The following is a 267802-nucleotide window of genomic DNA, read 5'->3' as shown; positions in this document are numbered from 1 at the left end:
GTTGAGCTCCTTATCTGGAGATCGATAGCTCATATACTCTTCACGTTGGAATTTTAACACTGTTTACAAAGTTCTTAACTAACAATTTACACAGACGTTATGAGCTTGTTTAATATTACATTTTAGATATTGTTTTAAAAGGAAATTAGTTTAAACTATTGAAAACTTATCGGATATTGATATTGATATACATTACACCTTTTACAGATTGAGATAGGTGCTGGAACAACTGTCGAAGGATTTCAGATCAAACCGCTGTCAAAATACTACCACCTAAATAATAACCATCTGATTAATACCAATGTCCCTCATGGTACCCAAGTGTTTGTCACCGCAATAGCAGAAAACAAGGCAGGACTTAGATCGGTGTTTCACTCCAGGCCTATTGCTATCGACCACACATCGCCTGTTGTTAACAACCTAGTCAGCCGTCTTCAATATATACAACTAAATTTATCCGGAATCCTGGAAATACATACAATTGTAGAGGCTACATGGGATGTTATTGACGAAGAAAGTGGAATTAAACAATGCTATTGTTCCATAGGTAAGTTTAATACAGAAACATTGATCGCTCCACATCAATGGCTCGAACACCTGGACTCTTCGAGACCAGTTATTCTCTTTACATTTTTGATCTGTTTGGATTACTTTGAACGCTTGATAACTTAAGCTGTTCGCTCATTTACGTGAACTCTGGAGCGATCGATATTTTACTTTAAAAAGTATCGTACTTCATTTAACGTTTTAACATTAAATTTTACTGACAAAAGAAGATTCTACTACTTTCGAAAAAATGTGACTTCTGTTGTTTTCTCAACGATACTGCCAAATATATCCTTTCGAAAGCATTTGTTTATTTTGATAAAGTTAAATATGAATGTTCAGTTTTGTAATAAAAACATCTCTTTATCTGGCAAAAGTAGTTTAAATCCTATATTCCAACATAAAACTGCTGTTCTTATCATTTTCGGGACTGTTTAAACAGAAGAGAAAACGTGTGTTAACAAAGAGATTCTCGCGCTCACTTGCTATTAAAACAAACTTTTATATATGCGCGTTCCGTGACAAAGCGTAAATGTCATTCGGCCCAAAAACGGATACGTCAAAAACAAAACCCAGGCATTCCCGCGCATTTCATGGAAATTAGATGACGTTGAGTGATAATGTATTTATTAATCAGTTTTTACGCATTTCATGCTAGAATAGCGTTAGCGCATGTTCATTTCGTGTTAAAACATTTCAGAATTGCTCTGGATACCGGCTCGGGCACAAACCAATCCCACGGGATACTGCAGATGTTATAACACGGACAAACATGTGTTATCCCTACATTGATTCTATCTTACCTTTAAAAGTGTATTTTGCATATTTATAAACATAACATTGTTGTTTAACGGACATTTCAGGCAGTTGTATTTTGAATTTTATTTAAGCACAATATCAGACACTTTGCGTAAATGGAAACAATCAGATTAGGAGCAAGTTTTAAGTGGTAAAAAGCGAAGTGGTCATTTTCTATCAAGATAGAAGTCAAATGCAATTGAAAAGAGATATTAGTTTAGAAGTAGGACGACGGAAATTACATAAAAATGTTAATTTCTTATGCATATTTTAAGTGTTCCGTAAGAAACGTTTGCAAAGGACATTTTTTCTGAATCAAACACCCAAGGATGTAACAATACAGGCGGAGAATAGACTTATGGCCTTTGACAATAATCAACCAAAGTTCGCTAAATATCTAAATACAGCAGAAAAACCATGGGTGTCCATAAGTTTTATGTTTTCTTTTTGATGTGTATGGCATAAGATTCTTGTAAAGTAAAAAGAAGTTTTCCGCTGAAAAAATAATATGATAAAAAGATTTAGACGATTTAACCAATTTGTCATGAAATTCATTTACAATTTTCTTCAGTTTTTATTTCTCATATTTGAGTACCAATTTGAAATTTGTCATGCACTTATCCTGCCCCTAGCATAAGAATGGGCATAGTGACATACACCACCTAGGATCGTCGGAATTAAAAGCGTACGCACTGAAGTAGATTTATAAGTATTAGAAAATATCTGTCCATAGAAAAAGTTTTCTAAGAAATGTACTTAATGTAGATTAATATTGCAATTGTTTGACTTCAATAGATATGTAAACTTTTGTTACAGGCAAGAAACCAGGGTTGTTTGATATACATTCAATCTGGATTGCTCAGTCGGTAACATCTTGTGAATCAAACGCACTTCAGCTGTCTCATGGACAACACATATATCTTAATCTAAAGTGTGTAAATAACATAGAACTTCCAACAGAACTATTTACGGACCATCTTATAGCCTCGATCGAGAAACCAAATAGATATAATGCAGTACTGTCTTTTGTGTCACAAAATGAAGAGTCTTCAGAATACAGTTCACGGGTGGGATCTACGTTTGCTATACAATCGAATCATACATGTCTAGAGTTGAAATGGGATGGCTTTGAAGACCTATCTGGCATTGATCATTACGAATATCGTTTTACTCGCGGTGGACAAGCGTTGTTTACCGACTGGATTAAAACTTACAGAGATTTCGTACAAGTTGCTCACGTTGATATGTCGGATGGAGAAATCACCGCTGAAGTCAGAGCTATTAAGACTGGCTCTTTAATCAGTGAAGCTATTAATGCTTCACTTTTGGTTTCCAGGCACGCACCTAGATTAACAGGTGTTGCATCATCACTAAGATTAATCTTAGACCTGGCTCATAGTCAATTCATCTCTTATGAGTTACAATTCTATACTTCTACGTGTATCCGCGACACAGACTGCTCAGAAGTATTATAGATTATAACTTTTAGTAATGACTCATTGACAAAAGGAAATAACAAATGAAACATTCCCTTAGAAAGTATAGCTACCAAGTACCATTCCCATATATAAAGCAATATTCTTCATAGTAAACTATTTTTTAAAATGTAAAATTTCCTTTGCATTTTAAGTTCTCTTTTACACTGTACTTATTGACTTCTTGTTCTTAAGCAGAGAAATTAAACACGATTATTGTTAATTGATTTGTGGTATTTTTCCAATTTAGGACACACAGCAAAGATAACAAGAAGTGGGGATTCGTTGAACGTAAAATGGGCCGATGTTTTCCAGACCGTTGAAGGCGTCCCGTTGTCGTACAGTCTGACAATAGGTACGAGGAGAGGATATGCTGATATAGTGGATATAAGTTACACCAGTAGTATGGAACACGATGTGCTCATACCTGATTCTACGATTATAACACAAAACCTGAAAGAAGTGTTTGTTCGTATTGTATGCATCTACGCGACTGGGCTGCGCACGGTTTATAATACAAATTACAAGATGTAATTCATATTGTAGATATCAATATATCATATTGTGATGTGAGTGGGCATATAGATTAGATCCTTCATGTACTGGATACTATAATATACTTTGGTATCACGAATTATGCTCATATGTTTTTCTTTTTCTTGTCTGCTTTTAAATTTCACATAAATTCATGCATAAGTTTATACTTGTGTCCTTCAGTATCCTTCTTTATCGAGAATTGTGAATTATTACTTTTTATATCTTGAATGTCAGTATGACGACTTTTTAAAGTACATTTTCTATACTTTACACAAATTAATGATGTAATGTATAACTAATGTTCAAGACAAGATACATTATATTTTTATCGCATCTGAAAACTAACCACTATGTTTCTTGTATATCGGATTTCAGTTTCATTTGTCTTCATCAAACTACACCAATGAATGAATACCTAAATTTATAAGTTATAAGAGCCTCCTCACCACCTTAATTATTATCGTCTAATCTCATATTCGAATATTCAACCAGTAGAAGATGTTTTGTGTACACATACCTCTCAAAATGAAAATTTCGCAGTATAAACCATTGTATTGTTTCTAACTTTTTCATTTTATGAGGACGTACATAAACAGATTAATCATATCGCTAAAATTTACTGATTTAGCTCAGTCGAGATATTTCCAGAAACAATAAAATTATAATTTATCTACGTATATTTTCACTACATCTGTATATTATTATTATAGCGGTTACTTAACAGTTTGAATTTTACAATAAAATTGTTATAAACTTGAAATTTCGGCAGCCAATATTCTTATTACTTACCATCTTATACATTTTGATAATATGAATGTTATGACTACTACTGGTCCAGTGCCTAAATCCGGACGGTGCTTAATAATTCGGACACCGCTAAAAACCGCTTTTCGATCGCGATTTTTTACTGGAATGAACATGATCGAGGCAGACGAACGCTTTGATGACAAGTTGTCAACACCAGTGTGTGAATGTAAGTATTTCAAGAGAAAATTACCTTCAAATATCCGCACCGCTAAATGAAATCATTGTGTGTTGTGGGGGATGACGTCATACAGCGCACGCCAGTTATTTGAGGTGCGACGAGGTACTAATTTAATTGCGACGACTCTTTCTTAGCTGATCAAAACTGATGTAAAAACATGTTTTCAATTCTGTACTACCCTCAGTATTTATTTAAGAAATTTAACATATTTCTGTCATATAAAATTAATTCAATGGAGAAGATAATGCCAGCATTTTGCAGACAAGGTAAGCAATTCATAAGATAAAATCGGCGCGGCGTCATTATATAGTGCATAGTTGCGTCAAAAAGTATAACGGCACCAACAGATTCTGTATGTGGGTAAAAATAGTTGTAAACGATAACTTTCGCAAAGATAGATTTTATTGCGTATTATATTATTGTTATATTTGGAAGTTATACATTAAAATAGAGACTAGTCCACATGATCACGTGATTAACAGGTAATAAAACTTGAATCGAACAGAGATGTCGGTATACATTACAGGACTGAATCTGACTTCTTTGCTTCAAACAAAGTCGTGTTCATTGTTATTTTTTGGTGCACTGATTCGTTGCAATTTATACTGAAATAGTGTCCGAATATTTAAGCACACTAAAGGTCGATTTTGACAGCTTTTACTGGCCCACTTCGGATGACTTTTCATGATAAAATCAGCAATATACGATTTTGTTGTTTTGCATAGAGATTTATAAAGAACCTAAAGGTACACATTTGAAATGTGATGCACGTGCGGTTTCTGAATGCAAAGTTATCGTCATAAAACCACCAAAAGTGTCCGGATTTAGGCACTGGACCAGTAATGAAAATTAAAACGTATTGATAAACTGAACTTTTTTCTGTTAGAACTTTGTTACATTAAATTCAAGCACATACCGATCGAGATAAAGTGAAACCAAAAGACACTGGACTTGGTGCATACGAAGGTAAATTTGCATATTAAAAGAGTTGCACATAAAGTAACAAAAAGAACGCTTGCTTATTTTTCAATATCGTGTAATTAATATTGACTGCATTAACGCAAAATACGTTGAAGACATAAATTTGAAAGAAAATGTAAAAGTAAATGCTTCTTAGCGACTTTGATGTATGTATGGTAATCCTGTTTCTTTCTCATGTTGCTTTTTTTGCTATAAGAATAGGATTTTTTTCTTTCTCTGCTTCTTTGTTATATGGATATAAAACTACCGTAACCATGTTTGTTTGTTTCTTGAGGAGCGTATACATCAACGTTATAAGTCTACAATTTTGACTTAGACTTTAAACTTTAAAACTTCAGATTGCCGTTACTTTATTTGTAATAAATCTATATTATACTAATTTTCGCACTTAAAACGTTGATGAATACGGACCCATATATTTGGATTGATGACTATCATAGATTAGTATTTGGTGTTTGCAAGATTAAAATAAAGACGACATTTTCAGTTTTGTAATACTTGGATCCAACAAATACTTTGTCAGTTTATACACAATGATAATACGTCTAAGTAAGTAATAATTATTGTCATTATACCAGATTTATATAGCGCCCTTTTTGATAATGATAATTGATACGCCGGAAACGCTTTACATAAAAAGGCAGCCACCCATAGCGCCAAAATTCATTCTCTATAGGTGCAAACACAGAACAATCTGACCAGAAGGACAGAGAGGGAGAAAGCCTCAAGGAGAGAGACAGAGAGAGAGAGAGAGAGAGAGAGAGAGAGAGAGAGAGAGAGCTCCATTAGATAAAGATATGTCAGATTGACTTTGCCAACCAATTGTAAACAGACAATATGATTCTTGAACATGTCCGGTGTATAGTACTGATACAGACGAAGCTGTCGTTCCTAGCAAGAACCAATACTGGCCTCTTAAGTAAGTAGGATACACTCAAGAGCATCTCAGAAACTGCCAAATCATGTACCGGGATTCAAACCCCGAACCCCTGGATCGACGATCAAGCGTGTTACCACTAGCCTACCGGGCCACCCTTAGTCGTTTTAAAACTGGCTAATCTAAAGTAAAATTACATTAATTGGACTTGCCTACCTTGAAACAGGGGGCAAAGTCTTTGAAATCAGTAATATTTAGGAGAATGTAGGAAGTTATTTAATCGTAACTTTATGGCAATATTGCTGTCAGTAAAGTTCATGTTTAAGTAAAATTCCAATAATAACTCAAATTATTCTATTCTTTAATAATCATTTAATAATCAACATTTTTCTTTGAAATCTATATACATTTTGTAAAGACAAAACATTACCAACAACAACAACAACAATAACAACAACATTACCTGCCGTAAGCTTAAATCACAAAAAATAACAATGCTTCATTAAACCCAAATCACAAGAAACAGCAATAGCATTACTTTTATTAAACTCAGATCACAAAATAACACCATTTCCTTAGTTAAGCACAACTAAAAATAAATTACATTTATTAAGCGCAAATCACGAAAGACAACAACAACGTTAACTTTATTAAGCTGAAGTTCCAAAAAAAAAATGTGATTTTAGAGTCTACAGTAAGACTTACAAAAAAGACAGAATATATTCACACCTTGACATTGTTTGAATGGTAGTATTGTTAGTCTACAACTAGATAAAACAATATAACATCAGATAAAAACGATAAGATAAGATGAGTTTATTATATTTTCACTCTGCTTGATTACAAACATCTCTGGTTTAATTTCAGATATGGTAATATCCCGAAGACTGAAAGTGTAAATGAATTTTCTCAGTCCAGTTGTCTCAGTAAACTTACGAAAGTGTATTTCAATCGCTTCCTCCGTACCATGAAGCTGATTCCCCGAAACTGGTGTTCGTTGTAAAAAGACTACATGTATATCCACTTTTACACTGAAACAAACAATTGCTATTTATATTTTGAACAAAATAGTTAAACCCTCCATTTGTTATTTAGCCAACATCATTAGATGACTAAACTAAGATCGACATGTTGTGAATAAGATAAAAAGTTTCTTTTAAAAAATGATATTAAACAAATATATAATTTCATTCATTTCAATACCACATCCCCTTTTTTAAAAACTACGCAAATACGTACAAAAGTTATTTTATCTAATATATCGTTTTTTCGCAAGTAAATTGTGCATTTAATGTTGTTTTTTTTTTTGTTGTTGCTTTTTTTTTGTATCTGGAATAAAATTCCAGCTAATACTGTGTAACACGCATCTGTATAGAAATGAAATAGTCGTCTGACGTTGGGAAAGCCAACATTTAACTAATTATCAGAGCAGCTTTGAGATTATGAAATTATTGCTCACGTTCGGAGGTCCCCTCAAATGTCTTATATTTATATGAAGATGCTTTAGCAATAGATGAAAACTTTGAACAAATTCGCGATGAAAAACATTAAAGATGTGACTTTGTGTACGTCTGTATAATCAAATTTCAAGTTCAACTTCACCCTGAAATGGTGATGTTTCCCGAATTACTGTGTGCAAAGAACTTTGATTAGTTGAATATTTCTTTGCTTATTATTTCACACATTGGCACCACTGTCTATATGCAAAGTCAAAGCAGTTTTATTAATTGTGGCAGAAAATAAATAACCATAATCATATACTATTTTGTTTAATAGTAAAACCTTTTTATATTGTCGAGCTGTGGTCTCTCCAGATTGACTGCTTGTCGTTTCCCTGAATATTTGGACTGAACCTAGGTTTATCTTGCTGTGGTTTGAACCCAGCCATTTCGGTGTCATTTTTCTTGTTTTCAGAATTGTTGCCATTCTGGCTAGTATACACATTCTACCTGAATGATACCTATTAAATCGGCTATAGTAATTCGACCTTTTTTCTTTCGGGTGCCTACCACCGTGCTGGTTATTTCTTACTTACTTGTCTGCCTTTCTCTGCTACATGAAATTTCAATCAAATTATTAATTGTGTAGGATTTGTTCTTAACTAGTAAATGGAGAAAGAACACTGAACATCGGTATATTCCTATCTAATTATTGTCTGTACAACCGTAAGAGATGTAAAATAAGTATACAAATAATTTATGTTCAATTCAAACATTTACCAGATTTGGTTCAACCAATTCAGTTTCAGTATATACGAGGGGCGTTCAATATGTAATGTTACTCCGTATGTAGTTCCGTAACCGCTGGTTATTTTTAGATGCGGTTTTCGGCACATTGTAGAGCAATTTATTGGAAACACAATCATATATAAATTATAGAAATCGGCAGGTTTAAAGTAAAAAGTAGATATACTAGAGCATTATTATGATTTTGGTATGTCCTGGGCATCCAGAGTCTCAGAAAAATAGAATAACTTGTAAAATCACAAAATTCTATCATTTTTCTACGAGGTACAGCAATTTGTGATGCGTTTGCGTTTGTTTTAAACTATTTATTGCATTTTTAATTTTACAACACAACAAAAAAATCTAAACTCGAGGTTGATTCCATCTGGAATGGGTGTTGAGAGCGATTAATCAAAGTTGTAAGAACTAATTTCGCAATCGAGAATTAAGGTACTAGTATCAACTTAAAATACAATAATTTTTTAAACGGTGATTATCGCGCCTGACAAAATTGCAGAGGCTTATTGCACTCACCTTATCATTTTTCAAGTACAAATATACACACTCAATTTAAAACTTATAAACTTTTTTATTTAACTTTTCATATGTATTTTGTGAAGATCATGATTTGTTTTATCTGTTTAAACTGAAAATTTAACTATAGTTCTAGTTGTTGAATAGTATAATCAAGGAATTACATATTACAATCTCAATATTTTGGACATAAAATTGTCTAGTATACCCGAGTACACCTCACTCAAATGATTATAGTTTAACTTTGAATCTACCAATTTTTATAATTTATATATCATTGTGTTGCCAATAAATTGCTCTATAATGTGCCGAAAACCGCATCTAAAAATAACAAGTGGTTACGGAACTACATATGGAGTAACATTACAACTTGAACGCCCCTCGTAATTCAAAATGCATAAATGAGAACCTAGATAACAAAATCGAACAGATCATTGACCAAGCTCCAGGTAAAATACGTTTTATGATAGACCTGCATATTCTACTTTTGACCTACCCTGGTCAAGTCACCAATGGATTCAGGTTTATAATATTATAAACTGTACGTAAAACTAAAATATTCACACAATCTTGATGTTTCAGTTAAAAGTAGGGTAACTACATTTTTATTTACCCCTAACTCTCAATACATGTCACCGGTATAATGGAGTACATCCAACTGACTTTCTACTGCAATGGCTAAACAGTTGTTGTTGTTGACTTAGTATCACGTGATCTTAACATGACGTAACGTGGAAAAGACAAACGACAACAAGCAAAATTGCGCGCTGTACTTGGAACTTGTTTAGATGCATTTATATGGAGAATTACATGTTATGTGCTGGAGTTAATGATTCCTAAGCCTACAAACATAGGTGATATAAGGTTTACAAGATTTATTTCAGTATTACGCTTAAAAACGAAGTAAAATGCAGAAGCCGATCTGGATCACGGGTATAAAAATTAAACGATAACTTTCAGGTTGACACAAATATTTGCCATTGCATTATACGTGACTGTAGTGACTAGTGATAACACATGTACACACAAGCCATCTGATCAGCGGGTTACATACACCATAATTAAATTGCTTTTTATGACACATCTTTTTTCATCTTTAAAAGTCTATTTTCTGTCATTAAAATAATATGTAAACGATTTAATTGCTTTCATTTAATACAAATCAGAATGTTTTGTATAAATTTCGGATTTCTCTTGATGGTAATTATTAATTTAAAAAAAATAAGAAATATGTATAAATGCTGCAGATAAGTGTGTGTTCAAAAGTGAAACATACCAAAATTACTACACACGGAAAATGGATATGCTTTTGTTAAATCTTGATGTTTCAGTTAAAAGTAGGGTACGATGCGCACCATAAGCCGGTCTAAGCTTCCCGTGGTGGGCGGTCCCCAATGTTTTCCTCACTTTGTCCACGAATTTGCTTTGCCTGTATCTGTGCAAATGTGTGCGTATGTTTGTGTATATGTGTTAGTCTGCGTGTGTGCAAGTCCACGTGCTGTGGTTTGCGTTCTCTGAGATATGGTGATGATCTTTGGCACGTGTTCGTATATATTTCGAACAAGTAGACACTACAATGGTAACACACGTAATACTACTTTTTAGTTTAACATGATATTTACCGGTTTTTATAGTTAAGCAATAAGAAGACATTATAAAACAAGTAAAGATTTTGTAAACATTATCAAAATTATCTAGATATGATACTAGTTTTGGCAAATAAGTTACATTGTCGCGACATGGTTGAAGAAATTGATCCTATTATCAGAATCTTAACATGAGGAAATAATTAGCATTTAGTTTGTTCTGTTTTGCCCAATAAATATCCATATCCTGGATATTCTAAAAGGATTTTTACATAATTAACAACAAATGCACACCTAAATCAATGTTGAAAGATGATTCTTTCTAGTTCTCGTAAGACTGCCGTATTTGGTGTTTGTGATTTAACTCCAAGGATCCGACGACAAACCCGTTCTCCACTCTTCTGTACAATATTAAAGTATCAGTACAAGCATGCTGTCTAACAGTATAAGCTTGGTTTCACATCAAATATCAACCTAGTAACGATTGTATTTAAACTATTTACAGGTTTAAAATGCTTGCTCAGTTCTTTAAGAGCGTCAGTTAAAGATCATTTTGAAGAAAATTCAACACAAGAAAATAATAAGAATCTAATATTTCTAAAGGTGTGGCATTTAAACAGTATTGATAGTTAACATTAGTCTTCCTTTTATAAAACAAAAGACATATTTTCGTTGCAGCCCACAAGAAACTTAATTGGGCCTGCATGCATACTGCCATGATCATTTGTAAATAGCACCGTACCATCTGCAAATGATAACAAATATATACTAGAAAGTTTAAGAACTAAATACACGTAAATACATGTTAGAAGATCGATTGTAGCATCTTTACAATATAGCTTATCCCTATAACCTATAAACACCATTATAATTATAATTATAAGTACAATTATTATAATATTTTCATGCATATGCATAAGAAACACACAACCTGAAGTGCTGCTATAATTTCTATAACCAGTATGCATTGATATTCACACCGTTTATCATATTTACTGAACTAAACACTAGAACTGGAAAGGTCAAACGTGTTTCCCGCCGGATGATGACATGAAATGTCGTTTAAAAAGTATGAAATAATATGAAAAAGATACAAGATACAAGATACACGTCTGAAACATTCATACGGAAAAGCATGTTACACAATATCATATTAAATTGTGTTATATTATCTGTGATCGAACTTCTTTTTGCACGAAACCTTGTACCAAATAAATTCGATAACCTTTGTAGATACTCTAGCGAATCATCTGACGTTTACATTATATCCCATTCATACTGCAACATATGGCTTAGATTTTATCTTATTTACAAAATAGTGTCAATCTTTAATGCATATTTTATGGTTATTCTTTAGAAATTAGCAATTTATTAAAAGTAACACCTAGGTTATGAGAACTAAATATGTTGATTTTCAAGATCTAATGTGTCTTTTGATGAAAGAGAGTTTCATATTTGAGATATTTTATAAAGAAGAAAATGTGAAAGATCACATCAAGTGCTTTTGAGTGTGTAATGTAATTATACCTAGGTTCATAATTTTCTATTTTGGTATTTCTTTCGGATAATTAAGATTTTAACTGTACATTTCAAAAGGCAGACAAAACTTGTCAACTCTACAGTAGCTTCTGGGTGTAAAACATCCGTGAATTAATTATTAAGTTTACGGAAGTGAAATAATGTGTCTGCTGTGTTTTCCTGTATAATCCTTTATAAACTCAATTATACTCTGTGATCAGGAGAGAGCTGCCCAGGTGGTGACGGGCTAAGGGATTTGTTCCCGCTCTCAAGAGCTGAAACTTAAGGAACAGGAAGCTATGATAGGTTATAATAAGTACACACCTAATACATGTATAATAAATAAGTATAGCATAGATGTGTTCTAACACTACAAAGGATTCTAAACAAGTATCTCTTATACATGAAATTTAATTGTGAATGTAGCTCTATATCTAGTTAAGTTAAATTCATTTAATGAGGATTCTCTACCTTTAAAATTAGTATCTAAAAACTATTTTAGTGAAAGATGCTTTTTGGATATCTTTAAGCTTGGAGAAGTTCATTGATTCTAAAAAAAACTTTCCTTGTTTACATACTAAATAAAATAGTGCAAACGAACATAAATCATGTTTAGCCCCCATTAACTAATTTAAGTTACGTGCTCGTAAACAATATTGAGCGATGAGTACGCAAATACCTATTGACGCAAGGTTGTGTGTTAATGGTTTTACATTTTAGTTGATAGGACATGTTTCTACCAATTACTGCGAAAGAGCGGAATAAAAAAAGAAAACTAATTTGTATCGTGAGCAGGTCAAATTTGTTTATACACTTTTAGTTATACAAAGACGATGTAAACGACACCTTATTTCACTTATTTTTAATTAAATAATATCACCTATATCTTAATTTTAAGTTCCGTCTTGCAACAAAGTTAATAGCGTTTTGTACTACTCTGTGATGGAAAACATCAGTTAGTACGATTTAAAAAAACTAACACGTTTAGATACTGGTTGACAGTGACAATAATTGTGTAACTACTTTTGTTTATTTCCTCAATTATAGTTTTAGTTAAAACAGTGCTGCTAGATGTTGTCCTTTACAACACGTGACAGTTACAATAATGAATCAAAGCAAACAAGGGTTTGTTTGTATCTAAAAGCAAACTTAAAAAGCTGAAAATAACAAAAGAAACACTCTTGTTTAAAAGAAGAACGTTCCTCTTAGTTTAATTTTGGAGTTATTTGGTGTTTTCCTAAGATACATTACCTTTATCTTTAGGTTTGAGTTCCTCGTTTTTTTTTAAGACAGATTTTCTTCAGTATGAACAGATGAAGCATTAACATGCATATCTAATATTGAGAAATCACAACAATTCGAGAGAAAGGCTGAAAAAACGAATGAAATAATCTCGAAGTTTATTCATTAAAAATAAAGATAAATATACAGAAATGGATCAGATTATGAAACAAAATTTGAAAGCCCTTTGCTTGGTCGTCAGGTGTAGTTTGATGGCATTAACTGTTAAAAGTTAGTCTTTGGCGCAGAGAATAATCAATGTACATTACAAGCATCTGGCTGGCTTTGGATTGCTGAAGGTAGATCTATTTACTTACTTCCATTTCTTCACAAAATCAAACATCAGTCTGGCGTCTGTATGCTCTTCCTACCCTCTCCTCCCCAAACATTAAAGGATATGACCAAAAGGAACTGAATTTAACCCACATCAAAGCACATTCATCCATTCAGTGTAAAAAGGTACAAAAATGTGCAACTTTACTTGAACCAAGGGTCTCTGAAGAATGTTCCGATGCTACATCGATACATTTTCCTCCTGAACCGTGAATACAATCCAAAACCGTGACAATAAAAATTTACAAGATATTTCATTTTATAAGAAATAAACAATAGTAAATTTAACTTTAATTATACCGAAAGCATACGCATTTTGTGCTAACGCAAATCTAATTTCAACGAATCATAATTCGACATAATAAGACAAGAAAAAAAGTGATAATATTTGGTTTGATAAATAAATATTTCCCTGCTATCAATCAAAAGCAAAATGCGATTTTGTTACCACAATTAAGACAGTAAACATTCGGTATTTTCCCACAAGCCGGATCTTTCGCTAAATATAAAGGTCGACGTTAACAGCGTTACGTTAAAACGCTGAAACGTTTTGAGAATATCAACGAAGTGAAAGGTAAGGTTCTATGTTTCTTTGCATAACTCCATTAATATCGAATCGAAAACTCATTTCATAAACGAAATATTCGTTATTTCTTTCTATTTTGTAAACGGGATATTGCACTTTCCATTACCACTCAAGAACAGACTCAATCAAACTGAGTCTGCTATTATTTTGCCTAGTTGCATTCTAAGTTTCCATAGGATCTTTTTACAGATTTTATAAGACAACATTATGTCTTAGATCTGCTTACGTAAATCCTCTATTTTCATAACATTTATGCTTCCATAAAGTAAGACCAAAATAACTAAATGAGGTATATGAGCGATGTGACCTTGACAATAGTTAGTAAATTACTTACGCGCACTGTCATTTTTGTGGTACATAAACATGTCCTTACATATAACTAATCATGAAGTGACAAAATCAGCTCTCGTGTATGTTAATAGTTCATTATTTAGATTGTACGAGGGGCGTTCAATAAATACCTCGTAAGTCACTCGTTTACACTACAATCTCAAGGCTACGAATTTTTCTGAAATATACTCCATACATGTTTATTCTAAAGTTTGCACGAGTTAAATGAGAGTAAATCATTATTTGCATTATCTCTTCACTTATTATATATAATAAGATTACATAATGTACATTTGAGCAAATTTCTTTAAAAAAAAAACACACACACACACACACACACACACAAAAACGCAGGTATACTACACAAAAAGCTATTGAAAACATCTTAGGAACTACTAAAATCTGTTTTGTTTTCTTTTTGAAATTTAGCATGCCTTTACAACACCATGTAAAAAATATATTAAAATTTCAAAAAGATCAAATTATGCAAATACATAGTTTTATTAATTCAATTCTCTCATTCCGTTTTTTAAAAGTCGCAATATACATAATTATAGTTGTATTTTTAGAGATCGGTTAAGACTCATTTATAGGAACTCAGAGAAAGTAATTATGTATTCTTTACTAGGAAATAATTAAATATCACATACATATGTAATGATATTTTATGTAGTGAATGGAAACTACGTTATTTCATTACCGTTTTAATTTTCTTTCCACATTTTCCAGTTAGGCTGTAAATTCAATAAATTTTAGTGTTTATTGCGACTTTACAAAAATTGACTGAAGTCGTAAAATGGCTAAATCTATATGAAGCCTGGTTTGATTTAGCCGAAATTAAGTATTTATTCTAAGCAAGCGTCAGTGTTCAAAAAATATTTTGAATCATTTGCAAAATGTTGGCAAAAGCTATATTTTCCGTCCAGTTAGTAATTCTAAAAGGTGAAGCGTGCATTTCATTATTATTCATCTTCTTTTACAGATGAAATGAAGTTCTTCAAATATTTTCTCATCGCCATTGTGATTCTAGCTTTACTTGACCCCACGGAAGGTGGATGGCTAAGGAGAAAATTAAAAAAGCTTGGAAGAGGTATCAAGAAAGTTGCGAAAAAGACTGTTAAAGCCATCAAAAAAGTTGGATGCAAGGTAATATAGCTAGGGTTTGATCCACTTCTTCCTTTACAAGAATTTACAATGATTTCTTGGTAATATACGAAGGGTGTTCTAAAAGTTATGATATTTAAAACATACCTTTGTTGTAATGTAACAGAAATTCTGTGCAAAATATATCAGCATAAATTGATATAAATGAACAAGTATATAGCTATGTGTCTCCACGCTGTGTTACGTTATAGAGGTTCAATAAAAAGCAACTTTACAGATTTCAAAACTTTATAAAACAGGCATGATCGTACATTGTTTTCATTTTTATTGATTTTGTTTTTGAAAACAATATTCCATATTGATCAACACTAAACTGAATTAGTCAGAAACTTACAACCGTAATCATTCATTCTGATAATTCAGGCCTATAAATATGTAGTTTATTTGATCCAATACAATTATGGAGTAACTAACCGTGCATTGTCTTAGTTTCGGACGGGCATCTGGGTAGAACCATTGACTTTCCGTAAGCAAAATAGATAGTTTCATCACACGAAGAATTCATATCCCAAGCAAGTTTTCGAACCATTATATTGGTGAGTGACAAATGATTCGAAGTCAGCGACTTTAAGCACTTTACCACGAAGGCCCCTACATTTAATGTTGTATATTGTCTTTTGAAATACAGTTTATGCATAGCTCAGTGTGTAAATGAATGTTTATTACATCTAACCCAATTCTTGTATTCAGATATTGTTTGGGGTCGGTTGCCCTGCTGCAGTCGGGGTTGTTGGCACAGCTTTAACGGTAGGAACAACCGGGGTAGGGTCTATGATCGTTGGAGCTGGTGTGATAGCCGGTAAACATGCCTGTCATGTACGGAAAAGCAGATGCAAGAGAAGTGTAAGTATAATGATCAGACATGAATAATATCATTTACACAAATAGTAGAGAAGTGTAAGTATAATGATCATACATGAATAATATCATTTACACAAATAGTAGAGAAGTGTAAGTGTAATGATCATACATGAATAATATCATTTACACAAATAGTAGAGAAGTTTAAGTGTAATGATCATACATGAATAATATCATTTACACAAATAGTAGAGAAGTGTAAGTATAATGATCATACATGAATAATATCATTTACACAAATAGTAGAGAAGTGTAAGAAGGATTTGTAAACGTCATGTAAATAAAAACAAATACAAGAGAATCGTAAGTATAAGAATAATTTTCACATGTCACCTTGTCAGAAAAAATATATGTGTAAGTACAATAATCTTTGTGAATGTCATGTTAGAAAGAACTGAATCAATATTAGTAAATGTTTTTGGTCGATATGTAACTAATATGTAAGAAAAGACAAATGCAAGAAAAGTAAAAGCTTAATGACCATTTGTGAATATGACAGATACGAAAGGCAAATGCGAATGGTAAAGTGAACGTATTAAGTTGACCATAAGTGAATGTCGTATTAGAATAAGCAGATACAATAAGGACCAATGACACGCCTGCTAAAAAGAAAAATTAAGTATTAATGAGAGTTTTGCTTTATAAAAGATTAGTGTTACGTTTTATCGATTGCAAGATCAAAAGTAATTTGATAAGCTACATAGTAATTTATTATTATCTTTGTTGTTGATAAAACTTTAGAATAATGATTTACTATTTACTGTATTTAAATTCTTAAGGTAAATATTAAGCACTGTTTGAGAAAAACCCATACTATTATTCAGGTTGAAATGACAGAAGTTTTGATACCATTTTCGGACGAGATGTCAGACTACGATATGAACGGTGACAAGCTGGTCACATATGAAGAGTTTGTTTTTGCTGTGTTAGGAAGCGTTAACCTCGCAGACCCAGAAGAACTTATTGAGCCTTTTTTATTTGCTGATTTTGATGGTAATATATAGCTTTCTTTTTCTTATGCATTATACGCAAGGTATTTTAGTTTAAACACTCGAATAATTCATTCTAGAACGTAATTGTAGCGTGCACGGTCTAGCTCAGTATATTCAATATAATATAATTTTCCTATGGGCTTCCTTGCCGAATGATTGGAAAACAAATGATTCTTAAAATGATTGGTGAAATATAAAATAATTAATGCTAATCAATCTATCTCAATTTAACTGATGACGAGCACTCAGAATTAGTGGATGGGATCTCTTGTAGTATGGCGATTCACAACAAACTATGCCTGAGGTGAATACCATACATTAAGATTTTACCTAAACACTACTAGATGTCTAGTTCCTGTCGTCGTGGCCCTTAAACGAAACGCAATGTTTTGAGTAAGAACTCAGACTATGACAGGAGGTCAAGAACCCAATAGTATATGGTAATTATTTCTTATTTATTATCGCTCGGCAGCTTGGCAGATTCATATAATATATTTACTTTGACGTTGTTGACTCCTCGGTAGCCAGGCAGGTTCTGATCTCTTCGTGGCGCTGTCCCGGTATTTATAAGCTTTTATCCAATTGTAATTAATGAGCGCTCAATGATTATGACAAAATCAAGCTCCTTAGTACATTGATAATGGAAGTGCGTAATTTGTCCTTAATTTGTGTATTTTCCGTAATTAGAGCCTAAAACTATCGTAGTTAACGTGTCAGTAGATAGAACTTTCTTTTCTAGGAATTCATGAAAGATTAGTGCTTATTTCATTTAGTCTATCATCTAAAATATTGAATTATGACGGATCATCGGCGGTTCGAATATGATTGGGTCTAACTATTCTAGGTACGAATCATAAGGTATGCGGTGACTAAATTATATCAAACATCCTGATAGAGGCATCTCGCCACATTACCCTCTCCTCCGAGTTCATGCGCCCCGCATGACATTTAGAAACATAACTTCGTATTCATAAATTACGACAAACTGAAAAATGCAGAGTATATCGAGGCATTGTTTAAATGTTTCTCTCTGAAACAATGCATACATAAGACAATATCTTTCCTTTAATCTTAAGTTGTTATCAATCACATAGCATATTGAAAGTCAGTTTTTCTAAATCTCAGACTGTCATCATATTTCAAAGATGATAATCAGAATCACATGTTCATCAGCACTTCCACTGAGATCTAGCCATTATCGTCAACGTAAAATTTGATACTTGATGAATAAGGTTCATAAACAGTTTTACTATGTTGCATTTTCATATGCTTTTTCAAGTATGCAAGTTTTAACATAACTTTATTACATATGTTACATGTCCTCTCTAAATCATTCTTCTTTGAACACTCGACAATATGGTTTTCAAACCTTATACCTTCTGGTATATGTGTCCTGCACACTGGGCATATTGGCAAAAGTTGACGTTTCTTCGTCTTGTCCGCCATGCTAATATCTTTGCAAACATCTGTATTTTGTAAGGAGTCTACGTTTTGGACTTTACTGTCGCTGTCTGTATGAACCTTTCTTTTCCTACGGCGTGTCCGTCTTTTATTCGGTTCATCAACTTGTCCTGGCTGACCAACTTGGTAACAACCTATTCTTCCTGTACAGAACAAGTCGAAAGTTTGTCCACGGATTTGGATGGTATTTTGTACAATGTCTATGCTTACATCATACATCCGCATAAAATCAAGGCCCAGTACCACGTCCGTGTCGATCTCTGCAACTATGACAGTAGTACGCCAATATCTGTTGTTACCAAATAAAATTGACAGCTCTGTCTGTCCTTTGACTTTCAAATAATGCCCACTCGTTGATGAAACTTGGAAGTCAGATTCTTTCAAAGTGTGATTATGCTCAATTGAGCTCCACAATTTGTCGGATATGAGAGTCAAAGTTGCTCCCGTATCTATCAAACAATCTACTGACTTCCTGTCAATACTTGCTGTGACATATAAACCTGATTTTCGCATGCTTGGTTCATTGCATCTGCAGTCATTTCTATATTTGTCTGCCTCCGATCTTAGTTCTGAGCTGCCTGGTTTAAAGTTATAATGGAACTCTCGTTTTCTATACTTGGGAGGAGAGTTTGTAACACCCGAATTTGAATGATGGTATCGTCTTTTCGATCTATCTTCATTTGCTCGATGATAAGGTGTTTGTCTGTATTTATCTTGTTGTACTCGTCGTCTATCATAACTGTATGGTCTATACATGGATCTATCTTCAGTCTTATTGTATTGTCTTTGACGTTTTAAACTATCTACGCTATGTTTAAGATTCAAAACTACGTGTTTAAGATCTTCAATTTCTTTTGACTGTCCCTCATTTACTGCGCTTCTAAAGATTCCCTCTTCTTTCTTTTCTGCTCGATAGAAGGCCTCCAACTCCACTGCATGTCTGACGGCATCGTTTAGATCCGTAGGCCTGGCCTGCTTAATCTTGAGACGCATTTCTGAACTCACAAGGGCGTCGATGAATTGTTCCTTAGCCAGGGTCTCACGAACATCGGCTGGGGCATTAGGATAAGCCAAGTTAGCTAGACGTCGGATATCCTGTCCCAGTTCGGCCATAGACTCTGTAGCTTTCTGTTGTCTGTCTCTCAACTGAACCCTATATAACTCGGTTTGATTTCTCGGTGAAAACCTATCTTCTAAAGCTCTTATTAATTCATGATAATCCGTAGTCTTTGAATTAAGGTTGCCAAAAACTCTCTGGGCTTGTCCTCGTAGTGATACGGATAGATACAAGCCTTTCTTGTTATCATCCCAGCCATTTAAAGTAGCACATGCATCAAAGTGTGCCTTATAATCTGTCCATGCACTTGTCCCGTCGTATGTGGCTGGCTTCACCAAAGTCGTCTTACTGGAGCTTGATATTTTTGTTCCATCACTTGAATCTGAAGTTTCCTTATCTTCGATTTTTGGTGGATGGGAAACTTTTTTTATGCGCTCAGTCACAAATCTATCTGGTTTTAATGACTCTTCTTTATCTTCTGATGTAGGTGTTTCTGGTAACAGACGTCTAGGTTTCAAGGGTCCTTTATGTATCGTAGATAACCCTTCATCAGGTCTACCTGGTGGTATCATTTCAAAGACATACTTCTTATCACTCTGTATTGGGGTTGAGGTGCCAATATCACTCAAGGTCTTATCTATTTCTTGTTGTAACTTTGAAATCTCTCGTTCAAGTATCAAAATCCTATTTTGTCTTCTCAACCTCTCAACCTCTTCAACCATGGTTTCGTCGTGATGAGGCAACCCAAAAGTGTGCTCAGCCATCTTTTAGCGTGGATAAGATAGTCTATATGAAGCTATGAATATGTCCCTCGTTGGGCGCCAAATTTTGTAGCGTGCACGGTCTAGCTCAGTATATTCAATATAATATAATTTTCCTATGGGCTTCCTTGCCGAATGATTGGAAAACAAATGATTCTTAAAATGATTGGTGAAATATAAAATAATTAATGCTAATCAATCTATCTCAATTTAACTGATGACGAGCACTCAGAATTAGTGGATGGGATCTCTTGTAGTATGGCGATTCACAACAAACTATGCCTGAGGTGAATACCATACATTAAGATTTTACCTAAACACTACTAGATGTCTAGTTCCTGTCGTCGTGGCCCTTAAACGAAACGCAATGTTTTGAGTAAGAACTCAGACTATGACAGGAGGTCAAGAACCCAATAGTATATGGTAATTATTTCTTATTTATTTTCGCTCGGCAGCTTGGCAGATTCATATAATATATTTACTTTGACGTTGTTGACTCCTCGGTAGCCAGGCAGGTTCTGATCTCTTCGTGGCGCTTGTCCCGGTATTTATAAGCTTTTATCCAATTGTAATTAATGAGCGCTCAATGATTATGACAAAATCAAGCTCCTTAGTACATTGATAATGGAAGTGCGTAATTTGTCCTTAATTTGTGTATTTTCCGTAATTAGAGCCTAAAACTATCGTAGTTAACGTGTCAGTAGATAGAACTTTCTTTTCTAGGAATTCATGAAAGATTAGTGCTTATTTCATTTAGTCTATCATCTAAAATATTGAATTATGACGGATCATCGGCGGTTCGAATATGATTGGGTCTAACTATTCTAGGTACGAATCATAAGGTATGCGGTGACTAAATTATATCAAACATCCTGATAGAGGCATCTCGCCACATAATTATTATTATTATTATTATTATTATTATTATTATTATACCAGATTTATAAAGCGCCATTTTCATGATAAACACGTTCAAAAGCGCTTTACATATAGCAAACGCAGCTGCACAGGGCACGAAATTCATCCTCTGCTAGTACAGACACAGAGCGATCTGAGTAGAGCGACATAAAGTGAGATAAAGCCGCCAGAACAGATTGAGAGAAATCTTTTCTGAGTACAGGCATGTCTAACTCTTTGCGAATAGACAGTCTAGTTCTTTAACGTGCCCGGCGTATAGCAGTCGTCTCTCATGGACAGAACCAGCACAGGTCTCTTGGTTAGATAGGAGACACCCAAGAGCAATATAGTTTTGACTTTGAAGATGATATTAGAAATAACGATATATATTAAACAAAACCAACTTATTATTTGTTAACGGATTCCGTTAATTAAAGCCGATTTATAATATGCCTTCACGTGACATGAAAATACGATTTACTTCTCTTGTGCATGGGAATGACATTGAAAACACGTATTTGCTTGTATTCTTTCAGGAAACGGAGTTCTAGATACAGATGAGTTCAATGGAGCTCCATTTTTATTTGCACGTAAGTAATATTTTTTATATTTGCATGACTTTCTATGTTAATGTAAAATTGAAATGATAAATGCTGTAAAAAGACCATTTTACAGCAAAATAACGCCACAACTAAAATACATACTAGACTTAGTTTGATGGCATCTCTTTGTTTGTTTTGGGTTTAACGCCGTTTTCCAAGAGTATTTGTAAAGTAACGGTGGGAAGTTAACCTACCCGGTGTTTCTGGATTCTGTACCAGTACAAACCTGTTCTCCGCAATTAACTGCCAACTTCTCATTATGAACTATCAGTAGTGGAAGATTTCAGACACAATCTATTTTATCAAATCGTCACGAACATACGCCCGGCTCGGGGATCGAACTCGCGACCCCGTGGTCCGTAGACCAACGCTTTCCCTACTGAGCTAAGCTTGCGGGCTCGCGTCTCTTTTTGAGAGGGGGAATGAAAAATGCAACATCTAGCACCGGCGAAATTCTACTATACAAATCATCAAATGAACTCACCGGGAAATAAAACAACACCTTAACGCAGAGCTAGACTTAAAATTCTCATTAAGGTAGTTGTGCACGTTTGGATCGAGCTTTTTTCTACAATGTAGAATTTGATTAAACTCTGATTTTTCAAAACTTCAGAATATACCTTGAAAATTCAGCAAATAAAAAAGATAGGGTCGTGTGCATGATTTTTTGCTAGACTGATTTGAAAAATTTGGACCACACGCAATATTTCATAATGGGAGTCTATGGAAAAATCATAACTTTCATAACATTTCCGAGAATAGAAATTTTTCTACAATGTAGATTTTGATGAAACTTCTCACAGTTGTAAATAAACATATGGCCTATAATTTGGTGAAATAAAATGTATAGGTCTGTGTGCTTATTTTTGAGATATTTGACCAAGATTGAAATGAACCGGACATTTCACACTAATTTTAAGACATTTTTTGAATTTTTTAACGTGTCATATGTTTAAATATCATAGTTTGACTTTAGAAATATAGCAACAGTGCCATTGTAATAAATTTATTCACAGGTTTCGATTAAATCAGAAAATTATTTTCATTTCCGTACGCCGAATCTAGGCTTTATTCTACGTTTTCTGGATAAATGACGTTACGCCATCACTTCCGGTTTATCAAACGTGCAGAACTACCTTAAAAGCAATCACTGCATCCAACTATCTTTATTTTGTGTGATTAATTACATTTCACGCCTTTACAGAATGGATGTTTTATTCTATTCCGGTATGAATGACAGGCAGATCATGTTTTCATTATTTCTTAGTGTTCTAAACTCCTATTAAAACCGACTACAAATTTACCACATTTGTTTATTATGGTTTAATTTCTTTCAGATGAATTTACCGAAGATCAAATTGTGAGTTCAGCCGCATAAGGAGTAGGCGCATAAGGCATATAAAGGAGGACCACATTATTTATATTCGAAATTACCAAAGATTGTTTTTATTAATTTATATTGATTTACCTTTTGTTACATGTATAAAAAGAAATAAATCGTTTTCATTCATCCTCTTTGTTTGTTTTATCTTTAAATCTAAGAAGTAAATTACTTTGAAACCTATGCTAAACGTTATCTGAAAATAGTCTATTGCTAAAATATGCCAAATTGTCGGTACTCTAAGGAAATTCTCTTTATCATACTGCAAAATCAATGTCTCCTGTGGAAGACTTTAGAATGTCGTCCTTCACCAAAACAAATGAGCCGCAAAATGAGAAAACCAACATAGAGGCTTTGCGACCAGCATGGATCCAGACCAGCCTGCGCATCCGCGTGGTCTAGTCAGGATCCATGCTGTTCGCTTACAGTTTCTCCGGTTCCAATAGGCTTTAAAAGCGAACAGCATGGACCCTGACCAGACTGCGCGGATACGCAGGCTGGTCTGGATCCATGCTGTTCGCAAACCCACTATGTTGGTTTTCTCATGGCACGGCTCAAATGTGAATGAGTATGTTTGAGTATTTGATTTATCTTTATATTTTGTATGATAAAATTGGATTAGAAGAAAATAAATATGTAAAAATCTTAATTCTTCGTTTTTCCGCTATATGTATATATTCAAAATATTCATAAAGTAAATATAATCATCAAAACAGATGTTTTTCACAAAGTTCATCTGTAATAAAAGTAAATTGACACTAAAGTAAAACATAATACATCATCCCATACATACTATCTAGACTCTATGCGTTCGGCACCATGTTTACTGGACACAGTGTATATTATAAGAATTTCACCCTGGCTGAATATGTTGCTCGAAATATCTGCCTTGAGGGTAAGTGTTCATGGATACTGCAAAACAGTTACCTGACAGCCAAATGTTTACATCAATACCAAAAACCACTGAAATGCGTTTTCTCACATACCGTATTCTTCAACTATAAGACGAAAAAAAAAATGAAACAGGTGCTTTTCTTTAAAGCACTATTTTATATGAAAAAAACACAAGGTTAAAATATCAAAAAGGAAATGCTACGTTACAAAAGAAAACGCAGTCTCCAAAAAACGAAACTCACAGCACGCCGATGTGCACAATACCGACACTTGTACCCCTATCAGCCGTTTAATATATATAGTTCGTTAGTCGATCGTATAGTGGATTTTATTTAGTACATAAAAACATGAGGTACAAAGTTCTTTAAATATGATTTATTCATTCCAAATCCCGAAATTATCCTGAATTAATTAATACATAAAAAACTCTCTCTCTAGATGCACATTTAAAATAAATGATTCTATCTTTCTTAAATTAATTTATCCATAGTTCCAAAATAGTCCTTTGAAATTAAATAAGTTTAATAAAATAATTATAATTTAGAATCTTAAATGCCAAAACTGAGAGACACCCATCATCTTACAGCTCTGTTCGAAAGCTGAGGCGCTCTGCAGCAAAAGCGCTGCCTAGCTAAGGTGCTCTCGACATCCTAACCTACTAAGCCCACATTTTTTTTTCCAGTCTGTCAATGAGACAAGAGTTATATAGCAAAACCGTAAAGGATGATGTGTCAACTGCTGACCATTTCTCATGCCACCTTAGTGGAATCAGTATATAATATATTCTAACAAGGTATATTTAAGGAAACCTATCCAGTAACATCTTATAATAGTGATAAATGTCCGCACGCCGAATAGATACCACTGTGGCACTTGTAATGCTTTATCTAAACTCGCTGACCCTTAAATTAGTCTCGCCTTTACTATAGTCTAGCTACTTTAAAGAAAATGAATATGATTTCAAGTTTAGAAAATAGTTAAAATCAAAATGTTATTAATTACAATAACGATACAGTCATAGTATTATATTTCCTCCCTTTCTTGAAAAATAAAAGTGAGAATCACTTTTCTTTTTAAAATCAGTGCAGAAGTAGATAAAGATGTGCATCCTTATAAGACATACAATTCACACTCACACAGTCCTATCATAATAACAATGATTATATACAATTCATTTCAAGCATTTCAAATAAGGTTTCATCGTTGTGGAGACGATAGTGGTTCGCTAGTGGGACATCAGTGAACATCTGTGATAGTGTTGACTTATAATTGCGTAGCCAACACTATGCTGTCCTGAGCCTACTGTTGTACCAATACATTGTTGACCATATCATCAGGATGTTGTAGCGTTACCATTGCTGTGACCATTGTACCATAACACCATAAACAGTTGTACCATGACACCGTTGTAAAGAGACACCATTGACCAAAAGACAGTTGTACCATAACACCAATGTACCACAGCATCGTTGTACCATAACACCAATGTACCACAGCATCGTTGTACCATAACACAAATGTAACCACAGCATCTATGTACATAACACCAATGTACCACAGCATCTTTGTATCATAACAACAATATACCACAGCACCGTTGTACTGTAACACCATAACACCATTGAACCATTACATCGTTGTGGTTGTACCATAACATCGTTGTATTGTTGCTTCGTTGTATAAGTGCGATACTCTTCATGCTGTAAATCTCAGATAGTGGATTGTTTTGCATTTCGAATAAACAGATAGTAGAGAAGGATTCATTCATAGTACAACGCGAATCCAATTTATTATTAAAAGTTTTGAAAAGATAATGATTGATCGCGGAAAAGAGAGAGTTAACAGTCACTAAGAACATTCGTGCATGTGATGATATGGTAATTATCTGTCCTCCTTGTAAGTTCGACATATACATAATTTCAAATGTAACGTTTGTTAACATATCCTTCACCATAGAATGAAATTTCATTTATGCACTTTTAATCTTCACCATGTGTATGGCCCGAAATATTCATATTCGGATACAGTGCAATATACTCTTCAACAGTTAGTGCTGACTTGAATTCACAATAGGATTCTTGTCTTCTTCAGCATCCATTACCTGTTACCTTACCCTTCCTGCTAGTACCTCTTGCAAGCCAATGTCTTATAAAGAATTGCTTAAGTCTATAACAATTTAAGCAGCAACAAACTAAAGTTACTATACCACGCACAAAGACAGGAAACCCCAACAACAACTGCAATATACCGGAATAATAAACCTGTCCATTTATCTTCATATCGCGTGATGCCTTTTTTTTGTCAAAGCAGACAAAGGCCACTCCAAATGAGTTTAATTACATGTTATAAGCTCCCCAAACTTAAACATTATTTTAAGTCATTTTTCTGTTAAAATGACATACGTTGAATGCTGCTAATGTGTTGCTAGACAATTCCTTGCAAATGAAAACTGAGCAATTATCAGGAACCTGCAGGGTAAGAAACCATGTTTCTACTATGGTTTTCTAATAGACAGAAACGAAATGAAATGCATCTCATGCAAATTTCATAAACACCTTTATTTCTTTCAGGTACTATATAACATTTTATCATTTGTTATATAAATAAAGTCTGTCTTCAGTATGCTAGGAAATATTCATCAATAAAACAAAAACAAAATATTCATAGACAACAAAAATAAAACATTATTAAATTTGCCCTCACCCTAACTATTGCAATTAAATTTTCGTATTTATATATGTACAACATTTTATCAAAGTCTTTCACTCTCGCAATGACGTATAATAAACAATTCACTTGTTTCAGGGAACCTTTTTTTTTCTTTTAATCAAAACAAAAAATCTTGATCAGTGTTTTTTTTTCATTTACACTTAAAACAGATAAGCTTCATGTAGAAGTAACCTTTTGATTTACTTAGTTTCTTGATTTTCACAAGTAGCCTTATCTACAACTGACCTGTCTTTAATAGATCACAATAAGATCGGAATATGAAAGGCGTCATTGTCTTAAATCTCTAAAACTTTCCGCAAATATAACCATATTTTTCTTGATAACACGGATTAACACATGTTGATATTCAGATGGACATTTGACCTCTTTTAAAGGACTATGATTGTGGGAATCGTTATCATTATTTGAGAAACTGATTTTGTCCTTACTCGACCCATATATAATTGAAATTTTCCTGTTCTGTCCTATTTTGACCATACTATCTATATATAATAAAGCCAACTTATCTGTCATGTAATCTTCGGTAATGGGTGAAATTACATAAATAATTGGTTGAAAATGTGAACTTGTCCGTAGTTTTACTACACATACTTGTGAACTCAGCGGTTTAATAACCGACATTATTTACGGTCTATTAGTAAAAAAATGTTCAAATCTTTTTTGACGCATATAATTTTTGGCTACCCTTAGCCTTTGTAAGTCGTAGTAAATATGAATCCTAAAATTATACAAGAAGCCTTTTCCTAAAATAACTGGATATTTAAATCTTCTTTAATGGTTTCATTTTGAGAGAAGAGTCCTAAACATTTAAACATTTCGGATGTTAAATACGATACAACTTCACACTGTAAATAATCCCTTTTATAACGACAAGCCTAATTTCTACTTTCTTAATCCTGTTTATGAAAATTTTGCATTCCGGTCTAATGCTGATATTGTGTGATTTATGCAAATACGTGCGTAACTGAAAGCCTACTCGAATTTCTGTTGCTAAAGAATGGACGGCTTGCGTCATACTAGAAGGAAAGAAAAATAAACAGGACTTACAATTGTTCTGATGTATAACTTCTTATGTTGTCCTTCCGTCATTCCTCTCAAAGACTGTAACTAAAACTGTCCGCCGACGAAACTGCACAAAATTCCTTAAAGTCTAAACATTGTTGAAAAGATCCTGGTCACGGCACCAAGAAGGGGCGATGTACCCCTATCAGCCGTTTAATATATATAGTTCGTTAGTCGATCGTATAGTGGATTTTATTTAGTACATAAAAACATGAGGTACAAAGTTCTTTAAATATGATTTATTCATTCCAAATCCCGAAATTATCCTGAATTAATTAATACATAAAAAACTCTCTCTCTAGATGCACATTTAAAATAAATGATTCTATCTTTCTTAAATTAATTTATCCATAGTTCCAAAATAGTCCTTTGAAATTAAATAAGTTTAATAAAATAATTATAATTTAGAATCTTAAATGCCAAAACTGAGAGACACCCATCATCTTACAGCTCTGTTCGAAAGCTGAGGCGCTCTGCAGCAAAAGCGCTGCCTAGCTAAGGTGCTCTCGACATCCTAACCTACTAAACCCACATTTTTTTTTCCAGTCTGTCAATGAGACAAGAGTTATATAGCAAAACCGTAAAGGATGATGTGTCAACTGCTGACCATTTCTCATGCCACCTTAGTGGAATCAGTATATAATATATTCTAACAAGGTATATTTAAGGAAACCTATCCAGTAACATCTTATAATAGTGATAAATGTCCGCACGCCGAATAGATACCACTGTGGCACTTGTAATGCTTTATCTAAACTCGCTGACCCTTAAATTAGTCTCGCCTTTACTATAGTCTAGCTACTTTAAAGAAAATGAATATGATTTCAAGTTTAGAAAATAGTTAAAATCAAAATGTTATTAATTACAATAACGATACAGTCATAGTATTATACACTCACACTCAAATACAAAACAAACACACGAGGACAAAACGAAGAAATAAAGGAACATAGTGGGGCACCGCCTTGAAAAAGTCAGTGGCAAAACACCACTTGGGAGTTAAACCGGTTTATGGTGCGCACACAACCTTTCTGTGATCCCTACAATGTTTCAAAGTCACGGGACAGTGTAAAAAGGTAATCTCCGCCAGATGAATATCTAACACACACAATGTAAACATAAGGCAAGGCATGTAAAACACAAAATGCTCCTGTATTATCACGTAAAAAGTAAACCTAAAGAACCAAAAAAACCTATTTACTCAATGCCTGTGCAGAGCATCAAAAGAATCGCTCTTAAGGGCCTGACGAAACAGGTTAGAAGACAGGAATCAAAACAGTTCAGTCTTGGTGGGATCTTAAAACTGCTATTCACAGATAAGAGTCCAAAGTAGCGTGTGAATTTTACTTTCATTCATAAATTACAGCACATATGTTACTTTAAACCAAGCGTGTAAGACGAGCTTTAATTTCCAGCACCGGTGGAAATGCGGACAATTCTTTCCGGCATACAAGAAAATTGAAAACTTGTTTCCAACTGTGCAAACAAGTTATTGCGAAGCGTTTGTCCAAAAGACGTCATGTAAACACCATAATCCCAAAACTGTATCATCAACAGTTCTGTATGGATACGGGCACTACTCATTGTACCGATACAACACAGAGTAATGCTACACTTAATACCGTAACTTCAAGTACGAGTTGAAGTTTTAAGATGTCATCAGTACATGATTTAGGTCTGCGTAACGTAATAAGATCCAGTTCATTACCTCCACAAGTTAGCAGAATGTCCTTCTTGGAGCAAGGTATTTGAGCTGCGCCATGAGAAAACCAACATAGTGGGTTTGCGACCAGCATGGATTCAGACCAGCCTGCGCATCTGCGCAGTCTGGTCAGGATCCATGCTGTTTGCTAACAGGTTCTCTAATTGCAATAGCCTTCAAAGCGATCAGCATGGATCCTGACCAGACTGCGCGGATGCGCATGCTGGTCTGGATCCATGCTGGTGGCAAAGCCACTATGTTAATTTTCTCATGGCGTGGCTCATTTAATTATCTTTAAAGTTTCTTCAAAGATATCCGAGACGTATCTTTCACTAAATTATTTAATTTTAAATACTTACTTTAAATACAGAAAATCCTCATAATAATGAAAAAAAACTACCTTTATATGTCAACTAACTGTTTGTAGAGCTTCATTCGCAGTAAACTGATTTGTCTTCTACAAAAGTCATTTTTCTAAAAGTTACTTCCAGTTTTTATTGGTATCATAAATTTGATGCGGCTCATAGCTGTAGTAGGTGTTTACGATCTCAAAGCTAAAACACAGCATGGTTGATGCACAGAAACACTTCCGTTTATGTTTACATAAATATTATGACGCATTTGTTCATATTTTAGAATACTGCTTGAAGATACGACAAATACACTCTTGTCACGACATGTTCATTTGCAACCTTCTAGAGTCTGCTTGTACTATAATCGTTCAAATGTGTCTAAACAGGCCACTGAATACTAGTATAAAATAGAGGTAAAAAATACGAATGAAATGTCTGATATTTATATGGTTTCTTTAGAATTACATTTCGTGTCCGCTCTGTAACTCTTGAACCCCTTTACACAAATGTTCACCACATTAAGACAACGTGCAGAGAGTATGTTTCGGATAGCTCGATTCGAGGTCAGTGTCACATTTAGGGGTCAACGGTTATATGACTTTGTTTCGTGTCCGCTCTGTAACTCTTGAACTCCTTAAAGGATTTCAAAGAAACTTGACACAAATGTTTACCACATCAAGACAACGTGCAGAGCGCATGCTTTGGATGGCTCGCTTCAAGATCAAGGTCACACTTGGGGTCAAAGGTCATATGACTTCGTGTCCACTCTGTAACTCTTGAACGGCTTGAAGGATTTTGAAGAAACTTGACACAAATATTCACCACATCAAGACAATGTGGAGGGTGCATGTTTTGGATGGCTCGCTTCAAGGTCAAGATCACACTTAGGGGCCAAAGGTCATACTGCGTATATTGCCCCGCATTGCGGTGCTCCTGTTCTATTATTATGTTGATGCGACTATTATTCTTACATGTTTCATATACATAATTTTAATTTTCAATCTCCACAGTCTTTTGGTACATGTACCTAAGTAAGCCCATATGCTGGTAAACGTAAAATATAGTCCAGAGTGTATGAGGCAATTGAATGCCATAGACATTAGTTTATATATTACTATGTTTTGTTTCATTCAGGCGGTTGAACACTCCAGATATTTAAAAAAAAAACTTTATATGTTAGTTTTATACCATTCATGTGTAATATTAATACTCTGTAACTTTATGGCTTAATAAAGTCCAATTATCAATCAACCAAGAGTTATACTGATTTTTTCAATACTAGCTTAATATACGAGCATTTAGGGATAGTTGTGGGTATCATAAATATACATTTTATAAAGTGTTATTTCTAGCATTATCTAAATCAGCAATCGGATTCTTCACTTGCGCAACCTTTGCCATGTATTCTGAAAGAATCTTGCTTTCGGCAAAGATACTAACATACTTAGTAAGAACATGTAGAAATTATTCCGCTCATTTTATGATTAACAGCGTTCTTCAGCGTACATTGCATATTCTTTCTGCTTTTCTGAAGACGTTACGTTACTGGTGTGTGTTGAAACGATATTAAACTTTTTATACAGAATAAACGTGTTGGTTTGTTAAATGACGACAATACAAATATCAGTCATATCAGTCCAAGGATAAAAGTAACAAAATTGATAATGCAGAAGTGTAATTTATTCAGTTTAAATACACAATCAGGTACAACCGGAGTCCATTTTCAGCAAACTCCCAGTCAGCGACAGACCGTATCTACCAGAGGTAACACTTATCAGCCGGATGCATGTATGAACCAGACGGACAATTCCACACACGAGAAAACTCCTCAAGGTTTTGAAGAGAATCAATGACTCTAAAATACACAAAATAAATTTATATTTAAGGTAGTGGACCCGTAATGACACTCGTTATTGTCCGTACGATAACGTATTTCAGTTATACAAGTCGGCATTCTTCGTACGTAAATGTATCTGAACGCACACACGATCCTCTTCTACCTCACACTTGAACTTTTATGTACTGTTTTACTGGTGTTGAAGCTTTAAAACAGAAACAGGTATTAAGCATGTAGACAGCTTTAATGAGTACTGTGAAATCATTAATATTCGTGGGGGACTAATTTTCGTGGATTTCGTGGTTAAGTCAATCCACGAAATTTAATCCCAACGAAGAAGTAAAATTCCCATTCATTTCATGTTCAAAAGTTGAAATCAACGAATTTATATCCCCACGAAATTGCTGTTTTGATCAAAACCACGAAATTTCATGCCCACGAAATTAAATGATTTTACAGTAGTTTTCGTTTAGATCTACCTCTCATATTTTTTCAGATTTTTACAATAACATATTAAACTACTGCGCGATTTGTTCTGTTCTTAAGAATCTGTGATATCAGATCAACAAGGACAACTTTAAACACTTGTTTATATTTTAGAGAAGCAACAATATTAATCGCATTTCCAGGATTGAACGGAAAATGCTACAACAATTTCAATTTAAAGAATAAGTTACGAATATATTACGTTAAACTCTCGATTTGAAGAAACGATTTAGAAAGTAAGGACGTTAGCAAACACATTTGTGTGATATTGTTTCACCTGAATTTTTCGTAGCTGTGATTGTCCGTCAATATCTGGTTTATCTTGGACGATGTTCTACTGTTAGCGCACCAGAACTATTAAGTATATAAATGACACAAGCAATAAATACTTGTTCTTATACATGATTTACTGCGCTGAAACTATGAGCTATATAGGTCTATGTAACTTCCAGCACGCATGGTATCATTGTCAGCAAGCATGGTATCATTGTCAACAAGTATGCTTACTTTCAACTTGCTTAGTGGCTGATTGCATCTTTCATATTGTGTGGTGACATCGTGTATTTTCTTCTGTGAGCATTGTAACTGTGCAATGTTGCTTATATACAGTCCTGTCATGTTGAAATATTCCAATACGCTACACGGCACTGTCATTTTGCCAAATGAAATTATGATATAGACATCAGGGTCTAAGCGGCAAAGAAGTTGTAACTTCTAGCACGCATGGTATCATTGTCAGCAAGCGTGGTATCATTGTCAACACGCGTGTTAAAGGTGCCAGCATGCATGATTACTATACCAGTAAGCACAATGGGAGTGTCAGTGAGTAAATTGTAACAGTCAGCAAGCATTGTGTAATATTTACCTAAATATCATTCCATATTGGTGCGTTTTTCAAATATATACTTTTTTCCATTATCTTTTTACAAAAAGCCGGTGTAATGACGTATTTCGACCCCCATAGAAAAACGAACCCCCGGTCATTATTCTATAGAAAATGTGACTCCTTTCCTGTAAAATATTGACTCCCCTTATAAAAAACTGACTCCCTTTGAAAACTCTTTAGAATAACGACCCCCGGTCATTATTCTATAGAAAAACTGACCCCTCCAAGTAAAATACTGACTTCCTAAAGATGACTCCCTTCGCATCTCATAGAATAACGACCCCGGTTATTATTCTATAGAAAAAGTGACTCCTTCCATGTAAAGTACTCACTGCCGAAATTACTACATTCGAACTCTCATACAATATCGATTCCCGGACATTATTCTATTTAAAAAAGTTACTCTTTCCGTGTAAAACACCGGCTCCGAAAAAGACTTTCGACGATAATATCTATTAAAAAGTGATCCCCACCAAACCTAACGGACAATTTTACTAGATCTACAACTCTAATACCCTCCATTGCCAATAGTTAACATTTTGATTGTACTACTACTACTGGTGCCGCTACTTCTATTGCTATTACTACATGTACTTCTTCTTCTTCTACTACTACTACTACTACTTCTACTACTACTACTACAACTGCTACTACTGATACTACTATACCTGCTTCCACTAATACGTCTTGTAAATCTACCTCTTCTTCTACTGCTGCTGTTGTTGCTGTCACTTATTCCTCTGCTGCTACTGCTGTTGCTGCTGCAGCTGCCACTACCACTGCCACTACTACTACTACTACTACTACTACTACTACTACTACTTTCTATTGTTGCCGCTACCGTACTTTACTGCCACTGCTAAGTATTGCAACTTCTATTAATACCAAGTTCTGTGCTAGCAGTTTCTTGTGCAGTTTTCTTCTGAAGAATAACTTCATACCGAAGTTTGCAGGGATTATTGACACTGGTGTGTTTTGTGAATGTATTGTGAAATGTTATTTTCCTGAAAAAAATGTATACACCAAGATACAGCGTCTAGAAATAGAATCCCTTTTCCCGTTGCGGAATGCTCTGATTTCTGTGTCAAGTGATGGTATCTGGGGTCAAACGGAAGGACGGACGGACAAGGGCAAATCTATATGCCCCCTCCCCCGAGTGGGGGCATAAAATGCAGCAATTAGGCCTTAGATACACTCGTTATCACTAAATTTGACCAAATGACCGGGGGTCGTTTTTTTTATGGGAGTCAATATTCTTCGTGAGGTTCAGTTTTCTTCACGTGGGGGAGGTCATAATACTATGACCGGGGGGTCACTTTTTCTATAGAATAATGACCGGGGGTTCATTATTCTATGGGGGTCGAAATACTTCATTACACCGGCATCATAGGCATAAGAAGATATGTAATTATCTGTTTTGTTTCTGTCTTCTATTTGTGCTATCGTACAAAGAAAATAAAATGTAGGCACGACGATGGTAAATAAGCTCAGTAAACAGCAGTGATTTTCACATATTACTTAACTAAAACTTCCATACAGGGAGAAGAATTCTATAAGATTTTTTTTCGTTCTAATCCCTTTCGTACGTGTAATATGTTCCTAATTGTGAAATGTAATTTAAACTAAAAACATCCATAAAATGAAATTTAAGGAATATGTGAGTAAGTTCAGAATATTAATGTTACTGTTTCTATGAACTTTTTTATTACTAACAAGCCACAAAATGTTTGAATATCGAGGGTCAGATCGGTAGATATCTGCGTTTTGCTATGCTCAGTTATAAAACTCAACTTTTAAAGAAAGAATATCCTTCAGCTGTTTCGCTCTACTGTCCGGGATTGTAACAAAAAATAAATAAATGTTTCCTTTGAAACCTTATTTACGGTAAAGAATATAATTATTTTCCCAATGTCGTTAAACATTCAGGGTGTTATCAATAAAGTCAAAATAATTTGATGTTGTTGACATTGTAAATGGGAGCGGTGGTATAGTGGCTAACGTGCCTGTCGCTCAACCCGGATGTTATGGGTTCGAGCCCTACTTGGGTCACAATCACGCCTTCTCATAAGATACTAGGACTGGTTTTATCAAGAAGCGGACGCGAGAGTGGTTCAAATAAGCTTGAAGCTTTCATCACAACCCAGCTAAAATAAATTAGTATCAATAAACTAAAATGTAACTCAGGTTTTATCAAGCTCTCTCTCTCTCTCTCTCTCTCTCTCTGTATATATATATCCTTTAAAATAAGATTCTTATGCTAAGACGATAATTATGATAAAACTGGATGTGAAGGGATTACTGCCAATTTAGTAAATATACAAGTTTAGTTTAAAGTTGCTACCTGAGCAAAGCTGAGGAAGAACAACTGATCCGGGGTATAGTCAAGCCCTGCTAACCTGTCTTCTTCTTTGTTATTCCGAGCAGTTTTAACCCATTTACGATAAGCCTAGGAGAAAATAAAACATTGATACGATGAAAGAATTCACACAACAAAAGGATTAACAGATCAAAGAAGTACTTTTGAACTCTATTTTTTTTGACGAGGTAAATTTTGTTGCCAAGAGCTGTATAAATGTGACACCAATTTGAATATCAAACGTATAGGTTCGAAAGTTTTAAAAACATCCCTATAGATATCTATTTAGGGTGATTTATTTTTTTTTTAAATGATCTAATTTTCATACTGGTTCTCATAGCAACGTTCTGGACAAAAACTATAGCTTAACAGTTTACAAACTCAGAATGTTTATTTCGTGGAAATCTCCCAACAGAATGGTAATGTAAATGAACCTTCACTTATACTGCAGCTGACAGTTTGTCTCAAAACATATTTACTAATATAATAATAAGGCGTCTCATGAAATAAAAAATCAAATGCACCTATGTATCATGTGCGAAATCGGACCAACTTCATCACTTTCAGTACAGCTTGTAGCAAATATGCGGCAATGTATATGTTAATTTCTCTGTCATGAAATATCGTAAGTACAAAAAGGGCATATTTCAATGTCCGTAAATCAATAAATCCGAAAGCACTGAAAATGATAATGTAACATCTTCAAATTGATTGTACAGTGTATTAATCGTATCCCAGATGGTACCATCCAAAACGAGAAGGAAAGTATTTCCCTTTAAGTGCTGAGCGGAGACAGGGGGCGAACCCATGACCTCTCACACACGAAGCGGGCGCTCGACCACTGGCTAACCAGGGCGCTATTTGGTCAATTTGCCATAGTCATACACTGACGAAGCGTTTGATCACAATAGTTTTTTTTACAATCGTGCCTCAGTCACATACTCACCTTGTAACTGGATTTTATGCCTCCGTTGTCAGCAATATTTTCACCCAGAGTAAATATACCGTTAATCTGCAGCGAAAGAAAGTACTATCATTTAATACTTAGTAAGAAGTAAAAATAATGAAGTTTACTTGAGTTATTAAAGTATTTTGTTACTTATTTTTGATCGAAAAGTAAACAATGTAGCGCCAAATATCAACATATGTGACCATGACTGAGAAAATGGGTCCAGATGAGGAATTTTGACATTTTCAGGTTTTTGCATATTTAGAAAGTATATTCATTCAGAAATAAATCCTGAAAATTTCAGATGAAAATCTTCAAAATTGTCGATTTTATGACAGATTTCGTAACATAGAGATTAAAAATAAAAACAGTACATTTCAGTTATTCTTTCTTTCTAGTTTATTTCTCACATACTGGTAATGGCTAACAATTCTGAAATAAATTTATCTTTTGTTACAATTGCATGATATAAATAAGATCCCTTCTTAATACACAAAATGATAATCTATTAAAATCTACAACAATTTCTATAAAAATATTTCTAAAATTGTGTTACCATGGCAACAAATATATTAAAATCCCTTTTCCTATGATAAAACTTAAAAAAACAAACATGTTAGCTTGAAATAAGGATTTTAAAAAGTAAAATATTTTAACGCATATGTATTAACAAAAATAAACTGAAAATTTCCCATGAAAATATTAAGAATGTTTGGTTTTATGACAGTTTTTGTAACATGGGTAATAACCATAAGAATAAGATAGATTTGTCCATTGTTATTCTTCATAACTTGTCTTTTACATGCTGATGCTAAATGACTACTTTGGAAAAAAAGAACCTTCTATTACTATGAAATTTTATTTTTGTGATGCTTTCTTAAAACAGAAAAATACAGCTAATTTAAATCTTTCATATTTTCTATGAAAGCATTATTCAAATTGCGTTACCATGGCAACATATGCAATAAATTGCTTTTTCTACAATAGTACTTAAAATAAAAGCTTAATTTAAAATAATGTTTCTTGTAAGTTGGATATAACGAAGTATATGTATTCGAAAGTAAAATTTGAAAATTATATGTCAAAAGATATAAAATGTTTGGTTTTATGACAGATCTGGTAACATGGGTAATAACCACAAGAATAAACTATTTCAGTCGTGGTTTCTTCAGTTTGTGTTTTCACTTATTGGTAATCACTGGCTATTTTTAAATAAATGAATCTTCTTTTACAAAGAATATTTAGATATCCACTTAAAGTGCAAAAATCTAGCTGGCAAAAGTCCTTCCCATTTTCTATAAAAACATTATTAAATTATGTTACCATGGCAACAAAATGCATTTGTTTCCCTGTTTTTCTACAATAGTACTTTAAAAAACAGCTAAATTTGGAAAAGTGTTTCAGATAACTTGAATATATAAAAAGTGGTAATGTATTCAAAAATATTATCACAAAATTTCATGTTAAAAAAATAAAATGTTTTGTTTTATAAACAGTTGTTTGTAACATGAGTAATAACTATAAGAATAAGACATTTCTGTCATTGTTTCTTCATAACTTGCCTTTTACCTGCTGGTAATAAATAACTATTTTGAAATAAATGAAACATATATTAATATAATATGAAACATATATTAATATAATATATTAATTAATATATTAAGATTTTTTTTATTGTTTATGCTTATTTTAAAGTAAATACTAGAAAGTACAGCTAATTAAAATTTTCAATATTTTCTAGGAAAATTGTGTTACCATGGCAACATATGTTTTAAATTCCCTTTTCCTACAATAATACTTAAAAGCAAGAGCTTCTTTTAAAAAAGTATTTCTAATAAGTTAAATATTTGAAAGTATAAGTATCCAGAAAGAAATCTGAAAATTTCACATAAAAACTTTAAAACAGCCATGTTCTGTAACAAAAGTATTATGTAAGAATAAACATTTCAGTCATCCCTTTCCTCATAATCTGTTTTTTTTTCAGTGGCTAGTTATAACAGACAATACAAAAAAAGTGAACATTCTTTTACCATTACATAATATACTGTAATCCCTATTGAAATACAAATCCATAATATTTCAATGAAATATAATATGAATTATGTTACCATGGCAACATACATACTAAATTCCTTTTTCTAAAAAATACTTTAATAATTAACACATCACTTAACTTTTGATGAAGGTTACACTGCTACAAACTCTGGTGAAAAGTAAAATATTTATTTCCAGCCAATACTTAATGTAGGTAACTGAAACTACAACCTTTAGTTGATGTTTAACCTTAACAGCTAAACACATCTATATGAACAGCAAAACAGGCTAAAGTGTTGTGTATTAAAACGTTTGAATTCAACAACAATTTCTATCTTTTACACTCACTTCCTTTTTTCAGTTCTCAGAAAAATCCTCGCCAATCACAATTTCAGTTGAAGTGGTTTGGGACAAACAGAATCCTTTGACTTTTCAGACAAATACTATTCTCTTATGAGTTCATACAGGTACCATTGTCAGGCTTGTGCCATTCCATGTCAATAATATTCGTTTAGCAAGGGGGAGTAGATTTTAGTAAGTTAACTGGACTGTCACTTTTAACACTAACAATCCAGTTGTTTCTGCAGACATGATAAAGTGGTAATACTTGGTTATCTTCTTCAAAAGTTTAAAATATTGTGATAAGATATTTCTCCACTGGTAGAATGTGACAGGATTTAAATCATTGTTGACCAACTGTGCAGTGTTATGGCCTTTCTTTCATGACTGACACACTGTGTCAGCAATATCATGTATTATTAAAGGTCTCAGCATTCACCCTCCTCCACAGATTCTTCTAAATTCAAAAGTGCAAGTCAGATTCAAACTTTGCATGGTCTGTGATCATTGTTGAATATTCAATCGATCTGTGATATCCTGTAACAAGTAAGTAAAACATATTATTTTAAATAATTAACCATATTGTTTTAAATAACTAACCTAGGAGTCTCTTTATTTAATAAAAGCAGAGTTATCACTATTTGATAATAGATGATTCTTTAATTTCTTACAACCAATGCTCTAAAATATTGACAAACAGACTGACAACAGCGTGCTATCAGCATATAAAATGTATTTCGTTTGTAGATTTTGATTACTGCAAACAGGATGTTCTAAAAAAACTTTTTTGCATTTATTGGGTTAACCCTTAACCTGCTAAATTTGTAAAATTGACTACTCCATCTTTAAATAGAGACAGTACCATTTATAGCTTATAGGGGGTTCTCATAGAAAATTTGCAAAGTATCAAACACTGCAGATCATGACCAGACTGCACAGATGTGCAGGTTGATCTTGATCTGCACTGGTTGCAAAGACAGACATAGCTGCCTCATGCAGCCTAAGGGTTAAAAGTATACACTGTTTTAACAGCTATCAAAAATGGTTGTTACCTAGTAAAAGTCTCCACAGACTGTACCACAGCAAGATGTTATTTCTATTCTTGCTAGCAACCATGTTTAAAATGGAATACATGTAGTGATGTACCATGCTCACAAGTTTTTCTGCCCCTTAACCAACTGAGTTGCTTCATAAACAAGAGAAAACACTTGCATTCCTGAAAAAAGATTTAAAAGTCTTTGGTAAAAGTATCTGTTACCTTCATGTTTTCTCAGGAACCTTTACAGTCTTCATTCTAATCTATATTCTTGGTGCAATAAAACTGGTAAAAAAAATTCAATCGCATCACAATGTCTAAGTCAAGAATGGGTTAATTAAATTTGAAAAAAATCACATTACAATTAAACTAAATACAATTAACTGATTTACTTTGAATACTTAATTAAAATTCCTATTATTTAGAAAATAATATTCTACAAGTTAATGAGATATCAACTTATACACATGTACATGTTGTGTTAAGCATTCAAATTATCCATGTACTTATTGAGTGCCACAGACTTTTCTCAGGCTAATAGCCAATGTAATGAAGACTTTACACCAACTGATCCTCCTCAAAACCAATTGTTGAAATTAAAATTCAATAATGCCAGTTTTGTCAGTTAAGCCATTAATAGTCATAGTACATGTACATACATTGTACCAAATCATTAGTGTAGAAGTAGACTTATTTGAATTGACTCCAACAAACCTAGACAGAGGTATAAATAAATAATATATTGCATTAAAATTTTAAAAAGAGCCATTAGCTGCATGTTACTTACCTGATTCCTCAAAGCACAACCAAATATGTTACATTTTCTTGGAATCTTAAAACTAAACAGCCAATTTCCTGGCTGTTGTAGGGTATATGAACCAGCTGTATAGTGGAATGAACCATCAAAGGAACAAGGAATATTATCTGAAAGAAGATACATTACATGTACTGTAAACATCACTAAAATCAAAAACTTCATGAATACTAAATTAATAATGTGATTGTGAAAGGTTTCATTAACTTACCACAAAATACTATAAAAAGTTATTATACTATGAATCTATTTTTTACAGGATCATAAATTGTTTTAAACACAGCAAGGCTCAAAAATTTCAAAATTAAAAAGATTTTCATTATATGGCATAAATTCCCACTAATCCAAAAAAAAAATCATCCTGTTACAAAACATTCTGAATCAACAATAATAGAAAAAGAGAGTAGTCACCAGACAGAAATAACATGACTTATGAGGCCCACAGCAAAAACAGTTACCATTTTATAAATGGAAGTGTCTAGACATCCGGTAACCAGAAACATAGCCGGTGTTCTAGCCAACCGTAACAGGACGCCTAGCCACCAAATTTCTATCCTATAGGGTTTTTCTAGGTGTCCGGTAATCAATTTTAAAATATTGTATACGCCTTGCAGGTGAATATTCAAACCTATGCCAAAAAATGATACAATAAATTTATTTCCTTACAGTATTCATATATAAAAAGATCGCCGAACAGCTAGAAAAACATTCGCGGACAGGCTAGTCGTATTGTTGCCGGACAGCTAGAATGCAGGGTAGGCGTCCGGTTACTGGACATCTGCATATTTCCTTTTAAATACCTTGGCTACTACGTGAGAGGGGACTTTTCGAGAAATGATGTGACACAGGCAGGCATCTGTATGTCTGCATCAAATTTATTAATTATCATTGCTACATGTAATATTGTATTTTTCCATAATAATGCTTACTATGGACCATGAACTAATTTGATGAATCCTGGTCACCTCGAGTAAGAAGCTGCTGCCTTCAATAATTTTTGTGATAACCCAACTGGCCATTTTATATTAAATACACAGGCATAGTGGAATCATCTGTGTTTAGTGGCCACAAGATAAATTTCATAATTTCCCTCTGTATGTTTTTAGATTCACTTCCGGTAAAAAAAACGACTTAATTCAGTGAAAGTTTCAAATATATTAGAGAACTTCATTAACAACTGTTTTACAAACGGTACTTACCAAATCAGTAAACAGTATTACAAGTCTCAGATCCCTTCATCGTTGAACAAAGGTAGTTAAACAAAAGTAAACTTCACATGCTTCCCTGTTTTACTGTTAAAATCCGAAACCGGAAACATAGCGAAGGGGAAACAACTGATTTTCAACGAAATATTTTGCCTCAGGCGTAATACCACTATTTCTTTACATGTCTGATGTCTAAATATTCTTTCTGTAGTAGGCTGTCATCAATCATGTAACAAGCAGTCGTACTTTAATGGTCAAACTTCTCCTAATTAAAACATGTGTAAGAAATCTGCGCGCGTAAACTTGGCGCAACTTTAAACGTCGTTTCTCGATATTACGTCATGCCGCATCTGGACCGGTTTTCAAAGACGACGTCACATATAACCATACGTATCAAATACAAGACCACACGATCTCTGCAGGTTCAGTACTTATTGAATCAAAACAATGTCCACCCTACCGTCATGTTTGTCCCTGGTACAATGTAGTTACCATACTGATCAACATAGCACTTAGCCTTATTATCAAATTCATTATAATCTTCACTGGGCCACCACAACCTGAAGTTTCCATTCTTATCGTAGAATCGTCCTGAAAATGCATATAGCCATTTATATACGAAACAGCTTCATTGAGTGAGCGCCGAATGTAAACTGCAAGACTAGCAGAACTAAGATTCACAGACAAATGATAATTTTACCTTAAGTCAAACATATATTTAAATGACTTGATTTTAAACAATTTACCCGACTTTCTTTACTCAAAGAAAGCGGAGGAAAATGTATATACCTGCACTATCGAAACCGTGTGTGATTTCATGTCCAATTATAGATCCAATGCCACCATACTTCATGTACCTACAACATTGTTTATAAAAAATCCATTTTGAACAGGAGATGTAATGGTTAACCTAATGTTAAAGGTTAAATAGACACTTTTTGGTGATAAGTGAGTCAGAATTTCAATGGTTTGCTTATCAGGTACCTTGCCATTTTGAAATAATTTAAATTTATTCAACATACTGCCCTTGTTCCTGTATCTAGTAATACATAATGATATTAATATAATATCAGATTTCGAATACAACAAACGTAGATACTTGCACATGCGCAAAAAATATGTATATTTGTTGTTCTAACTTGTTTCATTACGAACATTGTATCAATATCAGTGAGAAAGTGAAAATCAGAGAAAAATACGACCATTTTATGGTTCGAACATAAAAGATATTTAATCAACAACGTACCCAGGTTAATCTGGTGAATAAATGGGTGACCGAAGAAAGGCTGCAGGAAAAACTGCAATAACGAAAATATAAACACTACATAATATGGAATTATTTAACAATTTTGAGAACAATACTGAATTCTACTCGACAAGAACACACCAGTAATACACCATATTTGGACGATGCGAATGCCAAGTCATACCTATACAAATCTTACCATTTTGAAAGTTTTTCTTTCTATCACGTGACGACAACATGTACAGTAAGTTATTATTGTTTTATGTAATTTTGAAATGTATTTATTGTTTTTTTTTTTTTTTTTTTTTTTTTTTTTTTGGGGGGGGGGGGGGTGTATATTATTCAACATCCGAACCTATACTGAATATACAAAAGTCATATTTTTTCATATAAAACTAGAGTCCGAAACATCCATATTTTTTCTATTGAATGGGACAACTAGCTATCCCGATTTCTTTTTTGCAAATAGTCTTTCGGGTTTACTTCCCTTCTATATCTTGTAAACAATGTTTGTCTCTAGATACCAGTTAAATTTATATAACGTTCTTATTTCTGAACGAAACATATAAGGGGCCTCCGTGGCCGAGTGGTTAAGGTCGCTGACTTCAAATCACTTGCCCCTCATCGATGTGGGTTCGTGCCGCACTCGGTGCGTTGAATTCCTCATGTGAGGAAGCTATCCAGCTGGCTTAAAGAAGGTCGGTGGTTCTACCAAAGTGCCCGCTCGTGATGAAATGATACACGGAGGGGCACCTGGGGTCTTCCCCCACCATCAAAGCTGGAAAGTCGACATATGACCTAAAATTTTGTCGGTGCGACGTTAAACCCAACAAAATAAAATAAATAAAGAACGAAACATATAATACTGTAAGCACGAGCATTCAATTTCTTAGTAAGAGAACTTCCTTTCCGATGATCATGATTTTGGTTCAAAATTTGACGAAAGTCGTTTTCATTTTATTTTTCAGGAGTGTGTGTGTGGGGGGCGGGGGGGGGCGCGCACTGGGGGTAAAAATAAATGATTCATTAAAACAACATCTTGAAATGTTTGATGTTGCGCATTTGGAAGTGTAACCAATCATTATTTAAAACATGTTAACATTTGTTTTCCTGTCATTTCATTTTTTATTTAAGTAGGAAATGAAGAGGCCATTTAACAGTTAGCAGACCAAAGTAATATTCTGTAGACATTTTATATATCAGACATTATAAGGGACAATTATGGTGGCATATTTCTGCCAACCACATATCCACTTATTTATCTCGAAAATTTTCGTAAAAATGCCACTTATTCAGTTATTATCTGGCAAGTGACAAAACTGCTTGTTATCCACTTAAGTATCTTAACAGGACAAAACTGCCTGTTCATTCCCACTACTGCCATCCACATATTCACTTACGTTAACTAGGTATCTTGAATTTTGTCACTAAGTCAGTTATGATTGGCAATATCCCGTAATCATCCACTATCATTACGGAATAAATGAAAATACATAAATGGCATAACAATTATGCAAATTCATAATTCCAAATCCTATCTATAGGCACAAACCATTAGGGTGGTGGTAGGGGATAAGGTGGATATACACTCATTCATTCTGTCACTGGGTGAGAAAAATGTGAAGCCAGACCGAGACTCGAACACGGAGCTTCGGAATACCGTTCCGGTAATCTACCGACGGAGCTACCCGACCGCCTACACGTTTTCTCCCCGTTTCAATATTCAAGTTCTATACTGCGACATATTTCCCAACCATTTTGAAATTCGTCCTCGAATTTCAGCGGGTACTTTATAAATCAAGCATTTACATGCGTCGGAGATTAACCGTTGTAATGCCGTCACGGCCCCACGTTGGGCGCCAAATGTCACAGGATGAGAAAAATGTGCAGTCAGAACGGTACTCGAACCATGGACCTCGGAATACCGTTCCAGAGATACCCAGCTGCCGTTACATTTTCTCCACGTTCAATATTCTATACCGTGGCAATTACGTATAGGAGACGAAAAGTCTAACCGTTAATCGCCAATTTGGGTACGAATATTAATTGGATATCATGAAAACTTTCACAATAACCACTTATTTATGTGAAAATGTGGATGGCAGAAGTGGGCACTAACAGGCAGTTTTGTCCTGTTAACTTAATTATCTGGATAACACACAATTTTGCCACTTGCCAGATAACAACTGAATATGTGACATTTTTAGAGAAAACTGTCTACATAAATAAGTGGATAGGTGGTTGGCAGAAATATGCCACCATAGATAATGAAAGAAAGAAATCAATATCATAAAATAGCTACAGGAAAACAACAGTTTTAGAAATTGACCCATAAAGGGAAAAAACTTACTAGTAGTAACTTACCTATCGTATTTGCAACGGGAGCATATACTGCAGTCACTACTGATGCAGAATAAAGCCACCTTTAATAGAAAATAAATAAATGCAGCAGCGGAGGTTTTGTACTTAGGTAACAATGCGGGATAGCGGTTGGATTTTGAAGGGGTAATGGGTGTGTAGATAACGTGATACTTAAAGACAATATGAAGAATCACAAGATACTAGAATTTATCATCGACTTTGTCTATAGCTTTAACATACTTTAATAAAGTAAGGCAACACATAGGATTCATTATTCGCATTTCTGCTAATTTCCCTGCAAATTTGACATGGGTTATGATCATACAATCGGACGTTATGCCTCAACGAAAACAGTCATTTACAAAAAAAAACCGAAGCAAGGTGATCAAATTGCAACGATGTTAAACGAGACTTCCTTCGAGATGATTTTATTTAAGTTTGCATTAATTTGAACATGTAAATTTCTTTTATTAATTTTGATTAACAATACGCAAGTCACGGTTATTGCTTTGTTAAAATACTGAAAACAGTATGAAATTTTATGCCAGCATCTCAGACAGGGTGATCACCGTTAGTAGCTGATCTTTATCGAAGGTGTCATAGATTGACGTTTACGTCGAATCACGGATTGTTTTATTTTCTTTTTTCGGACTTCGCTGTCTTCTAGCAATGCCGAGCAATTTGCTAACTGTTTGTACCACTTAAAGACACAGACACTGATGACTAAGCATTGTTGTGGTGTCTGCTTCATTAGTTTATAAATTTAATTTGGTGTTTGCCAAAATTTCTACATAACTTAAAAACTGTCTTGTCAGATTATCGATGCAGGCAGATGACAAAATTACATGCCTTCAAAACAATAATATTCACTGAGTTTAGACAGTTTTACTTCCGTCTCCCATATTCGAATAATCCCATACTTCAGATGAATGACGCCTAGACATGTTGCTGCACTTTGGCATTTTTTCAGACAATCAAATGTACCGTCATTGCGCGTATTAAATAAAATTGAATTTAGGACAGCGCCGGTTATGCGTAGCTGGAGTAATTAAAACGTTCAACGCACTTCGCTCATTAGCAAAAAGTTTACAATATTTAACCTGTCACTTGCAGTATTTTCGACCCGATATCAGGGTGCCGTATATCTTTCTTGATATACCGTCAGTTGATCATGTGACCAGTGATATACGGTCAGTTGATCATGTGACCTTATGATCGATATTGTTGTCATAAGAAATTTTGCAACGAAACCATCATCATTGTGTTGGAAATGTCCGAACTAAGAAAATGAGTGGTCAAATAATGAGTTTTTATTCAAAAACGAAGAAGTTATTGCGATTTTGCCGGTAATCACGTCATCACTTAAGTGACGTCATTACGAATATGACGTCATTAAAGCGGTTGTCGCACACATATTTTTGTAAAATAAATTGCCAAATATCGGAAAATGAAGTAATGACAAGATAAATAGAATAATAGGTTAGTGCCTAAGATGGAGACAGTTTATCTGGCTCGACTCCGGACGTTATCAGGTTCGCCTTCGGCTCACCCGATAACCTCCTCCGCCTCGCCAGATAAACTTTCTCATCTACGGCACTAACCTATTATTCTCTATTTCCCTTGTGCGCCTCGTATAAATCTGCATATGGCCACAGCAAGATTACGTCATTTGTCTAATACGTCACAAGTTTCTTTCGGAGAAAAAGAATTCTCTTGCATACACAGCCGGTGAATATTGTTTATTGAAGTTCAAAACTGATCATTGTGAAAGAAACTGGATATGTGGCGAACTGTAAATATTTCAGTAAGGATGCTAAAATACAGGTTATCTTTGAACCATGCGTTTGGAAATGATGTTATTTTGAACAAGTCATCGTTTCAAGGGCATGGTGCGATTGATGCCTGAATTTCACCGATGGCGATGTTTAAAAGAGCTTGTTTGTTTACAATTTACTCATCGAGGATTGGATAGAGCTACTGAAGACTTGGAAGAATTTTGGAGTGTATATAACTTTGTTAAAAGTGAGTCAATTTACATTTTTGTTAGATCTAAATAATGTGTTCATTGTTATAGCTTTTTTTTAAATACAACATTTCATTTCACTCATGCATTCACAAACGAAATGAGTCTTGAATCGCTCCCGATAAAATTCACGTGAATTTTCCCGTAATACTCCAAATTTAGAGAGCAAACTCCAATGGCGACAAGAAATTACAATGGGAGACTGCCGTTGAAAATATAAATTTGTCATTTATTTGGATATTTGGCAAAGCAGAAAAAAATCGTTAAATTTCTCGAGGGTGACTTTTTTTTAGTTTATCAAACCATGTTTACTTTGCCGGTAAGTGTCGTAGTTTTGTCATGTGACACCAAAGTTGGGGTAAACCTTTGGAATGGAACAGACTTTAGTAAATGAATGTATACATTTTACTCTGCTTTCACTTACAACATTATTGAGAAATGTTAGTTCTAAAAACATTGCTCATACATTACTAGAAGCAAAGTATTTACCCTAAATACATAGAATAAAGGTATTGCCGCACAAATTTGGAGCAATAGAAAGCCACTGAACCTTTTCTGTTTTAAACATTTCATTAAAACATAATTTTTTTTGGACTTCAAAAATTATGCATCATAAAATACTGAAAAAGGGAAGTAATTCTAACAAAACTAAAGGCAACAAAGTTATTTCTATCTTGATAAGCATCATATGTTATGTTTAATAAATGGACCAGGTTTGAAAGAAATATCGTCATTATTTTTCAAGAAATATTACTTTTTGTGTCGTAAGCCCGATCGGGCAATGTTACCAGCCTGCTGAAGTAGGTCTTTAAAATCCCAAAATATAAAAAAGCGGAAGAAACAACAAATGCTAACCTTGTGTTTTGTAACCACATCTCTGTTTTGCTGAACACGAAAGAATAATTTCAATTTGTTCCCAAGTGAAATTTTATCCGAAATTCAGTTGCTAGACGGATACCCATTCTCACCAAGCAAACGTTTGAAGTGAATTAAATACACACGCCAAAATTTCTACATAACTTAAAAACTGTCTTGTCAGATTATCGATGCAGGCAGATGACAAAATTACATGCCTTCAAAACAATAATATTCACTGAGTTTAGACAGTTTTACTTCCGTCTCCCATATTCGAATAATCCCATACTTCAGATGAATGACGCCTAGACATGTTGCTGCACTTTGGCATTTTTTCAGACAATCAAATGTACCGTCATTGCGCGTATTAAATAAAATTGAATTTAGGACAGCGCCGGTTATGCGTAGCTGGAGTAATTAAAACGTTCAACGCACTTCGCTCATTAGCAAAAAGTTTACAATATTTAACCTGTCACTTGCAGTATTTTCGACCCGATATCAGGGTGCCGTATATCTTTCTTGATATACCGTCAGTTGATCATGTGACCAGTGATATACTAACCTATTATTCTCTATTTATCCTGTCACTTGCAGTATTTTCGACCCGATATCAGGGTGCCGTATATCTTTCTTGATATACCGTCAGTTGATCATGTGACCAGTGATATACGGTCAGTTGATCATGTGACCTTATGATCGATATTGTTGTCATAAGAAATTTTGCAACGAAACCATCATCATTGTGTTGGAAATGTCCGAACTAAGAAAATGAGTGGTCAAATAATGAGTTTTTATTCAAAAACGAAGAAGTTATTGCGATTTTGCCGGTAATCACGTCATTACATAAGTGACGTCATTACGAATATGACGTCATTAAAGCGGTTGTCGCACACATATTTTTGTAAAATAAATTGCCAAACCCGATAACCTCCTCCGCCTCGCCTCGCCAGATAAACTTTCTCATCTACGGCACTAACCTATTATTCTCTATATATCTGACCACATAACACAAAGATTTTGAATTGAAATCACATATTTTGCATTGCATTGAACATAATTGAGAGCTGTTGACAGCCAAAGTCTACGATATGATGAACAGCCATCGTATGTGGTAAACAATGTAATACCGTCGGGATTTAGAGGTCGAGGGGACGGGAGGTAGTATTTTGGGCAAACATCTCAGAAGAAAAGATGATACGATTAATTGTTATTAATGAAATAACGATAATTTGAGCTATAACACACCTTTAAATACGTTACCACTATCCTTGTGTTTTTTAAAGATATGAAAAAGTAATGTAAGATATTAATTAGTTCAATCAGTAAGTTGTTAAGAGGTATGATATTTTTTCTTCTGTTAACTCAGAAGTTCAAAAACAAAATGCTTTATTTGTCACGTTAATCTCTGCATAAATACACTTTTACGATCACGCAAATTTAGAATAAATATCCATTTTGAAAACACTGTTCAAAGAAGGCAGCCAACAAATTCTAACCATCTATCAGTTCGGTTTGTGAATAGATGTGTATATGATGAATATCTAAACAAATGTTCGAATTAATACGTCAACGTTTAAACAAATCTATGATAACATTATATTGATGAAAATGATTTCAATTTCATCCTCCATATTTTTAAATACAACCACATTCAGTGCTTATGTATTTTTAAACATCGTTACGAGAAAAATATCTCTGCTTGAGAAGTATGGATCTATTCTGTTTTGTAATATTATCTAATTAATTATCAGAATATTCCTATGTTATTTTCTGAAAACAAAAACGATACAATTAACCAATATTATTGAAAACAAGGTTATTGAAATAGTAACGTGCCATATGTAAAGTCTGATACATACTGGTTCCTCCTTCACTAAAGTGTTTACACAATACATCCAAACAATATAGCTCACAATTAAGTACAAATGTTGCCCTCTTAATACATCTTGTAAAGGTAATGATACATATTTTACCAACATAATTCAACTTTTTTGTGTTCGAGGTTTATCTTAGGAACAAGGAGGGTTAGATCTCTACTAGAAATGCATGTTGTGTAAATAAGATGACAATAAATGATATGCACGAATCATTAAATTTCATGTTTTTTTTTTACTCGGAAATGATAAATTTTACACTGTAATGATTGGATTTCTGTTATTACGGTATCATTAAAAACTATAAAGTAAAAAATGAAATAGTGCTTAACATATTTGTACGTAATTTATGTTTTCTTTTTCAGTAGAGAATAGTCTTTCAAATGATACTAAATTGTATCAGCTTCCCAGGCATCAATATTTGATATATTCTGAAAGCACTGTTACATAGATCTTCCTTACTTGCTGATACTTTAAAACACTTAATAACTGATTGCAAGCAAATTTTCGTTTTTCTGCTTCTCTGTTCAAGTCGTGCAAAATTCCTGTTTTTTGTTGTTTTTTTTTATTATATTTCAAACACTTGACACTCACAGGGCCATTTACAGCGCTGTAACTGGACAGAACAAATCCTTTTCTTTGCATATAGATATCCAGAATTTACCTAATGAGCACACATGTAGGTAATTGAATTAAATACTATTTGTGGTGCATTACAATATGTCAAATGAGACAATTTTTAGTGAGAAAACATACAATATTATAAAAATGTTGATTCTTACTTACATTTTCATATTTTTTGTTGAGAGCGTCATCGTCATATTCAAGATCTGGGTAACCAATATGTGATCCCATGTAGTCAACCTGGATATTTTGATATTTAATTTGTATTGAAATCGTTAGTGATACATATGACAATATTCGATATCAAAGAACTAGAGAAAATATGATTGTTGTCATATTAAGGACAGTTTGCTCATTTTGATAAAAATTACTAAATATTAAGACACAACATAGCAAAGAATAAGTTCATCTTTTTATTGATTCTAATGACGTATCTTACTAGATATATACATAAAACAAAATACACCTTTTCATTTTATTTATGTTTTTACTTGATTAAAACATATTTTGTTTATTTTAATAGCTGTAAAATATTTTCTGTATTTCCAGTGGTTCAAAAACCGTAGTGTCCTTGGGATGTGGTACTGATATCATTTGAAAAGTAAGAAATACATATGTTCGTAGAGAAAGCTACTTATTTTTCCAGTCAAAGTATCAGCTATATAGCCAAGTATGATGCATTTAAACTTGCGCAAAAGAACACTAAAAGAAAATGTTCAGCTACCGGCAAATAAAACATTAAAAAGTTCAGGCATTGCTCTCAACTCATACAGCTAAACATTCTGGATCTTATGCTAGATGATGTAGCAGTGGTATTCCTTTTAGTCTCTTCTAAAACAATGCAAAATGTTTAAGGAGAAAGTTTTAATTTTCGTCCTACCCAATTCTGTATGCCTTTTAGATATACACAAGAAATATCTTTAAAAATGATGGTCGGCGAATTGTAATAAGGAAAGAAGTTTATGAATTTTTCATCTAACATTCATCTTTCATCTAACAGTTTTCAAATTGCAAAACTAAACACCGCACTTTAACAATTTAAATGGTTCTCTTTTAATTTTTCGCAAAGGTTTCGTAGGGTTGCAATTTTGTTTCGTTTATCCTTAGACGAATAATTACAGCAGTAGTTTGATGAAGATTCATGAAGCGGTTCATGAGAAGAGGTCATTAAACGTGTTTATATTTTTAGCTAAATTGGTCCCTATCCCCTTTTGTAACAAAATAACAGGAGACCTTACGATATTGTTACACATCGAGTTTGATAAAAATCCATTACATTTTAGTGGTTAATGCGAAGAAAGGCATATCTACTTTTAGCTATAGTAGTCCCTAATCGGGCCCAAGTTCCTATATAAATAAATTTGGAAGAGGACCTTATAATGATGCTCCAGACCAAGTATGACAAAGATCCATCAAGCTGTTCATGAGACGCTGTATAAAGGCATTTCTAGTTTTAGCTCTAGCAGCCCCTAAAAGGGGTCAAATGTCCTAGCTGAACAAAGTTGGCTGCGGGCCTAATAAAGATGCTACAAATCAAGTTTGATTAGAATACATGAGAAAAAATCAATTAAAGGATTTTCTTATTTATTATTTTTATTTATTTCTAAAATAGGCCAACTGATCCCGCTTTAACAAATGCATATTCGCTATTCATGAATCTTTGGACAATGACGTCACACCTATAAAAAGTGAAGGTCAAGCAAAACATACAATTGTAATTATTTCAATATTTCTGTTCCATAAGCAAAGTAAGACCGTAGTCATATCACATAGATAAACTGTATGCAGCGTACCTTCATTTCAGTGTAATGAGATTTTAGTCATTATATAGCATATACATAATAAAACAGATTTCAACTGAGTTCAATATTTGCATACCATACTAAAGAAAAATATTCATATAAATAAATCAGTTAAATAATTTATAACAAATATATTAAAGCAAACAAGTACTCATTTTAATATGCAATCTGAATAAGTCACAAAAGCAAGAAACCTTTTCATATACAGACGACAACTGTAACAAGGAAAATCTTTTAAAAAGCACTTCTCTACATAAAAGACTCTTATCACACCCTTATTCATTTGATACGCAGACCGTATCCAGCTCTTTCTTTAATTTGATATATGTTGGTATTTGAACAGGTTTTTATCATATTTATTAAACTTACTTATCATTTTGAGATATATCAATATTCTTGCTAAATATACTGAGCCAAAGTTAGCTTTAAAACTGTGAACAGCGTCGTTTAGGATAAACGCTTGGTCTACATTTCACTCAGCGTAGCACAATCAACAGAGTGAAAGAAATTGACACTCTCGTCCAGTCAGGCAGAGTGTTGCATAAATCTTCCATTTTGATAAATTATCTATAATGTGTTATCAAGTAGTTTGATTTGCAAACTGAAGTCACGTGGCATAGGTAACGAATTCGTTCTTAGACGGCGTTCGCCGAAAAAAATGTATGTAAATGAATCGTGATTAATAAAATATTTTTAAACCAATAAGTATCTTACATTGTACCTGTATAAGAAATGTACAGTCTTAATCCGACATATTACATCAAATACTGTGCACTCTCCTTCATTTAATTTATTTCTATTAAAATGTTCAGTTATTAAACATTTTGTCTTGGCCTGGTTAATGAAACCGTCAATTTGTAAACACTTCCTCTTTTTTTCATGCAAATCATGCATAATTACCATTATTGTAATACATACGAATGCAGTTATGTTGTGGCGTGTCTTTTAGGTAGGGTGTAAGTTTGCGTAAGACATGTCAACATCTGTGCCAAGTAATATTAAAACTGTGTATTAATGACAGATGCTTGGTGCAAACACGAAAGTGCGGACGGACGAGCAGATCTTTATGTTTTGTTCTGGGTTTAACGCCGTTTTTCAACAGTATTTCAGCCATGTAACGGCGGGCAGTTAACCTAACTAGTGTATCAGTACAAACCGCAAGTAATTGTCAACTTCTCCACATGAATAAGAGGTGGAAGACGAATGATTTCAGACACAATGTCTTTTATCAAATCGTCACGGAGAACATACGCCCCGCCCGAGGATCGAACTCACGACCCCGCGATCCGTAGACCGACGCTATACTTATTGAGCTAAGCGGGCGAGTTCGGACGAACAGATGGACAAAGAGATGGACGTGGGAATAAAGGATTTGAAGATGTAAAAGTGTCATCATATATTGCGCGGTAGTGGACAAATAATCATATATCATTGGCCTACGAAGATTAAAGCCAAACTCACGAAACAGAATGACAATGACAGATATAACTATATCAAATCTTAAACGGACATTAATAAACTAGATTAGGAAATAATCGAGAATAAAAGGTCATAACATAAAAGTGACATTGTACCTTTTCCTTTGCGATTGTTTTTGAAGCTTTTGTCATCCATGTGACATCATCTATCATTCGTTTGAAAGCTTTCTTTATTTTATCAATTAAATTCAAGACCTGTAAATATAACGTTCAACAAGGCAAATGATAATTAATTCCCATAGTATGCCTCTTCACCCTATACGTACCACAGATATGGGGGTTAAGTAAAGTAAGTAAGTAACAATTTTTATTTGTGTCGATACATATTTGGCGGACCAGTTTTAGTATGGTCCACATGCACACGCAACTCCTACCCCCAACCGAACACTCTGGGTTATTTCAAGATGTTTTTAGAATTGAAAACATTTGTTCTATTAGTTTTGAGAAACAGGATAGGTTAAAAAGGGGGTATAATTTGAAAACAAGTTGTGCAATTTGTCCTCTGATGTTACCTCCTGATGCCAAAAAGATTTAAGAAAATTGAAATCATTTGGCACAATAATTTCTGGGAAACCTGCCTACTCGCAAACCTTTCATCTAATAGTATAAAATGCTAGAATTGTGTAATTTGTCCTGTGGGCCAACTCCTGATGCCGAAGACCTATGCGAAGTTTGAAAGCATTTATCCTGGTAGTTTTTTTAGAAACCTGTGTACGTGCAAAACCTCTACAGGAAATTGTAAGTAAAAGCGATATAATTTTGGCAAAATAAAAGCTAGAGTAATGAAACTGTGATGGTATCGAACGATGCCGAAGATAGGTATTTGTCAAGCTTGAAATCGTTTTGACCGCTCTTTTTAGAAATGGACCTGCATGCAAAAAAAGTAACGCGGACATGAGCGCCAAAGAAACTGGTAATCACAACACATTGAAATTTTAAATATTCGAATTCATAACTACATCATGACATCAGGGACAGTAAATGACCAGTTAGAGAGCTGTATGTTCAAGTACATGCCAGTTTCCACCTGGTAAAAACGAAATACTTTTACAATGAATCTATAGTGATTTTAGAAATAAATGTTACACTATTTCGGTAATCAAACTGAAGTTTTGACTATACATGGCCCAAACGATGCTACAAACAATAAAACTTCAAAGTTTCACTGAAATATTATGTGGATTTAATACCTTGATTTTATTTTAAATTTGAAACTTTACACAGGGAGTCTATAATCAAGTCCCGGTAAAATGTAATCAAATGAAAAATCATGAATAGTCGAGGTAAAGACAAAACAGAAATACTGCCATTCACTAACTAAATGTACTGACAAGGTCATTTAAGGTTGAGAATTAGGCCTTGACAAACAAAACTCAAACAACACCAAATCATAGAAAAAAAGAGTTGTTTGACAAGAAAATTGAACAGCATGTAAAACATGTATATAACTTTACGAAGCAAGTGTCAGTATACTGATATAAACATAGTCATAGCCTCTATGCCGTCTAAACAGCTGATCGCATGTATTGACATGCTGCCGTTTGACGTCATAGGCCACTCCTGTCAAAAAATGTCAATATAAGAAGGAGAATTTAGAATGTGCAATGCAACTCCATGCAAGGATTTCGGAAAATTTTGTATAGAAATAAATAAACATAAATTGTCCTTTTTTATATTGAATACCATTTGAATCAGTGTAGATGCTTCTAATTTGCAAGAAAAACGTTTTCTTCACCGCTCTGTCATGTTTTCAAACAGCGGCCGCCATTTTAGGAATTTCTCTACATTGTAAATACGTCACAAATATGCAAATCACTGGGGTCAAACGTGCGGTTTCCCACGGGTTTCTTTGAAATTGTGGTGGGAAATGCCTGTCTGTTGTAGAACATAAAACCTTAACTTTATTTCTAAAGATAATCAGAAAATAGTGATGAATGTTTTTTTTTTAATCTGTTGTGTTACTATCCGGATATGGTAAAAGTGGCTGCTCTTGATTCTTAATTGACCATAAATCAAAATGCCAGGGTCATAATTATGCGTGTAAAGAAAATGAGGCACTTAACGGGTTTATTGTTTACGATACTCATCTTACCAGTACCGTAAATTTATAAACAACTGAGGGAAGCATGTAATTGATTTTTTTCATAATATACTAAGGTGTTAGTTAAAACAAATTTATTTGAACTCGATTTTGATAAAAGCTTCAAGTTTATTTGACCAACTCTCGAGTCCACTTCCTGAAAAAGCAAGTCTACTAGTGTCATATATATGAGAAGATGCGGTCGTGACCTCAGTTGGGCTTGAAACTATGAACTGCGATCGACACCTTAACCACTAGACCAGCGCTGCCCTTACGAAGATGTTGACATCAAGTTGTTTTCCATCAGGAGTTTGAGTAACATGATATTAGGGCAAGAGCAAGCGCTGTGTGCTCAAACTTCATAACCATTGACTCTTCGAAATCGATGTCTACGGTTAAAAATATTAAATAAATTTATATTTATAAAGTAAATGCAGAAATTGACATAACTCACCCCTACCAATTTATATCAAAAACGTAAAATTTGTTTCACCATTCACTTGTCTTAATGACAGTCAGATACGGACTTGAGGCCCGGATCCAGCTCGTGCTCCCCCCCCCCCCCCCCCCTCTGTATTTGAAAACTTCCCAGGGAAGAGCCCCCTGATCCCCCTATAATGAGGGGGATGTCTCACCAGTCTGTATTAAAACAATATCCAGGCGAGAGACCCCTAACCCCAAGCCCCTTATATGGGCAGAGGTCCCCTCCAAAACCTACCGGCTGTCAGCGCTATGCGCCTCGACGGTGACTAGACTGGTGCGTAATTAATTGTAAATTGTGTTTACGACACAGGAACGCTAATTTAAAGCATATTCGTCTGAGAGAAGCCGATTGTTTTATGAATACTTCATCCAATACCAGAATAAGAGTAAAATTAAAACACGTGTTTCCGTGTGTTAACATCTGCAGAATGTCTCATGGACTCGGACATAAACAATCCCTCGGGAAATTGCAAATAATATATATGTAATATGATTAGAATAAACTTGCACTATCTCGATGGAAATTTCCGTTCTCTTAAAGTCATACTTGTATACTAACATTTTCAAATTAGGACGGGAAAATCACATAAATTTAAAATTAAATAAGCAGGCGGTCATTAACGAAGGGGTCGCATGGAAGACACGTACAGATTTGCCGCCAAAATTTTGAGGTAACCAGTAGCTAAAACGGTACTAAGAATTACATGTCTCTCCTCATTCTATGAGCAAGACCATGTTGATCGTCACGGAAAACATACGCCTCGCCCGGGACTCGAACTCCCGATCCCGAGATCCGGCGTTCTCCCTATTGAGCTAGGCGGGCGGGCTAACATCATGTTGAAGAAAAAAATTATATATGTGTGAAAATAGTGCAAGGTTCCTTGCCTCAAAGACGCAGAACTTTGAGGGAAAGTGAGCGTCCGGGCGCGTGTATATGTGTGTGGGTGGGGAGGGGGGGGGGGGCAGTAATCGTTAATATCACTGGTTTAAGTGACTTCTGTTCAACATGAAAATAAGTTCAGCTGTACAGTGATTATTTTTTATAGTTTCATTCTTAATAACCAAGACATTTATTCAACGTCCTAGTTCTACAAGAAATTAAACATCGATGTTTACTTGTCCCTAAATTTTCATATTTTCATTTTTTAAACCTTACTGACTCATAATTTATTATACTATGCACATATGTGTAATATGTAATATTACGAGTCGAAAATTAAGTAAAGGCATGATAACGCATAAAAAATTGTTTCTGGTATCCCGACCTGCCCTAAATTTTTGGTCCGACCCTAAATGTTTTTATGGCCTTGGAGAATGCACTTTTTATGCTTTAAACATTGTCAGTGATGTTAGAAATCAATTTACTGATGCTGATACTCTAGAGGCATAACCCCATTATTTGTATTCATTTTTTGACAAAAAAATAATTTCGAAAAATCTCCCTTAATAAAAAAAATCCCAAACAAAAATCCGACCTAGATCTATCTACCCTAATATTTTTAGCATGTTACCGGAAACAAATATTTTTCTTAAGGCCAAACTATAAAATACAATTTCTTTATCAAGATGGACTGCTTCTTCAAAACGGAACTCGCCTCCTCTATTAAAAAGTGAGTTGTAATATATTTCTAGACAACAACGTAACATGTCTATGTTACAAATAAACTGTCCGGAGAAAGAGCCCTGACAAATTGACAATCTATTGTAGAAGTTCAGTATACTGAGTACAGTATACCCGAATGCGCCTCATGTAAATTTGCATGAAGCTCTCGGCCTTCTTACGTCATTTGTCTCATACGTCACCCGTTTCGGAGAAGTGAAACAGTATCAACAAGGACGCGAACATAGAGAATAACCATATTCTATTTATTTATTTATTAAAACTGTTAGAAAAAGGATTGCTAAACGAACTGGAAATAATTCAATAAGGATACTAAACTACAGGTTATCTTTGAACCATGCTTTTGGAAATGATGTTGAATTCAATGAATCATCGTTTCAAGAGCATGGCGCGATCGGTGCCTGGATTTCATCGAGATGATCGACGAAGTCCGACTTACGATGTCGTCGAGGAGACAGACAATTAAAATGAAATTTGTTTGTGAATTGTAAATTTTGGAGGGATCACAACTTTGGAAGATTATCAGTGAGTCAGTTTACCTTATAAATGTTCATATAAATTTCTTTTTAAAATAACTTTTGTTTATTCAGAACAGGACAATTTCGCAACTATCAAAATTAGTTTCGAGCCGCTCGTGAGACGTGGAATTTGATTCATTTCCCGTAATTATCCCGCGACAAATGTAATTACTTAACATTTTCATTGACCTACCTAATTTGCATATTTCCCATGATACCTTGTGGTCAAATTCAACATGGCGTCCCGCATCGATTTGGATGCGCGATTGATACGGAAAAACACAACTAAAAGTAATCATCCGAACATTGCGGAAAGAGTCGACTTCATAGAAATGTAGAAAAAGTGGCAATCAGTTAGCGAAGTAAAAATGTTTTTGGCAAAATGCGTATATAGAACATACATTAGCTGAAACCTTATATTGCATATTTTTGAATGGAAGGGAATAGAGCTCTGACTGAGGCCCGATATGGGTAGCCGAATTCAGAGCTCTATGTATAGATCTAATATAAACATTGAATTTCAGAAAATGACTGCCTATAGGGGCCCCACTTCCGGACAGTCAAACGCCTTTAAAAACTCACCATTTTCAAAGAACTGTTACACATGTTCGTTTTGATGCATTTGCAATAGCGTGCGAGTGGTGAAATTTCGCATAACAAGGTGGAACACAGTTTTCAGCAATTGTTTATTTTTATTTCTTTATAAATGGTATTCATTTTCAAAGGGAGACAACATTTTCCGATTGTTTTAAGTAATCGCCAAGAAAAAGTTGTTTCCCTTTGAAAATGAATGTCATTTGTAAAGAAATAAAGATAAACAATTGCTGAAAACTGTGTTCCACCTTGTTATTTTTCAAAGATATATTTTTATCTGTTTTAAATACTGTTGCTCCGGTGAAGGAAGTAAGATTGAAACAAAGAAGTGAACCATGGCTAAACTCTTATGTTCTAGATCTGATTTGTCATAGAGACTCTTCTTTTCAAGTATAAAAAATACAAGCAACAAGAGATGTATGTCAAATATTGTTGTTACAGAAACATGGTACAGAGGGAAGTAAAAAGGCCAAGTCTGAGTACATGTCTTATATATAGGTTACTGACCGTTCTAAGGCGGTGCCCCTATTTCCAACTGGTTGTTTTGTCTGTTGCGTATTTTCTGTTGCGTATGTTTTCTTGTTTGTTGTAAGCGTTTTTCCTCCGCCTCACTTCCCTTATTGCCCGCTCCTTTCCCTTGCATTTACGCTACTTTTTGCATCCCCTCCCCCTTTACTTTTGTAAGTTTTCGTGGCTCTCCTTTGTTTTGGCAGCCGAATCCTAAGACGGTACTTGATTGCTTTTTCCTACTTGTGTTGGTGCGTTTGTATGCTTGTGAGTCTATAACGGTGCCCTACAGTTCTGTTTTCTTATGTGTTGTTTGTTCGTTTTTCTATGTTATTCAGTTAATCGCAGTTGTATGTTTATAAATGTTTGGTAAATGAGTATTTGCGCTATTGTGGTTTACGTTGTAGTGCGACTGTTTTTTAAAGAACATGGCTTTTCCTTGTATATTCGTTCTTGTTCAATTTTCCCCTTCGGGTTCCTTTCCCCCTCACCCCACCCCATGTCGCCCTTTACCATTTCCTTCCCCTCCATCAATATTAAGCATGAATTAATACGTACTTGTTGGACGTTTGAAGCAACCCATCTGAACTATTTTTCCATTACACTTCTTTTTGTTGATGGCATACTATGCAAATGCGTGGCTCTGGGGCTGTGTTTTTGGTGCTCTGTGCTTCCGAGAAATCTACCCTTACCTATTATCTTTTATAAACTTGAAGAGAATAAAAATGATCCTAAAAAAACTATGATCAGATTTAAAATCACTTGGATATAGTAACAAAAGTAAATCTACTCCTAGTATTATTATAAACATAGATAGTGCTAATTGTTTTGAGCCTTCTAAGATTGCTAATCATTTTAATACATTTTTACCAGTGTTGCTTCTAGTTTAGTTAAACATTACCTCCGCCTTACAACCTAGTGTTGATTCTGACAGTTTTAAACAGTTTTATAGGAACAGAAACCCTGAGTCTTAGAAATTCAAACTTCACACAGTCAGTGAAGACTATATCTATAAAGAACTGAGTAAGCTTAACAGCTCTAAAAGCACTGGTCTAGACAATATCTCTGCACGCTTTTTGCAAGATGCTGCAGCTTATTTAAAAATACACATTACCTGTTTAGTAAATAGCTCCATCTCTAGCAACACTGCGCATAGTGAACTTAAAAGTGCTAAAGTTAAACCTCTGTTAGATCTGGGCCGAGTTGTTCGAAACTTTAATAGGTGATTAAGCTAACGGTCGATTAACTTTTAGAGTTACATTTCGACATCTTCGAGTGCGTTCGATTCGGTCAAGAGAGAGAACACTAGTGTTACACTTGCGCATGCGCAGTTTACTGTCGAATCGAACAGGCTCGAGTCAGGTCCAGTTGAGCGTAAATATGATCAATCAAAAGGATTTTAATCAAAAGGACGCATCTACATTAATTCGATAAATTTGCATTGTTTATCAACATCAGCTTCGATGCAAAGGTTAAACTTGATTTACAATCGGTACAACTTGTGCTCAGTGCTAACCTTTCGCTTTCCGTTGCTACGCCGCCATTTTGTATCAAGGCAATACGCACATTTGCACGACTTCACTCCCCATTGCGGGAGGAGCACGTTCTTGACCTGTGACCTCGACACTAGCGTTGCACTTCTCGCGTTCGATTCGCGGTAGTGTGAAAAATCCACTCGACTCTACCCGAATCGAACACACCCTTAGAAAACTTAGAAAATCCTATGTTTTATTTTAAGAGTTACGAACACTAAAACGTCTAAACAGTAAAACTAAAACATCATACTAGTGGTTCCCATCATGACTAATATTTTGAATTAAAGTTTAACAGGCGGTTAATTTAACAGCCGGTTAAAGTTTCGAACAACTGGGCCCTGATGTGTCAAATTATAGACCTGTTAGCATCCTGTGTATTATATCAAAAAATTAAAAAAAAAAAAAAAACTGTATATAGTCAGCTAGAGTCTTTTCTTGTTAAACAAGGTCTTTTTATATGAATTCCAAAGTGGTTTTAGATGTAATTACTCCACTGACTCTTGTCGCATTCACCTGTCTGACCACATCAAAAATCAAAATTTCAAAGGTCTGTACACATGAATGATCATGCTGGATCCCCAGAAAGTTTTTGCTTTGTAACAAATTAAAAGAAATGGGTGTGGAGTCAATTGAGTGGTTTCACTCTTACTTGTCTGGTCGTAAACAAGCAGTTTATGTTAATAATTCTAATGTAAAAAGTCTGTTAAATATCTTGGAATCTTGGTATTAGATAACGATCTTTCTGCTACATCCACAATTAACAACATTGTTAAAAAAGTCAATTCAAAACTGAAATTTTTGTATAGGCAAAGTTATTGTTTAAACATGAATATGAGAAAGAATTTATGTAATTCTTTAATACAATGTCATTTTGACTATGCTTCTTCATCTTGGTATAGTGGTATTTCAAAACAGTTGAAAAATAGATTACAAGTGACTCAAAACAAAGTAGTCAGGTTTATCTGTGGTTATGATTATAAGAGATCTTTGAAAGTGTCAGATTTTTGTAATATTGGCTGGCTAAATGTTGAAAACTGAGTTAAACAATTAAGAGTCAATCATGTTCAAAATTTTTAATAATAGTTGTCCAGCTTATTAACATACTAATTTCTCTCTTATCTCTAAGATACATTCATAAGTTGTAGACATAGTATTAACAGCTTTCATGTCTACTACTTTTTATTATCAATCTATAAATGACTGGAATAGCCTTCCTAATAACATTAAAGCACACACACAAGCATACTTTAAAACAACAGTCAAAATGGAGCTCATTTGATGTATGAAAAATGCTGAACAATCAGATTTTATTTTTTTTATTAGTTGTATGATATCATTTTATTATTGGTGTGCAATATTCCTGATTTATTCTGTGATATGTATGCCATAACTGAATGTAACTGTGATATTTGTGATATTTTAAACAAATATATTTTAGATTTCTTTGTTAGACAGTTACATGTAGCTCTTGTATTGATTATCATTCATGCTAGTAAGAGTTGTCTTTCTTGGGCCAAACAGCTAATATTTTGTACCTTGATAATTTTTCACAAGGACCCCATTGGAAATAAGTAGAAATACTTAATGGGTTATCCTGTGATATATATGTCTCAAAATTTATATATATAAAAAGGTTTAGTTTATTTTTCTTTTAAGTTCATTTGAGATATAACATATAGCTATTTCTGTGGTACAATGAAAATGTTTGCTTGTAATAGTGTTGTTCATAATGTGATATATGTAATGTTTGTATTCATGACATATATATTCACGAATAAATCTATCTATCTATCCCAGGGATCATAGACAATGACTATTGTAATTCTTTGTATTGTCATTATTGTCAAATTACGTTCTTTTTGGACGGAAGAATGGGATTTAATTTCGGCCAAAAATATTGCTATGGTAGACGTTTGGTATGGGATAATGACAAACTACCATTTACATGTACAATTCTTGTTTTAAATTCAAAAGACAAACCATTTTCAAAAGGTATTGCTTAGAATTTTACTCAGAGAAAAACACTGTTCGCCGAAATTCTCAAAAAAAACCTGTTTAATTTACTGAAATGCTAACAGTCTAGGGCTTTTCTTGTTGGTTTAAACAGTATTTATTTCGAAAAATGCACATATAACAAATATACATGCATTTTGTATATAAAAGGGTTAGAAAACAAGTTTACAAGAATTCTTGTCAGCGTACTCTAGAAGAGGACGGATAAAAGACATATACATACGCTATGGACATGATCGGTTCAGAAGGTATTTCAGCGACCGAAGCATGCCAATTCTTGACCACGCTTTGTCGAGCGTCGCTGGAAGGTGGGCGTTTCTACGTGCATCGTGAGACAGAGTAATTCCAAGATGTTTGTGTGCTTGAACCTCGGGGATCAAAATGTTATTAAAAAGCCTGAATGATTGGGTTTTGCCGTCTTTCTCGAAAAGATCATGGATTCCGTTTTGTCAGGATTAAAGGACACTAGCCAGGCTTTTTTTTTTGTTAATCTTTTAGCTCTCTAAATTAGAGATGGTAGTAGGAACCTTTTTAATGTTTGTTCTTATTTGTATAGCCAACAGTGTAAAACTCAAGTCAGTGATTTTTAAGATAGCAGATGCAATATATGTGAAAGGGGAGAAAAGCAATATGTGCTTTTCCAAAATTCCTCGCCTGTTAGTTTGGACCCCAAAACTTTTTTTAAGTTATATCTACTGTACTGTCCAGGCAGTACATTGGAACCTGACATCAAAACAAAACGCTTGTTAAATTTTCACATATTAAATGATATTTGCTACAATATTTGCAAAATTCATGATAAATACAATAAAAAATAAAACTAGTGAAAAAAAGGTCTGGTGCTGATGGGGCTCGAACTCCCGGCCTCTTGATTGTAAGGTGAATGCGCTAACCTCTGAACCACAGTGGAACGTCATATCATACAAACATATATATATATAACAAATTTTAGTTACGGCAGCGTGACGGAAATCGTTTCACATTGAAATTTATGTATTACAGCTTTTTTCCTACGTAGAAAATTTATCGTTTAATTTTTTATCGTCAAACACTCATTTGTAAACATTGTTATTCAATGTTCAAAGCAGTAAGCGGGACACTTTTATAATCCGTAAACAGCAAGCGTCTACTGACTCCGTTAATATTACTATGCGCCTAGTCTACTGGAAGAAAACCGAACAACACCGATTCCAAAAAATACCACGAATTTGGTAGCAGGGTACACTTAGATTCGAAAATTTTAGGCATGTCCAGGCTTACATGTAGCGAGTCGTGATATTGCACTTCCCTAATGAGCAGAATCAGGGTGGCCATTTTATAAATTGTGTGCATGTTTTGTGCTTTTAATTAAAAAATGACAAGATCAGGACTCTCATACAGGAATACAGAAAGTTATCAAAACGAAAGTTTTCCACCATCCATAAAAATTGCATGCCAAAATCATCAATTTTGCACTTTTTGAACAGCCTGCAATGATCTCGTTGCAGAAACAATGTCCAATTTTATTGCATTTCTCAATTTGATAGTCCCTACTGAACTACAGGATATTAATGGAATGGGGGCCCATCCATTTCGTTTTGTTTTTTTTTCACAAAATAGCAAAAATGTTCCTGAGTATCAGTCAACAAGCATGGAACCTATGATTTGAATTTCCCGCGCCAAGGTGACTCATCGACGTATACAAAGCTAGCAGCAGTTAGTTTTACAACTGACATCAGAATTTTACATGTATCAGCTGTTTAAATTTTCTAAAGAAATAACAATCATTATTTCTCACTTAAATTTACAGATATCTAAAATCACGAAGTTCTAATTATTACAAATATTGACGGGGGCCAAAATTCGAAGTGTACCCTGCTACCTTTTCGGCTCGATAGTATACACGATATGGCGGATATCTGTTTTCTTTTTCACACGTCTGACCGTAATGCGACGCTGTCGGCGCCGTTTCGCGGCGCCCGCAGGTCTACTGTTACAAAAAGAGAATGACAGGTTAACATAATTTGATATCCTTTAAGGGGACGCATACTTTGAATTAGAAAAAAGTGGGTGGGGTATGATAAAATTGACCTGCAAAAAAGTACAAGGTTTTGGTACATGAAATGGATACTGTTTCAACTGTTATAAGTACGCAAAGGATTGCTCACTAAAATGAAAATGAGAAAAACTGTAACAAGAAAGTTATTGCTGAATTACATAAGACTTTTTGTGTACATTCAAAGTCAACAATTAATACTTTTGTGCGAAAATAATAGTGCTTCACCTTGTCCAAACATTTATAAATCTCCTACAGATTCTAATTTAAAGAAAAAAAGTGAAATAAGTTCACTGTCTTGCTTTTCATTTTGCATATGTTAGCTAAAACACATTATTTAGTTTGTTTACAAAGTAGTTCATAAGAAAAGATACGGTGGTCAAGGAATGCCACATTCCAAAACTAAAAGAGTATATTCCCGTTAATACATTAAACATTTATCGTTACAGAAGTCGAGTGGCTTACAATAAGGGCCTAGAAATGTTGCCATTATTAATTTTCAACTTGGTATTCATGAACTACAATGCACTTAAATAACAAAACACATTCAACAAACTTTTGAAAATGTATTGTCTTAAAAATCCCTAAAATAAGGTATGAAATTGGTTGAGAGGTCCAATCAATGTGTATATGTGCAAAAGTAACATTCTAATCTTGTTCACAAAACTTACTAATACACAACAGGAATGTCAATGATCAAAACTGGACGAATATACAGTTATCCTCACTTTAATGTCATTTATAATTTGTCCTTGAATTCTCCACCATACCTTTCATAACTCTGTTTGCACGAGTTGCACGAGAATGCTGTCATTCACGTAAAAAAACGGGGTCAGATAAGTTATAAATGAAATATCATCTAAACGTAATTAATGGATTATGCAGTTCAAGATAAACTTTATCTCATAACGTAATGAACAAGTATAATGTTGTAACAACAACTATACTTACACTGATGTAAGTAGCAGTCGGTTTATAAGTGACTTTATTGATTCATTTTGTGTTTTGTTATTGTTGTCAAAAAGTATAACGGAAGTGCCTCACAACTGAAGCGGAAACCAGTTTGATGCGCAAAGTAGTCCACTGTAAGTAATATTTTTTGATAAATGTCCACAGAAATTAATATTTTTCTAATATTAAAGACGAATATCTGAATAGGATTCATTATTTGATAAGAAATTAGAATCATCGACATGTTTTTTTAAAAATCATACATGTGCTGACACCTAAGTTGTCTCCCGTTGTTTATTAGAGTTACCTTTCGTCCGGCGCAGTAATACTTTTTGCAGTGAATCGCCGAGAAGTCGTGGGAAAATTAAAAACCATGTAAATAAACTAAAATTAACCACCTTTTCAAGATGAATTTCAAGTGATCGACATTATGCATTTAACCCGCCTGACCTGTGTAGCATCTTAGATATCTGTTCTAAGGTATTCATTGTGTAGAATGTCATGTTATGCCCTTGCAATGCTAATCCCATTCTGATTTTTTTTGTTTACATTTTTTATCAATGAGAAATATGGCGTCCATCCCGAGCTGAAATGACGTGGCGTTAAATTTTTACATGTTTAAGCAAACCTGGTGTGTTAGAAAGAAAATTTCATCCCTTCAACATTATTTGTAACACTGTTATTGTAAAAAAAAACCTGTTTTTTCCTTATACAAAAGCTTAATATTTTGTGTTGAATGTACTTTCACAAAGACCTCTGTTTTCCTATTACATTCATAGTACCACATCCTTATCCACAAAGTACTGAATATTACAGGTGTCCATCAGTATTATATCAGTTTAGGAATATGTTTTTTATCTTCCCACCAGCGATTTCTTGAATATGCACTCCTTCCTCATTTCTGTATGAACTGTGAATGTAGCAATATGCGTCCCGTTAATGATCCTTTCATGATTCAGACACGTCAGTAAAGAAATGTTAGTAATCTTCAAAAGATTTATCAGATATAATACTGAATAAAGGTTAGCGGTCAAAACTGTTTACTGTGTCAAAATGATACATTTGCATCATAATCTAAACACAGTTTCTACAATACTTTAGAAAAAATGGTCCGATGTAACTGCTTGTAAATGTAAATAGCGAAATGAATCGCGCAATGTAAGTCTTTTTGCCTTTTTAGTTGCTTGGATCTCATTACTTAGTAATATGGACATAAGCTGCAGTGTCATTGCATTTGTAAAACAAAATGAGAAAAAAAAGCTCTTGATAACTGCGTTCGAATAATATAAACAGACAGAAACCTTGATACTGTAAATGCAAGGAAATTAAAAAGATTGCAGAAAAAACAACGTCTTATATCAACAGGAGAATTATTCCAAGAAGAGTGTCGGAATAAGTTTCCCGTCAAATTCTTCGATAGCAATTATAGACTTAAATTACTTAAACTGAGAATTTAAACGAACAATAGCAAAACTTATTTGTTCAGATGTGTTGAACCTAATGTTAACTTCTTGTTACACGTTTACACTTACTATTACGAGTATTTTATACGAATAAAAAATTATATATTTATCATACTACAAAAAGTATATTCATGAAGTACACATTAAGTCTTAAACCACAGCTTTAAATTTATCCATAATATCTGTCTCAAACAAATTATATCATACATTGAAGATACAAGTTTAAACTTTGATCTTCCCTATTTAGTTTCAAATCCAGTATTGGAGACTACTACTAGTATCAGCGAATGATGTGAGTCAAAGGTGTTGCCCATAAACATATTGACCCACACAAACAGAAGATGATTCCCTTTTTCACATCCTCTCAATGAGTAGCTTCAAAATTGGTTGCGCTACGCCCTGACTCTCCTATATATGTAATAAAATAGACCTGTTAAAACCTACCAAATAGCTATTTCCAAACAATCTCGAGGACTGCATTTTCATTCGTGTAACATTCCGATCCCGAATTGAAATTCGCATTCCTCCCATCGTCATTTCGTATTTGGGCACTTATAACAGGAGCAATAATTTACGGAATCTGGGGATTGGGGGGGTTGAGGTTGCTTACATGCTCCAGCAGAAAATTTTACATACCTATGTTTTTTACCTACCTGGCTATTCTATGTTTAATTTCCTACAATATAAATTCATTTTTTTTCTATTTGTAACTAATCTGATTTCAAAGTATGGTTAAGATTCAAAATAAACCGATGAATTTGTTGGTGCCAAAAGCAAATTCGTTTGAAACTTAATGATTTATCGTTATAGTTTATATGTATTTCATTTTTATCAAAATATCATTGATTGACAAAAGTGCGGTTTATTTTCACTTATTTTGAAGAATATTAACACCCTTGTTATCTGGATAATACGAAATGATGTGATAATTCCAAAATGCTACAAACTAGAGGATATGTCAAACTTGGTATGGACATTGTTTTTGTCAATATTTTCTTATTACTCATTCTGATCGTTTAAAGTATTATAACTGATTTAACATGGTTTAGACGCTGTACCATTTGCACTAAACAATTTGAATATGGGACATATTGTTCAGTATGGAGAGCCCCAAACAATGTGTACAGTTTGCTTTTGAGAATGAGTTTGGCGATTCAAAGCGTTGTCAACCTCATTTAATGGACTTTAGGTTATGAATATTATTTTGTATTATTCAGTTATTATATAAACAATGATATGAACATGTTCAAAAGTTTTTATTTTAGATCAAATAACCCACATTGACAAATATATAAGCTTATGTAGTAGTTGATGGATACTGACCCAAGTGTTCCACAGGGGGAGGGGGTACACCCATATTTAGAAATTAAGTATGCTAGGGGTCTGTAAGCATTTTAAGAGTGTGAAAATAATGACACTTTAACAGGTCAGTTTTGCATGTTGAATACTGCTGTGAATTCATAGAAGTACATTCCCTTAATCCCTTAACTGATAATAGTTTGATATTGTACTTAATAATTTAATACACATGTTAACTTTTCTATGCAAAGTTGTCCCCTACCAAAAATTTCATCTGCAATACAAGACTCACATGCATTTCTAAACTGAAATATAAAGAGTTGGTCCCAGTATATAGGATAAAATCTACGTTCATTAACTTAATATTTGTTCAATGTCCCCTCCCCTCTTCTTCTGTAAGTTCAGTACATTAAGTTGGTATTATGAATTGTAATTGAGATCAATTTTGTTTTGCTTTGTTCCTTGGGCTATAATAACCATGGTATTTTGACTGCTGTTCAAAATCTGTGGTATGTTTTGTGGTGTTGAAAATCCTGGGCATTTTTGAAGACAGTAATATACGTCTCGTAGATCTTGGTAAGATGAAGATAACCTCCAGCCAAACTCCAAAAGCCATTTCTAAAGGAGCTAAAGATCTGTATAGGTTGACTGCCTGGTACCCCCACCAGCACTGAAACAAACGCCAATATATTTATCGGGTCTTTATCCAAAGTCATCATTCGGACTATCTCTATAATTGTAAGAATTACATTCATGGAAAGAAAGTGTTAAAATTTCTTTCCGATAACATATGAGGAAAAAACTCTTAATCTGCGATGGGTTTCATATGCTCTACTTATTAGGTTGCTGTGCCTGTTACCAGTATAACAAGAGCTGTCGGAGGACAGCAACGCTCGACTATTCAACAGCCTTGTCAACTGAATGAATACAAAAGTCGAAAAAGGGGCATAATTTTGTTAAAATGGGAAAAAGTGTTATGGAACCTTCACAGTGCTTATCAGCTCATGACTGAGTGTGTGAAGTTTCAATCCTTTCACATTAGTGGATACTGAAAAACTAGCTCACATACAAAAACTTTTAAAAACCTAAAACTGCTAAGTTGAAAAAGGGGCATAATTTTGAAAAAATGCAAAATAGTGTTATGGGACCTGCACAGTGCATGTCAAATCATGACAGTGAACAAGTGTGTGAAGTTTCAATCCATTCCCATTAGTGAGAACTGAGATACCAGCTTACATACAAAACCGTTACAAAGAATTTCTAAGTCGAAAAAGAGACATAATTTTGTAAAAAAGCAAAATAGAGTTATGGAACCTGTGCAGTGTAGGTCAGTTTATCACAGTGAATAAGTGTGTGAAGTTTCAATCCATTCCCAGAAGTGGTACCAGCTTACATACAAAACCCTTAACCAAATCGGGACGCCGACGCCGACTCATGGGTGAGTCCAATAGCTCTACTTATCTTTGAATAGTCGAGCTAAAAATCGTTAACAAGTTCATATCATCATGTTGTAACAAACTCATTCACCAAAACATGTCCACACACACAAAACTGGTCAATGTGTAATGGTATGTAAATGAAAGAAGTCAATGACGGCTATTATCCACTTTCAAAGACAACACATGTAGGGCATTATCCATGGTCAGTTTCGGCTATTATCCATTTTACACACAAGGATCAGTATAAATGGTTTTGACATAAAAACGGCAAACGTAAACAATTTACTCTAACCTATGTCAGATAGTGAAATGGTAAAGCTGTATATACAGTGAATAACAAACATAAAAAACAATTCTAAATATTTTTTATGAATTTTCAAACTAAACTTACATGGATTTTGTAAACTATTTAACATACTGTGTATTGTATTCACAAAAATAAAGAAAAAATAATTTGAGTTCCATGGAAACAAATCACCACTCGTTCTTTTTGCAACATCTGGTGGTTAAAATCTCTTATCAAGCCACAGCAACTTACTGAAAAACCTGAAATTTTCAGAAGCGTCATTTTGTAGCATTTTGGAATTATCACAGCATTTCGTATTATCCGGATAACAAGGGTGATTAAGCGCTAAGTTGCTGTTGAAGCGTCATATGCAGACGATAGGTAATGCCGCGTGGACATGTGGTACCATGATCAATTGATGAAACTTCATTTATGCTGTAATCATTAATTAATATTATCTGAATGTTTTTTTCAACCAAGTTTTATTTTAAGTCGCAAACAATTTATTAAAACGCATTATGCTCTTAAATCTGTGGGGAATTATTGATATCCAGTCTTTTTAGCAACATCCTTGTCATTGTATGAAAGAAGAACTTTTTTTTATAGAAAACTAATGTCCTTTTCAGCATGAGAGCAACATTAGACGGAACTTTGATTGTAGGGAAAATTGTTTGAACATTTTTAGCTCATCTGATTTTTTGAAAAAAAATGATGAGTTATTGTCATCACTTGAGCGGTTGTCGGCGTCGGCGTCGGCGTCGGCGTCTGCGTCGGCGTTGCCTGGTTAAGTTTTATGTTTAGGTCAGCTTTTCTCCTAAACTATCAAAGCTATTGCTTTGAAACTTGGAATACTTGTTCACCATCATAAGCTGACCCTGTATAGCAAGAAACATAACTCCATCTTGCTTTTTGCAAGATTTATGGCCCCTTTTGTACTTAGAAAATATCAGATTTCTTGGTTAAGTTTTATGTTTAGGTCAACTTTTCTCCCAAACTGTCAAAGCTATTGCTTTGAAACTTGGAATACTTGTTCACCATCATAAGCTGACCCTGTACAGCAAGAAACATAACTCCATCTTGCTTTTTGCAAGATTTATTGCCCCTTTTGGACTTAGAAAATCAGTTTTCTTGGTTAAGTTTTATGTTTAGGTCAGCTTTTATCCTAAACTATCAAAGCTATTGCTTTAAAACTTGCAGCACTTGTTCACCATCATAAGTTGACCCTGTACAGCAAGAAACATAACTCCATCCTGCTTTTTGCAAGATTTATGGCCCCTTTTGGACTTAGAAAATATCAGATTTCTTGGTTAAGTTTTATGTTTAGGTCAACTTTTTCTCTTAAACTATCAAAGCTATTGCTTTGAAACTTGCAACACTTGTTCACCATCATGAGCTGACCCTGTACAGCAAGCAGCGTAACTCCATCCTGATTTTTGCAATAATTATTGCCCCTTTTGGACTTAGAAAATCATTTTCTTGGTTGAGTATTATGTTTAAGTCAACTTTTCTCATAAACTATCAAAGGTATTGCTTTAAAACTTTCAACAGTTTTTCACCATCATAAGTGGACACTGTACATCAAAAAACATAACTCTATCCTGCTTTTTGCAAGAATGATGGCCCTTTTTAGACTTAGAAAATCATGGGTAGGACAATATTTCTATCACACAAAAAAAATCAGATGAGCGTCAGCACCCGCAAGGCGGTGCTCTTGTTACATTTAATTTTACCCGTATGAGATAAACCAGGAGCTACAACAAAAACAATATTATACAAATACCTCCCAAAAGGTAAGTCCTGTGTTGCATCCGAGACCTCCATCGCAAGAGAGACACATAACAAACGAACCATAAATCGGTATTAGTACCCGGGATAGATCGCGGAGTGAAAGGGTAATTTTTCTCTTTCTATATAAAAATAGCGCACCAAAGTGTGTTTTTCAAATCGTATATCCTATGGGGGAGGATGGGACACAACCTCCCTAACTAACCCCTAACTAACCCCTGTCGGACTTTGCCTTTACCATTCAAATTTACCTAACAACCACAAACAAACGCGCATACTCAATTGCCTCGGTAAAATTTACACTCTCGCTACGGTCATGACGTTCATTTCAAATTTGGATATTATGTCTACATGTATAGAAAACAACAGAAACATCCCGGCTGCTGCCCGTCCAACTTTTTTCAATGGTCAATTTTCTTCAGCGAAATTGCATCGAAACATCTAAACATAGTGTCAAACAACGGACTTTTCCTATATGTAATTGTATATCATAGGCGTAGGAGCCGGGGGGGGGGGCGGTGGGTGCAGGGGGTCCTAGCCCCCCAAAAGCTAGGATAGGGGGGCCGAACTATAGTTTGGCCCCTGCAATATTTTGGAAAAGAGATATAACTTGCAGTCTAATATAACATTTATTTAGTATCATATAATTCTTTTCAACCTGATTTCTGATTTGCATTTGACCTTTCTTTGCATTCTGATTTGCCTAGGATTGTTCGATTATATTTTATAAAAAGAGTATAATATCTAGCGCATCTCTACAGTTCCGATTTGAGCGTCTGCAAAACCGTTGTAAGTATTTAGCCTGTTTACGCATGTTAACGTTATGTATTTACATTTTTCATGGTCTATTCAAGGGAAATAATTTCAACAACTTTATATCACAATTAGACAAATGCAGCGCAATTTGTTTGTATCGCCAGGTCTTCAACCGAAGACTGTAAAAAATGGCACTCTTGATTTAGAACAATACATATTTTGACCGATTGAGTTACACCATTGTGTGGTTTATTAGAAATGCATCAGAATAACTCAATGACTGCTAAAACACAGGGGCTTGAGAGCGCCTATGGCCCATTTGGCCCCTGGACAAGGTTTTGTCATGAATGCACCGGGGATCCCTTGCCAGACCCTAGGTCCCGCTTTTCAATTTTGAATGGAAAATAATAAATAAAAAACCTAATGCTCGTGTGTTTCCATAAGCTTTTTGTATTCTTAACAAAGAAAACAAACACGTGGTCGCAGTCATAAAAATTATAAACCAGGGACAAGAATTGTCACTGATTTGCCATTAAACATAAACTTGAACTTAAAACTTACTTTGAAAATGTTTCCATTACCTCGAAATAAAAATATTTTGATATGTGGAATTTAAAAATCTTCAGTCCTTTTCAAATACAGAAAACATTCCGATTAACTGGATAACTGAGTCTGCATAAAAGCAATGGGTTTCTATAAAATTTAATTTTGGAATAGAAAGCTGATTCTGAACATGTTTACAGTTTTGTTTTAAGAATAACTCGCTACACACTAGATTCTTTTATTCATAACCATAATAATATAGTTCGGAAGAAACGCTATAAGAAAAAGATAATATGGGTTGCAAATATGTAAAGAATCTGTGTGTGATGAAAAAGACAGAAAAATAGAAATGTTGGCCAGTCACTTTGTCACTCAGAGGCTATACGTTTACCACTTCAGCTTATCGTTGTGACACATCTCAAAACTCTAATAACAAGGAATACAGCTATTGAGAGAAATCTTCATTAATGGATGGGCTCGTTTGAAAACTCCTTGAAGAATGCCGAAGGGGACAATCTTAGCGACAGGGGCTGGCAAATGATGTTGTAGATCGATGTGTTATATCAAAGTATGGATTCCAAACAGATGAAAAATATTCAAATTTGGACCTTACCACGAATATAAAGCTGTGTTTTTTGTTGTTTGTTGTTGTTGTTTTTTTTTTCCTTTAATTGTATGTTCTCCATCATTGTGTGTAGTTTATATTTAAAATTAATTCAGCAGTAAAAAGTTATACCCGAAGAAGTAAATTAGATTAAAGGAGATAATTCAAACAGTAAACAGGATAAAATTGTGGTTCTTGTAAGCTGCACTTTCACTTTTTCTTCTCTCAATATATGAAGTTTTTACGAAATCATTTTAATTTTGGAATATAATTCGGGCGCATGTTATGAGTAAATGAAATAAAAGTAGATAATTTAACTAGATGCCGGCCACGGGCAACATGTCGAACACGCCCTTTGACCCATAACTGTGACCTTGACTTTTGAGATAGAGTCCGCCTCATTCAGTTATACATTCATGCCAAATATAAACAAGATTCCTCAATGTATGTCAAAGTTATGGGCCGGACAAAATCTGACATGACATTTGACCTCCAATTGTGACCTTTGAGATAGAAACCCGAGTTTTACGCATGACACTCCGTCTCACTGAGTTTAACATTCATGCGAAATATAAAAAAATGAATGTTCCAAGCATGTCAAAGTTATGGTCCGGACAAACAAATCCGGACGGACGCACATACGCACGAAAGCACATACACCAAACAGCCATTTGGACAACTATGTCTTCGGGCTCGACAAAATGAAAGATAGCTCCTGTAAACACTTTGTCATTGGTTGAAGTATGTCACGCGCGCACACTATTGACCCGTTCACCGGAAAAAACGTAAGACTTACATTATACGACTCCGGGTTAATCGTCCTATCGTCTGCGCAAATATCGGAATACCACCTTTACAGGTATGCTAGTATAAATACTATATAGAATAACTTAATAAGATTTTTGTGTTTGTGTTACCTGTTTAACTTAATATAACACTTATCGAGACGCCAAATAATGTATTTAAACATCACTATAAATAAAAGATTGGTAGTGAATCAAAAAGCGAGTTACGACAACTTGCTTATATAGCCTCTGTCTATACGTTCTTGTTGCGATACGATATTTGATCTTTAAATGTAGTAAAAGTTTGTTTTCATCCGAATTTAATAAATGTCTGCAAGAAAACTGATGCGTTTTATTCCTTTAATGAGAAACATCAAGAAAGTGTGTGTGTGTGTGTGGTTTTTTTTTGTTTTGTTTTTTTGTTATTTTTTTTTTCATCTTGAAAGATCTGAATAATCTTTCTTCACGAAAACAGGATTTTATATTTCACTTGTTTAAGTATTGCATATGTTTTACCAGAGAAAGTTATTTCGATTTTATACTGAAACAAACAAATATTAATCTACAAAATACAAATACTAGAGGAGGTTTTGCAATTTTGAAAGTAACTTGATTTTATTTGTCAAAAAATAGAAGATGAATACCATTTTATAATAGAATGTGATTTGTATAATGATTTAAGAAAACAATATATCGAGGGCTGACCGGGAAACTATTGTATTTGACATTTTGACCAAAAATGTTTTTATTGCATTTTCTTAAGCCTTTTATTGTCATGCATCTACTGCAAAAATATTATAAAAAGTTTCCAACAATTTCTTGTTCTTTTCTTAATAATGTGAAAATATTGTATCTGCAACCATCAACTTTTTTGACCGGGAAACTATTGTATCTGCCTCCTAGCACATACAATAGTTTCCCGGTAACATTTCCTGTTACAGTTTCAATTTGAAAAAATATTATTTGTGACATTATGGTCTGTAATTTAAACACCAAACAAGGAGAAAACTTATTATTGTTGTTTAGGTTTTATGTGAAAATTAAAGAACTAAAATAAATAATAGTTTACATTAACATTTTCACATATTGTGATACAGATACAATAGTTTCACGGTAACTGCAAATTCACTGGTTATAAAGTAAAATGTTGTATCTGCAAACTTGTATAGGGGTGCCAGGTCTTGATTTACTTAGAACAAGTGAATCCTTCATGCATACAGTGAAGACTCTGATCTTACATCATGTTCTGTTGTGTCTGATGTTGGTCTTCAGTGTTTGCCAAAGTCGTCTTTCGCAGATGCTAGGCATGAATTGTTTAAGGTTTCGATGGAGGCCTTGAGAAACAAAAATCAAACAACACCAAATCATAGAAAGAAAGAGTTGTTTGACATGAAAATTGAACAGCATGTAAAACATGTATATTACTTTACGAAACAAGTGTCAGTATACTGATATAAACATTGAATTCCGGAAAAGGGCTGCCTAAAGGGGTTCCACTTCCGGATAGTTAAACGCCTTTAAAAACTCATCATTTTCAAAGAACTTTTACACATGTTTGTTTTGATGCATTTGCAATAGCGTGCGAGTGGTGAAATTTCACGTAACAAGGTGGAACATAGTTTTCAGCAATTGTTTATCTTTTTTTCTTTACAAATGGCATTCATTTTCAAAGGGAGACAACTTTTTCTCAAAGATTACTTAAAATAATCGGAAAAAGTTGTTTCCCTTTGAAAATGAATGCCATTTGTACTTAAAATAATCGGGAACAGTTGTCTCCATTTGTTGTGTTCCTTTACTTTTGAATTCCTGTCCTTTACTTTTGAAAATGGCAGCATGATCAAATTAGGTCAATGATGCATTACCATAGAAGTTTCTTTTGTGACTCCTCCCTGATTATGCAGTTCTGTCACATGGGAGGGTTGTATGCTTCGGAGCGGGTAAGGACATGAAAAAACGCCAAAGTTACTATTCATTTATCGCACCTGCGTGTTGTCATGTGCTTGCTCTCTGGCTTTTCATTTTGCTGTCTGTCATTTTTGAAATTTTAGTCTCAAATATTGATAAAGTTGATTGAAGTTATTGTAATAAACTGAAGTTCTGTGAGAAACATCTTGTCGATTTTGTAATTTTTTATTTGTACTATAAAGATTTAAATTTTTGAGTGTATATGTCAAAAAAAAAGAAACAATGTCATGTAGAAATCCCTGTTTTCAGAAGGTTTTTTTTTTTAAATGATTCATGATAATATTCTGTCTCTACCGAAGTTTCACTATACTACTGTAGCCATAACACAGGTGATACAGAGAACAAAATCCCATAATTGTTCACATAAAAGGAAAATTAGGCCTTAAAAAGTCTTTGTTTTATGGTAGCACGCTCAAATAAATTAGGGTAGGTAGGTCGGAAAATGTTTTTTGTTTGTTTAAAATTATGAGACATTTCGGAAATTATTTTTGTGTCAAGAAATGAATACAAATAAGGAGGTTATGCCTTTAGAGCACCAATAAGTTCATTTCTAACATCACTGACAATGTTTAAAGCATAAAAAGAGCAGTTTTGCAACTTTTTATTAAAAATTTGAAGAAAAAATTCTCTAAGGCCATAAAAACATTTAGGGCAGGGCCAAAAATTTTGGGTAGGTCGGGATACTGTAAATAAACAATGGAAACAAACAATATTTTTTATGCCTTACACAGACACTTCAAAAGCAATAGAACTCTGTAACCATGCCAGTGCACATCAATATTGGCTATATAGGTTAAAACATATTACGAAAGTGCTGGTAAATTACTGAAATAATGACAGTAGAATTCACCGACTGTCCTGAAAAATTAAATTTGTGTTGAAGATGTGGGAGGTGTGAAACCCCTAAATCAACATAGTGCATTTGCGACCAGTATGGATCCAGACCAGCTGTGCATCTGCGCAGTCTGTCAGGATCCATACTGTTCACTTTTAAACCCTATTGCAATTAAAGAAACTTACAACAGTTAGCAAACAGTAAGGATCCTGACCAGACTGCACGGATGCGCAGGCTGGTCTGGATCCATGCTGGTCGTAAATGCTCTATGTTGGTTTTCTCATGGTGCAGCTCATTTTTCCCCTTGTATAGCTTTATTTTAGCATAAACTAATCCCTTGATTTCTTGTATGAAATTCATATTTGGATGTAATGAAATATGTACAATCAAGTATTAATGCATACGGCTGCAAAAAAAAGAAGAAAAAAAGATTATTAAAGGTAATGATAAACATATTTTTATTTTATTTGACCATTATTACTGGCTTAAAGTATTGTTTAGTTACTTTTAGAGCCTTAACAAATATTTCTTGACCAATTCATCAGTGGAAATACAAAAATATAAATACAGATAAGCGATAATTCAATATTAAGATAATGAAAAAAAATGAAAAAATAATTCAAGTGCAGATACAATAGTTTCCCGGTCATCAGAAAGAAAATACTGTATCTAACACTATTTTCATGTATATTTGTAATTTATGTTATTTGTAAGTGAAACAATAATTCTATGCTTATAACAATATGAATTCTATAAATAATATTTAATGAACAACACAGATACAATAGTTTCACGGTAATTTTTTAAATTCAATAACGTCATTTTGAACGTGAAACTGCAGTATCTGACACTTTTTGCTAAATCTTCAAAACAAATTATTTGAGTGCATTTTAAAAGCCGATATATTATTTCTTATTTCAATTGATAATGATTTACTAAGAATGGTAATACTAAGCTGTGTTTTAAAGAAAATATACAGTTTTTTCTTTCTCCTGTAAAATTTACAAAAATGCAGATACAATAGTTTCGCGGTCAGCCCTCGATATACCAAGAAAATACTGGATTAGATCAAATATGCTTAAATTTATAGAACTTTAATTTGAACTCCGAAAATAAGAAAATAATACAAAATTTAGGAATATTTATATTTAATGCATTTAAACTTAGACAGTCTACTTTGTAATACTCTATATTATTATGTTTTATATTATGGTTGTAGTTAAATGTGTGTGTTTTTTCAGGTCTTGTATTTCGTTTCGACAAGGCTGTGATTGAACTGATTGTTCTATATATGTTGTATTTAAATGTATTGTTAAACGGTCCATATATATAGTGTCTATTTGGTCGATTGCTTCTGTTTTGAAGCTACTTATCTAAGCATTAATTATGCTTCTGTTTGGTGATTTAAATAGATCTATGTCAAGTTGTACAACTCTTGTAAATTTGTCAAAGATGACCTTCTCCGTTTTTGTTTTGTTTGTTTGTGTGTTTTATGGTTGTGACTTTGTATTTTCTGTCGCTCGTCTACATGTTATATAACTCTTTATAGTAACTTTTATATCGTGATGTGCACCACTGTTTGATATATGTCTTGTATTATATAATATTTATGTCATGATGGGCTTTTAAGCCTAAATGATTTGCAATAAAATTGTCTTGTCTTGTCTTGATTAAACAATAAAACTGGAATATGAGAAAAGGGTCGCAAATGGAAGACAATTGAATATTATCCGTATAAACAGACGGCAGCACCTTAAATATTTTTTTTTTGTATGAATGTCTGTCTAAATCGTAGTTTTGTCAAATGGTGCATATTCCTCTTTAATCTATATGTAAATGTAAGCTGGAAATAGTTGTGCAATGATTCATAAAAAGGAAAGTATTATTACATTCTGAATAATGCTAACATACTTTTCCATGAAATTGAAAGCCACATGTACATCCATCTGCGTATCATTTTTATTATTAGAAAACGATTTAGGTACATCCGATATGTATTCTTAAAATTTAATCACCAGGTAGTAAATAGTAAATTAAACGACATCGGTTTAAAGTTAATATCGGTGGTTTGCAAAAATAGCAAATGTAAAAAAAATGTTTTCTAAAATAAAACAGAAGACTTAAATAGGCAATGATTCTCTATTTTTATTTCAGCCAAAAGGGTTTTGTGTTGTTTAAAAGAGTCAGCTCGAAACATTTGTCAGACCTGTCCCATGTGTCCTACATATGTTGTTTACAATACGATACGTATAGGAAATTACTGAACCTATGTCCGCGAGTGAGGTAAATACAATTATCGGCTGGTTTCAAATATAGTTTTTCGTGCAATATCACGACTGACTTGGCGATAAAATTTTAACATTTACTATTCAATGGGTCCTGGGATTTATTTGAAAGTTAAAAACAGACCTTCTGGGTAAAATACCCTTGAGACATCTTCCGTCTAAGTATTGGCTTTGTTGGAAGAAAGGTTCGTGAAACATGAACACTAACAGAAATAAACAAGAGGGCCATGAAGGCCCTGTATCGCTCACCTGACCTGCTGACCTAAAGATCATCAAGATTAACATTATGACCAAGTTTCATTTAGATATGGTCATAAATGTGGTCTCTAAAGTGTTACCTAGCTTTTCCTTTGATTTGATTCGGTGACTAGTTTTTGACCCCACATCACCCAGATTCGAACTTGACCTAAAGATCATCATGATTATCATTCTGACACAGTTTCAAGAAGATACAGTCAAATATGTGGCGTCTAGAGTGTTAACAAGCTTTTCCTTTGATTTGACCTAGTGACCTGGTTTTTGAGCCCATCTGACCCAGATTTAAACTTGACCTATAGATCATCAAGATCAACATTCTGACCAAGTTTCATTAAGATATGTCATAAATGTGGCCTCTACAGTGTTAACAAGCTTTTCCTTTGATTTGACCTGGTGACCTAGTTTTTGAATCCAGGTGACCCAATATCGAACTCTTTCCAGATTGTATTGAGAGTAACATTCTGACCAAGTTTTATTAAGATTGGGCCAAAATTGTGACCTCTAGAGTGTTAACAAGCTTTCCCTTTGATTTAACCTGGTGACCTAGTTTTTGACCCCACATGACCCAATATCAAACTTATCCAAGATTTTATTGAGGGTAACATTCTGACCAAGTTTTATTAAGATTAGGCCAAAATTATGACCTCTAGAGTGTTAACAAGCTTTTCGTTTGATTTGACCTGGTGACCTAGTTTTTGACCCCAGATGACCCAATATCGAACTAGTCCAAGATTTTATTGAGGGTAACATTCTGACCAAGTTTCATTAAGATTGAGCCAAATTTGTCACCTCTTAAGAGTGTTTACAAGCTTTTCCTTTGATTTGACCTGGTGACCTAGTTTTTGACCCCAGATGACCCAATATCAAATACGTTCAAGATTTTATTGAGGGTAACATTCTGACCAAGTTTCATTAAAGATGGGCCAAAATTGTGACCTCTAGAGTGTTAACAAGCTTTTCCTTTGATTTGACCTGGTGACCTAGTTTGTGAACCCACATAACCCAATATTGAACTCGTCCAAGATTTTATTAAGGGTAACATTCTGACCAAGTTTCATTAAGATTGGGCCAAAATTGTGACCTCTAGGGTGTTATCAAGCTTTTCCTTTGATTTGACCTGGTGACCTAGTTTTTGACCCAAGATGACCCAATATAGAACTCGTCCAAGATTTCATTGAGTGTAACATTCTGACAAGTTTCATTAAGATGGCAAAATTGTGACCTCTAGATGTTAACAAGCTTTTCCCTTGATTTGACCTGGTGACCTAGTTTTGACCCATGACCCAATATAAATCTCCAAGATTCATTGAGTGTAACATTCTGACTAAGTTTCATTAAGATGGGCCAAAATTGTCACCTCTAGAGTGTTAACAAGCTTTTCCTTTGATTTGACCTGGTGACCTAGTTTTTGATCCCAGATGACCCAATATAGAACTCGCCCAAGACTTTATTGAGGGTAATATTCTGATCAAGTTTCATTAAGATTTGGCCAAAATTGTGACCTCTAGGGTGTTAACAAGCTTTTCCTTTGATTTGACCTGGTGACCTAGTTTTTGACCCCAGATGACCCAATATCGAACTCGTTCAAGATTTTTATGAGGGTAACATTCTGACCAAGTTTCATTAAGATTAGGCCAAAATTGTGACCTCTAGAGTGTTAAAAGTCAAATTGTTGACGACGGACGGACGGACGGACGACTGACGGACGACGGACACAGGGCGATCACAAAAGCTCACCTTGAGCACTTCGTGCTCAGGTGAGCTAAAAAAATGACAAATTATAAAATCGCAAAATTTACAAACATCAAAAACCTCCTCTGAGTTCATTATTAATCCAAAAATGAAAATCTTGAAGATTGTTTGTACAATTTACATGGAACATTATTATTTCTTTTAATCCTCCATAACATGAAGTGATGAACTAGATACATAATACAATGTATGTATATACAAATCACAGACAATACAAAGAAACATATAATATATACCTTATAAACAATATTCACAATGAGTATAAACAATGAAACACGATAATATATAACATAAAAACAGTATTAACAATTAATATGAACAATGGAACATGATAATATATAACTTACAAAGAGTATTTTCACTGAAATGTTTGCGTTTTCAAAAAAAAAGATTTAGCTTCATCACAAATAATAATATTTTAACAAAACATGACTGAAGAAAGAAATGTTATGAAAATGAACACTTAATCATAGATTTCATCAGAATTAAGAAAGTCAAAATCGTTAATTGCATATTACCTCTACAATGTATAGTAAGTAATTGATACTGCACGACTGTATCAGGCTATACTACGAAACAACACTCGAAACTGTATAAACTGATAAAAATGCATTTATTGAATTAGCATATATTAGGCTATACCGGTCCGCTTAAATACGAAACGAAAAGAACTACGCTGGACTGGAACCATTGTTAAAAGTTTAGTGAGACTATTGAATGTACAGATTCCAAAGTAACAACAAATGTGTAATAGATTTTGCATGTTTCGCATCAGAGAACCCTTTTTCAAAATTTAAAAAAAAACTACTAAATAAAAAGTTATAAAAAATTGCATAAATACACACATCGAAACATTCTTTATCAATTGGTGTAATTATTTTTTAATACATAAAAAGTGAAGTTTCAAAAAATAATTTAAACTAACTGCCAAAAATTTGAATTTGCCGGGAGGAGATAACGAGGTCATGAACTCTGGAGAAACAGAGAATTTAAACAATTCCCACGAGGCTAATTTTATCAACAAACCTGATAAGCAGAAGGCTTCATGTATCAATGGAATTAACATCTAGAGCATATTGTAAAGCTTTGCCAGAAAAGTAATTTTGAAATTTTAAACAGAATAGAATATCATAATCATTTTTGCAGTTATTGCTCTTTAGAAGGAACACTTAGATTCGGTAAGTCACACTTGACTGAGCAACTGACCTCGAAAGCTGTTGTCATTACAAGCTGACCAATCAAACTCCGTGACCTTAGAAATAACTTCTGACGTTAAAATTATTATTTCCTAATTGAGGCCACTTTCTGGCTGAACGCGCTCTGCGGATTACACATTACTAAACCAGAGGATGAAAATGTGGAATTGTTGAAACAGGCCAAAAATCACATTTGTCACAAAGGTAAACATACGTCGTTACCTTCGAATGCATGTTTAATATGTGAAAACAAACCCCATTGCAACACTCTGATTGTGCGCAACAAATTCACGAATCGAATGCCCGGATGTCACATTCACGAGATTGAGGCCAGCAATACTTATTTGGCTTATATGACTTATTTTATGATCTGATATTTTATAGATGTCATCCTTCTAAGCCTTACCCGTATCTGCATTTTACTGTTAGGAAAACGAAGACATTAAAGAATTAAATAAGTCAAAATATACTGGTCAGACTTACTTGCTTTAATAAATTAAACATTAATATTCATGTAGAAACTTCAAATGGGTTGAAATTAAATCATAATTTTAAATAAGAGACTTAAATCTTTGAAAATATGATGTGACAGGTGCGAGGAGATATCTTCCCTGACACCGGTCTCAATAAACAGCAGACTGCCGATAACACTATATTGCAGAAACAGAACATAATATATACATTCATAAAATGTCAGCGAGGCAAGTTTATGCTTTAATGTCAACATAAATTCATTATCAGAGATGTAATCATTAAAAATATTTTGTACATGTACCAGAAAATGTTCCCAACGGATTTCATTGGGGATTTCCTAACAGAAATATGCAGAATAAGTTTAGACGTGACGGAGACAGCGACAGTCAAGAGTTATCACGCTGTCTCGAAACGTCCTATTATTTGGACTAGGACAGACACTACTAAATTACAGCCATGAATGTCTTGATCAATGACCACTAAGTTTGTTGTGTGCGAGGTCGTAGACTGTAAGCGCATCAAATCAATAGTACATTAGGATCCTACCATATATCTAGCATAAAAATGACTAACCAAGTTTGAAGGGTGAACATGTTACTTCCAAGAAGTCAGGCAAAAGGTAACTGATTGAAATCAAACACTTCCGTAAAATATCCATTTTACATGTTAGAAAACAAACAAGTTCTGTAAAATATCCACTATTCACTTTTAATGTCCGCTACTGTCATAGTCTGCTATCATCTCTATAAACTTCTCAAAACTAGTGCTGAATTTCTACACGCGTGTACGATTTTCCAGTATTGGACTGAGTTTAAATCGGGTCAATGTGTACAGTCAGTGTTTCTTAATTGCCGTATTTACTCAACTGCAAGTGGTAACGGATTTACTTTGTTGTTGGATTTATCAACTTACGTTAGCGTAAATACTGTGGAAATAGCAGACTTGACCTTTATTCAAGCAATAGAAAACAACATAGATATTTTTCAAAATTTTAGGTATTTTTTTTGTATTTTGGTGCAGAAATAAACGCCCCTTGGTGCAAAATGTAACGCCTAACCCGCCTCCCCCCCCCCCCCCCTCGAGGGCGCTTAAACGGGGGATACGGAATGTCATTAAGGTAGAATGGTCTTGTCATTGCGTCCAGTCCTAGGGTTCCACACACTTATGACCAGGCATGTTCTAATCTCAGGCCTGACTTGGCCTGGCCTGGCCCGATGATGCCAATTTTCTACTGGGCCGGGCCAGACCAGGCCAGGCCAGGCCAGATTTTCTTGCACATTTAGAAATGAATGGCATAAAATCTAAATATACAATTACAGTAGCAGGCAGTATTAACCTGTATTATTTTATTGGCGATGGTAGAACCTATTATGGACATCAGGCAGCATTTTAATAATGTCCAGTAACAGAGAGATAGCAATATCATGCACATGCGCATACAAAATGTGAATTACATTTTTACAAGTATACGTAATATTCAGTGTATGCCAAAGACTTTCAGATCATCTTTACCTGATCAGAACGTATACGCATACACATGACTTATATGTGAATAATTTTACTTGTCTGATTTTTGTCGCTTGAGATGTTCTTTGAACCTACACGTATGCGTATCCGCCAAAGTGCAATATCGCGACCGACCTCTCCATTACAATGTATACAGCCAGACCTGTGTTAAGCAACCCACAATGGAATGAACCCATGAAGTTGCCAAAGGCAGGTGGATGTCTAGTTCTTTATGCAAGGGCCAACTTAAGTTCGGTTACGATCAAGGTAGGGCATACAGTTATTTTATGAGGTTCGCTATAACTATGTCGTTTTACGACGTCAGTACAAACTTTATTTCATTGATATTATGGCATATAGCATGTTTAAAGTTTAAGAAATGAACATGAACACAAGAAAAATCACTAGCTAAATGGCATAACAACTAACAGGCAACGCAAAGAGGCAGAAGCCCATTTTATAGGCTGACAATGAAGAAACTGGCAAATTACAGAGATTTCTCCATTCACAGACGATGCGAAAGTGAGGCCTGCTTGCTAATACTGTTGCTGACAGTGTTAGTATGAAACTAGACATCATAGTCTTCTCAAACTCATATCTAAATGCCTGCAATTTCATAACTGCATACTGGTCACAACCGATATCGTTTAACGAACGTTAGAAGTGACTTATGATAAAGACAAGAGCGTGTGCTGCAGTAGAACAATCAATTTGATGTTCCTTTTTGTAAGCCAGTTGGATTGCTTCTTAAATGCTGCATTTAACCCTGAACGTGATTCGAACACCCAACAGAGAGCGACATGTGATCCTTACCTTATGACTAATATTTTGCCTACTTCAAATGCATTATATCTAATATTTTCATAAATATATTAATATCATTCCTTAAAATTAAGTTTCTGAAACATTTACCAATGAAAACAGTTTCAAACAGCTTCAAGTCAAACGTAATTTTACCTTTTACCTGTCGTTTACCTTTTACTTTTGATTCATTTTACCTGATGTATCCCCCTAATGTTGGAGCATCGCTAGCAAACTGAAATACTTATTGATTACAATATATTAAGACGAATTAGTAATATGGAGCATTTTCATAATTATTCAGATCAGTAATTGTCGTCATCATCATCATCATCACCATCATCATCATCATCATCGCCATTGTTGTCATATCATCATCAGAATATTATCAACATTGTCATCTTTACCATCATCGACGCCACCATCGTCCTTAACGTACCATAATGTACCAACAAGATATCAAATCATTATCATTCCGTAATACCACAATCATTATTGTCATCATCAGCATGCCATCACCATCATCATAACTGCTTCATTACACCATATCACCATCGTAATCAAAAACATATTATCGTGTGATATCATATCATGATATTCTCACAACGTTCCATCATGGTAATCATTATCATCTCGGCATTGTTGTATCATCATATCATCATCATGTTATATCATTATCATCATCATCAATTATAATCATTATCATATTTATGATCGTTATTAAATCGTACTATCAACGCCATATTGTCATCAAATCATCATCAAACCATCATCATCATATCATTATGATCGTATAGACACAAACTGTATATCACCATATTATCATAATAGCCTAAACATAATCGTCATCAACAATTTTTTTGTCATATCGTCATAATATCACAATCATCATCATACCACCATCATCATCACACGATTATAATAAAATAATCGCACTATATACATATCGGTGCATATCGCCATTATCATCTACAAAACGTGTCACCACTTTAAATCATGCTAACCAAACTGAACATTTTGATACCGATATTTTAATCATCGTTATCATCATTGTCAGTACTTTTGATTATCTCAAATTACAGTAAATTAAGCTTTTGCTACATGATAATTGACCAACTATAACAAACATACATGTGCGCAGAGCTGGAGATTTTGAATGAATGGTTATGATAAGCTGAATACTGTTCTAAAACAAGCTTTGTTATACACGACAACTAGAACATTAAATAAAACTTATCTTCCTTTCGTGTCGCAGCAACAATTCTTTTTCCAGAGTTCCATCCAACCAACGTAACAGCTTGAATTCAAACTACGAGGTAACTATTATACAGCAATTTTTCTATCGATGTTGTTCGGACGATTTCAGCTAACAAACTGGTTCAAGGGCATGGCAAATACATGCACGGACTTCTCGTATTTTTTGCCGCCAAGCGTGTAGATTATAAATTAACGAAAGAAACCGTATAACGGAACGCAACTAATAATGAATAATAGCCGACAAGTAATGTCTTTCAACATGACAATAAGTGCACATGTATCACCAAATATAACACCATTTATTTCTATAAGAGAACATAAATGCATTTGTTTACTTGCTGCAGGTCAAACAGAATGAAAAACCAGTCTCTGGAGAGTCATTAATTAGCCATCATTTGGACATCTTATTTGAAATACGGATTTTAACCGATGAATATGGCTAACTAAATGATAACTACACGGTTTTTCTGTAATCAAATTTAAAATCATATTTAAAGTCAACTATAACACTTAGTTTTAAAACTTATGGCTAATTTCATTGATGATTTTACCTGCTGCAATATAACTGAATATTTGCATGCAGTGAATGCATCTCTTTGGGAATTGTAATTACAGGTTGTGTTCCTACATTGTACTATCCTTAGCTGACCTCTAAACTGTTCAGTTGAACTTTTAATGTTAAGTGTTTGGTTTAATCAAGCTGATGTTCAATCTATGGATGATTCATGAAAATAATTCATTGTGGGACCTCTTATAAGTCGTCAGGGTGTTCGCATTTTAGACTATTTGATTTTTTTTCTAACACAAAAATTAATGATGCATCTTTTAACTTTCCTGTGATAAAGTGACAAGAGCTATATACAGAGCTGAAACCCTCCCCCAACCCACCAATGGCACCGGCATTTGTCTATTCATCTGTCTGTCCAGGTGGAAGTAATGGTTTTCACTTAGTATCAAAATGTCCCTTCACAACTCCCTCCCATCATTGTTTTAGTTATCAAAGTTTTTAGATGAGTCCTGTTTATTTGTTTTTACTTTGACAGTTTTTACTTTAACTTGACTGTGTTTCTCAGTACCGTTTCTTACTCATCAAACCCTCATCCACATTACATCCCCTCTCTAATACACCAACAACTGCCATTCAGAGTGTGCTTTTGTTAAGCTTTTCGTCTTTGTGGCCCATCTTCATTGCCAATGGAGAACTTATTTGTTATTGCAAATTATGAAAGAGAAGTAGTTGTTGATATGTGAAGCAACGTAATCTTAATTCTTGATTAGTATAATGCATGTACATGGTTTTTAGTATGTAATAAGTTGTTATGTTATATGTTACAAAAATATTTATCATTGTGTTTATGTTATTTCTAATTGATATTTAACGCTAAAAGATGCTCTTGGGCCTGTTTAACAAAACTTTTTTGCACATACTTGCAACAATATAAAAGCAGTCTTACAAAAAATATTCAGAAACTACAAAATTTATTTATCCCCACATATCCCAGATCTCGGAACGGGGATAACATTGGGAAATTGAAAGTTGTTGTCCGTAAGTATTGACAGGTGGCACTCATTAATCTTCGCCAATATTTTCCGGCGTTTTCTTTAGTTTACACTATATTTGTAACCTGAAAATATCTAAATTGACCACAATAACCCATAGTAACGCGCATGAAAGTCAGTCAGAGAACTTATCACTACGCCACTGTGCCATTAGTAAACTAAGTAAGCAGGTTATTTTTTTTTCTTGGATATCTAAATATATTGTTTACTATGTCAGTCTACTGTTATTTCATAAAAATATCACTTACAAATATATCAACAAGAATTATATTATATATATATTGTGTTTTTATTTTTAAATTATTACTTTAAAGTTACTGCAATTTTAATAATTGTATTACTGACTCGATCAAGAATACTAACGATAATAATAATAACAATTAATGAATCATAAATAATTATCATATTCATTGTAATTACTAGTATTTGCCCCTTGAAAATGACATTAACCTAATGTTACTCTCGACCATATGTTATTGACAACATGGCACGAATTCCCAGGAGTATCATTTGTTTTGTAGAGAACTGTTTCACCTTAAGAAACCTTCGATAATCTGAGCGGCGGCAAATGAGTTAAGCCCATGTCCTTGAGCCCATCACATGTTTTCCAGGATCCCGCCACCAGTCAAGAGTCAACTGAGGTTGAGATCCCCTGATAATATATAGTCTTAACAATTAATCTAGGCATCACCTTTAAATTAGACTTAATATATAGTTATGTTAGCCCCATGTGTATACTTTTGCTGAGTAGGAATTCAAAATGTATTTATATAATGTCTGAAATATCCAAACTTAATCCCCAACTAATTAGATCCAAAAGTCAAATTTTAAAGATGCTATAGAAACCACATTCACCTATTATGAAATTGAAATCTATGGCCTGGCCTGGCTTGGTCTGGCTCGGCCCGATCAAAAATTGGACACATCGGGCCAGGCCAGGCCAGGCCAGATTATAGAACATGCCTGATGACCAATATTTAAGACAGACATTGCAACCAAAATTTTACAAGATTATCATTATATATTTATATAGATGTGCCCTAGAATGAATTTTTGCTATGCTTTAACTTTGTCGTAGTTTCATGTATAGGCGATTTCGCTATATGTTTATATAGCAGCTGCTACGGGTCGTGTTAGAAACTATATTTATTTTAATTCATTTAGAAATATACGTGATTTATTGATTGTTTCGTACATCTGATGATGTTTTTAATCGTTCTTATTTTGGGGGTTTTTTTTTGGTCATTTATAAATGTGTTTATATCCAGATCGGACAGCATTTCCATGACTTGCACTTTCGTTTTTGTGTTACAACCAAACGACAAATAATCCTGATTTCAAGACGCATAATCAAACTCTGTACTTATAGCGCCTACTACTCCCGATATACATTCGGAACATTTTCACGCGTTTCGGGCTTTATCGTATGTTTAACATTGGACTGTTGAACTGTCCAAATACGGAAAAATACAGTTTTTTTGTACGCACGTGCGTCCAATACGGTAATTTATTCTATATCTATTTTATTTATCCAATCGCGAACGAACGTTTATTTGCATCACATGACCGTACAATATATTATCGTATTGGACGCATACGCGTACAAAAACATCTGCATTTTTTCCGTATTTGGACGGTTCAACAGTCCCTTGTTAAACATACGATAAAGCCCGAAACGCGTAAAAATGTTTCGAATGTAAATTGGATGGAGTAAGCGCTCTATGTACAGAGATTGATAATGTGTCTTGAAATCGGGAAAATGCAGAAAAGGCAGAAATACAATTTTCAGTGGATAATTTTTAATTTAAACTAAAATAAAATAGATATAGAATAAAAGGTTATTTAACATAGTACTGTACAATACGAGATATATTTGGACTCGGAGACAGCTGGTTTTCTCAGCTGGGTTCTTGTCCAAATATATCTCTGTATTGTATACAACAATGTGAAATAACCTAATGATATTGTACGGTCACATGTTGCAAATAAACGTTCACGACTGGATATATATGTTGTCTACATGATGTAAAGATGTTTCTTTATATTAATATAACAAAAAATATCATAATATTACTACAAAAACACAACATATAACGATATAACCACATAACATTAATGTTTGCACAACATGTAAAGATTTCGGTACATAATTTTAAATATAATAAAAAACAAACATAATAATAGATTTTCATGACTACAAAAGGCAGTGCCGGCGTTCCATATAATACAATAGTTTCGTCTCGTCTGTTAAGACAAAAGCAATTCTTCTACGTAGTACATTGGCCACGGTACTAACATGGAATTTCCAAGACAGAGTTTCATCGATGTAAACACCTAGAAATTTCTGACGCTTTACGTTTCCTATGACCGAACCATTTAAAATTAACTCGAGGTTTTTAGTATGTTTTATTTTGAGTTAAGGGACACTATGATAGAGTTATTATAATACTAGCTCGATCGGGGATGCTGTATTCGGCTCGAGTAGATTTTTGTCAGATCGAATCTCACGAGGCGCGCAAGCGCCGAGTGTGTCCGGCTTTGCAAAATCCAAGGAAGCCGAAAACAAAATCCCAGATCTAGCGACTGTTGTAATATCTCTGACTTCATTATATACATCCACCTTTTTGTGTGTTTTTGTTTGTGTTTTTTTTTTTTGTTGTTGTTGTTGTTTTTTTGTTTTTTTTTGTTTTGGTATTGAAAGAAATCTTCAATACTTATTGATATTAAAATGGAACTTATTGAAGTTTTTATGTGCCCTCTTAATAGAACTGTGTCAGGTCATGTACAATACGGATTTTTTTTTCTACCTGTTCATATTAACTTTTTAAATACAACGTTTAGCACGTGAAGTGTTCCTTCCATTCGCAAACCCGAAACCAATCAACAGAGGAGCGTGTAGGTTGTCAGGTCTGCATGGTATTTATAGACCTATGGGTGAAATTTGAAAACCTCGCTCGCGTAATTTATTATGATTCACATGTTGAAAAGCCAGTTGCAGTGGCATTTTAACACGAAATGCAATAGCAGATGGACACAAATTACAGAAAGATTTGTATCAAAAATGTATATATCAATTTTCTACGAAAATAGGCTTTACTTCATAATTAATATGTTGTAGGAAATGGCGGCAAATGAAACACCTTCAGAAATATATGTGGAGAACATTCAACTGAAGGAAGAAATTGCAGACCTGAAACGGTTTAAAGAAAGAATAAAACAGCATTCTGGCGTTACAAACGAAGGTCCAGTCACAGATGAAAAGGAGCATTGGTTGCGGTTTTTGTATGATAGAGATACCAGAGTTGTTATAGATAGAACCCCTACGTGCAACAAATTTTGCACACAATTTGTGAGTTTTCTTTGGACTCGTATAGTCATCTTTCAAAAATAATGTCTCCGCCAATTAATATTTAATCTTAATGTTATTTTGCCGTGAATAATATTTATGCCAGTTTGTGAATATAGTTTCAGTAATTACGTTAATACATGTACGAGGGTTGATAAAGATAGTGTCACTGGGTCCATTGTGCATTTAATCATTGTTATCACAGACATGTTAACTAAGGACCCACTTCCTACATCTCTCCTATGCCCCAGTCATCTATTAGTCGTCTTGAAACGAACATTTCCAAGGTGGAGAACATAGATAACGTGTTGTTACAATTTCAGCATGTTTCAAAAATACATATTTTACTATCAATGATCTTTGTATTATAAGAATTAATACTTCGAAACAATAATCGACTCAACTATTAAATTAGCACATATCTATCAGTACTTGGAATTAACGACAGGTTTCATAAACATTCAATCAAAAGACACCGGTCATTTTAACTAATTACTTCGCGAGGAAACTCTATATGTATCAAGTTTGGTTCCCGGGGCTTGCGCGATACGCTCAAATAAAAGTTTCCAATGTCAGTTGCTAACTTTCCTATTTTGTAATATGAAGAGAATTGATGATAGAGGTGCTATGTTTTAAACATTCTGACAGTGTAACAAAACATTATCTTTGAACGCCACATATGCTCAATTCGTTTCAATGTGCTGACCTACAGTGGACAGGGACGGATAAGGGTCCTGTTCCCAAGTGTTTGATTTTGTGTTGCTCAAGGATTATCATTAAGACCAACGACGATCTATGATTTTCTCAACACAAGCTTCGTGATATTTTTTATACTTAATTGCAAATGATTACAAGTGTAATTCAATGCTCTTCCGGGTTATCATATGTTCACAACTTTACAGGCTAGTTTTTAAGCTTTTTTGTCATAAAACAGAATCTGTTGTAATACTGATCAACGTCAGAATGGCATGTGGGTAGTGAAAGACTCTACCTGAGTTGTAAAATTTCACAGCCACCTGTTAATAGTTTTAGCTTAAATTTTATCATTGACACTGTGCAAATATTGCTGCATAATAACGAAAATCATTAAATAGTAAACATGCGCAACAGTCTTTATCTCCTTAATGTCGTTGTCAATTTATCTTTGACTAAAGTTACCGTAGCAATTGTTATATTTATGGGGCAAGAAACAGTAAATTGAAAATTCCACAAATCTGCGTCGATACCAGTGCAAAATAATCAATTAAAAAAATCCAATTTTGAGAAATGCCAGCGAGGTTTAGAGCGGATGTATTGCATATACTTAGCCGTTCATCTTATGACGTTTTCAGCTTGCCGATTCCGTTGTTTCTATGATAAAAAAACGAGTACATGTATTTTCGTCGGTTTTCCAATAGGTACAAAATTCCCGGATGTACACAATAAACAAAAAGCGGCTTTTATGTTTTAGTTTATGAAGTGTTAATTGTTGTCCACATTTCTGTCCCGGTTTCTTTCTGCCCTATATTGACATAGATGTATGTGCACGCGCCGAGATTAACAATGTTTTTTTAATATTGAAAACAAAATTACTTGGAAAGTACAAGTAGAACTTTTTTTCTGTAACGAAACGGAATGCTCAGTGGAATATAGCTTTGATAAGAATGTAGATTCTCATATATCTCAACTGTTTCATGCAACTACTATATATAACCAATTTTGCGTCGCAGTCAGTATTGGTCAGCAGGGAATCCGTGACTAGGTGGTTAAGTTTCGCTGGCTTTGAACAACTTGGCCCTCGCCGATGTGCGTCCGAGCCTCACTCGGGGTGTTGAATTCTTCATATGAGGAATTCATCCAGATGGCTTATGGAAGGTCGATGGTTCTACCCAGGCGCCTGCCCGTGATACAGTAATGCTCTGACGGGTACCTGGGGTCTTCCTCTACCATCAACGCTTGAAAGTCACCATATGACCTATAATGGTGTCAGTGCGACGTTAACCCCAACAAAAATCAGTATTGGATATAATTCAACGTCAATAACTTAGGCGTGACTTATCCGCTATCCTCGTTGTTTATCGCAGTATTGTTATGAGCTAAAAGTACAGACACGCCTCGATTCATAAAGTTGATTTTTTTATACCTGTCCAATGGCAAGCTGCATCCCTACAATATTAGTAAAATATAAATTTATTTAAGGTATTGAAGACTATGTTGAAAGTGCTGTTGATAGTTCTTGTTGCTGGCTGTGTGACAACTGCGTATGTGGTGACAGAAAGAAGACATGACAGGTTGTTAGAGTTACTCTATTTTTGTTTATTTGTTCTTTTTGTAAACTGGTCTCTGCTTATAGAAAAAGTAGGAATACTGTCATCTACTTCAAGTGTTGAAAAAAATTTTAAAAATGCGACTGCCTTTACAATCCTTATGATATTAATTTTTATCAATAAGCTGTAGGTGTTGCCGTATTGAAATGTATGTTTAAATTTTAATAGACACGTTATTGTAACTATCTGAATAAAAGCATGTGAAAGAAATAATGATATATGGTTTCCCGTCGCTTTACTTTTGACAAAGACGCGTAGCCCCATACATGGTTGTGAAATGTTTATACAGGATAAGATTTCGTACAGGCAGTATAGACTTTACATTCATTGATGCGAAAGTCAGCTTTATATTGATTTACTCCTGTCTGCCTGTCTGTGTGTGTGTCCGTCCGTCTGTCACAAATCTTGTCCACACTCTAAGCCGAACATTTCTCATCCGATCTTCACCAAACTTAAATAAAATGTGTATTCCAATCATTCCTCGTCCAAGTTTGATAACTAGCCAAATCGGCCCAGGCACTTCGGAATTATGGCCCTTGAATTACTCCAACATTACTCCAAAACTGTCAAAGGTATATTTTCTGTGAGTAAACAGTATATAAAGACAGAATCACTATTCGAATGATTAGGTAGTTGTGGGAGACATGCGCTTTTCTGAAAAGCACCTCTAGTTTAATTATGTAGGTCACGTGTTTCACTATAATTATCATGTTTTTTGCTTATATTGACCAACAGTAAAAAAAATTAATAGAAAATCTAAGAATATCTGAGAATATATGCAAGTCTTGCGTTGGTAAAATAAATTAATAAATAAAAGATGCAAACTACACTGCAGTTTCAGATTTTTAAAGCGTTCATCGTGTAGCTCACAACATTGTAGTACCCGATTTCCATCGATACACATTCAAGTTAATATGCTTTTCTCATTGTGCAAGTGTACATAACATTGTGGTATCCGGTTTCACAAGTTCATAAAAAAAATTTTCATAACGCATATAATATCAATGTGGTATTCAGTTTCGGTGGAAATATTTATTTTCATTATAAATTTTCCATTAACAGTGTTGTATCCGTGTTCCTCAATTTCCTTCCTTAATATCTCTCTCTAATTGAAAATAATATTTTTCAGTACACTGCAGTCTTTGGTTTCCGCTGTAACATCATCTAACAAAGAGTCGCCTGGTGTTTACGGCGGCATTTTACCTTTTGTCGCTAATAATGGTGGAAACACAGTTAAAGACACCCTACAGAAGAATTACTTAAACATAGGTATATTACAATAAAATCAATACTAGCATATAATAAGGGCATCTGGCATTCCCTTTTTATCGAGGAAACAGAACCACGTGTCATATACATGTATAAAAATGTAATAAACCTTTTATTTTTATTTGCCCGAAGGGACGTATTATGTGAAGTGCAGGTCATCTGTCTGTTCGTAGGTCTGTCTGTTCATCTGTTTTGATCAAAGAGTTGCTTTGACTTATGAATGTCAGACTTGCTCATAGGCGTAAATGACCCGTACTGATTTTGAGGTCAGTTGGTCAAAGGTCAAGGTAATTATGACTAACAGTACAGATATCATTTTGAAGTTCTGTTTCCGCTCAGTAACTTGGGAATGTTTTCTCAGTCCTGATATATACATTACTCATTTGCAGTGCATTGAGTTCTGTGATTTTTGGGTTATTCGGTCAGAAGTAAAGGTTACAATGACTCTTTGGCAAAAACTGTTTCCGCTCAATGAATGATTTAATCTTTGACCCCAAGACGTGATTCTCAAGCATGATAGACATTTTGCTTTGAACGTATTATGCCCAAACAAGCGGTGTTGTTATTTTATGTGTGTCTTTTTTGCTCACCAGACCCAAGAGCTCAGGATCACTCACTGTCCGGCGTCCGGCGTCCGTCGTTCGTTGTCCTTTTACTTCAAACGACATCTCCTCATAAACCGCTAGGCAAATTTCATCCAAACTTCACAGAAATGTTTCTTGGATGAAGCTCTACAAAAATTGTTCAAAGAATTGAATTCCATGCAGAATTCTGGTTGCCATGGCAACCGAAAGGAAAAACTTTAAAAATCTTCTCCTCAAAAACCAGAAGGTCTAGAGCTTAGATATTTGGTGTGAAGCATTGCCTAGTAGACCTCTACCAAATTTGTTCAAATCATGACCCTGGGGTCAAAATTGACTCCGCCCTAGGGGTCTCTTGATTTTACATAGAAAAATCTTATAATAAATAATCTTCTTCTCAAAAACCAGAAGCCCTAGACCTTAGATATTTGACATTTAGCATTGCCTAGTGGACCTCTACTAAAGTTGTTCAAATCATAACCCCGGGGTCAAAATTGACCCCGCCCCAGGGGTCACTTGATTTTACATAGATTTCTATAGGAAAATGTTCAAATTTTTTAAAAAAATAAACCAGAAGGCCTAGAGCTTAGATATTTGACATGTAGCATTGCCTAATGGACCTCTACAAAATTTGTTCAAATCATGACCCTCGGGGTCAAAATTGACCACACCCCAGGGGTAACTTGATTTTACATAGGGAAATCTTCAAAAATTTCCAAAAATTAACCAGAAGGCCTAGAGCTTAGATATTTCACATGTAGCATTGCCTAGTAGACTTCTACAAAATTTGTTCAAATCATGATTGAATCACTTGATTGTACATAGAAAAATTTTCTAAAAATATCAGAAGGCTTAGAGCTTAGATATTTGACATGTAGCATTGCCTAGTGGACCTCTACAAAATTTGTTCAAATCATGACCCCCGGGGTCAAAATTGACCCCGCCCCAGGGGTCACTTGATTTTACATAGGAAAATCTTCAAAAAAATTCTAAAAATAAACCAGAAGGCCTAGATCTTAGATACTTGACATGTAGCATTGCCTAGTGGACTTCTACAATAATGTCTTCAAATCATGATATCGGGGGTCAAATTGACCCCGCCCTATGGGATTACTTGATTGTACATAGAAAAATCTTCAAACTTTTCTAAAAGTAAACCAGAAGGCCTAGAGCTTATATATTTGACATGCAGCATTGCCTAGTGAATCTCTACAAAATATATTCAAATCTTGACCCCCAGGGTCAAATTGACCCAGCCCCAGGGGTTACTTGATTGTACATAGGGAAATCTTCATAAATTTGCTAAAAAAAACCAGAAGGCCTAGATCTTAGATATTTGATATGTAACATTGCCTAGTAGACTTCTATGAATTTGTTCAAATCATGACCCCCTGGATCAAATTGACTCTGCCCCATGGGGTCACTTGATTGTACATAGGAAAATCTTCAAAACTTTTCTTAAAATAAACCAGAAGGCTTAGAGCTTAGATATTTGACATGTAGCATTGCCTAGTGGACCTCTACAAAATTTGTTCAAATCATGACCCCTGGGGTCAAAATTGACCCAGCCCCAGGGGTCACTTGATTTTACATAGGAAAATCTTCAAAAAAAATCTAAAAATAAACCAGAAGGACTAGATCTTAGATACTTGACATGTAGCATTGCCTAGTAGACCTCTACAAAATTTGGTCAAATCATGACCCCCGGGGTCAAAATTGACACCGCCCCAGGGGTCACTTGATTGTACATAGAAAAATCTTCAAACTTTTAAAAAAAAAAACCAGAAGGCCTAGAGCTTAGATATTTGACATGCAGCATTGCCTAGTGGACCTCTACAAAATATATTCAAATCATGACCCCCAGGATCAAATTGACCCCGCCCCAGGGGTTACTTGATTGTACATAGGGAAATCTTCATAAATTTGCTAAAAATAAACCAGAAGGCCTAGATCTTAGATACTTGACATGTAGCATTGCCTAGTAGACTTCTACAATAATTTCTTCAAATTATGACATCGGGGGTCAAATTGACCCCGCCCTATGGGATTACTTGATTGTACATAGAAAAATCTTCAAACTTTTCTAAAAATAAACCAGAAGGCCTAGAGCTTAGATATTTGACATGCAGCATTGCCTAGTGGACCTCTACAAAATATATTCAAATCTTGACCCCCAGGATCAAATTGACCCAGCCCCAGGGGTTACTTGATTGTACATAGGGAAATCTTCATAAATTTGCTAAAAATAAACCAGAAGGCCTAGATCTTAGATATTTGATATGTAACATTGCCTTGTAGACTTCTACAAATTTGTTCAAATCGTGACCCCCGGGGTAAAATTGGCACCGCCCCAGGGGTTACTTGATTGTACATCAGAAAATCTTCCAAAAAAATCTAAAAATCATCAGTTTGACATTTGAAACATGTAGCTCATATTACTCAGGTGAGCGATCCAGGGTCATCATGACCCTTTTGTTGTATTTTAACCATGCATCTATACATTTAAAGGAAGTAAGGTCCAGCTATATAGCTTCATCAATTACGTATAATATGTTATTTTCTATCTTAGGGTTGCGTCAAGACTACCAACTTCAAGAATGTCAAGGGCCAGCACTTAAACAATCTTTCCCCGATGTGGATTATTCTCTACTTGGCTATAACATATTAAAAGGCTTCCCGCTCGCCACTGGTCACGATCCTGGCTTCACATACCCAATTTTTCGGCATGATTACTCTTCTGGTGGCATGACCGCCGACTGCCGGTACAGTGTACCACGTGGCCTTGTGATTATCCCGGATGTCTCGTGCGTAACTTCGTTTTCATCAACAACAATACAAACAAAATACGAGTTTTCAAAGGCATTGTCAGTTTCCGCTAGTGTAAGTGGAGGTGGCTGGGGAGTGAGTTTTTCTGCAAGTGCAGGCTACAAGCAATCTTCATCAGAAATGTCCACCGGAGAATCAGTCTACATTATATCGTCTGCTCATTGTAACTACTACTTTAGTAAGCTGATAACGGAAGAGGCTCCACAGTTTGACAATGTCTTTGTCAAATGGATTCACAAACTGAATGAAACGGATTGGGATCCTGAATTGTACTTCGAATTCTTCGAAACATACGGGACACACTTTCCAACCGAGGTTACATTTGGCGCAAAATTTATCTACGAGCATAAAATGTCGTCTTCTAAGTATGAACGTGAAAAGAAAAGCGGGGTCAATGTTGCTGTCCAAGCAAGCTATTCGGGGTTTGTCAGTGTAGGTGGTGGCTTCAATTTAGATTCCGAGCAAAGACAAGCAGCGTCCGAATTCTCGAAATCAGTTGAAACCAAGACAATTACTGTTGGTGCTGCTCCGCCCGCAAACGGCGATGCTATGACATGGGCGTCAGAGGTTAAAACAAGTCCAGTGCCAACAGCATATAAATTATTATCGATTGAACTTTTGTTTACTGACAGATACATGGGAAAAATGAACGTAGACTACGAACGTATTCGTAATAATATAGACACTAAGAAACATGAATATTGTCTATATCTTCGGAGACAAGGGAAAGTTGAGTCATGTGATAGTTTGGTTGCCGGAGTTGAGTTAGCAAAAACCAGATTATACGGTAATTACAAAGAAATGAAGGTTGCTCTGAGTTCGGAATGTATCGAAAAATGTCTGGAAGAAGTAGAGTGTGTTGCAGTGGCAATTTGCATTACTTGCGATAGTAGCAATTTTGCTTTCAATACTTGCTATATGTACACAGAAAGTAAATACTCGACTTCAGCAGATAGAACCGAAACAGAAAATGCAGTTTGGCAAAGCAATATATTTCCAGAGAAAATGAAGTCTCAGATTGAATTTAGCGACACAGCAGTTGTCGGCGTCCCACGCGGATTTGAAAAGGATCAAGACAAAACTGCAAGCCAGAGAAAATGCCACGAGCTTTGCATCAAGGACGCCCACTGCGTTGCGTATACGCACTGCGACTGTCCGAACAAAATAGTTAAGTGCAATATGTATAGCAAGGAGAGAATATCGGGGTTGGAAAAGGAGTCTGGCACGAAAGCATTTTTTATATCGAGCCGTCAGCATGTTATAACAACTAGACCGGTACCGACAACTGCAACCAATGCATCAGAGGACAGCAACATATGAATTATCTCAAATTGAGAATTAAAGGGAAAGGCAACGTTATTCTTATGTTAATTTACTGCTAGGATTTCTTTAATCAGTCAAAGAAATGAAAGAATTTTCAAAATCGGCTTAAAAATAAAAAAGTTATGAGCTTTTAAATATTTGATCAAAATGGCGGCCATTTTGTTTCCATGGCAACAAAAAACAAAATGGCGGACTGATTAAATTTCATGGTACATATTTGAACTGTGTTTACCTATTTCTGTAAAATAAGTTCTCTACTTTTTCCAGCTATAATCAAGGAAATTACTATGTTTTACATCTTATACTAAAGAAACATATAACATTAATCTATTGAAAAGGTTATTTGCTGAAAAAATCAGCAGTGTGTAAATGACGTCATAAACACACTAAAATGACTATCTCCATGATCAGCCATTTTCTTAAATTTCAAACTGCCATAGCTTTTTCAAAAGTGGTCCGATTTTAAAAATTCTTTCAGCGTTATGAAAGGCTTGAGGGTGACATTCATATCAAAATTAACATATTGTAAGGCAATCCTTGCCCTTTAATAATCTTTTTCTTTATGTGTGCGAATGATTGATTTTTAATGAACACTGATCATTTCTGCGTTACCACGGTATATTGATCACGAATTTACTACTTCATGCCCTGTCTAACACAAAGGTAAAACAGATGTATGAATGGTTGATCTATAACGGATAGAATGATTGATTTTTAACCGGTACTAAGTGAGTCCATAAAATTCAATGATAACCAGAATATAAAGCTATACAATATCGGATCCACAACAATATGATAGTACTATATCTGTTATGATGTTTCATTACAAGTTGAATATATATACCCATTAAAAATTCGTAAACTATCCCATTTTAGGGCCTTAATAAACAGGGTTTTTTTTAAAATTTAAAACCACCGGGATTAATTAGAGAATAGCAGTAATTGATCTTTTAAGGACGATAACTACATGTAAAGAGTGTGCCATCTCCATAAATTGTTGTCTTTAACGGACAAAAATGAAATTCCATGTAATGCCCATGAATGGTTGATTCAGTCATGATAAGCAATGTCCAATGTACAATTACAAGATCCAGTGCAATGACAACGAATCAATTTTATACCTATTTGAATGCTGTCTCTATATAACTTTTTATATATATGATGGTATGCCTCAAGAAAACTAATATAATAGATCTCCATGTTTTCTATTGTAATGGGTGTCAAGTTTTCTTTGAATTTCAATTCAATTTCAGTTAATTAAGTGTTATAATACACAGTCAGCTTTTAACCTTTGTCTTGCATAGCTGTTATAGGGATGGGCACGAATACTAAATTAATATTCGAATATTCGATTTGCCATATTCGAATATTCGGCTTATTTAATGAAAGCTTTAAATACTTAATAAGTGATTGGCATATACACAATATATTCTGTTGTTTAAAACGCGAATCATCGTAATAAACATGGACTGTTGGATAAAATTGCAATGGCTGTGGTTTTTTAGTCAAGATAAGGGAAAATAAATAAACATTGATAATTGTATTCACAAATGTACATCCATAAATCAACGTGTCAAATTTTATTCAAGTGTAGCTGATACAGCTACAAAAATATCACTATAATAAATGTATGATGGTAACTACAAGCAACTTTTATTTTTTTTACAAAACAGGAGCCAATTAAAATGAACAAAAGATGAAATGGCTTCACATTTACGCCTGTTGCAAACTGTTAATCAGTAACTGTGGCCCCTGGACAATTTTTGACACGCGATAAACAAACACGACAAAACAAACGGTTTTATTCTGCATAATTAGCATGCATATGTTGCTCAAAATCAACGCTACCTGTTTTGAAAAAAGAAAATATACACTAATGTACAAATATTCGAATTTGATATTCATATTCGTTCCCATCCCTACTTTTTACGGTATGCCTTTAACACAAATATTTATTGTAATGTGTGTCCGATTTTCTTTCCAAGTTAATTTACTATTAAAAGTCACATTTTCTGACCTTTGTCTTGTATTCATAAACAGTTGTATAATTGATGGTGTGCACCAAGAAAACAATTATATACCTACAAGTATGTCCGATTTCTTTTCCAAGTTAATTCGACCTCGCCAGGAGGCGGCGTCGAGTATATGGGATACGCTTTTATTTTGGACCATGTAAAGATGGTAATGAATAATTTCGAAACGATAAACAGAACACAGTGAATAGTGTGTTAAAGGACCCCCTATATTGCACAATAGATTTTAGTGAATAAACAAAAAATGGCAAAAAGAAAACATAAAAAATGTATGTAATGCAAATTATTATGTGATATAAAACAATGTTATTTGTCATTCCTCTCTTTATTTGTAAAGCAGAAAATATTTTTTTATTTAAACATTCGTCAAAATGTTGATCCGATTGTGTTGATATGTTTGTGCACACGGACGCTGCATACTGGCCACCCCGGAAAAATATTTTCTCCTTAGAAGGTATCATTTCGGCTCTGAACGGATATTCGCGATTTTTCTTGGCGACATGCAGCCAGTAACTATAGAAGAACCTGGGGTCCGACCAGTTGTAGAAAAAGTGAGCCAGAAAAAACGCTTAGGTGTTGGCCATTCTGGGCAAATTCTTGTCTCCGAGCAAGGATGGGCTTGCGTGTTTGGCCAGGAACGCCTAAATTGCCCCCAAAAGTAGATCTCGCGGCGGTAACCGTAGACGAACGCGGATAATTCAATACCATTTTGTACGCTGATGTAAATGATGTTTTAATGTCGAAAACTGGTATGTAACCAGGACTTGCAGCTGTGTTGGACCAGATGGTCCTATGTTCGAGTTTTCCGAATGCTTAAAGCAGTCGCTTAAATTATGTCTTAATGATAATAATAAGTCTCCACAGGCAGGAAGCCTAGCACAAGTACTTTTGACCATATTCTCAATGGGATTGTGTGGGAAGGTGTTCGCCCCTAAAGACCAACGTGTGGGGTGTCACCGGGAAGTACTTAAAATTATATGTGGATACTTTGATGTTGAGCATTTTATGGGAGTTTTAGCTGCAATTATTTGCTTTTTTGTTTCATTAAGTTTAAACCAAATATTAATTATTGTGTAAGGAAACAGGAATAATTTTGAAAATGCGTGCGCACCTTCCTTCGTTCTTGAATGATAATTACGCATCACTTGTCCCTCGCCGCTCCGGGCTCGAAACCCCGCAAGGGACGTAGAAATCTTTCATGTCAGGAGATCATCCAGCTGGCATAAAGAAGGTTGGAGGTTCTTGGCCAACACAGTCGCCCGCATGTGTTTCTTATAAGGCGGAGGATACATATAAGGTCTTCAACCAGCATGGCATCTGAAAAAATCGCTATGCTACCTTAACTGTGTCACTGTGACAAAAGAAACAAACAGTTAATTATCCGATTGTATATTTGGGCAAGATTTAATTTACCAAAAGGTTCCTTCTGGAATATAATTTTTTAAGGGATATTGTTTTAGCATAATGTTACAAATGTTTAATAATGCAGTGAGAAAAATATGTTCTGTCATTTTTGGTGCAAACTTAACTATCTAAGAACTAATTTAAGTGTTAACAGTTTTATTATAATCCAAAGTTGATGTTTTTAATATAAGCAAGTGCAGTACATATTATGCTATTTGGAAGCATTTGTCTTGCAGTCTGTATTTCAATTCACGCGACTACACCAGCGAGTACCTGCACACTTAACACAAATTTCATACATGCATTTACGAGTCGAAAAACAAATCAGGAAGAGTAAAAGAAAGCACTTGCAAATCTGAAACGGTAGAAGCTTAACAAATCACGTGACCAGGGACAAATTCTTTACGTAATTTATTTTTGGCGGTAGTCTATTTTTAGATGATGCATATTCATTTCATTAATCTCGATTCTTTACTATGATATATTCAATTGCGGAGATACATGATTTAAACTTTATTATTGTGTCTTGTTGTTCTGTTATTTTAGGTAGTTGTATTGCACTAAAGACTGAAATAAAGATTGATTATGCGTAAACACATACTGGGCTGGAGGCTATTTGTAATGAATATGCACGAGTCCAAGATGGCGGCGCGGAAATCGGATTCCTTTGACGATACCCTTGTATTCATTACATGCTCAGTCAAGTGTGATATGTTCACCATAAGTGTTCCTTCCCTTAAGAAGGAACAATAAATATACTAGCATAAAACTGTTGTTCCTGTCATTGTCGGGAATGTAAACGTATGTTAACAAATTGACCACATGACGTTACACTTTTGCATAAGCGTGATCCAAAGCGCAGGCGTACTTTTGCTCTATAGCGCATAAATGAAAGAAGGAAACTAACGCGTTTGCACCGATGTTTTTATGCCACCATTGTTTCAACGCATGTTTGTTTCCTGCTACTCGTATACCATTTGCATGATCACTCTGAATAAGTTTGTGCCCTTGTCTTAACGGATTCTTGTTTCAACCAATCCCTCTGCAGATAACACGAAAGAAACGTGCATTTTTCCTACATATACGAGTATAAACTGCGTATCAACATTCATTTCAAGATGAAAAAATGTCGTCTTACTTGACATAATGAACAACACTGACAATATTTATTTCTGTTACACAGTCAATGTGTAAGCTCTTAACACTTGATTTTGTTTATATTTTAATACTAGAGTCGGCTTTTCATGCTTCTTATAAGAAGACCAATTGTTTTTAAAGTATCAAATCTTTAACGCAAAGGATCCGGCATGTATTCTTCATACAAAAACTCACGGGCATTATTAAGGGCTACAACCTAAGAAACTCTGAAAATATCCATGGTGTACCTGCAAGAACATCTTTATATTTCAATTGCTTTTTGCCTTCCGTTGTACGTGATTGGAATTTACTGAGACCAGATATCCGTAATTCTGAAACACTTTCATCATTCAAAAGTAATCTAAATAAAAACAAGCAGCGTACTCCAGCCTATTACTACACCGGAATCAGAAAACTCCAGGTGCTCCATACACGACTACGAACTAAGTGCAGTGCATTGAATCAACATCTTTACCTAAAAAGTATTTCTCCTACACCATTATGCCGGTGTGGACAGATTGAAACTAATTTCCATTTCTTTTTTGAATGCAGAAATTTTGATCTTTGTCGCAACGATCTTCTTAATAATCTGCGGAACTTTGAAATTGACTTGGATACTATTCTGTTTGGAAACCCTGACCTATCTGATCAGGATAACATGACTATATTTACTCATGTACAGGCATATATTTCCGAAAGTAACAGATTTGGTTAGCAACCCTGAGACATTCCCATTTCTTCCCACTTTCTCTCTTCTATTCTACCCTTTACTTATTCTAATCTCTACATTTATGTGAATACTTTCCTTCTACCATATACATTGTCCCCTTTCATTTTTTACATTCACAGCGATTTATTGTTTTCTTTTTTTTGTTTTTTTTTTTCAGTTTTTTTTTTTCATATCCTAAGACTATATTCCTAGCCCCATTACAGATTAAAGCTCGATATGCCCATACAGTTATATTTTGTCCGCAAAGGAGAAGAATTCTATAAGGCTTGTCTTTCATTCTTATCCTTTCCTGTTTTGTCTTCACTACTGTATGTCATATGTATAAATACATGTACTCTATTTTGGGAATAAATATGTTTAAACTAAGGGCATTATCGAAACTTTATACCAATCTAAGATTATATATGATATAATATCAACTGATACGCAGGTCTGTGGATATAAAAATTATTTCTAAAACAAATAACATTTTCTGCATGACTGCTCAACTAGCTAATGCAAGTACAAATATCATTGTTCTTTATTCAGCTTAAAAAGTCATGTCTTTTAAAAAATCATTAGTGCACTAGTTACCTCCGTCTCTATTCTCATGTACACATTAATTGCTATAACCTTAAAGTTTGTCAGTAGAAAACCTTACCAAGTTGTAGCTGTGAATTTTATTTGGCATGGAGGCTATTTGAAATGAATATGCATGAGTCCAAGATGGCGGCGCCCTACTGGTATTCGGATGCCTTTGACAGTACCCTTGTATCCATTACCTGCTCAGTCAAGGGTGAAATGTTAACCATAAACAATTAACTTCTCCTTGCTCCTTGGTGTGTGCACGTCGCAGAGAAGGCACACATGGTGCTCACTGGGTCAGCGCCCTAACTAGGTCAACGTCTGGCCTAGTTAGCGTCACATGACTGAAACCAGGGAGAGTGGCCTTAGAAAGGTAACATCTTTCGATTAGAGTGTTGCTGGTCGTCTGATCTGGTGTTTGACCTTTCTCCGGAGGCCGGGGTGTTGGGATCTGGTGGACACCCCCCAAATTGACACCGGAGAAACACCTTTGGTACCACCAACCGGACGTGTCAACGACGGGATGAGGACTACTAGATGTCAACACTTCGGACAAGACAGTTGCTTGGAGCGATGAACAACGCTACGGGAAACTGGTGGGTTGGAGTCCCATGACATCCTCCAGACTCGACACCGGATCACCATCTCTGAGGGTTTATCTGATATGAAACTTTACCTCAGCTGGATGTCGACGAAGGGAAGAGGACATGTACGACGCCGACACTTCGGGGACTCGAGACACATCGACCAGCTGCACACGGATCGACCAGACGTGTAAAGTTAGACAACAAGAACGGCGCAGTACATTTAAGTAAGGAGAAGACGGAATGATGTAGACATAATTGCGTCATCAAAAGTCGGACAACACGGATTGTGCCGTGAGATGACCCGAGCATAATAACAGCATTAGAAAAGACTACAAGTGAGAAACCAATCAACGTTAGAAGACATATAACAACGTAGACGACTCAACCTTAGAAGAACAATTCAACATTAGAGACGAAGCCTTAGACGACAACAAATTTAGAATGGCATAATCATCTTAGAAAGGAAAGGATAAAGAAACGTATACACACAGAGAGAAGCAATTTATTTACACCGTTAGATGCAGAAATCATTCCTTAATAATTGTTCCTTCTCTTGATTCATGTGACAATAAGACAAAAAGAAAAGAAAAGAGAGAAAGAAGGACTAAGAAAATGTCTCAGTGGAGCTGTCTTTTAAAACTAAAGGAATCTCTTGATACCGGATATGTAGGTTAGTACATGTGAAAATATGGTAGTGTTTTCCTGATCAGAAAGGTTAGGGTTACCAAATAAAATCGTATTCAAGTCAATGCCGAATCCCTGCAGACTATTTAATAGATCGTTACGACAGGCAGAAAGAAGAGGTCACTCATAGAAGTAGTGGAAGTTGGATTCGAGACTTCCACATCGGCATAATGGAGTAGGAGAAATGTTTTTACGAAGAGGTGATAATTACCTGTTGCCAAAGTAATAATATGACGGAGTGTGCTGTTTATTTTTATTTAGGTTGTTTTTAAACGATGATAACGTTTTGTAGTTGCGCACTGCTGGTGTCAGTAGATTCCAATCTCGAACAGCGGTGGGCAGAAAGGAATTATAATAAAAAGTTGTTCTAGCAGGAACGATATGAATATCTTAAGAATTGTTTAAATTGTAACGTGAATCACCCTGCTCAGGGAAAAGAGAAGACAAGTAAGCTGGTGTAAGATTACAATTCATTTTAAAGAACATAATTAGTCTTTGTTTGTATCGTCTGTCTGAGAGGGTTTCCCAAGCTACTACTCGACATAAATTTTCCAAGGAAACAAGTCTGCTAGTACCTGAGGCGATGCGTGCACATTTATTTTGTATTTTATCTAGTTGATCAAATTCGTATGTTGTACAGTTATTCCATACGACGTTAGCGTATTCGAGGATAGGTCTTATAAAGGAGGTAAATATTGTTTCAAGAGATCGATGGTCCAATGAAAATTTTAATTTGCGCATAATATTAACCATCTTCCATGCTTTTTCTACAATGAAACCGATATGAGAGTGCCAACAACAGTCATGTGACAGGAAGATGCCAAGATGTTTATGTTGGAGTTATAAAGTGCCCTACAGAGGGTGTCGTATATGTAAACGAGTTGATTAACTATAGAGTCCCCTGGAATAAAGCCAGGCTGGACAGGAGTAAGGAAGCGCGAATCATGAAGATGGTTAAAGACGTGCTTGAAAATAAGGCGTTCAAAGACCATTTCAATGGTATTTATGAGAATTGTAAAGGAAAATAATAATGTCTTTCCTTTAATGATATTTTAAAAATGTTTCTGTACATCTTATTTAAGTTAAATGTTATTATTTTGGATTGATATGAACTTTTAAAATTCAGAGGCAGATAAATGATGATGATAATTGCACGCGCGGTGTAAAATTAAGATTTATATAGGTAAATAATAATTTCTTTATAGAAATGATTTCTGCATCTGCTGGAAAACAATATTCGCGTAATAATCACACGGGTGGTGTGAATTTCAGATATGTATATGTATGTATGTATGTATGGCGCATATAGATGTTATGTTATATATGTATTAAATATTTATGTCAGAGGTTTTATTAACACATGGTTTTACCTTGAAATAACATCAAATTATAATACAAAAAGTCGTTGTATAATCGATAAAGCACACTGTGTATGCAGGATTTAGTGGATACGGAGTAACAAAATTCATATATTAACCGACCTTGAAAGTTTATATTCTAATTACAAAGAACTATTTTCTGAGTCTTGGTATTTAAGTGTACCTTGACACGTTAGGGTATGACCATCCAGTTTTATATTTGTTTTCAATTAGATGCGAGATATCGACGTTTTCTTTGTTTTTGTATATATTTTACATAAATTTTAATAATGTAACACTGACATGCTATCAGTTTACTTGACTGTATCATGTACAGTAATTATGTCTCGTTTGCATAATATTAGATTGAAAATAAAACTTTATCGTATTAGCCAAAATGTATTTTTTAAATATTTTAATAGGCATAATATATGGGGAAAACAGGATTCTTTTTATCAACAGGAAAGAAATAGCCCTAAGTCAAACGCAGTGGAAAAAACACAAGAAATTGAATGAGTTTTTTTAACTTTAGATATGTTGCTTTGATGTGCACACCAGAGTTGCTACGGACCTAAATATTAAAAAAAATATGCCAGTAATGCAGGAATCATTTCTGAATAATTATATGCAACGTATTGGTATATATGTCTTAAACTAACAACGCCCCTGTGATTATAACGGTCACACACCGAACCGCATATTTCTCAACCAAAATATGCCTATATACGCCCATGTCGTGGTTTATCAATGCAGTACACAAAAATATAACTTTGTTATTAATTTCAAAGGATGCTGTGCATCCCTACGATGGCCTCGCACTACGCACCAGAAAAGATTTTCTTTCTTTTTTGAGAATAGTTGCTGAAGTCATTCTGAATTATTTGATACATTATATAAGTGTATTATATATACCTAAAATTACACCACTGCGGTGATATCATAAAATCATAGACATAAATAAAAGGATTGAAAGACGCAGTTGGTTTATTTTAACATTTGCATCTCTTAACCTGACGATAAATATGTTTACGTGGTAGCAATCTGAAAAAAAAAATACTTTAACAAAAGTTGACCGAAATCCAATGTTATGGTTAAAGCTAAACAACTGTATGGTTAGCATATTCCGTAACAGTGGTCGTCTGATATGCTTTTTAAAATGCACCTATAAATTATACATTTTTCAAGGCCTGCAATATCAAAAGAGGAAAGATTATAGGTTGTTGGCTTTAACAGGACACATCGTGAGTCATTTTTCTTGTTTCAGTTCAGCACAAAGCATCGTTTTTCATCAGTTTTCTTCTACTTCTACCTGATGTCTCACTTTCCACAATCTTGTCACCCAGCAAGGGAGCCCCTGGACCATTAACGTGTTTGGTATGACGCGAGCAGGAAGTGAACCGGCTGGATGCTCACATCTAAGCTACCTCTTGTCTGTAGAATTCTGAAGCCTCAGACCAAATAATGGTTGATATTTATTAAAATACAAAATAACCTGAATATTATACTTTGGAAACAAGCTTCGAAAGTTTTAGAGGTTCTGTGACACGTTCTATTTTTTAGGGTAAGTTAATGTCTCATTCATCTATGAGCTAAATTTTAATGTAATTAGTTATATATGCTTGGCGTTTGAGAATGTCTTATGTACAACTATCGCATATACCTACATCTTACAACAGTATGTATGCCCTTCTTGTAAATGGTTTAAAATAGTCATTGATTTCGCACTGTTTCAAAAAAATATGCCTACATGTACTTCTACTTTTTTCTGCTCTAATTATTTGAAACTTTCGTACTGTTTCAACTAGGCTTATTTAAGTTATCTTTTCATGGACCAATACATTTAAGGGCAGACATATGATCCCGATATCAAAGTCTGTTATGATAAAAGTCTGTGCTAGGATATCAGTTCTCAAAGGCATTCGAGGAGGTGAACCCGATGCACCTAAAATCACTACAATTTCCGACAGCCTATGGTTGTTATTTCAATAATTTTGGAATAAATGTTCGACGAGATTCCCTCGAAAACGCCATATCAGTAGATTTATAATTGCTGGAGTGGATGGTCTAGACAAAAGACATAAATAAAAGTTACACTTATTTTCTTTGAAAATGTAAGATTTGATAATATTACATTGTGTAAGCTATTAAAGTCAATTAATGAATAAGATGCACTCCAGGTTGCATCATATAAGATCTATTTGCCAAAAACACACCGAGAGTGTATCCCTTTGAACCACCTAGAAATGAATTTGCTTTAAGACTAAACCCAAGTCCTAGTTATAGGTCTTATAACTATATAAGTATCCGCTACATGTTTATCTCCTGCCTTCCTCTTGCTATCTGAGGCGTATTTAAATGGATATGAAAAGAAGAACTCCCAGACTGTAATCGGCATGTTGTAAATACTTTAACATGTCTGTTGAATTTTCTTTAATGGCTAGTACAAACATACCGTGCCCGAAATTAATACACAAGAGACAACATTTTTCGAATTTAGCGGTCTTGCTAATTTACATCCCAACAATAATACAAAGGAAGTTAAGAAGAGAATACGAACGAAAAATCCCCGTTTGTTAAAACTACAATGTGATTGGTGTAACGCTTGTTTTTTTATTAATAAGGAAAATTTAAAATAGCCGGGTATACTAACAAAAACATTTGACACTGTTTGAAATCTTAACAATAACACCTTTGATGTACTGTTTTAAACAGATTAAATATCATGCGACAGCAAAGACAGACGCAATAATGAAATTCAATCTGAAACTAGACAAGTATATACCAAATGTAAAATTATGTTTGGTCAGGTTAATGTGGAAAAGGAGATCTTGTTGGGTTTTAGATCACATGACAGAATGATAGATTATCTAACGACTTTCAGGAGGAAGACCCATGGTGCCCCTCCGTACATTATTTCATCACTAGCGGTCACGTGGTTAGAGCCACCGACCTTCTTCAAGTCAGCTGAATGGTTTCTCACATGAAGAATTCAACGGCCCGAGTGAGGCTTGAACCCACATGGGTAAGGGCAAGTGAGTTAAAATCGGCGACATTGACCACTCGGCCATGGAGATCCCTGGAGAAGAAATGTAGTCAAAATCACTTTATAAAGTTGACTGTTAAAACAATAAGACAATGTCTTGCCCTGATTTCTCCTCCACTGAAATGTTTAAGATTGCACCAGCCTTTAATACATAAATACCATCAAGTATAAAATTTGTTGCTTTACATTGTATTTGGAAATTAAAACTCCTTTTATTAAAACAGGAATACAACAGTATACTTATTATAAACAAAGACTTCTAATAGCAAATTAATGCCTGGGAGTGTTTCAGTTATTAAAATGTCTGTGTAACTGGGCAAATCTAATGAATTTCTGTATATTTTGTCTTCTGAAACCTTGCAACTTCTTTACTCTGCACATATATCTGCAGTTTCTGTACTGCATTTTAAAGAAATATGGATTACTCCCTTGACTGTGTAAATTCAGTAGAATTGAAACAGAAGTTATAATTTTTTATCCAAAATTCTATGGCTGTATTTTGGATATTTAAAAAAAATGCCTACCAGTATTTGGATAGTATATAGTGGGAAGAAAGAATGAAGTATTTACTTTAGGCAAGTTAGAGAGAACAATATGATAATGCTAAACACTACTTACACTTCTTTTATACAAAGTTTTATACTCAAACTACGTAAGCAGGCGAGGAATAACCAAAACTCGAATAATTCTAACTAATTTATTTGGCAAAACTGGCTTGATACACCATGACTAAAACAATATGCTAAATTTCATTGCAGGTAACATAAACTGAAGTAATTGAAAGTATAAATCCGGTGTAATCGAGCCAGTCTGCTGCAATCTTTCTTGGGGACGAGGCTATTACTGAATAGCCGAATGCCCAAAAAGAACCTCCGTGGCCGCATCCAACTGCAGTTGGAAGCGGAAGGAGGTTCAGCCCCAAGAAATGTTGCTAAGTCCCCATTGAGCAATACAAAAGAAGAATAACATAACAAAGCAGAAGTAACAATATAAATTGTGCTATTAATGCAAAAAGTCTACATTGATAAACCAGAATCTGTGCGAGCAAATGATGTTGAAGTCTACAGTCTACGATGGCAGACTATGGCAGACATCAAAAAGCCTACGGTGGCAGGCTGCGGGCAAATGATGTTGAAGTCTACAGTTTACGATGGCAGACTATGGCAGACATCAACAAGCCTACGGTGACAGGCTGCGGGCAACGGATGCAAAAGTCTACGATGGCAGACTTGGTTGTTATAGCCTACGATGGCAGGCTGCGGGCAACGGATGCATAGGTCTACGATGGCAGACCTTACTGAAAAAGCCTACGATAGCAGGCTGCGGGCAAATGATATTGAAGTCTACAGTCTACGATGGCAGACTATGGCAGACATCAAAAAGCCTACGGTGGCAGGCTGCGGGCAACGGATGCAAAGTCTACGATGGCAGACTTGGTTGTTATAGCCTACGATGGCAGGCTGCGGGCAACGGATGCATAGGTCTACGATGGCAGACCTTACTGAAAAAGCCTACGATGGCAGGCTGCGGGCAAATGATGTTGAAGTTTACAGTCTACGATGGCAGACTATGGCAGACATCAAAAAGCCTACGGTGGCAGGCTGCGGGCAACGGATGCAAAAGTCTACGATGGCAGACTTGGTTGTTATAGCCTACGATGGCAGGCTGCGGGCAACGGATGCATAGGTCTACGATGGCAGACCTTACTGAAAAAGCCTACGATGGCAGGCTGCGGGCAAATGATGTTGAAGTTTACAGTCTACGATGGCAGACTATGGCAGACATCAAAAAGCCTACGGTGGCAGGCTGCGGGCAACGGATGCAAAAAGACTATGACGGCAGACTTGGTTGTTATAGCTTACGATGGCAGGCTGCGGGCAACGGATGCCGAGGTCTACGATGGCAGACCTTATCGAACAAGTCTACGATGGCAGGCTGCGGGCAAATGATGTTGAATCTACAGTCCACGATGGCAGACTATGGCAGACATTAAAAAGCCTACGGTGGCAGGCTTCGGGCAACGGATGCAAAAGTCTACGACGACAGACTAAGTTGTAATAGCTTACGATGGCAAGCTGCGGGCACCGGATGCATAGGTCTACGATGGAAGACCTTACTGAAAAACCTAAGATGGCAGGCTGCGGGCAAATTGATGTTGAAGTCTACAGTATTTGATGGCAGATTATGGCAAACTTCAAAAAAGCCTACGGTGGCAGGCTGGGGGTAACGGATGCAAAAGTCTACGATGGTAGACTTGGCTGTTATAGCCCTGAATGGCAAGTTACGGCAACGAATGCAGAGGTCTATGATGGCAGACCTTATCGAACCAGCCTACGATGGGAGGCTTCGGGCAAATGAAGTTGAAGTCTACCGTCCAAGGTCCACGGTGGCAGACTATGGCAGACTTCAAAAGGCCTACGATGACAGTCTGCGGGCAACGGATGCAAAAGTCTACGATAGCAGACTTAGTTGTAATAGCCTACGATGGCAGGCTGCGGGCAAAGGATGCATAGGTCCACGATAGCAAACCTTACTGAAAAAAACCCAAAAAGAACCTCCGTGGCCGCATCCAACTGCAGTTGGAAGCGGAAGGAGGTTCAGCCCCAAGAAATGTTGCTAAGTCCCCATTGAGCAATACAAAAGAAGAATAACATAACAAAGCAGATGTAACAATATAAATGTAAAGAGTTTGACCTTAAACCCAAATACAATGTCAATTGTTCGATGCCTTTGTTGGTTCTGTTTTGAATTACGCATGTGAGGTATGGGGTAATACAAAGTAAAAAGAATTGGAAAGGATACATTTAAAGTTTTGTAAACGTTTGTTGAATGTTAAACAAAATGTTTGTAATGCTGTAGTTTATGGCGAGCCAGGTAGATACCCACTTTTATTAATCGATATATTAGATTTTTGTTTTGATTTGGGTTTAACGCCGTTTTTCAACAGTATTTCAGTCATGTAACGGCGGGCAGTTAACCTAACCAGTGTTCCTGGATTCTGTACCAGTACAAACCTGTTCTCCGCAAGTAACTGCCAACTTCCCCACATGAATCAGAGGTGGAGGACTAATGATTTCAGACACAATGTCGTTTATCAAATAGTCACGGAGAACATACGCCCCGCCCGAGGATCGAACTCACGACCCCGCGATCCGTAGACCAAAGCTCTTACCTACTGAGCTAAGCGGGCGATATATAAGAATAATTAAATTGTGTTTGATAATCCAAGCTCAGTCGATGTTAATACATTTATAGCTTACTTTAAAAACGTTGTAATTGATACATATAAACAAGAGTGGTCTCGGTGTGTTGCTAATAGCTCTGTATTAGATATGTAACGTGTATTTAAGCCTGTTTTTAATTACAAACATTATTTAGATTTAGTACCTTAAAAACTAAAACTGTATGTCACCAAGCTTAGAACTTCAGCTTTGCCACTAAGAATCCAAACTGGAAGATATGCTGGTCAGAATATCCTGAGAAATGAACGCTATTGTCTTTGTTGCAATGAATTAGATATTGAAGATGAACATCACTTTGTTTGTAAATGTTTTCCTACGCTATTATTAGGCGAATGTATTTAAAGCAATGCTATTACAACCAACCTTCTGTTTACAAATTCCACCAATTGTTAAATAAAACTGATAGATCCAAACTTATTAAATTAGCAAACTTTGTTAAAGAAGCATTAGTTTTAAGAAATAATTGTCTTAATATTGAAACGTAACTATAAGTAGTTATCCTCCATAGAAATTATTGATGTGTATAATAATTGTTTACCTTAACATTTCATTAAAATTCTAGGCACAGGACAGTGTTAATATGATACCTGTTATTATTATATATTCATTATTTTCATGTGTTTAGACGATGTACACTGTGAAAGTCTTAATAAATATTTGTCTTGTCTTGTCTTGTCTTGTCTTGTCTTGTCGTATAGCGTTGAACTGCACAATGATTTTAAACATCTGCACTTAATTAAATGTAATGATTAGCACTCATGCAAATAAACCCCTACCTTTCTTCTAATGTTTTGTTCCCGGTAGATATGTCTTATATTGATAGAAGCCTTTTAAATGTGAGATTGGTAGTTTCCATAGGATCTCAAAACTTTATTGAACAATAATGGAGTCTTTGAACAATACTCTTTCCTTAGTCCACAGTTTCCATTGTTACTGTCATTTTAGAATATTTCGGCCATTTTAGGCTAGTCTTTGGCATGCAATTTGCGGGAAGGAAACTTTTCATAATGGGTATCACAGCCGGGTGATAAAGCATTTGCAATTGTCTGGCATTCTAATTTAACTCTTGAAAGTTCTGAGATAATTTTTTCAATGATCAAGGGCTGGCAAACAATATCTCATAAAATTTTTGGAGAATTTTCATAAGAGTTCTATGACAGCACTCTTGCTATCACAAGTATCTTCCTTGAAATCACATTTTTCAACGGCTAAGAACGTATCGCGACCATTTACATTTTTTAAAATATTTTCACCTTAAGTAGAGAGCGATTGCTATGTGTTATTCCTGGCTGGTTATTATCTGATTTTGATGGGTTTAAAGTAGTCTTTTAGTTCAGTACTTCTTAATGTTGAATGCATAATACACGGAGTGTAAGTTGTAAATGCTATTAGCTATGACAACGAACAGCCGCAGGTTTGTGGATGTTTGCGTATATATAAGGATCGAGCACGTAAAATTCTGTGACGAGTTGAGTCAAATTGTGACTTTTGCTTTCCGCGGAATGACCCAGAATCACCTAACGTGGAAAACGTGCAATAAAATAGGTATGGACTTCTAAAGAAGATCTTGATTATCTTTACTAAGATGCAAAGTCAGTCTACCATGTCATGTCACGATCACCATATTAAATGCTTTCTCGAATAGTGGAAAAGACCGTTGTATAAGCGCTAGTACACATTTTATCACCGTACAGGTGATCCTGCAAAGATGTGCTCCTCGGGCTTAGTGTCTGTGTGATCAGAGATTTTGAAACATCTTTACAGGTACAAAACAGTATAAGTAAAAAAAAGATATTTACAACAGAAGTTAATTTATTTTCAACAAAATGCTAGAAGCAAATGGATTGATGTTTTTTAGAGATTAGAACATTTCTGAAACGATTGCAAATGTCCGATAGACATCATGTCTGTTTGCACTTGATGCTATGTCTATTTTACGGAACAGCGATATATTTTGGTTAAAGGGTTTCGCTACACATCGATTTAATGGGTGAACAACATCAATATATGAATGTCACAACAACAGCAACGAAAGTAGAAAGTAATTACTAAATGTAAAAGTGAAATTATATATAGTTATACTTACTACTCTATTTTATTCTATAGTGGTGTCCATTTGAATTAAATAGAAAAACAAGAGTTCATCCGAAAGAAAAGCGTTCGTTCACTCAGAAAGACTCGTGAAATAGCCCACATATAGAATTATATTACAGTATATTAATATACATTGTTTTGAAGGGTCGTGAGTCAAGCCCCAGCGAGGTGATTGTGTTTTTGTATAAGTTTGTTTGTTGTTGTTTTTTTTTTTTGTTTTTTTTTTTTGTTTTTTTTGTTGTTTTTTTTGTTATTATTAACATTGTGTTCAGTTAGGTAAGTTTATTATTACTAAACGGGATGCTATATTTCATTATTACGATACTGCATAGAAATGACTTCATCAAAACATTTGTTTTATTCCATATTCCTTTAAAGATATACTATCGACTATGCTCACGTAAATATTTCATCATTACATATTGATTTAAATCTAGAAAATCCTCATCAAGCATTTCTTAACTTAGCTAAATATATAAACTAAATGTATATGCTGCAATCACAATTACATGTCTGTTTAGTGGTATAACATATTCATACTGTGTGTGTGTGTGGCGGCTGTAAAAGTCTCCCAGTACTTGGATTCAATGTTGTTATATTTTCTGTTGTTTTTTTGGGGGCCCATGGAGTTCATTCAATACCTATGTAATAGAGTTCCGCTAAGGCCGGTGCTTGGGAGCGTAAGGAGTGTTGCATATTTTATAAGTATTATGAACAAACCGAGTCTGCTATTACCTTGCTTGGTTGTTTCTGTGCTTCCGAAGGATCTTCTTATAGATTTTGTTACATATTTATTAGTATGTAGAATTTCACATTACTCACAAATATGTTTATTTTACTATCACATAGTATATGGTAATTTTTCATATATTCAGATACCAGTATTGAATTTGGGCATAGTATACCTTTAACATTGTATAAATGACGTTGTTTTTTTATTATTCAAAATAACAAAATGCGATATAATAATGTGTGTGTACGATGTAAACTACAAAAGAACTCACTTTTAGAATCAAAATCAAACAACTCTGATCATTCATTTGAAGATGATGATATATTTATTTTTTTTAAATGGCCGCCATTTTTATGACGTCATATCTCGGTCCAGTCGCGGAATTCAGACTGGCGACATGGCTTAAAATGAACTTCAGACATTACTGAACAGATTGGTATATGTCGCCATTAATCTTTTTTCCAGTCACACGGAACCCAAAATATGGCTCTAAGCAAATACACAAATATTTCAATCTTAATGTGAAACAAAACAATCTTTTTTATTTCATATCTTTTAAATCGTTTTTATCACAACAATTCAGTTTAACCCATGAAATGTTACATGCATTGGACAACGTCAGATGCAAAATTATTATGTAACAATGTTAGGAAAACAAGTTCCTGAGGTCTGTAGATTTCGTTTTCATTTTAATACGGTGAAAAAACATAATTACGTTCCTGGCAAATTTTATAAATTCTATAGCTATTTAATAACATATATTGTGGAAACGATGTCCGATTTTTTAACAGCCGAAGGGAGCGTATTACGTTATGCCGACGGTGTCCGTCTGTCCGTCCGTCCATTAGCAATTTCGTGCCCGCTCTGTAACTCTTGAACCCCTTGAAGGATTTCGAAGAAACTTTGCACAAATGTTCACCTCAACAAGACGACGTGCAGAACGCATATTTTGAATGGCTCGCTTCAAGGTCAATGTCACGCTTGGTATTCAAAGTTTATATGAGTTTGTTTCGTGTCCGCTCTGTAACACTTGAACCACTTGAAGGATTTTAAAGAAACTTGGCAAATGTTCACCACATCGAGACGACGTGCAGAGGACATGTTTGGATGTCTCGCTTCAAGGTCAATGTCACACTAAGGGGTCAAAGGTACATTCCGGCCTATATTGTCCGCATTGCGGTACTCTTGTTACCTTGCGTCCGTCTAACGTGAAAAATAAATAAAACGAAAACCACACTGTTTGAAACATTACCCGATAAATTGCTAAAAACGTAAATAAACACTGTGACATGTGTATTCTTATCTTATATGAATTAGCACGCCGTGTTATTTTTTTAACTGTCACATTAGCAAGATTTTTTAAAGCAAAATGTTTTTAAAAACCATGATTTTACTGTGAAGGATTTCCAAGTCACACGGAATAATTGTAAATGATGAAAAATAAAACACCGTATTCATGGAAATAAGAAAACATTAGTCATCAAAAACTACCTGGACATTAACCAGTCTATTTTAAGACTGATGATCCACTTGATTGCGGATGTTTTAAGTTTATTTGTTCACCAGATTTTCATAAACTTTTGGCTTTTATTTGAGAAGCGTGAGGTAATAATAAGTTCAGTTTTATATCATATTGCCTACTGTTTTCGATTTTATTCGGTAAGTGTATGCTTACAAGTAGGGATTTTGAATTATAAAGTGACTTATCTATAGACATAAACATATTTTTGAAACTTATTGTCATTGTAACAATTTACTGAAAAGGCTGATTGGATTATTGTTAGAAGTATTTTGTGCATAGTCATGTAAACGTATTCATGCGCTCATTTACTTGGTGTTATTAATTCATCGACGTTTTCTTAACCTGGGAGTATGCACGGATAGCCAGTAAGTATCGCACGGCTGCCCGTTGTTGACATCATACCTCCAACGAATTTTCAGGGATTTTTCCTGAGAAACTGACTATTTGGCCCAAATTTGCGTTGCATATGTAGCTTTATTTGTTATTTGGGACAAGGGTGGGTTATTTTTTCCTCATTGTGTCTTTTTGTGCGCTCCTGTTTCGCTAAGCGAATAACAAAGTGACAATATAGGCAGAAGTAAGCCACCATACTGTCATGATCTCATAACCGTAACCTTCAAAACCTGTAAAAGGAAGTGTTTTGTTTCCATGAAGTGGTGATATTTAGGTAATGCACATCTGTATATCGTTGTTTTTCTACCTCCGCAATACTTTTCTTTCGGTCATTTTCTAGGAGAGATTACTCAATACTGAGGAATAATTATTTCTAAAATGAATTGTTTTTACTGTTCTTATTTTCTGTACAAAAATATCAAAAGTCATATAAAAAGTTACCATTGATTACAAAAATCTTATAAACACGAATATCTGTATCAACGTTTCGTCTATATCCAGAGAGCGCATCTTTCAATAAAATATTTTATTTTTAGATGCTTACTTTACTGTAGGAAGTCCTCATCAAATGAAGTTAACAAACTATATAAATTAATTATGATTTTTTTTAATAACAAATTAAGTATAACACTCGTTTGTTAAGAAAAACTTCCTATTATTTAGTGGTAACTCACATTAATACTGTGGTTAGTTATATATGCTTAAGGGGTGTGCTTCTTTGAACCTAACAAATAATACTGTTTATACACAGAAAAATGTAAATCTTATGTGAAACTAGAAGATGCATGTCTCCCCCCAATGCATAGTCATACAGGCAAGAAGTCAATAGGGGACAGGAGCGAAAGTCAAAAGACACTGCTAGCTGGCTGCAATAGGGGTCATTTTATTGGCATGTCCAATCATCCCACTAAGTTTTAACATTCTGGGCCTAGTGGTTCTCAAGTTAATAAATTGGAAACGGTTTTCCATGTTCAGGCCCCTGTGACCTTGACCTTTGATCGAGTGACTCCAAAATCAGTAGAGGTCATCTACTCTGCATGTCCAATCATTCTATTAAGTTTCAATATTCTGGGTTAAGTGGTTCTCAAGTTATTGATTGGAAAGTGTTTTCTATGTTCAGCCGCATGTGACCTTGACCTTTGATGGAGTGACCCAAAAAGCAATAGGGGTCATCTACTCTGCAAGTCCTATCACACTATGAAGTTTGAAGGTTATAGCTCAAATGGTTCTTAAGTTATTGACCGGATATGGATTTCCATGTTCTGTCTGCTGCGACCCTGACCTTTAACAGAGTGACTCCAAAATCAATAGAGGTCATCTACTCTGCATGTCCAATCATCCTATGAAGTTTAAAAATTCTGGCTCAAGTGGTTCTCAAGTTACTGATCGGAAATGGTTTTCCATGTTCAGGCCCCTGTGACCTTGACCTTTAACAGAGTGACCCCAAAATCAATAGGTGTCATTTGCTTTGCATGTCCAAACATCCTATGAAGTTTCAACATTCTGAGTATAGTGGTTCTCACGTTATTGATCGGAAATGGTTCTTCATGTTCAGGCCCCTGTGACCTTGACCTTTAACAGAGTGACCCCAAAATCAGGTGTCATTTGCTTTGCATGTCCAAACATCCTATGAAGTTTCAACATTCTGAGTATAGTGGTTCTCACGTTATTGATCGGAAATGGTTCTTCATGTTCAGGCCCCTGTGACCTTGACCTTTAACAGAGTGACACCTCAAAATCAATAGGAGTTATCTACTTTGCATGACTGATCTTCCCATGAAGTTTCAACATTCTAGGTCAAGTGGTTCTCAAGTTATTGATCGGAAATGGCTTTCCATGTTCAGGCGCCTGTGACCTTGACCTATAACAGAGTGACCCCAAAATCAATAGGTGTCATTTGCTTTGCATGTCCAAACATCCTATGAAGTTTCAATATTCTGAATATAGTGGTTCTCACGTTATTGATCGGAAATGGTTCTCTATGTTCAGGCCCCTGTGGCTTTGATCTTTAACAGAGTGACCCCAAAATCAATAGATGTTATTTACTTTGCATGACTAATCTTTCTATGAAGTTTCAATATTCTAGGATAAGTGGTTCTCAAGTTATTGATCGGAAATGGTTTTCCATGTTCAGGCCCCTGTGACCTTGACCTTTGATGTAGTGACCCCAAAAACAATAGGGGTCGTCTACTCCATAAGCCCTGCCACTCTATGAAGTTTGAAGGTTCTAGGTCAAATGGTTCTCCAGTTATTGATCGGAAATGAAGTGTGACGGACAAACGGAAGAACGGACGGACGGACAGGGCAAAAACAATATGTCTATACATAAATAGTAACTATGGAAAAATTATATGAATTTGAGTCACACCGATTTTTTGTGCAAGATTGAAAAAAAAAAAAAACATGATACTGAAGATTAACGCTTTCAAGGTTAAATAGTAAAAATATAATGTTACAGGATATGGGCATACTGACAACAATTGGCGTGATTTTGCTTAAGGTTGTCAATACTGACATAATTACCTAACTTAATTGGCGTATTTAAATCCTTGATTTGATTCAAAAAGATGTAAAGTGTGTCTGTGTATCATTTACTCTATTTTACTCTTCTACTCTGGCCGTGGCGTGTGATTTAGCTAGAAACATTTCGCTGCGTTTAAAGGGGTTATACTGATAACCACACACTTTTCTGTTTCTAGTTTTTCTTCGGCTTGAAGTTCCGAAACCATCATAACGGGAAATCAAAGCGAAGAAAAGTATCTAGTCATGGATACTGTTCTAAATAAAACCTTATGCAGACGATAAATATTTACGACAATGGAAAGCAGGTGTTGATTCCTATCTACTGTGGATAATTTCAATATTGCTAGGTACCAGCGCAGAACAGTGTACTAAATTATTCCTTTGACAATAAGTAGAAGATAACTCTAGAATTTTAGAACAATGTTTTGGGTAGCCAAAGGAGTATGGTCCAGGTGTCTACCGTTGATAAAAAGCTTTTCAGTAATTTATTGAAATGTATTCTGATAATTTCATATTGAACGCGGATGGATATTTATTATAAATAACTGTAAATTCCTACCAACATAGGCTTTTTAAAGGACAAGGAATGTCTGAAAGCCATCCACAAGCCTTTCATAACGCTGAAAGAATTGATAAAGTCAGACCACTATTGAAAAAGATACGGCAGTTTGAAATTTAAGAAAATGGCTGATCATGAAGGCCATTTTAGTGTGTTTATGACGTCATTTACACACTGCTGAATTCTTTTAAAGCAAATAGCCTTTTAAATAGATAACTTTCCAATGTTTCTTCAGTGTGAGTTGAAAAACATGGTAATTTCTCTCATTAAAGCTGGAAAAAGTATAGAAATGACTTTACAGAAATACGTAAATGCAGTTCAAATACATATCTAGAAATTTAGTAAATCCGCCATTTTGTTTAGTGTTGCCATGGAAACAAAATTGCCGCCATTTTGATCAAATATTGAAATCTTCATAGCTTTCCCATTTTTAGGCCGATTTTGAAAATTCTTTCACTTCCTTAAATAATTTAAGAAATCCTAGCAGATAGTATTATATTATAATTATATTATATAAGAACAACATTGCCTTTCCCATTTAGAACATACAAAGACTTGATATAAATATGAAAAGAAATAAACACTGTTACGTCATAACGCCTTAGGAATGAAAGTTAGTTTAAGCCACTGAGAAGCCATGAAACAAAAAGGTTCTTGTTGGTTTTTTGTTTTACATTTAAGATCATGGAACTGTCTTTCATTAGCGAACGCACTTTTTTTTTCATTTTCAATCGTGAAAATCTGTTTTCCACTCCGTGAATAATCTGAAACGAACGAATATCCTCTATTGATTCATTCCGTATTTAAAAATCAATCTGTTTTCTTCTTCAGTTGACGAATGACCTCACCACAGAAGACAGACTTTCAACGTTGACTACGTGCTTCACTTCCATAAAGATCCCGGAATAAAAGTGATAACTCATTAACATGATTCACTCCTTCCTGAAATTTCTAGCTCTCTTTGCTTTTTTCCAAATGGTTTCCTGTTCAGAAGATGACGACAAAGCTATTCTAAGTCAAATGCAAGACTGGGGAGAAAAAATCTTCAGAATTATAGAAAATAAATACAAAACGTCTGATAAAGGACAATATCTAGTTGCGGCATTGCTTCCAGATGCTGCGCTTGATAAGCCCATGGAGCTATCTAAAAGACTGTTGAAAGGTTGTCCAACAAATGGACCAGATATTGCCGGAAAAATGATTGAGTGTAGCACAAGTGCCGTGATTCTGAACAAAGTAAGCGAAGAAATTTGGAAACATAGCCCTTGGAAAGGTGATAAACAGTACAAAAACCACCCATGGCATGGGGAATATATGCTGGTAAATGAAGGTATAATAGAAAGGCTTATAAACAATTTTCACAAGGAAAACGGTGATAACGCTAAATGTAGGGTGTACTTATACTCTTACTTTATTCCCTGTGCTGATATTTTCGGCTGCCCTTATTCCTGTTCTGAGGAGGTTGCTGACTATAATAACAGAGAAAAAACAACTTGCAAAATAACTGTCATTGGCTACACGGAAGTGTTTAGACGTTCCAAAACTATGAAGACCAACGAGGTAAGAGCGGAAAATGTAATTAGAGCTGAAATGGACTTGTACCACACTGTACAAAACGTGAAATTACTTGCGATTAAAACTGTCAGGACGAAAAATCAGCCAGTATCATTTCAAGAATTAATGTATTCGTGTCTATACGAATCTCCATTGTCGGGCTGTTGTGTCGATGATACAGATTCTAGAGTAAATAGCAAGCGCGTCATAGCGTATTTTGTGAACAACATCGTGTACAAGGCCGTGAACGACCCAAAGTTTGCAAATAGAAGGTTTTCCGATGCAAGCCGCAAAGACTTGGATAAGTATTTTCGTGAATTGTTTGAAACAAAAGACATAATACATACAGGCTGTGGAAAATGTCCGTCTGAAAAATCAAATATTTTCCTCATTGAATTTTGTTCGAAAACGGCGCTGGACTTGGCAAGTGGATTTGGAAGTCCTGCATCTCCAAATGACCTGTCGTCTGCAACATGGACCGCCCCACGTGACAGCTGGAAAAATCTGTACGTAATCCCTCCTGACAGATTTCTAAACACCAAGAAGGTCATGTGCGCTTACCGACCACTTAGCATCGATTCTCTTTGTACACGTTTGACAAAGAGGGAGTGGACTCGAAGCCCATCGCTTGTGATCAATTCGGAATTTAATTCAGCAAGAAGAGATGACTAGAGACTGGTGAAAGACTGAGTGAATATTTAAACAATGGCAAATTTGTTGAAAGTAGCGTAAGGCCTTTCAGTTTTTGCGATTGTACGTTATTTACCTATAATCAAAGTTAATTTCTGTGTGAACGGAAACCGTTTGTTTACAATAATCATGTACATGTAAAGTGTATCAATGGTAATAAATGTCTCTGTTTTTGTTTTCTATGTAAAAATAACAATATATAATATCTCTAAATTGGCTTTCCCAGCCTTTCACTTCTTGCGAGACTATCCTTGTCTTAAAAGGACATCAAGATTACTAATGACATAACGGGTTGACCATGATGCAATTATAATATTGGTACGTGACTGAATTACGTGATGATACGCTGATATTGCGTAGGTAGCTTCTTTCACTTTTATTTTACCCAAATCATCCACAGACATTCTTCTTTACAAAGTTTCGAAAAAACTGGCATGAAAATGACATTATATACTAATATAGTCTATATTCGAGCGGACCACGGAGCGGATCGGGCGAAAAACTTCCACCATAGCTCTACAACTGACACGTTTAACAAGGCTGTTAAGTATGGTGACTGATTTCTGCCATTTCGTGTGTTCGTGTCGGCGAGACGAAGTGTCGAAGTAGCGAAAACACGAAAGGTCGAAATAATGCTTATTTGTAATGTGTTCGCCTTTCGACTTTCGAGGCGAATACACGAATAAACGAAACATTAAAGGCGAAATAACGAAATTTCAGAGGCGAACATACGAACTTTTGTATTAATAACTTTTCGTGTCGGCGGGTATTAAAACTTCGTGTTGTCGCCCCTCTTCTGTCGTGTCTTTGTGTATTCGCCTCGAAAGGCGAAAAGCAAACACACGACAATTGAGCTGATTTCGACCTTTCGTTACTTCGACCCGCCGACACGAACACACGACAAATGTTTCGTGTAGGGTCTGCTTTAATACAGTAATGTACAGTAATGTACCAAGACATCTTTTATGGAATATAAATCATCATCCTTCATAACTTTAGAACAAATATTATTTTATAATTATTATAATAATAATAATAATAATAATAATAATTCAAAACCCAGGGCGGCGTAATGATGCCCCGTAAGACTGACAGAAGCGTAATGTATGTATAAATTTAATACCAGCCTTAAAAAAATTTGCACAATGACATCTTTTATGGAATACAAGACATTATCTTTCATAAATTGATGAGAAATATCATTTTATAAATGGAAAAACAATTATCTAGATAGCAATCACAGGTCAGGTCGGCGTAATGATGCTCCGTAAGACTGGTGAAAGCGTAATGTATGTATAAATTTAATACCAGCCATAAAATACTTGCACAATGACATTTTCATTGAATATAAATCATTATCTTTCATAAATTAATGAGAAATATTATTTTATATGCGCTAAACACATCATATAGATCACACTGATCATCAGTAAAGCTTGAAGAGGTGTACGTAATGTATGTAAATGTTATACCAATGAGTGACACGTATTATCGAGTATAAAAGATTTTCCATAAAAAATTATTTTATGTGTGGTAAAACGCATTATTGAGATAGCACTCGTAGCTGAGTCAGACGTAATGATGCTGACAAAGTTGTATATAGAAGGCATTCTAAGACGGCAAGATTCCAACGTACAATTATTATTTGCTGCATTAACTTTAAATGTATCTAATAAATGTGGGTTATGTTCTTCTGAATTACTTTTATCAGGTCGTTGTAAATAAACAAACACATGTTCCGGTTTTGTTACACCAGCTGTTATTCTAAAAGTTATATTACTCTGCTGAGTATCTGCGGATTGTGTCATCATTTCACGAAGATATTTCCACCTTGCATTCGTATATCTTTCAGAAATTAAACTAAGTCCATAATCACTGAAAATTAAACGTGGAACCCACAAAATTAATTTAGTTACAATTACCCTACCTGCATCGGCAGCATTAACTCTGTAAATTAATTCATCATCATTTGTTAATTGTAATGTTATTTGTATCTGACTTGGGGGTAACATGTTTTGTTCCAAACTCTGAAAAAATGAATAATTATTTAACGGAATTTAGCATCTACCTCATTACCACCCTGGATTAATAACTTCCTAGCAGCAAAACCTTTATTATATCCAGCTTGGTCAGCACTAGCGGTATCATCTAAATAGATAAATTCGTTTGTTCCAGTTGATTCTACATAATCCTTAGATAGTTCAACTAAACTTTTTACATTTATTACCTTATATAAATTATTACAATCATAGACAATTTTTCCATTTTGTTTAACTATTAGCTGATCAATTACTGAAGCTGCATTATTAATTAAAGCAATTTGATCTCCATCAGCATAATTATTGCCATTAGCAAGTTTATTAACTTTAAAACTTATTTCAAAATAGCCATTAAACCAATCAAAATATGAACTTCTATCATTAATTGTAAAGTGATACCCACTTTTTTGCTGTTTAACATTATTTCCCAAGACAGATATTAAAGCTGTATCTAATTGAATAGGAGTTAATTCGTATCTTTCACAATATTGTATTGTTCTAAACATGTATATTATATATTATTATATTTTTTATAAATTAATCTGTTAATACGTTTACGCTGAGCTGAAGCTCCAGATCCTGACAATGATTTATTTAATCTTATATTAATATCCTCCTCCTCATTATTTGAATTTGTTTTTTTGTAATTCCTTAGCAATTAAGTTACCAAAATCAGGTGTTACAGGCTTTTTAAAACTTTTAATTCTTTCTGTAATTTTATAAGCAGCTAAATTTCCGACTTCCGTTCCAATCTTTTTTGTTCCACTTTCAAGTGCAGTTTTTTTCCTGCAGTTTCCAGAGCTTTTTTCCAGCACTACCAATTGAAGATGCAACAGAAGATGAAAACAATTTTGTTAAAGTGTCAAAGATACCTGAACCTTGTATAATTTCTTCTCCGGTTTGAGCATCAACATAAATAAATATTCCTTTATTTTTATCATAAACTTTTTTGTACATTATATAAAACTAAATTTTATAATTTCATAATTTATATTTCTTTTAAAATTAATGTAAAACTTGTTTCAACTTTATTAAAATTGATTATTCTACCAAACACATCTGTAATATATATTCTAATTGAATTTATAACATTTTTATTAATTTCAGAATATCCAACTCTTTGTGGTTCTTTTGTAAATGGATAAGCTCTTGTTAAATCTGCATTACTTAAAGCATAGATAATATCACTAAAATTACCATCAACAAGTGAATTGTCAATAAGATCACAATGAATGTAAATTGTATCCACAGAGTAAGTTACATTTGGTGTTGTAGTTCCCCATTCAGTATTTCTCAAAGCTTTTTTCTCAAATCCAAGCAATGTATGAAAATTTGACATTCTTACATCCAATATAAAATTATCATGAATTGAAATTAATATCTTAAAACTACTTAAATCAAATTCCAAACTTATTGGAGCAATGTCCGATTTATCAAATTCAAAATCACCATTACTTATTAGTGTTTCCCTGATATAATTATTAATGTCCGTATAACTGTAAGAACCATCTGTAAATATAATATCTTTCCATTCTTTACCATTATTATAACGAATTCTTTTATTGTCATATTCATCACTAATATTATGCCAAGAGAAAGTCATAGTGTTAATACTATCCAAACCAACAACATAAGTTTTATTTTTATCTAAAATTGAAGAACGACTGAATCTGACTGTAAAATCGATTGGAGTATTTTTATTATCGTTTTTAACTGCTTCTGAACTTAACACTATTTTTTGTTCCATTTATATTCAAGAAAAATATTTCTTTATATAACATTTCATGCTGTTCTGGTAACAATTTATTTATTTTTAGTTGTTTATCAATTATGCTAATACCTTCATTTTTTAGTTCTTCATTTTTATTTCCAGCATCAATTGAACAACAAATAAGCTCTAAGTCATTAACCAATTCTTCTGGATTACATGGACAAACGTCACAACCTTGACCCCTAATTACTTTTTTAAATTTCATAGCTCTTTTATTGATAGGTAATACTGATTATTCTGTTAATTCTTTAAATATTTTCCTAGAAAGTATTGAATGTTTTTTATTATTGTTATATCTTTTGTTAATTAAATCAATCAAATCATCATCTACCATAACATTAATTACTTCTTTCCCAGTTCTTTGATCCTTAGCAATCAATTTATCTTGACCTTAAAGTTTATTAAGTGTGCGCGCGTGTGTGTGTGTGTGTGCGTGTGTGTGTGTGTGTGTGTGTGTGTGTGTGTGTTCGGGTTTAACGTCTTTTTCAACAATTTTTCAGTCATATAAACGACGGTGTCTACTTGTAGCAGTGAGCACAATGCCCAACTTTATAGTGCTGTCTCACTGGAATATCACGCCGTAGACACGTGGCATGATACCCCAACCAGTCACATTATACTGACACCGGGCTGACCAGTCCTAGCACTATCCCCTTAATGCTGAGCGCCAAGCGAAGAAGCTACTAGTACCATTTTTACGTCTTTGGTATGACGCGGCCGGGGATCGAACCCACGACCTCCCGCACTCGAAGCGGACGCTCTACCAAATTACCATATCTACCATTGGGTGAAACTTTATATGGATTGTGATGTTTTATTCCTTCTCCCATATATGTAGGTTTAAATTTCTCGATATATATAATTCGTTCTTTGTAATTTTGTAATTTTTTTGCTTGATATCTTAAATCTTTTGCTTCTTTTTTTCAGCTTCTGTAGGATTGTTTTTATTTTCTTTACCCGTTGCTTTAGCATTTAGGGATTTTATGTCTTTTGTCACATTTTCTTTAACAATTTGCAGGTTTGCTGGTATTTTTATACACTTGTTCTGGTGTTGGATAGACACCCAAAGCGTTTAGGTCAATACCTTTATTTAAATTAACTTCTGTTTGTTTTGGTTTTGCCCCCAATTTTTCAAACTTCTTTTTCAGTAGGTTCGAATTCTTTGCTTATTTCCTTGTATTTTTTATATTCCCTCACTAGTTCTACAAGTTCTTCAGGCTGAGCGTAAAGAGGAGCTAAAGCTCCAGGAGACCCTGTAATTTGTAGTGGTTCTTGGAATAGCTGTGTAAACCTTGATATGTTTGTATATCTTTTATTTCATCACCAAGTGACTCTAATTGTTGTTTTATTCCAGGCAATATTTTTAACTGACTTTAAGCAATTTCATCCTTTTATGCCAGATTCATGTTTTAGAATGTTAATATGTGGATCTTCTGGATCAGGAAAAACAAAAAACAACGAAAATCTCTTATATATTATGAAAAATTATACCTATATGGTAAAAACCTAGAACAATCTAAATATCAGGATTTAATAAACCACTTAAATGAAATTGCAAAAAGAATTAAAGTAGATCCAAATGAAATACTTCAATATTCTTATAATGAAATAATTGATGTTAATGATCTTGAATCAGATAAACAAAAAGTAGTAATATTTGATGATTTTATATGTGTAGAAAAAAAGGGTTCAAAATGAAATAACAAAATACTATATTCAAGGACGTCACAAAAACTGTTCTTTATTTATTTAAGTCAGTCTTTCAATAAAACACCAAAAGATATTCGAATTAACTGTTCACATTATATTTTGTTTGAAAGTCCAGGTAAAAAGGAAAATGATATGATTTGTAATGAACAAAATATAGATCGTGATCCTGTTACTAATGTAACAAAACAAAAATATGATTTCTTATATGTTGACAAACCAGGAAGTTTTTAAGAAAAAACTTTACGGGAATTATATAATAACTATATAATGGCAGTTTTTAATAATATAGAACAAATAAGTAAACCCGACAGTATAAGTAAAGTTAAATTTGACATTGATTTAAGCGATTATGTTAATAAAAAACAATTCAAAAAGCTTAAAAAGGACATGGACTCATATCTTCATAAAAATAAGGAACTTGACAACACAATGAACAGACCATTAGATATGGGAGGTAATGAAATAATCAACCTAGGAAATCCAGATAAACCCGCTGATGTAGTCCCAAGACGGTTTATGTATAAAAAGATTCAAGGTATAATAGAAGACTATGATCTTGAAGATATCAAAAGTATAAAACAGACACTAGAAGCACAGGTAAAAAATATTGAAGAATTAACAAAAGACTTAAAAAACAATGAAACATTAATGAGTTACGAGATAAAATTGAAGAAGAAATGAAAGCTATGGTTGATTCTATTACAGAACTTGAAGAGAAATAATACTTGCAGAATATAAATCTGAACTTGAAAAGGCAGCTTCACAAAGAGATGATGACCATGATACAACATTAGATAACCTTGAAAAAGAGATTAATTCTAAAATAGAAAAAATTAAGAAAAATCTTTGGAACTTGATTAGTAATGTCGACACACGTCACAATTTAAAGTATGCGGAATTAATTAAACTTACAGGTTTGTTACAAAAAGGTAATAACGAATTTAATGAAAAAACTGAAAATAATAAAAAATGAACTGGACTTTGTAGTTGAAAAATCAGTTAAACAAGGAGAATTAATAACCTCTAATACTGAAGCAATAACCACTAATGCCGAAGCAATTTCCACTAATGGAGAAGAAATTACAAAAGTAAAAAATGTTTTTTTTTTAAACAAGAAACACGATTAGCTGGAACAAAAAAATACTGTTGACAATTTGTCTGCTTCTGATGTAGCTACAACAAAACGACTTGGTGATTTGGCTAAAGTAATTCTTAAACATGAAAATAGATATAAGGCTTTGGAAGAAGAACTAGAAACTGTAAGACACCAAGTGTTTCTTTTTGAATATTACAATAACAAAGATCTTTCTGTAAAGGATATAGATCGTGTGAGATATATTATGGAAGATAGAAAATTCGGACAACAGGTAACAGGTACAAGAGATTTTTATGCTATGTTTGGATTAATAGTTAATAACATAACAGATTATGAAAAAAATTATTAAAACAAATCGTAATTTAAATAGATTTCTAATCGAACAAGATGGGGATTATATAATCGAAATTAATATTATTATTATTACCTTCTTTCGTGATAAAATTGATTTTTATTTTAATTGGTGGACTGATCCCGATGATCCGGGTAAACCAAGAGGGGAGGAAAAGATACCACCTGATGTTAAAAATACAATGGTTTTTTAAGAAAAAAAATGAAATCAATTTAAGCAAAGGAGTGACGTTTGCGATTCCGCCGACCCCATCACCATACAATACATATGTTATAGAACCCGGAAGTTATATAAGATTCTATCTGGTTAATTAATTACTGTGTTTTTATATAATGGGAATATTCAAAAATATAAATGAAAAAGTAAGTAAAATAGAAAGACAAACAGTTAGCAAACCTCCATTGTTTTTAACATCTGCAACAGAAGATGCTGCTGGACTATTTAAATGGAATGTTGTAAATGTTAGTCCTGGTTTAGTTCAAAATGGTAATAATGTAACAATTAAACAAAATTGCATTTTAATTTTTCTTATAGATACAATTAAATTAGATAAAGGAGAAGCTAAATTGGAATTAAAAAGCAAAGCAAATAAAATTCTTCAAAGTTACAATGTAAAAAATAACAGGAAAAAATGAAACTATTTTTCATAAATTATGCTGATCAATTTAAAACAAATGATGTTATTTATATTATATGGTTTAAACGTTAAGAATATTCAATTAAAAATTTATGGTTCTGTGACTGTAGGCTAATGTATTAATACCATTATCAAGAATATATCTTTTATCGTCATAACATGATAAAGATATTTTATATATAACATAACTGAAAGATTGTGCTTATCAGAACGAATAACTTTAAAGGTATGGTTAATTTGGGTTGAATTAAACAAAGTATCTTTGTAATTTTCATGAACTATTGTTTTTTTTAACAACATGTATTTCAATTCCTTTACAGTTTTTAATGTTAACTTCATTTGTAATAAATATGAATACATTTTACTTCTTAATCCAACAGATTCAACAATGGGAATTCCGGCAGCTTCATCTTTGAATTTTCCAATTACTTTTTTATTATTATCAAAATAAAATTTTGAATTACTATCATAATCACTATTATCAAATAAATCTTTGTCCTTATAAAAATCCTCATATGCATCTTCAGTATTTATTTCATAACATAATGAATCAGTGTCAGTAAATAAAAGCTTTGCTGAATCCTTATATTTTACCTTAATGTAATTATAATGAAAATCATACATTAAATATTTTGATAAATCAAGAATGCACATTCCAACATAACAAGGTCTGTTTAATAACAAACTTTCTTTTATTCTATGAATACCAAACAAATTCTTATTAAACATTGTTGAACTAACAAATGAAGGTTTTGCTATATACTTCAGTAAAATATTTTCATTATGTGTTAATTTAATATTGATTCTTTTGCGTAAATTCTCCATCGTCTTACCGAATACACTGTTGTTCATGAGTTTAAAAAGGTCTTTTTCAAAAGAATTCTTTGCTTTAGATCTTGTTTGAGTATTAAAATCAATATACATTTTTAACCAAGGACATTCATCAAAAGTTAATATTCTATGTATTTTTGTTACTTTTAATCCTAATTGTGCATATAGTTCAAGATCTTTAAAATGGACAACATAGTTTTGTTTTTTCATTAAAGTTGGAACTAATTTTTTTACATTACTTTTTCCTATTTCAAATTCCTTTTTAATATTTATACTATAATTTGAAAGCCATTCGTCTGGTATTTTAATTTTTTCAGGAGCTAAAGGATAATCATTGTAAAGATCATGTAATTCTTTTGGATATTCAAGAACACATTCAATTATAAAGTTAGTTTTACCTTTTGCAATTAATTTCTTATATTGTTTTAAAGTGACCCATTTAAAATTTTCAGAGGGTAAAGGTCGGCACATGGCCCAACCGTAAAGATTATTGGCGTCGAGGTACATAATGTACTTAGTTTCTAATTCAGGATCATAATCTTTCATATATTTATTGTTTGCTTTGCTGTAACGATTAGCTATATAACTTATTCCTCCTCTCAGTCCCTTTTCCATAAAAAGATACATATCAATATCAGTTATTAAATCAAGATTTATTGCATCCCAAGCTAACACAGGACTACTAAAGTAATGGCAAGGGTCAAGTTTATAATATTCCAAACATAGCTTTCCAAAATTTTCAAAAACATCAGCTAAAAGTAATACGTCAGTTTTTAAATATAGATCATGATATTCTCCCATTGTTTTTATTTCAAATTTATTACAAACATTTTTAGCATGTTCATATTCGTTGTGAGATATGTGTGTTTCATTTGAAATTAAATAAAACTCTTCTTTAAGAGGTAATCTTGTTTCTTTGAATTTATTAAATGAATCCATGTAATCATATGGATAAATACCTTTTGATTTTAATAATTCAAGTGCAATCGAAGGTTCCAGCTTCTCATTTTTTTTCATTTTTAAATTCTTGAGATGTGTACTTAAATTCTGGAATACTTTTTACTAATTTATCTAATGGTTGAGACATAAATTGAAAACTATCTATAAAAATCAAATCATTTACCATAAATGCCATATATCTTTTCATATTATTAGGAATAACATCTTTTCCTTTTTCAAATTTTCCTATTTGTTGCATAATAAAATGACCATCATAACCTCTTAAATTATGAAAAATAACAGGAATTTTGTGTGTTAGTCTAAAATTAATATTACAATCTGAGTGAACACTTCCTCTAAATTTTCCTGTTATATGACAGTGATCTCGGACCTTTGGTCCTTTCGGAAAACTTCATTTTTCATTTTCCTTCTATTCTTTTTCACAAATATGACAAGAGATATGTTTTTTAAATAAAGCTTCATCCATTTTAGACATTCTCAAATCTTTGTTAAAGTTCTCATTAAATTTTTTCTTACAATATTCGTCTTCCTCAAGCATTTTTTCAATAAACTTATAAACTGCATTTGGACCTCTGTAAACTTGTGTTGGTTTAGTATATTTATCATCATAACAACAAACAACTTTATAACCGTAACCACAATCTATACGTTTTTGATATGGTTCAGTAAATGAAAATTCAGGTGATGGTAAAACAGTAGATATTTTTCTAGTTATTGATTCAAAATCAGCATAAATTACAACATAATTTGCAAAAATGTTTGTTATTTTTATATTTTGTTTTTTTAAACATTAATCTATTAAAGTCTTTAATCCAAACATAATGTTGGAATACAGTCCTTGCGGACTTACAGTCGTCATCAGTTATTTTATCATTATTAATTAACAACATGTCACAGTGTTCTTCATATTGATATTTTGAAATGTAAAATGGATAAACATTATTATCTTCATAACCAAATATATTAAATGAAATATCATTCTGAGTTTCTATTTTAGGTATTTGATATAATGTGACAGGAAACTTTATTCCTTTATAATTGATTTTTTCTATATGATTTTTATATTTTGAAACACTTTGAGGGTCTTTTTCAACAGGAAATTTGTAAGCCAAATGACACCATCTAAACCATTCATTATCATCATTCTTTATATTTATCAATCCTTTCCTTGGATGTTGTAATGGTTTTGGTAATTCTAAAAAACTTGAAGCAGCCAGCGGTGTATATTTATATCTATTTATATAATGGGCATCAACTGATTCCAGCCTTTTATAAATCTAACTAGTTTTCTTTTTTCAGTCACTGATTAAAAAATCCTATAAAAATGAATAACTGTCTGTATTTTAACTCAGTGGAATTATATCCTAGTTCTGTCTGATTGTTTTCTTTTTTCACTGAAGTTGCAGCTTTCTATCTTTTCTTTTTAACTCTGCACTGCAGTGCTATGCGTTCCATTATTAATCTCTTGAACAGCACTCTGTAAAAAAAACGAAAATATATGTTGTTTCAACTACCTAGTACGTCAAATTGATAACAATAACTATACAGATGCACACAAACCTCTGGACATAAACTTGCGTAAAATGTACGAAATTTATTTTTATCTGCATTTAACCGAGGAAAAAATGTTAAAATTAACGAGAATATGAGTTATTTCATTAACAGAATTAAATACTCAACACTAGTGTCACCCGCCAGTTTTAGATAAAAGTATTCAACATATGTTCAAGTCACATGGATACTATAAGCATACAAGCTATAAAAAGAAATTCTCTGTAAGATTCCACAACTTATCAAAAATATTTTAAGAAACTTCCACTTACATTTTATAGCTTGTAGACCGGGCTTTTGTTAAATCTAGATCTATCACATGTATAATAGTTTCCTTTACATCACATGTCTATGCAGCAAGAAATCTCGCATAGAGAGTAAAATTAACCATATTTTCTAGGATTTCTTACATAACTCGGGTTAATGAGAGTTCATGTTCTGGAATATTCAACAGGTTATTGTAAACATTTTATGAGAGTACAAAATTAAATATTTGTTATAGTAGTTTTTACTTCAATATTTTTTCCACAAATTAGATTCTTCAGGTAGTAGATTTGAAATAGTTTAAAATATCATTACGGCTGCATCTAAGTATTATTAAGTTTAATTAGTCCAAACTATGATTACAAATTGGTGCAGAAAAGTATCTAATTAAATACTGTATGTTACAAACCTACACAACGTGTTTACCTGTATGGACTTGTGAGAAAACAGTGACCTGTAAAATACATAATTATTATAGTATTACTTCTAATGGGCCAACGTTGGGCCAACGATGTTTTCTCTGTGTAAGTCTTTCCCTGAAAATCAGTATTGGGCCAATGCAGAGATATCTCTGACTGAAAAACGTGGATATCTCAAATGACCTATCATGGGACAATCACATAAATAGGTCAACCAAAAAAGCTAACCAAACCCTAGGGTTCTTACGAAGAGTTTACCAATTATTTTCATATATGTGGCTGAATAACACCCATGTAGGCATTTTTTGAAGATGCAACTTTTATGTGTTATATGTGAGGTATATGATTTAGTAGTTCATTGATACCGATAGTCACAATTCTAAGGTCATATAAGGTCAAGAAATTAGGTCAAATTCATTAAGTGCAGTTTTTACAGATTTCACTTATATTGCTTTATATCTTCGCCATTTGATGAAATAAATGAACAAAAACGGTATTTATTTGAAGCCAATGTATTTAACTATGAAATAAAATCACTATATGCAAATTAGCTCATTTGCATATTTATAAATATTAATGAAAGTGAAAAAAAATCGTACAAAATTACGATAAAAAATTGGCATGTATGTACAGCTGTGCAATATTTATTTAACAACTAATCAAGGCCTTTGAGTGGTTTATCGTCTAGTTTACCACGGTTCAGAGTTCAGATGCGTAGGAATTTAACCACTCTGGCTTACGCCCTCGTGGTTAAATACTGAAGCATCTGAACGATGAACCGTGGTAAATTAGACGATAAATCACAAGAAGGCCTTGACTTTTTTTTTCATTCTGGCATGCCCATTGACATATTTTAATAAATATTATGCTGGACTTCATTTACCCGAGGAGTGATGTATCGTACGTCGTGCGGCATTTTGACGTCATAATTGACGTCATAATTCTCTCTTACCGGTCCGCACGTCAACCGTTGTTTATCGCAGAATATACAGAGCTTGATTTCCTTCTTTGTTTAATTGGAAATCAAGTCGAGCCATGTTAGAATGTTTTATATATAATGTTCATGATTTGAACAATTAGAAAGGTAACAAATGATATGTGGGATACTTATCTATTGATGCCTTTATATGTGTTTTATGTGTAGATACTACTTGAAGTGAGTGGGGTGAGTTGACTTCTGACCAACTGTTATCTTCAGCACAAGTGTATATTTGTTTTCACAATTGCAAGACAGTTATTTTGTATTAGGTACATATCTGCCGGTTTGTTCAAAATGTGAACCTATGTCACACAGCAAATATGACTGTCATTATTTCAAAATGGCAACCAAGATGACCACCAAAGGTAAGTATGTTCAAAAGTATGCATATATATGAGCGTTTACATATGTTTTAATGTAATGTATTGCAGTATTAACATTGATAAATAAAATTGATAATAAGACCATACGCTGCCATGTAAGCAGCCTCAGATAACCAGTATGGTGCTCGTTTTTCAAAACGACTGCCAAAAGTCAATATGTTAAGGTTTCTTTGCATATGTTATAGAGTCTTCAGAGTTATTCTATGTAGTTTAATATAGTATTGTGATTTAAAAAAACCACATTGCTATTTTAAATCAGGTTGACACCATCTCAAACAACAAATAAGACAGCAACTTTTCACAATGGCCGTCAAGAATCAGTATGTTCAGTTTTTCTAATATACTGGAGAATGTACAAGCGGTTTTGTGTAAGGTTTTGCAGTATTTTGTCGGATAATTAAACAATATACTTTTTAAAACATATATTTGGCTTACAGACAGGATAGCCTAAATTGGTATCAATAATATTCTTTGTATAACGACTGGGCACCCAATGCATCTAGAGGTATAGAGAAGGCAACTGGATATCTTCGGTATATCGGCAGGCAAACTTTGCTTTTTATACAGGCCACTATGAATATTCTTAGGATACAGACAGGCAAACTGTGTATCAGTGATATAAAGTCAGCAATTTTTAATATCAATTGTTTTCAGACACGCCATCCAGGCTAAATAATGATGACACTATCGGTATCGAGGGTATACTGATATGCCACTCTGAGTATCCTGTATATACCGACTGGCCCTTCTTGCTATAATACATGCAGAAAGCTAGGGAAAACCTGGCTATACATATAGGCAACACTAGGTAGCCTGGATACAGTGACAGATAAAATGGGTATCCTAGAAATCCTAGGAACATTATCCTGGGTATACATACAAGTACATTCCACTATGGATAATTTAGTTATACAATCATTCTGCGTGTTTTATGCATACACGTATAGCTACCCTGTCTATATATACAGTCCACTAAGGGTACCTTGGCTATAAATACAGCTCACTATGGGTATTATGGATATAAAGAAAGGCCTATCTGGGTATTCTGTACATACAGACAGATCATATTGGCTACACTTGTATACATACTGGTATACTGAATATACAGACAGGCAATTCTGGGTATTCTGGACATAAAGAAGGGCCAACCGAGTTTCCTTCCACCTCTGGATATTCTGGGTATCAGGCATGTCATCCTGGCTATACAGTTGTATATATAAGCTACCAAGGGTAACTTGATTTACATACACGCCATTCTGGGTATCTTTGGGATATAGACATGCCATCATGGCTATACATTCAGGTCACTTTGGGTGGCCTTGGTATATAGACAGGTTATCTATGTATCCAAGGTATAGAGCCATGCCACTTTGTGTAGCCTGGATATACAAACATGTCATCATGGCCATATATACTGTCCATTATGGATATCCCGCTTTCTGGGTAAAAAGCATCCTGGTTATACAGGCAGACCATCACTGCTATACACAAGGCCTGTATATTCGTTGAGTATGCTTGGTATAAAGACAGGTCACCTGAGTGCATCCTAGGTAGGCCAGATTAAGTATCCTGGGTATACAAACAGGCCATCCTGGCCGTTTACTTAATGTAACCACTATGAATATCCTGGGTATTAATACATGCCACCGGTGTGCCCTAGCTATAGAGGCAGGTCCATCTAGGTATCCATGATATACTGTCAGGTCTTCTTGGCTATAAATACAGGCCAAAATTGGATCCTGGATACCGCTGTATGTAAACTTGCTATAAAAGACCACTCTGGGTGTGCTGGGTATATAGGTCTTCCTGGTTATATATACAGAAAACTATAGGTATCCTAGGTGTACAAACAGGTCTCCTCTCGTGGTATCCATTGTATACATACAGGTTATCAGGGCTATATATGTATGCTAATACGGATACCCTTGGTATTTAGAGAGATCGCCAATGTATCAAATGTATACAGATCACTCTTGGTATCATGGAGATACATATAGGTCAGGTTAGCGATAGATACAGATACACTATGAGCGTTCGTGGCATGCAAAGAGGCAACTATCGGTACCTTAGGTATAGATGCAGGCCATTTTGGGTATCAGGGTTATACAGACTGACCGCATGTGTATCCTGTGTATACAGACATACCATCATAGCTATACATATATGCCAGTTTGGACATACATGTATACTAATTACGCTTCACAACTTTGCATCGATAGCGTAAAATAATGGAGCTAAGTTTGCTTGCATTTAATGGATACCACGGGTGACATGTATGACTGTATTTCTATAACACCCAAAGTAATATATCATATACTAATGTGGATTGCAAGTCGAAATGGGGCAGTTAAATGTGCAAATGCTACCGATCCAACCAGGTTTGCATGTTTGAATGTGCATGCGAGGCTATTTTTATACCAACTGTAGAAATGTACATGGCAAGGAGGACGTTTAAGTTGTGACATTTTTAGAACAATGTCATCTGGTATTGTGTATTATAGAGGAAAGACTATGAGCAAGATTGAATTGTGTGAACTCCGTTGTACAGTATTTGAATAAGTGACAAATACTAATTATACTCTTAATGCATGGAATATTTACAAGCTTTACTTGGTCATTTATAAAACTGATAACATTCTTATCAATGGTTAAGAACAGATATATTTGTACAAAATGAACGTTTTAACTGCATATTTGATACATTTTAATTAATATTCATGAGTATGCAAATGAGCTGAAAAAAGTCTTAATTAATATTTAGGAAGAACATTATTCCAAAATCAAAACATCTTACTATCTCAAAATATGTTTTATATATGAGATATGTAAATATTGTTAGTTTTTTAGATATTTGTTGTTTTGTTTTTTTCAATGATTAACATAACCCACCAACTTTTGACAGCATTTATTCTTACGAACAATAAATAATGCTACAAACAGATATATATTTATATAAAGTAATGTTTCAAATGTATTATTGCTTATTTTTGTCCATTAATAAACAGAAATAGTGAAGATTTGATCTTTGTATTATCTAAGAATATCATTTGTAACGAATTATCTGCCCATTTTTTAAGTTTTCATGAATATTCATAAGTATGTAAATTAGAATTTTTTTGATTAAGTGTTTGTAAAAAAATGTTCAAAACCCTGGCTTCATTTTGATACCGTTATTGTTATTCTACACCGATAAATGACCAAGATACAAGGTATTGTATGTGCCACGCATGAAAATATGCACCGAATGACATTTGACCTCGTTTATTTCACTATAAAGGGCCTCCCCAGATAGCACACAGGCGTTGGCCCAACGTTGGGCCAACTGCAGACTCTTCGTTGACCCAACAAAGATTTCCAACGTTGGCCCAACGCCATTTTGCTAATTGGCGCAACGTTGACCCAACGGTTGGTACACCGTTGGCCCAGCGACTGGTATCCTACACTTATCGTTGGCCCTCCATTGGGCCAACAGCAATATTTCGTCTATCATGGTTGGTCGAACGTTAGGCGAACTCTGTTTCCTTGTTGGCCAAAAGGAGGATGCCAACGATAACGATCACGAATTTGAAAAAAATAACTAAAACTAATATTATTTAGTACACATTTTATTTCAAAATAATTTTAATTGTGTTTAACATTTAACAAGAAGAAATCTAACATTTATTTAAAGTTTGCTTGCTGAAGAAATATAACCGAATATTTCATCACTTACAACATGTCAAATATTGATTCCAGCCTTTTATAAATCTAACTAGTTTTCTTTTTTCAGTCACTGATTAAAAAATCCTATAAAAATGAATAACTGTCTGTATTTTAACTCAGTGGAATTATATCCTAGTTCTGTCTGATTGTTTTCTTTTTTCACTGAAGTTGCAGCTTTCTATCTTTTCTTTTTAACTCTGCACTGCAGTGCTATGCGTTCCATTATTAATCTCTTGAACAGCACTCTGTAAAAAAACGAAAATATATGTTGTTTCAACTACCTAGTACGTCAAATTGATAACAATAACTATACAGATGCACACAAACCTCTGGGCATAAACTTGCGTAAAATGTACGAAATTTATTTTTATCTGCATTTAACCGAGGAAAAAATGTTAAAATTAACGAGAATATGAGTTATTTCATTAACAGAATTAAATACTCAACACTAGTGTCACCCGCCAGTTTTAGATAAAAGTATTCAACATATGTTCAAGTCACATGGATACTATAAGCATACAAGCTATAAAAAGAAATTCCCTGTAAGATTCCACAACTTATCAAAAATATTTTAAGAAACTTCCACTTACATTTTATAGCTTGTAGACCGGGCTTTTGTTAAATCTAGATCTATCACATGTATAATAGTTTCCTTTACATCACATGTCTATGCAGCAAGAAATCTCGCATAGAGAGTAAAATTAACCATATTTTCTAGGATTTCTTACATAACTCGGGTTAATGAGAGTTCATGTTCTGGAATATTCAACAGGTTATTGTAAACATTTTATGAGAGTACAAAATTAAATATTTGTTATAGTAGTTTTTACTTCAATATTTTTTCCACAAATTAGATTCTTCAGGTAGTAGATTTGAAATAGTTTAAAATATCATTACGGCTGCATCTAAGTATTATTAAGTTTAATTAGTCCAAACTATGATTACAAATTGGTGCAGAAAAGTATCTAATTAAATACTGTATGTTACAAACCTACACAACGTGTTTACCTGTATGGACTTGTGAGAAAACAGTGACCTGTAAAATACATAATTATTATAGTATTACTTCTAATGGGCCAACGTTGGGCCAACGATGTTTTCTCTGTGTAAGTCTTTCCCTGAAAATCAGTATTGGGCCAATGCAGAGATATCTCTGACTGAAAAACGTGGATATCTCAAATGACCTATCATGGGACAATCACATAAATAGGTCAACCAAAAAAGCTAACCAAACCCTAGGGTTCTTACGAAGAGACATTAAGGTCAAATCCCAACCCATAAAGACCATTGCTTGCCAGACTCTAGTCCGACCCCAGCTAGAATATGCCTCCGAGGTATGGTCGCCCCACACTCATGATCAACAATTAGGTAAAATTTGTCGTCTTATCGGTAAAATTATCCCCCTTGAAATCATCTGGCAGTGCGATATCGATTTTTATCTAGTTGATATTTTCCAATAGAAACAAAGAAGGAAAAAATGTTTGAACAAATATTGTTTTAATTAAAATGAACACACAATATTTAGTATCCTATTGAAGTGTTCGTCATTCTTTTCTCTTTACAAAGATATAAAAATTATTTATCTAAAATGAAGAATTAATGCTTCCCTTGGCGATTAAAAAACATCACTATCAGTCTCTGTTTACTGCATATAGTTACTGAATAAAATAAGCAAAAACCTGTGATACGTATCTTATTCTTTTCCATGTAGCCACTTTATTCATATATTGAGAATATTTATTATCCTATTGAAGTATTCTACAGACAATAAACTTTTTATATATGTTTTTATTTTGAAATTATTTTAATGTCTTCTTGCTTCCCTAGACGTTTAAAAGTTGGTGATATTTGTATTATTTCTTTATTTGCCGTGTCCGTGGTATTTCCGGACGCGTGCGGAAACGCACGAACCCGCCCGAAGTTTAGCTGCCGATGATACAGAAAATATTATTGTTACAACATAGACTTACATAGTATTAAGTGATAATAATAGTGCGGGAATAATTTCAGTTATATTAAGGCGAACCATAGTTTTTGGGAATTACAAGCTTACCGCAAAAGAAATGTTACAGGGAAACATGCTGACGTATCATGTTAATAAATAAAAAAATATAAGACATGATGCACGTTGCAACTATATTTATTTCTTTCTAAACCACCGTCTCGTATTTTAAAGATTCGTTTAATTATACTTATACAGTCACGTGATCTTATGGCGGTCAGGTTCGAAATTTTATCAGGCAATAAAGAAACCAAATATTTTAAGTTTTTGACGATATGATCGATAGTAGATGGATTTTTGTGTTTTAAAACGGATATATAAAAACAAATAAGTGACTTTTGAGTGGAAACTTATTGATTGTTGGCGTATTTAACAATTTATCTGTTTTTTTTCTGTGAACAATGGATATAACAATGGATATAACAATGGTCGTTGTGATCGATCGTGGACATTCGTGAGCGATAATTATATGGGTCAAATAAACTAACTAACTTGTGTGATATTTTCTGGGATTATGTGTCTAAATGCCTAGAAAGAAAAAAAAGGAATTTATCTTCTCCGGATAATGGAACAAATGCACCTCAAAAGAGACCAAACGCAAAGGTAAAGTCTCAATCACCTAATGTTATAAATCAAGGTCAAAACATGAACACTATGAACACTATGAATACGAACACAATGGGTCCTGGCCATGTACCACCCATGAATACCATGAACACGTCTATGAGCACACCGACGAGTAACTACCCTCTCCAGCCCGAAGATTTTACTCTCCTTCACCGATGGCACCACCAATGGCGCCACTACAGCAGTTTGCCAATGTTCCCACATCACCTCAGTTCGCACAGCAGAACGATAATTCTTTTCAACAATTTGTTGTGGATCGGCTTAACTCAATGGACAAGAGATTAGAAAAGCTCGATTCGATTGACAAGCAGTTGGGTACATTATCTTCCAAAATGGCATTAATTGATAATAGAGTTAGCTCCCTTGAACAGTCGGTAGTTGACACGAACAGTAGGATCAATGAGATTGAAGCAAGCCGAGCCTACGACTCTCAGATATGTGATGAACTGAAGATCAAGCAAAATGAAATTGGCAAAACCTTAAAATCTGATCGTGAGTTCATAGGCAAGCTGAAAAGGGAGTGCGAGTCCTTGAATTCAGTAAATGAAGACATAATAGATCTACAAGCCCGTTCTATGCGGGATAACCTGTTGTTCTTCGGGTTTGCTGAAGACGAAACTGCAGAAGCGCGTAAATCCGAAAATTGTGCAGAAAAAGTATTAAAATACTGTACGGAGACATTGGAAATACCATATGCCGACCAGTGTATTAAAATTGAACGCGCCCACAGAATAGGTAAATATTTGGGCTCCAAAACGAGACCAGTAGTTGTTAAATTTAACCACTACCCCGACAAAATGCTGATTAAACAGAAAGTAACTGAAAATGTGAAGAGATATGAAAACGCGAAAAAAGCAGCATCGGAGTTGCCCGATTCATCAGAAAGGTCTAGCCCCACAGATCCCATTCGTGTGAGCGAACAATTTCCCAAAATAATTCAGGAACGCCGTAAATCATTAATTCCTACGTTGATTAAGGCCAAAAATGCAGGAAAAGAGGCATATCTTTCATACGACAAACTTTTTATTGACAGGAAAATATATACAGTTGATACTGTTTCAACCGTGAAATTCCACTAGGAATCTGTAAAGGAACAGTTAAGGGTTTTATTATGGAACATCCAGGGTATTAATTCTAAAAGGAGAGACTGTGACTTTTTGAATTTTGTTTCAGATTTTGATTTGCTTTTATTGACAGAAACATGGAATTCAATGAATACTGATGTCGAAATTGAAGGTTTTGAACATTTCAATTGTCCTCGACCAAATTTTAACTCGAGATCTAAACGCCACAGTGGTGGAGTTATTGTTTACTATAAGAAATGTTTCAGTCAATATTTAAAACTGGTTTCCCTTGATTACAGGGGTATAATATGGTTTAAACTGGATCGTAATTTTTTAAAAGTAGATAATGATACGTATTTTTGTGTATGCTATATTCCTCCTGAAAGTTCAAGTATGTACCGAAATACTAATTCATCACTATTTGAAACAGACTTTTTTGAGTTGTTAAATAATGATATTCGTAAATACAGTGACCTCGGGCAAGTGTATCTCCAAGGTGACCTGAATTCCCGCACAGGTGACCTGGCTGATTATATTAGTGACATACATTTAAACCGGTTTCTTGATATACCGCAATACAATATCAGTTCGTTCCTTCCTTTTAGACGTAATCAAGATAAGATCGTAAATAGTTTTGGGTCAAAATTGCTGACATTATGCAAGGAAAATAGCTTAGCTATTGTTAATGGTAGGCTTGAAGGGGGAAAGTGTACTTACCATGCATTTTTGAGAAACAGACCAGTGTCTAGTCTGGTGGATTATTTAATCACTAGTCCGGAAAACTTTCGTTTTATAAATGATATGTGTGTTTTAGACGTAACGGAATTTTCTGATCACTGTCCGGTGACCTATTCTATTGACTGTTTTTGCAATCTAAATACTGAACCTTCATGTACTTATGATAAAATTGTGTGGGATACTTCAAAAAAAGAAGCATTCCTTGAATTGTTATCAAACAAAAAGGCTGTTTTTGATGAATTAAATGAAAAATTATTATCTGGTGAACTTGACATTAACCAATGTATGAATAACTTCTCTAGCACGGTCCATGACATTTCTTACAATTGTTTTGGTAAAACAGTAAAAAAAGATAGTAAACATAAAAAGAAAAAGTCTCTTTGGTTTAATGAAGAATGTAAAAAAGCTAAATCTGAGTTCTACTCTGCTAAACGAAATTATTTGTCGAACATGTCCCATGAAAACAAGGTAATTTTTTTAAATTGTAGAACTCAATTCGCTAAGACGAAACGCAAGGCTAAGTTGAATTTTTTCAAAGCTGAAAAAATTAAGATATCGCATATGAGTAAAAAATCTCCGCGTAAATTCTGGAAATATATAAATAAATTTAAAAAATATAACAATAGTGAAAGTACTATTGGTTTAAATGATTTAGTAGATTATTTTTCGAAACTTTCGAATGATGTGAATAGTCAACTCAGTTCTGATGATGTGTCGACTTCTCAGTCTGAATCAGTATATATTGAATGTTTAGATAGTACTATTACAATAGAGGAAGTACAAAAAACTATATCGATGCTAAACAGGTATAAAAGTTGCGACTTTGAGCAAAACGTTGCTGACTTTTTTATTGATTCAAATTCATTTATTTCACCATATCTATGTACTATGTTTAACCACATTTTTGATAATTGTATTTATCCTGAGGTGTGGTCGAAAGGAGTTATCATACCTATATACAAAAAAGGTGATCGAAATAATCCCGCAAATTATCGTGGGATTACTCTTGTTAATGTTATTGGAAAAATCTTTTCATTGCTACTTAGAAATCGTATTAACAAATGGTGCGAGGCTGAACATACTTACAATGATTTTCAATATGGTTTTCGCGATGGCCGTTCTACGGCTGATGCTATTTTCATATTACATGCTATTATCCAGAAAGTTTTGTCCAAAAAATCCAATTTATGGTGTTTGTTTGTGGACTACCAAAGAGCCTTTGACACCGTAAATAGGAATGCACTTTGGCACAAACTGATTCAAACAGGGATTAGTAGTAAAATGACCAATATGATTAAATGTATATATAATAATGTCCAATCTTGTGTCAAAATATGTAGCTCTATGAAACTTTCGGATTTTTTCGAAGTAACTGTTGGGTTAAAACAGGGAGAACCATTATCTCCCTTGTTATTTATACTTTTTGTTAATGATATTGTTGATAATATAAATATGCATGCACTGACTGAGAAAGATCTTGAACTTCTATCAATGTATTTAATCCTATTTGCAGATGATATTGTTTTGTTCACCACTGATCCTACTAGTTTACAAGCGCAAATTGATAGTCTATACCAATATTCTGAGAGGTGGGGTTTAAAAATTAACGTAAGTAAAACTAAGCTATGTGTATTTTCGAAACGTAGGCAAAATAATTATGCTGATATTTATATAAACAATGAAATAATTGAAAGGGTTGAGCACTTTACATACCTGGGTGTGAAATTCACTCGCACTGGATCTATGAACGAAGCTGTCAAGGCGCTACACGATCAAGCTTTAAGAGCCTATAGTAATTTACTATCATTGTTTGATAAAGTGAATTTAGATGTTAAGACCAAACTTCAATTATTCGACACTATGGTAGTTCCAATATTGACATATGGATCCGAGGTTTGGGGTGTGTATAATTTGAAGGATGTTGATAAACTCCACGTGCGCTTTTGTAAATATATATTGGGTGTTAAGAAACAAACCCCAAACAGTGCTGTATATGGGGAACTTGGAAGGTTTCCTTTGTCAATAATATGTAAGTCCAGAGCACTGAAATTCTGGTTTAAAATCATGAAAAATGTAAACTCACCTATCCATACAGTTTATATTGACTTGTGTAATAACGTTAATTCAAATTGTTGGACATCGCGAATACACTCTATAATTGACCACTTAGGATATCATAATGTACGTGTTAATTTTAAAGTCGATATACATAAATTTGATATGTTTAAGACACGATTATTCGATCAATACATGCAAGATTGGAATGCATCCGTAAATGAAAGTGCTAAGCTAGATACTTATTGTAACTTTAAAACTACTTTTTGTTCTGAAAGTTATATTGTTAAATTATCAAATGATGAACTTAGAAAATGGTTTACTCGTATAAGACTTAGCTCACACAACTTAGCCATAGAAACTGGTAGATATAACAACAAACCAAGGGAAAATAGAATATGTGCTTTGTGTAATAAGAATATGATTGAATCTGAATACCACTTTATGTTATGCTGTACAAAATATCATGATATTAGAAAGAAATATCTAGGTAATGTATCATGGCCTAGTAGACAGAAATACTATTCTTTGATGTCAACTAATAATAAAACTAAACTAGTTAACATAGCCAAATATATAAAAGAAGCTATGAATATACGTATTAATACCCTTGAACAATGAACTGTTTCTGTGATTATTACATGTATATATTGCAAATGAAATGTTTTTGTATTTGTACCTGTCTTTGCCATAATGTATTATGTTTTGTAAATGGCCAAAGGCAATTTTATATTGCTGAATTTTGCCAATAAACTTGTTGTAACTTGTAACTTATACCCCTTAGTTTAAGTTTTAACCATAAATGTGTTATAAAGAATTTATATAATGCAACATTTGAGTAAATTGTTTTCGGAGCCTCTGAAACAGCCATATTAAAGCGCTTTTCGATAGTTGTTTATTACCAATTAACATCTTTTTGCAAGTTTATTGCTTATCAACACCTTTTTATTAGGGGATTAGGGACGATCAGGTCTTTTTATTACACAGATAATAATCTTCTCGGTGACTGCGTAACAGCATTTTGAAAATTTTAACATGTTTAATGAACGAGACTTAAATACACAATAAATATTTTGTTTCATTTTCAACAACAAGTACAAATGTTGTTAGATACATAAGATAATGGGACAGTGATTGAGTATTTACTTGTATTTGATTAACAGTATTTTTTCCTGAATACAGGTTAATTGTTCGATATTAAAGTAAAGATATATAGAACACGTGTTAAAAGTTCGCCTAAGAGTGAAAATATTATAGTATAGAAGTTTTGTGACAACATTGTGAAAAATTGTCGTCTATTAATTTATTAGTTTATTCAAAGAATTATAAAAGACATTTTTATTTTTTTTATAGCTCTTTGGTTTATTGTCTCTCCTGAAAATTATTATGTACTTCTCTCTGCTCCATATTATATAATGCTTTCACTTGCTGTAGGCATTGTATTTATGCAATAAATCGAAATTGAATTGAACTGAATGTACGCAAAGCTAATCTCAAGAAGGTATAGCACGCGCTAAAAGATATGAAAAATCTGTAATCCCCTGTTCATATATTAAAAATATTCGTGATAGTTATTATGAATAACCTTTACACTACATTAGTGTCACTTTATCCTAAATCTTTTCTAAAAAAAACTTTTTCTATGGTCTGCTTGTTTTATTCTTAGGTTTTCCACTTTTTATTTTAAAAATCTGACATTTATTAAATCAGTCAGTCAGTCCCTTTTGAGAAACCTTGAGAAGTCATGATTCGCACATACTTTATTACACAATGACTGGCTCGGGGGCAAATAGGTCATACTTCCAATTAACAGGCTCTGGTGTCATAAAAAGATATCTTTTACATTGTCAAGTATGTTTGCTAGTTTGTTTTTCTATTCATTTTTCATCAGTGTGTGACAATATGTTTTTCAAATGTTCATGACATAGCAAAATTAATTTTAACAAGTTAAATATGATTAATAATAATAATAAAAAACGCATTTCACATCCATTTATATTAACTGAAAATGAAATTGTCAAGTTTGTAAGCACTTTTAAAATTATTTTTTCTCCTGCTTTCTATTTTTTAAGATAATAGTAGTTTCATGTACATGTATGTTATGCTCGCCTAATATACATGATTTTGTGTATTTATATTTGTTTTTATGTCTCAGTTTCTTTAATGTAAAATATAAAGAAGATAATATAGTGTTGATCATATTTTCATATACTATGCCAAAGAAGTATAAAACACTTTTTTATAGCTCTTTGTCTATGCAAAATAAAAGAATAAATAACGTAGTGTCTTCTTTTTTCCGTTCCGTATTTTACATTATTGAAAAACAGAATTAAACCAAGTTGATGACTATATTTGCTGTTGTTGTTTTACCAGTACTTAAAATTGGTGTAAAATAAATCACCCTTTCTACTACGTTTTTACAGGAGATCTCTAATCTATAATCCTTGTTTTTTTATGATCGGCACCTCCCGTGATACGATAAGCGGAGAAAGCCGAACCATAACGATCTAAAAAATATCCGATAGTGATCGATATTTAGGCAGACGGTCGAAGGGAGACAACAAGGTATAGCGTTGATCTCAATAAACAAGGAAAGATAACAGAATCGATTTTTGCCCAATTCTTCAGTATGCAAACCCAGATAGACCAAATGAAAGCGTCCAAAGGAGAGCCGCCCGTTGGATCAAGACTGACTACGGCCGTACTTCTAGTGTAACAGATATGCTACACTCCCTAAACCTTCGTCGACTGGATTTAAGGCGTATAGATTCTAGGTTATCACTCTACTATAAGATTCATCATGATCTGGTTGCTATCCCAATCGTACATTACCTTACCCCAATGACCTGATGTGTCCGCTATGGCCACTCCCTAAGTTAAAGGTTAATTACTGCAACCACTGACTATTACAAGTTTTCTTATTTTCCGAGAACTGTGTAAAATTGGAACCAACTTCCCCCCAGTGTCGCCCACCTCCCTACCCTAGAGCAGTTCAGTGCCGCAGTTTGCAGCCTTGAACATGTCTTACGCTAGTTATCCTGCAAGCTCAAGTTTTAACCTTTTTATTTCACCAAAGATATTTTTTAGCTTCTTCCATTCTAAATTTTTTTCACTTTATTCTTTCTCTTTATGATTTTGACGCGCAAAACGCCTACGTCCCCGCAAGGGGTTTGACGGTTATGGAAGATAGATAGATAGAAATTTAAAGTTGGTTCAACGTTGCCCAACAACTGTATTTACCAATGACTTCATGTTTACAGTGTCTCAAGGGTGACAAACGGGCAAGTCTTTCTTGTGGCACCTAGTAGATAACGTTTAACATGGTAGTTGTCCATCTTCAGAGAATGCCTACGCAAGTCACAATTTTGAAAGCTCTAGGCATACTATATCTTTTTTAACATTCTAACAACATTCGTCACTTTCACAGTCTTACTATTGCTGAAAGAACTGTCTTTCAGTTTCTATTCTTTTATGCTGTACTAATCACCGACACGCACCCTGCCCATAATACTTGTAAGAGGTGTGAGGCAGTATCATGGTATAAAGAGATAGATATTCAGGACTAACAATATTTAAGACAATATAAGTTTAATATAGAAATTTGAAATGGACAGGCCTACTGATGCATGCAACAGTCATTAGAAATTCTGTCAGTTTTAATTAGACTAAAGAAGAACAGCTATTGCAACTTTACTTTAGGGTCGCAATTGTTTGCCTGGGCCGAAATGTCTTATTTATTGCGAAGAAACTGCTGACTGGTCATGTATATATTAAATGTGCGCAAAGTGCGGACGGATTCCTTCTATTTCTTTGTGGTCAGCAATTTCTCACATATAGCGCTAGAAGGTGCTGACCAGTTAAATATAGAGTAAATATGCTGACCGGTGATGTATATATTGAATGTCAAAATTGCAAAAATGAAGAGCGTTTTGAAATAATAGTTCCATCACTTCAAAAACAAGACATTTCAGTAGACTGTGGTTTATTTGCTGTGGCTCATTTAACGGCAGAAACTGTGTTTTGATATCATATTTGACCCCAATAAACTAAGAGGACATTTAATCTCATGCTTATAGAAAACGACAAAATGACGAAATTCCCAACAACTAAACAGACTTTAAGTGTTCGTCGGAAAAAAACAGCAGAAAATTATTTCTATAGAAAATTATTGTATTTGCAATTTACCCGCCTACTTAGGCGATCAAGTCAGGCACTAACCTATTACTCTCTATTTAATTTATATGTTTGCCATATCGTAATAATTATGGTGTTTAATCTTTAGAAATATTAGTAAATTTTTACCAGTATACTTGAACTTCAAATAAAATTGCAATAATTACAGAGATCTGTGTTAATATATTGTATTATTTCTGTCGATATGATACAAAATTGATTTATATTTTCTGATAGAATATACATGTATTGTCTTACATTATATGTTTGCAACACAATGTACACATTTTTAATTTGAATAACATAAAAAATGTTCCATATGTATGAAATTTTATGTGTTTTTGATATTACATATTTTAATTAAAGAACGCTAGCTAATTCATTAATAAATTATCTTAAACATTGCATTTTTGTTGTCATTTACTTTCACTTCATATAAAAGAAAATATTAAACTTTCACACTTGTTTTATGTTGTAAAATACCCTAAAGGCAATCTCAAGGTGGATCGATTTTCCTTCTTTATCTATATGGTCAGCAGTTTCCGATAATCCTTCTTTACCTACGTGGTCAGCAGTTTCCTATATATTCTATATCGTCAGCTAAGTCGTCAGTAGTTTAGTGCAACCCGTCGCGAGGTCGAAAGTTTTGCCCAAATGATGCAGTTGCCTCCCTTAAAAAAAGGACGCCGTTTGTAAGTTAAAGATGGGTACGGGATCAATAAGAAAGACATATGCATTCATTCTCAAGGTAAACCTATTTCAAAATAATTCTTCTTAGTTTCGTTGAAAAATATTGAGAAGATCTAGAGAAATGACTTACCTGTCATATATGGTCCAGTAGACACTAACTTCTAGTCTGAAGGAGTCCACCGGACTCCCTAACATTTGTAAGCTTTGAGTCCAGCTGAAATTCAATGAGTCCAAAATAATATAACAACTATTTTCGTAAATTTTAAATTTATTCTCCCACTTAGTTTGTGGATATCTAGAAAAAAATTGTTTGTTTCAATTTGTCATACTTTGGAATTTCATGCATATATTATAATTCATAAATATACATCGAGTCTGAGACTTGCGTTATATTACCTGACCATTGAGTCTGTGACTCTAATAATTTTCAATGTTTCTATTTAAAATGTTTTGTATGAGTTTATTTATTTTATTTAGAATTTGTTTAGTATTTAGACTAACCTTGCCATGATATGAAGTTCTAGCATATAGAATCTCTGCCTCTTGTGATGATGTATCTGTAGAGCCATCAGAGATCAAAGAGAAGAATGGTGCATCATTAAACACTTTATCTTGTTTTTGGCAACAGTCTTCTGCAATGAAATGCTGACAGGCCTTGTCGGTCAAGTATGTCTTGCCAATATCAATAGATTTGCGAACAACTGATACGGGGACTGGAAACTGGCATTTATCTTATCTTATGCTGTCGTCCAATCGAAGCGTATGTCGTAGGTTATTCTGCTATTACTCAAACACTTACGCCTTACAGTTTAACTCGTCCTTTCAGTGAAAATCTGGGAAAGCATTTGTTGATTTTTTTGTTGAAAACAAAAGTTCTGCCATAAAATTATTGCCTGCATCTATTTTTAAATGGAAAATATCTACATTAATGTTACTTTTCGCCCTGTGAAAATGGCTAAATCTAGACTTGTCTTACCCAGAGAGAAAGATGTCGTTTTTTACATGATATTTGCCTTGTTGATTCAGAGTATTTAGAACAAAAAAATTAGGACACATTTTAATGAAAATAGCAAGTCAAAACTGTAAACTGTTGCCTGAAAATATTTGTTTATGATATTGCTCTGTTCTTCACCATTTAAATGCGTGTTAAACCCAGATGATTTTCTGCAGTTTTATCTAAAAGTTCGGAATACTAAATGTAACTTCGTTGTCGGCCTTTTAAAAAAAAAAAATGTTATTTTAATTTAAATACATTGTATTTTTCACACATCAGTTTTAAGATTAAATTTATTAAACTAATTTTTGGAGTTTAAACAACAATTTCGTTTGAAACATTCCCTACGTTCAAGAAGAATGTTTGTTTCTGTATGTAGAAATCTGACATTATAAACAATAATTATAATTATGGTTCTACAAGATTAAGAAAAGTGTCAGCTTTCTGTTATTTTCCAATTTTTTTATTCAAATCCAACAAAAATCGGCCCTTTGATAAAGGTTTGAAGTTATGTGGTAAAATATTTCTTCAGGGAAGTGAGCTCGAGTTAATTCGTAATAATTAAGCATATCACCACATGCAGTCGCATGCTGTTTTTGCTTCAGAATCCCTTTAGATCAATCTCTGATCATCTAATTATCGCCACTTAACATGTGACTGGTAAACCCTTTGAACAATAAGTGTTATAGCTCCATGATTAACATGAGGTAATATGCTAATTACACGCTAATCGATAGTGGCGAAAACAAAATATCGATCGCTAACGACTGGTCGATATTTACAGGTATGGACAACAGCATAATACAGATAAATGTATTGATTTATACGGAGTTTCTACTCCCCGTATTAGACCTTCCTGGCAGTATCAAGCTAACATAATGTCACATAGTCAGTATAAGGACGTCCGAGCTTTCCGACCATATGGGCATTTCTAAATAGCTTACATAAACGGTCAAAGATTGATTTATTTAGCTGCAACAGAGAACGACCAGCAGCTGACTCCTGTAATTTGGTATGCTTCTTGGCCTGTTCTCTTTTTACATTATCTAAGTGCCCCTGGGAGGTGTTGTGCCTTTTGATTGCCTCAACTCTAAGATTGGAGCAGCCAGTGACAAAACTTCCAAATTTATCGTACTTGGTACACACATTGCATTTCATTTCTTGTTTATTATTGTCAAATGTCAATCATGTATAATTTTTCTCCCATGACTGAAATGTCCGTTCCCTCTTACTTTCATACTCTTTTTGCTTTTCCTTTTCAGTGATTTTCTGCTTTTTTGGCTGGGGTGGCGTGTACCCGGTTACAAAACGCTCCATGGCTTGTAAAATGTAGTATTTGACAGCGTTATATTTATTGACACTTTGACCTCTGTTTACATTTGCAAGTTGTACAACGCGTACTATTTTACAATTACACCGGTAATGTGGACTGGTTATTTTTAGAATTGTTGGTTTTTAATAAGCGTCTGGGCGATTTCAAGTAGAAACTGTACGACAGTCATCTGTAAGTTTATTTGACCACCACTGAGGGAGATGCGCGCGACGATTACCATATAGATCGATATACATTTGACTATCTGTAGACACGCCTTCCACCGTTCACGGGGTGTCAAATAATACTTACCCGGGAGATGTGCGCGACGATTACCATATCGATCGATCTGTAGACACGCCTTCCACCGTTCACGGAGTGTCAAATAATACTTATTTTATATCAGGAAACGATGTTTTTGGAATATATATTTTTGGCTACTCATAATTTTAAGGAGTCCGTCGGACTGCCAGATCTCAAAATCTTGGAGTCCGAGGCAAATTTAAGGAGTCTCGGACTCTCGGACTCCCGTTAGTGTCGAACGCTGTGGTCCTGAAACGACAAAATAAGTTGTCCCCCCCACCACGCATGTACAGCGAACTTGCCATTTCCTAACCAGTTTTTAATTTTTTATCGTTTTACTTCGTCAAGTTTATACGGTATTTAAAATATAAATTTCATTATTAATACTGGACAAATATGTCACGATCAAAATAAAGTGAAAAGAAATTCAAAACAAAACATTGTTTGTAACAGATTTCTGTATTTGATCAGACTGGTACTGTGCGTAATCCGTGTCATACTCGCCTATTCCGAATCACCACAAATGAACGGAAATGGTTTTCTTATTACTATCCACAACAACATAAAACTACCATCTTGAAGCAAAAACTGAAATTATTTTATGTTAGGAATAGAAATAATCGCATTTAAGGCCAATTAAATGACAAAAATGACAGGCATGACATCCTTCTCTGGCATTATTGAAATATGCTGTTTTAAAACAGCCATGCGGGCGGACTTGTCCTTCGTGTGAATAAAATAATGACATGGTATAATAATATCTCCGCCTTTTTCTTTAACATCTGGCTATGGGTAAAAAAAATAACATAAATTGATATTTTGGACACATTGAATCGGCATTTTTTCTGCAATCCTTAAACAACATGCAACAGAACAGAACTGAACATGTGTGATTCGGAATAGGTACAATGTATGCCATCTATATTTCCTCTTTAGGGATCTTAATGGTCAAGTTGATTTTAATGTGGGATATATGACTGGAAAGAGCGTAAAATTTCCTTCTTTTTAATCTCCCTTTCGTTTCATTTCGTTAAACAACTAGAACGCAAGCGCTTCTTGAATCTGACATTTTTGTTTACATTCGTCAAATTTCCACATAAGAAAAAATATAGCATTTGGACAATGTTGCAAATGTGGATTATGTAAGAATAACTTGAACATTTACCAGCAATGAATTATAAGTTTAATGCATTAGATATAAAACCAAAACATAGCTTACGGTTTTTCTTGATGTGTGCGCGACGGCTGCTTAAAAGCTTGGAATTCAGTCAATTTACAGACTGGTTCGGAATAGGCGAGTTCACTGTATCAGTAAATTTTTTTTTAATGAGGCCATTATCTGGACTAGGATTTTGTCATTTTTTTGAACATTCTGTAAATATATGGACAATACGTATCCTGTTTTCTCATATTCTAGGGGGGCCTAAGGGGTTGATTTTATTCCCAGTATGTATGTATGTATATCCCCAATTCCTGTATCTTCGTGCCTTCCTATATCTTCGTGCCTCTGTCATTTACACGCGCTGCTAGTTCATGCAAAAGCTCTGACGTCACTAAATTGTGTTAACATAATAAGCACATGGTATTTCGTAAACAAAGAAGGCAAAATGCATAAAAAACATGTCGTTTGCCTTTAATCCACATTAATTAAATATCTATCATTAAAAATGTGTAGCTGCTTACAAAGAAACCAAGTACAATGCAATTATTTTTAAAATATCCAAATTTTCATTTCCAAAACTTATGACAGTTTCATTCCAAGGTCATTGCCAATTCTCCTAACCTAATTTCATCAAAGGGGAAAATTTCCATGCTTGAATGACATAAGCGACCCAAATAACACAAGTGGCACGATGATATAGGAAAATGGCAGCCATGACTTAGGTTACACACATGGTGGAAACATCGTGAGATTTCACAATGACTGTTTAGGATATCCAAACAAAAAAGTTTGCATGATAAAGATAAAAGGTTTATCTTCAATATCATATATACATTTTTGAATGTATTTTGCCTAATTTTGGGATTTAAATGGGGGAATACGTAGGGGGCACGAAGATACAGGAAAAGGGCATACTGCTTGACGCCCCTTTCGGGTATAACTAGCAGATGCTCGTCTGTGCCAGAATAAAAGTTAAAAGAATGACAGTAAGATGTCAAAAGGAAGATAGTGCAAGATAAAACTGTATTAACAAGAGTAAAATCAGGATAAAACAGGGTGTAGTCACTTAATAGTAGTGGGATGCGTTAACAGCATGTTGCCTGCTGCACAGTAAATGGGCCAATTTTTTCAAAAAACATGTAACTGTATTTTATTTATAGAGGAACATCTGTTTCAAGTTTTGTTAAAACTGTTTTCAATGTGTCTTATTAGTATTCAAATGCTGCAGTAAAAAAAATCACATAATCAACCAAAAAAAAAATTTGAAAGCCATTTTATGGCTGAAAATAGGTCGTTTTTTCATGTAATGCGTTAGCATTGGATTTTTACACTTTTCAAAAAATGCTACAGTATTTTCAAATAACAAAATATAAGTTTGATTTGAATACCTTTAAACAGATAATTTTATTAGATTTAAAATGATGTATAACATTGATGATCACTGAAGTCGTTACATTTTTAGCTCGACTATTCAAAGAATAGTGAGCTATTGGACTCACCCATGCGTCGGCATCGGCGTCAGCATCGGCGTCCGCATCCCGATTTGGTTAAGGTTTTGTATGTAAGCTGGTATCTCAGTAACCACTTGTGGGAATGGATTGAAACTTCACACACTTATTCACTGTGATAAACTGACCTACATTGCACAGGTTCCATAACTCTATTTTTCCTTTTTACAAAATTATGCCCCTTTTTCGACTTAGAAATTCTTGGTTAAGGTTTTGTATGTAAGCTGGTATCTCAGTACCCACAAATGGGAATGGATTGAAACTTCACACACTTGTTCACTGTCATAATTTGACATGCAATGTGCAGGTCCCATAACTCTACTTTGCATTTTTTCAAAATTATGCCCCTTTTTCTGACTTAGCAGTTTTTGGTTAAGTTTTTGTATGTAAGCTGGTATCTCAGTATCCACTAATGGGAATGGATTGAAACTTTTCACACTTGTTAACTGTCATGAGCTGATAAACACTGTGAAGGTTCCTTAACTCTTTTTCCCATTTTTACAAAATTATGCCCCTTTTTCGACTTTTATATTCATTCAATTCACAAGGCTGTTGAATAGTCGAGCGTTGCTGTCCTCTGACAGCTCTTGTTATGAATATGATAATAAAGAGTGACTTATGTAACACCACTGTTTTTAACAAAAATGCTAAATTTTGAATTGAACACAAAATGTCTTAATTTTACATATTCAAAATATTTTTTTTGCTCACTGTCTTACTATGTATTTGTAGAATATGAAAAAAATGCTTGCAGCACTTATCAATGGACATTTTAGTAAAAAAGTCCATTTAAGCACCCAAAAAACCATTTGCGTGAAAAAAAGTGTAACGTCCGTCCCCCACTATTATTTTATAATTGAATATGAATATATTGATATTAATTACTTTCATATATGCTTAATGACATACCTATCATGAAAATTGAAAAATAAATAGATCTGCAGCCTTGCTGGGAAAAAAATGACGAAATATCAAAAGTTATGTGTAACGTCCGTCCCTGTAATGTCCGTCCCCCTATATATGCTTTTCTTAATCTTGTACAAAATGCAGTGTTTTCATGTTTTGATGGTAATATCTGATACTATTATTTCACAAGAGTATGTAAAAGGTATGAAATTATCAAAATCAATGTTAAAAAAATTTTTTTCCCATACTTTTGAGGATTTTAAATTGAAAACTAGAAAAAACCTGAAAATTAGAGCAAAAATCTTTGTTTTTTATGCTATGTGAGGAAATTTAAATGAAATTAACTCCTGTTTGACAGGACATGCATCAATAAGTAATAAATATATAAAAACATTCATTTAGATTATTATGATGTTGTATCATCTTCATCTGAAAAATAGGGGGACGGACGTTACAGAAAAGGGACGGATGTTACAAAAATTGTGATAATTGAATATTTCATATATTCTGATTTTGTTATCCATCAGTAACTTTTTGAAGGTTATATATTGATAAATAAAGATGCTGTGTGTTAAATCAGTCTCAAATGAAGCATTTATTTACAAATATGAGGACATTATTCAAAAGAATAATATGTCACAATGTATGTAACGAGACCCCTGCTGGAACAACAGTTGGCTATAAAAACAACATGAGAAAAATATACAAAACTGATAAAATGGATCCACTTAACTGGGCCCAGTTTATACATGTATATATCTCTGGATCCTTGTAAGATTCTAAAAACAACACTTACCCTCATAACGAGTCTTGTATAAACACATACTTTGGGAAAACTTAAGCGTTATACAAGGTGCCATAAAAACTGGACCCTGTTTATACATTTCTGGATCCATACCTAGTCCTTGTAAAAACACTGACTCGTTAATGAACCTTGTATATACAAAGTGATTTCTTTTGAAAAACCGAGAAAGGGGAGGAGCTTGCTGTCATATGCAGATTAGGAGTGGGACTAAATGTGTGAAATTCTTTTAAGTTGAACTAATTTTATGATCCAGGCTCATGCCAGTGATGATGGCCATATGGTTGTGTAGACCCTTAAATTGAATAATTTTTTTTTCTAAATTATGATCATTTCATAAACAAAATGGCAATGAATCACAGATATTTTAAGTATATGTACCAACTGTTGTACAGGGTCCAGGGTATTTTTTTTTTTCAAACTCGCATTAAGGATCCAAATAGTATTTGTCATTACAACATATTTTCCCCTCCTAATGGATCCTTCCTTCAATCCCCAAAACGGGGGAATAGAAAATACTGTCTATCTAAATGTATTTTCAGCATTACTTTCAGATTACATACTTAAGGGATTTTTCTTAATCTATGTATATCAGTATGATTTATAGTGGTATCTGTGAAATTCAAAGTGAAACAAAATGATCCTCCTCACCTCGGTTAAAAAAGTGTTTGATGTCAGAGCCCTTATCCCCTTCTTGTGCTGAGATGATGATTACTGTCACTATCTTAAAAGTGTATGATAGTATATGATACATATCATTTACATGTTCATGAAAAGAAATACATTTGTATTTTAATACGTTTTCTCATTTTGTTCTGTTTCGTTTTGTTTTATGGTTCAACATAGTTTTTGAGAGAAAAAAATTGTTAGAAATTATGGTGAATTTGTAAGGTCCATCCTAATTTACTTAACTCTAGCAGTTAAAGATGTACCATTACCACACACATATCTTTTATTGAATGACATTAGCATAATAATGAAAATTTAGAAACACCTTTCAGTGAATACATAGGACTAACACTATCAATTTCCTGATTAAAAAATACTGTTTTCTTTTTCCCTCCATATTTTAAGACTCAGCATATTTCTTTTTATTTTATTACTTTGTATCATTTTTCATTCATCTAGATAGGTTTAACATTAACAGAATCTGTTTTTATTCAGTAGAGCCACATTAAAGCTTGAAAAACAAATGTATATAATTAGTGTAATGTCCGTCCCCTCATAATGTAAGGTCCGTCCCCCTTTGCCATCAGTTTCTGTTTACTAGTTTTGAAGCCTAAATAAAAAAGAAATATATAAAAAACTTAAATGTTTAATAACTTATGTTTTTGTGTCTTCATTTAAAAGGTTGTTATCCAATTAAGTATAATATTATAAATGGTAACAGGAAAAATATAAGTATGGCTGTTTTTTTCCTTCTCTGCTTCGACAGGTAAAATAACAAAAAAATTTTTTTTTTCAATTTTTGGCAAATTTTTTATAAGTTTCTTGTAAAGATGTACTGGTTTATTGATTTGGTGAATTTTCTCATCTTAATGACAGTAAACAGCTTCAGAAACAAGCTTTTTACATTCCCATGTAACATCCGTCCCCTTTCCCAACCACTGATAGAAAATGATGTATAAAAACAAAAATCAGCAAAAAGTTATGTATTATTTTACTTTTTCATGAAGTTAAAACATATAACTTCATGAAAAAGGCTTAACAGGTAAGAAATCTTTAACTTTAATTTTTGACTTTGATGCTAACACATTTGGCCCATTTACTGTGCAGCAGGCAATGTCTGAAATGTTCAGGATCAGGCTGATTAACGATCAGGGGTGGCAGTTGATTCCATAGGGTAACGGTGTATGGAAAGAAAGAGAACTTAAAAACATTAATGTTTGTATGGATCTGCCTAAGGGAGTGGTCGTGCATATGACGTGTTCGTCTCAATGGCTGTACTAGATACAGAGGGACTGGAATAGCTACGTAACCATGAACGATTTTGTAAAACATGAAAAGTCTAGCAATTGTCCGTCTGTCCTCGAGTGTCTGCCGACTGAGATCATTTAACATGTTTGTTACACTATCATAATATGAATATTGACCCTTTACCCACCTGGCAGCTCTTCTTTGCACCATTTCTATTTTATGTATGTTTCTTTGTGTGTGTGGTGACCATACCGTAGAGGCATACTCTAGTTGTGGCCTAACTAGAGTCTTGTAGGAGGTTTCTTTAATATTTTGGTTTTTGACCGGGAGGTTTCTGGGTAGGAAACCCAGTGATTTGTTTGCATTGTTTGTGATTCTATCTACATGTGTGTTCCAGGAGAGATCATTTGCTATATCTACCCCTAGGTACTTTGCACTGGAGACCACTTCCAGGATTTGACTGTGTAAAATGTAGTTATGTGTAAATTTCTTTCTGTTTTTTGTTATGTTCATGACCTGACATTTGCTGGGATTGAACTCCACCTCCCAGACGTGCTCCCAAGTTTCTAGTTTCTGGAGGTCCTGCTGTAGTGTGATGCAGTCTTGTTCTTTAGAGATTGTGAGGTAAACTGCGGTGTCATCTGCAAATAACCTGACTTGTGATTGTAAGGACTGAGGTAGATCATTTATGTATAATAGGAATAAGAGCGGGCCAAGGACTGAGCCTTGAGGGACACCTGATGTGACAGGTACTTCATCGGATTTCATTCCGTCCACGAGTACTGACTGCGTTCTGCCAATCAGGAAGGACCTATAATCCATGTGATAACCTGTTTGTTAACGCCGCACTCTTGTAGTTTATAAAGTAACTTTAGGTGACTGACCTTGTCAAATGCTTTACTGAAATCAAGTAAAATGAGATCTGTTTGTTTACCTCGACTTAAATTTTGTGCTAGGTCATCAATTAGTTGTATTAATTGTGTTTCACATGACCTTTTTTCTCTGAATCCATGTTGCAGATCATACAAGATGTCATTCTTGCTAAAGTGGATTGAGAGATTTGATGCTATGATGTGTTCCAGTGATTTACATAGAATGCATGTTAGTGAGATAGGTCTGTAGTTGGCAGGGTCACTTTTCAGTCCTTTCTTTTACAGTGGAGTCACGTTCGCCGTCGTCCAGTCCTTCGGTAAAGTTCCAGTGTCAAGGGATTTTTGGAAAAAGAGTTGTATCAGTGGCGCTAATTCAGGATGCAGTTTATTTAAGACAAGTGGTTTGATATTATCAGGACCTGCAGCCTTGTGGGGGTTTAAATTACACAGGAGCTTTTTGACACCATTTACACTTATCGTTATATCAGTCATATTTGGGTATTTACTCTCTGAGGTTTGAGGGAATGAAAAGGGAGACACTTTAGTAAATACCGATTGGAACTGTTTATTAAGTAGAGTGGCTTTATCTGTACTTTGGTCTAAAGTTGCTCCTGTTGTGTTTTCATTTAAAGGGGGGATACCCTGTGCATCCTGTTTAGACGCCTTAAGTAGACTACATAGCTTCTTAGTGGAATATGTAGAGTTATGACCCTTTTCACAGTCTGTGTCATCCAAACCTAGTACATGTTGGATATAGTTCTCATGGGCTATTTTGATTTTCTTTTTTATTTGACCTTTTAACTTATGAAACTGGGTAGAAATTTTATGACCTTGATTCTTATTTTTCTTCATTTTAATATACAGACTGTCACGCTTACGCATAAGCCTTTTAATTTCTTGCGTAATCCAAGGCACAGAATAACTGGACCTGATGGTTTTAGAGGGGATGAATTTGGAAATGCCTTTATTGATAGCAGTTTTTATTTCACCCCATAACTCTTCGACTGACAGGTTTTTACTATAAAATAGGCTGCTTATTCTTTCACCCTCTAAACCCATGTATTTGTGAAATTCAGGCCAGTTTGCTTTCCTATATAAGACCGAGGTACGTGGGGGTCGTTTTGTCAATTTGGGTTTAACGTTGGAGTCAGCTACAAAAACGTCACAGATTAACCATTTCATAAACAGCATTTGGGTGTTATTTTGTAGAAGGAAGTGGCTATTCTTACAGTCCCGTAGGAATAGCCTCGGAGGCTATTCTTACGGCTCTCCTGTAAGAACAGTGAAAAGTCCACTGATCGGATGGGCAAAAGCCATTTAACGTACATGTTTTTAGTAAACAGTGATGTTTTTCTAATGTCCTTAACTTTCTTAAAACACAAATTAGATCAATATTTTTTTATCAATGGAAAGGTTATAAAACAAGCAATTTATTAATTGTTTTTAATTATTATTTCGAAATAAGATGGATTAGTTATGAACGCTTAACTTGCACTGTTTTTCTAAAAAGTTTTGAACATCACTATGCCGCTGTTAAAATTATATGTCATTTAAAACGGTTATTCATTTAAAAAAGATATTTTAATACAAAAAACACAAAGCACCGTAAGAATAGCCACTTCCTTTGTAGAAAATTCACTTGTCTTTCAGATGGAGTCATAAAATGTTGCAGAAATTATCCCATTTAATTATTTTGTTACTGTATTTGATACCACCCTCATCCGCAGAAATTGACCAAGAGTTTCTCATATTCCCATGGATTTATATTTGACTTTTCATCACAAATAAGTTGGCGAATTTAAAACATAAAAATTACCATTGTGTAATAAAAATATATATTCTGTACATAGTAAATACAGCAAGAAATATGACAATTAATTGCATAATCAATAATTTATGGCAAATTTGTTAACACCACCAGAAAAAAATAAGAATTTTTTTGAAAATTTAGTCAAAATGCTGATAGTTTCGTCAGTATGCGTTCAAATCACTTGAAATTTTCAGTGTGTCAGTTTTATAACATTCCTATCTAGAAAATAACAAACATTAAATTATTTGACAACTTTAAGGCAAAAAACGAGAATATGAGAAACCCTGAGAATACAAGATGTAACAGGGATATATTTAAAGATTTTTCAGTGTATAAATTTTACAGACTTGGTTGAAATTTGTTAAAGTTACCAGTTAAATCATACCCTCGAGTAACCTTATTAGACTTCAGTTATTGTATAAAGTTTCATATCATTCTTTTACTGGCATGCAAACAGACATTCTGACATACATTTTAAATATTTGCTGGTTGTGTTATTTTTCATATGTCATCAAATGTAAAATAAAGCTATCCCCTAATGGCTATAGACTAAATCAGTGTACTGGTTCAAGTCGTAAATTCGGCCAGGTCGTAAATATTCGGCCACCCACTTTAAAACTTTCTTTCGAGCCAGATGCTTAAGAACGCATCTGTGTCATCACAAGCACTTTCGTTAGCAACAAAGTCGGCAAAAAACAACAAGTTGAAGTGAGTAGAAGAAAAAAGTTGTCCTTCCCTAAAGTTGTGTACTCTATATAGCAAATATTTTGTCTCGCGGGTCGCATGATGTCATCACACGCACTCGTTTATGCTGAGGCCCGGCAAGGGTTATTTCAAATCTAAACTTTACAACACGAAAAGAACATGCGTTAACTAGCATAAAACGTGTTAAAACCAAGTAAATGAATATATTGTCCCTAAATGTCATTGAATTTCCATGTCTTCGTTGTTTTTTTTACATGACATCATTTCCTTTTGAATTATCTGTTTTGGGGCCGTAATACATTTATGCTTTGCTATGGAACGCGCATATATAAAAAGGTGTTATAACAGCACGTGAGCATGAGAATCTCTTTACTCTCCTGTTAAAACACCCCAGAAAAGTGACAAGAACAGATGTTTTCTGCTAGAATAAGTGATAAACAGTGACGTAAAGATTAAACTACGTCATGCTGGTGTGACAAGGATGACAGGCGCCTTTTAAATCTCTGTTGGCAAGTATTTCCCACGAGGTATACATGCTATTGAAAATTGATAGAAGTTTGCTTAAAAAGAACAATTTTGGCTGTAGCATCGATTTATTTCCAAGACAATGTTGAAAATATAACCAACTTTATGTTAAGAAAGTGGCCAAATATTTACAACCTCTGGAAGGTAAAATGTGGAGGCTAAACCTTTCTGATATTTTAAGCTTGGTTTTATTTTTGAGTCGGCTAAACGATGTAATCGTTTTGACGAGTCCTTGCAATCCAGCGATTCTCTAAGTCTAAATGGACCAAATAACACAGTGAAGCGATGTAGTTCCATTAGATTTCTCAAACTTCAAACAGTTCACTGCAAGAATGAAGTTAAGTTGCGTGAATTCCCTTTGCTATGACCAATATACGATGTAATCTGTCATATTTATGACTTGTAATTGTGCAATACTCGAATGTAACTCATTAAGCATAAATGTGCATTTTATGAATTGCGCAGGCTTACAAAGCTTGCGTAACATCCAGCGAAAGACAAAAAATAGTTCCACAGGGCTCCAGATAAGATGCTATTAGCGTAAATTACGTATAGAAATAATGCAAATACGCATGTCTAATAATTTCTAAACGTATATAAAATTACAGAAATGCACACAATGCTTTTTTAAAAACAAAATCTGAATCGTCTGGATGCGTTAGGTAACATAACCGATCCCGATCAGCCTTAATTCTCCCACATTGAACGTAAACACGCATCGTATGATTTCTATAAACTTTGCGTGGGTTTCTACACACACACATGAATTTTGCAGTCAGTAAACGGATAAATTATCGGAAGAAGAAGCTCTTACTGGTTTGTTTAGTTACTACAGATATTAAAAATGATTTTAATTCTTATTTTTCGAGAAATAAACAAATCGGCGAAACATTAAATTGTATTTTCTTGTAGTTTTTGAAATCGAAAGTAGATCGTCTATGTTTGGCGAAACGAAACAACTTTTTTATGAAAAGATTTAAATAAGAGGTAATTTAACCGTAAACTTCAATGTCAGATACTGCCAATTGCTGCTAAATGTCTTCGTATCATCACAATTTGTAAAATATATTGTTCAAACTGGAGAAAAGTGTAATCATACCCGGATATAATATTTTGGGTAAATATCGAGCTGTGTTATGAAATTTTAAGAAAAAAAAAAAAAAAACTGAAACTGGTAGACTATACTGTCAGTACATCAATCATTAGCCGACTCAGGCCATTCAGGCCTTTGATCTTTCTTAAAATCCTTCATGATGTCATCAATAATCATTTACCTAAAAAAGAACGTTGGGTTAAATGTAAACAACAGCCAGACTGGTTTAATCAAGAAATAAAAAATGCTATAAATTCAAAAAAATAATGCAAAAAAATCAGGAAACCAACAAGAATTTAAACTTTGGAGACAAAAAGTAAAAAGTTTATCAAAAAAAGCCAAAAGGACATTTTATTCCCAGAATATTAATGACAACAACAAAAATCCGAAAAAACTTTGGAAACATCTAAATAAATTATCTGGTAAAGGAAAAATGTACCAGACTAATTACATAAATGATGATAATGGTAACCCAATATTGGATCCATGCACAACAGCTGAAACTTTCAACCACTTTTTATACGCCCGTTTGAAAAACGGGACGTATTATGGGAACGCCCCTGGCGGGCGGGCGGCGTCCACAGACTTTGTCCGGAGCGTATCTTCTACATGCATGAAGGGATTTTGATGAAACTTGGCACAGTTGTTCACCATCATGAGACGGAGTGTCATGTGCAAAAACCAGGTCCCTAGGTCTAAGGTCAAGGTCACACTTAGAGGTCAAAGGTCAAATTCAAGAATGACTTTGTCCGGAGCATATCTTCTTCATGCATGGAGGGATTTTGATATAACTTGGCACAAATGTTCACCACCACGAGGCAGAGTGTCATGCGCAAGAACCAGGTCCCTAGGTCTAAGGTCAAGGTCACACTTAGAGGTCAAAGGATACAAGAATGAAAACCTTGTCCGGAGCATTTCTTTTTCATGCATAGAGGGATTTTGATATAACTTTGCACAAATGTTCACCACCACGAGGCGGAGTGTCATGCGCAAGAACCAGGTCCCTAGGTCAAAGGTCAAGGTCACACTTAGAGGTCAAAGGATACAAGAATGAAAACCTTGTCAGGAGCATTTCTTTTTCATGCATAGAGGGATTTTGATATAACTTTGCACAAATGTTCACCACCACAAGGCGGAGTGTCATGCGCAAGAACCAGGTCCCTAGGTCAAAGGTCATGGTCACACTTAGAGGTCAAATGATACAAGAATGAAAACCTTGTCCGGAGCATTTCTTCTTCATGCATAGAGGGATTTTAATATAACTTTGCACAAATGTTCACCACCACGAGGCGGAGTGTCATGCGCAAGAACCAGGTCCCTAGGTCAAAGGTCAAGGTCACACTTAGAGGCCAAAGGTCAGATACAAGAATGACTTTGTCCGAAGCATTTCTTCTTCATGCATGGAGGGATTTTGATGTAACTTGGCACAATTATACACCATCATGAGATGAAGTGTCATGCGCAGTTCCTTTCTTTAGAATTACTTCCCTTTGTTGTTACTATAAATAGCTTATATTGTAACTTTTTCATTACTAGTCGTAGGGAAAAATCGAGACCACTTTTCTGTAGTACAACATGCATGCTACATCCAATTATGAGGTGTATTTTGACCAATCTCTGCCTGGTAAAGATTTTTGTGTGGACTTACAATTTTTTTATGGATTTTTTTTTTTTTTTTTTTTTTTTGTAAGATTATCTTCCCTTAGTGGTTACTATAAATAACTTATATTGTAACTTTTTTATAATTGACCGTAGGGAAAAAACAAGACCACTTTTCTGTGGTGCAACATAGATGTTACTTTCAAATTTTAGGTGTATTTTAAGATATCTCTACCTGGTAAGGTGTTTTTTTGTGGACTTAGAAAAACAAATGACTTACAATGATTACTAAACAACCACAAAATTAAAATTCCATTTGCAAATACAGGTGCTAGAGTAAAGAAATTTGCTGTGACGGGCGTATATTGTGACAATCTGGCACTCTTGTTTGCAAATGTTTTTAAATCCATTTCAAATCAACCACAACACCTTAAAACTGAAAGTGAGGAACTCGTTCAACATTTTGTTGATAGTAAATTAGAAAATGTTTCATTTAAGATACCGCCAGTATCTGAGGAATTTATTTTAAAGGAACTTAAGTTGTTAGATGAATCAAAGGCAACAGGTCTTGATGACATAAGCTCAAGAATTTTGAAGTTATGTCATAAAACAATCTGCAAACCACTCACAAAGGTAATAAATTTAAGTATAAATAAGTGTAAATTTCCAGAAACATTTAAGACAGCAAAGGTAATTCCAATCTTTAAAAAGAATTCTAAAACAAACAAAAGCAACTACAGACCAATATCAATCCTACCAATATTATCTAAACTCATAGAAAAACATGTCTCTAATCATATAAAAAACTTCTTAGAAACAAGTAAACTTCTGCATTCCACACAGTCAGGATTTCGTTCAAACCATTCATGTGAAACTGCTCTTACAAACATAACTGATGAGTGGATTCAAGCTATAAATGATAAATCCTATGTTGGAACTATATTTCTAGATCTGACCAAAGCATTTGATCTAGTGAATCATGCACTATTGATAGAAAAATTAAAACTGTACAAGTTTAGTGAATCTGCTGTAAAATGGCTATCTTCATACCTACAAAACCGCTCCCAGCAAGTATGTGTATCTGGAAAGCTTTCTTCTACCCAACAAATTTCTGCAGGTGTTCCTCAAGGCTCCGTTCTTGGTCCCACACTGTTTATACTCTATATCAATGACCTACCATTGCACACAAACAAATCGTCTTTTGACATGTTTGCAGATGATACGACAATGTCTGTGTTTGGTAAAACAGTAATGGAGGTGCACAATACACTGCAGACAAACATTGATATTGTTGACGAATGGTGCAAAGGCAATTCGATGTTTCCAAACATATCAAAAACTAAAGCTATGTATATCACTGCTTCCTATAACAACAACAAAATAAAAGAGCACACAAGATCTAACAATACACAAATGCAAGGTCAACCACTATCATACTCATCAGAATGAGAAATTATTAGGAATTCATGTTGATGAACACCTAAACTGGAAATGTCAAGTTGAACAAACCCTAAAAAAATGTAATACCAATTTATATCTTCTCTTACGTATAAAACAATACCTAAGCTTACATTTACGAAAGTTATTTTACAATGCCTACATTCTACCACACCTTGATTATTGCTGTACCATTTGGGGGAACTGCAATGATGAGCTATTAAAAACTGTTCTAAAATTCCAAAAGCGTGCTGCAAGAATTATTCTCGACAAAGATTTCAATGCTCCATCATCAGAATTATTTCTTGAACTGAAATGGGTGACATTTCCTGACAGAATAAAATACAAAAAAGCTATCTTAGTATATAAATCAATAAATATGCAATCGCCTGACTATCTTACTACAAAATTTAACCACAACCAAACATCTGATCGTGAACTGAGATCAAATCAAAACAACGAACTAAAGGTACCAAAACCAAGAATAGAATTTTTTCGTAAATCTTTGAGCTACTCTGGACCCACAATCTGGAATAACATTCCCAATCATATACGATCATCTGATACTCTTGCAAAATTCAAACAATCCTATCTTCAGTGGCACTTTTCTCAACCAAAATTACTATCTGAAAATACTGCCTACCAAATTCTTTATGTTTCTACATGTACAGACTTTTAATGTATGTCAGAATATTTTTGTTTGTTTATACATGTATATAATTTTGTTGTTATTGTAGTTATGGATTATATCATAACAGTTGCTGTCATGTTTGGTAAAATTTTCTCTTGCATTATTGTTTATAATCATGTTTATTGTACTTGTACATATTTATACAGTGGACCATATTGTAAATTGGCTCTGCCAAATATGTCATCCACTATAAATAAAGTCGTTACTTACTTACTTACTTACTTATTGTATACCATACTGTAAATGGCCGTTAATGATAACAAGCAATGTTGCTTGTACTAAAGCACATATATGGTAGAAATTTTGTACAAATCAATTTGTATAAAGAAAGAAATATTTATGAAAAACTGCAAAAAGTGGCCGAATTTACGACTCTAACCAGTATATGTAAAAAACGTAAGTGAATGAAAAGTATTTGATAGAAATTTAAAAAGCTGAATGTTTTTGAAAAGAGAATACATTATTATTCTGATTTTTAGTAAAATATTGGAAAGTTTGTTAAGATGTGGATTTTAAACTAATAATGGAAAACATGACCAAAGCTATCTGTACACCCTAAATCAGCGCATATATAAACAATGGCATGGAGAGAAAAAACACATGAATTTCTATTAAAAGCAGAATGTTTTGAGAAGAGTAGAGGTTTTCTGTCTTATAAACTGAAAAAAGCTCCTAATTTTCATTTCTTTGAATTGGAATGCAGGAAATTAGTTAGCTATCTGCTATACCCTAAAGCACTGTATAAGACCTGACATAACTCATATCACTTTATAAGTTCATTTTAATTAATATTTTACATTTTTTATTTTCCACGTTATGTCAGGTCTTAATGTTGAACTGAAATAACGTACTGGTACTGATGATAAACTTGAACAGAAAATGGGTTTTTTTACCTGTAACTTTTTTATTTCTGCAAATTGCAATCAATGGTCGGTGTCAAAATAAAGCTTAACATTTGCTGAAAACTTTACATAATTCAAATTTATATTTAGTAAGCAAACACACACGAAGTGAGGCCCTGAAAGGGGTTTGTAAAATGGGGACTGTATGAACGTTGACTGATGATAAATTCGACCACTTTGTCATTTACAAAATTTTCTTCGTATTATTATATTAAAACTTTCTCAAAAAGCTGCAACAGTCATTCCTGATCTAGTAACGAAAAGTGACCCAATGTCAGGCCTTTATGAAACAGTGAGCATGTGCAAAAAACACCCTCTTCCCCAGTAATTTTGGATAAATTTTAAAATTTAATATATTTATACAAATAAATGTAAGTCATTTATTTATACAGAATATTTACCAATTTTGTTTTTGTTCACACCAGTTGGTGTTGTAAGTGGAAACTATTAGATGGTGTGTTCAGTTTTATCAATAACCGATTACAATCAAATATTTCCAAGGTGGTCGACTTTATCATCTGTCCGGGTTTATCATCAGTACCAGAATAGAACAAAAATCGCTTCAGATAATAATTTTGATCTGAAGGTTTTATAACGACTTTCTGGCAAAAATGACTGAAACTTTCGCATCGAGTGTGAAGGTTACATTCTACCAATTCAATTCCTTATTTATTTCATATTAATAACAAAACATTCAGACCTCATTTTCAGCACTTTAGAGCATTTCAGTGATATGAAAACCATATATGGTCATTTAGTCATGTTAGTATAACATGTCTTCTTATCAAAAATAGAAAAATATTGACATGTTTTGTTGTATATAAGAAAAATAATCTGTTCTGAGAAACATCACCCTCTAAAAATGCCCCTATGAAAACAGCCGTTTAGCAATTACGCGTAGGAAGACAATTTTTCGCAAAGAATAAAACTTATTCCAGGAAATTCACAATGAAAATGGTCTAGATCTTTTCTCAATACAATAAGCAATAAAAATAAGCCAAAAAATTAACTGTCACCACCTCATGTCACTCATTATACCAGATTTCATCCATAGCATGGAACTACATTTTGAAGGGATTACACCAAACCGGAAGTGACTACTCAGTGTTACCTGTGAAGTAGTCCAAAATGTAGTTCCATGCTATGGATGAAATCTGGTATAATGAGTGACATGAGGAGGTGACAGTTATATCTTTGGCTTAGTTTAATTGCTTATTGTATTGAGAAAAGATCTAGACCATTTCATTGTGAATTTCCTGGAGGTGATGAGCAAATACTCAAGACAGTATATCAGGGAACAGTGAGACCCCATTTAGAGTATAGCTCAACTGCCTGGTCCACTACTGCCAAAACTAACCAACAGGCTTTAGACAAGGTTCAGAACCAAGCATTGCGGATCATGACAGGTGCTACAAAGTCTACACCAATCTCCTTCATGGAGAAGCTAACAGGCACACAGCCGTTACAAGACAGAAGACATGCAAAGGTTCTGCTTCAAGCAGAGAAGTTCAGGTCAGGTCTTTTCAAGACCATCCCATGAAAGCCAAGCTAGATGGCTACACAAAGAATCGGCTCAAACATAGCAGCTTCGTACATGAGGCAAAGAAACTCAACCGAGAGTTCAAAACTGAGCTGAGCATACCAACGACTCCCCTAGGTAGTGAAGACATCATAAACCCACTAGCGAATGATCTGTCCTCAGTGACTGTGAGACTTGCTATTCCTCGTCTTGACCGCGGGAAGCAAGAGGATGAAGGCATTCGGAAGAGCCTCACACTTGCTATGATCAATGAAGACTATCCTCCGGAATTATGGACTCATGTCTATACAGACGGATCAGCCACATGCGCCGTCAAAGATGGAGGAGCAGGAGTTTTCATTCAATACCAATCTGGCAAGAGAGAAACACTACATGCAGCCACAGGAAAACACTGCAGCAATTACAAGGCAGAGACTGAAGCACTCATGAAGGCCGTCTCAATGGTTGAAGACTCGGCAGAAGAAAGCTTTTCAGTCGTCTTTCTCACAGATGCACTGTCTGTCATGGAAGCTCTGATCAACAATAAAGCTCCGCAGCTAGCCAGGAGAATGCAGAGCCTGAGTATAACCTGCAAAGTAGCACTTCAGTGGATTCCATCCCATTGTGGACTTGCAGGCAATGAATAGGCAGACAAACTGGCTAAGCTAGGAGCTCAGTCAGAACAACCAACAGAACCTGTGAGTTACAAGGAGAAAGTCACCATCATCAAGGCACTAACGAGACCAAGGATGGAGGAAGATGCTTTTCATCTCCTTGATTGGTCTGAACAAGTGATGATGGTCAGGCTCCACTAAGGGCACAACAAGCTCAATGCTCACATGTACAAGAAATACAGACTGACATCATCGCCAACTTGTCCATGTGGTGAAGAAGATCAGACTGCGGAGCATATACTTCAGAGATGTTAAAGGCATGACCAGGAGCGAGTTGCGACTTGGCCGATAGATACCTCAATCCACAAGAAACTGTATGGAGGCATTGAGGATCTTCCGCAAACCACAAGTTTCATCGAGGCTACTGGTCTGACAGTGTAGATGCGAACGACAAGAAGAAGAAGAGGGTGATGTTTCTCAGAACAGATTATTTTTCTTATATACAACATAACATGTCAACATTTTTCTATTTTTGATAAGAAGACATGTCATACTAAATGACCATATATGGTTTTCATATCATTGAAATGCTCTAAAGTGCTGAAAATGAGGTCTGAATATTTTATTGTTAATAGGAAATAAATAAGAAATTGAATTGGTAGAATGTAACCTATAAGTTGAACAGTGGTAAAAATTGAAACTTGTTTAGATGTGACTGTAAATAGGCTAGTTTGGCCAGATTATGATAGAAAATGACAATTTCAGTGCAATTTAGCAGAGAAAAAGTAGAAAAACTAAATTATTTCAATTCCACTGTTTTGGGTGTATTTTTTTCCAAAAATGCATATTTACTGACTAAATATTGCTAAATTTTAGGTGTCAGGGGTGAGTTTGGGTATATTTTTCAGTAACAGTGTGTGTTTTGAGTGCATTTTATGGTAAAACTTGATAAAATATGGCAATAATATGCCCCAGCAAGGAAAAGTGGTCATAAATTATGTCGCGACAGCTTTTTTTAAGGAAATTTGGCACGCTAGCATACGTTACTGAAAAAGCCATAAAACCTTGAAAATGGATTGTATCAAACTGAAACTTTTATTTTTTCCATGCATTTAGGTTACTGGTACAATTTAAGTGAAAATAACACTTCTTAAGTATGGAAAATTTTCCTTTAAGGACGGATTACACCAAACCGGAAGTGCCCATGAAAAATCAGGGCCTTTGCAGAATATACTTTTTATCTTTGCCAAATATTTGCCATAACCTTTGCAGAACAGTTGCAGCACATGATTGTTTAATATATTCCACAGACGAGTAGAAATGGAACGAAACGTGCAACTATTCTGCAAAGCTTTTGCAAATATACACAACGCACACAGAATGCAAATACTTCGCAAACAATTTACAATTCGCAGCTGAAACTTTGGCAAATAAATCGCAAACTGATAGCAAAGTAATCGCAAAGTGATAGCAAAGTAATCGCAAAGTGATAGCAAAGTAATTGCAACTTGCATGCAAATAATATGCAAAGTATTCGCAAATATGTAACGAACAGCATAAAATGAATTTCTGAGGTTGGTCCAAAGAAAAGGATTTTGTTTAATATCTGAAAAACAGAAATAAATTCACAAAACCATTAAAATTTTGCAGTTTAAATAAATATTAAAAGTCAATCATTTCAGTGATCATTCAGTAACAATAACTAAAATCATGTAATAATGTAAGTTTCAACAATTGCTTGAGTAAAAAGTGTTTTATATAACTATCATTGATTAACATTACCTTTCTACATGCTGCAATATTCTCTGGTTCTTGGAAGTCTTATTGCTTAACAACATGGTATTGCATTATCCTTATTCAACAAAGTTTATATCCAGAAAAAATAATTAGAATATTATATTAATAATCTGTTTAACACAAGTTTGCATCACCAAAATATTTCTACTAACTGATGTGTAAACATTTCCTCACAATATTTTCAAAAATCCTGCCATTTGAATATAGACCAATCAGAAAACAGAATGGTTAATTACTTCCTGTACCTAGAGTCTACCAGGAAAGCAAATTCATCTATGTTAACTATTTGCAAATGCTTTGCTCTTTGATTTCTGTACAAAGTGTTTATTTGCAATACCTTTGCTAAGTAAATGTGCTAAGTGTTTGTTTGCAGATGCTTTGCTGTCTGCTAATTTAATAAAGTATTTATTTGCAAAACCTTTGCAGTCTGTAATTTATCTAAGTGTTTATTTGCAAACCCTTTGCTTCAGTGTGATACATTTTGCAGACTGTTTGCGAAAATCTGATGCAAATACTTTGCAATCACTTGGAATATAGTTTCTGAGAAAACAAATATTTAAAATATATTCTGCAAATACATGACAAAGGGTTAAATGTGTATGGGTGACTACTCAGTGTTACATGTGAAGTAGTCCAAAATGTAGTTCCATGCTATGGATGAAATCTGGTATAATGAGTGACATGAGGAGGTGACAGTTATACCTTTGGCTTATTTTTATTGCTTATTGCATTGAGAAAAGACTTAGACCATTTTCATTGTGAATTTCCTGGAATAAGTTTTATTCTTTGCAAAAAATGTCTACCTACGCGTAATTGCTAAACGGCTGTTTTCATGGGGGCATTTTTAGAGGGTGATGTTTCTCAGAACAGATTATTTTTCTTATATACAACATAACATGTCAATATTTTTGAGTCGGCTAAACGCTGAAAGCGTTTGACGAGTCCTTGCTATCGCCCGATTTCTCATTCTCATTAAATGGCCTCACAACACAGCGAATTGATGTAGTTCCATTAGTTGTCTCTAATTTCAAAGAGTTCATTGATCGGATGAAGTTCAGTTATGTCAATCCCATTTGCTATGACCAATATACGATGTAATCTGTCAAATTTATGAAGTGTAATTGTGCAATACTCGAAAAAAGCCAAGTATTTCCTTCCGCGGTAACTCATTAAGCATAAACACGCATAACGATTCTGTGGGATTTGCTAATACATTTGCGCATATGATTAAGGTGACTAATTTTATGCCCTTTTGTCACAAAATAGCAATTATGATGTTCACAAAGTCAAATAAAAACTGCATATTAACTTATTAGCCAAATTATTCATTTGTTACCCTTTCCGTTTAAAAAAAAAATCTTTAAAATCATTGCGCAAATAACAAATTTATTGCGCTGTGCATTTCATGAATTGCGCAGCTTACCAAGCTTGCGTAACATCCAGCGAAAGACAAAATATAGTTCCAAAACATACTGTTAGTATTATATTGAGTCGGGTACCTCTGAAAGCATTGGCATGTCTCTTATCAAAGAGTTTACCACATTGATGAAATTAAATTATGACAGCTTCATTTTAAATGGCCCGAATAAGATATGTGCTGTACGTTAATTCTTCCGCGAGACTTCGCAGATGAATCCTAATTACATTCTGGGCACTTGTCGGCGAACATGGGTTGAATTTTGCAGTCAGTAAGTGGATAAATTATCGGGAGAAGAAGCTCTTACTGGTTTATTTAATTACTACTGATTTTAAAAATGACTTTATTTCTTATTTTTCGAGAAATAAACAAATCGGCGAAACAGTAAATTGTATTTTCTTGTAGTTTTCGAAATCGAAAGTAGATCGTCTATGTTAGACTGCTTTGACGAAACGAAACAATTTTTTAATGAAATGATTTAGGTAAGAGGTAATTTCACCGTAAACTTCAATGTCAGATACTGCCAATTGCTGCTGAACTGTCTTCGTATCATAACAATTTGTAAAACATATTGTTGAAACTGGAGATTTTGGTTATTGTTGTTGTTGTTTGGCGGTATAAAGAAAAGTGTAATCGTATCCGGATATGATATTTTGGGTAAATATCGAGCTGTGTTATGAAATTCTAACATTCAAGTAACAGACATGATAGATATTTTTGTAACAGAAATGATTCTAGAATTTATTTTTATAACACATACATAGAATCTATATCAGACTTATAATCTAGTCCTGAGGCATGACCTGAAAGTAAAAATATGAAGTGACAGTCATTTATACTTTGGATATTGTAATACTAAAAAGAATCTACTTAGGTAATATTTAGAAATTGAAACATAAATGTTTCAGTTAGGAATCTCACCAAAGGCTGTATCAAGGGTCTACATTTTCAAAATTTTCTTGTGGTGATACCCCTTCCCTACTTCCCACACCCTTCTCCCATATTGCCACTTCACAGTTTGATACATTTGCCCTTTTACCACCTGCCACAATGCCCATTTCAAAATCTGAATGCAGTTCAAAGCGGGAAGGAACACTCCTCCCCACACCCACCCTGCTACCGACCACGTAAAAATGGCTCAAACATTTTTTAGCCCAGACTGGGCCTGTCTGTCTACATGAATCAAAATGGATAATTGAAAGTGCATGGACTTTGGGACTACTGACATGGTTTTGAAGGGGTTAACAGGTCTGAAACAGAATAAATGATGGTTTTAACTAAAAAAGAACTGCATTTATTAATATCGGTTATCTTTTCCGAAATTGGTAGCTAGTCCGAGTAACTTCCTTTAGTTTCGAATGCGCAATTTTCCTATCAGTGTAAACATTCATGACACTATATATTGACACTCAGCAACATTTACATATCTTTAAACGCAAAAGTAAGTATACTTTAAATTCACATCCCTTATAATAAAGATTGAACATACCTAGCATGTGACACGGTTATTGCCAGCCCATTATCTGTAAAATATCTGAACAGTTCTTTCGTCCATCTGTTACAAATTGTATGTGGCAATCTGCGCTATAAAATTTCAATTGTCAAATTCAAATTTTATCATGTGCGAATATATACCAGCCGATAATTGCCTGTTTTGGTAATGCCGGAGGCAAATGTTTACTGGAAAAATATTTATAATCATGGGCAGTATCTTAGTGTCAGCTGTCAAATTGTAGTTTGTACTTTCAACATTTTTATTTTTGCGAACCACTTTTCAATTTTACAGAAATATATTGGGTTTAGATACTTGTATAATGTTAATCAAAGTTTTACTAGGCATCGATTGAATGTCCATTTCATCTATTGTAACAAAATCTCTGTTCAGTTTGGGGGAAAAAAGCTAAAAACAAACTGAAACTGGTAGACTATACTACCAGTACATCAATAATTAGCCGACTCTCAGGCCCTTCAGGCCTTTGATTCTATTTTTGATAAGAAGACATGTCATACTAAATGACCATATACGGTTTTCATATCATTGAAATGCTCTAAAGTGCTGAAAATGAGGTCTGGATATTTTATTGTTAATATGAAATAGATAAGGAATTGAATTGGTAGAATGTAACCTATAATGGACTACTTCACATGTAACACTGAGTAGCCACTTCAGTTTGGTGTAATCCGTCCCGAAGAATAATCTTAAATGTGCTTTATGGCAGCAATTAAAAGTTTTATTTTACCTTATTTGTTATCAATTATACGATTAATTAATCCAGTTTCCAGTCCGTTGAAAATTTTGAATAGTGGCACGGTAATAACCAGGGATGTTCCGGATGTAAACATGATTTGCATATCAGAATCCTTTCTTGAAGGAAAGTTACCGTTTCTCTATCCCATACAGAGAAACTATAAATGTCAATAATCTTTCTATTTTCAGACCCTAACCCATCTAAGGTACACTTACAATATAATTATCCCCACCGATAGGCATCAGAGGAGAATATGGTAATGGCACCTGTCCGTGCGTGCATCTGTGCATGCGTCCGTTCAACATTTTTGTGACCGCAACTCCTCATTCATTATTGGACAGCATTGATTCAAACTTTCAGAGATTATTACTACAGATGCTTAGTTGTGCAGGAAAAAAAAATTGGATTTGCTCCACCTGTTCGAGAGTTATGGCCCTTTGTTACTTTTTTCTTATATATATATATATATATATATTGCAAATTTTTGTGACCGCATCTCCTCATTCATTATCCATTCATTATAGGATTGAATCGATTCAAACTTTCAGGAATTACTTCTATTAATGCTTAGTTGTGGAAGAAGAAACAAATCTTGGATTAGCTCAACCCGTTTCGGAGTAATAGCCCATTTTTCAAATGGCATTGGCAGGAGATATGGTTGTCATTCGACTGCAGCCCTCTCAGAACTCCTGTTAGATGTCCTTTATCAGCTCTCTCTCTCTCTCTCTCTCTTTTGAATCAAATCTTTTATCTCTTCTTCTTGATATAACTTAATGATGACAGCAGAAGAGTGACAACCTGAAGTTCATGCTGAAATATGAAAAATTTTAAATAACAAAATGTCGAAAATATTGCCAAAAACTGTGATTAAGTGTCGATGTTATCTCGCCAAACAGTAATAAGTTTAATTAGGTCACAGGACAAATTTAGAGGTCTAACGTAGTAATGCATGTTATATATTCAATTTCATTCATAACTTATTTTCAGATCTATACAGATATAGCGAGCCCACATCATGTTTAAGAAGCCAGCGTATATATTAATCAGCATAAGTAGTAGATGGGACAAATAGAAGTAAGAATTACAGACACAGAAATTCAAGTGGCAATGCTGCACAATAGTCTGTCATTTCTGATACTATGAAAAACACCGAATGAAGCATATTTAAGAAAGAAATTCTCTTTTTGTAAGTTTTCCTGCCACACTAGTAATAGGAGACGTCAGCTGACAACAGATATGGAAAATCAGACAGCTGGTAATGCAGGAGAGGAATGCTATAAATGTGAGTTTTGTGATTATGCAAGTAGTAAAAGCTCTGATTTAAAGAGACATATGAGAATACATACAGGAGAGAAACTCTTTAAATGTGCTGTTTGTGATTATGCAGCCAACCAAAGTAATAATCTGAAGACACATATGAGAATACATACAGGAGAGAAACCCTTTAAATGTAAAGTTTGCGATTATGCATCCTACGTAAGTTGTAATCTGAAGGTACATATGAGAAAACATACCGGAGAGAAACCATTTAGATGTGATTTTTGTGTTTATTCGTGTTCAGCAATGGATAGTTTGAAGAGACATTTAAGAACACATACAGGAGAGAAATCCAAATCCTTTAAATGTGATGTTTGTGATTATGCATCCAGTGAAAGTAGTACTCTGAAAATACATATGAGAATACATACAGGAGAGAAACCCTTTAAATGTGTTGTTTGTGATTATGCATCCTACGGAAGTAGTAATCTGAAGGTGCATATGAGAAAACATACTGGAGAGAAACCCTTTAAATGTGATATTTGTGATTATTCATGTATAACAAGTGATTGTCTGAAGAGACATTTAAGAACACATATTGGTTATGCATGTATCGGAAGCAGCCATCTGGAGACACATATGAGAAAACATACAGAAGAGAAATGCTTCAAATGTGATGTTTGTGGTTATGCATGTTATGAAAGAAGTGATCTGAAGAAACATGTGAGAACACATACAGGAGAGAAACCATTTAAATGTTTTCTTTGTGGTCACGCATGTATTGGAAGCAGCCATTTGGAGACACATATGAGAAAACATACAGAAGAGAAACATTTTAAATGTAATATTTGCAACAAAACATTTGCTTCAAGTGCTAATCTGAAGAGACATTTGAGAACACATACAGGAGAGAAGCCATTTACTTGTGCTTTGTGTGATTATGCATGCTTGCATAGTTATCGTATCAAAAGACATATGGTGATACATACAGAAAAGAAACGCTTTAATTGCGACATTTGTGACTTCGTAAGTTTTAAAAGCACAGATTTGAAGACACATATGACAATACATACTGGAGAAAAACTGTTTAAGTGTGCTGTTTGTGATAATGTATTCAGTCGAAAAAGTAGTCTGAAAAGACATATGAGAATACATACAGGAGAAGAGATACACGTTGAATGTGCCATTTCTGAGTATTCATGTGAGGAAAGAAGTCGGCTGAAGGAACATATGGGAAAACATGCTGGAGAGAACCACTTACCTTGTGATACCTCTGATCAGAAATCAGAAGACACAGATGAGACTACATACAGGAGAGAAACACTTTAAATTTGGTATTTGTGGTGATGAAAGTAATGTGAAGACGGGAAGTTAGGAATAACAGTAAAATATAAGAGAAAGAAATACTTAAAACTTAATGTTTGCATATACACAAGTAATAAATGTGTATTAATCAGGAGACATATAATACAGACACATACCAGAGAAACGTATCTGGTATATTGATTATGACAATGCATTTGATCAAAGTAGTCGTAAAAAGAATACAATGGAAAAAATGCTTTCAACTTGATGTTTATATACAAGTTGTTATCTGGAAACAAATACATGTATAAGTTAAGATAAAGAAGAGAAAAGCATTAGATTTGATTTTTTAGGTTAAACATGAAAAATGGCTTGATAGTTATAATTAATGGGACAATTAGATTATAACACATTATTCCATACTGTCGTTGTGTTGACATTATGCCAGAAATACTTTAAAACAAAGTACTTTTATCATGTTTATTTAATTGTCTATATCAACAGAAACAAAACTGTAAACTGCTTCCAGCTGTGTACTTTTAGGAAAGGTTTCAAAACGTCAAATAGATAAATTTATAAAAAAAAAAAACAGACGAGTAAAGCGTATTGTTGTTTATGTTATTTTAAAGCAATTAAAAAAAAACAAGAACTGTGTCTGTCGTGCGTGCGTCCATGCGTCAAGTCGTCCTTGGTCAGCAATTGTGTTTAAATGACATCTGCAAAACCAATGAATGGATTTTGATGAAGCTTGGCACTGATGTTCCTTGGGTGGTCCTTTACCAAAGTTATTCAAACGGTTCTGCTTGGTTGCTCATAGTAACTGCCAGAGCTAAAATAAAATAGAAAAAAAACTCAAACGACATCTCCTCCTAAACCGATGGCTCGATTTTAAAATTATTTCAAACAAATGATCCTTATGTTATCCTCTACCAAGATGTTCAAATTATATTGATTCGTCAAAAAACATGGCCGCAAGGGAACTTGGTCACTTTTCCCTATATGCATAACGGAGAAATTTAAAAAATCTTCTTGTGTCAAACTGCTGGCCGGATTTTAAAATAATTTTAAGCAAATGGTCCTTTTAGACCCTCTACTAAGATTGTTGAAGTTATTTTGTTTCCTCAAAAACATGGCCGCCACAGGGTGCGGTCACTTTTTTCCTATATCTGTATATAGGAAACTTTAAAAATGTTCTTGTGTGAAACTGCTAGCCCGATTTTAAAATAATTTTACACAAATGGTCCTTATGTGACCCTCTACCAAGATTGTTCAGATTATATTGATTCGTCAAAATCATGGCCGCCAGAGGGCGTGGTCACTGTTCCATATATGTATTTAGTGGAAACTTTAAAAATCTTGTGTAAACTGTTAGAACGATTTAAAATAATTTTATACAAATGGTCCGAGCGTGACCCGCTATGAAAATTGTTCAAATTATTTTGACTCGTCAAAACACATGGCCGCCAGGGGGCGTGGTCACTTTTTCCTATATACATAAAAGAGAAATTTTTAAAATCTTCTTGAATGTGTTAAAATGCTGGCACGATTTTAAAACAATTTTACACAAGTGGTCCTTCTGTGACCCTCTACCAAGATTGTTCAATTTTTTTTTTTATTAGTCAAAAAAACCTGGCCAACAGAGAGCGTGGTCACTTTTTCCTATATGTATATAGTGCAAAATTTAAAACTCTTCTTTTGTGAAACTGATAGCCCGATTTTAAAATAATTTTACACAGACCCTCTACAAAGATTGTTCAAATTATTCAGATTCGTCAAAAATATGGCTGATAGGGGGCTTGGTCACTTTTCCCTATACATATATAGTAGAAATCTTGTATAAAACTGTTAGCCGGATTTTAAAATAATTTCACACACATTGTCTTTGTGTGACCTTCTACAAAATTAATAATGTATATTTTTTTCTGATTTGTCAAAAAACCTTGCTGCCGGAGAGCATGGTCACTTTTGATCAACAATTTCTTTAAACAACATCTCCTCCAAAACCACTGAATGGATTTTGATGAATTTTACACAAATGATCTCTGGGTAGCCCTCTTTCAAAGTTGTTCAGATGGTTCCGGTTCATTGAACATATGGGTCTTTTTTGGTAAGAAAAAGTCTTTAAAACTCTTTTTGTCTAGAGCATTGATGTTTGGCATGTGATATAAGGGTCTGACTGCTATAATTGTCCAACTTATTGGCCCATGGTCAAAAATGGCCATGCCGGTGTGTGTTATATATATTTACAACAGACTTATATATAAGAAACTTTGAAAAGCTTTTTCTCTGAATCCATAACAGCTAGAGCCTTGATATTTGGGGTGTGATATCAGAGTTGCACTGTCTACCATAATTTTTCAAATTATTGCCCTAGATTCAAAAATGTGTATGACATGTATATAATATTGGCCAACATAGAAGAAACCTAAATCTGTACTTGTAATAAACTCCTTTTTATGTTGTTACATGCCCGAAGGGACATATACTGCTATACCCCTGGTGTCCGTCTGTTAGAAATTTCGTGTCCGCTCTGTAACTCTTGAACCCCTTGAGGGATTTTGAAGAAACTTGACACAAAAGTTCACCACATCGAGCGTGTAAAGCTCATGGTCTAGATTATTGGCTTCAAGGTCAAGGTCACACTTAGGGGTCAAAGGTCATATGAGTGTGTTCCGTGTCCGCTCTGTAACTCTTGAACTGCTTAAAGTATTGTAAATAAACTTGGTACAAATGTTCACCACATCAAGACGATGTGCAGAGTGCATGTTTCGGATGTCTTGCTTAAAGATCAAGGTCACAGTTAGGGGTCAAAGGTCATCACTCTGTAACTCTTGAACCCCTTGAAGGATTTCAAAGAAACTTGACACAAATGTTCACCACATTGAGACGACATGCAGAGCGCATGTTCTGGATGGCTGGCTTCAATGTCAAGATCGAATGTTCGAATATTCGAAAGTCGGCCGAATATTCGAATATGAAAATCAAATTCGAATATTCTAAATTAGTGAATGGTTTTTTGTTTTTTAGCTCACCTGTCACAAAGTGACAAGGTGAGCTTTTGTGATCGCGCAGCGTCCGTCAGCCGCCCGTGCGTGCATCTGTGCGTAAACCACTCTAGAGGTCACATTTTTCATGGGGTCTTTATGAAAATTGGTCAGAATGTTCACCTTGATGATATCTAGGTCAAGTTTGAAACTGGGTCACGTGCAATCAAAAACTAGGTCAGTAGGTCTAAAAATAGAAAACCTTGTGACCTCTCTAGAGACCATATATTACACAAGATCTTCATGAAAAATTGGTCAGAATGTTCACCTTGACGATATCTAGGTCAAGTTCGAAAGTGGGTCACGTGCCGGCAAAAACTAGGTCAGTAGGTCTAAAAATAGAAAAACCTTGTGACCTCTCTAGAGGCCATATATTTCACAAGATCTTCATGAAAATTGGTCAGAATGTTCATCTTGATGATATCTAGGTCAAGTTCGAAACTGGGTCATGTGCCATCAAAAAATAGGTCAGTAGGTCTAAAAATAGAAAAACTTTGTGACCTCTCTAGAGGCCATATATTTTACAAGATCTTCATGAAAATTGGTCAGAACGTTCATCTTGATGATATCTAGGTCAAGTTCGAAACTGGGTCACGTGCCTCAAAAACTAGGTCAGTAGGTCAAATAATAGAATAAAAACCTTGTAACCTCTCTAAAGGCCATATTTTTCATGGGATCTGTATGAAAGTTGGTCTGAATGTTCATCTTGGTGATATCTAGGTCAAGTTCGAAACTGGGTCACGTGCGGTCAAAATCTAGGTCAGTAGGTATAAAAATAGAAAAACCTTGTGACCTCTCTAGAGGCCATATATTTCATTAGATCTTCATGAAAATTGGTCAGAATGTTCACCTTGATGATATCTAGGTCAAGTTCGAAACTGGGTCACATGCCATCAAAATCTATGTCAGTAGGTCAAATAATAGAAAAGCCTTGTGACCTCTCTAGAGGCCATACTTTTCATGGGATCTGCATGAAAGTCAGTCTGAATGTTCATCTTGATGGTATCAAGGTCAAGTTCGAAAGTGGGTCACGTGCCTTCAAAAACTAGGTCAGTAGGTCAAATAATAGAATAAAAACCTTGTGACCTCTCTTAAGGCCATATTTTTCTTGGGATCTGTATGAAAGTTGGTATGAATGTTTATCTTGATGATATATAGGTCAAGTTTGAAACTGGGTCAACTGCGATCAAAAACTAGGTCAGTAGGTCTTGAAATAGAAAAACCTTGTGACCTGTCTAGGGGCCATACCCTTGAATGGATCTTCATGAAAATTGGTCAGAATGTTCACCTTGATGATATCTAGGTCAAGTTTGAAACTGGGTCACGTGCCTTAAAAAACTAGGTCAGTAGGTCAAATAATAAAAAAGCCTTGTGACCTCTCTAGAGGCCATACTTTTCATGGGATCTGTATGAAAGTTGGTCTGAATGTTCATCTTGATGATATCTAGATCAGTTTTGAAACTGGGTCAACTGCGGTCAAAAACTAGGTCAGTAGGTCTAAAATTATTAAAATCTTTTGACCTCTCTAGAGGCCATATTTTTCAATGGATCTTCATGAAAATTGATCTGAATGTTCTGACTTCACCTTGATGATATCTAGGTCAGTTTCGAAACTGGGTCACGTGTGGTCAAAAACTAGGCCAGTAGGTATAAAAATAGAAAAACCTTGTGACCTCTCTAGAGGCCATATTTTTCATGAAATCTTCATGAAAAATAGTGAGAATGTTCACCTTGATGATATCTAGTTAAAGTTCAAAACAGGGTAACGTACCTTCGAAAACTAGGTCAATAGGTCAAATAATAGAAAAACCTTGTGACCCCTCTAGAGACCATATTTTTCAATGGATCTTCATGAAAATTGGTGAAAATTTTTATCTTGATAATATCTAGGTCAAGTTCAAAACTGGGTCACATGAGCTCAAAAGCTAGGTCACTATGTCAAATAATAAAAAAACGACGTCATACTCAAAACTGGGTCATGTGGGAAGAGGTGAGCGATTCAGGACCATCATGGTCCTCTTGTTTTAATAAGTATCGCTGATTTTGGACAATATAAGCATGCTAATTCTATTCTGCAGAATAAAACCGTTTGTTCTGTCGTGTTTGTTTATCGCGTATCAAAAGATGTCCAATTAACAAGAAAATTGCAATGCATAATTGGCAGGGCCATCGTCACGGATTAACAGTTTGCAACAGGTGTAAATGTGATGCATGTCAAAAATTGTCCAATTAACAGGAAAAATGCAATGCATAAATGGCAGGGGTCATCGTTATGGATTAACAGTTTGAAATAGGCGTAAATGTGATAGCTTTTTATCATTTTGAAGCTAAAACACCGAACTAGTTAAATATGTTTATGATTATACTGACAAAATAATGGTGCCTGTTTTATGTAACAAATTATAGATTATTTTCGAAAACAATACCAAACTTGTAGATATTTGCGATCTTTTTACAATAAATTTTGTACGACATTTCAGACCGTCCGCAGAATCGGTTTCATCCACAGCACCCGGGCAGTTCATTTATTGAAATCGGCCGTATTTGAAATAAATTTTGAAGTAGTTTATTATAAAATCAAGAAATAACATATGATTGATGCATAAGATCATGTTGAAGGAGGTTTAAGTCAGCCCTCATTAAGTTTATCGGCTTTTTACACGCCGACTGAAAATTTTCAAAATGGCGGCGGTAATGCAACAGCGCGGCACGTGCTTAAATTGGACAACGTGCTATTTTTAGATAAAGTTGCGACGGTCTAAATTTTAATCGATTTGAATGTTTTTGTATCATTTTGAAGCTAAAACACTGAACTAGTTAAATATGTTCATGATTATACTGACAGAATTTTGAAATATAACGCAAGGGCCGGTCGGCTTAACTGGGTAGGGTCGGGTTACCCGAAACAAACATTGTTTAGGCCTTATTACGTACGATGATTCATATTTTAAACAACTGTATATATTGTGTATATGCCAATCACTTAAAATGAATTTAAAGCTTTCGTTCCCATCCCTATCATAAAGCAAATTTGGTTTTAAGCAGCTCTTTTCCTCACATATTTTAGACCAGTAATGCTATGATAATTCCAAACAGTATTTGTCCATTTATGAGAATATTTTTTTATAATTATTAACTAATATTGTTTGAGTTTGAGAATTAACCCATTGAACCATTAATCTGTTTTGCTTTACTGTCTTACGCAAGGGTAAGCGTATGAACCTAGGATCGTAATCACATTAACTTACAAGTTGACACGTATCCCTTGTACGGCTGTTGGACAGGACGTCTAATGGGATCAGCCGCAGCGGTTGTCCGCGCTAACTTAAGCAGTTTATATCCAGACGTTCACGAAATTGGTTCCTTTGTTAAAAACCTCACAGATGGTTAGATATCTGGAAAGTCTACAGGTTCATAAGTTTTAGTATAAATGTGTGCTTCCTATGACGGCAAATATTACTAATATGACAAAAGTGCCCCTTCAGAAGGAGACTATTATTGCTTAGCAACCAGCTTGTTAATTTTAGAGGATTGTGAAAAATACAGAAGACGGTCCAATTTCTGAAGCTTTCCTTGTTCTTTATTGTTTCAGATGAAAATCACGAAATTATGGGACTCTCTTATTTTGAATGTTAGTTATTTTATTTGGATGAGATAGGGTCGAATGCTTTACATATGGAATACCATTTCCGTTTTAAGCCTAAATTTCAACGTTGCTATAAATAGACTGAATGCTGGAAAATCATGCGTGATTAGACAAATTAATCAGGCGCTCAGGCTATATAGATGAGCACCAGTTCTTGCAAGTGTAATGTATAAATGCATACTAGTAGATACAATCCCCTTCTTCTTGCAAATCCACGAATCGCACTTAGTAAAGAACATGCAAGCAAAATTTTAGAAAATACTTTGAGCTAAAACTTAACTCCATGAGTGTGAATCTACCCTTACCTTTTATTTGTTGTACTGTATTTTATGTACATTTTGATTTTTTTCTTACTTGCATTTAATAATATTTAATTTGTATTGAACTGATTTTATTTTCTGTGCTGTCATCATTTTATGAAAATTGAATACAAATATGAAAGTAGCTAATATTTCAAGTGTTGACATGCTCTTCTGTCTACAAACGGCCTGCGTGTTTGATTACTTGAAAATGTATTTGAGCAGAAATGTCAATATTAGTACCAAAGAAACTTTCTACAAAAACTTAATCGAATTTTGAAAGTTAAACACAAGAAGGTATTATTTTCAAACAATACTGTCTGTGTACACTTTGATTGATGGTGCTAATATTGAAGTTAGCATGTTTATTGTGGTACGTACTTGAGCTTGCCAAAAGCTTTTGTAAGTCACACAGCTTTCAGACAAACAAAATTAATTATAAGCGGTCTGTTTCATTCATAGGGGAAATGACGTTCTTTTTAATATTTTTAAATGAAAACGACTCATTTTTCGTACTTAAAACATTTATTCGAAATTCCAAATGGCTGTATTTTACTAGGATGAGTTTTTCAATGCGCACAAAAATTAACAAAACAATTGATAAATCCAGTATTAAAATTCTATCCGAAAAATAGACAAGTTGATGACTTTTCAACACAAATAAAGAGGTAAGATAAAAATCAAGTTACATCAACATTTGTAAACTTAGTCGGCTTGGAGCAAAGAATGTATCTGCTTCGTCATCATCCAAAGGGATAACATATGGACGCTCAACATTGTCCGGCTGGTCAGGGTTACTTCCGCTTCTGCGCACGTTTCGGGGAACACTCGTGCGCCTAGGAAAATGCTGACTCATTTCTCTGTCGTTAATTCGTATATTCTGAAAAATAACATGGACGTTTTGATCTTGTGTATCGTGTTTGTTGAAGACATTACCTTGTGCGGTAAATAAATTTGATATCATCTACAGTTTAAAAATGTCACAGTCATACTAGCATAACAGTTCAAAGTCCTAATAGCATCCCAGTTCGGAGTCATGCTCGCATCACAGTCCCGAGTTATACTAGCATCAAAGTCTCAAGTCACATAGCATTACAGTTCCGAGTCTTATTAGCAACGCAGTCTAGAGTCACACATGCAGCACAGTCCCGAGTCATACTAGCATCGTGGTCCCGAGTAATACTTGAATCACAGTCCCGAGTATTACTAGCATCAAAGTTCCGAGTCACACTAGGTCAAAGTCAAGAGTCCTACTAGTATTACAGTCCCGAGTCATACTAGCATCAACGTCAAGAGTCATACTAGCGTCATAGTCCCGAGTCATACTAGCATCGTAGTCCCGAGTCATACTAGTGTCCAAGTCCCGGGTCATACTAGCATCGAAGTCCCGAGTCATACTAGCGTCAAAGTCCCGAGTAATACTAGCATCACAGTCCCGAGTCATATTAGCATCACAGTCCCAAGTCATATTAGCATCACTAGCCCGCCCGCTTAGCTCAGTAGGTAAGAGCGTTGGTCTATGGATCGCGAGGTCGCGAGTTCGATCCTCGGGCGGGGCGTATGTTCTCCGTGACTATTTGATAAATGACATTGTCTGAAATCATTAGTACTCCACCTCTGATAATTCATGTGGGGAAGTTGGCAGTTACTTGCGGAGAACAGGTTTGTACTGGTACAGAATCCAGGAACACTGGTTAGGTTAACTGCCCGCCGTTACATGACTGAAATACTGTTGAAAAACGGCGTTAAAACCAAAAAACGAAAACGAAACAAAGTCCCGAGTCATACAAGCATCAAAGTCCCGAGTCACACTAGCATCACAGTCCCGAGTCATACTAGTCCCGAGTCATACTAGCATCAAAGTCCTTAGTCATACTAGCATCAACGTCCCGAGTCATACTAGCGTCCAAGTCTCGAGTCATACTAGCATCAAAGTCCCGAGTCATACCAGCGTCAAAGTCCCGAGTAATACTAGCATTATTATTATACCAGATTTATATAGCGCCCTTTTCATGATAAACACGTTCAAAGGCGCTTTACATATAGGGCGCGAAATTCATCCTCTATTAGTACAGACACAGAGCGACCTGACCAGAGGGACAGAGTTAGATAAAGCCCCAAGAACAGAGAGAGAGAGAGAGAGAGGATTTTTAGATACAGACTTGTCCCCTTAACTTAGCCTAGCTCTTTGCGAATGGACAGTCTGGTTCTTTAACCTGCCCGGCGTATAGCATCGATACACGTGAACCCATCTTTCCTGAGAAGAACCAGTACAGGACTCTAAGTAAGGTGGGAGACACTCAAGAGCATCTTAGAAATTTCCAAAGCCTGGACCGGGATTCGAAACCCGGACCTCTGGATTGACAGTCAAGCGCGTTACCACTAGACCATCGGCCCTTCCATCGCATCACAGTCCCGAGTCATACTAGCGTCAAAGTCACGAGTCATATTATCATCAAAGTCCCGAGTCATACTAGCATCAAAGTCCCGAGTCATATTAGCAAAGTCCCGAGTCATACTAGCATCAAAGTCCCGAGTCATATTACCGTCAAAGTCCCGAGTCATATTAGCATCAAAGTCCCGAGTCATACTAGCATCAAATTCCCGAGTCATACTAGCGTCAAAGTCCAGAGTCATACTAGTGTCCAAGTCCCGAGTCATACTAGAATCAAAGTCCCGAATCATACTAGTGTCCAAGTCCCGAGCCATACTAGCATCAATGTCCCGAGTCATATTAGCATCACAGTCCCGAGACATACTAGTGTCAAAGTCCCGAGTCACACTAGCAGCACAGTCCCGAGTCATAATAGTGTCCAAGTCCCGAGTCATACTAGCATCAAAGTCCCGAGTCATACTAGCATCAACGTCCCGAGTCGTACTAGCGTCCAAGTCAGGAGTCATACTAGCATCAAAGTCCCGAGTCATACTAGCGTTGAAGTCCCAAGTAATACTAGCATTACAGTCCCGAGTCATATTAACATCACAGTCTTGAGTCATATTAGCATCAAAGTCCCGAGTCATACTAGCGTCAAAGTCCCGAGTCACACTAGCATCACAGTCCCGAGTCATACTAGTATCAAAGTGCCGAGTCATACTAACATCACAGTCCCGAGTTATACTAGCGTCAAAGTCCGAGTCATACTAGCGTCAAAGCCCGAGTCAAACTAGCTTCAACGTCCCGAGTCATACTACCGTCAAGGTCCTGAGTCATACTAGCGTCAATGTCTCGAGTCATACTAACGTCAAAGCCCCGAGTCAAACTAGCATCGTATTCCCGATTCATACTAGCGTCAAAGTCCAGACTCGTATTAGCATCACAGTACCGAGTCATACTAGCATCATAGTCCCGAGACATACTAGCATTACAGTCCCGAGTCATACTAGCATCGTAGTCCCGAATCATACTAGCATCGCAGTCCCGAGTCATACTAGCATCGCAGTCCCGAGTCATACTAGCATCGCTATCCCGAGTCATCCTAGCATTACAGTCCCGAATCATACTAGCATCGAGTCATACTAGCATCAACGTCCCGATTCGTACTAGAGTTCAAGTCCCGAGTCATACTAGCATTACAGTCCCGAGTCATACTAGCACTACAGTCCCTAGTCATATTAACATTACAGTCCCGAGTCATACTAGCATCGCCGTCCCGAGTCATACTTGCATTATAATCCCGAGAAATACTAGCATTTTAGTCCCTAGTCATACTAGCATCGCAGTCCCGAGTGATACTAGCATTACAAGCCCGAGTTATAATAGTATTACAGTCCCGAGTCATACTAGCATTACAAGCCCGAGACATACTAATATTACAGTCCCGAGTCATACTAGCATTACAAGCCCGTGTCATACTAGCATTACAGTCCCGAGTCATACTAGCATCGCAGTCCCGAGTAGTAATAGCATGGCAGTCCCGAGTCATACTAGCATCGTAGTCCAGAATCATACAAGCATCATAGTCCCGAGTCGTACTAGCATTACAGTCCCGAGTCATACTAGCATTATAGCCCTAGTCATACTAGCATCGCAGTCCCGAGTCATACTAGCATTACAAGCCCGAGTCATACTAGCATTACAGTTCCGAGTCATACTAGCATCGCAGTCCCGAGTCATAATAGCATTTTAGTCTCGAGTCATACTAGCATCGCAGTCCCGAGTCATAATAGCATTTTAGTCTCGAGTCATACTAGCATCGCAGTCCCGAGTCATAATAGCATTTTAGTCTCGAGTCATACTAGCATCGCAGTCCCGAGTCATACTAGCATTACAAGCCCCCGAGTTATACTAGCAATACTGTCCCGAGTCATACCAGAATCGCAGTTCCGAGTCATACTAGCATTACAAGTTCGAGTTATACTAGCATTACAGTCCCGAGTCATACCAGCATTTTATTCCCGAGTCATACTAGCATCGCAGTCCCGAGACGTACTAGCATCGCAGTCCCGAGTCATACTAGTATCGTAGTCCCGAATCATACAAGCATCGTAGTCCCGAGTTGTACTAGCATTACAGTCCCAAGCCATACTAGCATTAATGTCCCGAGTCATATTAGCATCACAGTCGCGAGTAATACTAGCGTCAAAGTCCCGAGTCACACTAGCAGCACAGTCCCGAGTCTTACTAGTGTCAAAGTCCCGCGTCATACTAGCATCAAAGTCCCGAGTCATACTAGCATCAACGTCCCGAGTCGTACTAGAGTTCAAGTCCCGAGTCATACTAGCATAAAGTCCCGAGTCATACTAGCGTTGAAGTCCAAAGTAATACTAGCATCACAGTCCCGAGTCATATTAGCATCACAGTCTCGAGTCATATTAGCATCAACCTCCCGAGTCATACTAGAGTCAAAGTCCCGAATCACACTAGCATCACAGTCCCGAGTCATACTAGCATCAAAGTGCCGAGTCATACTAACATCACAGTCCCGAGTTATACTAGCGTCAAAGTCCGAGTCATACTAGCGTCAAAGCCCGAGTCAAACTAGCTTCAACGTCCCGAGTCATACTACCGTCAACGTCCTGAGTCATACTACCGTCAACGTCTCGAGTCATACTAGCGTCAAAGCCCCGAGTCAAACTAGCATCGTATTCCCGATTCATACTAGCGTCAAAGTCCAGGTTCGTATTAGCATCACAGTACCGAGCCATAATAACATCACAGTCCCGAGTCATACTAGCATCAACGTCCCGAGTCGTTCTAGAGTCCAAGTCCCGAGTCATACTAGCATCGTATTCCCGATTCATACTAGCGTCAAAGTCCAGGCTCGTATTAGCATCACAGTACCGAGCCATAATAACATCACAGTTCCGAGTCATACAAGCATCGTAGTCCCGAGTAATACTAGTATTACATTCCCCAGTCATACAAGCATCGCTGTCCCGAGATATACTAGCATTACAGTCCCGAGTCATACTAGCATCGTAGTCCCGAATCATACTAGCATCGCAGTCCCGAGTCATACTAGCATCGCAGTCCCGAGTCATCCTAGCATTACAGACCCGAATAATACTAGCATCGTAGTCCCGAGTCATTCTAGCATTACAGTCCCGAGTCAAATTAGCATTACATTCCCGAGTAATACTAACATGACAGTCCCGAGTCATACTAGCATCGCAGTCCCGAGTTATACTTTTGCATTACAGTCCCGAGACTTACTAGCATTTTAGTCCCGAGTCATACTAGCATCGCAGTCCCAAGTGATACTAGCATTACAAGCCCGAGTTATAACAGTATTACAGTCCCGGGTCACACTAGCATTACAAGCCCGAGACAGACTAGCATTACAGTCACTACTCATACTAGCATCGCAGTCCCGAGTCATACTAGCATTACAAGCCTGTGTCATACTAGCATTACAGTCCCGAGTCATACTAGCATCGCAGTCTCGAGTCATACTAGAATCGCAGTCCCGAGTAGTAATAGCATCGCAGTCCCGAGTCATACTAGCATCGTAGTCCAGAATCATACAAGCATCGTAGTCCCGAGTCGTACTAGTATTACAGCCCCGAGTCATACTAGCATTATAGCCCGAGTCATATAAGCATCGCAGTCCCGAGTCATACTAGCATTACAAGCCCGAGTCATACTAGGATTACAGTTCCGAGTCATAAGATCGCATCGAGCATACTAGATTCATCGCGGGTATAGCCGCAGTCCGAGCATACTAGCATTAAGCCGAGTTCTAGCATACAGTCCCGAGTCATACTAGAATGCATCAGTATAGATAACATCGAGTTATACTAGCATTACATCCCGAGTCATACTAGCTTATCCCGAGTCATACTAGCATCGAGTACGAGTTACTAGCATCGCAGTCCGAGTCATCTATATCGGTCCGTCATCAAGCATCGTATCCGAGTCATAGCATACAGTCCCGAGTCATACTAGCATCGCAGTCCGAGTCGTACTAGCATCGTAGTCCCGAGTCATACTAGCCTTACAGTCCCGAGTCATACTAGCATTATAGCCCCGGGTCATACTAGCATCGCAGTCCCGAGTCATACTAGCATCGCAGTCTCGAGTCATATAAGCATTACCGTCCCGAGTCATACAAGCATCGCAGTCCCGAGTTATACTAGCATCGCAGTCCCGAATCATATTACCGTCAAAGTCCCGAGTCATATAAGCATCAAAGTCCCGAGTCATACTAGCATCAAAGTCCCGAGTCATATTAGCATCGCAGTCCCGAGTCATACTAGCGTCAAAGTCCCAAGTCATACTAGCGTCAAAGACCCGAATCATATTAGCATCAAAGTCCCGAGTCATACTATCATCAAAGTCCCGAGTCATATTAGCATCATTGTCCCGAGTCATATTAGCGTCAATGTCCCGAGTTATACTAGCGTCAAAGTCCCGAGTCATATTAGCATCAAAGTCCCGAGTCATATTAGCATCATTGTCCCGAGTCATATTAGCGTCAATGTCCCGAGTTATACTAGCGTCAAAGTCCCGAGTCATATTAGCATCAAAGTCCCGAGTCATATTAGCATCAAAGTCCCGAGTCACATTAGCATCAAAGTCCCGAATCATATTAGCATCAAAGTCCCGAGTCATATTGGCATCAAAGTCCCGAGTCATACTAGCGTCATATTCCCGAGTCATACTAGTGTCCAAGTCCCGAGCCATATTAGCATGAAATTCCCGATGCATATTAGCGTTAAAGTCCCGAGTCATACTACTGTCCAAGTCCCGAGTCATACTAGCATCAAAGTCCTCAGTCATATTAGCACCACAGTCCCGAGTCATATTAGCATCAAAGTCCCGAGTCATATTAGCATCAAAGTCCCGAGTCATATTAGCATCAAAGTCCCGAGTCACATTAGCATTAAAGTCCCGAGTCATATTAGCATCAAAGTCCAGAGTCATATTAGCATCAAAGTCCCGAGTCATACTAGCATCGCAGTCCTGAGTCATACTAGCATTACAAGCCCGAGTTATACTAGCATTACAGTTCCGAGTCATACTAGAATCGCAGTCCCGAGTCATACTAGCATTACAAGTTCGAGTTATACTAGCATTACAGTCCCGAGTCATACTAGCATTTTATTCCCGAGTCATACTAGCATCGCAGTACCGAGTCGTACTAGCATCGCAGTCCCGAGTCATACTAGTATCGTAGTCCCGAGTCATACTAGCATTACAAGCCCGAGTCATACTAGGATTACAGTTCCGAGTCATACTAGCATCGCAGGTCCCGAGTCATACTAGTATTTCAGTCTCGCGTCATACTAGCATCGCAGTCCTGAGTCATATTAGCATTACAAGCCCGAGTTATACTAGCATTACAGTCCCGAGTCATACTAGAATCGCAATCCCGAGTCATACTAGCATAACAAGTTCGAGTTATACTAGCATTACAGTCCCGAGTCATACTAGCATTTTATTCCCGAGTCATACTAGCATCGCAGTACCGAGTCGTACTAGCATCGCAGTCCCGAGTCATACTAGTATCGTAGTCCCGAATCATACAAGCATCGTAGTCCCGAGTCGTACTAGCATTACAGTCCCGAGTCATACTAGCATCGCAGTCCCGAGTCGTACTAGCATCGTAGTCCCGAGTCATACTAGCCTTACAGTCCCGAGTCATACTAGCATTATAGCCCCGGGTCATACTAGCATCGCAGTCCCGAGTCATACTAGCATCGCAGTCTCGAGTCATATAAGCATTACCGTCCCGAGTCATACAAGCATCGCAGTCCCGAGTTATACTAGCATCGCAGTCCCGAATCATATTACCGTCAAAGTCCCGAGTCATATAAGCATCAAAGTCCCGAGTCATACTAGCATCAAAGTCCCGAGTCATATTAGCATCGCAGTCCCGAGTCATACTAGCGTCAAAGTCCCAAGTCATACTAGCGTCAAAGACCCGAATCATATTAGCATCAAAGTCCCGAGTCATACTATCATCAAAGTCCCGAGTCATATTAGCATCATTGTCCCGAGTCATATTAGCGTCAATGTCCCGAGTTATACTAGCGTCAAAGTCCCGAGTCATATTAGCATCAAAGTCCCGAGTCATATTAGCATCATTGTCCCGAGTCATATTAGCGTCAATGTCCCGAGTTATACTAGCGTCAAAGTCCCGAGTCATATTAGCATCAAAGTCCCGAGTCATATTAGCATCAAAGTCCCGAGTCACATTAGCATCAAAGTCCCGAATCATATTAGCATCAAAGTCCCGAGTCATATTGGCATCAAAGTCCCGAGTCATACTAGCGTCATATTCCCGAGTCATACTAGTGTCCAAGTCCCGAGCCATATTAGCATGAAATTCCCGATGCATATTAGCGTTAAAGTCCCGAGTCATACTACTGTCCAAGTCCCGAGTCATACTAGCATCAAAGTCCTCAGTCATATTAGCACCACAGTCCCGAGTCATATTAGCATCAAAGTCCCGAGTCATATTAGCATCAAAGTCCCGAGTCATATTAGCATCAAAGTCCCGAGTCACATTAGCATTAAAGTCCCGAGTCATATTAGCATCAAAGTCCAGAGTCATATTAGCATCAAAGTCCCGAGTCATACTAGCATCGCAGTCCTGAGTCATATACTTACAGCCGAGTTATACTAGCTTACAGTCCGAGTCATACTAGAATCGCAGTCCGAGTCATACTAGCATTACAAGTTCGAGTTATACTAGCATTACAGTCCCGAGTCATACTAGGATTTTATTCCCGAGTCATACTAGCATCGCAGTACCGAGTCGTACTAGCATCGCAGTCCCGAGTCATACTAGTATCGTAGTCCCGAGTCGTACTAGCATTACAGTCCCGAGTCATACTAGCATCGCAGTCCCAAGCCGTACTAGCATCGTAGTCCCGAGTCATACTAGCCTTACAGTCCCGAGTCATACTAGCATTATAGCCCCGGGTCATACTAGCATCGCAGTCCCGAGTCATACTAGCATCGCAGTCTCGAGTCATATAAGCATTACCGTCCCGAGTCATACAAGCATCGCAGTCCCGAGTTACACTAGCATCGCAGTCCCGAGTCATATTACCGTCAAAGTCCCGAGTCATATAAGCATCAAAGTCCCGAGTCATACTAGCATCAAAGTCCCGAGTCATATTAGCATCGCAGTCCCGAGTCATACTAGCGTCAAAGTCCCAAGTCATACTAGCGTCAAAGACCCGAATCATATTAGCATCAAAGTCCCGAGTCATACTATCATCAAAGTCCCGAGTCATATTAGCATCATTGTCCCGAGTCATATTAGCGTCAATGTCCCGAGTTATACTAAAGTCAAAGTCCCGAGTCATATTAGCATCAAAGTCCCGAGTCATATTAGCATCATTGTCCCGAGTCATATTAGCGTCAATGTCCCGAGTTATACTAGCGTCAAAGTCCCGAATCACATTAGCATCAAAGTCCCGAGTCATATTAGCATCAAAGTCCCGAGTCACATTAGCATCAAAGTCCCGAGTCATATTGGCATCAAAGTCCCGAGTCATACTAGCGTCATATTCCCGAGTCATACTAGTGTCCAAGTCCCGAGCCATATTAGCATCAAATTCCCGATGCATATTAGCGTCAAAGTCCCGAGTCATACTACTGTCCAAGTCCCGAGTCATACTAGCATCAAAGTCCCCAGTCATATTAGCACCACAGTCCCGAGTCATATTAGCATCAAAGTCCCGAGTCATATTAGCATCAAAGTCCAGAGTCATATTAGCATCAAAGTCCCGAGTCATACTAGCATCAAATTCCCGAGTAATACTAGCATCGCAGTCCCGAGTCATACTAGCATCGCAGTCCCGAGTCGTACTAGCATCAACGTCCCGAGTCATACTAGCATCGTAGTGCAGAATCATACAAGCATCGTAGTCCAGAGTCGTACTTGCATTACAGTCCCGAGTCATACTAGCATTATAGCCCGAGTCATACTAGCATCGCAGTCCCTAGTCATACTAGCATTACAAGCCCGAGTCATACTAGCATTACAGTTCCGAGTCATACTAGCATAGCAGTCCCGAATCATACTAGCATTATAGTCTCGAGTCATACTAGCACCGCAGTCCCGAGTCATACTAGCATTACAAGCCCGAGTTATACTAGCATTACAGTCCCGAGTCATACTAGAATCACAGTCCCGAGTCATACTAGCATTACAAGTTCGAGTTATACTAGCATCGTAGTCCCGAGTCATACTAGCATTTTATTCCCGAGTCATACTAGCATCGCAGTCCCGAGTCGTACTAGCATCGCAGTCCCGAGTCATACTAGTATCGTAGTCCCGAATCATACAAGCATCGTAGTCCCTAGTCATACTAGCATTTCAGTCCCGAGTCATACAAGCATCGCAGTCTCGAGTCGTACTAGCATCGCAGTCTCGAGTCATACTGGCATTGTAGTCCCGAGTCATACTAGCATTACAAGCCCTAGTTATATTAGCATTACAGTCCCGAGTCATTACTAGCATCGCAGTCCCGAGTCGTACTAGCATCGCAGTCTCGAGTCATACTGGCATCGTAGTCCCGAGTCATACTAGCATTACAAGCCCGAGTTATAATAGCATTACAGTCCCGAGTCATACTAGCGTTGCAAGCCCGAGTCATACTAGCATTACATGCACGACCCATACTAGCATCGCAGTCCCGAGTCATACTTGCATTACAAGCCCATGTCATACTAGCATTACAGTCCCGAGTCATACTAGCATCGCAGTCCCGAGTCGTACTAGCATCAACGTCCCGAGTCATACTAGCATCGTAGTGCAGAATCATACAAGCATCGTAGTCCAGAGTCGTACTTGCATTACAGTCCCGAGTCATACTAGCATTATAGCCCGAGTCATACTAGCATCGCAGTCCCTAGTCATACTAGCATTACAAGCCCGAGTCATACTAGCATTACAGTTCCGAGTCATACTAGCATCGCAGTCCCGGGTCATACTAGCATTTTAGTCCCGAATCATACTAGCATCGCAGTCCCGAGTCATACAAGCATTACAAACACGAGTTATACTAGCATTACAGTCCCGAGTCATACTAGAATCACAGTCCCGAGTCATACTAGCATTACAAGCCCTAGTTATACTAGCATTACAGTCCCGTGTCATACTAGCATTTTAGTCTCGAGTCATACTAGCATCGCAGTCCCGAGTCATACTAGCATCGCAGTCCCGAGTCGTACTAGCATCGCAGTCCCGAGTCGTACTAGCATCGCAGTCCCGAGTCATACTAGAATCGTAGTTCCGAGTCATACTAGCCTTACAGCCCCGAGTCATACTAGCATTATAGCCCCGAGTCATACTAGCATCGCCGACCCGAGTCATACTAGCATCGCAGTCTCGAGTCATATAAGCAGTACAGTCCCGAGTCATACAAGCATCGCAGTCCCGAGTCATACTAGCATCGCAGTCCCGAGTCATACTAGCATCGCAGTCCCGAGTCATACTAGCATCGTAGTCCTGACTCATACTAGCATCGCAGTCCCGAGTCATACTAGCATCATAGTCCCAGTAAAAACTAGCAATAGTGCCCCGAGTCATACTAACATAGCAGTCCCTAGTCATACTAGCATCACAGTCCCGAGTAATATGTACTAGCATTACAGTCCCGAGTCATACTAGCATCATAGTTCAAATAAAAACTAGCAATAGTGCCCCGAGTCATACTAACATAACAGTCCCAAGTCATACTAGCATCGCAGTCCCGAGTAATACTAGCATTACAGTCCCGAGTCATACCTGGTACTAGCATCGCAGTCCCGAGCCATACTAGCATCGCTGTCCCAAGTCATACTAGCATCGCAGTCGCGAGTCATACTAGCATCGTAGTCCCTAGTTATACTATCATCAAAGTCCTGAGTCATACTAGCATCGTAGTATTACTTTCCCGTCTCTTACTAGCATCACATACCCCAAGTAATACTAGCATTACTTTCCCGTCTCATACTAGCATCACATACCCCGAGTCATACTAGCATCACAGTCCCGAGTCCTAATTGCATTACAATCCCCAAGTGATACTAGCATCACAGTCCAGTGCCCGTCTCATACTAGATTTACAGTCGAGATTCATACAGGCATCACAGTCGCGAGACATATTAGCATCACAGTCCCTTTTCATACTAGCAGAACAATCCCTTTTCATACTGGTATCACATTTCTGAGACCTCTCATTCATACTGGTACTGCTTCATACTAGTGTTAAAGCTGTTAGTCATAATAGTATTACAGTTTGAGTTTTGCTTCCCAGTATTCTATTTGAAATGTACCTAGAAAGCGCTGCTCTACAGATACCATATTTTCATACTAAATTGTATAAAATTCGGTGCCATGAAAAAGCTACTCGCATATTTAGCATGGAAATTTTCAAATGTTCAGTCTCAATTCAACGCGACTCTGAACAACCATCACTAAAACATTGTGGTTGTGACACTACGTTTGGAAACTAGACACAGAATACAGATTTTGCATTACAGACTTGGTTCGGAATAAACCAATCCAATATTTGAGATTTTAGAAAGACCTCTAAACACAAGTTTATAAAGTTGTGACCTTGTTTTCGGTGAATGTTGAACCTAAACTAAAACACAACAGTTTGGCTGAAGTTGTGAGACTTGTCTCGCAACCCAAGCCTCTTAAACCTTGAATCATACCGGCAAGAGAGGATCAATTGGGTTTGTGGCGTTACTGTTTCTGCGAAGCCGTTGTCTCTCGTCCAGCTCCCCAATCCTTTGGGCCATGACTGCAATAGGTAATCGATCATATCTCAGTTCCCCAACTTCGAAGTAGTTGAATCTGGGTCCATATAAATCGGGGACTGGAATGATATCTCCCATGAACATAGGACGATTGGTTGGTGGCCGAACTAACATTCTCTTCCTAAAACAGAAACAAAAATGAGTATTTGATAAACTTTTAGCCTAATGGTGGCAAGTTTTATTTATTTTTTATTTCTGTTGGAGTTTAACGGATTTCACAGACAAGTTTCTAAATATAAATTGCAACCTTACACAGAAATTATAGCTGCAATAAAATGTTTGAATGGGGAACGTATGACGAAAATAAGCCTCAGAATTATCTGAAAAATGAAAATCAAAAAATAAGGCCAAATGTCGTTACAGATAGGTTTTTTTTTTTTTTTTTTTTTTTTTTTTTTTTGTTCTTTTTCTGTTTTGTTTTTTGGGGGCTTTTTGTTTTTTATCAACTGTTAGAAAATACTTGTAATAAAATCCTCTTTGTCTAACCCTAAATCGCCCTAGAAAAGTACCACAGAAATACAGCTGGTATATGGCATTTTCGGCCGAAAAAAAGCTGAAAATAGATAACGTAATGTATTTGTAAATGCTGTGCAGGTCTAGCTATCTTTCTCAATCAGTTTGCATGTAAAATTAAACATTAATTGAAATCCTATCTAGAAATGTGAAATTTCACCCTTCTCATACTAAGTCAAAATAGAAAACAAAAGTCCCTAAAGTTTTATTTTGAGAAAGTTTGGCTGCAATGATCTCATTATTACGATACAAACTGTTTGTAATAGATATTATTCATTATAATAACGAAATATTTTCTCGTATAAACGAGATAGGAAGTTATAACGATGAAAGATATTATGGTTGCGTGCGACGGGTAATTTTCTTGTAATGATGGCAGAAAATCTCGCAGTTACGGGATAAGAAGAATGTTGCAGTTTAGAGATTATTGTCAAAATTCCATTTTCTGTTTAAATTATGTAAACACAAATTGCATTTAGAATTGCAATTTTTGTTTTGTTTGACTACCAGTCGACAAAGTGAAAGAGACCAGAAAAACGTTTGTAATTGTGTTTGCAACTCATACTTTTGCAGTTTTCCTGTGATTTCTATCTACAAGTACGTTTGGGTATAACTTATTATAATTACAAATGTCATCAGAATTCAAGAAGCCCCTTCTTTACATCCCCAACTTTGAGCGTGAAATATACGAGAACCGCAACTCCTGTCGGTATTGATTTTTTGCCTTGTGCGCCGTTGTAGTTGTTTCCCTTTACACCAAATTATCGATAAACCTGCTGTTTGGCATATATAGGTAAACTCGGCTCTGAGCAACGCGTCTTGGTTAGATATGAAAAGTATTGAAGTATGAAAATTAAAGCAGAATATAACACATCTTTAAGCTACTGTAATTAATTGTATTTCATGGACTTTGCTAGATACCGACATTGTTCCATGAGTTATAAATAATTATATATCAAACAATAAGTAAAATGTATGATTTTACGGTAAAAATACTTGTTCATCATGCGTACGTAATGTGTATTTTCTGCCATGTATATGCTGGGTGAAGTTTTAAGTTTCGTTGAATGCATGGGCCGAAAATATAAAAATAAAAAATGCCACTTTTTAGTGGTAAAGGATAAAGCATCACACAAAACAATTCCTTTTCTTTCAATTCCCTTTTGAAAGCTTTCCCCTTTTTGCTGTCAAGTGTAGTGTTGTAAAATTATGTTCTCGTGTTATTTTATTTTATTTTTTTTATATTTTTTTTTTCAAATTTATCGCCCTGAAAATTTCGATTTTGACAATTACTGCATATTGACTGTAGTTTTACGCGTGATGTTTTATGGACCTTTGCGAATACACCGGATGGAGACAAGCTAAACACCCCAGGCTACGTTAATTACCCCCAAAATATGTCTGTAATAAAAACCATCAACTGAGACATAAAGTAGAGATGTTCTGTCATATATATCTTCTTATAGCTTAAACGATAAAACAAGATATTTATTTATTAAATTATCTAACGGCAAATTGATCACAGATGTACTTTTTTTTACTTATTATACTTTTTTTGCATACAATTTTAGATGGATGTAGAAAATTATAAAAGAAATTTAGGTGACAGTTAAACAGTTTGTTTCAGAATAGTTTCGAACAGCTGGACAACACAACCTAAACTGAATTAAACGCATATATAAAGTTTGGCAATTTCTAGTGTTATGTGTGTTTTTAAATGCCTAGATCCACTACTATATAAGTTCAACATTTCATTTCAGTCATCTTTGTGCACATTTATATTATATATACATTTGTTAAAAACACATTTTATAATTGTCTAAAACATATACTATCTTACATTTTATAATTAACCTAAAATAACTATTTGCTATTAAAAATTATTTTGAACAGAACAGAACAGAACATACCTTTATTACCTCGGAACTTGTACATAACAGTTATTTGAGTATACAAAGCAAAAATAATATTCAATTCAATTCAACATGACATGGTGATATAAGCATGTACGAAGTCAAATAGCATATATAATTTTATCATGGTTGTTGTTTTGTAAATCATTCAGAAAGATGATTAAATTACAAAATGTATATGTATATATATAAAGCAAGAGTGAGTGGACCAACAAAAAAAGAAAAAAGAAAGGGATGGGGAAATGTTACTACAATTATCCCGCAATCACGGTAATATTTGAAATTACCTATACTGTGACCGAATAATAATTTCCGAAATAGACTATATAGTACTTAAAATTCTATTGAAATAGAATAAAATATTGTATTACAATAAAACTTCACTGTTTCACAATATTCCCACTAAGACCATAAAACAATTGCGAAGAGGTGTCCGCCACGATAATCTAATCTAAACCCCCCGTCTTATCTGCTGCTTATCAGCGATTATGTAATAGCAGCTAATTGATGGGCAATTTTGCACAACAGGGGTCCCCATCGGACCATGAAGATTTGTGGAGTAGGAATTAATTTTCCTTTATGGAATGTAGAAAAATAATATAGTTATAAAAATGTCTTTGTTTTCATAAAAAATATCTGCCAATATCATGATAATGAAACAGGTCATATACCGGTGAAAGTGATTATTGTATTTGATAAATATATACTTGTTTTTCTTTTCAACTTGAATAATAAGTTTCGTAAAGTGCACCTTTTTTTCATCTTCTACTGAAATGCATGCGCGGGTAAATAATTCAACTTATCACCACAGTTAACATGACCATCATTCTTTAATTTGTAATTTATACTTTTACGTTCACGCAGTGATCAGTGAATGTAAAGAAGCCATGGTTGTATGTAATATTTTAGGCACATATATATCAAAATTTTCGCGAAATGTTTCAATTATAGAACAGTTTATAGTAATATACCGGCACACAGTTTGTAAAGCAGTTACATAGAATTAATTCTAATTGCCTTTTTAAATTAATTTAATGCGGACTTTTTAAGAAAAAAAATCCAATTAAAGATATGACTTAAAGTTTGCCAATTCAAAAAATTTTACCTTTAATCATAATATACCAATTAATGTCATTTTATAATGTCATTTTATGCCAAATAAAGTACATGTTATTTATATATATGTTATAATAAATAAATGAATAAATAAATAAATCGCTCAAACAGATATGCAACACATTGATAAGCATTGCCTTGTGTCGTCGTACCGTCAAGTAAATATTTGTGAAAAGCGTGCTCAAGATTGCGATTACTTCATTTTCAAATTAAAATGGAAGCAATTTGTCATTACTCAATTTTAAAATAAAAAATACCCAGACAATGTTCAGACAATGGAGAATACTTCACGAGGTTATAAAATAATGTCATTTTGATAGAAAATGTTTTTATAGCCTTTTAAAACCCGACATAACCGATCTTTTCAAAAATTTTATATACAAATACATAGAAACCATAGTCATCAACTTCAAACAAAAATGGAAGCAATAAGTTTTTGTATCACATCGATAAAAATATATTGAAATAAAGGGCAACAAATGAAGATTACTTCACGAGGTTATAACATTTTGTTAAATAACGATAAAAATACGTTTTTAATGTTTGAAATATATTTTCCTATACAAACCTATAGTAAAACTGTTTATCGATAAACGTTATCGGGTCCGCGATTCGTGTATATTCAAGGGAGACTACTTTTGCCGAAACTACTGGCAATGTATTGGAATGTTGGCCATGACTTCTTTAATATGCGCATTTTAATCTAAAGAAAGAAGAAAAATGCATAAATCTCCTGGAGACTGTTTTAATCAAACAACAATGGTTCCCACCATAACATATTAAAACAGAATTTTCTTGAAAAGCTGAAATAAAATTTAATTAAATTTCATTTTTTCATAAATTAATACTTATGAAGAAAAAAATCTTATGGTAAAATGACAATGGTCGCGGCATGTCTGTTTAATTTTTGATAATATATGTACGTTTTAAAATGTTTACACTCGGCCCCATCATTTTAATAAATTACATGTACTTGACCTAAACAAAACTGCAAACTCAGCACGGACAACTAACGGGCAACTAATGATGCACATAAGGCAAAGCTGAATTCAAGTTTTGTAAAGGCAATTGTAACAAAACGAGATCTATTTTAGATTTTTCTAAAAAGCAACACTGAATATCAATCGTATTAAAAAAAACTTTTAACTGCAATAAATATTTATATGCAATAAAATTTTAGCTCCATCTGCCGACTTGTTTTAATCCAGTACAGAAACACAAATTAAAGAATTGTCTTTGCCTGAAAGCGGACAATAACTCAGAAATTATTTGATATCACGACAACCTTTTTTCGTGAGGACCATGTTTTAAGTCCGAAAAAAAGCCTCAAACTATTCATTATGTGAAAGAATGGACAATCGCGCCGCGTTGGGCGCAGATTTGTTCAGGACAATTTTCGACTTTATTATTGTCCGTCTGTACAAAGTTTATTTTGTAAAGTCAACATTATATAAAAAAGAATGCAATGCAGTTCTTATAAAACACGGTTGTTAGTCATTTAAAGCGTTTTAAGACAGTTTAAGGAAAGGTTGAGCATCCATAAGCTTCGTCCCTCGTTATAATCAGCTATGAACATTTCTGGATAATCGCTCTTGCATAATATCTTAATGGTTACATGTAAAAAAGTAATTCCTCTTAACATATCTTCCAATTATCGACGAAGTGCTGCATGGTGCCATTAAAATTCAAGCAGAAAACTGCGTTATCTCTCAAATTACAGGACTGATTACACCAAACAGGAAGTGGCTACTCAGTGTTACGTGTACAGTAGTCTAAAATGTAGTTCCATGCTGTTGATGAAATCTGGTATAATGAATCATATGAAGATGTGGCAGCTATATTTTTGGCTTAGTTTTATTACTGTATTGAGAAAAGATCTGGACAGCAATTTGCCATTATGAATTTCCGGGTTTTAATTTTATTCATTGAGAAAATGTCTACATACGCGTAATCGCTAAACGGCAGTTTTCATGGGAGAATTTTCAGAGGGTGATGTTTTTCAGAATATATCATTTTTTATATGTAACAACATCTCAATATATTTTCATTTTTAGTAAAAAGACATGTTATACTAAATGACTTTGTATGGTTTCCATATGCTTGAAATGCTTTAAAATACTGAAAATGCGGTCTCAAGATTTCATTGTTTATATGAAATAAAGAAGGAACTGAATTGGTATAGTGTAACTTTATAGAACTCTTATATTGCCGCAGTATTCTAGGTTAGATTTTTGTAAGAGCAGACCGTTTATCATGCTAATGTTCAACTTAACTGAGGCAGAACAATCTATGAAGGTCTGTACTGGTATATACTACCGTCCAGTTACGCAAAACAAAATGAAACTACTCTCATTTCCAAAGGGTCTCTATGTGTTTTTATATCGCAAAAACTGGTTCTCAGATGCATTTGAAATTGCTCGCACAGAGAGCTAAGTAAAAAAAATATCTCCATGAGATTCGAAAGCTTCGGTCTTTTTCGTTTATTTTAACCCTTACCCTGCTAAATTTCTATAATGAACTTGTCCATCTTTCAATTTGGACAATGCCATTAACTGTTAAAAGGGATGTTTGCCAAAAAGATACTGACTGAATGGCGAACAGTGCAGATCATGATCAGACTGCACGGATGTGCAGGCTGATCATGATCTACACTGGTTGCAAAGGCAGAATCTGTCGTGTCCAGCATGGTAAGGGTTAAACTAAAATCCTTTCGCGTTACCGACCCATCGAGACGGGACGGTATGATGTGCCGTCTAGTCTACTCTTGCCTTTCATTGCTGTTTTATCTTTGGTACTTCTAAAGTGCTACTCCTACAGCTTATTTTACTTCTCCTAGTCGTTCACGTAGGAAGGGACTTATATCTTTTCTTAATACCCTTTCAATATATCCGACTTACCTTCTTTGCGTGAATATCGAGCGATACTTTCTCCTGGCATTAAACTTCATCAGCAGAAACTGTTCAACAGCTGGATCATAAACATCAAACCACATAGCCACCGGAAAACCATCAAATCTCGCTCCAGAATCAGCCTTATCTGTTCCGAACAACACTCTGTTGATTCCGACTCGAACTCGGCATCTTCCGTCAATTTCTGTATCGTTGTTTGGCATATACCGGCGGTATTCCTGAAGTCTGTTTGTCAGAAGAAGCTCAGTGTCCGTAAATCCCATGCAGATGTTGATCGCTGGGTGTTCATGCTTCACAAATACCACTAGGATCTCCAAGTTAAATCTCTTGCTGCCATCTTTTATAATAATATTACTTTTCAGGAGCCCTTCTTTGTACAACGCCATCAGAAACTCTTCATCATTTGAAGGAAGGAAAGTTTTTCTCGCAGGTTTCTCGGAAGTAAGGTTACATATATTTTCTTTTCGTTTCTTCACCAAATCGTAACTGCCGTAGTGACCACAGACAAGCATTGAATGAACGCGGGAAAACAGTCTGGAAATACTCGCACGCTTTTCCCTCGCCGGGTGTTCCTTCGGTGGTCTAAACATATTGCTGTAAGAAGAAAATTTGTATAATTTGTTGATTAAGGTAGTTCTGCATGTTTGGATCTTTTTTTACAATGTTAACATTTTATGAAGCCCGATCCTGATTTTTCGTTACAGCGGGATATATCAAGAAAATCAGTCAACAAAAAGCCAAAGTCCTGACTTGATTTTTGTTGAATTTATTTTAATATTTTGGACTGCAAGTTTAGTGCTTTTTTCGCGATAATAACAGAAAATAAAAAAAAAGTCTTTATAATGTTAAACGCACCACGTTTGTAAATTGGCATACGGTAAACTCTATGGAGAAGTACAATGCACATATGCCCAGCGGCTATCATGCCGTGAATTCCCAGTCAAAATTACCACTTTAGATTTTCGCAGTAGAGAACTGTGGCAAGTCAATATCTGCATGTAGTTTTCGTGTGGCTATCGGTGTGTAACATTAATGTATTGCATTGACCGTTAATTGTAGGCTCTAGCATTTATTTTTATCCATCGGTATTTAACAAGTTAGAAGTGTTAAAGACCCACCAATACCTAGTGGTCTACTTTTCCTCCCACATGAACTTTGTGCAAATAATTCTGGTAATACTGGTATCATACAACTATTCTACAAGATGACAGGTGGACAAGCTCAGTCCGGTTTTCATAACTTCATCTGCAAACTTACTCAGTCATTCTCTTCTCAGTATAGTTTTATAAAAAATAAAATAATAACTATCTTACACTGTATATAGAAACAAAGTGTGATCTAAACTCACCTTAATACAGGAAGTACCGTGCATACTACTACATTAATTGAATAATATATTAAGTAATACATTGTCTTAGCCTTATATCTGTTACTGTCAAACTGTAATTAGACACTTGTTATTTCTCATTTCTCCATACAAAAATGTATAATTACAATTATGGAACAATCTGACTGAAATACTTGATCTTCTAAACCAAGATCCGAGAAGGACCCATTCTTAACTCTGAGATGTTCTTTGTTTTATATTTTTTGATTTTACCCACGAATTTGTCAAATTAATTTAGTTTCGGCCAATTCTAGTGTTATTTTTTCTATTATTATGTAACTCAATCAAAATGGAACAGAATGTAGTTAGGCTGCAATGTCAAGATTACGATTTTACAAAGTAAAATTGTGGTAGGGTGTGTCAAGGGACATACGAATGTCGGACCATGTCGTTACAGACATGCTTACGGACAGAGTTTTAAGGTTTACGACAAGCATACGCTGACATTTAATGGTATCATAAAAATGTAACTTCAAAAAAGCTCTAAAAGATAGGGATTTGTATTCTTACCCCAATGTTTAGTAAGAAATGTCTTACTGTTCGGGAAGCGCAAAATTATTCCACAAATTAAGTATGCTAAGTTTTCTGCTGGTAAAAATTTCTCAGAACGGTATCATTGCACGTTTAGATCTAGTCATAGGTCTTGGAATTACATCAATCAGCATAGGAAATTACAAAGGATGATGCAGAGTTATTGGTGGACAAGAAACATACAATGTATGCTTTTTAAATGTAAGTCGAATTTGAACTTTAAATAGAATTGAACTAGAGTCATGGCACTTATTAAATAAGGAGTTTGCCATGAATTTTAACAGTTCATGCCAAATGAGAATAGTTAGTATGACAAACTTGACTAGAGAAAAAATTCGTTACCTCAAAGTGACCGATCGTGGAGCTAGGGTCTGGTTTAAGCATGACACCTATTTCTCTTATCGGGAATTGTATTTTTGATGATTCAGTTTTCATTCCACAAAATGTTGTTTCTTATCTTTTGGTTTGTACTTTGCTAGATTGGACTGCCTTATATTAATAAGGAACAGTATGCTTATTATTTAATGGCTTACGTACGAATGGTATGGACTGAAAAACATAAAAAACAACACCAATCTAGAAACCGTTTTACATCAAATTGACAGCATGTGGAACATGTGTATTCTACGAACACGTGTTCCGTTATCGGGATATTATTAATTGTTTTCCATCCATATTTGGCTCTCTTGGGCGAATTTGTAATTTAGTAAACTCACCTTTAAAAACACACAGTTGTTTTATGATTTGCAATAAGCGTGCGAGTGTGCAATATTCTTTGATACAATGGTGGAACTATTTCGACGCAATCTGTTTATATCTGTTTTTTCACAACATGGAATCAAATTTTAAAGGAGACAAAAATATGTTCCATGTAATTAACCAACGTAAATGATCTTTTCAAAGGGAAACAACTTTTTCCGATTATTTTAAGTAATCTTTGAGAAAAAGTTGTCTCCCTTTGAAAATAAATGCCATTTGTAAAGAAAAAAAGATAAACAATTGCTGAAAACTATGTTCCACCTTGTTACGTGAAAATTCACCACTCGCACGCTATTGCAAATGCATCAAAACAAACATGTGTAACAGTTCTTTGAAAATGGTGAGTTTTTAAAGGCGTTTAACTGTCCGGAAGTGGAGCCCCTTTAGGCAGCCCTTTTCCGGAATTCAATGTTTATATCAGTATACTGACACTTGTTTCGTAAAGTAATATACATGTTTTACATGCTGTTCAATTTTCATGTCAAACAACTCTTTCTTTCTATGATTTGGTGTTGTTTGATTTTTGTTTCTCAAGGCCTCCATCGAAACCTTAAATGCATGTATTTAGTCAATATCATCTTTGATATAATGGTAAACTTTTCTGATCTGCCATATCGGCTTATGATACTTCTCTGTTGTGTTGTCACATAGTTCATGAAGGAATCTAAATGTTTACGAGAAAAAAAAATAATGTCGATGGTGAGATTCGAACCCACACGGTAAAAGATCTGTTTAACATGGACTGTATGCGTTACCACTTATCTAATTTGCAATTGGTACAAAATCTTAAAATATTTAGATTGTAACATGATTAATGACAGAGTTACGAATCGGATATGAAACAGACCCTCTTAACCTTTCACTTGACTTCTAAGTGTAAACTTGATCTTGGAGCTAGGGGTCTGGGTCTTGCGCGTAACACATTGCCTCCTTATGGTAAACATTTATGCCAAGTTGTTTCAAAACCCCCTCATGGATAACAGAGTTATATATCGGACACGTAAAGATCTATTATGATATGACTTCTAAATATGACACTGACCTTTGAGCAAGGGATCTGGGTCTTGTGCGTGACACATTGTCTGATTATAGTTACCATTTATGCCAAGATATTTCAAAATCTCTCCATGGAAAGCAGAAATATGGATCGGACACAAAAATAACCCTGTTAACACCTTAACCTTGGAGCTAGGGTTCTGATTTTGATAAACATTTATGCTAAGTACTTTTAAAACCTCTTGATGAATGGCAAAGTTACGATCCGGACACAAAACAGACTGTTTGACTTCTAAGTGTGACCTTGACAGTGTAGAAAGGGTCTGAGTGTTACACATCAAACGTCGTCTCATAAAGGTTAATTTATTTATGCCAAACTATTTCAAAATTCCTTCATGGATGACAGAATTACAGCCCGGACAAGAATTTACAAAGTTACGGTCGGCATTAAAATCAAAGAACATACTGTAGTGTAAATAAAAAGGTTATTTGCTGAAACATCTTTAAATGATGTAAGGATGTTATCATTAAATAAAATCCTAAAATTATCTAATGTTTTTGTTTTTATTTATTTTTTTTTCTTGAAATAGATATCATGTGATATATACTTAATTACTTAATAACAACATAATATATTAGGCCCTAACAAAATCTGAAAAATAGATCCCTCAGAAGCAATGAGGACAAAACAAATAGTAAATATTGCAGACTCGATTTGTCTGATAGTTGGTTTAATTTGTACGCAAGTTAGCAGTGTACATGTATTTAGATAATTTACAATTATGCTTTGCACGGAATGAATTTGCAACCATGCTTTGCACGGAATGTCATGGATCAGAGGGATAGACTGGCTATATTCATCACTAAAACCCAGCAAACTGTATGAAATCTAAAGTGGTAGGATATTCATGGCATGTTTTTCCAACATTATCTTGTCCAATGGTTATTCATATTGGACAGTTTCAAAATATTTCATTATATTTTAAACGTCAGTTTTGTTTTATTACATTCACTCATTAGAAAGATAACTGTTTCTATTAATACGCTGGCTGCCCTTTATTCGTACCGTACTTTGCGTTTCCGTGTACCGGATCCAGGCTTTGTTCTGATCATCCGGAACGGTGACATCCGGTAAGTAAAATATGAAGAAATGTAAAATTTAAGTCTAATGAGCTCTCTTGGGAAAGTACTTCCGACATCTGTCAGAACGCATATAAATATATTAAGCCGCAACACCATGATAATGCTTACGCATTTTAATGTTATATGAGCCGCACCACGAGAAAACCAACGTAGTGCGTTTGCGACCAACATGGATCCAGACCAGCCTGCGCATCCGCGCAGTCTGGTCAGGATCCATGCTGTTCGCTTTCAAAGCCTACTGCAATTAGAGAAACCATTAGCGAACAGCATGGATCCTGACCAAACTGCGCGAATGCGCAGGCTGGTCTGGATCCATGCTGGTCGCAAACGCTCTATGTTGGTTTTCTCATGGCGCGGCTCATATAATTTTGCTCGATGCTACTTTTTAGCCTGGATAGGAACATCATTTTGTGTAATCAAATTAAAAAATAATTAATTGTGTAAATAGGTGGACTCGATTCGTACAAAACGGGCTATCCCGATCACGTGATCGGTATACCGAAATGCGCCGTTGTGTTTCGATCGGCAATTTGGCATGTCCAACAATGTACGGAATTGATGCGGGCGCAATTTACCTGGCTGAACCGTGCACGCTTCGGGCAAATTCGGTGTACCAAGTTACACAATCGAAGCCACCTATTTTAAGTCCACATGAGCGTATGTCATGGTATTTACTGTGAAAAATCAAAAAAAAAAAAAAAAAAAAAAAAAAAAAGCTGCAGACATTTCTACATTTCACTAATATGTCATTGTACTTAGTGGCATTTTCCTTTTTCTGGAAAAGCTCGCGCGTGTGTAAAAGTTACTGTTCTTCTTGATTAATTTTTTATCTTGATTTGAACCAATCTAATTTTGTGTGCCATTAAAAATACACGTGGGAAGAAACTGCGCTTGTATTAATTAAAAACAGACCCTTCCAAAACAGTTATAACTTTTTCTCATGATTAAGTCATATAATTTCGCATTTTTTGTATCAAAACGCATATTTGATCGCCAATGTGCCAGAATAAAGAATAAAACTGGTGTGAATAGATTGGTTTAAATATTGATCATTTTAATTTAAAGGCAACACAATATAAATTGTGAAATAATACAAAATTTAAGAATTTAACACAGTAAAATTTAGAAAGTTATGTATAATTTATGTTTAACCTGAAATAATAATACTAATTTTGTAAATGTACTTGATACAATTTAATAGACCGCAAAATTATCAACTCGGATCTAGATAAAGGTGCCGTTTTCTGTGATTTTTTTATTGTGTGAGACCGTTTGTACTTATCTCATATGTCGATAAAAATCTTCTTTTTTTTTTACTACTTTGAATGTGCATAACGTTTATTTATATCTTTATCATATACTTAGATAGACTTTGATGTACCGATGTTCTGTATAGGAGACCATATTGAAACTTCAAAATTCGCAACATGTTTGAACGATATGCTTTATTTATAAATCGGAAATACATAAAACAATGCCAGATAAGCTCTAGATAAGAACTGTTTTATGTCTGTATGCCTTTCTTTCATTAAAACAAGTATCGTAATTATTATTATCATCATCATCATTATTAGTACCTACGGAAGAGCATTAGTGCCTGGTGCCTTTTATTTATTAACTCGAAATTTCGACAATAACACGAAATTTTGATATACTTAACTCGAAAATTCGACTTAATAACTCGAAATTTCGGCTTATTAATCGAAATTTCGAGTTACTAACTCGAAATTTCAACATACACAACTCGAAATTTAGACTTATTAAGTCGAAATTTCGTGTTACTTACTCTAATTCGTAGAATAATGGCCTTTGGGTTTAAGATGGTTCTTTTGTCAGTTATTTGAGATTTCTTGGACTTGCAGAATTGAAACTGTAAATAAGATCCTTAGAGGCTTCAGTGGCCGATTGGTTCAGATTGCTGGCTTGAAATCACATACACCTCACCTGAAATGCCATTTTGGGTATAGATTTTTTTTCATGTGAGGAAGCATCTTGTTGGCTTGTGGAAGGTCAGCAGTTCTACCAATGTGTCTGAAATTATGCACGAAGGGGCACCTGGAGTCTTTCTCAACCATGTAAAACTGGAAAGTCACCAATGACCTATAAATATGTCGGTGTGATGTTCAACTCATCCAGATAAAAAAAAAAACGCCCAAAATAAATTATTTGATATTCTGTGCTCAGCAGATGACTTTCGCTGTCATGAAGTCAATGTCCAGATTAAGGGAAGCGGTGATCTAGTGGTTAAGGTGTCGGCCGCTCAACCTGGGGTTTGAGCCCCAATGGGGTCACGACCATGACTGTCATATGACACCAGTACTGGTTTTTCCAGAAAGCGGACTCGAGAGTGATTCAAATAACAAATAAACAAGCTTTCATCACAATCCAGCTAAAATAAATTAGTATAAACTAAAGGCCAAAATAGGCTAGAGCATACTGTGAAATCATTATACTAATAAACTTTGATAATGTGGCAGTTGAGCCCAATAAGTCCAGGGGTGTTCAAAGATAATCCGTCATAGATCTATTGTAAAGCAAGTATCGGATTTACCTGTATTGGAAAATAAACAGTGTCGATTGTATTGAGGTCAACTGCCACATTATCAAAGTTTATTAGTACTCCCACATACGAAGTCTGGGGTGGGGGTTTATATATAGGAGTGAGCTTTTCGGTAGGTCTGTGGGTCGTCGGTCGGTCCGTTCTAACCCGAAATTTCGACTTAGTAACACGAAATTTCGGATTAGTAACCCGAGTTTGAGTTAGTAAGTCGAAATTTCGAGATATGTGAGTCGTAATTTCGAGATAGAAACTCGATATTTCGAGTTACATAAGTCGAAATTTCGAGTTAAATAAGTCGAAATTTTGAATTCAGTTTCTCGAAATTTCGAGTTAATAAATAAAACGCACCTGGCACTAATGCTCTTCCATAGTACCGCACAATATTATGACTCAGTATGTGAATAAACAGTCAGTAGCCTCCTCGTTTAAAACAGAATATACGACAGTAGATCGCTAGATAGTTTCTTGGCGAAGGGGACGAGTGCATGACAATTTGATCAATTTGCAGATATATTTAAATAAAAATTATACGGGTCGTGGAATCGAATTCACGACGAAAAAATACGACACGGAGGGCGTTACTGCTCCGGACACGTTTTATATGGACTTAAATCTTATGTTATTTTTTTCTTTGTTTACATTTCAAAACTCATAATGCAGTGCGGCATTGTCCGCAAGTATTGACCTGGAACTCATTAATCTTCGCCAGTATATTCGGGCGTTTTACGCAATCTTTGTGTCCTGAAAATATCAATACTGCTATAATTGTTTAAACAGTAACACGGCGGCTTAGTGCGAACATTGACATGGGTTCGAATTCTCACAAGACCATTTTTTTCTTAATGCTGTGTAGTGTAATTTTATCGCCTATTATTATCTTCTGTAACATAGTTCATTTTTTGAACAGTTATTTTCTGTTGTAGAATTAATTCTATACTGACCCCAGCAACTTAAATTATCCGTTGAATGAACAAACACTTGTCAAGTAAAATACAATCAGACCAGACCGCTAATAAGACCAGTTTTACAAAGAACAATGGGTGGTCTTAATAGCGGAATTCTACTGTACTTGGAAACGCTAGTGACAAGTAACCTGTCTTTTATCAGATTTATGTATTAAAGACTTGTATTCGACATTTTTTGCTTCGGGTAAATCACATCTACATAGAACAATATTAAAAACAAGTGATTTATTCATCAAAGGAACCATAAAAAATCATGTTAAGTTTAATTGGATAGGAGTGGCAAATTATACGCAAGTTGAGTTTGCATATAGAATTTGAAAAACAAAAATGATATGTCAGACAGAGAACACGAATCCATAGTCCCCAGCGTTTTATCCGTTTCCTTTTTTTTTTTTTTTTTTTTTTTTTTTTTTTTTTTTTTTTTTGAATATTCAGGAGTGCCAGATCAATACTTACGGATAGTACCTATGTACCTATATACAAGATAACGGCTCATTTCATTAAATTATTACACGATTTTTCTACATTTATAAGAGAAATAAATCAAAAGTATCATATTATCACGCAAATAAAAGGTTGCCTTTCAAATACATGTACATATACACCAAACCGGATGCTTGCATAAAACGTTCTATCAGATATTCTGCCTTCGATTTTTATACATACCATTTATCTTACATGTATACTATCACTTACCTGGAAATTTATAATCCAGCCAGTGACTTCTTGGACAATAATACAAGTAAAGACTGGAAACGAAATTCAAGAACACAGAGAAGTCCAAATCTGATCGGAGTAAGTTTTAGTGTTTATGGAAACGACGTCAGTATGTTACGTCATAATGTTTGAATTGTTGACGTCACACAGATAAACGTCAATTGGACATAGTTATCGTCTGCAATGAAATATTTGCAGAGTTATCTCCCCATAATTGATCTTGATGATGTTATTACTTTCTATCCTTTGACTTTAGTGTTTTCGTTATAAATGAAATATAGATCTCTTTTTAATATTTAATAGCTGGTTTTGTAGTGGATGTTGCTGGGGGCGGGGTGGGGGACGGGTTGGGGGAGTTGATTGTTGTTGTACGCCTCATCTCCTCATTTTATTAACAAACTCAATATAAATCAAACCTAATTCTTTATAATTTCATGTTTCTGGGCCGTTTTATGCTTCCTAAGGACCCCTATAGAATTGTTCTTCCATGAAAATTGCACACTTGAAAAGTTGTTATAAAATTTAAACTTAGAAGCGCATATCCTTGGAGACTTCAACATTTTAAAATTACTTGCCGGAAAATAAGTACGAAAAATTCACAAATAAAAAATGGCAGAATGTAATAACGAAATTCGATCTTAATCAACTTATTAGAATCCCAGCACGAGTAACAAAACAAACTTCTACTATTGATCACATTTGAGCCGCGCCATGCGGAAACCAACATAGTGCGTTTGCGACCAGCATGGATCCAGATTCCAGACCAGCCTGCGTATCCGCGCAGTCTGGACAGGATCCATGCTGTTCGCTTTCAAAGCCTATTGCAATTAGAGAAACTGTTAGCGAACAGCTAGCATGGATCCTGACCAGACTGCGCGGATGCGCAGGCTGGTCTGGATCCATGCTGGTCACAAATACACTCTGTTGGTTTTCTCATGGTGCGGCTCATATATACTACACGGTGTGAATATATAAGTGAAATACTGGTGCCAAACTACAATATAAGCGATCATTACCCAATATGTTTCACGAGATCGATGAAACACACTAATGAAAGTCAAGGTAGTCACAGAACAATAACGTACAGGTCTTTCAAAACATTTGATGAAGCCAGTTTTCGGGACGACTTATCAACTGCACCATTTCGCTTAAAAGAAACATTGTCTGACCCAAACGAATCACTACATTGTCTTTATTCTATTTTAAACAATATCTTGATAAAGAATGCACCTATGAAAACGAAGAGGGTAAAACGCGACATACAACCGTCGTGGTTTACAGAAGATATTAAAAAAGCAATTATTCAACGGAATAAGCTACATAAGGATAAAAAAATTAATGAATACAAAATTTTTGAAACAAAATTTCATCAATGATAAAAAAAAGTAAGAAGAACATAAATAATACTGCAATAAAAGATGATAAAAATCCAAGCTATATGTGGGAAAATATAAGAAATATATCAAATAATAATACAGAAGAAAATGGCATATCATTGCCAATCATCAAAAGTTTTTGCCAATAATAAAATAATAGATGAGCCTTCAAATATATTAAATACACTGATTTCATTAATAAATCAAATATCGTAAAAAAGACAGAATTTGTAACAAGCAATTTTTTAACTTTGGAAAAGTATCTCGACAACAAATTGAAATATAACATATTTAATATTGAACCAATAACGACGTTTGAAGTTTAAAAAATTATAGATAGATTAGATACAAACAAATCAACGAGATTAGATCGCATTGGTCCTAATACTAGTATACTTAAATATTGTGGTGACTATATCACGTCTGCAATTGCATTTTTGATAAACAAGAGTACCGACACACATTGTTCTGTACAATACGGAGATTTATTATATACCTATATAAATTCTGTAAAAAAATCGGCTTGTATTTCACAACTAAATATGAACAGACAGACAAAAATTCCGTATTGTACCTTTTAAATTCCGTATTGTACCTTCCGTATTGTATGCTGCCGGACTATTTTCAGTAATATGCATGACCTGACACATTTCTATAAATAGCGCACATAAAAACTTCACTAAGTTCCATTTAATATCAATAAACATTGAAAATTTCGTTCAAGACTAAAACAAGAATCAAAATGGTAAAGGTATATAATAAAAGGGTCATTATTACAGTAGCTAGATCTGGGACTTTGTATTCGGCTCTCGTGGATTTTGCAAGGTCGGATCACACTCGGTGCTTGCGCTCCTCGTGAGATCCGATCTGGCAAAATCCACTCGAGCGGAATACTGCATCCCAGATCAAGCTACTGTTATAATAACCCTATTATATTTGGACGAGTACCAAGCTGAGAAAACCATATTGGACGCGCCGCTAGGCGAGTTCAATATGGTTTTCTCAGCTGGATACTCGTCCAAATATATCTCGTATTGTACAGTACAATGTTAAATAACCTTTTTATTCTATATCTATTTTATCTTACTATAATAATAGTTTAAATTAAAAATGTTTCACTGAAAATTGTATTCCTGCCTTTTCTAGTTTTTCCCAGCTTGGTAGGAGTGCAAATATATATTATACAGAACAATGTTAGACCTTAAATAACCTTTTTATTCTATATTTATTCACTTCATACGTAATATACGTAATTCATTGAATTTTTTTCTGCGTATCATCATTAAAAAAGTATATGGTGCAACCTCCCTACAGCAGCCATTTGGCGATTTGGGTGGTAATAATACTTGGCTGAGATATTATGCCCACAAACATTGTCAGCAAGTTTGGTGAAGATCGGATGAAAACTGTTCGACTTAAAAGAGCGTACAAGGCTAAATTCCGCGTTTTTCGAGTAATTCAAGGACTATAATCAAAGAGTGCCTTTGGCTGGTTATCGAAATTGGCCGAGATGTAATGCCCACAAACATTGTCAGCAAGTTTGGTGAAGATCCGACGAAAACTGAATTATAGAGCAGACATGTTTTGGATGCTGACCGACCGTCCGCTGTCATTCATAATCTTCTCCATTTTGCTTCTTAACCGTTAAATAAAAACTGCTGAGGTAGTTATTCAGACAGTCAGGGCTGATACCAATTTCTAGGTTTCGTCCGGAACGGCGTCTTTCAGCGACTTTTCAAATATTCCAACATCTGATGATCCTTTTTACTGTATTTTTAAGTTTTTGATTATTAACGAATGTTTTAATATCTAAATCAGATAGCATTGTTATCCCTTGAATCGTTTTTGTGTGTTGTAAACTAAAAAACTCAAATTAAATCCAGATTTCAAGACGCATAATCAAACTCTTTACATAGAGCGCCTACTTATTCCGATTTACATTCGGAACATTTTCACACGTTTCGGGCTTTATCGTATGTTTAACATGGGACTGCTGAACCGTCCAAATACAGAAAATACAGGATTTTTTGTACGCGCGTGCGTCCAAATACAGAAAATACTGGATTTTTGTACGCACGTGCATCCAAATACCGTAATATATTGTAGGGTCACGTGTTGCAAATGAACGTTCGCGATTGGATAGATAAAATAGGTAAAGAATAAAAACACATATCTGAATGGCATATTTGATTTATGTATATCATTGATTATACAAGTAAGTAACTTAGACACTTTAAATAAGTAGACAGGGTGAATCATAGCTAATTATTTAAAAAATGAGTTCGGATCTCTATGATACACAGACACAGAAAAATCAGACACTCGATTCATTATTAAATAGATTCTTTCTTTCTTTGATTTCTATAAAAAACCATGGATCAAGGCCAGTTAATAAAACATGTGTGTGCGTGTTTTAATAACATGTATGTTTTTAAGTTTGTTAAATTGCTCGGGTTTTTCTTTGCCATTGCCAGTCAAATACAGTATTGCTTAGTTTATTACTTTATTTTATCATGTTTTAAAAAGTAAACTTCTAGGAATGGAAGTTAAACAAAAGTACCGTTATATGGAAAAGAAATGGGAATACATGTATCTTCGTACAAGTTTCGTTTTTCTCGAGGAAAATTATTATACATGTGTTTGTGGGAAAGCTCGTTTATGAAATAATTTTCGGATATCAATGTTTAGCGGGTTTCAAAGTTTCAAAAGAAAAGAAATTTATTTAAATGTTTTCATTTTCTGTTACATGATAACACGAATTTCGCAATATCATAAGCTAACATAATGGTTCTTACAGAAATATTTTATATCTTTACAAGAATAATATTTCTATATGAATCTATTAAACAACGCGATTTATATCAAAAACTGGCTACATGTTTTGTTGCTTTCTATGGAGTAACATGCGAGCTTAATTTCCGTGTACTACCTAAAGCAAAATTTTAGATCGATGCAAAATCCATGACAAAGAATTATTGACTTGGGTCATGAATGACACGACTTTAGCTAATGTAAGGGAGGCAATCCAATTTGAAGGGAATTGCTTTAACACAGTCAATAATTAAGGGAGAGAATTCTTGCAAATTCTCGTTAAAAGCTGACCATGTTTACGTTCCCAGATTCTTTAAACGAGCCATTTGTTGTTCCAGTATACAAACATTGAAATAAAGAAGATCCAAACAACTATCGCCCTATCTCAATTTTACTGACAATATCTAAAATATTTAAAAGACATATAGCGATTCAAATACAATCTTTCTTTAAAAGATATAACATCATACACGAAACTCAGTTAGGATTTAGACCCAGTCATTCATGTCATACAGCTCTCATGTGATTATTAGATGCCTGGTTAAAAGACGTAGATTCTGGAAAATATGTAGGTGCTGTATTTCTTTACCTAAGGAAAGCATTTGATCTTGTTGATCACCCCACTTTACTACATAAACTAAGATTGTATAAATTTACAGATAGTACAATTAAATTATTCCAGTCGAATTTATCTAATAGGAAACAGTTGATCAAAGTTGGTAACTTCAGATCCGAACAAATGTCTGATACTTCCGGCGTTCCACAAGGGTCATTTCTCGGTTCCCTATTATTTTCACTTTATATCAATGACATAGCATTATCAATAACCAACGGAAATATTGATCTATATGCTGACAATTCAACAATATATGAATCTGATTATGATATGAAAATTGTTGAAATTAAACTAAGAAAAGCTTAAATAAAATCGAAAAATGGTGTTTTAAAACAACATGCTGTTACATCCATCAAAAACAAAATGTATGCTAATATGTACAAAACACAAGCAACGCAAATGTAGCAATTTGAACTTAACTATTGATGGACCTTTCAGTTCAAAAAGAATTAGGAATCTGTATCGACAATACACTCGTGGGATATACAACTAGATAAAGAATTATTAACAGAGGATATGAAAAAATACTCTACAATGCATATATTTTGTCTGTTTTAGATTACTGCTGCACAGTTTGGTATACAGGCAGTAAAAGTTCTTTGCATGACCATCTTAGCTGTTTTGCAAGTTACGCAGATTGACTTTTCCATTGCTTTGAAATACTTTATATAGTGTTCACTCATAGATAGGTTGTTTCCCTTAAGTGAAGAAGATTTCGGATAAGTCTCTACAAAATGCATTAATACCACTTTGCGGCGTAACAGAAATCCATAATGCGGCGCGTCTACCAGTTATTAGTTCTCTCCCTATATAAACACTCCTAGTAGCGCCCGCTCTGACAACACCTGCTATTTAAAATAACAATGCGGCATCCTCTCCAAAAGCGATTCCGGAAGTATATAATAAAAAGAGAGATCTTTCATGAAAGTTTAATAAAATATACTAATACTTCCCGAGAAGAGGATTTTCTTTCGGGGCTTCAATGCTTTAGAAAACGGGGATTGGTAATGAGTAGTAGCCTTGTGGCGGAGCGTCAAAGTCGTTGCCGCATCATACATGCAAAAGACTTTAAAAAAAAAACAAACTGAAGCTTGACTGGCGATGAACATTAAATGGGAAACTAGCTTCTCTTCTCTTATAACCTCCATCAAGAATCGGTGTCGAGAGTGACTGAATTAAGTTTGTAGAACTCGTTTCACAATCGACCGTAAATTACAGATGAAAGTCTGTGCAGGGGGTGGAAGGGGGTAGGGGAAACACTTCTTTTATTGTCCCGTATCTTTCGTATAGGTGACGATTCTCCGCCTTCGTTATCTTCAATTTGGTTAGAATTATTTAACTATCAGCAAAAAGTTAAAAGGAAAAGACCGGATGATTCAAGAATTTGATTAAAAAGTTTTGAAGTAAAAAGTATATTTCTGGAGTTAGTTCTTCGCTTTATCTATTTATTAAAAAGATGGCTATTTCGAGAACCAGTTACAAATTGGTTTATAAACACTTACTGTCCCAAATGGAAATTACAAGGAACAAAATAAAATCGGTTTAACTTACTTGCGTTTCTGATGTTTATTCCATCATTTTGTTTTCTATGGCAATGAAATTATGTTCCAACAAGTTCAACAGAAAAATATTTATGTTGAAATTTTACTCTTTATTTATTAAATAAAGAGTAAAATTTCAACACAGATTTGTACTATACTTCCCTTCGGAAGATTTACAGACATATTGTGAAAAATATTTAGTTATAATGTTGTCCAGGTTACGACGTTCAAGTGTGACGTCACGCTATTGTACTTTCGTCACGACGTCAGCATGGAAAGCTGCTGTTATTTAAAAGTAGATAATGATCTTTAAACTTTGTAATATATTTTTTTAATTTTGCGATTTTCTTATTACGGCATTTTTATTTTGTTTCTTCCAATGCTGCTATTGTGCACTATGGTAGCTAATGGCTATTTAGATTTACTTCTACATAATATATACGTTAACATAGTCATGATAACATAAATTCACCAATGACTAAAACAAGACGTAAATAAATAAATAAAGGTATACTAAACCCAACGTTCATATTTTATAATAATAAATATAAAATATAAAAATAATAATAATAAAAATACAATAAATACATGTACAAGAGACAAATTAGCAAGCAGTACTATGCATTAGTACGTTGGCTTATATAGGACATTTAGTATGTCGCTTTGGCGTGCTCGCTGCACATTTCGTTGTGTCGTCCTTACGCGCGCGCCAACGCCCATAACGAAAAAAGTTGGAAGTTTCATTGTGTCGTTTTGGTTCACGAGGAAAAGCGACAAAACGAAAATACCAACGTGCCACAACGACACATAGAAGATCCCTTGTTGTTTCAGCAGTTCAGAAATTTCTTTGTATTATTTCGTGGTTTGCTCTGTTGTGAGAACAATGATAAAGACCGAATGAGTTTAATTTTCCATAGACATCACATGAATATACTAATATAGATTACAGAGTTGTTGTAATGCCCTCTTGCATATATTGATATTATTTCATTCCATTCTATTGCTTTGTTTTAAATAAGATAATAGCGAGTTACTACGTATGAGAAACATTCTAATGGCCTATCTTTACACACCTTAGCTAAGCTGACGAAGAGGACCCAAATTGACAGAGAAAAAGTTAAAAAAAACATGTCTATGAGGTTCGAAAGTGTGGTACAGAATGGCAGAGGCAAATGAGAGACAGATCAGGAATATGGTGACTGAGTAAGACCAAGAATTAGTACTGAAGCAGTGGGGTCAGTTAATGGGCACTTTGTGAACTGATTTGATTATAACGTTTTTCATCTTCAAAACGATATTTGAGCCGCGCCATGAGAAAACCAATATAGTGCGTTTGCGGATGCGCAGGCTGGTCTGGAGCCATGCTGGTCGCAAACGCACTATGTTGGTTTTCTCATGGCGCGGTTCATTTATTTTTGTGGCGCATACTTCTGGGGTGACGATTCGCCAGCTTATAATATTGTTGATATTGATTTATTAGAATTTTTAAGAAATTATGTATCAGTATTTGAAAAAAAGAGTAATCATGTATGCCACAGGTGATTTTTACATTCAAGGACCAGTATCATAACCCTGTCTTTGTTTATGTTGGGGTGGCCACTTGTTGTTTTTGTTGTTGTTGTTGTTGTTCTTGTTTTTGTAAGAAACATAAAATATGTATATTTCTTGCTAAATCCTATTTTTGATGATTTCTTTCTTAAATATTTGCCAAAAGTTTGAAAACTGATTGATACAAATGTAGTATATTATTTGATTACCTCCCTTTATTCCTCTAATGAATAAGTTTATGTGTAATAATTGAAAGTAGTGATTTTTCTAACCATGTGATTATTTGAAAGCTGCTTTATCAGTTTTTAACATAAAAATGAAATGAAATTTTAAATCATCTTATTCATTGCTTTCCTTTAACAATCTGCAGATATTTTTTATCTTTTTAAAGGAAAAATAACATCCTAAACTAATCTGAAGACATGACACTTTAAACACTGGAACAGAAAAAAATGCCGAACACTGGCACTATAACATAATCTTATACTGTGACAACTTGCAAAGCTCAAACAGAAGACAAAAAAGACAAATGATTCTGCTATGAGCAACACCTACATTTTTGTGAAAGGTCAGGAAATCTCGGTCACAATCTGTTAAAGCCCTATACTCAAAAAAACGAGTTTGTTGCTTTTGTCGTGGTTTTGTTGTTATTGTTGTTGTTGTTGTTTCATTTATTTTTTTATGAAACAGGGTCAAGGATACATCTACTAGATCTAATTACTAATATCTTTGCAGTTGTCAAAACTCGTGTCACAAAATGTTTTATAAATGCCATTTTTTTTATTATTGAATCTTTATTTATAGTCATTTCTATTTTCTGATGGTCTAAATATACAGTCATATATTAGTGATAAAAAAAATATTGACCCGAGGGTGGAGACAAAGCCTGTTATTGACCCCGCTGCAAATGATTAAAGTCATTTTCCACAAGTTACATTTAAGATGTTGGATTAAATGATAAAACAACAGTTACTGTTGCTTTTAAGGTTCGGTCAAAATGCGGATTATTAAAAGGAATAGTTATAAAATAGATCATGATAAATATATGATTTCTTTTCATTGACCTTATTTGTGATAATAAAAAAAAACGAACAAATAAAACTAGTATTGAAATAAGAGTTTACTGATTATCAAGAAATAGGTAAAATAGAATAATTGTGTTTTAAGAGCGTCCTCAAATCGTTAAACAATTAACTTCAAATACAATGTGTTAACTCACTCGTCATATGAAAAATAGCTGAATTCATAAAAATTAAGTGCAAAAACTTCTTCGAAAGATGTATTTCTTACAAGAAGCGAAAAGTTTTTCATCAAAATTATTGTATTGTAAATATGGTCCAGAAACAGTTCGTGGTACTAATATACGGAAGCTTATTAGGGCCTACAGTTGGTGAGATGTTTTGTGCTAAGTCGACTTGTCTTTACTCGCCTGGATAAGATGTTTTACACATGTCAATAAAATTTATTGACAAAGATTAAAAGTATAGAGGTAATGCAACTTAACCTTTCGCGATATGCTCGATGTTTTTCACTTTTCGACTTAACTTTTCTTAATATGCTCGATGTTTTTCTATTTTCGACAAATATTTAATTGAAAAAAAAAATATACATCGTGATTTTCGAGATAAACATTGTGAGACGGATGGACAGACAGACAGATGGAGAGTAAACCTATAGTAATCTCCATATTTCCATGTATTCACATACCAAATTACATTAACCTAGCCACTATAATTTTTTGTCATCAAAGGATCCATATGGGAAAACTATATTTTGACTATTTCTGTTTCCATAGCAACATGAATTTTAACAAAGTGTTGTTCATCATTTCAATATTGCCCTCTATTCACATACAAAATTACATTGATCTAGCTAGTGTCAAAGCTTTGATAGTGTTTGATATATTTAGTCGAGCTAAAAAGGACAATCATATATAACTGAATGGGAGGGAGGAGGGGAGGGGGCGGGGGCGTGTGGAAGTGCTCTTTTGAAGTTTCACATGTTCATACTGAAATAGAGCTGGAAAATAAAAAAAAATAACTGGGGGAGGGATGTCACCCTGGTGGAGAGGGTGCAGGGTGTCGGGATGCGGGGAACTGTTGTTTTGAAATTTCACATTTTCACATGTTTATATTGAAAATATAGCTGAACAAAAGATTTTTTAAGGCGGGGTTGGGGGGGGGGGGAGGTCACCTCAGTGTGGGGAGGGGGTTGTGATGTGGGATGGGGTGGAAGAGGGGGAAGTGTTGTTGTGTTATTATGAAATTTCACATGTTCATATTGAAATATAGCTGAAAAATAAAATCATAAATGAAACAATAATTCTGTGCAGACAAGACCACAATTTAGACAAGTTTTGCCCTTTTAGGGGATATAACTCTCGAGTCAATCATGGGATATGCCTGGTTCAAGAAAGGAACCAAGATCTTTTGGTGGTAAAAGTTATGTGCAAGTTTAGTTAAAATCAACTCACAAACAAGAAGGGTTTTTGTAACAAAAACACATGTCTCCCCCAGCCTCCATGATTTGTTACAGTGACTATTTGTGCCAAGTAATTTGAAAATCCTTTAAGGGGTTTAAACAATACAGCCCGGACACGATTTGTGAAGGACAGACGGACGAACTTACAGGATTAGTGGGGTAATCCCTTATATTACCTATTATCTTCCTTTGATCCTTTTAACCCCACAATACTATTTTTTAACCCCACAATACCAATTTAACCCCAGAATGACCACAACCTCAGAATGTCAAATTCAACAGAAACGCTAACCCCAAATTTACATGTGGGCACGTCGGGACAGACAGACGGACAGACAGACAACTCGGGGAAAAACAATATGTCTCCCTAGAATATTTCTGGCGTAGACATAATGAAACCATCACTGTGCAGACAAGACCAATATAGGCAATTTTTGAACCTGACGTGTTTAAATATCACGTGACATGCATAATTATATCGCTTAAAATAAACGTTCTCGAGAAAAAGATGTAACAAGTCGAGTAAATTATGTTGAAATACCAAATACATTTATCTTCTTGTTATGTTTCTTGACGACTTCGCTGAAAGATCTAGTTAGACGTGTAGAAGTTAATCGCATTGGCAAATATTTCACGCAATTCGATAAAAAAGTATGCGTAATGATTAAAAACATTTACGTATAACGTATTAATTATCACGCCTTCATCAGATGTTTTTGTTCAAAACGAAAAGACACACGTTGACTTGACGCGAAACTTTTAGATAAGTGGAGGCCCTGATAAGCTTCCGTACTAATACATATAATTTAAGAAATAATGACAACTATGCCACAGTTGCTCGACGTCTCGAAATTTATTCTAAATCAGTAATATCATCGTCTATTAAAATATTGAACAATTTAGATATGGACACACGTAATACTCAAACATTTTCAGCGTTCAAATACAAACTTAAAACAATGTTCAAACCGCCAGAAGTTCCGTCTTATTTTCTATTTGTTGACAGATTTCTTCAAATACATCATGCGAGAATCAGAAACAATTGTAGTAATCTAAATGCGGACTTGCATTACAATCACTTACGGTATAATTCCACATGTAACTGCGTATTTCGGTTAGAAAACGCAGTGCATAATACTTTTTTAAGTGTCCTTTGTACTCGGATCAGGGGCGTATCTTAAAAACACTCGTGTATATCATCCTCTCAGTGCTAATAAATTACTCTTTGCAATCAACAATTTAAGTGACGAAGACAATAAAAGGCTTTTTCAACATATCCACTGTTTTATCAAATCGACAAGATCGAAAATGATTACTATGTTTCTAGATTTAAATTAGAATACATTTTCAACAATGGCTGTCTGAGGTGTATATTCGGTGTTTGCGATGAGCTTAGTGGGCAGGAAATATCAACGCAGTGTCTTTTTTCCTTCTCTCTTCTTTCCAAAATCAAATATTACTTCTGCATTGTAGTTTTTATTATTTTTTCCTCTTATTAATTTTTGAACTTCATTTTTAAATAAAAACATTCCTTAATTTCATGTAAATGCGACGAAAATACAAAGGGCCATCCCGCTAATGTTGTTAAAACTTGTGGCCCAACCCTTTGCTTTCATATATAATCTGTATATCCATGCATTTATGAAATTCTTAAATTTAGTTCGACTTTTGTATGCATGTCTTGTAAATTTGTATTTGAGAAGAAAGCAATAAAATATTATTAAACTATTGTAAATATGGTCTAAACATTTTATACGAAATAAGAAGAGCTGGGCTAAACTCTCAGTTATACTCTAACCAAAAGCATCGTGGGGCTTTAAGAATGCCTGACATATCTCCCTTTAGCAACGAGCTGCATTGATAGACGATATGTTATTCCCTCGCCTGATCAATATTTTCCTGCCCATAGCGCGTTAATTACTATGGTTGGTAGTCTACCATTCAATATCTAATTAATACCCATTATGAATTATTGATCCAATTACTAGCTATGTCGAGATCGGGCTTCAGCCAAAGGTCTTAAAACAATACTATACCAATTATTGGGAGATATTTTCCGTGTTTTATAGCTCGATGCGCAGATTTCTCTCTTGTTTTCCATTGAAGTAGCATAATGCACTAATATGGATTTTTAAAACAGGCTTTATCGCGTTATCTGTATAAACACAAAAAAGTAAAATACTCAATTGGACTAAACTTCATTGATTTGTAATTTTACCACATTGTAATATACAGCTGGATTTTCTTTCGTGTTCATATTTTTTAGAAGTGTTCCTTTCTTTAAAACAAAAAATTAAAATTATTTTTAATTGGTAAAGAACAAGAAAAGCCTTTACATGGGTTATTAACTTGTATGATGATATACTAGTATATTACATAATATATATATTTACTTATCGTGAAGTAACGTGAAGTGGAATTTTATAAGTCAAATTGTAAACAACATGTGTGACATGCTGCAAAAGCTATTTTTGAAGCATTAATTAAGAGAAGTATATACGAATTGCATTTTTTACAATTTCAAATGGAAACTTGTCGACATTAACAATTTTGTTTTAAATAAAAGTAGAGCGTCAGGCGAAAGTTATTGACTTTAGCAGCGGAACGATATGTTGAACTTTGCCCTGACGGTAGCCGTTAAAATATAAGGATTTTAAGCTGGTTATTAAAAATCATATATATGATAATAGGTTAAGCCGATTATGTTGTGTTAAACTATTTCAGTTGTTGATATTTTAAATTTAACCTATATAGCTGAAAACTACAATAATATTTAAAAACATCTTTTAATATTTGATGAGCTTAACTGAACTGAAATAAATTTAAAACGACAGTGCCAAAGATATGATCTGTGCAAATCGTCAGTCTGGAAGTACAATATATCATATTTTGTGCGGAGAGTTTTAGGGATTGGAATGTAAGTTTTTATACAGGTATGAGATTTCAAATAATTTTATCCCAGAAACAATTAGCATAACAGCGTTTTTGAGATTTTAATTGAATATTTATTGATTGTAACTTTATTATTTTTTGTGCTCTTTTTTAGGGAATATAGACAACAACGAGTTTTTGAGAAAGTGATTACTATTATTTAATGTTTTTACGTATGATTTACAAGGCGTAAATGTTATGGTAAAATCAAGGTTTATCATAATTTATTGATCGCATATTGTACATGAATGGTAGTATCAAGTTTCTGGGATTGCCGCTCGTCGGCAAACTGAAGGAATCGTTTCATATTTTTTATATACATGTATATTCTACCTCTGGCATACTGAGCTGTGAAAGTACTTGTTTTTATAATACTTGTACTGGTGTGAACTAATCTGGCTTCTCACTTTTGAGATAATAATCGGCAACTTAGCTAATGCCGGTAAAATCCAAAATTTGATACAAAGGAACTATTTTCTCATTGCATGATTTTTCGGAAGTTATATTTTCATCAGTCAGATTGAATTATCTGCTTATTTCAATAGAGATTAACATTTTTTGTAACAATACGCACATAACGAAACGCTTTGCTATCAATTATTTTACAACCTATTGTTTAATGTTGTGTACCAAATGGAAGTTAAAAGCATATCTGATGAATTGTGACAGAAACCCATTTAACTAATCAATAAGTTCCAGATACAAAATTTCATGGGATAATATGCCATTTTAATATGTTTCAGGAAGTAATCGGGGATTTATCAAGAAATGGAGAGAAACATTTTTCATTTGCCCCTGGCGGTTTGGTCATTTGTTTTACTTCCGGACACAGAAGGTGAGTTCAACTTTCGTTTTATTTACCACGTTTATGCAAATTTCTACCAAGCTAAACTGGCGGAGAAGAAAGAGATTCGGTAACGTGTCTTTGACATATTGGCGACTCCAAGAAATAAACACGTTGACAAACCTACGACCAGCATACAACTGATTTAATTTTTCAGCGGTTTCATGATTTTGTTTATTAAAATGTTTTTGATAGAATAACATGAATCTCTACAAGTATTCAGGCGTTTGCACATAACAGCAACAAGTAGTGTATTGACCGAGATGGTTTGTACTGTATAAAGTTTTGTCGGTTCTGTCTCTCTGCCAAACGCTTTCACGGCAAACGGACTATACCAATTTGCTATATCTATTCAATAATGTCTGTATAGCGACTGTAAAAATCGCATGTTGACAAATTAACAGATATCTCTTTCACCTTCGATGAACTAAAATACGTCTTACCGCCTGTCTACAAAACGTGTATAACAGAGCACAATTTGAGTCTCAGTTTCTCGTATAGATGAATATTTTTGTACTCGTTGGACTGTGATGAATTCTCTCAAGAACGCTTGACCACAGAACATATAGCCTTGTTTAACTCTTACTCTGCTAAATTTCTATAATGAACTTGTCCATCTTTCAATTTGAACAGTACCATTAACTGTTTAAAGGGATGCTTACCAAACAAATACTGACTGAATGGCGAACAATGTAGATCATGATCAGACTGCACGGATGTGCAGGCTGATCACGATCTACACTGGTCGCAAACGCAGAATCACTTGCCATCAGCAGTTTAAGACTGTAAGCTAGAGATCTCTTCTAACTGGCTGTACCAGACGTTCTGAGATGGACAGCGTCGACGGCGTACAGCACTTGAAGAAAAATGCATGAAAACGCCACGATTTGACAAAAATAACCAAACGGTCGAATTAAAGTCCACTAATTTATAAAATGTTACATCTAAAGGCTTCCCAGACAGGGGCAGTGTCGTGTACTGTTTACTCTTGTTTGCCATGTAGCCTGATGCATTCCCTGTGGACTCTGTATTTACTGTGATGCCAAACATGATACCTAAAACAGCTAATTAACGAGTTAATGGTGATTGACAACTATCTATAAACGAGTGGTACAAGCGTGACCTGCGTGACAATTTGAATTTTGGTACGAATTAATTTTTCTGTTTTACCTTAAACAAACTGACTGAACTCGGAAATCATTATTCTGTATGTGAAGGACAAGGACATGACCTCATATGCCTTTACTAGGTTTCAAATTCTTTTTACTAATCCTAATTACATCTGTACATCCGTTTCTCAGTTTTATATCCGAAGAAAGAACTGCTCATTTCCCTCATTTCAGTGTACGACAAAATTAGCTATAAGCTCATTTCCAAGTTCTCCGACTAACAGGTCATCCTCTCCTTTGATAATCTACCCCTCCCTGACTCGTGCATCATTTTCTATCAGACTTTTTGTTGTTGTTGTTTTGTGTTAATTATTTTCTAAGCTCTATCTAATTATATAAACACTAAATTCACAAATCGGCTCAAGCTTGCGTGTACTCTAGATCACCATAAAAGTCTGAACATCGCTGTATTCATGTTTTGTGTATAAAATTGTTCATGACCAGCATGAATCCTGACCAGACTGCGCGGATGACATAAAGCAGTGTGTCATCAGTTCCTTGCAATGTGAAACAAAATGACAAAAGATGGAAGTTGTATATTGTAATTCGCATTAAAGTTTCCCTTCACCGGTGTGGGTTCGAGCTTCACTCGGGGCGTTGAATTCTTCATGTGAGGAAGCCATCCAACTGGCTTACGGAAGGTCGGTGGTTCTACCCAGGTGCCCACTTGTGATGAAATAATGCACAGAGGGGCACCATGGGTCTTTCTCCACCATCAAAGCTCGGAAGTCGCCATATGACCTATAATTGTGTCGGTGCGACGTTAAACCCAGCAAAAAAAAATAAAGTTTCAAAACACGTCTAAAACATTATTCAAATGCCAAAAATGGCTGGACAATTCTTTTGTTTCTCCTTTATTATTTTCGAATTAACTATTTATATGTTTTTCTCATCCAAAATAACTGCGGAGTGATTTCAAATTGGGCACACTGCATGCAGCTGTAATTATCTCACAATTGACTACTGTTCTGTAAATAAGGTACTGGGTCTTCGTTTTTCATCTGTGAATTTACATATATTAGGCACGTCATTTACATTTCTTATACTTACGAGATATTTTGCACTTGCGCGGGCATGGAACAGGACGAAGACAGAAAAACACAGGTTGAGAGAAATACAGTGGGTAACAAATGAATACAACTTAGCGATGGCAGGTCAGACTAACTTAATAACAGGTCTACAGTTAGCTCATCAGTTTTCTTAGATAATTCTCAATCGTATTGAAGTGCCACAATTTCAGGTGCACCATACTGTAGTATTCCATATAATCTGGAATTTTTATTTACATTTTTTGTAGTATCGCTTCAATGTTCAGTGCAAAAATTCACAAATACTAAGACAAATTTAAGAACATATCATTACGAACGAACATCTGGGTATGTCCTCTCCTTCGGATTTACTTTTGAATTCGTCCAGACAGTGAATATTTAATGAACAATATCCCTGTATTTTTTAATTTGTTTATCCTTTAAGTTAGATAATTCGCACGAATATAAGGTAATTAGCACTGGTGTGTTTGGTATTGTTTATGTCTCATTCGTACACTATATACAGTTGATAGCTGAGAATAAAATTCATCTTCTAGAAAGAAACTAACGATATTACTCTCAAGTAAATATTTCCCCTTAGAGTTAGACGGTCGAAGGGAGACAACTGTGTACAGCGTTGATCTATAATAAACAAGGGAAGATAATAGTATCGATTTTTATCCAGGTCTTCAGTATGCTTAAGTAAGGCACAATCATAACAATTTTACAAGAACTATGTCATGCTTTCATCCAAAATATTTCTTTTGTCTACATATACATTTTTATTAATCCCCTGCCACAAGTGGTGGGGGTTATAGGAATGGTCTCCGTCCGTCCTTCTGTCCGTCCGTCCGTCTGTCCGTAACACTTTCGTGTCCGCTCCATATTTCCTAAACCCCTTGAAGGATTTTCATGAAACTTGGGTCAATTGATCACCTCATCAAGACAATGTGCAGAACCCATGAGTCAGCTATGCTGGCTCAAGATCAAGGTCACAACTCAAGGTCAAAGGTTTGAGCCTTCCATTTTGTGTCCGCTCTATATCTCCTTAACCCCTTGAAGGAATTTTATAAAACTTGGGTCAAATAATTACCTCATCAAGACGATGTGCAGAACCCATGAGTCAGCCATGCTGGCTCAAGGTCAAGGTCACAACTTAGGGTGAAAGGTTTGAGCCTTCTATTTTGTGTCCGCTCTATATCTCCTAAACCCCTTGAAGGATTGTCATCAAACTTGGGTCAATTGATCACCTCATCATGGCAATGTGCAGAACTTATGAGTCAGCCATGCCGGCTCAAGGTCAAGGTCACAACTGAAGGTCAAATGTTTGAGCCTTCCATTTTGTGTCTGCTCTGTATCTTCTAATTCCCTTGAAGGATTCATATGAAACTTGGGTCAAATGATGACCTCATCAAGGCGATGTGCAGAACTCATGAGTCAGCCACGCCGGCTCAAGGTCAAGGTCACAACTCAAGTTCAAAGGTTTTAGCCTTCCATTTCGTGTCCGCTCTCTGTCTCCTAAACCCCTTGAAGGAATTTTATAAAACTTGGGTCAAATGATCACCTCATCAAAACTATGTGCAGAACTTATGAGTCAGCCATGCCGGCTCAAGGTCAAGGTCACAACTTAGGGTCAAAGGTTTGAGCCTTCCATTTTGTGTCCGCTCTGTTTCTCCTAAACCTCTTGAAGGATTTTCATCAAACTTGGGTCAAATTTTCACCTCATCAAGAACTCATGAGTCAGCCATGTCAACTTAAAGTCAAGGTCACAACTCAAGGTCAAAGGTTTGAGCTCTGTATCTCCTAAAACCCGTGAAGGATTTTCATGAAACTTTGGTCAAATGATCACCTCATCAAGACGTTGCGCAGAATTCATGAGTCAGCCATGTCAGTTCAAGGTCAAGGTCACAGCTAAAGGTCAAGGGTTTACCCTTTCACTATTCATAGCAGTGGCGGGGGATTTAGCTGTCTTTCAGCCTGCCTTGTTACTAGAGTAATAGTGTATCAGAAATTTAATTTAAAATTCTAAGTAATACTAGCACACAATATATATAATAATGGCGCGGTAGCTTTAGTGTTACATGTTGCGGGTGATACTGTGGAACAACTATTTAAAATTTGAATCACGACATTTAGTAACAACAGAGAAAAAGTGAAAGTGCATAAAACTTTAATTTAAAATTCTAAGTAAAATGGTTATATAGTTCATGAAATATTGCTGCCAGATTATTATTTATTTGTGGTGTTGTTGGACAAATCTCACACCCCACCTACCCTTGCTCAACTTGACACCGGCGGACTAACTCCTTGTTCTGGTTTAGTTAAATATTTTCAACATAACTGGCAATTACCCAATTTTTTGTAAATGAATTAGAAATTATGATGTATTTGAAAACAAGAGCTGTCATTTGGACATCACGCTCGTCTTCACAAGGAAGTTTACCAAAACATTATTATTTAAGATATTACATGTGAGCATTTAAGAAAATAGAATTTGGATGAGGGTGTTTTTGTTATACTGTTAGACTAAGTATAAGGGCGGGTTATAACCAGCTTGAAACATATTGTATTAAAACAATCTACTATATGAGTTTTAGTGAAGTTTTTGATTACATCAGAGACATTCTCTACACTGACATGATCATGCTCCACCTATAAAATTTGGATCATTCTATCTTATAAAGAACAGAAGTGATGGGTGCCGAGTCTGTAGATTGCTGGTTTAATGAAAAAATCAAAATGATCATGTTAATGAATGTTCTTAGTTATAGGGAAAATTTCGTGTGGCGTTCGTCAAGGAAGCATCCTCAGTCCCCTTCAGTTCTCATGCTGTGTTAATAATATGGTATTAGTGGAGACTGTAAACTGCAAAAAAGGGAAAAACAACTTTTTCTAGAGTCTTACATGTATACAAACTTTGGTTTTCTCTATGATAGTGCAGATACCATTCACAACTCAATCTTGCTTACTTTTTTTTTATTTACTTCCCTTTCTATTATTTACCCATAACCATTTTGTCCGGGGTATAGGGGGCCTCCGTAGCCGAGTGGTTAAGGTCGCTGACTTCAAATCACTTGCCCCTCATCGATGTTGGTTCGAGCCTCATTCGGGGCGTCGAGAAGCTATCCAGCTGGCTTACGGAAGGTCGTGTTGAAATAATGCACGGAGGGGCACCTGGGGGTCTTCATACACCGTCAAAGCTGGAAAGTCGCCATATGACGTATAATTGTGTCGGTGCGACGTTAAACCCAACAAAATAAATAAATATATTCTTCTTACTTTTTTAATTATTTCCTTTTCTGGTTTAGTCATAACACTTTTGTCCGGAGCGTAACTCTAAACTGTAGCGCTCTTTTTCTCTAAGGTGCGAACAGTTCAATATTTCAAAATATTACTCTTTTCCACCACCTTTACACGAACTATTTGCTTTGGTTTGTAATGTCCAACATGACTCGTGATATACCCAGTGACATCATACTCTTTATATACAGTATCTCATCTAATTCTATTTGCTTTGATTTCGATTATTTTCCTTAAGGTAATTTTAGTCAGTTCCTAAAGTGTCTATAATTGTAAAAGTAGGTAACTGAATCCTAGTGTAGTGGGGTCAGCGACGCAGTGGTTAGCAGGTTAGACTACAACGCCAGCGGTCCGGGTGTTCAGTGCTCGGTGATTTACTTAAATTGGTACTGTTTCTAGCAGTATCGGCCTAGGCTGGATGCTGGGGAGGAAAATATGACGCCTGTCGTGGGCTCGGCTGGAAATAAGTTGTTCCATCCATTCCAAGTTGGGACTTTCGTCGACTACCCGCGTAAAACAAGAAATATTTTAGTGTACTAGTCATGCTTTATGAGGTTACTTGTAATTTTCGTTTTGATTATTCTTATTTCTTTTCTTGATTTACTAATCTATTACGAGTACATATCCAAGTTTTGATAATATCTATATGCGTTACATCATATGGACCTCATTGGAGATAAGTCATCTGACTTTAGTAGGCTTTCAAAGCAATTCTTGTCAGTAAAGTTACTTTTTAATTTCTTTACAAAATACATAACATTTATAACATGGATGGTTAGAATAAATATACTCAGTATAACCACGGTGGTATATACTGTGATAAAGCAATCCTTTTCTGTTATATATAACGTTTCAGTAATGTGATATATTACCATTGTATTAGTATATTATACTTAAACTAAATGATAACATTTTTAAAAACTTTTGTATATATATACTGTATAATATCTATCTACCTATCTGTCTGTCTGTCTGTCTGACTATTGGCCTAAACCTTTAACTGGATAAGTCATCCAAGATAGTTTTAATAAACAGTGATTTTAACCAAAAACATACATTTGTTGACAGTACCATTCATTACATGACAGTTAATTAAATATAAAGCAAGGTACTCACATTAATTGTAGGGCTACTTTGCTTTCGCCAAAGACAGTAATACGTGTATAGGGTATACAAAGTCTACACCTAATCACTTCCTCTATCTTACAAGGCCAAGCATTTACAGAGGAACGACAGCGACGCCAGACCGCCCTCTAACGAAAGTGCTTTAACCTTTACCCTGCTAAATTTCTAAAATGGACTGGTCCATCATTCGATTTTGGCAGTACCACTTATCATTAAAAGGTTGTTCACTGAAAATTTACTAATTGAATAGCGAACAGTGCCGACCATGATCAGACTGCACGGAGGTGCAGGCTGATCTTGCTCTGCATTGGTCGCAAAGACAGAAAAACCTTCCGCCAGCAGGCTGGAGGTTAAACGGGAAAATCCGACAAACGCGCTCTGTTACATATATAAGAACTAATTCACCTAGGCTTCGTAATCATTTTCTGATGTATTGGTTCGTTCCTCTGTATATATCCTTTTATTTAATCGATTAAAAGGTCATATCTCTCATGAATGTATTATATTATCGTCTATAAGCTAATTTGCATATTCAATATTTTCATATTGTATAGCGGAGACTGAATGAAATAGAGTACAAAATCGCATTTAACTCTCGCCAAGAATCTCATTAGCTTTAAATGGGATTTGATTTCTCTTTCTGATTACCGACTCGCCCGTGGTTCGCGCATCAGCTACCAGATTTCTATTTATTTTATTATATGGCAATTTTTTGCATACTGAGTAATTTTAATTTCCTTCAGTTTGATTTTTTTATTACTAAAACGTATCCTAAATCCGAAATGACTCTAGCTTAAGGAGGTAGGTTACCTTGTTACAAGGGTAAATTCAAGTTAGTTTAACCGCAGCATTTGTTTGTATTTCGTGTAATATGAAGTTTTACCTGCTACAATCTCAATTTCGTTTGTCTCTGTCCCTTCAAATTCAATTTTTATCTAGGTTTGAAGAACATGACCCTCTAAAGGTCATGATTTCATGATTTGTTTTCAGGAGAATGAATATACAAACACATTTAATTTGTCGTAAACGTCGTCGTAAATCGTCACGTTAGCTTCCGGTTGGACATGCGCACATACAGGGAAGCAGGTCTTCGGCCAAATTACCACAATCTCGGACGTACACATAAAACATTACCCAAATATCGAATAACTATCGTACATTTCATAGCGATACGTGTGCAATCCATTTTGACCACAGACCGATCTTTAAATGGGTCCACTGCATGCCGTTTTTATGACGGCAGATAGTACCTTCGTTTTTTTTCAAAGAGTTTGTTACTTCAGGACAGATTCAGTGATATAATGCTTGCTGAGAAACTACTGTATTTTTCTCTAACATTTGGACTTGGCTTGAGTACGTTTAGGATTGGGGTAAACAAAAATTGAAGAAAAATATTTAAAAAAAAAAGACTTAAAAATTACACTTACGCTTGACATTGCTGGAAGAATTTGTACTAACAAGTCTACACCATCAATTTAAGTGAACTACATGTAATTAATTTTCATCTATAGCATTTTGATTCACATGAATGCGCCATCACTTATATTACATAACAGAATATCTATTTTGTGTCATATTGCATGCATTTGGGATTGACAACGAGTACGACTGATTTCATTGGAGTCCAAAAACCATTGCATCATGGCTCAGTTAGTAATCTCTCTATTTGATATTTTACTTAGCCATGTGATAATCACCGCCTGCCAGTGTTGTGTTGTCTAAATCTATGTATTCCTCATACAAGAAAACAAATTTGTCAGTAATATATTTAATGTCACTTGTATCTGAGGGTAAAATATATCTGCTAGATGGAGTTATAAATATTTAAATAGTTTGGTGATAATGACTTTCCCCGAGCCACATACATGGTGAGTTTATGTCATGTTTTTCTCAACGACATTCAGCTCAAATAAAGCGATAACATTAGTGAGTATTTATTGTTAAAATATCCAAATGTTTATTATCACTTAACCACCCCCACCCCACACCAAACGGTGAAAGGGGTTTGATTATGGTCTCCGTCTTCCACTCAATGACATAGGCCAGCGCAATGTACAAGAACTTTAACTCAACCTTGAACATTGTTTGAATCATCACCCATTTTTATTTGTTCACTTTTGTCTAGAACAAAACTTCTAAACAGTTGAAGGTAATTTGACAAAGCATGGCACAACAGATACCACATTGCATAACAACCATAACTCCTTAACACTAACCTATGTTCACTAAAACACGCTTTTCGAAGCCTAACTCTAGAAGTGTTGAACGAATTTTGTTAAGTCTTTAAAGAATGAAGCCATCAAGACAAGGTTCAGTGTACAAGAAACATAACTGTTATTTTGATTATTTAATTACTCATAACTCTCTTTTTCGATGCAGAAACTAGGAACGGGACACAATGACTTAGGACAGTAAGAGCAGAATCATAACACTACTTTACTTTGCATTTTAAATCGTCTCTAATCTAAGACGCGACACAAATTAACTGCATTATTTTGTATTTAGGTGTGAAGTTTACGATTGAAATGGGTGCATTTCCCCGTTCATGACCATGGTTCTTATAGTAAACCTAGGGGTAGGGTATAACATGTATGGTGGCATTTTCTTTCTGATCTGGTGACAGTGCCTTGGCATACTAGATGGTATTTTACTTAAAGGCCCACCACAACCTTGTGACCTACTTCCCCCCCCCCCCCCCCCCCCCCCACATCCTTCTGTTGATATGTATAGTAAGTTACTCATACGACAAGTGGACATTTAGGCCTCCTGAATTAGTGTGTTTTCAAAACTTCATCTGCAAATTATTCAGTCAATCTCTTTTCTGTATAGATTTAAAAGTATGAATTAATACATCAAGTATTGAGCATAATGCTACATTCATTCGACATTCAACACATTGTCTTGACCTAATATATGTCACTGTCAGTTTTTAACTAAATACTAAGTTTTGTATTTCTCATTTATTAATGCAATCTGTTAATTACCATATGGAAATAAAAAAGATATAATACTTCTGTGGCGAGTCTTTAAAACAATATTTCGTCAGATAAGCGCATTATTTACTTTCTTTATAAAATCATGATAATGAAAGCAGAAGAATTTAGTAACAGAAAATGGCTATTTCGTTGCATATTTTATGTACAATCATAACTCCGCTTTATGGAGTCCATCCTGGTGAATATTTAATTATCATGAGTCATGCATCATTGTCTCAGTTCAATAATTAAATGAGTCATTGAATTACAAGCATAATTACTCTGAATTTGAGCCTTTGATGAAAGTTAAGCGAGCTGACTTGTCAGTATTTTTGATTAAAAAAATCGAAGAGAAGCAAATTCTGGTTTGTGATTCCTTTAACTGCACTGTCTGACCTACAGGATATTGCACCAGTAATGATTTTTTCTTTAAATCAGTTTCATTTCAGAAACAGTGTTAAGGAAAAGACAAGTATTGACAAATTGAGTTGGTTGTCTCCTCAATAACGTCTGCTTCCCACCACCACAGACACGTTTCGAATTTTTTAATCACGAATTTACTTCAAGTGTTCTAGTTAAAAAGATATTATCGAAACACGAGTTGCTACAAAATATCCCCAGAAAAGATCAACAGCAATGTTTTCAAGGGTATAAAACTGTTGAGACGCCTTTAAAGTAAAAAATAAAAATATGTTCCAAACAGTGATTTGTCATTGAGTTGTCGTTGTTTGGAGTTCAGATGCGCAGGAGATCACAATGGCACAAAATGGTTTTACTCAAGATATAATCACTGTTTGAGTGATATTATTTCGATTTTAAAACGATATATAGGATTGTTAGTTACATCTTTGTCGACATCGTCCATTTATTTGTCTATTTCATGTGTTTTTCCAGCGCGCTGCTAAGCCTATGATGTTTAACGCTATGACGTTATAATTGTGACGCACTAATTGTGACTTTGTTGCGTACTAACACAGATCCACACCTTTATGAACCCATTGATTTCGGTTTTGTATCCGTATGGACATTTCAGCGGTGCATCAATTTGAAAGTCGAATAAAAAAAAACAGTTATATTCGAAAAACGGCGACATCTTCCTTATTTCTGGACGAAACATTTCCTATCAAATGATCAATAATATACTGTAATATATGCTAGATACTACAAATCTTAGTTATGTAGATCTATTGTAAAAGAAGTGTTATATATTTCTATAAACTGTTTAATATATCCAATAACACAAAAATAATACATGTATATAATGGTTTGAACACGCAAGTACAGCTTGTTTAGTGGCCGGCGTACATAAACTACCTACTCGTTGCCGTATTGTTTCCGTCAAATATGTACAGTACGGGGATTAAAAACAAATCAAATTTATTCAAATCAAATCAAATCAAATTTATTCACTCAGTGCATCATACATGATACAAACATGAGGTATATATATAATAGTAATACGTTTGGACAACTGTTTGTGTTACTGTAGTCTGTTTGTTGTTGTTTTTGGTAGAGGTTGGGCGCTACAAATTTTCTTTATCTGTTCTATAATGTCTATATATCTCATGTTCATCGTTTTACATCATTTGTGGACGAAACAATATCTTAACATCTCACTGGAAAGGGTATTTTGTGATTCATGTATTATCGCATAAATGTCATACTCATGACGTTGCTATGGAATGTCTACAAAACGCAAGTCTACAGAAGGCAGAACATATTGTAACCCGACCGTAAATGTCTGAGATCGAGCGACGACGGCGCAAAACCTTTGAATTTAAGTGTATAAAACGGCGGATTTTGACACAAACAACCAAACAATAAAATAAAGGAGCACTAATACAAAATAAATGAGCAGAAGCCACGGTGCAGGAGCAGTGTCACGTTACATCTGTTCTTGCTTGCATTGTTTCCACCACTACATCACAATCGTGCAAAGTCTGCAATATTCCCCACAGATTCAGACACACATGATACTCAAAACCTTTAATTAGTGAACTAATGCTGATTGAGAACTATCTATTAACGTATCTTACTAGCGTGACCTGCTTTCTGGCTTGATGTTTTCGTTTTATCCTTATGAGTACATTTTCGGTATTGCGTGTACAAAGAACCCATATGGCTTTGAGGTCATTACCCTATGACAAAAGTATAACACTCGCGAATTCTCACTTAGTATCAGTGCTCAATTACTATTGTCTTGTTTTCTGTTTATTCGTCTACAAATTCATTTTTACTAAACTTTCACCTGCGCTGTAGTTCCATTTTTTAAATCTCACTTCAAAGCTCCAAGAAGCCGATTTCCTTTATTCAGTTCAATATTGTATGTAAACAGATATTCCAGTTTTTGATATTACATTCCCGCCTAACCCTCATGTATTCGAACTAGCAAACGGGTCTATTTCCTTGACTGAAGCACCGTTTGAGAAGTATGGGAATGTTTGTAACTATATATATAATTCAATTCACAAATGATCTTAAACATATCCTAAATCTGAAATAAACAGTGTACACATCTCTATTCGTGTTTTATACCAATGACTTCATTATTTAAGAACTGTGTAACTGTTTCCATTAACGAACGACCAAGCTATTTGCGAACAATATGAAGCGTGAAAAGTAAGTTTCTACCACAAAACCATTAATTAACAGAGGGGTATCTTCGTTCCTTTTTGAAAAGCTTGAGTTTTACATTAGGTGGCAGTCAATATGACATGGTTTAAAAATGGAACCAACCTTTAAAAGTTATATACCAGTGAAAGAGATTAGTTTTTGTTTCAAATAAAGTTCAGTCATTTCTGAATCATACTATTATATTTTGTAGATTTTCATCCAGTCATGTACTTATTTTCCGCAACACATACGAAGTCAGCTGTATCTGAAGACTGACATATATCGGCACAGTTCAAAATATACCCGCAGAATAAACAACCTACTTTTACTTTCAGGACGGTTACTGGAAAAACCGCGAATATAAGCACAAACAGTGCCTAATTCTATGTAAATTGTATTCCGCGAGTGAAACAGTGTCGTCTTAATTGGTCCCAGGTGTTCTACGGATCTGTTTGCTCTATTGTACACCACTGCAGCATACGACACCGAGAAAGCACAGTTTCAACCGAATTACCCCTATCTCGTCTGCAAGTATTTGAAATACACCTAAACATTACCCAGATATCGAAGTGTCTGTAAAAAAAACGAACAACTATCTTTCTGACAGAATAAATCAGGGATAACATCTGTCAAATACTTGTCAGACAACATTGCCTAATAAAATCTCCCTTTTCTCCGATATTTTAAAACACATTTCCTATTTTGCCACGGTGCTTATTACGAGCTATGACGATTTGAAATCGAAATGAGTTCTTACGTTTCTCATACATTTCGATAATAACAATAATTTTTGTTTCATATCGGATGTTTTTGCAATCCAATTTGACTACATACCGTTTTCTAATTAAGTACGCTGCATGTAACTGTTTATTTCACTTTATTTCGCTAGATTTATTGCCGCTCTTATGACAGCATATAGTGTCTACATTTTTCGTAAGATAATTATCTAAATATACATTGATAAACGTGCATGAAGTAAGACTAATTTATTTTTCTCCTACATGGGCATATGTTAGCTGAAACGCTTGTCCGTCATCGATGCTGGTTCGAAACCCCGCTCGGGGTATAAAATTCTTCGTATGCAGAAGCCATACAGTTGGCTTACGGAAGGTCGGTGGTTTTACTTAGGTGGTAATGTCTTCAATAATATCTGGAGGACATCTGTAGTCTTCTTTCACCATTTAAAGCTGGAAAGACTGTCATATGACCTTAAATGTGTCGGCGTGACTCTGAACCTAACAAAAACAAAAATATCCTTTGCATGCTCGATGTCTTTTACCCAGTAACATATCTGGATCATTAATTTAAGCAATCTAATCATGTTTGTTCTGTAGAAATATCATTCATATGAAGGCGCCTATGTTTTCAAATGCAATAAAATATCTATTTTGTTCTATTTTTACATGTATTTGAACACGACTACGTTCTTTGAGCTTTTTGGCGAATATCTAATCAACAAGAACCATGCACCGCTACTCAAAGTATTTGAATGAAAATAAGATAATCACCGCCCGTGTGTTTGGTATTGTCTAAAACTATGCCTTCCCCAGACAATAAGTCGTACATTAAATGTCATTTGTATATGACAGTAAAATACATCTGCCAGATGGAGTTATAAATATTTGAATACTTTGGTGGTAACAACTTCCCCCCGTACTATATGAAATGGTGTTTCTATGTTTTTCTTGATTATATGCTGCTCAAATATAGCGGTGGCATCAATGAGTATTTGAGTAAGAATATCAAAATGTTTAGAACTTTCATTTTATTTTTCTAATTTATAATATAAGGGTTGGTGATATTTTTTAACCTAAATAAGACGCAAGAAGAGGTTCAGTTAGAATAAAACTTTTGCATAAAATTGAAGAGGAGAAAATGATGAAGAATGTCACTTCTAAAATAATCGCAAATAATAAGAAATACCTTAATTAACGATTGAAAATAGTTCCAGTATATAATCAATTTTTCACGTTAATGTTAATCGGAAAACAAAGCTTGATTACCGACAATTTCAAGTCTTATATGTCAATTAAAATAGAACATTAGATGGGTATACTTTCATTTTTGCTCTGTCTGTCAGAAAACAGACAACACAAATTTGTTCCATTATGTCTGAAAAGCGACAGCTAAATTCTCATATTGACAATTTGACAAGCATATTTTTTCCACATTCGGTACTGCGATATTAGAGTACTAAACAAAGTTTTGATCTACATTCGTCCAGATATTGTGTGATTCACATATTGACATGTGGATGAATAATTTCGTCATGATTTGTCCACATTTGTCCATATAATGCCAGCCTGTTATGCATGTACATATTATTACCCCTCGTATCAAAATGAGTATCTCCCACCAAACTAAGAGGTACTTCCGAGGGAAGACGGCTTCGCGTGTATCGGTGCTATACACCGGGCACTTAATTAAAGAACCAGAATGTCTGTTCGCAAAGAGCTGGGCTATAAGTTAGCCGGACAGGCCTGTATATAAAAAGAATTTCTCTCTCTCTGTTCTGGGGACTTTATCTCACTCTGTCCCTCTGGTCAGATCGCCCTGTGTCTGTACTAACAGAGGATGAATTGGCTGCTTTTGCGCCTATGAACGTGTTTATCATGAAAAGGGCGCTTTATAATTATAACCAGACATTAAAAAAATTGGCGTATCGGCGACGGCCGGCATCCTGTCAATGAAAGTGTCCAGGGAAGGGATAATCTAACGAAAAACGTATTGAAATGTACTAATAGAAAATATAAGATCTGAAAGTTTTCCAAACAGGAGAAGTGGTGTCGTGTTACATCTAGTCATTTTTGTTGTCTTCTTTTCAACACTGCCTTACAGTCGTGCAGAGCATGCATTCCCTACAGATTCAACATTCATTGTACTGACAGCTAATTAATGGACTAATAGTAATTAACAACTATCTGTTAACGAATCTTACAAGTATGACCTGCGCAACTGGTTTTATGTTTTCTGTCAGTACTGAAGTATTTGTTAATCTTTCTGTATGGCACGCACCTAGACAAATGGCTGCGAGCTGCTAATCCCATGAAAGAAGGATAAGAGCGTATTTTGTTTTTTTACCCAGCTTCAAATTTTTTTTCTGATTACAATGTCATCTGCGTGTTTATCTCTGCTAAATATCACATTCAAATTCGATTAGGAGTTCATTTCTCGTTATAGTGCATTACAATACCGGCTATCAGCGGAAGCGCCTGTGTAAAAACGAGTCACCAGTAAGATTTAGTGTTGAGCTGTAGACTGGTCAATAGCAAAAACTTTGGACCGGTGACTTATATAAGAAAGCATGTACATTTTATAATTACGCTTATCTAAGTAGATACTTTAAACCTATTCAGCAAAGTGCTTAGTCTAGTATCATATATTTGTAAAGTAGTTCTGCACGTTCGGTTCTAATTTTTTTTCTACAATGTAGAATTTGAATAAACCCTTATTTTTCAAAACTTCAGAATAAATAAAAAAAGATAGGGTCGTGTGCTTGATTGTTTGCTACAGTTATTTGAAGAATTCAGACCTTTATTCTACGTTATCAGGACAAATGACGTTACGCCATCGCTTCCGATTTATCAAACGTCAGAACTACCTTAAGTGTTTGCTATAAATCATGAAGAACAAAACATGTGCATGATTTTACCATTCCAATAACACAGGAAGTTAATACCACCTTAACCTTTAAAACATTGAAATAAAGACAATATGTTAGAAGAAATATTAAAGAGACAGAAGTATGACATCAAATAACAAATAACAAAGAAATATTATGCCGATTATAAAACAGCTATTCCACAGATTGATAGATTATTTAAAGCCCTTTCTTAATCACTTATCTGTGTATTCTATCAGTCATTCAAAATTGAAAAGCGTTTGTAACGGGGTACCAGAGGTAAACTGCCTTAATTATAAAACTTTAATAATATATTTAACATAAGCACATGTTCCTCAATAGTGTATTGGTCTAGACTGCAAGAAAATCTTTATTGCCGCGGCGATACGGGTTCGATTCCCGACTCTGGCGTGTTTTTTTTTTTTTTTTTATTTTCTTGATTTTGCACTTTTAAGACAGTTTAGAAAAAACACTAATGTACTATTGTTCATAATAAGACAAAACTTCAATTGTAAAGAGAGATCACTTTTATGCCAAAATCTGGAGGTCAGTGTCTTTAATAAATTCTAAGGATATCAATGATAAAATCACTGAATCTGTGCGACAATTACGACCTAATCACAAGCTGGTATAACTTGCGGGAAGTATTGATGAGCTATTTAAATATTGATAACTCTTATCTAGCAGGTGTATTTTATCCTCAGATACAAATGACATTTAATGTACTGCTGAGCAGTTTTTTCCATCAAGTAAGTGTAAAGACATAAGATTCTAACAATACCAATCAAATCAGCTGGGACAGAGTTTTTCAAATAGAAGAATTTTTAGACATAATGTTCTACTAAGTGAATATTTTTTTCATTAAGTGAGAAATAAGATACATACAATTCCAAACAGATCAACGGTGATCAGAATATTTCAAATAGAAGAATTTTGAATATAGACATTTTACAGGGCTTTTACTGTCTATATGAGCCGCGCCATGAGAAAACCAACATAGTGTTTTTGCGACAAACATGGACCCAGACCAGCCTGCGCATCCGCGCAGTCTGGTCAGGATCCATGTTGTTCGCTAACGGTTTCTCTAATTGCAACATGCTTTGAAAGCGAACACATGCCTTGAATTCCCAGTACAATATTACCACTTTATATTTTCGCAGTAGCGAACTGTGGCAAGTCTATATCTGCATGTAGTTCTCGTGTGGCTATCGGTGTGTAACATTATCGTATTCGCATTAACCGTTAATTATAGGCTATAGCATTTATTTTTATCCATCGGTAGTCAACAAATTAGAAGTATTAAAGACCCACCAATACCTAGTGGTCTACTTTTTCCTCCCACATGAACTCGATGCAAATAATTCTGGTAATACTGGTATAATACAACAGTTACTATTCCTAAAGATGACAGGTGGGCAATCTAGGCCGTGTTTTCACAACTTATCTGCAAACTTATTCAGTCACTCTCTTCTCAGTATAGTTTTATAAACATAGAATAATAACTATCTTACACTGTAGAAACAAAGTGTAGTCTAAACTCACCTTAATACATGAAGTACCGTACATACTACTACATTAATTGAATAATATATTTAGACATTAAATACATTGTCTTAGCGATATCTGTTACTGTCAAATTGTAATTAGATACTTGTTATTTCTCATTTTTCAATACAAAAATATGTGTAATTACCATCATGGAACCTGACTGAGAATGACCCATTCACATTCGTCTTCTGTATATTTTGGATTTCCAATATTGCTATTTTTATTTTCGCAAATCTATTTTATTTGAACCAATCAGACGACTTGTTTCAACAAGCATTTGGCTGAACCATCAAAATAGAGTCGACTGTCAAAGAGTAAGAAAAATGTGCAGTCAGTCCGGGGTGAACCCGGGACCCCTCGCTTACAGGGCAAGCGCCCTACCACCTGAGCTAACCGGCTAACTGACACTTAACGTGACCAAGTCCGTACCATGACCATGATTTCTCTCAAAAGTCTAAACACGAGGGCGTAGTCGCGATGTGGTCGTCATAAGAATTGTAAATATAAAAAACCCAGGCTAAAGATAGTTTTTAAAACTTACAAAATGTTGTAAGTAAGCCTTCTGATTGGCTAGCGGAAAGGTCGTCAGAACGAGGCTATCGATAGCACGTCTTCAGATCCTAAGCGTAGCGTAATAGGAGATGTACTTAAGTCAGATTGGGAAATACAAAAGATAACAGTTATTTTGTGACGTGTCTTTAAGGTAACTTGACAAAAGCCACTACTGACCTTGACATTTTATAGGGGAAAACAAGTATATATAACTCTCAAAATATACTAAGTATTTAGAATTGAAGCTCAAACAAGAGCTGGCAGTATTAGTGACAAACGCCACCAAAGTGTGCCCAAGAATGCTACAGTTGTCTGCGCAAAATATGCCGGAATAGTTTAGGTATGACTCATTTTGCGACCAGATAAAAAAAGTTCTCCGAAGGTAACCTTGACCTTGGAGCTAGGGTCTGGGTCTTTAGCATGACACACCAGCTCATCATAGGGAAGAATTGTGACAAGTAATTTTTGATGATTGGCAGTGTTATTGACCGGACAAGAAACATACAATGTTAACATTTGACTTCTAAGTGTGACTTTGATTTTGAAACTAGGGGTCTTGGGCTTGTGTCTGACACGTCATCTCAATATAAGGAACATTTATGTCTTGTAATTTTAAAATCTCTTCATCGATGGAAGAGTTATGGGACGGACAAGAAACACACCATGTACCGTTAACCTCTAAATATGACCTCGACCTTAGAGCTAGTGGTCTGGTTGTTATGCGTGACACGTTATGAGGAATATTTATGCCAAGTAATTTCGAAATTCTTTGATGAATGACAGAGTTACGAACCGGACATGAAACAGACCCTTTTAACCTTTGACTTGACTTCTAAGTGTAAACTTGATCTTGGAGCTAGGGGTCTGGGTCTTGCGCGTAACACATTGCCTCATTATGGTAAACATTTATACCAAGTTGTTTCACAATCCCTTCATGGATAACAGAGATATTTACCGGACACGAAAAAGATCCTATTAACCTATGACTTCTAAGTATGGCCTTGACCTTGGAGCAAGGGATCTTGGTCTTGTGCATGGCACATTGTCTGATTATGGTTACCATTTATGCCAAGATATTTCAAAATCCCTTCATGGACCGGGCACAAAAACAGACCCTGTTAACATTTGAACTCTAAGTCTGACCTTGAACTTGGAGCTAGGGGTAAGGGTCTTGACCATGACACGTCGTCTCATTATGATAAACATTAATGCTAAGTAATTTCAAAACCTCTTGATGAATGGCAAAGTTACTATCCGGACACGAAACAGACCCTATTAATGTTTGACTTCTAAGTGTGACCTTGACCTTGTAGCTAGGGGTCTGAGTATTAAACAAGAAACTTCGTCTCATTAAGGTTAATATTTATGCCAAACTATTTCAAAATTCCTTCATGGATGTCAGAGTTACAGCCCGGACAAGAATTTACAAAGTTACGGTCGGACGGACGGACAGTGCGATCTTACTATGCCCACCTTCGGGGGCATAAAAATCAAAGAACATACTGTATAAATAAAAAGTTATTTGCTGAAACAGCGGATGTTATTGATAAATAAAAGCCTAAAATTATCAACTGCTTTTGTAAAATTCTTGAAATAGATATATTAGATACTTAATAATATATTAACAAAACCTGAAAGGTAAATCCCTCGGAAGCACCGAGGACAAGGCAAATAGTGAATATTGCAGACTCGATTTGATTGGGACCGCATTAGCTCTAGTAGGTTTAATGTGTACACTAGTCAGCAGTGTACATGTATTTAGATAATTTACAACCATGCTTTGCACGGAATGTCACGGATCAGAGTGAGAGACTGGCTATATTCATCACTACAACCCGGTAATCTGTAGGGAATCTAAAGTGGTAGTATATTCATTGCATGGCATGGATCCTGACCAGGCTGCGCGGATGCGCAGGCTGGTCTAGATCCATGCTGGTCGCAAACGCACTATGTTGGTTTTCTCATAGCGCGGCTCATATATGCATGATCGAAATGGACTCAAAAGAACTCTTGGTTTATCACTAACACATGTCATCTCCGGTGAAACAGCCATTGTGACGAAGCATTGGCGCATTCATGTGAATGTGAATTCTATAAACAATAGGAGTGCAACGTTTGAGAGTGTCAAGTAATTTACTTAATGTTCACTAGGAAAATTATATATTACTGAAACACTCAGAATGTGTCAACATTACATAAACTGTCAATCATACAGCTTTACCCCTTTTGTTGTTCAGCAGACATGCAACGCGTCTATCTTAGAATTTCCTGTGTTTACTTTAAAAGCGAATCTATAAACACATGTCCATTTTTATAAGAAACTCTAAAATTAGAACACGACATATTTGTTTTAGCACTATAAAAATGAAAGCAAAATGTGTTCAATGTCGATCTTTAACTGCCGACTATTCATGACCTGTCTCAACAAAAATTGTCTAAGTGTCTAGACTTATACGATGCTTCATCATATTCAAAAACTATAAGACAGAAAAGAGGAAACCATCTTGTCTCCCGACACGACAAAAATGAAAATGCTGCAGGCTTGAGCCTTTCATTGACGATAGTAGAAATTCATACAGCCTTCCACGCCCTCTAACTCGGGGTTGAACAGAATTCAACATTTACACATGTTACAAGTACAAATATAAATTAAGTGACATCGGCAAATGTGTTTATACGGCGATGTATACGGAATCTTCAATGATACACTGAAGTGCAATGCTATGAAAAGCGGCGTATGGTATGAATATTGCAGACTCGATTTGATTGGGACCGCATTAGCTCTAGTAGGTTTAATGTGTACACTAGTCAGCAGTGTACATGTATTTAGATAATTTACAACCATGCTTTGCACGGAATGTCACGGATCAGAGTGAGAGACTGGCTATATTCATCACTACAACCCGGTAATCTGTAGGGAATCTAAAGTGGTAGTATATTCATTGCATGGCATGGATCCTGACCAGGCTGCGCGGATGCGCAGGCTGGTCTAGATCCATGCTGGTCGCAAACGCACTATGTTGGTTTTCTCATAGCGCGGCTCATATATGCATGATCGAAATGGACTCAAAAGAACTCTTGGTTTATCACTAACACATGTCATCTCCGGTGAAACAGCCATTGTGACGAAGCATTGGCGCATTCATGTGAATGTGAATTCTATAAACAATAGGAGTGCAACGTTTGAGAGTGTCAAGTAATTTACTTAATGTTCACTAGGAAAATTATATATTACTGAAACACTCAGAATGTGTCAACATTACATAAACTGTCAATCATACAGCTTTACCCCTTTTGTTGTTCAGCAGACATGCAACGCGTCTATCTTAGAATTTCCTGTGTTTACTTTAAAAGCGAATCTATAAACACATGTCCATTTTTATAAGAAACTCTAAAATTAGAACACGACATATTTGTTTTAGCACTATAAAAATGAAAGCAAAATGTGTTCAATGTCGATCTTTAACTGCCGACTATTCATGACCTGTCTCAACAAAAATTGTCTAAGTGTCTAGACTTATACGATGCTTCATCATATTCAAAAACTATAAGACAGAAAAGAGGAAACCATCTTGTCTCCCGACACGACAAAATGAAAATGCTGCAGGCTTGAGCCTTTCATTGACGATAGTAGAAATTCATACAGCCTTCCACGCCCTCTAACTCGGGGTTGAACAGAATTCAACATTTACACATGTTACAAGTACAAATATAAATTAAGTGACATCGGCAAATGTGTTTATACGGCGATGTATACGGAATCTTCAATGATACACTGAAGTGCAATGCTATGAAAAGCGGCGTATGGTATGAATTTTTGCAGACTCGATTTGATTGGGACCGCATTAGCTCTAGTAGGTTTAATGTGTACACTAGTCAGCAGTGTACATGTATTTAGATAATTTACAACCATGCTTTGCACGGAATGTCACGGATCAGAGTGAGAGACTGGCTATATTCATCACTACAACCCGGTAATCTGTAGGGAATCTAAAGTGGTAGTATATTCATTGCATGGCATGGATCCTGACCAGGCTGCGCGGATGCGCAGGCTGGTCTAGATCCATGCTGGTCGCAAACGCACTATGTTGGTTTTCTCATAGCGCGGCTCATATATGCATGATCGAAATGGACTCAAAAGAACTCTTGGTTTATCACTAACACATGTCATCTCCGGTGAAACAGCCATTGTGACGAAGCATTGGCGCATTCATGTGAATGTGAATTCTATAAACAATAGGAGTGCAACGTTTGAGAGTGTCAAGTAATTTACTTAATGTTCACTAGGAAAATTATATATTACTGAAACACTCAGAATGTGTCAACATTACATAAACTGTCAATCATACAGCTTTACCCCTTTTGTTGTTCAGCAGACATGCAACGCGTCTATCTTAGAATTTCCTGTGTTTACTTTAAAAGCGAATCTATAAACACATGTCCATTTTTATAAGAAACTCTAAAATTAGAACACGACATATTTGTTTTAGCACTATAAAAATGAAAGCAAAATGTGTTCAATGTCGATCTTTAACTGCCGACTATTCATGACCTGTCTCAACAAAAATTGTCTAAGTGTCTAGACTTATACGATGCTTCATCATATTCAAAAACTATAAGACAGAAAAGAGGAAACCATCTTGTCTCCCGACACGACAAAAATGAAAATGCTGCAGGCTTGAGCCTTTCATTGACGATAGTAGAAATTCATACAGCCTTCCACGCCCTCTAACTCGGGGTTGAACAGAATTCAACATTTACACATGTTACAAGTACAAATATAAATTAAGTGACATCGGCAAATGTGTTTTATACGGCGATGTATACGGAATCTTCAATGATACACTGAAGTGCAATGCTATGAAAAGCGGCGTATGGTATGAATATTGCAGACTCGATTTGATTGGGACCGCATTAGCTCTAGTAGGTTTAATGTGTACACTAGTCAGCAGTGTACATGTATTTAGATAATTTACAACCATGCTTTGCACGGAATGTCACGGATCAGAGTGAGAGACTGGCTATATTCATCACTACAACCCGGTAATCTGTAGGGAATCTAAAGTGGTAGTATATTCATTGCATGGCATGGATCCTGACCAGGCTGCGCGGATGCGCAGGCTGGTCTAGATCCATGCTGGTCGCAAACGCACTATGTTGGTTTTCTCATAGCGCGGCTCATATATGCATGATCGAAATGGACTCAAAAGAACTCTTGGTTTATCACTAACACATGTCATCTCCGGTGAAACAGCCATTGTGACGAAGCATTGGCGCATTCATGTGAATGTGAATTCTATAAACAATAGGAGTGCAACGTTTGAGAGTGTCAAGTAATTTACTTAATGTTCACTAGGAAAATTATATATTACTGAAACACTCAGAATGTGTCAACATTACATAAACTGTCAATCATACAGCTTTACCCCTTTTGTTGTTCAGCAGACATGCAACGCGTCTATCTTAGAATTTCCTGTGTTTACTTTAAAAGCGAATCTATAAACACACATGTCCATTTTTATAAGAAACTCTAAAATTAGAACACGACATATTTGTTTTAGCACTATAAAAATGAAAGCAAAATGTGTTCAATGTCGATCTTTAACTGCCGACTATTCATGACCTGTCTCAACAAAAATTGTCTAAGTGTCTAGACTTATACGATGCTTCATCATATTCAAAAACTATAAGACAGAAAAGAGGAAACCATCTTGTCTCCCGACACGACAAAAATGAAAATGCTGCAGGCTTGAGCCTTTCATTGACGATAGTAGAAATTCATACAGCCTTCCAAGCCCTCTAACTCGGGGTTGAACAGAATTCAACATTTACACATGTTACAAGTACAAATATAAATTAAGTGACATCGGCAAATGTGTTTATACGGCGATGTATACGGAATCTTCAATGATACACTGAAGTGCAATGCTATGAAAAGCGGCGTATGGTCCCCAGTTGAAACAATGGAATAGAGAAAACAGCGTATTTATTTGGACGTTTTGTGCTGCAGACGTTTTGTGCTGTAGACGTTTGTCGATTTGTTTTCTGCTCTGCATGGTGGAAAATAAGCAACACAGATTTGCTTCATCTGTTCAGAATGTCTGGAAAGCGCCAACAAAAAAATCATCTTGGCAAAAAAATAGACATCTTTTTCACCTTAAATGAACGGAATTTTATCGTCTGGCTTAAAGAAGTGTATCACTAGAGACAGCTGTTGAGTCTTCTTGTCATAAATCACCATGTTCGTCTATGCCTACGAACGCGGTTGAGAAAAATGGACTCGTACCCATAAATAACCCAGTTTCGCATGTCACACTTTTGCGAAACGTTTATAGACCGTGTTCAATCACCATTAGTCTGTTAATTAGCTGATGTAGGTATCATGTTTCGCGTCACAGTGAATACTAAATCTATAGGGAGTGCTGGCTGCGTTGCATGATGTTGATGTAGTGATTTCAACAAGAAAAGTAGCAGTATACATTACGTAACACTGCCACTGTTCGTGAAACATTTTAAGTTGTTTCTGTCAGTAGATTAATTCTATTGTTTGATTGTTGCCTGTCAAATTATCACGTTTTCAGGCATTTTGGTTCATAGGCTAATTACCGTATCTAAAAATGTCAGTATCCTCTGTTCTGTAGTCAAGGTATAAGAATTCTTCCCAACGCATATTACACTATTTGTATATCATACGAACGTGTTTTGTCTTTCTTAATTTTGCGTATGCACTTAATATGTCTTCTAACGTAACACTTTCCCATTAAAACTACCGAAAGAACATTTTTGGATGACATACTTCTAGGATACATGTGTTTATTTACTCCATAATTATGTGCATGTAAGTGTGCACCTAGTCGGTGACTTAAAGCAATTACATAAGTAAGGTGTGAGTAAAACCTGTCATATGAATGAATTGTTACTTTTAGTTGCCTACTCTTACACCTGAAGCAGCTCGTACACTCCTGCCATGTAAAGAAAATCTAATTTCACTGCCCCTGTATTCGTAATCAAATGTCTGCCTTTTCGATCTTTTGTTCATCATCAAAGGTCCTTAAAACAAAATTGTCATACTAATCAGTCCTATCAATAAATTTAAAACCTCCCCGATCGTCCTTTAAATCTCTAAAGTCCGTCTATTTTGATCAAGAATTTGATTAAAAATCTATTTAGTAAAACACTATAACGCACCAATAATCAAAGTTTATATATATGTGTGCAATTATAGGGCTTTAGAATATAAACGAACGCATGTAAATGTTTCTTAAAAGTGCTTTAAGTGTTCTGTTTGTTTAGTTAGTGTTCAAGCTAAAAGCTCATTCTGCTCTGTATATTCGTACCTTCTTTCTTTTTAACTTACTCCCTCAATGTTTTTTAATAATTGGGTTGAAAGCAATGAAATGCTTAATTTTCAAGAAATTTTTGCATGAAATATATATTTGACACCGGGGAATAACATAAGGAACGATGACCGATACTAAATTATTGTTCGAAAATAAAGGTGATTTTGTTCACTTCTATAGTATTTTTGAAGCATTGTTATTGTACTTTACAGATGTATTTTGTAATAATTCATTCAACAGTAATGTTTTACCACGGGTAGCTTTTAATCAAAACCATGTTTAAGATTCTGAAGGGCTTAATGTGTTGGTGACTCGCTTTAAGAGCTAATTATATAACAATCACGATTATATGCTTATTTCCCAGTTTTTCATACTTAACTCGGCTGTACTCGACTAAAAACTTATTTCCCAGCAAATTACCATTTTGTGTTAAAGGTTTTCCTACTAATCTGAAATCTCATTTTCTGACTTTGCAAACAGAAATTCATAGTCAGGCACAAATATCCATTATCAGGAAAGAAATTGGTTCATATATTACTTTGCAAAGGTACGAAACGAGAAAAAAAGCTTTTACCAGAAGGTCATTAAATATCAACAGGGATAAAAGTAAAAAAAGAGCATTTCAAATTTAAGTGTAACTTGTATCTTCTTGCATAATTGACGTCACACATAAGAAATGGTCGCACAGTGGCCGCAGCGAATATCTTAAATCTTTAAAATGTTTTGCAGTGCATCGGCTACTTTGTATTATTATGATGCTTTATAAAGGTAAATGTAAGTATAAGTAATTTATTTTCATACTTGTTAACTTATACAACATCGAGTTAGAGTTTCTTTTATCTTTTCAAGGTCTCTGTCAGTTGTTTATTGCTTATAATTCGACAGCAGTTCATTCAAAAAATTCATCTGCACCACGATAGTTTATTTTTATCAATTTGTATGTTCAAGCAGTCTAAAAAGTACTTTTTCACTGGACTCGAATCAGCATATAGGCAGACAGACAGACATTTTATTTCAAATCAAATAGGCTAAAAAGCCCATGATGACATACATAGTCACAAATACAACAGCGGACAGTGTACAAAAGAAATATATATACAATGACATATATGACACATACGACTAGCAAAACTGACATTGCGTTTAAATGAAACCCTAATTAGATGAGGTAAGTACATGTATTCACCCGGAGAAGGCCGGTAGAAGATAGAAAGAAGTTACCAAAATAATGTCTTAGAAGAATACATTCAAATATATTAACATTACTGCGACATTTCACCTTTTCGTTTAATATTTACCAGGAAGCAGGATAACAACGAGGCTGGTAAGCCGATTACAAAAAGTAGTCCACAATCAGTTTAACTCGTTATTATGTAACACATTTGAAAACCACATTTGAACAGAAACAACTACAAAAAAAGACACCCACAACACACTGCCACATTCGCTATATATGTACAAATGAACATATAATACACAGTACATAATATTATGTACTACAATATGGATGCCAAGCCTTGTCGAAAATATAAATACAAGACTAGCTACCCTACATATGATTTACATTTAACAACATTTAGCTTTGGAAGACCTTATACGAAATCAGCGAAAAATAAGGTCAAATTATTTATACCCTAAATAAAAATTTAAAAGAGAGAGTACAAGTTCTGTAATATAATATCGTATCATTGGTCAGTAAACGTAAAATTAGAGGAAAACAATCAAGATACTTTACTTTGCCAATAGAAAATATAGGTTATACATATTTATGATGAGTCCTTAAAGAATTACCTATACAAAAGTGTGTTTCTTGTCTTAATAATGTGTGTAGGAAAACAAAAATTATCATTTCCTGCTATTTATATATTTCAGCATCTTGCTCAAAGCCTTCTTTGAATGCCAATTCATACACGTTGTCCGAGGACAAAGCTTCATACGCAGTGAATGAGACATATGAAATTTTCTGCGTACCTGGTTACATAAGTTCCGGCGGAAGTAATCTCGTCTGCGGAAATTCTGGTACATGGTCAATAGGGCCACCAGAGTGTACACCATCAGGTAAGATAACTCTAGTATGTATATATGGTACAACGTGGTGGACACTGATCAGTTTTCTTTGTCTGTTGGAAGTCGTTACCAAATGATTGATACAAAGTGCTAAAGACAGAGGTCGACATTACTGACCGGCTTCCTGGCTAGTATTAGTCGAGCATATGACAAACTATTATGAACTAATGTTTTTTTATCAACAATAGTTATACAATCTGTTTAGCGAGAATAACTTTTAAACACATCATTCAACTCTTACTATTTCTTGGCGTCTAACAGTTAGCAACAACAATACAGTAGTCCGATAATTAGGGCCATATGTAATAGGATTCCAATGTTTCAAAAAACCGCGGTCGAAAAGCCGTTTGTAAGTTATGAATCTGGCATCTGGATTATTGCTCTCCCGCTCCTGTTTTATTGATTTAATTACGTTAATTGACATAAGTAGTTAAGAGGATTCCGTAATCATAATATACATGTACGTAAATGTTACAGACCCCAGTCGCATACACATACTCTCCGTAGGAGTTTCTGTGATATCAGTTTTATCAACAGCAGAACCTTGTAATACTTTAATATTGAATCTGAAGTTCTTGCTCATCTGTATTGCGAATAACGATGTTTCTGTTTCGCACTAACCAGCTTTACTAACAGACAGTTGCAACGTTACGTGGTTTTGTATATGTTTGTGGTTATTTCAGAGGGAACATATCCATGGTGGCTGCTGTTAGTCGCTGTATTACTGGTTATACTATTGGTATCGTGTATTCTACCGAGATTTTTACAGTGTTGTTTGTAAGTTATACTTTTTAGCTCATCTAAACTTTGTTGAGGATTAGCTATTAGTATAGGTGGAAGGTCCGTAGTCTATCGTCATGCGTCATCTGTTTTGCTTAAACATCTTCAAATTCTCCTCTGAAACCATTCAGTGGAAGTTGATGACACTTTGCCTGGATGTTAAGTATAAACATATTTTATTGCGGGTATATACATGTACATATAAACAGACAATTACATCGTTTGTACTTATATTAGTCAAAAGGGTTGACTACATCTCAACATTAGCAACGGGTCTTCCCTATTGCAATTATTTACGTATTCAATTAAACATATAATTCAGTTAACAATATTTCATATATAAAAATATAGAAATCATGTATAAAATACATGTATTCTTACAGAAACAAACACATTTGTGACTAGTCGTGATATGGTTAAAGATGTAAGAATAAAAAATGATGTAGTTAACTTACACTAACATGCACACTCTTTGAAATAAGAACACGAAAAAGTGAGGTCTTGTCAATATTGAACATAGGTGTATGATTAAGTAAAAGAGATTTATTTAAAGATGATAAATTTGTGACAGGCGGCTCCAATGCGTTTGGTAGATATTATGTAATGCTGTACTGAGAAGAATATTTATCAGTTGTCTTCATATGACAATTCAGAATAACGTTGAGTTGAGTATTTTAAGAATAAATTTGCTTTAAATCGTGGAAGAGTTTTATCTTTTGATTTCTGTATTTTGTACAAATAAATGGAAATGTTTGACTTCTTCAGTATCCTTTCCACACGAACAGTTTGCGTCCTGAGACAGATGGTTGCGAAATAAATTAAAATTCAAATGACTGCACGAGTTTCGTCTGTCATATAGTGACAGCCAATTGATTTCCTGGTATAAACTTTGAAGTGACACGGAACGGGTTAGCCCATTAACAATTCGGGCTGTGTGATGTTGAATTTTTTTTATAGTGTTTTATTTCGTACTGTGTATATGCGTCCCACAATATAACAGCATATTCTGAACAGGTTTTAAGAAAGATATTTATGTCTGATAAAGGACGGCCTATTTAGAGTGTACTTTAAGTTTCTGATCGTGCTTAACAAATTAGAAGCCGATATAGTTATTTGGTCAATGTGGCTGTGTCATTTTCCATTTGAATTAGTGATAAAACGTAGTGTTTATGTTGTTCAACAAATTTAACAAAGGTACATGATGGTTTGTTAATATTTCATTATAGAATAAAACATGTTTTTTGTTTTGTTAGGATGTTCTTTGATGAATATTTTTCTCTTTCAAAACCGCAAAGCCCAGAGCTAATATATCTAGTTTGTAGCATTGTGTAGTAGTTCTCTACCAAATCTGTTCAAATCATGCTCATTGGACCAAACTTGGCCCCTTTCTTGGGTTCACTTCTCTAACAAAGACTTCTATATGAAAACCTTTAAAAATATATTCTTCTCTACAACCGTAATGCTTTTGACATAAAGCATGGCGTAATTTGTTGAAATATTCCCATTGGATCAAACATTTCCCAACCTCACTGTTTTCACAAAGACTTATAAAGGAAAAACTTTAAACTTAGATATTTGGCATGTAGCTTTGTGTATAGTCCAATACCAAGTTTAAGGGGGGCGGTGGTCTAGTGGATAAGGTGTCGGCCGCTCAGTCCAGGGCTCGTGGGTTCGAGCCCCATTGGGGTCACGACCATGACTTCTCATATGACACCAGTACTGGTTTTTCCAGGAAGCGGACTCGAGAGTGGTTCCAATAAGCTTGAATCTTTCATCACAATCGAGCTAAAACAAATTAGTATAAACTAATACCAAGTTTGTTCAAAACATGCCTTTGAGGTTAAATTGTTCCAGCCTAGGGACTCACTTGTTTTACATAGACTTGTATAAGAAAAACTTCTAAAGCTTCATGTCTAAAGCTTCAAGACCCAGAGCTTCGACATTTAGTAATTAGCGTTACAAGTTCATTCAGATCTTGCCCCAGGGGTTAGAATATAGGAAAAAAAAATAAATGCCTAGAACTTACATATTGGGCATATACATTAAATACAGGTCCTCTACCAAGAAATCATGTTCCCATTTGATTAAGGTGAGCGATATAGAGCCATCATGGCCCTCTTTTAATGATTATTCCATGCTTTGTTTGTGTTGTACATTTAAATTCTAGTTACATCGAACCATTCGCTTTACTAAATATTTTCCTCAGTGTTTTACATATGATCCAATTCAGTACGTATTGTCATTGCTATTTTTCAACTTTTAGTTAAGAAAATATACACATGACATAAAACTCTGTATTCCCAAGCATTCTAATCAATTGCCCATTCCTTCTGTTATATAAAAGCAAATTCTACACCAAATTAATAAAATATTAAGATAAATAATTGACATTTATACATTTCTGAAAACACAATTTTTTATATCAAGCAAACTCCAAAACAGAGTTGCCGTTCTTTCTCTTCCTCGTGAAAAGCGTTCACTAAGCCCAATAATGTCTCAAAGTCTTGTCTAGTGAAAGATATCTTGCTATAATCAACATGTAATATGACAAGAAAACCGTTTGTTTGTGAATAGTCTTAACATATTGTTTTACCCTTGTTTTATTGACAGAGGGAGAAAATAAGTTGGGTTACTCATGTTATTCTTCTTTTAATGATAACATCCAAAGTTTAAAGATAACCGTCTAACTCCCGAAAGCTGTTACAGTACAAGTTTGAACTGACAAGATGAAAATGAGGTCAGGAATGACAAATCTGTGAACTACATTGTATTCCGTTTCTTGTTTTAACTTTACCAGTAGATGTAACGACAATGTTCGTAGTATTCATATATTTGCATTTTTCCTCAGAAACACTCTAATGCTTATACAGTTCCCCCGCATGAATTTAATTCCAAAAGTTATATATTTTTCGTGGACACACTACATAATTTTCCCATTGTTTTCAGAGCAAAATCAAAGAAGAAATCAAAAGGAAATGAAACAAGAGATTTGGAACAAAACAACGATAACTACGATGATGATGATGACGACGATGATGATAGAGTAGACTCGCCCGTTCCCAACTTCACGAAAAATAAGAAAATGAGTAACATCGAATTTATGTCAAAGCTTCACGAAGACGCAGATAGAAAGACACTTAAGCGTGCAGCTAAAAATTCTACATTTTAGTGAAAAGAACTGGCACGTGGGTTAGTTCAAATGAAAATATCGCACAGCTACAGTGATTTAGCTTGTAATGTTGAAGGGTGCTCAATGTGTAACAATAATAGTAGGTCACTAGTCAGCTGACACTATTCCTTATTTTATCATAGTCAACATTTAGCAATTGCATAGTTGTAGTTCTTGAACAGAATGTTTTAGGTTTAGAGTGCAAGGTAAAACATTATTCCAAAGATATGATCAATTATGTTTAACGTAAAATCTTGTTAGGCTGTGTAAATAAGGCTTAAAAGAAATATTTGCATTCTTTGATTAATGTTATGCAAATTTGTATAGTCACTACATGTATATTTATATCTTGTAAATGCTTTGTTTCGTTATGTTGACGTATTCCGCAACCAAGGCAACGAGTTTAATGTACAAATGTTGTTCAATTACATCGATATTTTATCAATGTGTATGAGTGGTTAAGTCTGGTTCATCAAAGTTTGTTCAAATAAAAGGCTTGTTTGGAATTTTACATCTGATCAGAGAGCTATAAAAATAAATAGATCGGCAACTTGAAAGGCATATAGAGCAACTCTCTGCAACATCACGCGGGAACTGAATGAGATCTCGTTTTACCGGTGTATGAAACAGACAGCAGAAGGATAAAAACCTGTGTCGTGAAAAACTTTCTATCAGAGCGTTTGTTTATAATGATAATGGTTCTTTTTTTAAATTTTATTAATATGTTCTACGGGGGAAAGGAATGATTCTATGACTGGAAGTCTGAGAAATCAACAGTTGTCGTTTGATAATTGGACTCGATTCGGTTTATTTCGTGCCAGCCGTATCGCCAGTGTAATACTTTTGTAATTGTATGTGTATTTGATCACGGTCAGCAAACGTTTCAATAAGATACCGCGGTGACACGAGCTTATGCGAGATTATCTCCTGTTGCCATTCTGTGTATTTTATACTTTCTTTGATCTGATCATTTTAAATCCGTCTGTATTCACGTTGCGTAGCCCTTAATGCATATTATATATTATCTGGAGGTACTTTTTAAATTTGATTTTCCACCCTGGTTGCTCAAACATGAAACGGTTTGTTCGAAACTGAACTTTGACATCTGATCTTTAAGATTAATTTATGCTCACTTAAAGTACAAGTAGGATTTTCACTGGTGGTGGTTTTGAAATTTGATTTGCCTATCCTGGGTGCTCAACCCTTGAGTTATTTTTGGCAAAAGTATAAATTTGATAAATTTACTTTTCTTCGGGGTTTATATAAATATAAACCATATTGTATTATATTTGTTAAAGATATGCGTTTACAATCAGGTATTTTGCTGATATTCATTAGAATTGCAAGTATTAGAAAATATTACTACCTTCCTCTCCCTGTCTTGTTTGCTTTCTTGTACATCCAAGATTGAAATAATTGAATGAAAAATGTATACAGTTTTAACACCTGCATTTTAGTTCGAATTGTTGAAATATCCCAGTAACTATCAAATGCAATATGTATTTGGACTTAGTGTTGTTATACTCTCTGGTTCTGATGAATCATGGAATCCATTCAGTTGCATTTATAAATTATAAATCCGCTTCAGCCGCTGCTAGGGGAGCATTAGGGGTGTTGTCATTTTTATTGCCTCGTGCTGCACCACGTTTAGCGGAAGTCTATCATTTATGAACATTGTGTGGCCTCCATGATACCAAAGATCTAAAGACACTTTCAAGTTCGGGGAGACATTTAACACCTGCAACACAACACTGTGATGGTTAATAAAATCTATAAGATCCTCTCTGACTCTGATTCTTGTAGGTAAATTGCCAGGAAATTGCAAGGTACTTGCAAAGAACCGGTTGGTTCTGGTTCAGAGTTTAACGAATTGAATATTGTTGATAAACGTCGAAAAAACAAGATCACCAAAGGCTTAAACATTCGTCACAGTAGATTCGACCACTAGGCAATGTTGACATATTTGAACATATAAGTGATGTTTGATCACTAATCTATGAGAATATACATTTTGTAAGCATGTGGATGTTACAAATTCTAGAAAGTTTCACCAGTCATATGTGTGTTTTCCCACTTTTGTACTGTCGTATCATTTTCACACCATCTAGTTATATATCAGTATATACTTTTTTGTTTACACAAAACGCATATTTGGTGCCGTGAGAGATATGAATGGATGTATTTTATTACCAACCTTTGCAAAAAGGAACTATTGTATTTTGACTCTTTGAAAGCATCTAAAATTGTAATAACAACTGCAAATGACAGTCACAGTTTTGGACCACGTATTTAGAGGTCACACGTTTTGAAAAGTCGGCAAACAAATTCATTGACGATTTGACCAAAGTCAATAGCCTTTAGTTACCATTGTTATACAGTACTGTTACATGCTCGGCTTTGTAAAAAAGCAGATTTATCTCAACTGTCCACGTACAGAAATTCCATTTTGTATTTAAGTTTATGGCCATAATTCGTGTTAAAACAACAACAGAAAAAAACGCATTTCTTGTTCAAGCCTTAATGTTCTCAGCACTTGAACTAGCTCAAACTGCAATCGCTCTCAGCTCATTCCAAAGTTACAAGAAATATTCCAGCAATCTTATGTCATGTTCATAGCTCTGTGTAGGTTCAATTTTGTTGTTTTATTCAATGACTTTTATTTTGATATTGGCCTCTGTTTTCGATTATAGTAGAAAAATTTCAAATTCCAACAGCTAGTCGTTACTCTACCGTAACGTGTTTTAAACAGTATTAGTAAAAACATTATACGCGTCTGAGAGATGCCGACCCAGCACAATTGATGTGAGATTATATACCAAAGTATTTGGAATTGCTGAGAATTTATAGTAAGTTAAATCATGACAATGATAAAATTTGTAATGAGAAACAATTATGAACAATGAAACAAAAATAATTGGCACCCTATTTTTTCTTGTAAAATTTCAGACAACCATAAGAGATTTTCAGATTCTTTACTTAAAGTGTGTAAGTGTGCGCTCTTTTAAAGTGTAAACCTATTACTCGTAAAATACTTGTTGACAAAGGTTAAAAACTATTTAAGAAAGATGATCTGTCGATTTTTTTTATTCTTTGATCCTTCGTAAAAGATTGCAATTAAGAATACTTCACATTATTTCCCTTCTAGGGAATTTCTGTGTAATCAATGGATTTACCACTAAAAATTTCAAGCACTTACAAAAGGAAAAAAGTGTCACTTTATTTTAATAAAACATAAAAATATGCGCATGCATGTATTTTGATACTGACTTTGAAATAAAATATTGTAGATATACTATTTTTATTTTCAGTTATAAAATTCACCATTTTCCAAAACTTCCGTATATTTATATAGGTTTGGGTTTTTATCCTTTTTTCGACTTGCATTGAGAACTTATACGAATTCCATTATTTTCAACAGAAGTGATACTTCCCTAGGAAAAGACAGTTTGGGGTAAGTATTATACTGTTATTGACTTATGGTGAAGTCAATATGTGTTTTTACGGACCTGTAAAAATGATATTGA

At 34.9% G+C, this 267802-nt stretch overlaps 6 protein-coding genes across 10 annotated transcripts; 5 read left to right on the top strand and 1 right to left on the bottom strand.

Moving 5' to 3' along the window:
* Positions 1 to 14151: 14151 nt before the first annotated feature.
* Positions 14152 to 23897, top strand: LOC123551181 (EF-hand calcium-binding domain-containing protein 1-like). The gene is made up of 6 exons (XM_053540823.1): positions 14152 to 14250; positions 15575 to 15738; positions 16447 to 16599; positions 17442 to 17610; positions 22322 to 22375; positions 23725 to 23897. Exons 2-6 carry the CDS (start codon positions 15580 to 15582, stop codon positions 23763 to 23765), a joined length of 576 nt encoding a protein of 191 aa, XP_053396798.1. The 5' UTR covers positions 14152 to 14250; positions 15575 to 15579; the 3' UTR covers positions 23766 to 23897.
* A 52087-nt stretch (positions 23898 to 75984) lies between these two features.
* Positions 75985 to 103567, top strand: LOC123551192 (uncharacterized). Its single transcript, XM_045339927.2, has 5 exons — positions 75985 to 76085; positions 93019 to 93249; positions 95425 to 95516; positions 96682 to 96821; positions 99972 to 103567. The coding sequence occupies exons 2-5, from the start codon at positions 93022 to 93024 to the stop codon at positions 101546 to 101548; spliced, it is 2037 nt and encodes a 678-aa protein (XP_045195862.2). The 5' UTR covers positions 75985 to 76085; positions 93019 to 93021; the 3' UTR covers positions 101549 to 103567.
* Positions 103568 to 120485: 16918 nt separating this feature from the next.
* LOC123551193 (uncharacterized) lies at positions 120486 to 130537 on the top strand. Of its 3 annotated transcripts, none has more exons than XM_045339929.2 (2): positions 120486 to 120765; positions 124989 to 130537. In XM_045339929.2, exon 2 carries the CDS (start codon positions 125085 to 125087, stop codon positions 126381 to 126383), a length of 1299 nt encoding a protein of 432 aa, XP_045195864.2. In that variant the 5' UTR covers positions 120486 to 120765; positions 124989 to 125084; the 3' UTR covers positions 126384 to 130537. The 3 variants fall into 3 exon arrangements, with proteins under 3 accessions (XP_045195864.2, XP_045195863.2, XP_045195865.2); XM_045339928.2 differs by having other exon boundaries at positions 120486 to 120819; XM_045339930.2 differs by lacking the exon at positions 120486 to 120765 and adding an exon at positions 120826 to 121047.
* A 23845-nt stretch (positions 130538 to 154382) lies between these two features.
* On the top strand, positions 154383 to 183746 carry LOC123551195 (zinc finger protein 664-like). 2 transcript variants are annotated; one of them, XM_045339932.2, is made up of 3 exons: positions 154383 to 154502; positions 181566 to 182436; positions 182575 to 183746. In XM_045339932.2, the coding sequence occupies exons 2-3, from the start codon at positions 181815 to 181817 to the stop codon at positions 183162 to 183164; spliced, it is 1212 nt and encodes a 403-aa protein (XP_045195867.2). In that variant the 5' UTR covers positions 154383 to 154502; positions 181566 to 181814; the 3' UTR covers positions 183165 to 183746. The 2 variants fall into 2 exon arrangements, with proteins under 2 accessions (XP_045195867.2, XP_045195866.2); XM_045339931.2 differs by having other exon boundaries at positions 181566 to 183746.
* A 6889-nt stretch (positions 183747 to 190635) lies between these two features.
* LOC123553284 (uncharacterized) lies at positions 190636 to 225280 on the bottom strand. Of its 2 annotated transcripts, none has more exons than XM_045343024.2 (4): positions 225197 to 225280; positions 209773 to 210378; positions 203229 to 203454; positions 190636 to 191009 (listed from the first exon to the last, which is right to left on the bottom strand). In XM_045343024.2, the coding sequence occupies exons 2-4, from the start codon at positions 210372 to 210374 to the stop codon at positions 190815 to 190817; spliced, it is 1023 nt and encodes a 340-aa protein (XP_045198959.1). In that variant the 5' UTR covers positions 210375 to 210378; positions 225197 to 225280; the 3' UTR covers positions 190636 to 190814. The 2 variants fall into 2 exon arrangements, with proteins under 2 accessions (XP_045198959.1, XP_045198958.1); XM_045343023.2 differs by lacking the exon at positions 225197 to 225280 and adding an exon at positions 218822 to 218978.
* Positions 225281 to 231227: 5947 nt separating this feature from the next.
* On the top strand, positions 231228 to 267574 carry LOC123553285 (uncharacterized). Its single transcript, XM_045343026.2, has 5 exons — positions 231228 to 232148; positions 232890 to 232981; positions 260135 to 260320; positions 261013 to 261106; positions 264056 to 267574. The coding sequence occupies exons 2-5, from the start codon at positions 232915 to 232917 to the stop codon at positions 264276 to 264278; spliced, it is 570 nt and encodes a 189-aa protein (XP_045198961.2). The 5' UTR covers positions 231228 to 232148; positions 232890 to 232914; the 3' UTR covers positions 264279 to 267574.
* Positions 267575 to 267802: the final 228 nt, after the last annotated feature.

The sequence above is a fragment of the Mercenaria mercenaria genome, chromosome 4 (assembly GCF_021730395.1).
Source record: "Mercenaria mercenaria strain notata chromosome 4, MADL_Memer_1, whole genome shotgun sequence".
Lineage (NCBI taxonomy): Eukaryota > Metazoa > Mollusca > Bivalvia > Venerida > Veneridae > Mercenaria > Mercenaria mercenaria.
The sequence above is the reverse complement of the archived record's forward strand: the minus strand, read 5'-3'. Positions and strand labels throughout refer to the sequence as shown.

Bases quoted from the DNA above. Each gene is read 5' to 3' on its own strand.
- LOC123551181 (XM_053540823.1), top strand. From the start codon at position 15,580: ATGAAGTTCTTCAAATATTTTCTCATCGCCATTGTGATTCTAGCTTTA. The intron at 15,739-16,446 runs GTAATATAGCTA...TCTTGTATTCAG, and splicing joins TCAAAAAAGTTGGATGCAAG to ATATTGTTTGGGGTCGGTTG. The intron at 16,600-17,441 runs GTAAGTATAATG...ACTATTATTCAG, and splicing joins AAAGCAGATGCAAGAGAAGT to GTTGAAATGACAGAAGTTTT.
- LOC123551192 (XM_045339927.2), top strand. From the start codon at position 93,022: ATGGCGGCAAATGAAACACCTTCAGAAATATATGTGGAGAACATTCAA. The intron at 93,250-95,424 runs GTGAGTTTTCTT...AATTTATTTAAG, and splicing joins ACAAATTTTGCACACAATTT to GTATTGAAGACTATGTTGAA. The intron at 96,822-99,971 runs GTATATTACAAT...TTTCTATCTTAG, and splicing joins GAAGAATTACTTAAACATAG to GGTTGCGTCAAGACTACCAA.
- LOC123551193 (XM_045339929.2), top strand. From the start codon at position 125,085: ATGATTCACTCCTTCCTGAAATTTCTAGCTCTCTTTGCTTTTTTCCAA.
- LOC123551195 (XM_045339931.2), top strand. From the start codon at position 181,815: ATGGAAAATCAGACAGCTGGTAATGCAGGAGAGGAATGCTATAAATGT.
- LOC123553284 (XM_045343024.2), bottom strand. From the start codon at position 210,374: ATGTTTAGACCACCGAAGGAACACCCGGCGAGGGAAAAGCGTGCGAGT. The intron at 203,455-209,772 runs GTAAGTCGGATA...TTTCTGTTTTAG, and splicing joins TCGATATTCACGCAAAGAAG to GAAGAGAATGTTAGTTCGGC. The intron at 191,010-203,228 runs GTATGATTCAAG...GTTATTTTTCAG, and splicing joins CAATTGATCCTCTCTTGCCG to AATATACGAATTAACGACAG.
- LOC123553285 (XM_045343026.2), top strand. From the start codon at position 232,915: ATGGAGAGAAACATTTTTCATTTGCCCCTGGCGGTTTGGTCATTTGTT. The intron at 260,321-261,012 runs GTAAGATAACTC...TGGTTATTTCAG, and splicing joins ACCAGAGTGTACACCATCAG to AGGGAACATATCCATGGTGG. The intron at 261,107-264,055 runs GTAAGTTATACT...CATTGTTTTCAG, and splicing joins AGATTTTTACAGTGTTGTTT to AGCAAAATCAAAGAAGAAAT.